We start from the raw sequence: 288358 nt of genomic DNA on the forward strand, positions 1-288358 counted from the left end.
CTATAACGTAACAGTAATTAGTAACATAATATACTTTCGAATTTTACTGGAATTAACGTGATTATTTTCTATTAAATCAATATTTATTATATTTGATAAACAAATCATAAATATTTATTTATTACGTTATTATTTATTATGATATAAATAATAGTTACTTGCAACCTACTCAATTAATTTCTATACAATGGTCAAGGGGGGATGTGCAACGTAAAGATACCCAGCTACTAGCAAGTGTAGTACTCTGCTTGTCCGTTTAACTAACATTTGAATGCTTATAAATAAAAATCTATTTATACGTTGAAACTGTTATAACTCTGTAGTTTCAGAATAAAAATCAAAAATATAGATTTTTGTTTTAAGTTGTTAAATACTTTTTGGCTTAAATTAAATTTATCTAAAAACTGAAAAATAGAATTGATAAAATACATATTGTATCGTATTAAAGTATTCAGTTAAAAGTAGCACACACTGTATATTATTCATACCATTGAAAATATTTTGTGCAAATTTAATACTACGTGGTATATTTAGATGACTGCTGTTGTGTTGTTGCGCGTAAGCTTAAATAACGCATTAATGTGTTAAAAATTAAAACTGTGGAACTGAAAACGTTGTTGTTGTGACGAGTTTAATGTAAAATTATAACAATATATATTATATACCTACTTAATAATACTCGCTTACAATAGGTGATTGACTCTAAAGTTTAGTTGGTCATAAATTGGTGGCTGATTCCTGAAACGGCGATAACGCTACTCGTTTTTTAATTTTATATATAAAATATTGAATATAGGTCGTCGGTCGAACTAGCTATAATAAGCGGTGCGTATACAGCCAAAAATGCACGGTGAAACCAATAAAATATATAATATTTTAATATTCGACCGCTAAATGTATATTATAGATAATAAATGATAATATAACTAATCGAGTTCCATATTAAATATATTTAATAAGATGTAAATTTGAAAAATATTTTTTTTTGTATTTACTATTAAATAATACAATACTATATAGGGACCCCAAATTTGTAGGTACCAAGAACCTGGCCCTGACACTATAGGTAATAAATATTACCTATAATAATTTAATATATTATTCTAAGAATAGAGCTTGTGAGTTTTGAGTGCGATGGATCTGTTTTTGAAAATGATTATAGGTAATAGGTATACATATAGGTATTCTATGCAAGCTACCACAGGCATTATAGAACGTAAATTATGTCGTATAGTTTAAGATAATTGCGAGAGTTTGCATGCATTTTTTAAAATCGAACACTGCGTAGGACTATTAAGAAATAACGGAAACGAATTTACCTTATCAGTTTCCGACGCTACATGTTATTACTATATCAAATATCGTGTTTTCAGCAAACCTTAGTGTATATGTAGTTTTTTAATTTCCGGGACTCGAATTTTGTATAAGTTTCTGAATGTTGGTGATATTTGGTGTTCGAGTAGGGGGTTGCAGACTTACAGGATGTAACTAATAAGAAAATATTATTTTAATTTAAATCTATGTTTATAGTTTTTAAATTTTTATTTATTCATATACGATAATATATTTATATTCAATAATGCGTGATAATCTATACGATATAAAGAATATGGTTTAGTGATGCTTTGAGTGTCATACTATATGCTGCAGGCACTGGCAGCTGTTCCATAATACGCGTCGTTTTGGCCTATGAAATTGTTTTCGAGCAATATAAATATATATATATATATATATATATACATGTATATAATGTGTGTGTGTGTATGTGTTAGAACAATATTCGCTGCGACCTTGACGTCGGTCCAGAATCGCCCCCTCGCCGCGTTTGACCAAAATAAAACGTTTAAAAATGTCTCGGGGAGGCGAACCGCGGAGAACGACTTGAAATGTGTAAAAAAATCGAAATAAATAAAAAAAAAAAAAAAACCAGAACGAGGTATACGTGGTCGCTCACATATACGGTTTGCGCGGCCGTCCGTGCGTCATAGTGCTTATGAAAATTATTCGTACAGCAAACGAGCGCGTGAGTGTGTATATATTAGTATCATATATGTGAATATGTATATATGTGCGTAGAAATTTTTGTCCATCCGTATTAATTTTAGTTTTTCCGACCGCGTTTTTTCCCCCGTCGCATTCTCACGTCGGTCGTTCCGTTGTTCGTTGCAGGACTGAGAGGAGATGCGCTCGCTCGTTCGGCTGTCGACTTATTTCTCAACTTTTGTAATTTTTTTTTCTTTTACTCGAACTCCTGTCGTTATTGCCGCGCGCGAGATCACGATACACGAAGACCTGCACAATCCCGCCGTTGCATACTCACAGTGTACGACCTATACGAGAACACAACGTTTAATATTATATAATAATATTCTTGTGCCATATTGCAGTGTATTATAACATGAAATGGTGAGTTCCTACAAGAGACAGCAGGTAAAAACATATATAATATGTATACGTAAGTCCGCCCACAAGTTCGTATCTACTAGTAGTATAAGTATGCATAGCGTTCGAAAATATTTTATTGGTTTTACGGTAAAGTAAACGTGGAAAACAAATTCCCTTTCCATATACAGCTGAAAATGCACATTGGTTGGTGTGGTTCAAATTTGTTAGTTTTTGTTTAAAATTATATACGTATGTATTGCATGCGGTTAATAAATCATATAAACAATAAAAATATTTATACACTGTCACAGATTTTAAATTTATAAAACTCAAAAATGTTTCATCTTATTACAAAATATATAAATATGTGTATAATTTATAATCATACAGTGTTTTTTTTTAATTATACCGATTAGGTAATTTCGATAAAGTTTTTATTATCTATGCATTTTTTACATATCTGTTTTCATTTGCGATTCTTATACTTATCAATGTAGATATTTACTTGAGAAAGTTTATTAATTTCTATATGATCTTTAATATATAAATTTATAATGTATACGTATATTTAGACTGAACAATGCACTTGTTGATAGATAAATCAGTTCTGTTTTATTCAAAATCATAAATTAATGATTGAACGTAGATTCTTTGTCTAATGAAATATATTATTTAAACTTAAAGGGTCACAATATAGTAATCATAAACACAAATTGAGTTTTAAATTTAGGGTGGTTGTAAAATGTTGTTATCAAACTTGTGAATCGTGAGGCTATCCCATACCACCTTATTTAAATTGATTTTAAAAATCCAAAAATATTTTTAACCTGTAAATTATTAAACGTTTAATACAAATAAAATTGTTTTAGAATCTGTAAAGTAAACATTATAACAATATAGGTAATTATAACGATACTAATATTTGTTTATACCATATCCGTCCAGTTGTCTGTTTGATACGAAATACCTTATTATTGATGTTATTTATATTTTCAGAATCTCAGCGATAATTTCATTTTTTAAACAATCAACATCGTAACATTGGCGTACATATTTTTTACAAACATAATTTATACAAATGATTAATTAGTATTAGGCCTGATTATTTGTTTTAATTAATTTTTAAGTTTTCATATTATAAAATAAGCTAAAAATAATGTAGTTTTCTTCAAATTTTAAACCCTAGTAAAATAAATAGTAATAATCATAATATACTTACCTACCTATAAATATTATAATGGATATGTTAAAAATGATTATAATAATAATTATTATTTCATTAACAAAGTAAGTACATACAAACATATTCCAATATATTTTTTTGAAATTGCATGTCCTAAATTTGCATGGTGCTGAAAATAATAGGATAAATAATAAGGGATAAGCCTCACTAAAGTCCATCTCCAATTAGCGTAAATGATACTATGATAGAAACACACAATATAATAAATACTTTTTTATTTAATTTTAATGAACCGATGGGACACTAATATATCTAATTTTTAAATTTGTGTAGGAATTTATAAATTTTGTGTACTAGTTTTTTACATGATATACCTATATGTCTCCTGTAGGAACTCACCCTCACCAATCCAAATGTTACGTGAGTGTTTTGATGTTTATGTGCGTAATATAAGGCGGCGTTCCAACTTGCCGTTTCAATCCGTCAAAGCCCATCAGTATATGAATATAGGTATATTAAAATATTATATATCAACAGTATTTATGACTACTTATACATATATGATGAGGTACGTGTCATAAAAACGCCGCGTGAAGGATTAAAAACGGTTTTTTTTTCATTCTTCGATGTTATAATACATTTATCTCGATTTAACTTAAGCGATAACTGTAATATTTTTTTTTTACATAATAATTTTAAGGAAGGTAGCGCCGCAGTCGTCGGCAACTGATACGCGTGGAGGAGCATTTTATAATAATAATTAATATTATACTATTATATAGTTTTAAGCAAACAAATTGATGAGCCGTATATTTTATTTTTTCTCTCGTTCATCGTACATTTTTATTTTTATTCTGTTTTGATGAAAAAATAGCCTTCTAGTTGGCCTCTGATCATGAAACAATATTGGAATTCTCTAAAAAACACTTAAATAATAATACTTTTAAATAGTTTTTTTGTAGGCACTGCAAATACACGGATACTTAAATAGAATGAAACGAGCAAATGTTAAGACGAATCTACGTATCATGATTAATTTTTTTTATAATTTTTTTCAATACTTTTTTTACTAATTATTATTTACTTAAAGTCATCAGTCGTTTATTTTTACACTTAAACTTACCACATTTTCGGCATCGCTGTTAAGGCAAAATCATTCTTGTGGGTTTGTCTTTTTCCGCTTTGCTGCCGAAGTGTAAATATGATTTGACAGCAAAGTGAAAGAGACTGATTCATAGAGAATAATACTGCAACATTGACTGAGACAAGACTTGGATTTCAATACAAAAGTTTTCATTTCAACGGTCTTAAGATGGTGGTGTTATATTATACTGTGAATAGTGAGTACCTATTTACATTATAATATATAATACGTAATATGAACTGTACTTGAAAATAGATATATTTAATTTAATAATAAAGACTACAATGTTTCAGAAGTAGGTTTTTTATGAAATAAATGTAGTGCGTTGTTTATTATATATTTTTTCTTAGAATATTAATATTTAATATCGTGGAGAATAATATGTGAACGATATTATTACATTTTAAAATGTATATTAATATCATACTAATTCAAAAGAAAATTTATTAATATTAATGTATAAACTTTAAATTCATTGGAAAATTTTAGTTTTATAATATATATTATATTCATGTACTATGTACGTATCTAGTATTTACACAAAAAAGGGCTTTGCAATATTTTATTAAAATTGAAAATCACGTCAACGACTTATTAATTATTGTTTTACGTTACCAAATATTAAATTATTATTATATATTATTTCAATATTTATTTATACTGCTATGATTTGTAATTTCATGAGATAATGATGAATGGTTTACTATGTTGTCTATTATTATAATGTATATTAGTTGTTTTCATTAATTATTTTAACGAAACGATTAATTGATATGATAAAATAATAATTAATATGTATATATAATTTAAAATTTAAATCATATTACCTAATTTTTCATTATAATCTAGATTATACAGAATTAAAATAATAATAATAATAATAATAATAATAATAAAATAATAATAAACTTTAAGATAGGTAATATATTTTAAATACATTATTAAGTTGTTTTATTCATTTTATTATTATTTTTGAATAATAACATAATAATTTTAAGTAGGTTTAAATTATTCATTAGATTGCATATTTTATGAATTTAATGTTAAAAAAATGCTTATAATGTTTTGTTAATGTTTTTATTATCAATGTAGCTATAAATGTAAATAAGATAATGTTTTATTAATTTATATATACTATTCACAAAGTTGAATAAAAACAATAAATATATTATGTACCTAATTAAGCTAATTTTTATCTGTTAAAAGTAACCGACAGATGTATTATTAGTATTATATTTAAAAATGTCTGTTACTTAAACGTCACAATGAAATGGTAATTTAACGTCTAAAATGTAATTGTGTCACTAGTAATTTCACAGTGATACATATACTTATTTTTATATTATATATATATATGTAAGTTATCGTTAATGTGTATACATTTTATTTTTATCTAATTATGATTTATTACCAACAATAAAATACATATAATTATTATAATGTTGACATTGTGAGCATGATGTGATTCTGTTATCTTTTTACATACATTGATGGTTCTTTATATTAAGAGGTACATATATTTATGAATGTTTATAAATTAAATTTGAAAAATTTCAGGATTAGGTATATATAATAGGTATTATATGGAATATGTTGACTGTTGACCTATTATGAACATTACCTTATCTAATAATCTAAATTCTCCCCACTAAATAACACTCATGGTTTACAAATTCTTAAATTCTTAATTTTTGTGTAAGTTATAATGCTTTTTTAATTTCTTTTTTGTTATAATCAAAATCACAAACATTTTAAAAATTGTAATACATTATTAATACTCTTTAATCACAGACCATGAATTTTTACGAAAAAAAAAAAATTATCAATTAATTCTATACTTCATAGTGGTCTTACAAGACGTAGTATCTTCACGCTCTTCAAATTGCATATTATACAAGTACACAAATAAAACACGTAAGAATATACAATTTCTGCTCTATATTTTAAGACATATTATAAAATATTTTGAACATATCGAGTTTTTGTCTATTTATTAAAATAATTATATGGGAATATATCGTTTATTTTTAAAACTGGATATCTTAGACCATATCGTGAATTGTGTTTAGTAGCTAGAAGTTATGTGTGCAAATTGTGCATCTATGTTATATAATATATATATACGACATATATAAGTTACACGTTAGTTAAGAAACTTAAAATCTTCTATTATTTGATAATTGATATTATAATAAACGAGTCACGTGTTGTTTTCCCTTCTAGTAAGATTATTACAGATTTGCTTAGAGAAGGAGTTCGCTACCCCTCTTCTTTTCGCAAAACAAAAACATATATGATATTATGATGTTCAAAACATTCTGTTATCAGGTCGGTTACCATGGCTTTTAATAACCTAATCAAACCTAACCTCAGGCGGTGATTATTAACAGAATATTATAGACACATGGTGGCGTTCATTCAACAAACTACGCGCTATTATACTTGAATGAACATTAAACAGTACCTATAATATAAAATAATTTAACTAGGTAGTTTTTATATAGATAACTGTAACATACAAAATATAGGTAATTAGTAGAATTGGATATTGTTCATGTAGATTATAATTTACACAAGAATAAATATGTTAACGACAAATTAAAATGTTAATAATATTAAGGCGATTCCCATGAGATTTTCCTGTTAATTATGTTTCATTATAACCTGTACTCGATTATCAATGCGTAGAGCTGATAATACCATTATTTTCGTTTATTTAGCTGTAGAATGATATAGGAAACCGGTAAATAATATTAAATATTTTATTTTAATCTCATCATTAAAATAATATTATAAACGACCAAAATGTCGGTTCAGTGGTTTAAAATACATTTTTAGATATGTGAAACAAAAAATAGTAAAGCACTATGTAATAAGTAAAATAGAGTTTTTGATCAACGTCCACAATTTGTTAAATAATAATAGAATAGAATGTTTTTATACATTTTAAACGATTACTGTTGACTAAAAATCTATTGAATAATTGGAGATCGAATACAATATTATAATATTATTATTATCGATCAATGGTCTACGAGTCATTATGATTATTACATTATATAATTTTGTCACAGAATTCAGTGCGAAAAATTAAGCAAATCTAATGATTATTATTATTGTGTTGAGCAATAGCCAACAATGTAATCTCTGTTCCACGGAGCTCAAAATAAACGGAATTTACATTGTAGGCACGGTAGCTTCTATACCGTGTTGTAGGTATAGTACGTATTATGTTGAATAGTTTATATCTTACCAGATGGTTGCTGGCTTATTATATAAATGTGTATTAGCAAAATGATTTTGCCAATGGAAATCGACCAAAACGTCATAAATCAATTATTATATTGTTTTAATTGAATGTTTACTTGTATCACTTATACAAGGCACACAGACAATAAATATCATTTCCACACGACGACACATCATACATTATTATTGTTTAGTTGTCTAAAAAGTATGTTTAATGTGCAGTTATGACGGAAATCTATAAATAGATTTACAAACTATATATGATTAATAATTCGTATTAACAGCATGGACACATAAATCACGTAAATACACGGTGATTTCTCTTTGTTCATCAAACGTACGTCATGTATTTTCACCATTTATCATAATTTATGCAGTATTTGTAAACGCCACCATATGGAGATTTAGTCCAAATTTTGGGAAGGTGTTAAAGTTTTTAAATAAAAGTTACATTAATTATATTTAAAATAATAGTCAAAACAATTTTTATAACTACACCCCCCACCGGTCAATGTTTTAAATATTGTTGTTGTTCTTGTAGGGTTAGGTCTTAAGGATAGTACCAATATAACATTTTTATTTAAGAAAAAAATGGGTTTGTTTTAAAATTATGTTTCAATAGTATTTTATTTTTGAGACGAGACGACTATTAGCTAAACTTAGTCAATTTTTTAAATAGTTTTCAAGATATAACAAAACGTTCTAATATCTCATACTATAAAATAATAATACTCGTTAAAGTTTTTTTGAAGGGCTTGTGAATTATTTGAGTAGATAATCCACCGTAAGTCATTCCAATCTCCGTCAATGTCCGGTATGTACGTAAATGCCACTGATTTATATTTGGACATGTTGTAGTATGCTAAATAGTATATACCTACTCTAATCGGGTTTATTGATATCGAAAAACAAGTATTTAAGTACCTATGTAAAATCTACTGGTATAATGGAATTAAAAAAAAAAGAAGTAAATAAAAGTATAAAACATGTAAGTTCCACAGAATAGATATTCGTTAAACCTCCTGAATATATTCTATATAGACTATACCAATCGATTATTTTAATAGCATACTATTACAATAACATTACTAGTGTATGGTTTTTGAAAAAATAATTTTTTTATAGCTTGTATAGAAAGAATATTGAATTATTGAAAAAAAACAATATATTTAGTTGAATATTTTTCTATATATTTTGATAAATAAATATCGAATACCTATAAATCAAAATTTTTTTTGCTTCACATTTAGATATAAGCAATTAAAAATATAGGTTGTCATAAAAAGTAAACGAAATACCATTTTAAATATAAAATTGACGGAGCCAATAATATTGTATTGTAATTAGATATGTGATAAAAATCATTTAACATTACCCGGATGAGGTTAGAGAATACCACGATAGGAGGTGATTCTATTATTATCTTTCTGAATGTGGTGTATTTAAAATTTAAATTGATTCGAATGTCTATATATAATTACTATTCTTAAATTTGGTAAAGTAAAAATACACATTTTCTTTTAAATCATAGTATAATACCCAGATACAGCTATAGAGGTGATATAAAATTGTGCAATAACCATGAATTACTTCAATGTGGTAAATAATATAATGGTCAGGCCAATAGAATTAGCACACTACCTGTCTTTCGCGCGTTATCGATAAACCTCGTGCAGTTAACATAGGCATATATATTGGTAGAATCTACAACTGCCCTATGGTGAACATACATATTTAGTTATGTTAATAGTTTCCTTTTTAGTTTTCGACCGTAATCCGTATCGGACAAGTTACGTTGGTATAAATTCGGACAAGAATGATGTGAGATATAGCCCCCCTTGGTAACGTCAGTTGTTAGAATTGAAGTGCTAAGAGAGACGAGAGGATAGTTTATAGTTATATTTACAAGTAATAAGTGTAAAATTAGAAATTTATAACTAATTACTTAAAAATATTTACATCGAACGTTATACTATAATATGCATATAATTTACATAAATCCTGGACGGATGGATGGTCGATTGGAATTTTCAGCTATCGCCATAATATATGTTCCGTTTTTTTTAAAATAATATTTAAGGTTACATATTTTAACGGAACGTACTAGACCAGCTATAAATACCTAATCTTAATTTTCGAATAATTTTTCCAAGATTGGATTGGATTACTATTAATATCATACGTGTCTTGTTTAATTTATTATTTATAATACACGATTAAACATACATGGGTAAACATTGAGAAATTTTGCAGAGCAGTCCTAGGCCAATGCACCGTGGGTATATTATGTATAACAAGAAAAAATGAGCGCCTTGCCAAAAATCTCACGATAGCAAGCCAGTATGTCAGCATTATTTTTATTTTTAGGAATGATAAACGAGAGCAAAACTAAAATTATAATCGCCAGAAGAATCGCGTTTACTTTTGAGTTTCTGTATAATGAATTGAGCTGTGTACTCATTTGTAAGATTTTTGAAACAACAATGGAAACTATTTAATAAATACAATAGACAATGTGGAGTATAATTTCAAATATAAATGTTTATATGTATGGTGTATAGAAAAATCGGTTTATAGTTAAAAAGTATAAGTTATAGTTGTTTATTATTTTTATTTAACGATATTACGTTGGTGCAAATTTATAGTGAAATTCTGCGACAAACAACAAGAATTACACCGATTTATATTAATATTGTATACACATATAAATATTAAATAGACTAAATATAATTATAATACATTATTTACGTTTAATAACTGCTTATACGATTTTTTTTTGGAATTAATCTAAAAGACTTTGAATTTAATTAATTGTCGGTTTTATGCATACGAATTATAATTTATAAATTTATATTACTGTAACGATAAAAGAAAATTATTTAAAATCATTTTTTTTTTAATTTCGGAACACATAAATATATAATTATAAATTTTATCAAGCTATTATTATTAGATGACGACTGACTACTGTATGGTGATAAAATTATATTTTTAATAAAATATACTTTATACATAATAGGCATACTTTATTATTATTATACCATTGTATAAAACAAGTTTGCAACCATCGAAACGTTCATACGTATACCTATTGACATTGTCAGATATGGTAAAAAATGTGTTAAGCTTGGGATTAAAATTTCCAAAAAATAAATACATCAAAATCCACTCTACATGCAGCTGACCACGTAGTTTACACTGCTGGAACTGAATCGGAAACTCGCTAACAAATTAGGTACGTGGGATGGTTTTCCGTTGTCGTAGTCGACGCGTATAACGATATTTCACTCGGTACAGAAACTATACATATTATACATTATTTCGTTTTAATTGTACAGGGTGATTCACTAAGCATGCTCATTACTCAAACTTATTCTTTAATTTAGTTAATACGTCATTTAATTATAAGTACTTAATAGTCTTATTTTTAAATACTTATATTTTGTATATTATTTAAGAAGTATCTTGTGGCGATACCAATTTCATTTTTTTAAATCACCTTTTTTTCTTGTAAATTTATAAGTAGATGATTTATTTTGTAAACAATAAGGTATCCACGATAATGTGTTTAGAAAATTTGGAGTTCATGATTTAAAATGTTAGTTATTAATATTAATCTATATCAACATTTTATAATTAGTATATATTGTTATAATTTAGAAACTTTAGGTACTCGTTAAAATTTTAATTTAAATGCATAATTATTTTTAAATAAGTTATCTGCTTAAAAATACTATTTCGAATGTCAAATGGTATAAAAAATTAGGTAATAATTGAAATGTTGACTAGCTTACTTAAAAATTCCAATAAACCAAAATTTAAATAAATTAATTCTCAAAAGAAAAAAAATGTGTGTGAGTATGCTTGGTGAATCACCCTATATAATATATAAGCACACACAAAGTTGAATACAGATCACACACACGCTGTAAAATATACAATGTATAATAAATTATCTACATAAAATAACACGCAGGTTCGATGTACGGTATCCTGTAAATCCAGGGCACGAAACTATTGACGCATTTGCGTATTGATTCACGTGTTTTGAAAAATTTGTTTCATGATACGGGCGCGAGTATATGATGTAGATTTCATTTGAAAATGTTAAATGTATGTTAAGAAAAAATCCAATACGAGTAAAAGGCGTCGTACGGGATCTCGAGTTATAGATCTTCAACGGGGCAGCGCAAAGACTATCAATATTTAGACGTTAGTCCGAACGAATCACCACGTTGCTGGTTAACAAACGGGATGTCATCCTTTATCCGTCACAGAGAGGTAGACATCTCAGGGGGTTTTATATGTCTTGTTTGTGAATAGATACATTCCCGTGACGAAATGACGCGATCGGAGCTTTCTTGGATGCCTATACAGTAACTTAATTATAATAAAGTGTACAATACTAGTATAATCTTAGAGTAATTTTTGAAATATATTTTACTATAATATTTAGATGTTATTATAAACCAAAAACAACAAATAGGTTTTTACTCATTGTAATCATAATTTAACCGTTTTAGAAAAACAGTTTTTTTTTTTATCGTAATTTAATTTATCTATTTTAGCATTACACTTATAAGCAGCTTATACTCTATAAAACTTGATCATCAAAAATAACTTCATACAGTCGCTTATATACTAATTGATTGATATTGATTTATTATTATTCTTTGAATTATTTTAATAAATCATATTTATTAAATATTGGAAAACAAACATACAATGATAGTTATTTATTGAGAAAAATGTTTCAATGCTTCTGATAATTATTTTAGTATTAAAATGTATTGAATTAAATTTCATGTATTTAATAAGAAATAATTTATCAGTAGTAGTTTAATAATATAAAATATAACATGATTAATTCACGAAAGTATGCAAAATAGTAATATAAAAATGTTCAATCGTATTGTCAGTTTTTATTTTTTTAAGAGTTAGATAGTATTGGTCAGTAATTTACAGTGATATATGCACTTGAAGTTATTATCAAACAAATAATATTTATAAGCAACATTTTAACAAGAACTATACTACATTATAATATTTATAATATAAGGTAATTATGTTGAACCGTGAAATTTTGGTTGATGTACCTAAAATGCCTATCCGGAACGCCGTGTGACTATAATTGCAGTATAATTATTGTAGTATGTAATATTTCATATTATTTTAACAACAAAATATTTTTAAGGTACGAGAAAAACCAATAATACAACAGCAGTGTATCATATTTAATGCAGTGTAAATATATTTATTTTGCTTAAATTCGTTTACACAATAATATTGTATGAATTATATTATAGCATATTTTTATTACGAGGTACGAAACAACAAGTTAAATACAATAATATTATAAAAACCAAAATATTTTCAAATTTATAGTTACGTCGTGTATCTTACAGTAGTAGTAGTAAATAATATATTTAATTAGAGATTTTTTTTTAATTCGTTGGTATGTAGTTATACTGGTTTTTAACAGTAATTTTTAGGTGTATGATTACAAAATACTAATATATTATGTATTCATTGTATAATATATATAACATAACGATAAAATAACAAATACAATTTTAAAGCATAATCAAATAAAATAAGGAATGGTGGATCATCATTGTCAATGCTTGTCAAACGCGTGACATGTTTATTTTTTGAATAGTTGGTCGCAGGGACTGGAACCTTAATGATTTTTACGGTTCCGGTTTCGGTTAGGTTCCAAAAAAAATTAAAATTTCGGTTCCGGTTCCTTTTCGGTTTTTAAATTTGAGTTTCGGTTTCTTTCGGTTCCTAAAAAATGAAAAATACGTTTCCTGTTTTGGTTTTATACTTCTGTAAAAAAAAATTTGGTTTTGTCGATTTTTTAAAAAATATAAAATATTAGAAGTGTCAATTGGCATCAATTATGACAAGTCAATATACATTTTCAACCAGATATCCTACTAATTGTTTAGGTAAAAGGAAAAGACTAAATAAGTAAAATAATTGCTTAGCACTATTAATGTTAAGTAAATTAAAGATTAAACATAACTCTTTTTGTTTTTTTTTTAATTTTTATATATAGTTTATTCTTTAATTGTTATGTATAATTTACTAATTACCACTTATTGTATCAATATTCGGTATTTCAAATTTTAAAATATCATCAACTTTTTATTTATTATCACCACATATTATTTCTATAGTATACTATTTAATCTATTAAAAACCGAAATAAATCGTAAAAAACCTTTACAAAAAAGTAACGGTTCCGGTTTTTAAATTAATTTAAATTAGGGTTCCGGTTCCAAATCCGGTTCTTTTCGGTACGGTTCCAGTCCCTGGTCGGTCGTGAATGAAAAATAGAGATAAGTTTATGCCTTTTGCAAACTTACCGAGCAATGGCTTTAAAATTAATTTATACTAAAAAGAAAGAGGAGTATATCATACCTACTCTAGATGTTAATATGGAGAAATGAAAGATTACATAAGTATCCACGGTCATCTAATAAGAATAAATTAAGAAGATTATAGGAGCATAATTCTGAGGTTAAAAAATATAGGAATATGTTGTAAATTTCAAAAATGTTCACTGAATTCCTTCTCTTGTTGAATAAAATCAGTTGTTTTAGGGTCACATACGATCATTAATAGTCTCATGACCCATAGTCAACAGTAGGCTTGACAGGAGCAAAGTGAATCAATTCAAATACCTATAGCTGGAAAGTTTGAATTCACGAGTTGCTGATGAAATGTAATACTTTTAATGCTTTGCAAGTAACATTATCGATGTACTTACGAGAACAGAAAGACGCAACTGAAAAATGGGTTCGAGATCACATACATACAATGCGTTTTTATTTATAAACGCTACTAAATTGACACCGATAGATGTCGCTCACTATATATTGCATCTAATTTATACTTAAAAAAAGTATTCGAGTCAGTGTCGCTAATAAAAACAAATCGATAACAATATCTATAACCAGTTTTTTTAAATATTCTATAGAATACTAAAACATATTTTCATCTTATTAATATATGACAGGTATTTGCATTATCTGTTTTAAATGCACACAAAACTAATTATTTAATATTACTTAGTTAATGTGTTTTTGTTATTTTATCGTTATTTTATCGTTATAATATTATTTAATTAAACAATTTTAATAATCTTTGCTTCATATAGTGATCAAAATACAAGATTAAATCTACCCACAACTATTATCTAAATTTAGAAAATAATTATTTAAATAAATAGATATAAATACTGTACAGTAATATCTACTGAAAAAAGGTACACACAGGTACCCATAACGCGGTGATGGCTTGTGTCTCCGTATACAATGTGCAGTGTATATTATATATACACAGTGTATACATATATACATGTAAATGATAATATATTTTATGTATATCAACTATTATATTATTTATAGAAAGAGAATTAACATAAATAAAATCCATGCTCATATATATATTGTCACGAATAGTCGAATAACATTTTATTTGATAATATACTAAAACAGTAATAATATTAAAAGCAATAATAAGTACTTACATTAAATACAGTTGGAAATAATTCAAAAATTATTTGTTTCGATTTATTTATATGTTATATATTTCATCTAGATAGGATATATTTATCTTACATGGCAATCATTTACATATTATCTAGATGAGATAAAGAAACAGACGTTTTTATTTAGATATTGCTCAACATTGGTATGCGACAAAAAGACAAAAATGGAAATTAATATGCATTGTATTTTTATAAGTACACATTATGAATAATTATTGATTTTTAGTTATGGTTCGTTAAGACATGCGATGAAATCGGCGAGACCGAGAGCGCCACTACTGTACATATTATAATAATAGTAATAAATATATATATATATAGAGTGTCCGGCGAGAATTTACCCATTGCGATATCTCCTGAAATAATGGAGATATCATAATTATGTTTTTTTAATAAGATTCACAGGAACAAGAACTACAAATATTTCATGTTTTAATTTATTTTATGTTTTGGTAAAAAAGTTAAAAATGTATTTTTTTATTTAATTATTGACGTTTTAACATTTTAATTTCATCAATTTCCTGATTTTTAATATTTTTTCTAGTTTCGAAAAAAATTGCGAATTATTTAATACGATAGTGCCATAGTGGTATCATTGTATCAAACATGTGGCCCGCGTGCTCGTACGGCTGGTGAACGGGTTTCAGTGTGGCTCACAATAAACGTCATATTTTATTTCTTAACTAGAAAAAATATTAAAAATCAAGAAATTGATGAAATTAAAATGTTAAAACGTCAATATTTTCAGAAAAAAAAAAAACTCTACAAAATGGCTATCTTATATTTTTAAATAATTAAATAAAAAAATACATTTTTTACTTTTTACCAAAACATAAAAATAAATTAAAACATGGAATATTTGTAGTTTTTGTTCCTGTGAATCTTATTAAAAAACCAGAATTATGATATCTCCATTATTTCAGGAGATATTGCAATGGGTAAATCTTCGCGGGACACCCTGTATAGTCATGTATTTATACGAATGTACACACAATAAACGGGGTGAAATATAGCCGTGACGTTAATAGAACACGAGAATAAATCATCAATCTGAGTTTCAGGCTCCCACGATTATTAAATTTAAGATAAGTAAATTATTTACACAATAACGGAAAATATTATTCTGGGATATTAACGGTTTGAAGATATTTTTCTACCGAAACATAATAACAATTTTAAATGTTGATGAGGTCTAAGTATACTATATGTATAAATACCTACTAATAAACTATATTAACTGCGTGTTTAGTTTATTTGGGAAAGGACGTTAAGGTTTCGTATTAAAAATGTCATCGTACACAAATTATAAATGCATCAGTTATATTCCAACAATAAGGGTGTATATTATTATATTGTTTGTTCTCATTGTATTGAAAGATTTTAATAAAATGTTATTAATAAGTTAATAATTTACAATTTAGATATATTTACGTTACATATTTATACCTATCTCGATCATAAAATAGAAGTAATACTATGTCTTCTTAAAAGCAAATTATATGATAGATCTATTACATTATTTTTAAATTAAATTCCCCGTACCAATTACAATATTTTTTCAAACATAAATTAGGTATTAGTTTTACTATTGTTATAATATGGTACCTAATATTGTTCAATGTATATTATTCATTGTACAATTTATCATATTATTCTGAATAAAATATTTTGAAAAAAAAAAGATTTTTCACTATTTGGATATTTTAGTTACATTACTTTTGTTTTAGTTTTAAGCGTTTTAATACTTGTAAACTTTTAACACACATTTATTAAACATTGACTTATTTCAGCTGTTTTATCGCTGAACTTATTAGACGTTTATTCTCATCCCGGACAAAGTTCTGTAGTTGCTTCGCTAGTTATACATTAGTGTGTTGTCCCTAAGTGAAACGATATACATACGTATATTTGTATATACACAATTGTGTATATATGAATGCATGTGTTGTTTGTATATTTAGAAAATATGGTATTATATACATATTTATAGTGAAACAAGTTAAGTTAATAGTAATAATTATTTAATCTTCCATGATAATATAGTTTTCAAATATAATATAAAATAAACGAGTTGATGTTATGTCTTCTGTAATAACAATCCAAAATGGACAAATTGTTAAAAATTCTACTTTGTTCGAAGTTCAAATATCGAAAAAGATTCTTAATTTTACGGTTTGATTGAATCGATAATTTTAAATTGGGGTAAGCATGTTACTGATTGGTATAACGCGTGCAGCCAAGTACGATCAAATATAGTTTCACCGTTGGACAATATTATGGCACAGTACAAGGGCAATTCATTTGACTTGACCTTCCGCGCAACTAAGTAAACGGCTTTTAAACATGTTCTGCATTACCCGTATATATAAATACTGTTGTTAAATTAAACTCGACGCCATGACATATTATAATATATTATTTACCTTTATATTACTACACGTTTTTTACACGTTGCACCACAACATCATGATATTATAATAAATGTATAATATTGTTTAGGGCTTAGAATTTAAAAATGTGAACGTTTGACGAGGTTTTACGCAAAATATACAAGTGGGGCTGTATATATTATGTGTATTATATTATATACATGCAGCAGATCCGATAATAGATCGGGTGCTTATTATAATAATAATAATAATAATAACACACCGGTGTAGCGGATACGGCATTAATAATATTATTAATCGTTCGGGTGCCTCTGAAGAATTAATCAATTATACTTTGGTGTAGTAATTGTTTGGTATATAGTATTATATTGCTATCGACTATTCATAATATAATATATACGTATGCGCGTGTGTAACCAGCGAAATCGATTGTTTGCGTTCAACATCGGTAGGACAACAAATATTTCAGGATATGCGTTTTGAACATTGTTAGGCAATTCATCATGTCGGAAAGCATATGGCGTTGATGTATAGCTCAACGTACCGCCGTGGTGTATTTCCCTTAGAACTCGCGTGGCACAGATTGGTAACGGAAATGGGGTGAATAAAATATGTTATAAATTCTTCTATCACAGTTCTATAGCTGTAAACGATATTATTTTATTATAATAATTCTAATTCAGAGTTATCGCCAGTTACGAACAATTATTTATTATTATAAAGTGCTTATAAGTATATCATGACGTAGCCATGCAGTATCAAATAGTGTCATATTTCAGTACTTGACGGTTTTTCTTGTTATTGTTTAATGAAAATATCTAATAAATATTATAAGATTATTTTTAAGTACATATTTAGGTCATTTAAATAGGTACTCTAAATCACTTTTAAAAAATATTATTAAATTGTAACTATCTAGTTGATCAATAATGAATAATATTATTAAACGAAAATTATCAATGGTTACACGTTTATTACAAAAATATTCACCAGTAAACTATGTTGAGTTCTAACAAGTTTAGTATATATTTTCAATAGAGTGACACAGATAGAAATATAAATAATATTTTATAAACATCTAATAGGTCAACCATATTTTACTTGAGGCAACTTAACCAATGCAAAGTGATAAGTATACTTCGCCCGCCATTTACTAAAACATTGTATTCAGTCATTAATAAGTTAGTGGAATCAAAGACCACTTGACATAGAAAAATTGTATTTCAACAAAATGGTGTTAAGTGACTAGAAATGTACCAAGTATAGAGAAGCATCGTCTATAGTATATTTTTTTATAGTATGTGGATGTACACTTGCGTTTATAACCAAGTTTAATATAGATAATTTTAATGAAAGTTTGAGAAATATTTAAATTTAATTCTAAAAAATGTTTAAATACTAATTCTAAGCAACTTAGAAGTGGTTTCATATCAGTAGCGTAACTGCATAATTTATTGTGATATCATATAAACATTTTTTTTTCATAAACATGACATCGGAAAATTAAAGGATAATATTGCACAGATATAGTTCTCTTTTTATATTGAACATATGGTGACTAAACTATAGCTGTAGCTATTTTAGTATTCCACTATCATCCGAAAAATCACTAAACAAAAAAATATTTTCATACCGGCATCCTTTTAAGATACTATTATAATTATTGTGATGACTAGTAAATTTATTTAATTATTAGTCTCATTAATTCTGGTCTGATGAAAGGTGTTTATTGTTTTCCGAGTAATACGAACTGCTGGTAGTGCCTCGAAGCATATTAGTAATTTACAAGTAATTGGATTTTGTTCACAGGTATACTAAGAAGCTTCTAAGGGTGTGATTTAGAATTGTTTGTAGTATCTATCAAATAGTATTATAGGTACCTATGGTACAGTCTGCTAAGATTAATTATACTTTATTTTTCTTGTTATTGTAATTAATAATTAGTAATTTATAATTCTTTAAACTATGATATGTGGAAAAAATATACAAATCGTGTATAATAATCATAATATTGTATTTCTCTATATTGATGTAGGCACATTTTTTGCCTATAAAATATGGTGCTAACTTTGTTCTTAAGAATGACTTGAGAATATCCTCATAGGATAGTACTTGAAATTCATTTTACTTTAATTTCTTGTCCAGAATATGGGACATTAATTATAATACAAATCGCGAACTTATAAATTATAATAATTAATATAGTAATAACTGTGGTATAAACACCAGCGCAGGGCTGACAGCAAAGCGTGAGTGTAGGTACGTATACATATAGAATTTGCACACAGTTTATTTGTTCGAGTACGTAATAATAAATTCATCAAGTGCATAATAATTAACCATATTATACTCGTTATGGTATTATTATATATTGTATAACATGGTATTTATGTTTTTTTTTTTTAAATATAAATATAAGTTGAAAATATTGGAGTTTTTATTGGTATTTTGGAAATCATTCGAATTGTATTATAGTGTTATGATTTTTTTTTTATACAATGCAAATATTTATATATAATTAAATAATTCAACAATAATACTATATTGACTATAAAATTAACCAAACATTTTTTTTTATATTTATATTTTAAAACTATTATTATATATTTATATTACATTTACGTATATGAATTATAAAAATTAAATATTTTAAAAGAAGCTGAAATTTTCTGTATTTTGTCAGAAGCACTCAACTAGGACAACACAAAATATTTATTAAAATTTAAAATTAGATAAATTATTGAAAACTATGCATATATATATATATTAAAAAAAAAATGTGAACTAATGTAATTTGTAATACACGAAGCATTAATGAACACTGAAGCCGAGGCCAAAAAAAGATAGGTACTTTTATTATTGTTTAATATTAAACGTTTTTTCACTTAGATTTTATTTAAATGCATGATATTTTACAATAAGCAATTAAAATAAGCTTATTAAGTATTTATGATTCAATGAATATGAAAATTGAAAATTGAATTTAATATTTTGTAGTTAATGTAAAATGTATAGTTAAATATCACTTTATAATCTTAAAATACATTATTACTATTGTAGTGATATTAATTATATAAAGTGGATGTCTTAGTTTGTCGACTATTATTAATAGTTGTGACGATTATATAATATCATAATATATTATGTAGTTGTTAATGATTATGTTTTAGAAGTGATAATGTGGCTGTCGTTATTGTTTGTGGAACAATGTCTAAGCGTACTTTACAATTAAAACGTAGGTCCAAAAGTGTGTTTTAACATTTTCACCGTTAATCGATCACTTAAAAGTTCAAATGTTTAAATTATGTTTAATTGTAATAATGTCTGTACAATGTTTCCGTAAAATGAATTATTTTCGAGTAAACCTCGCGTTGTTACATTGCCATTTCCACGTTTTGTCGTAGACATTATGCGTGTCTACAAAACTTCATAGCTGGTAGATACAAATCGACCCCGTAACCTATTTTAGGGTGCAGTCTTGAAACAACGGACGACCTTCAAACTAAAACGATAACCACACAATAAGTATTTACGTGGGAAAAGAACTGTTTTAGTACTTGCACGTCAGCACTATCAGACGACCGTCAGTTCCACAATGTCCAGGTGAGACGATAGGAATATAGTATAACTTTTAACTATTTTAGTTTAATTACAATTTTTATTTTTTGATATCAAAGTAAAAATGAGCTAGTACACTACAGGTTTTCTACATCGCTGACATAATTATTTCCCGATTTTAAAGAATCATTAATGCTGTGAGAGACGTATTTAGGGTGGCGGTAAAATTTGAATTTTGGAGAGCATTTTGATATAATACGGTATTTAGATTTATCTTAGCTGGGGCGCAAAATTCTTAAATATGTCTCTGAATTATGTTGTTTTAATGTTTACGCACATTGATAGTATTGTATTTTATTGATTTAGTTTTTAGGCGTACCATACTATTTTAGTACTGATTACTTACTACACAACCATCTGATTGCGTTGTTATAAAAAAAAAAACTTATTATATAGACACGACGTATTCGGTGGTTTGGAAAATATAATTGTAACTCATATTTATATTGATAGAACTCAAAAGTTACGTTGACGTGCTTATTGTATATATATTTTGAGTGTAGGAACCTATAATTTTCTGCAATTCTCGCATAAACGTGCTTTGTTTTTTGTTATTGTTTTTATTTTGTTATTTACACGAGTTTGGTTTTGATGCACTCCACAAATTTACCCACCCATAAAGAAATATTGACATTTACTTCTCAGTTTAGTAAAAGCGCTTTTTAATTGTTTAAATGAAAATAGTGCTATTTGTTACACATCTTTTGTATTAAATTAACCTAAGTTTAATTGCAATGTTTCACCGATCAAAGTATAGTTCTTATTTATCTATTCGTAAACTCCTCTGAAATTTTACCAATTTATAGCCTACATTAAATTAGCAATAAACTAATTATGTACAAAAAGTAAATATTAGGTATGAACGACCATGACAAATTTACCGGAAATCGGAATATATGGGGAACTTGTTCCGCTTCACACACATCACATTGAGGAAAAAGATAGACAGTAATCTATTATTATTATTTTTAAAGTTTATGAAAATTTATAAGTTATCGAACTAGAAAAACAATTCTAAACAATGTTTGATTCCTTTACCTAAAAACGGGATTGCATAAGTGCATTTCGAATAAATTTTTAAATTACTGACATTTCTAAACAATCTTCTTATTAAAAACACAATCAACTGCCTTACATAATATTCAGGCAAAGTGGATTACATATCGGTAAAATTTGTGTGTGTGTTTAAATGGAGATACGATTTTGCTGAGTATTATTAAACCGTAAGTAATCAAAATATGAACCAGTAATGTATAATTTTAAATTGTTAAGCGTTTAAAGGAAACAAGGTATTGCATAGGTATTAAAAAAAGAAAAAGAAAAAAGATACTGAAAATATTGAAGTACATTGAATATATTATTAGTATTCGTGTACTTTATTGTATTAACATGAGTATAAGATGATAGTGAAAACAATTTTACAGAAACAGTTATCTGATATCGTTCGTATACAATACACGACAATAAAATATGATAAAGTAAAGACGTGACATCGTTTATACGTGTTAGAAATATGGGAATGTGTGCCTTCTGGGCTTTTGTCTTTTATTGTAAAAGTCACTCAACCCGATGACATTGATACGCGTATATTTATATATGTACATTGTATTGTCGTGTATGTTTGTTATAATATTATAGTGACTATATTACGAAAATATTAATTTTTTTCTTAGAAATATTTTAACCAAGTTTTATATTTTATACATTTTTTAAATTATATAAAGTATTTACAAATTCTCCTTTATTTTTAGAAATAGTAGTCTTCTTCCGTTTTCTAAATGAAGACGAAAAATTAGTGTAGGCGATAATTTTAGTTTTAAGAGAATATTTTTTATTAAATATTTATAAGAAAATATCCATGTACATACAACGAATGGTTTATTTGATTAATTTATTATTACAATTTATTGTAAACAAACATTAAATACATTATTATGATTAATTTATAAAAATTAATGAAAAGTTGCTTACAATGCAAATATATGTTTATTATTGCATAAATTTGGTAAATATGTATATAAAATATTATTATAATTTATTTGTATGATATATATTGTAAAATAATAAGTACCTTATTAAGTATGGTCCTTCCAAGCGTAAATCCTATCGATGCGATCATATCAATGTTGTTGATTTGGCAACGAGAATAAAATATTCTAACAAATAAAAATGATGAACATAATCCAATATAATATTATAGATTGTTATATCATATAAATATTAAAAATAAAAAATTCACTGAGCAATTTTTTTTTTAATAGATAGGTTGGATATGATTTATTGTTATATTTCATTTGAGTTCAAGGTAAATGCAGCGTGTAATAGTCATTAAGGAGTCATTGCAAAGGGTGAAAAAACTTGAAAGTATATAATAATTTATAACTCTTTTTACAGTTATTCGCAATTGTAATACCGTCCTTTGATACGATTGGGTGGTAATTTTTCTTTGCAAACATTTTCGTACATAAATACGTAACACATCTTTTCATTAACGTTTATTCGCTTTTTAGCGTTCGTGGTAAAGAGTGAGTATCTATAGCTGTTATATTAATTTTTATTTAGAACATATTTTAAAATAACAATTGATAATATTTTTCTACCGACAAACTTTCGATGCACGAGTAGAATTAATAAAATATCATTACAACTTATATAGTATACCACACGTTACTGCTGTCGCCAGTTTTGATTAAATTAGTTTATGAAACTTCGTTCATATTTTATACTGTATTCGGGAAAACTTATCAGTATTTTTGGGATCACAAGTTATTAAAATGTAATATCTTATGAACCAAAATACTCAAGGCCAACACGATTTCTCATAGTAATTTGCGTGTCATTTGCACAATACATTAGTACGTACATACATAATATTATTATACACGCGTTATATACTTCCATATTACATTTTTCCATCCGGAAAATTATATTATTAACATTTTTACTGCTTAGTAGAAGGTAATAGATTATAAATTATAGTATAAATTAAAGTGTAAAGTTGTCGGATAATTATTGTTAAAGTTGGTATATTGGACGACGATTTTAATGTAATATTTATTTTGAATTTTTTGAAAAAAATAATACTTATATAAATATAATTATGTAATGTATACACATAACAAATTCAACCAAACCTAAACTTTTATTCTTTTGAGTTCACAAAAATAACTACGTTTTAAGAATTTAAACAAGTGCTTATCGCATCGATATTGTTTTTTTATTTTTATCTACATTTATTGTCGTTTTAAATAATAACACTATGAAAACATGTATGCTTTTATCTAAATTTCCCATTCAATTTATTCTGGGAAAGTAGGTATTGTAAATATAATTAAAGTAAATATTTAAAACACACGATATTTATGTACCTATGTAATACGTTGCTAGTCAAACATCGTGCGATACACCGCAATAAATTACTCAAACAACGTGAACATTTTGTTTTATTGCTTTTTTATTCAATATTCTTCATTCTTGCAGTCTAATTCGATTGATAAGTTTGGATTATTTTCGCACTACGGGCCTGGTAGCCCATAAAAATTATCTACTTCAAGTAGATAATTCAAGTAGACTACTTGTAATAATGACAATAATTTAAAATAATTTCCCTTATATTTATAAATGACTGTTGGCTTAATCGGAGAACTTTTTTTATGTTGTTAATTTTCTCAAGTGTTTTATTTTATTTGATAAATTAATTTACAACGAAAGTTAAAAGCCTTTTTTTCTTAAACAAGTCGAAGAAATGTAAATAGGAATTCAAAGTTTTGTCGGTTTCCAGAACAAAATCATTCAAGAGTACACTTAGAGTACAAGATACCATAATATTTTCGATAATCAAAATATTCTGATTGTACTCTTCTATTGTATTCTGAAAGAATGACATCGTCATCAAAACCTTATAATGAGTAGCGATTTCAATAACGATATTGCCGTTAGTTTGTGCACTAGCTGTTTGTTGTAAATAACGATATTATTATTGTAGTACTAGTTCTTGTTGAGAGCACAAAACACAGTAAATGCGTCGTCATGAATCCATCACATCGGCAATCGAAATTGCCTTTTGAAGTTTTAAAGTAAAACTAATCAAAACACGACTGCACAGTTATGGAGTTTTACATTACCATTATTAATTCAAGGATAACATTTTTACATTTTTTAAATGTTGTCTAACGACGACCTATAAGTTATAACTATACTATCTATAGATTTTAACAGATGGAAATATGAGGAAATATCTCATCGAAATATTATAATACATAATAAAATAAAAATACAGAATTTTAAAATTAAATTGAAATATTAACTACAGCTAAATGTCAACAAGTTTTAAGTTATACGTAAAAATATGTTTAATACAATGCTAGGATTTAGATGTCGTTTTATTTTGCAAACATTTTTTGGAATGTAAAATATAACAAAATAATTTAGAAATATGTTTGACATTCTGGAGATAAAACGAATACTGTTTTTAAATTGTACTATACGTAAAATATTATATTTTAACGTTATTATTTTATTTTAAAATAATCATATTCTAAGAAATATTAAATAAACGTATTTGATATTTTCTGTACAATTATAATATATTCACTTAATATTAGACGATTAAACCATTTAATTTAATGGGATTTACAAATTATTGAAGCGTAATATTGTAAAATTATTCCATAGAGTTTGTAATTTCGTCACGAAATTTATATGATATTACTGAGGTTATATGTATTAAATTTACGGGAATTTGTTTTTTGTGATTTTAATACTATACCTATCCATATATATTGTATAAACGAACATTTTATGATTTTTCATAGCATAAAATTATAATATTATGGTATATTTAAATTTTTAAGGTCGTAATAAAAGTATAAACTATAAACTTAACTATTTTATGCCATTTAACCCATTATACACATATATAATATAATACTTAGGTATCGGAAGGGTGGCAAGAACAGGAGGCAACTACAACAAGATCGACCGGCGTCCGTGCACCGTCAACAGTCATTGGGCCGTTTGCAGTACTGGTACAACCACAAACCGGTAGTGACTGTCGATCAGTTGCACAAGTATCGGCGGAAGGAGTTTGGGACCGGACCTGACGGGGTTGTCGCGCCGCCACCGCAGCCTCCGATCAGCTTATCGGCCAGCCCGTCATTTGACACCGAATACAGGCAAGCCCAGCAGTATTGTAACCTAACTTTAATTTTTGATTAGGTTACGTTGTCGATGGATTACTTGTTTGTTCTTACCATAGATATTAAAGAGGGGATCACACATATATATATATTTATATAACATGTTAATTAAATATTGATTATTTTACCCGAATAATTTAATATTTTGGTTCATTCCACCGAAGTTGTTATAACTGTACGTATAACACTTATAAGGTATACTTATTTAATAGGGATTTTCCTAGAATTAAGTATTTAATAAGTATAAATTTAAAATTTTAATATTAATTAAAAGTACAATACTATTGAATTTAATATTGTTTTTTTTTCCTGTTAAAAATCATTTAAAGTTTAAACGGGTGGAATAGTGCACCTTGAATTCTGTAAAGTACCACTTGGCTAATTTCCTATATCAAAATATAAGTTCATCCATTAGGCTTCAAAAAATATACATATGAAAAACAATTAATTGTTCGATATTCGATATTTATACAAAAATATTTTTTAGAATTTTTTTTTTATTTTTGATCGTGATAATAATATTGATCGTTACGATAAGAGCAAAATGAAATTTTTTATGTATATGACATCGCAGGTGCCATTTTGAACCACCGTACCGGACGGCTGAGGAAATGAGCGTCAATAGGCGGCACGCAGCAGTGCCCAAAGACGAGCTGCAGGTGGAGGGTGATGCTGAATTCAGCGCTGAGTACGCCGAACGGTACCAAGACGGTCCCAGAGAGCGGAATGTGGCTGCCCGGCAGGGAAGTCACATTGGGCCGTTTGTGTGCGCAGACGACCCCGCACCGGAAGGCGTCGGCGCCCGGTCCGAGCAGCACGACCAGTATGTGCCACATCCGGACGGTCGGCGGGCAGACAACCTGCGACCGGGTACTGGGCTGAAGGTGGACGAGGGGCTTATGGATGGCGAGACCGAGCAAATGGCCAACTATCGCAAGTATCCGGTTACCCCGCATCCGGACGTCACCGAACAAGGTATATGCGTTCAATAATATTAATATATAGGTTAAGTAATACTGTCATCAAGCACAATAGTCAAAAACAAAATATATCATTAATCATATTTATAAATATGCTCATTGTACAGGGTGTACCATAGAGAACTGACAGTCACTTCACATTTCAATTGTATATTATTGCGTATAAGGTGATTTTGAAAGCTAACACTCGTAATGTAGGCCGACTTTTGTTATTCACATCATCGTTGGAAACTATTAATAATATTCGTAGCACAATATTTTTAAATCTATTATTAAATTATCAGTGTATAACTTTGATTTTATAAATCGAATTAATCTATATATAAATTTTTTATTTCTCTGTTTCTATCGGTATATTCCCATAGTGATGGAGGATTTTAAACTCTCTATGATAATTATATTATGAATTATTTAAGGATGGTCAAATTACGATTAATTATGATAAGTGGTTTGCTAATTAATACAAATCGTCCATGTCAACTATCATAATTATTTAAATTGATATATAATTTTGTGATTGTTTTCGAAGGGATAAAGGGAAAATTGTGATGTATATAAATATGAGATAAAAGGTGAAGTGTCCGAAGCATACTGGGACGAAAGTCATAGATTCAGCTATATGGTTGTAGCTTGTTTACGACGCGTACAGTACTTATATATGTTTTTTCCTTTTAGAAATGGGGTTTTTTTCAGACGACCTAAAAACTTTTGCACCTCTCCATGCGTTAAAAATCGAACCCGTCCGCTGTACTGTAATTTATATAGATCAGACTACCTAGAAGTCGTTTTTTGAATGTCCGCATTGTAATTTCCGAGAAGAAGGCAATGAAAATGCATCGAAGAATATTTACAAGCGAGCACCCGTTTCTGATAAAACTTAACCGTATTCCTTTGTATGTTTCACTGAAAATCGTTTCTTTTCCTTTCCGATTTTAAAGACGATTGTCCCCGATAAGGTGTGAGCGTGTTCACGTACCTATACCCGACGTGCGTAAATATAACAAAATATAGTCTTTCGATATTGATACCTGTATACGATCCAAGGATACTTGTGTCGCACACGAAAAATGTTTTATCGTGACATGTGACACTTCCGGAAAATTTCAATAGCAAATTCATATATAACCCATACGCGTAGATAGGTACTCGACCCGTTCGTCCGACGACCACAATAGCAATGGCACTTGATTTTTTAATGGTCTTGCGCGTGACAATAGTATAAAATATCGATCTTCGATCGACCGTTAGGACGTCTTGAATTCCCAACACTACAACAAAAATAATAAGTTCGTTTTCATAATATCAGGAAGCGCGTGCACTCTGTCGAGGAAATCCTCATATATTATTTGTTGTGCATCAACGGTCGTAACTTTTTTCTAACCTTTGAATCTTACCTAACCGGATTCGCTTATGTCCAGTGTGTTTATTGCGGCACTTGTAATCCGTCTAACGACAGTCACGTGCCTGTGTACGCTAGGTATGCAATAACAGTCGTGCACTGACAATATAATAATTGTAATAAAACGTGTTTGTGCCGTGAATTCGACCGATATATTATTATAATAATATACATATTATGATGTATTTTATTGCTCATAAAGATGCTTATTTTGTTCCTTTTCTATCAAAAATAGCAAGTCCGGAGAGGGCCATATCGTTTCGACATCGTATATACGATGTTGTTAAACGCGTGTTTTCGACAGAGTTTCGATAATGTGTTGGCACGCGTAGTATGGGACATGATGAATTCGGGTTATTAGGTTTACGACAAAAACGATAAAATAAAGGGTGTTTGAATATAGGAAAAGGCCGTTCGTGACGGAATTTAACGTATAAATTACATTTTTTTTTTATTATTATTATTGTTTTCGACCCGAGGAATCTTTTAATACCCATTTTCCCGTTTTACCTAATTCTCGCTACTTCCAAACTTCGACCGATTAAACGATTCAGTTGCTATGTGTCTGATACGTCATGTACGTTTCATATGATAATAAATCTCCTATATTTGGCCGCAAAGACCAGAACGAAGAAACCACGCCGAAGAAGTCAAGTAGTCCAACCACAAGACGGCAGCCGTTCGATGAGAGTATGAAGGAAATGATCATGACCCGGGACAGCGGCATGCTGCTTCGGCCCGCGCGGTTTATCGCCGTCGCCGGTGGACAGCCCCGAACCGAGTAAATTCGACGTACATTAATGTCTATAATTTATAGTTGTGTGCAGATGATGTTGTGTGACTGCTTGACTTGACAATAATATGGCTGAACGCTTAAGCTTTGTGTGGGGAAGTTCTACGGTGGGATTGAAATACTCACAAGGTGTTTGTGTGCAAACATTATGACCTCGCACACTCGACGACCCACGTTTTTTTGAACTAGTCCATAGTTTTGAACTAGATGCGATGTGTAAGTTAATAGCTAGACTGCTGCGCTTTATGAAATAAATGTTTTAATTCGTTAAAAGGCTAAATACGCTTTGCTATATTATATAAGCAGACTTGGTTTGTGGTTTCTTATAGCATTTAGTGCATATTAACGCGGAAATAAAAGTTAAGAAAAAATTTAAACTATCAATTAATCAATTATCTATACATAAAGGGTAGTTTATCGAGTATGCACAATACTTATAGCCATACATTTCTCTAATAATGAATATAAATAAACTTTAATTTTTAGAGTTTTCAATTACAATTAAGGATCATAATATTTTCCAATACTTAGATTATAACACCTTTAAGGAGGTACAAAATTATATTTTTTTTCAAATTAAAACCAATTTATTATACCTCCTGTACTAACCTTTTGGTAAATTACAAAGCAAATGATTTTTGTAAAAATGATTATGTATAATATACATTGTATATACATAAAAATTCGAATGAGTATAAATAGTTTTAAATTATTACAATGTCATATAGATAATAATTAATAGCCCTTAAAAATGATAAAATATATGAAAGCACTTATTACATTCAGACGTAAAATAAAATAATATAAACAAAATATATTATGTTAAATTAATATTAATTACTATAATTTTTTTAAATCATCACAGTTCCTACATCTTATAAACTAAATATAAATCTATTATTATGGACCTATTATCCTTAGTACTAATACAAATAACTCAAAAACTTTTAGTTCAAATAATGATTTAGATTTTAAATATATCGAAATATTCAAATATGCTAAAAATATGGTAATACCCATTTGAAAAAAGGGAGTTGGTAACACGGCACTTCTTAAATGTTATAAATAACTTAAGTATAATAACTAAGATCATGAAATATACTTAAAAGTTTCAAAGATCATAAGTTGAATAAATTCATTATTAAATGAAAAAAAAATGGTTGTGAACATATTTGGTGTATCATCATGTATAACAATGTAATGAGAGAAATTTTTCCAAACACCAAATTATTATAACTTATAAAGTTATATACACTTTAAATTTACAGGAGATAAACAATATTTTAAATAATTATTTAATCGTTTGGTTTCATTTATATTTGTGTTTCTGATTATATTATATTATCTTCGTGGAAAAGTATAGTTAATACGTAAATATAATTTGTTTAGAATTATTAAAGCGTCGTAGCTTTTAATATGAGAAATAATTCACTTATAATAATTAATACGATTTACTTTGAATTGTTTTGTAAACGTCATAACTCATAATAGTAATAAACAATAAACAATTTTTGAGAAAATTAATTTTATAAGTTTTAATATTATTCTTTGTATTTGATAGCTTGAATATATTTAGAATTTGAGGGTTTATATTAAAATCATAATAAAATAATACATAGATGATTTAGAAGTAAAAAAAATTCTTGAAATAAATATTCTATAAGTAAGTATTATTAAAAATTCTTTTTCTAATAGTCTTATAAACAACTTAATATTTAATGAAATTCAACATAATGGATTTGTTCAACCAGAAAAATTTTTCTTTCAACCATAACACAAAATGTACGCCGAATCAAATATAAAAATAAGATTTAATGATTTTATATTTTAAAAGTTTTAAAAGTTCGACTTTATTTTGTTCATAACAATAATATATATAAAAAAGTGTATTTTATTAAAATATACCACGAGTTTATTTGTGGTCTATTGTAATAGTAACAGAATAGATCGCTGATTTAAATAACAAAACAATAATATTAAAAATAAATAAATAATATCATATATTCTTATTACAATAGTTTTTTATAACATGACGTTTACTTTGAAACATATCAAATAGTAAATGTTTAAAATATTGAGAAAAGAATATAACTAAATATGTTTTTTCAATTTCATTTTTTCGATACGTATAAAGTCCTAATTGTTTTAAATGGAAAAAATCGTAATGTAACAAGTGTCAATTGCATGAAAAACAATATGATTAAAGAAAAAATTGTAATAATTTATTGTTTTTTTTTTTACATAAATGTAGTATTATAAAATGTTTTAAAAAGTACAGGGAAATAGTATGAATACAAAGTTAAATAATATAAATTCCAAGTAACACTATCATGGAATCTGAATTTTGTTATTGTATCTCATCAGTCATTTGTGTACAATTTTAAATGAAAATAAAAATACTTCGAAAAAGGAGCGGAATTTGAAAAACAGTTTATAGAAATTGGAATATACAAATTTTAAAATTAAATGAGTTCGTTGAATTGTAATACGTGGAAGAAACAACGGAGAATAATATAATAATATTGATGATTATAATAATGAAAGAGCAGCGTTTTCGCTTTGGATAATACACACTGGATAATACTATGATTTAAAATCTTCAAGTATAGTAACTGGGCCTCGATGTTACCACTGCGCATGCGCAAAACATTAAGTGTTTGTGGTAATATATAACCACAATTATATTACCACTACTTTAGATAATATACTCTTCGTCAAGCGCTATCTATTTCATTTCTGACGTACGTGCAAAAAATACATCGTGACAGAATGGGTAGAATAGGTCTGCTTCAACCGCAGACAACGCGTGATGTACGCTATAGCTTTATCCAGTGTTTGTTATATAAAGTCTTAGCTATACGAAAAAAAATTGTTATTATATGATAATGCTATGATATTATGTTATGCATGCACGAAACTATAATAGAGGTATACTAGTTATTTATTGTGTTTGGATGTGTGTACGCTGAAAAATATACTTTCGAAAAACGCCTCATACACTAGTTAACGTTTGTACGCACGGGTCATGTTAGCTATATTAATTATTAAATATTATTAAAGTTACTGCAATCAGCGATTTCAAGTTACATATAAGTACCGAAAGAAAACTCAAAAAGAAGAGGGTTATCACTTAAAAATATTTTAGACCACTTGAATTATATACATCTTTTGTATCAGTGCAAATAACAAATTAAAGAAGTATGCATCAATTTTATTGCACCATAAAAGAATGTATGTAAATAGCTTTTCTAGATTAAATTTCAAGTAACGTAAAAATATATACAAAATAACCATAAAGATGGTTTTAAATTCCATAGAAAAAATGTCTAATTTAAATAATATTAATTGATAAATAGATAAAAATGAAGGTTAGGTAAATAAAAAATTCAGTGATTTTTTTTATAAGCTTTACGATGTAAAGCTAAACGTATGGAACCTTTGTGCATCGATCTTCAGATGCGATCAAATTTCATTGAAATTATAATCCTCTCGGGTGGAATCTGTTTTTTTTTAAATCGAATAAATCATAGATAAATCATTTGTTTTCAACTTTAAATTTTTAAAATACCATTTTTGTCTTTCTCTGATAGTCTGTTAAAATAGCGAAATATTTACTTTACATTATTTTATTAAATAAATGTAGTCAGCCGTCAATTTGAACAGTAATTTTGTGTATATTATTTCCGGTTTTTTAAGTTGTAGCATATTGGCATTGATTTTATATTATAGTATATAGTATTACTATGTATAAACTAGGTTATGTTTTTACCTAAATTCATTTTGTGTATTAAAATTGCATATAAAGCGCCGTCGTATAAAATTACGTAGCTTTTAATGTTATAAATGTATAATATTATTTATGTGTCGTTTACTTTTAAGCTAGATTATTTGCTCAAGCTAATCTTTTTATTTCAATTTGTTTGCGACGAAGAGAAAAAGTCGATACGTGCTTTGTCTCAGGCCATCTCACATCGAACGCGATGGCAGCTTTGTAATTACTTTATCGGTGATAAACTCCATCCCGTTTTCTGAATGCGAAATATTCGTGTTAAGCGTTAGGTTGAAATTGATTAAGTGTAACAAACTGTCAAGTACTCCCAACTCTTACCAAAAGCAATATACGTATGACGAAAATAACTTTGACAACGTCCAACACGAGTTTTAGCGTTTGACACGTCATACACCGGTAAAATATGTATTTTATTCACTAAGGCATTAATATCCTTTACATATTACCACCTGCTACTGACTAATATTGGTGACCCGAAATTTGGAACGGAATGTACAGCGTTTGAATACGGTTGGAGTATACACCGAGGTACACATTAATAATTAACAATTGTCGACTGAATTTCTCTTTTTTTATTTGAACCGAAAAATCATGCAATATTCTCGTTACGGAATCAGAATCAACAAATCTGTACATACGTATAATATGTAGACTGTTATATATATATATATATTATATTGTTATAAATGTACGATATAGTGTACATAAATAAAACGGCATACATGGCCTGTGATAATAAGCTTGGACGCGGTTTTATAACCACAAAGAAATGATATTTTAAAATGTGTACCTAACCTGCAGAAATTGTACTTATTTCGAATTCAATTCGCGTTTCATTGACCAATTCCATTCGTTTGACCATTGACCAAAAAAAAAAAAATTCTTTTATTATATAATGCCAATTATAATTTATTGTTTACGTGTTCGTTTTACATTCGGGTAATGTGCTATTACATTGACAATATACCGTTTCGTTTATAAAAATACTGTATTGTTATTACTTATTGCTATTAAAAAAAAAAAAATGCCTGTTTGAACGAAAATAAATTGAATAAATATATGATTATAATAATAATTATTGATGTTGTTTGACCTAATCTTGGAGATTTGTTTTTCAGACGTCCCAGACGCATTGTAAAAAGACCGGAGTTTCGTCTGGAAGTAGTGGACTGCACAACTAGTGGCGATGCAAAGAAGGTCGATCGGACGGACGCGTTCGTGGTGCTGCTGGATAACGACGATTTGCCACTGCCGTCAGGAAATTTCGTCAATGGCGGAAATAGGTGGGTGAAGAGGAGACAACGTAAAATGGGCACTGTGCGGTTTTTCGATAACAGACTAGCTCGTTTTCCGGACACTGACACTGGAAAAACTATACAGTAGTCGCGACGACCATAATTTACAACACCTATTTAAACTTAAACCTTTGTCCGCGTCCGTTCACCCGAGAGATCCACGTGCACGTCCATTGAATAATATATTTTTGCAAATACCTATAGACGCAGCTCATTATTAAAATGTCCAATTGTATTATTACGTTAATCGTATAATGTTGTAATGATGTACAACAATGCACCGATGTCGAATCGCACACGAAATCATTTACTGTCATTCCAGGTTTATGTAATATAGCTAACAGACTTACAGGCGTTAGTACACTTTGATTTTATATCGATTTCTCCAGTATTTTGTTTTTTAAATAAAAGTCTGCCAAAAACCATTTTATTGCTTATTTTATTTCAATTTTTATATCGAAAATTAAATAAAATAAAGTTATGTTATTATGATTTAAAAAATAATAGTATAAACTAATTATTTTTCAAAATCAATAAACAACCAATGTTAATCAGAATTCTAATAATATGTTTTAATCGTGATGAACGATAAAAATAGGTGATTGTAAATTTACTGTGCGTAATGATTAATGACCAATGTAATATAAATAACAAAAAAAAAAAAAAAATGTTTACACACCATTATTTATTACGTGTTTCACTAGACATATTATGATGGCAGGTGCACAAAACTACTAGCTACTAAAATTAATAAATAGTATTTGTTTTTCCATTTTATTCCCAACTATATATATATATATATAAACATAATATAACAAGTGTAGTATTAACAAGCAATTTACTAACAATTTATGTGTGTCTAAACATTCATACATACGTTAAAATTTTATAAAAAAAGGAGTCATAAGACCAAAAATGTTTTTACTTTGAACAGATTTATCTTAAATTAAGTTTGAATTTAATATATTTAATTTAATTAATTCAAACATAAAAATACAAATTGATGAAAAAATATTTGTTATCATTAATACAGAAGGTATACAAATTAAAAAAAAAAATATGACTGATTTTTTTGTTCCTAAATAATTATATGTTTGCTTTCCCAATAACTAACGGCTGTTGATATATTTTTTAAATGAAAATTTAACCAATTTGATAAGTTAACATTTTTTAGTCAATAATAGCTTTTTGTGTAAACTAATTTTCAATACAATTTAATTTATAAATTAACATATACGTACGTATACTTGAAAAACTAGAAACAAATAATAAAATAATATTAGTTATGTTATTTTTTTCAAAAACATTATTTTGACGTTTCATGACCTCTTTTGCGTCAGATAAGATGTGTAATGTGTAAGGTATTTATAGATGTTTTAGCGAATGTTGTATTTAACTAAAATGATTAAATTTAGTTTTACTAAGTAATATATCATATTATACATTGATGACAAATTCTGTTTCTGTTAAATTCATTCTGTTTTATTTTTATAGAATATTTTTAATTTGCTATATGCAATAATATACATCTGTTTTAACTAAAAAAATTTTGTTTTATGCAGATTTTTTGCTTTATCCATCAAAAAAAAAAAAAAAATGGTAAAACAGAGGTAAAATAGTGGCAGTATTATAGCGGTCGTATAAAAGTATGAGAATGCATAATATAAATGACGCCAGAAAAAGGTTCACGTATATTGCTGCATATATTATTATACTTGCATTGTGTGTATGAAATATATATGCACGATGCAATAACGTATTATACGACATATTGTATAGATGTAAAATTATTATAACTCACATGTGGATTGTGAGTGGTTGCGATCGTTATTGTATCATTTAATCAATCATTATAAAAAAAACATATAATTTATACAAAATTCGATTTTAAACATAATATACATAGTTGTACGTTTCTGCACGTCAGTTAACTGTGTAGGTCGCGGAAGATTTTTATTGTAAGTAATTGCTAACATTTCTTAACATAGGAGTGTGACACGAGGATGATTCACCTTATACCTTATTATAAAAACTCTCAGACACTGTTTGATATGAATGTTATGATGTACCATTTACCTACCAGTAAAGAAAAACCAGCAAAACAACAAAACCTGTATACATGCATAGTTATGTATCAAATAAATTGTTTATTAACTTTTTTTTTTTTAATTTTTGATGAAATTAAATAGTTTATATATTTTTTTGATATAAATATATTGACCGATTAGTATAAAATATAGTGATAGTATATTACTATCTATCATCTATTATAACACATTTGTTCCATTAAATAGTAAGTCAGAATATATAGAATTAAATAATTTGTATTTATAATAATATTAAAATATTAGCATTGTATAGGCCACACAGTTAAAATATACAGTACCTATTACTTGAGAATGAGTGTTAAGTCTCGGTAATTTTAAAAGAACATCACATTGAAATTTTTAACTGAAACTGAAGTGTGTCGTTGCATATCATTGGGAAATAGATAAAAATTTTGTACTTCTCACTGCTAATTGAAGAGACGAAGATATTTTTCTAAATGTTGATCTACAAGAATTTGTTAGTTATTAAATTTGATTATTTTCGTTTGTGATGATATTCTGTTATAATACATATCAGTTTTAATCCATTTTTAATTGATAATTATTGTATTATAGGTATTAACCAATAAATAATTGTAAGCTTAAAATAGGTTATGTATACCGCAAGGATTGATTTTTGTTGAGCGCATAGGGACGTGGATTGGTTTATAAATTATAATATATTAATATCACGGCCACTGTTCAATTTTGTATACATAATATAATAATATTTTATTCGGTAAAAAAAAAGTCTGTGAGAGTTTGCTATGCCTGTAAAATTGTCATTACGAAGGCGTAGCTCCTGTAGTATATGTAGTATATTAGCACTAGCAACATCTGCAACATTGCAGCAGTAACGCCGTTTCCCGATTGGCGCAACTAAAAATTAAATATAGCAGTTAATAAAATAAAATACATTTTTTTTTAATATGGGTGCTCGATTATTGAAATATTTACAGATAATATTATATTATACATACATTCATAACAAACAATTAAAAGCTGTAAATAAAATAAAATAGAATAAGTACATTGTGTATTAAGGGAACACAATTCCCTTTGACTTTGGGCAAAAGTTTGAATTAAAAATATAATTATGCATTTATAACAACAAAATTTACGAACAGCACATTTGTCAATCATATAATAATTATCTATAAATATATTCAAAAAAATATAAAACTGATAAAAATATCAAAATATTTTTTCAATATTAAATAATATTTGTATTGCTTATCAATATAATATAGTGTATAGGACAATTATACAATGTTTATTAAGATTATTAGTAGTTTATGGAGATATTAATTTTATTGTAATCGAATAAGTAAGCAATAGTGATAACAGTATGTAATTTAAAAAAAAAATCTAATATTATTAAAACTTTAGGATTAACTTGTGAGGATTAAAATTAAATTGAAGCGTACTATATGCCTTCTACCCTAGTTTTTTCTTGTCACAATCTTTGCACAAAAGGTTTCGATGTTTCTATTATGATAATAATATTATTATGTTATTATATTTCGACGCCGAATCAGTGGCGTCATTTGGGGGTGGCCACTTGGGCATTTGCCCTAGTCTGACATTTACAGCAACCTAAGTCCGGCACATTTAAAATTTATAAGAAGTCTTATTTTTAACTACTGAAACATTGTTATAAATTATAATATTGAATATTGATATTTTATAAGTAAAGATTTATTGTTAATTTTTTTGTTGGTATTTATATTATGCGAATGTAAATCTGCAGTATTAAAAAGTACCTATTATCTATTTATTATTTACTTACATATTACTCAATTATTCTATATAATAAATTTTGATATATATTGAATATAAATATTTAACAAAATTGTTTGTATTTAAAACTTAAAAATCCTTTGTGTGACGTTCATATACCTGAAAATTAACCCCTCCCCCTCTCAACAACTATGGCACTATTCTATGTGAACTGCGTGAAAAAAATTTTGAGTCGGCAAATCAGTTAGTAGTTGCCCTAGTCAAACAAAAACTTAAATTACGCTACTGCGCCGAATACATCAGCATACCACGATATAATATAATAACAATAATAATCATATGACATCAGAAAAAATGGTAAGTCGTCGTCGTATTTATAGAAATATAATATACTATTATAACTAGATCATTAGAATACGCGTAACACTAACTCGTCGTTGGTAATTTTTGATTAATACTTGTGGTAAAAAGAGGGAGGTATAATAAATTGTAAGCTCATTATATTTACGTTTAATCGTTTATTTAAACAATGTCTTATATTTTTGTAAGATCTTCGTAAGTAGTCATTGTGTTCTCATTTTGGGTTCAATCGATTTTAGAATTAAACTGAGGAATTATATCGGTCTCTATGTTATATACTCAGTATTACATTTAAATACTCATATTTTTCTCTCTCTGAAACTTTTAATAACTAATTATACTATGAAAGCTTACAAATATTTTGATTTCACTAAAATAATATAAGGTTTAAGCTATAAAAACAATTCCAAAATTTTTTTTTCAAACATTGAAGGAATACCTATATAAATTATACATACGAGTATACTATATAGTGCCAAAGTTTTTGTATTTAAAACAATAACATTTGAAAAAATTTAATTAAATTAAAAATAATTGAATAAAACAACATAAAAAACAAATGTTTACAATAAAAAAAAACAATTTTGCTGCAGGTTTTTATAATTTTTTTTTATAAGACTCTTTTACCTACAAATTTTTATCTTTTTTTGACCACATATCGTATTTTTTTTTTATAAAATATTTCGATCAATAAAGCAACTAAGTAGTTTACATTCTCAAGAAATGTTCAGCAGAAAGGTAAAAACTTTAAATTTTAGAGTAATGTTTATAAATACCGAGAATTGTATTGTTCTACATCCTAGTATATCCAATCTAAAAAAAGAATAATGTAATATAATGAAGTCAATCTCAGTTATTTAGTAAATTGAATAAACTCAATAATTAATAGATTTTATATAGTCTATGATAAATTGATAATTCATATTTACAATTTAATATTATGTTAAAATAAGTTTAGAATGAAGTAAAACTAGCTCGTACTCTTTAAAAGATAAATATTAATAAACATTAGAAACGTTACATATAAACATAATATTTTTTCCGTCTCCTATACCTGTTGATAATTTGTTTTTCATTTAATATATATTATATAGAAAATAGATTCATTTTCAAACGGTTCAGTGATTTGATAATATTCGTCTTGAGTTGTTGATGTGTATGTTTATATTCTTTGAAGCATAATATATTACATATTTTTGTCACAATGCCGTCACAAACTATCAACCCCTTGGGGCCTCAATGTGTATACGAGAATTTTTCATAAAACACCACACTTTACACTTATACGGGATTTGTATTGTGAGTATTAATGCTTGCAAGCGATGTCTACAAGATAATAATATAATATGTATATTGTATATATCTGAAAATAGTAAAATACTATCAGTATTCGTTGTTTTATTTTTGTATTTTTATATTATAAATTCCAACTCTTCTATCTATTTTGGACTTTATAATAATAATTAATAAATACTCGAGTTTTAAAGATGTAAAATAGTGATGATATTGTATTGGTAAATACCGTATAGCGTTTACATATTCAGATCATCCAATTATATTTTTAAGATGTTAAACAAAAATATAAACATTTAAAAACACATGAATTCGTGAGGTGAAGTTTAATCCTATTGGGTTTTAGTAATTATACATAAAACACGAGTCGGTTTAAAATATAACCAATGACAGTGACTGGAAATGTTTGTTGTTTACATGCATATATAAATGATTATAATAACAATATGTGAAAACGGCAATACGTCTTAACGTCGAGAAATAAATTTGCTACCTACGTAGGTACTCTACTGTTGAATTAATTTAAGCAAACCACTTAATTTGTAATTAATTATGTAGACAATACTCCTAAATTATTAACAAATCATTTTTAGGTAGTGGTAAATATCATATAATCAATACTTTATATTTACGGTCCATACACGTTGTTAATGATCATGTTAACTAATATTACCGATTGTTAACATATATATTATTTTGAAAACCTATACATTTTTCTAGTTAGTTAATTAGTTTTAGTTTAATTTATTGTTCTACGTTTTCATTTTATTACAGCACTATTGTTTACATTTTTTCTTAGTATGATTTAAGTGCTTACATTTATTTAATCAATATTAATTTAAAACATTACATCAAGACTTGATGGTAATGTTTATTTTCCATTATCATTTTAATATATTGTATGATAATAGTTTTAGATTTAAATTATCACTTTAAGAATAAATTAGAAGTTACTCTGATGAGTTATAGGAAATTTACTATAAGTATTATTTTAGGATACGACTATGGGAGTCAATACACGTAGGGATATTTTGTTTGTCTAAATTATTATGTCATGTAATTTATTTTGACTAAAATAAAATAACACAGTTTAACCATGTGATGCTGTCTCACTCAAATTTATATTTTTTGACCGAGTTTACAAATGAATAATTCAATGACTTTAATGGAACTCAAAATTATATTTTAGTCGTCAGTTTTGGGTATATCACGTGGCGTGTTTTAGTTGAACTATTTGTTTGATTCTTTTACCATTCTGTTTGACACGTTAATTCGTACGATCATCTTTTGGCGCTGTAATATCTGAAAATATTATTGTTATACAACAACAGAATTCTATTAATATTTTTACACTATTGGATAATACAATAAAAGATTTTGGCGTAGAAAATATTGCTTACAATAACCGTATCTTTGGCCGTGGACTTGAGTTCATTCAGTTCAATAGAGCGACAAACAATGTTGTATACTGAACTATTTGAACTACCCACCGATAGATAACATCATTATATAATTTTGTTATAACGGTGACATAAACACAAAAAGAGGTATGATGCAATAACATATTCGTCATATATATATATATATATATATATAAATACCTTTTATTAAATGATAAATATTTATTTATTTTCGTAATTTTCATTTTATGCTCATATACCACACATCTAAACTATACACAATAATATTATCACAGAGCCTAGAAAATAGATTAATAAAATTTAATACAAATAATAAAAATATTTTTGCATATTCTATTATAGTTTATTGTAACCGTACAAAAATATTGCAGTCCGATCGAAATTCAATAGGTTATTTAATTTCGAATTGTAAATATTTATAAGCATAGTTTTTATGTATTTTTTTTTTTTTACAACGAATTTTAATATTATTTTATTATAATATATTCATAATAATATTAGAGTCACTGCAGATTGTTACACACTCAATATTTCGTACTACACTAAGTGTATTTTAATGTAGACAATTTTAGTCCCTGTCCTTATGTGTTTATGTTATACAATAAAAATTTCTTTCACATTGTACTGCATTTTAAAACAACACAAATATTTACTATCGTACGGGTTTTGTGGTTGTGAGACTAACTTTATGTTGTATGGATACTATAATATACATTTATACGTATAAACAACATCATATGTATACTATTATATTAAATTACGATCATAGATACGCAATGTAGAATTTAAATAGTATACCATCATTAGCCGACGGTAATATTATTACAGTAACTGTAGATGTAGTATCGAAATAAATATAATTTTTGTACAATAGTAGAGTACTTACTTAAAGAATATTATTTTAAAAATAAATGTTTTTATTTTATAGTGATAAAAGTTTATTTTTCAAATTGAAAAATATATTTACATTTGAAATTATTTATTACAAGTATATAGTATGTTAATTTATTTTTCATAATCTCGTACATATTGAATTCTAAGTATTATAGATATTTATCCATTTTGAAACTATATTCCTGTAAATATATCAAAGAATTTCTAAAGTAAGTCTGTTAGAAAACTGATTTTTAAAACTTGACTAGAATTATTTCTTGATAACAGGAAACTATTTACTTTTTCATTTATATTTAATACGGGTAATAATCGCTGAATAAAACTTACTAGTACGCTGTAAAATTTAGATATTGAAAAGAAATAGGGCCGATAACTTATTACTAAAATAAATATTATTCATTGTTTATTATAAAGGTTTGTACTTTAGGAATCTTGTTATTTGTTTTTAATAAACAAGTTTTTCGATGTAATAGTTATAATATCAGAGGATATGCAGTGGGCAATGACCATAGATAATAAAATGAGGCGAAATAAATACTAAAGACAATTTTGAAACAAAACTATGTTTATTATTATAATAAAAATCAATACACACTATAAAACTTAATAATATAATTATTCATACAATAATTAAGTTATTTAAAATTATAATTATACACATATATATATATAATTGTTCTTTTGTGATATGATAACATACATAGTATTATGAATGCTAGATAATCATTATTGTTAAGTTTTAGATTAGTATCTAGTAGTCTTTCCGTTTTAGTTTTATTATGAACGGTGTGTACTACAGTTATTCCATATTTCCATCTGCGGATATAAATTTACCTATTTCGAGAGGTGCTGCACATATCTTATTGTACCTTATTATTCCTAGTTATTTAATTAAACGAGAAAAAATATACTTCACACATAATTTATGTATATACATTTAATTGATTATTTCTTATACGGATGAATACTGGAATTCAATTTGAAAATTTAAATATTATATTTAATTACTTAAAATATATTGGTTATGAATTTGTTGCCCCCTTTCTCCTAAATAAAAAATGAATAATAAAAAAAATATTTTAGTTTATACTAAAAAATTTAAATAAAAACATGATCGCCATCAGTCAACTTTTTTTTTGTCCAGATTATTGTGGAATATCACATAGACATTAGATATGTCCTATATTCGTTTATCAATTGATATAATAAATTGTAAGAAGAAAATTAAAATTCGTACAAAATAAGAACAATTCCACCTGATCACAACAATGGATGCAGTATTATTTGGAGAGCAAAAGATTTAACTTTACTTTATTATGATTTTAAAATATTTTATTTACTGAAATTAAGTCACACGTATACTGAGGTCTTTCGGAACTATAATTATGCAAGGAGAACCTATACTCATAATTGGTAAAAGTTTTATCTTTTTTAAACTATTATTTTTAGGTAATTAGTTGTAAAACATTATTTAAATTTTTTTTATGTATTTTGCAGTGTTTTTTCGTATTAATTTTTCTAATTTTTTTTATTTTTTGAACGACCACATACATTGTTAATTTCATATTCTGAAGTAGAATTTATTTTGGAGTACTCCGATACACACAAATTTAATTTATAACGAGAATTTAATTAGTTATAACTTATTACTATTTTAAGTATTTAGGTAAGCGTAGTAGAGAACCTTTGACGGGATACCCTGTACCACTATACTTTGCTCATCAATTCTTTAAATACTTATAAGTAATTAACTACTCGTTAAAATGTCCAATTCGCATGCATGAAAATATTCTGCTGCGTAATATGAAATTAAAATGTAAGTATATTGTCATTTTAGAAAAGTAAAAACAAAGAAAAATGATAACGATAAAAATTTTTTCTTAATATGTTGTTCTGGAGTCATCAAATTATATAAAAAAATATTTTTAATTAAGTTCAAACTTTTTGAAATAGTGGGTGTGAACATTTAGATAGATCACCTTTTATATTGTAATGTATACATGTTTAACGAATATTATTATAGAAAATAAGAAATAGGTTTTTTTCTAAATTATTCAATTACAGAAATTATTCGTTTAAGTTCTGTTTTAAATTAAACTATTTAAATGTTTAATGAATATGAAACATTATATACGGTATGCTATAATATAATCAGAAACTTTGAAATAAATTTAGAAGGTACATTATGGTTATCTTAAACATTAACTGAGTTGGTGTTTTATTTATGAACACAACATTTAGAGTGCATATTTCTCCAAATTTACTAGTGTTTTGAAGACAAATACACCCATACATTTCGAGAGAAAAATTTGTAACTTTAAAAAACTTTTCACCTGATGACGATACACTAAAGATTATCCATTAGATGTTAATTATTTTTTAGTAGGAGTTTTTAATCAATAATAATTTTATAAATAATATTTATTTCTCATTTTTATTAATTACAATTTCTTACTAATATAATTATAATGTTATTAGTATGGATAAAGTTTAATCCGTTTATTTTAAATTATTATGTTTTTTTTTTAAACTCTTAATATGTATTATATATAATATATTGTGTTGTAAGTAATATGTATATGTATTTTTTAACTTTAACATTGTTATTCCCTTACTGTATATATTATAAATGTTTATGCATTTAACTAACTTTAAATTATTTGGTATAAATATATGATACATATTAATAGAACAATATATTAGGATTAGACTACCAATTTCTACTGGTCCCTTAAATGTAATCATTAACGGAATCAGTTATTTATTTTATTTATTCTATAATGAGTTAATAAAATAAATTATTATTTTTTTTTTTAATAATACGTATTATTAATTTTGTTGAAAATTAAGCTAAAATAAAAAAAATTAATTAATTAAATGTAAATATATTACATATATATGTAAAATAATATGTAGGTTTAGTGTTTTATTTTTATCAATAGTAAGGCAATAATATAATTTTCGTGAAAAAATTTGAAGACTTGTAAAAAAAAAAAAAAATAACTATTGTATTTATTAGTTTCAATATAGCCTGATTAAAATTACACAAATTAAAGTGACGCGAAAGCACTGTTGTTCGCTGTATTTTTTTTTTATTATTAAATTCGAATTAATGGAAAAATCGTTGTAGACAATTAATTAGTTTTGCCCAATTAAAATGAATTGCACAAGACCATAATGAAATCAAAATTTTTCTATGAAGGGAATATACAGTATGTAAAACCAATTAACTGAATTGATTATTCAAAATGTGAAAATCATGTCAGGTTTTAACAATTATATTTACTAATAAAATAATCTCATCAATGGTTTCCATAAGCTATTATGGTTTAAAATGTGTGTCATTATAGTGTGATAATATTTTTAATTTAAATGAATGTACATTTTTTATAGCATTGTAGAAAAAAAAACGTAATTAATTATTATTATCCCTGCTTATTCCCGATTGGACTAAATGAATTTTCACTCACACGAATGCCACATACGGGGATATAACTACGACAATATATTATCACATATCTACTTTATTTTTGAAAAATGAGAAATAATATATAATATTTTTCACATTTTCGATTTTTATTACACCCAAAGGTGCTCGCAGGCAGTATTTAAGAGCCCATCATAACCCATGTTACCCCGTTGGCATTTTGAACGGACGTTTACCAACAGTTTTGTTCTCGTATTTTTTTTCAATACCTACCACGTAAGTATAGACATTCACATATTACACATATTATTAGGTAATTTACAATATAATAGCTGTACTGTTCATATTATTCAATAAAATATCAAACAACATGATTGATTAACAAACTAATAATATGTATATAGGCAATAATGGTGATATTAAATGTCAAGAATTCACGATAATGAATATCAATAGTACAATTAAGTATAATATGACCTTTTATTTGAGATTTCTTTTCACTGTTGTTCTTGTTAGATAAATTTAACTATTTTTTTTTTTTTATACATTGTTAATACTATAGGTAGGTTACTATACTACATTAAATGTATGTACATTGTACTCGATTATATTTGGAAATTTTAATATATGTATATAATTATACATGTATATTGTATGTTTAGTAAAATGGTTAAGTTATTAAAATGTATAGTAATATCGAATATAGAATGAGAATAATAATAGTAATTAATAACTTGGACGAATAAATACATTGCGTATAGTTTATTAGTAAGTGTCGTGTAGTTTTAGCTGCTTTTAGAGAACATATTCATTTTTGAAAATGCTTCGTGAACAAATAAAATTAAAATATATTTTAAATGCAAGTATGAATAAATAATAGTATGTATTTTTATATGTTTGATATTTAACATTATTTTGGTTTATTATTAATTAAATTGCTAATACATTATTATTTATAGACATTTTTTTACCACACTTATATTACCTATATATATATATATATATATATATAGGTTGACTATTTGAACAATACGCTTATGGAAGCACTTGGAAATCAATGGCACATAAATTAACGAATTTACTACAATTTATCACGTTTATTGTTTAAATCATAAATCTTGTACCAGTGAAATCAGAGATTACAGGTTAGCGTATTAAATATTTAAATTCATAAAATATTTACACGAAATACAGACGATAACCGGCGTAATACAAATCATCTTATTACCGTCAATAATTAATGTATTTAAAACGTGTTTATTAGATTAAATAATTCGTAACAAAACACATTGGGCATTTAAATAAAATTATAATATTAATTATGTTAAAATTATTAGTTAATTATTAGTTAATTATTATATTTACATTTAATCGGGTCAAAACCTGCGTTCTGAAAGGTACATACAAGACTAATAATTTTGATAAATAATTTAAATTGATTCTCAAAAATCATATCGTTGTTTGAAATCTATTACTTATAAATAAACTATAATATGATAACTTTCCAAATAATACATTAAGTGATTTAAATAAATTTGAAATGCACGAAAACGATAAAAAAAATTATAACAGTTTCTTGATCTGTAAAATCCGAAAATAATAGTACATAATCTATAAACAAAATGTTATTTTGTACGTTGATGGGGTTTTAAAATCAAAAAAACAAATTAATACAATGTAAATATATAAAATAATTATCATAATAGTTAATTATTTTTTTAATCAAATTTAAAACATATCGTATTTTTTCTTTAATATCATAACGGCATAATATAATATAATATATTATAGTTTTATGGGAGTATATTTTATAAAGATAGTGATTTTACTCAAAACTATTTTAATACGTTTTATTTAACGTCGAAAAGAACACAAGAATATAATTTATACTTAACTATGATATAGCTATACACAAGTTTATCGTTATTATTAAGAGAACGGTTGGTGCAGGAAATATAATAATATAATATATAGAGACAAAAAAGTGATTTTGTCGTTCCAATATTGCATTTGCAGTGTCGGCTACATTGGACTGATAAACATGAATTAACGACATATACGTATATACAGAATGTGCATACATAATATATTATATACAAAATTTGTATGGAGGTTGTGAAACTAGAAAATTTATTGTTCTTAATATTTCGTTGTAAACGCGTTACACATAATACCGCTGAAAAGACGTTTTCTTAATTATTATTTTATTATCATAATACAGTACTTAGGTATATAAATAGTACACTTAGTTACTCCGTTCTATATAAATACTTCACGAAGCACGTCAACGACGCACATAATAGTAATTATTATTTGAGCACACCCCAAACGAACAAAACGTTAATCAAATGTTAAAGGGACAGTATAATTTTATAATGAAAAAGAAAGAACAAAAATATCGAAAAATAACTAGTTAGCGGCTATTATACGCTGGTAAAGCGAACGACAAAAAAATAAAAATGTTGGATGCAAGTTTCATAGAGGGGAGGGGGTCAGTAAAAAGTTGATTAACAATATTACAATCTTGTAAAATAATATGGTAAAACACCAATTGGTAACTATACAGATTATATAGGTACACATTGCATAATAACGGGTATAAAACGACTAAAATTATAATGAACTGTGTACGAGTGCGAAGTTTGTTTTTGTCGGTCAACCGAAGACCCTATTATTATCATGTAGGTATATTGTGTACATCGTATATTATAATATTATTATGCGGTCATTTAGCTGACGTTGCAATCATCCACTCCACCGCCGTTACCCCCACCGCCACCACCGCCGGCGGTCGTGTCCCTAATCTGTTGTTTGGCCTTCCGGCTGCACCGTCTGATCAGGCTACGGCTGCGCGGTTTCGCCCGTTCCTGTTGTTGCTGTTGCTGCTGCTGCTGTAGCTGATGCTCGTCGCGACCGTGACCGGAAGCGCAGCCCGCTGGACCGGAAGTCGTGGCGGTTCCCGCGTTGTCCGCGGCGCGTCTCGACGATTTGGTGTGGCTGACGTACGCGCTGGACCGACGTTTCAACGGGCATGCCGCCTGGTCTTCCGTGCCGTTCAGTTTCCGGGACAACACTAACAAGCACTTGAACAGATCGCGCACGTTCACGTTGTCCTTAGCTGAGCACTCGATCAACTTGACCCTGCGAAAACAATTGTGCAAAGTCGTTCGCGTCAGAGCTGTGTTTATATAATATGTATGTTATATTGATATATAAGTAGACAGTATACGCTATTTGTATTATGCGTTATGAATGGACAGGATGATGAGAGTACCGGTGAGTGTGCATGAAACGGGTGTGTATACTGTATAGTTTAAAGGAGTTTTCGTTCTGACGGCGTGATGGGATTGAGAACGTTTTAGTTTATATTATATAGTGTAATTACTATAACATACTATAGTTACCTCACCTAAACATTATTCTCTAGGGGGTTCTCTTTTTATAATAAAGGCGAACAATATTTTTATATTTTTCACCTCAATGGTTGTGTATAACTAATAGTACTGTGTGAATATAGCGTTATATTGAAATAAAAACTCAATTAGACTACACTAGCGTTCTATATTATCACGCCTTTGTATAATGAAAAATATATTCACATGGATTTTAACTGAAATATTTAAACGTGAAATAACTCTAAAGCGTTACATTTAATTTTATTGTACACATGTAGCAGTGTATATTTTTATATACACTACTATATCAGACCACTTAGAATCTATTTTGTATTAACAAAAGGGTCCCACACGTCATAAGTATTAAGTATTTTACCACGCTACTTCCATATGCACGAAAAAATTTGGAGTTTAACGTTTAAAAACCGGCTGACTATTTAAATAAATAAACTAATTTTTTAGTCATAAATCAAATATTCCGTACTGAAACCGATGATTTTAAACGACATATTTTAAAAGTTATATGATTCCACTCGTAATTTATAATTTTATCGATAAATGAAACATTATCTAATACCAAGTTAGAAATTATTTCAATTTTTAAACTATAGTTGAAGCGTTATTTTATTTAAAAGTTTAGTAGAATATTTGAATGTTGAAAAGTATATTAATACTTTTCTATTATTTCTCCAAAAATCACTCATCATAATAATCGGCAATGATAATCCATTGATAAGATTAAAATACTATAATAAGTAAAAGTAATATAATACGGTTAGACAATTTATTGAAGAAACGATACAAATTGATAATGTATTTTATATTTTTGTCAAATGATTTTGGTAAAAATAAAAATTGCTTCAAACGTCAAACATAATTAATTAGCACACATAAAAATATATTATTATAATTATTAGTTATTTGATCGTGTTTCATGAACTGAAAATATATTGCCATGATAAAAATTGATACTTATGGAAATCAATAGGACAAAAGCTAATTATTATTATATTATGATCTATTTTCGGATATATTTCTGCAGTTCACACCACCTGTCCGTGATATGCACAGTGTTTAAGTACTCTTCCTTATCGAAATCGTATACAAAACCTATTTTTACACAATATAGATTATATTATATTATTTAACTAATATAATGTTTTTACGTTTCAGCTGTATGGAGTCGACTGTATGTTTGACTGATATTATATAAAAAAGTTTTTGACACGTGCATTGTATGTGACGAAAACATCAAAATCCTTTTTTGCGTTTTTTTACGATCCTTATAATTTATGCTACCTACTAGCCTGTTTTTAGTTATTTTTTTTATTATTCAAAACACATAGCCGTTATGGGTGTTTAGGTTTAGTGAGCTTAAGTATTACGTACATTATGGTGGATATGTATTTTGTTGAATACGATTAGCTGGTGGTATATTTAATATCGTAGGAACCTATTAGTAAATAATGCCTCAATAATATTACTTATTGGTACTTGCTATTATATTTGAGTGAATGATCAAAGTTAAGTTTCAACACTGTGTAAGTTAGACATAAAACAGGTGACATTTTTAATTAATTATGGCATAATTTAAAAATTTATAACGTATTTGGTTAATTTTGATTTATGAATTTGAATAATTTATCAATTCATTAAATTATTGTAAATAATATATTCAATGAGTAACAATTAATACTAAAATTAATTACCTAATTAAATAAATGTTAAAAGTTGAAATTTAAGTTAAAATTAGTATTTATATGCTATTATATACATATATATATATATATATATATATATATATATATATATGTTAAATACTTGATAGATATCGTAGTTATAATAATGAAATGCTTACTTTGTAATATAATTTTTCAAATGGAAAAAGATAGATATAAAGAATTTAAGGATATTATAAAGGTAACATGATAAACATAAAAATAAACATTTACAAATCACAAATATGTAAAAAAATTATAGGTATCAGGAATACTGCAGAATATTTAAATATCTATAATAATACGTATATCAAAAATTCAAAACCCAACGACCTGTAAACTTGTACTACGATGTTGAGTGTCATACTAAAACTTAAAGCATTCAAGATCCTAATTTTATCACGAATTTTGTTAATATACTAGACATTGTTTTTAGAAAAGTTTATATATTTTTTAAGTATTAATTTAAAAAAAAAAAAAAATTCCAAATAAATTGTTTGTGTCTGGTTGCAGAACCAATCATGATTTTCAAAAAAAAAAAAATAGCTTTTTGTTTTTAAACTGTATGCATATTTTGATATTTTAAATATAATCTTTGATTTTAACATAGTTAAAAGTTTAATACTTAAACAGAATTTAATATAAATAAGTAGTTGTTAGTATAATATTTATAAAGCTAGTCATTGAAAAAAAAATACATGTTATAGAGTTCAAGAATTTATACTAATATATGTTTTAATTATGTATTTATACTACTTGTAATATAATCGAAGTGTAAAATATAAAAAAGTTCACAAATCAATCGAAATTACTATTTTAACTTTTGAGATATTTTAACATTTTTAGCATTAAAACTTAGGCCATAAGACAGGAAACGCATTCTGGTATCAGTATAACTGTGGTAATAATTTAAATCATCAATGGTACAACATATCAAAAACGATAAAACGTGGAAAATTTAATGGAAAACAAATAATAAAAATGATTAGTTAGTTAAAAATAATATATTATTTGTATTTTTAAATTATTAATCAAAAATATGTCATAAACGTAACGCTAAAATCATGGTATATTCAAATTAAATGATAGTCTTCATAACTTGTTGGAAAGCCAAGAAACAATTTAAAATTCTTATGAATTGAGTAATAATGTAATAGAGTTTATTATTTATATATAATAAACCCTTTAAGTATATAATACGAATATATTGTTTATTATTTATGATAATCACTGACAATTATAGTAATTTATTAATCAAGTGATAACTTTTGAAAGTTACAACAATTTGTAATTACATTTTCGATTTTGATATATGTCATCTATTTGACTTACAATGTTTAAACGAAACCATTTATTTTTAATTTCATATAGGAAGAAAAATCATAATGATTCATTGTTCAGAACTCATATTGACTTTGAAAACTTGTGACATATAACGGTAATAACGATAATATTAACATTTATGTTATTGCATACAATTTGTGTTGTAGCTATCTATTTTTATAGTTTATATCTAATACCAGTGGCAGATTCAAGCGGGGGAACGATCGGGGCAATCGCCCTCCCTCGTTCTTTTTTAAGAAAAAAATAAATAGTTTGAAGTCTCTGATTTTAGTTTTTGACGTAATTATACTTTAAGGGTAACACAATTATAGTAATATATTTCTTTATTACTATTACTATAAAATTTTTTTTTTTTTTGTTCTGTATGAGACTGTGGAATGTAACACATGTATGTACCTAAATAAATACTTTATCAAAATTAATGTGTGTCCTTTAAAAATCGCCCCCCTGTGATCTTGGTCTGGATCTGCCCCTGTCTAATACGATAGCATTCAACTCTTTAATGAAAATTATACGGTTATTGCGAAAACGAGTGTAATCCTATGTTAATAATATCGCTCCGGATAATATGATATGAAATAATACCTTATAAATAATAATATGAATAGTGAATACCACCTACTTGTCGACAAAAGATGATTCAATATCCGATCAGAATATTAGCCTTTTTTTGCACTTATCGACCATGTAATGAAATCATTTGCGTTATTAGTTTTTGATCGAATGCCCGCCAGGCGCCAAGTATTCGTTCAAGTTGAATAAGGCATCGGAGGCACTGCTAATCGCAATCAGGCGGATGTTATTATTATTTACTTTCTCATCGTGCTTTTGTACCATTATTGTTATTAATCAAAAGCGTAAAGTTGCTTCTGAAGGCATATCTCTGGTAAATCCATACTGTTTTTACCCATTAATTTTGTGTAAGTTAAATCACATTATTCCGAGGCCTTAATCGCCTCGAAACGTCATTATCGTCCTGTCGTTCGCATTCTCCACCGAATGCGTCATTGCCGCGCACGCGTTTTACCGGTAAACATTTAGTTTTAATTATGGTTTGTATTCAATTTGCCAAGCGGCTTGTATAAAATAAACGACCGGTAGTAATTTTCCTCAGTTTTTGCCTATTAAACGTTTGAAAAACTTGGGTGTTTTAGCAGTTTCAGACGAATGATGTTAATACGAGACGAAAATGGAAAGAAACAGTATTATATTTTAAACACCCACACTATAATAATGACATTAGAATAAGAAAAACATACTATTTATCATTTTGGCGTATCGACTGATTTTTTTTTTTATTTGTATACAATTTGCAAAATGCAATATAATAGGCATACGCAATATAATATAGTTTTAAGTAGGTATAATGCATTTTAAAAACGATTAAACAATTATTTAATATACTTTATATTATACAATTATAAACTAATTAAATTATGCGTATTATATCATTTATTATATTGTATTTATTTAATAATTTATAACGAACGAATATTTAAAATATAATATTAATGATAAATTGGGTATTAAAAACTTGTTTTATTTGTATCAGAAAGAAAAAAAAAATAATAAAAATATTAAAACTGTGATTGGAACAGAAATTATTTGATATGATAATCTAAATAATACACATCTTATCTGAAGCGGTTTTAGGTAGGTATGTGGTTTGTTTAAAATCTCATATTGATACACAATATAATTTGCCGATTTATATTGAATAAAAATTATATTACGTTTTCACTTACTCAATTCAAAGAATATTCTGAATATAATTCATAATTATACTGAAATACAATTACAACTGAAATAATCTTAATTAAAAACAATTCATTTAACATTTCAACTTTTATATACTCAGGACGTGGAACATATTTTTATCATTCATCAATGTATAATTCAGTAAACATGTTATCGATTACGAAATTATTTTACTTAAATAAGTTATCAAACAATATAATGTTTCGGAATTTTGGATGTAAAATCATAGACGTGGAAATATGATAGTTCCTTATCAGTATGGTAGAATGTTGCATTGCACAACGCAACGGTATCGTTTTAAATAATGGATCACCACAAAGATGAGCATAACGAGTGTGGACTGAATATTATAGATAATTTATTTACAGGGTGTTGCACTTTTGTTCTGTTTGTTCTTGTTGCAAAGTTCAATACAGTGGTTTTTAGTGTTTTCGTTTTAATATTTTATGTAGAATAAATATGCATACTTCGAGAAGATAGATAATAACTTTTAAGTTGGAAGAACGATTCTGATCTTGGAGATTCTCTTTTCGGGTTTCTATAACTATAAATTGATTGCGTTTAAGTTGGTGTTAAAAATATTAAATCCAGGATTTGAATAAAATATACACGATTAAATGACAAATAGCCTTCGGAGGAGTTCACCATCGGTCAATCATCTGTATATTTTGTATGAATGCACTAGTATATATATTTCAATCAGATTCTCTTTACGGTATTGTGATAATTAATTATTTATGAATATAATATAATATTGAAATTTTAAATAATAATCTGTACACGGGGGTGTTTGCAGACATACCGTTAAAATTCTTGTATAAACACGAAACGTTGATTAGGAAATTGTGTCACATAAAATAATACATAATCAAAAGCGCTTAAAATAATTCACGAATAAAATATTAATTTTTCTCAACGATTTGTTAATTTAAAATGTAAAACGTATGCATTATCCTGGAGTTAGAATTATTGATTGTAGCGAGTGCACGTACCTATAAGTTACAAATGTTTCTCAGCAATATTGAACATTGCGATGAAATGTATTTTTATTTTATAATTTTGAAACGGATATTTTAACTATCACGAATGTTTTACCATAGTTCTTGAAATGCTTTTTTAACGAATAAATTACCGTCCACATTTAATCATTACTACGAAAATAATGTTTTTTTTTTTAAAAAAAAATTTACAAATTGAAATTGAACTACTCTCATAAAAATTATAATATTAATAATTTATTAATGCAATTAAAATTCAATAAATTATAGAATTATTGACAAATCGTTCACATTTGACGTGTCAGAATAATGTCAATACCTGAAGTATGGAGGTGGGTTTAATATTTTACGCTACGCTAACAATATGTATATAATATTATCTATTAATTAAACTAATAATTTACTTTGTATTTGAAATATTTATTTATAATATTATTACAGTCATAATACATATTGACCATATAGTAATACGTATACTATTTTTATTTTAAGGAAACATCGTCTTAGTGAACACAGATTTTCAGTTTAATTTGACGAATTATTGTGATACTAAATATTGTAATTGACTGTGGGAACTTATGTATGCAGTGGTTATTGTTACAGAGAAAATACCAAAGTATACTATAATAATAACATCAATAAAACGATACTTATGAAAAACCCTTGTTAAAAAGCTACGAAAGTGTAACACAATGAACAAAATTCATTTATGGATCTAAAGAGACAAAAGAAAAGTCTTTAAGAACTCATTCTGTTCAAGAATAAAATCATCTATAGCGTATAATATTCTTTGATTTATAAGCATATTATAATTTCCAGTTCAAATCATTTTTTTATTTGTTACATTCAGCCATCGGTAACAATAAATATAGGTACTTTAATTTAAAAAAAATAAACTTTTATAGTTAAGCAGCTGAAATTAATTTTATGAATATAAATTACAACCAGAACTTACTGTATAATTTGAAATTAGATCAATATTCTAAAAGAAAAATATAACAATCTTGTCATAGTTTATACTCAGAGACGGACTTAAGATTTTTTCCTTATTTAAACTTTTGTTGTTTTACAACTTATTACTAATTCTTAGCATTGGTAAAACATCTAATTTAAATTAAGTTTACACAAAATAAAAATGACTCTAGTAGAATCGAATAATTATTAATCTAATATGTAACGATGTTACATATGGTAATTTTATTTATTTTTTTAGTTTCTTTAAAGAAATAAGCATAAGGCAAATATTTTATTAAACAATAATATGAAATCTATATTATTCAAGTCCCTTTACCCATGAATGGGTTTTTTTTTTTTTTTTTTTTAAATGATTGAATACAAATATTATATTTTGAATATTCTTTATAAGCCCAATGCTAAACATACTTAAAATTATTTAGAACTATATATCTAATATGTGTATATCGCATTTTTATTTACATATTTACTTTTTTCTGGAAATAAAAAATATATCTAATTTTGATATTTGGAGTTTCAATATTGTTTCTTATTATGAGCATAATTTTAAGATGAATGAATTGTAGTTATACTCAGATTATTAAATTTAAATATTGAGTGTTTGTAGATTTATATTTTATGTCTATAAAGATTATGAGCTGAAACTTATGCATTATTATTCCAAATAATATAAGAATAGAGGGTATAATAAAAACAAAGAATTAACAGCTGTAATTTTAAATAACAATATCTAATAACTTTTACACTTATAATATGTCATAGAGTTCTTCTAACCTTACTATATGTGATATATTTGGTAATTTAGATATCATAGGGATTGACAATATTATAAGTATATGTTAAATACTTTAATACTGGATAAAAGCTATTAATAGTACGTAATACATTTTGCCTATATCAATATTCATTTTTTTTTTATTTCTTGGTGTATGTTTTTCTTTATTAAATAAGTTATTATTTATTACTAGGTCGTGATTAATTTTATAGTTAGTTAGTTATATTTGTCAGCTATTTATATTGAATCCTATGTAATAAAATATTAAACTCTAGTACATAATTTTTATAGACATCTAATATAAATTTGCACAAGCTCAATATTTTAAATTTAATATTCCAAGTGTAACCACAATTTATTCAGTTTAAAATCATGGTTTTAATACGGAATACAATACAAATTGCCTTCAAAATGTGTATGAATAATTACAGTAACTCGCTCAATCACGTACAAATTTAATTCTATTATAAAAGTTTAATTTGTATGCTGAAAACATATTGATATTTAGTTTTTGTTGGAGTGATATTTTAATTATTTTCATTTAACACTAAATGCTGCGCAAGTCAAGCTGTAGTTTTCGCCTATATTTTGAAATCATTAAACAACTATAATTTATACCCGGTTGTAATATTTTCAAGTAATTATATTTTATATTTAATAATTTGTATTATTCTTAAAGAACAATTCGAAATAGACCTTATGCTGTTATGGTTGCGAACGTATCAGTGTGCTACTCGATGAAATCAATTTTAGCACTTGTAAAAAAATGACATTAACTACAAATTTGAGACATAATTTATTAATGCATTTTAAATTCGGGCTTTGAATAGACTAATTAGTTGAAAATGACATTTCACACCAACACTATATTACAACGGCGTGTGCACATGACCACAAATATAGTGTGTATATAATTTATTACTATCGTTGGAAATTGCGTTGGAGTAAAACTTCTATTATAATGTCGCAATTTAGCTTTGTAATATTAATATGTATATATACTATATATAAATAATTGGTGAAGTAACTACCTAATGACAACGTTTTTTTTTCTGTTAAAAAGTGGTGCAATTTTTTTTTTTTTTTATTAGACGATATTACCATATTATAGTACCTAAGTTAATTCCGAATTTATTAAAAAAAATACAATGAGACGAGTGTAGGTGCGCATTATATTACGATTAAATGTAGGTACATGCGTGATATATGTATATGATATGTTAAGAGAGTAAAACTCTGGAAATATTACACTTTACAATGTGTTCATTGATTTTTGTACACTTTCTGAAGTGTATAAAACTGCTGTACAAGGAAGATCCATTGTTCAAATCGCGTGTGCACTTTGAAAAACGTACATCCATTTTCTATACTTCTATAGAGTAAAAAATATTGAGAAGATGACTGTCTTACATTAAAAAAAAATATCACATTTTATGTAGATTTTAGTACTTCTGACGTCGGCTCCAGCGTTTTCGGAAATTTCTCTCTAAATGTGTATTTTTGTAAATGTTTCACATTATCATAAATATATAACGAAGATACAGAATATTAATTTGGTGTAATATGTATATTAAACAGTAATGGTATTATGGACATAATGGATCTTATTCAGAAATGAGGTCATTGATCAGCGATCTTGATCTGTATAATGAAATAATACCTATTTACCGGACTCCGTATAAACAGAGACGTCTGATATATATATAGTAAGGTAATGAATATGTTTAATATAATTTAGATCGTTACGTTTTGTTACTGCTGCGTTTTCAGTTAGTAGAATACCATAGTCTTTACAGCCTTCGCCACCGTCGACACCACCACATCACCGTGTTCTCGACAGCGGACGTCCGGACTACAAACGCTCGGGGCTGGAGATAGGAAATGAAATATACTTATTCTTCTCAGGAATTCAATGTATATAATAAATTGTATTTGGGTTGGTACGTAAAATCTCGCGTGTTTGATCGATGGACAGTTTGTTTTTTTTTCCCGTTTGGTTTTATTTGCTGAAGGGTTTGTTAGCGTTACACAAATGCGTATTTATATTTTGTACAATGACAGATAGAAGACCCAAAATGGATCTATGACAAAATATGAACACTGAAGAAAAATCATCGAGGTTAAAGGGCTGAATAATATTTGCACAAAAAGTTAAATATTATACCTACTGTTGGTAGTAAAACATAAAATTGGTCCTAGCATAATTTATTAATTTTATATATTGTGTATATCATAAGACAATAATTGTACGTTATGGATTGTAAAAATCTTGATAACATTTTAATTAGGAACCTACCTAAGGTCTTTTTAAAAATAAAATAAAGAACATTAAAAAGCAATATAATAATTTATTATTGCAAATAATATTAATAATAATATTGTTCAGCTTTATATTATCCTAAAATTATTTTGTTTAGACATATTTTTAAAATTAACCATTTAATTGTAGTTATTACGATTATTTTTATGAAAATAAAGTAGTATTAATTATAGAATATTTTTAATATTGTTTTGTTTGTAAAATATAAGTAATATTATTTTGGTATTTTTTAAAAATATATTATACATCATAATAATATAATACTATATATAATCCAATTAATATTATTATTGACTATAGATAGGGATGCAATTAGGTTAAAATTAGTACACTGGGTTGTGAGTTAGCTATATCATTTTATTTGAGCGTTTTTTTTTTTATTCAGAATTACTGATTATTATTTCGGGTGTAAGTAGTGTATTATGCTGCATCAACTTGATCAGATTATATCCAATCGAATATGTTTTTGTAATTCCTGAACTTCCAATATTTTTCACGTAACGCATTAAAATCATTTTTTTAAATTTGCTGTTATAAAGCTAACATATAAGTAATAAGTGTAATGTATATTATATATACTGTGTATTGCAATGTAATGTTATAGTCCATCGAAAACTAAGTAGTAACAAATCCTAAGTCAAATTTTAAAACAAATGATATTTTATTAAAGTACGTACACGATATTTTATTGTTTTTCAGTTAAAGGTTGTAGTTTTATATAATTTTTTATAGTTAACCATGTTGTATAATTTTATGATACGATGGTACTATTATAAAAAAGTAACTACTGAAAAAGAACTTAACAATTTTTTTTTTTATTAATACTTATTAGTTATGAGAAAAATAGTGCATAATATTATGGATCAAAACAAAAAAAAAAAAATTAAAATTCCTACGTATTAGTTTGAAAAGGTTCTATCTATTTCAAATAAAAAATTTAATTATCTGTGAAATAGATCTTTCTTAGTAGAATAACTAACAAAATAAAAATAAGTAAAACAAATGAAATTATTAAATGGTTATAATTTTTAGGCCAATAATTATATTTACTATTAGGTAGGTTATATTAAAAATTTTTTCATTCATATTCAATATTTTTTGTTTAATAACATAGTAATTATATTTAAAATTTGATAATAACTGAAATTATACATTTTAGTCTTACATACACTTCCTGTTTGCACATATGGATTAATAATACTTTTAATATTTTTCAATTGTTTATGTATAGTAACAGATTTATGTATGTAGCATTTTTAGGAAGGCAAATCGTAATTATTTCGAATGATTAAATAAAAATATTAATTTGTCTGTCCTTCTACTACAATATAATTTTATCTGACACAGTGACACTTTATCAATATGTATTGTAAACGGTATGTTTATGCTCCAAGGTAACGCTTAAAAATGTATTGCAGCTTAGTGATATTAAATTGTTATAGGGTCTTAGTAATCTCAATGTCAAAATTAAACGTTTTCCAGCACAATCAATGAATTATATACGTAATAATAGATATTATATTAAATATTCTTATAATTTTATTTAAGTTGGTTTCATTGTTCCACTACAATTATGAACATCAAAAATTATTTAAAAAAACTGATACTGATATTCAAGTTTCGATTTTTATTATAAATAATATGGAAATGACATGTGATTGAAAATATAATACAATTACTAAGAATACAAATAATAAAAGGACTTAATTGATTCATTTTATTTTCTATTATGACAAACATATAGAAAGTTCTATGTGGACAATTATTTTAGTTGCGTTCACAAAAGATTTAAGAGTATTTATTGAAATAGTATGTAAGATATTAACCATTTCATTTCGCTCCATTCTTCGTTCATGAACGAGAATAATATTCATTATAATTCTTCTTTTATGTTCTGTTTAAGACCCTGAAAACTTCTATTACTCAACATTTTTGAAATTGTGACCTTTGCTATTATTTAAATTAACAATGAATAGATAATGAATTACATAAATATTTATTTTTAATGCATTTTATAAATGCAATAAATAGATTCAAGTAAATGGGATTTTAGTCGGTTCTCTTGAACAATTAAGAGGCTATTCTGATAACGAAATTCGACCGTAAAAACATGTTTTTGTACTTCCCATTTTCCTCAACTATTATTAGCTTAGTCGTAGAAACATGATATTTACACCAAAATAAATTTGAGAAGTTTTAATAGTCAACTACGTTCCAAATTTTTGAATTTTTTTCAAACCATTTATGTTTGCATTTAAAATGTTCAATAATTCTCAAATTTTTAACTAAGACATATAAAATAGTCAAAAAAAGATATAAAAACTGGAACAGAGTTCTCTAGAAGAACTTCTCAAGCTTATTTTGGTGAAAAAATCATATTTCTACGACTAACAAGAGCTGAGGAAATGGAAGCATGTTTTCGGTAATAAAAATTAGAAATTTATAGTTGTCATATTATACTGTTTTGCTAAGGGAACAATGTTCATAATATCACTACCCCGCGTGCGACTACAGTCATACCGTTTTAAAGGTCAAAACCGGTTTTCATATTGCGGTTGGATCACTCACAGTTTATAAATAATTAAAATAATAATAAATTATAGTTAATACAAAACAATAATGTTGTTTAGAATAATATTAGTTTTACAGCTAAGACCTAACCAATAGGTAGCAACTTTTATAATATTTCGTATATTAATATTCTGCACGCCGTATTTTACACAAATATAAAAATCTCACATCACAAAAGAAAAAAGAAAAAATATTCTTAAAAAGTTTATTACAGTAATGATATTATTAGGTGATTGTTATGGATGCAATTTAAATATTAGTTAATATATTCATTTTAATATTCCTGTATGAATGGCGAGTATTTTTCACAACTTACAACAAATTACAAGCATACTATGTTGTATCTATGTTTTATACAAGGCCGCATCTGTGGGGGGGTCAAAGGGATCTGGATTTCTCAACCCCCCCCCCCCCGAAATTTTTAAAAGTAGCCACATTTTACTTGTAAATATAGTTTATTAACTATAAAATTTCAGTATCTATATTTGAAAAAATGTAAGACCTCAAATTGTTTTAAGTTACGGCCTTGGTTTTATATAATATATAGTATTATAAAAAGTTTATGATGCATACAAATATTGAAATATAACATTATATATATCTGCTAATATCACTATTGTGTATATATACACACATTAAAGTAGACAGACTAATAGTTTATATCAAATATGATATTGCATTATTGCATTATTATAGCATTATTGTATATCGAAAAGGACCGACACCGATTTGTTTGATGCCGAAGACTACACGAAAAATTTTTTTTTAGTTGTACCTACTTGGACTTTATTGAAAATCCAGGACACGTATTTTATTGCTATTATTGAAAAAAATTGACTGGAAGTATAATAATTAATATTTACGTCAGACAAGCTTATAAATCGAATTTGTGGGCAGAACGGATTTAATCACGGAAGACTGTCGGATAATTCAGTTAATGTTGTCAATGCCAAGACTTATAAGCTATAGATCACCTCATAACACGAAAATGATTAACAATTTAAATGCATAATTTAAAAATTAATCATGTGTGTTTTATCGTGATTTATTTTAAATATTTTAGATTTTGTATTTGGAATTTATGGTAATATGGCGATATTATTGTTTTTGTAATATATCAACAAATGACGACGACTACTAACAGTTGAAAAACTTTGTTTCCCCATAATATCACAGTTTAAATAATAATATTATCGTTCACAGTTCTAAATAAAGTATTTATGATTATTTTATAGACTCGCCTCATTTTCGGTAGCTCGCAGTATAACCATTCGGAAGCGTCTTCCACAGTAACGCGTCTATGGTCGGCTGGCAGGTCAAGTTTGTTGCCGGCCACTACAATTGGCAGCATTTGGTAGTCTTCACGTTGCTCGCGCACTTCCTCGAAGTTTCGTTTGACTGTTTCGAAAGACCGTTCGCAGTCGATCGAATAGACGAACAGGAACGCGTTGGCGTTGGCTATGCTTAACCGTCGCATGGCTGGAAACTGCGGATTGCCGCATGTGTCCAAGATATCCACCTTTAACGTACATAACATCACTTGTTAATGACTTAAAATATAATTTACTGTCGGCAAAGATAATCGACTATTTTTAATTTCGATGTTAGCAATTTCTGTAGTGCGTTTAAAAATAAGAAATCTGGTAGCGTAAACCACGATGAAGTCACTTTGACTGTTAATGGAGTGACGTATTTAAGGAAGGAGATGATTACCTTAATCTCTTGGATTTGATTACAAAATGTTATTTTACATAATATATTGAAGATTTATTTTTGTTTTCATTTTTTGTATGTCTGTTAAACAAACCTTTTGTATAGTAAAAATATTTTGATTTTTAACTTTGGATAAATGCTAGTTGAAAATTGGATCTAGTTGGTACTCTGAGAGGTTAAAAATAAAAAATTACCAGTATATTCAAATACAGTTTAATAAGTAATGGTTTTTCTATAAATGTTTTTGATTGTTTTTGTGCTCTTCTTTGTTATTGGGCCTGGCTTGTTTAAAATTAGATAAAATAAAAAAAAAAATTTAAAAAAATGGTTATAACATTTGTATCGCGGGCCACATGTTTGATACCACTATGGCTTTATCGGATTAAATAATTTGCAGTTTTTTTTGAAACTAGAAAAAATATTAAAAATCAGGAAATTGATGAAATTAAAATATTAAAACGTCAATATTTTCAGAAAAAAAAAACTCTACAAAATGGCTATCTTTAATTTTTTTTTAGATAATTAAATAAAAAAATACATTTTTTAACTTTTTTACTAAAACATAAAAATAAATTAAAACATGAAATATTTGTAGATCTTGTTTCTGTGAATCTTATTAAAAAACCAGCATTATGATATCTCCATTATTTCAGGAGATATCGCAATGCGTAAATCCTCGCGGGACACCCTGTATATATTATGTAGGCACTGAAGATGACTGTGTTTTTGGAGATGATAATCGTGTCCACGAACGACCAATAAATACTGTATACGAGTGAAGAAAACCCGAACGCAGACGTGATATGATTTTCAATGTAACGATACTGTTTTTGCTACGTGCAATCGGCTCTAGTCTTTATCTCCATATATGCCTACAGGTACGTGCCTATACATATCTAAGTATGCGTTTTCAATTTTTTTTTTTTTTTTGAAAAGTAAGTTAATTTCAAACTTGCACCTACTTATTCGCCATTCATTCTTACCCCCATTGTATTCTTTAATTATGCATTTATTCAAATTTTTCTGATCATATGATTTTTATCATTTATAAGTATACTTAAAAACTATATTTTAAAATACTTATATTTTTTTACGCCATTGAAGAAGCACCTTGTGTCGATAGAAACTTCTTTTTTTTTTCCAAATAAATGAATAATTAAGGGATGCTGTGAGCATACTTGAGAAATTAATCACTCTGTATATTTCTATAAACACTTTATGGTACAGAAAATGAGACCCAAGGGGTTGAAATCCGTGTCCTCTGTAAGTCCTCTGTTACGCGACTCACATTTAAGCTCTAAAAAAGGATTCCAATTTTATTTTGGTGGTTTGTAGACTACAACATATATTTTGATTCTTTTTTATCCATCTACCTGAAAAAAGGCAATTAAATATTCTTACCCAATTATTGTCAAACGCTTTTATGGTTGAATTCAAATTATTATTGTATTAAATTCCTGAATAGTGAATACGAGTAGTTATTACAAATTATATTCATTATATATATGCTATTTTTATTTTTAATTAGTTTTATTTATAAAATTAATACAATCTCAGATGCGTGCTTAGAAATATAAATATTACACATATTGTAAGATTCTCAGTTTGAAATGTGCTTTATGCCTTTATCGTTAAATCTAATAACGTCTTTGCCTATGTATCAGAGATACCAAAATAGCTCTTATCATATAATTTTATTTAACATAAAATTTATTCACAATAATAATATTTCAACTAATATTATATATCATTCATTATTATTATTATAACTTAGTGTAATTATATTTTATAGAATATAATTTAAACGTGGTTTAAATTTATTAAAGTTTTTATAAGGTCTTGGCTGAAAATTTTGTAGAACTACGTATAGCTGTTAGAATGTAAATATTTAAATATTCTTCCAGTGCAGAAATGAAGGATACACGTTTAGGATTAAAATGCTATTTTTCAACAGTTATTTGTAATAGTTTAACGTGAAAAAAAAATTAAAAATAAAATGTACAGACAATACTATATGGACAATTTTAATATGTTTAACACGAACTGTAAAACATCAACCTGCTCAACATAGACTTAAATTTTTTTTCATACTCGTAATATAATACCAAAAACATTAACTGTAGCACGTGCATAGCGTGTAGAAACAAAAAAATTTAAATTAAAATCCTTTGCAGGTACCTATGCGAAAATATTTTTATGTCGACGATTGAATATTATATATTTATGGAATACACTTTTCCAGAATTGTTTAATTGTCTGTTTCGCTTCTTACTTAGAATAATATCATTGTTACCGGTGCGCAAAAAACAAAAATACTTAATAAATATATTTTAAGTACACTAAGAGTCTTGTGATGGATAATTTTAAGAATTAAATAATAGGCATTATGTAACAGATGTTATAATAATTATATTGATTTATTATGAGATAATATGATGTACTGACATTATAGAGAATACGCACAATTATATAGAGAAATGGAATGGGAAACTTGATGTCTGTTGTATATATACATTAACAGTATAGTGGTTTACGATCGTGAGATGATTTGTAGTGTAACTATTGTTACCTACACTACGGCGGTTATTGCTATTAATTATTAAAATGTTTGATGTTACTCTATTGTTACGGCCACATCAACACATTGACCACAAACAATAGGTTAGAAGCAATGTAACCAGTAAACATAGCTGAAAAGCTGTAAGAAAAAAAATCCTGTATTGCATTTAAAATGTTGTAACTTAAAATCAACAATTAAATATCTGAATTTAAAACATATTTATTCTTATAAAAGTTTACATCGCTTTTATATATATACTATTATAGTAAGTGAAAATGTCTTTTAAGATGTATAGGTAAGATATGTTTTTTCAAACGTTATTCAGTGTATTTGGTATGTAATTATATTGAATACATATCAATATTTTGACTAATAGTTGGAAGTCATTTGTATTGAATTGTAAATAAGTCAGAGTTAATTTAAAATAATTAAAGGTATCTATATATGTACATTATATAGGTCTATTTATTAATCGAGAGTTTCTTATTTTAATTGATGCGGTTTTCCAATTATAATTTACAATATTGCTAACCAATTTGGCGATACACATATTTTGATAGTTTAATCTGATAAAAGATTATCCAATTTTCCTACTAACAACGAGGTAGAACGATAACATAATATTGATCTGACAGTGTTTTGTATAGGTACTTCCGTCGAATAGTAGGTTTGGATGTTTTAATGTTTACATGAAAATTTATAAAAAAAATAATGCAAAATATTTTGGCCTTAAGTGCACAGTTATTTACAGATAGTATACATAAGTTTTTTTTTTTTTTTAATATAAGAAAATAAATATACAGGGTTTTTTATTTAATTTTAAGAAAACGAAGGTTATTAAAAATTAAAAATATACCAATAAAAATGTTGAATAATATAATAAATATAATATTTAAGTCATTAGTACATGCTTTAAATATTTAGGTATTTTTTTACATCACAAAAAAATACGAAGAGTAAAGCTGATATTATAAAAAACATAGTATTGCATATAATTATTAATGTGCATTGTAAAAGCTTTAATATTGTAATCAGTAATTTGTTGTTAGAAGAATTAACAATTTATATTTTTTTACACGAAAACTCGACGATAAAAAAAAAGTTATTCAATATATTTAATAATATTAATTTTACAAAAATGTAAGTTTAATATTAAGAAATTATAATAGGACGTTAATGTTATAATATAATTTACAAAAGACGTTGCTTTACGATTTATTTCACCTATTTTACGTTATATTCGTAAATAACATTTTTAAATGTTTTACGTATACACATGTTAAATATAAATATTATTGAAAATAACAAATATTGATGATTATTATTATAATATTTAAAACAACATCATAAAGTATGCATTTAACTAAGAAGTTGATAATTGATATTCATTATAGTAATTACCGTCTTTTATTTAATTTTAGATTAAAATCGTTGTGTTATGATTAAAGAAATATGATTATTAAAAAAAATATAATATGTTTATGCATAAATTATCGATGAACAAAAATTTTTAAAATATGTAAACAAATTTCATGCTAGTAGTTAGATAATATGTATTAAAATAAATCGTATACAGCACTACAGCACCAATAATCATACTATAATACATATTTGATATCAGTATTGAAGACTTGAAGTACTATTTTATAGTAATTGTTGATTTAGTATCGCGAATAATTGTGCAGTAAATTTAAAAAAAAAATCACAGAATTATAGCCGATATTTGCATATACATATATATATACTACATTTTGACGATAAAAAATTTTTAAAATAATTTTTTTTTAAATTCAAACTACCATTTTCTGTTGTTATTTGTCAAGCAGATATTTTGTTTTGAAAATTCAGTGTATCTAAATTAAATTGAAATTTATTAAAACATATTTAAATGTATGTATTAAGAAGAATAATCTATGATTAGCAAATATGGAGACTATTATAATATGAGACTATAATAATTATCAATATTAATATATTCATTTATTAATTTACATTTTAAAATTGATAAAAATTTCTCTAGTATGTAGTTTATTTATAGACTAAATGTTTATTATTTATTTTTATATTCTAATTAATATTACTAATAATGATTAATTGTATATAAAAATTAATAGCTCAGAAACCATTCGTTTAAATATATCGAAATTCAAAAAAATTATCTGATTATATATATAAAATAAATAGGAAGTTTTTATTTGAAAATATAAGTTATATACTCGTTAAATAGTATAAATAATTTAAGAATTTTTAAACATAGTCTTTTATTAGCTTATTAAAAAATTCCAAAAATCGGAATTTGAACGGATTATTTAATTGGTAAAAGTGTATTTACAGAGTATCTCACTGCGGTCATAATACAAATTTTTTTGAATACCCTCCTACTGACTAATTTTATACTTTAAAACTTATTTAACTATTTGAATATATAATGGAATTTAATAAATCAACTTTTAAAATATTTACATAAATTAGCATTATAAAATAAATATTGGCTATCTCGGATTTTGAAGTATTTCACCGTAGGTAGCAAAAAATCATTTTAAATTGACTATATTTTAATTTATAAGTAAACCAACAAGTGTTTAAAACTATGACAAACTGCCCAAATTGGGCGTTTTAATACGGTTTCTATTACCCGTAGATTTTGAAAATAGTACGTCAATTAGAAAAAAAGCGTATATCCAAGTGACGGGGTGAATACCATTGAGACATCATTACTCAGTATATATATTTTTTATTGTAATATAATAGCCACTGCGCGTAAAATGGTCGTTGAAATAGTGCGGTTAAGTCCAGTATATAATACGGCTGGTCGGCGCTGGACCCCGCAAATGCTATTCAATCGAATCATTAACCCTTCTGCACAGTTCCGTCCTTCGTCTACATTCTGTGTATATGTTCACTTTTACAAAGGGGCCTTTGTGTGACACATAACGTGGAAGTTGTGGCCGTCGGGCTTAAGCTCCCTTCTCTTCAATCCTCCTTCTCTTATTACTACTACTACTACTACTACTACTACTACTACTACTACTACTACTACTACTACTACTACTACTACTACTACTACTACTTTTTATCCAGAATCATCGACCCTGGGGTGGACTGACTATATTTTGCTTTCCTGACGGTTCTCCATCGTTTATTAACGTATAAAAATAATTTTCAATTTACAGTTACATAATAACGAATTAACATTACAATATACAAACAATAAGTTATGTACAATCGTTTACTATAATTTTTACAAATCTTCCATGTCCACTCGGTTCCTATGCTTCTGCTGATCCTCCTTTAATTTCGCACTCAGTGTCAGATAAACGATTCGCTCCATCGCTTCCCGTTTTTCTCGGATTTTGAGTATGATAGTTACTATAGAACTATAGACACTTCGGCGTAACGTCTTTGCCCACAGTACTACTACAACTAATACTATTCGTACTACTACGTCTTATAACAATAAACGCATGTCGTCCTATGCATGTGAGTGGTGAGTGGATTAAAAAGGGTGTGTTACACGCAGCGATGACGGAGCTATGTCGGGAGGAGAAGGGGAGACAAGTGACGAAAACGTTGGCGGTAGCCTTCGGTAGCTGTGGAACGAGAGAAGTGACGTCGACCGGTGGCGGTTGATTTTAGTCGCACGTCTTTGAAATAAGACTACGTTTATTTGATGTCCCCGATCGTTGCAGCGCTACGTATAATATAACCTACAACGACCACGGGGATTTGAAAACAATACTATATAATATAGTACGTCGACGTAACAATAATAATAATAATAATAATAACCGTCAAACAAGGGTCCCGCTGTAAGGCGTCTGTCAGCAGCATACTTACTCAACGACGATATTATAATACTTGCACTCGCGAAAGACGGCGTAATTCGACCGCCTCGAATTTCCATTCGGTAACAACGATATTAGTTTCATTTCGAACAAACGGATCTTTTGTTGATCATATTATTTGTACCTGCGCGTTGTTATTATTAATTATACAAAGTATATGGATTACAGTACACGGTGACTGACGGGAGATAATCATAATAGCGTTTAGTATTTGACCGGATTCGTATATATTATATTTCTATAATTATTAACATTATTATTAATAATAACCTGTTATATTGTAACGTACATCACTTAATTTGCTACATTAATTTTACGTACTGATATGTTTACATTTGAATAATATTGAGTATTCGTTTTGTACAACTCGGTTTGAAAAAATAATATTTAATATTAAAAGATATTAAATATGTAAAAACGCCAGTGCATATAAAATAAAATGTATTAGAATTTTTTTAATATTATGTTTAACAATAACACTACACCACCACACGATATAATATTATTCAAACTTTAATGACGTATAAGCATATTAATAATATTCGGGACGTATTTAAAATTAAATTATCTTTGTTTTCATATTCGTTCACATGGTGAAGTTTTAACCTCACAATAAGAGCTGCAACCCATATTATTACTTTTTAACGAATTCAATTAATTTATAAAGTGGTATTTTAATATTCTTTAAGAATATTACTCAAGGTGACGTTTTATAAAATAATTATAGATGAAAGGTATTCTAATGAAGTTTATATTGATTTCCATAGTAATAAGAATAACCAATAAGACATTGACATTAGAGTAACATTAAATTAATGTGTATAATATCCACGGTTAGTAAATTAATTATACTGAAATACATATTAATATAAACAATAATATTATGTGCAGTAGTAACGCAAAGGTGCGGCTTTATTATAATTGGATTATTAGTATTAGTATTTCACTCTTCGTATTTAATGAATAAATCTATTTTAGAGAAAATATGTACACGTTTTATAGTTATGCACTTATTCTGCATTTATTTATACTAAATCCATATAATAATGTTGCTATAATATATCAAATGTTTTATCTATATATCTATTACAGTATTATTAGTACCTATACTTACGAGTACATGTCTACTAATTATTGATTAAATTAATTTTTATTCCTTGTTGTCAATTGATAAACTTTTTGTCCGACTAATTAAGGTATTAATTTGTTAGTGTACAAAATATGATAATTAAATGCTCATATTTTATGGTTAAGATCTAAACAATATGTTGCACACTTGTTTTATGTTAATAAACAAATTTCATTGTATTATTTATGATTTCATCATAAAATGTTCAATGTTATCCTTAAACTAAAGACATGTATTTAATAATGTATCATTACATAATATCAATAAATTATATGATTCATAAAATAATTTAATGATAATTTATATTTATCAATTATATATCTTTATAATATTTCCAAGTGTTTTAAAATCCAAAGTTGTAGTAACAATAATATATAAAACATTTGTTCTTTAATAACCCTAAAATTGTAACTTACTTTGAGCTGTTGGGCTGTGCCGACGTTGAATTCTTTGCTGTAAAGGTCCTCTACCGTCGTCTTATACTTGGAGCAAAACGAGTTGTACAAAAACCGTTTACAAATTGCACTCTTTCCAACGCCAGCGTCACCAAGCACCACCAATCTAGTTCTCTCCGGGTCAGCCATGATATACAGTATTGATCCGTAAGTTGGACTACTGTTTCATTGTCTACTGGACATTATGCACTAAACTAAAAAAAAAAAAATAACCATCTAATAAAAAATAGGATTTAACTACTAATACACGTTACAATAATATTATGCTAATCAGAATTTTATTTTATTTTTTTTAAGATTTGTGTACGAGTATATAATTATGTGTTCCTGTCATAATCACTGACTAAAAGCTAATAAAATAAACATTCGTTTTTTTTATAAATAATATTTATATTTAGAGTATTTTAAATAATTTCAAAAGGCCAAATTTTAATTCTATTAATTTTAAATTCTGAGCGGAGCTATGAATGTATTGATTTTGTAAAGATGTATATTTTTTTGTGTCTATATACATGATTTTATGGTAGTTTTGGATAGTAAAATGGACATTTTTGTATTTTAGAGTGATAAAAACTAAAAATTCCCAGTACTATTTTTGTAATCTGAAAAAAAAAAAACAAACAAGAAATTAAGGAAAACGGGAATTTTTACGCAAATCTAATATTTTTACTAAATTAATTGTTCTGTAACCATGGTTATCCTATGACTTTCGTTTATTATTAACTGTAAGAAATGAAATTTTAAAAATATCTAGTTTTTTTTTAAGATATTACCATGAATTTATTTACACTGTTTTATGGTAAGGTGGTAATTGACTCAAGAGTTAATAACAATAATATCATAATATAGTAAAAATATATATATTTATATATATTATGTATTATATATTTTAGTTACATAAAAAAAAAACAAAATATCATGAATATACTTAATGATATAGGCTGACAGACATTTCCGCTCAGAATAGTTTTTCGTATACAATGATATATCATTGAATTTAAATTTAATACACCCATAATAGTGAACCACTCGACACTTAAATGTATAGCAGAGCGGTTCCCACTTGACTACCTTTTTTATTTTAAAATGTTAACAATAATAAATATAAGATATAAATATTTTAGTGTATTAAATATTCGTTTTCAGTACATAAAATATTATTATTATCTCTTTCATTATTTTTTTGAAAATCGTAAATTCTTTTGTAATAGAATGTTTTGCAAAATATTTTTATTTTGATGAAATGTTTAAAATATAATTATCATACACATTAATAATGTACATACGTGTATAATACACCTAAACCATTTAAAATCAGTGGGAAATTAAACACTAAATAATCATTATGATATAAAAATAGAAACATTAAATATGGCTAAATATGTATTATTTATTTGTAAAAAATACATTTTTAGTTTTAATCTTAAAATATAATCAGTAAATTTTAAACACGAATTGTAAAATATAAATAAAAATAATCATAAATGTAATAAGAACATGGTTCACATTTAAGTATACAATACTAATTTGTTTTATTGGTTATTTCAATAATTATTGTTCTGTAGCCATATGAGATAGCCCAAAGAAGATAAAAATGTTTCAAATGGAATTAGAACCTTAAAGTACTAGAAATATTTTTTTTTTTTTTATCATTCATATCACAATATGTTTAGCAAATCACACTAGGTCTAATTAATCATTAAGGTTCGAAATGAAGTCAAAAAAATAGGAGAAATGGCTTTCTATGCATGTAATATAATATAGTATGTACTGTGTATTACATTGAAGCTTTTATCACGATAAGTCGTCACAAGGTTAGGTTTAATTTATCCGTATCGAACAATAATGTCCCCGAAAAAAAAATTCGAGGAATGGAATTTGAAGTCTCCATTATTTATCAATTCAAGTTTTAATATTTACCATGCGATTTCGATAAGAATCATTTGAAACTTTTTAAACTAAAACTATGAATTAAATCATGTTGAATTACATAAAAATAAAACGTAATAATAATTATATATTATTATATTTTGATTAACGTTTAAACATTGAATTAAAAATATGTTTTTTTTCAATTCTTAAATAAAATTTCATTTTATTTTTGAACATAAGTTGTTTAAAATTGTAAAGTAAATACTACAAAGTCTAGACAATTGAAGCATGTAAAGCGAGAAGATTTGCCCTGAAATGACTATATCGTTGAAGTAATTGGGATGGTTTTACTTTTCGAAATAATGAAACATTATAAATTTTTATAGCATAATAATTATATTTAATTAATAGTTTCGTTCATTAAAATATTTATATAACAATGACATATTATAACCATTGGATTTATCAATAGGTAGTAAAAATATTTTTTTTATTACACAATATATTAACATACTAATTAGATAAAGTTAATAACAATATTAAAAAAAAAATGTTTTATTACTTTTTTCCATTTAAATTCAATTTATTTTTATTTTGAGTTATAAAAAAGAAAGAAAAAAAAATTTTAAATTAGTGTATATAGATATAAAAAAAAACACTATTATAAAACTACCTACCATTTATTAGAGAGACACTTTGATCAAGCTATTATTTTAATAATTCTTGACGCCATCATCTACGACAAGAATTTCTCGGGTGAGTTAGGATATTTAATTTATTATTTATTAGCGAATTCTAATGAATTTAAAATCCAATATAAAAACGCTTGTAAAATACATTGAGCACAGATTTTTCTTGGACTAAATATTATAAATGAGCTTAATAATTTATTAAAATAAAAGATAATAATAATGTAAATCGTGAATTTAAAAATTAAATAGTTACCGAACCCTTGCATATTAAACTGCACTCCAAAATAGGAAATTAAAATTGTCTTGACCTTATTTTACAGTGATATATTAAAGTCATATATTTAAAATATTTATATGTATATATTTTCGAGTTTATGTTGATATTTAAAAAAAGAAACATTTTTTATTTTTTGTTCTACAAAATGCCTTTTATTTAATAATAAATGGCCTACCTCAAACCTAACGCTTAATTAACACACGTCTGACAGCACTCCTGTAAATTAATAATAATAAAATTATATTTTTCTCAAAACGTCACGTTCAGAGCATAAAAAAAGGTCTGGCCATCATTCTAAGAAGAAATGAGAAGAAAAGCACCGATCTAATCTGTGAAGAACATTGATAATAGGGTTTTTCAGAAAAAAAGAAAAAGAAAAATTACTGTAACCATCTCTTAAATGAGATCTTTCACGTGGTCCAAATATCCTAAATATAATTTCGTACTTAATTTTTTTTAATGTATTGAATGTGAATACTTTCATTAGTGGAATTAAATATTTATTTTAATTACCAAAGCGCATTTTTATAATTCGTTTATTCTTATTTGTTTTTTTTATAAATTGATTTACTTTGTATTTGTATTTTTAAACATTAAAAATCTTATCAGTATTAATTCGAATAATTTATAAAAATTTTAAATCCTTAGTTTTCTTTACCAAATGTAATTGAATTATTAAAGAATAACTTTTTTTTTTAATTTGTGTATTTTTGATTGTTACAAGTACAAAAAAAAAACATAATTTTAATTATTGTTTAAAATAAATTACATCTATTATGTTGGGTTGGCAATTTTAATCTAAGTTATTATTAGGTATTTATAGTGTACGGTTTTTATTATTACAATAATTAATTTTTTATGATTTAAAATTTAGCTATAAATATATATTACCATTTAATTATAAGGCTATTAATTTATGTAATTACGAGTATGGGTTTGGGATCAAAATATTTATAAGACAATTGACATACAATTAATTATATAAATATGAAAAAAAATATCATGGCTTGATTTCTTTCCAGGTAAAACTGATTAAGAGAAATGTATATATTACTTTTTATTAAGGTATGCGTGGAAATCATTATAATAGCGATTAGATAAATACCACATGGACAATGACACGACAATTTTTTGAGCACGTTACTTTTAGTCTAAATGATCAATATTTTATTATTGTGTGAACAATTAGACATGTCCAAAAATATAATATGTGACCATGTCATACTGAGTAACGATTTACTAAAAATAAAAAACGAATAATAATAAACTAACAGCTATGTATGATTAATGGTACATTTAGCTAGAGACGATATGAAAGAGAAATAGTGCTGATTTCAATTAGTTAGAAAAGATAATATTTTTTTTATTAATTAAATGTTTAAACCACAATGATGACGTTAACCAAAATCATAAAAATGGTACATTATGTAGATATCTTATGCAGTGATTTACCCAATTTTCGGTTAACCAGTTAGGTTTTTCAAAAAGATATAAACCTGGGTTGTAATTAGATGATTTAATTACTGTTTTTTTAAGAAAGATTGCGTGTGAATCTAAATAAATGGGAGTTACAGTACACTCATTTATAGTCATATACTGAATCAAACAAGATTTCTGTGTCTAAGGTGAAAATAAGTGTAATCTCGTAGTATCTTTGAAATTGATTGAACAGACGTGTGACGGGTCCCAGATGACTTGCACTAATTATACATAATAATATATCCAACGACATCGAATTTGCAAGTGACGTTGACAAAGATGGTATGAAAGGTAAGTTTGATCATTGAATGTTTTAGTGAAGATTGAATTAAAGTATAACATTGACCTTTTCGCGGGTTTTGTTGGAAAGTTGGCACCACACAATTGAAACATAATAATAAACAGGCACGACAATAAGTAGACATGAATATACCCTAACTTATAATATTATAACCTAACCTAGGAATGGTCGAGGCTTTCTACTGGCGGGATTTACGTTTTTCAGCGTATCATCGGAGAATCGGGAATCACGATGCGGAATCAATGTTGTCGTGTATTCTTATCGTGCCTTACCCAAAATTGTATATAATATTAAGAATTGAATGACATATTTTATTCTGTGCGTGACCGAACGCACTGTCAACGTGGCTATCAATTATAATCACACTACTACAATATTGTTGGTAATTATTTTTATAGTAATAACCAAAAAACGTTATCATATTGAGACAAAACAAACTTAGTATATAAATCGGGACTCGAAAATTAGTGATATCACAGGTCCTGAAATTGGAATTCAACGTGGTACAACGGCGTACAGTTGATGATGGTACTGGCTAGGATGATTTAATACAAAAATGTATGATGAGGTTTAGTTTTTAAAATATTGTTGATTAGACATAGAAATGTCAAATTAATTTATCGAGTGGCGACTGAAAGCCTAACGATTTATGAAATTAATTATCATGTTGTTTAAATACACTTTTTCAAAATAATTCACAAGCTATCTTACATCATACTTATTTTTAACAGTATCCATAATCTTAAATACGCCACTGATCCATACTAGGTATCTGTAAACAATGCTTTAAGAGACAGTGTTTTCTACTAGAGAGACGTGTACATATTGATGGGAAGGTGCAAGCTGTTATTAAAAAATACAACTTGTATTTATTTAAATATATATTATATATACTAAATAATTTCAATTTATAGAAAGAGCGCGAGCCCCAAAAGGGCTTGGAAGAAAAGAGGTTGAGAAGCACTGCTTTAAAAAAATAATAGCTATGGTATGGAAATCAGCCGAGCATAAATATTATTAATATTTTGGATGAGACAATTTATGAGCTTAATCGTATTCTACATTTAAATTTATTTTTATTCGAATACTTTATTTTTAAACTAAAAATAAGACATTTAATTTCGATTATTATTATGACACTGTAGGAAACAGCAATAATGTATCTTACAGACAATTTGAATACATATGTATTATGTATATATTATGGGTGATAATTATTATTTTATGAAGAATTTTTCAAATGTAAATATTAAAATATTGTTTGAATGATGATAAATACAAATTAAATTAGATGTGTATATATGAGCAAAAAACATGAATGAGGAAAGCTTTAAAGTATCTCACGTTTTGTAAATAAAAATGTTTATCTATGTGTATAGTATTTAAATGGTTATTAAGGTCATCTACAAAGTACGGTTTTATGCGGTATTTGTAATATCGAATGGATTTGATAACATAGTAGGTATGTCAATCATATAAAAACGAATTGATTGTAGTGTTGAAAAGTTTAAACAAACAGATTGAATTATTTCGAATTTAACTGTGTTTGATTACATTTTAATTTTAATATCTGCTGTACAACTACATACTATTTTTTCTCGGTCTCTCTCTCTCTGTATGTATATTGAATATATTATTTATTGAAATATTAAATACATTCATATTTTACAAATATATGGAGACGTTTCGAGTGAAATAATATGATACCTATAATTTTGTATCATAAATTGGCCCACTGTACTACTTAAAACGAAAATAAATATTTTATTAGTATAATATTTTTTTTGATAACTTCATTGGTTTTTGATTTATAAATACTAGCTTTTCTGTGTTTGATGTTAAGCAATTTTGAAGATATATTATTCGTGAATAATTTGAGAGACACAGTAATCTATTCAGTATACAGCGCTTACATAACTACAAATATAAGTTCTTAATTATTATAGCTAATAGTGTACATCTATAATTTTAATTTGATACACAATAAGTATAAAATAAAACGAAATAGGTTGTATTTTTTTTTTTTTGGTTTGAATTAATATTTATGAATTCTCGGCAAAAATATATTTCACGCCACGGTAAGTTTGTATGCCATTTGTTTCCTACCGATTCGACCTTTTTGCGCGGAGGAAAACAATTTCCCGTCGGGATCAGTAGTGTATGTATATAAAGTGAATAATGAAAAAAAAAAAAAATTAAAATATATAATAAAACAACAATAATTATATTTTTACGGCGGCGTATTCAAATATCGTAATAAACCATAATAATCATATTATATACCTACAAAGCACTTACATATTGTATACACAATGTAGGTATATTAAATATTATTATGGCGCAACATCGTTTATCGCCGGTACAATCGTAACAATTATTATAATTTGTTAGTATTTTACGAACGATGACCATGGGTGTATAGTGTACGGTACCTACGAGTATTATATAGGAAACAGTGACATTTCCACGGTTTTTTACATCGCGTGCATAAAACGGAATATATTCGAAAACAGCATCGTCCGTTATAATATTACTTCATTATAATATTCATTACTGGCGCGCTTTAACGATGAATCAGCTGTCCATTTGCGGTTTGATCGCGCTCCAGTTTTTATTCTGTGATTATATTTTTTTTTTGTTTGTATAATACTCGATCCTTTCGACATGCGAGCAAATCTATCTTATATTATTATAATATGGTCTGTGTATTATTTTCAGACCGGTTAACTATCGTTGCGTCTAACACCATTATCGACGTCCCCGAAGTTCAATATTATTTTTTCGATGACAAGTAATGTAAACTCACGGCAATATATACGAAATCGATTGGGAATTTAGATATGTGTTGTCCGTCATGACTGTAATCTGTAGCTTAAGTATTCGAATTCAATAATTCATTTAAATTATGTTTTCATGGTGTTAAATTATAATGTTATATTCAAATACAACAGCGATACGATATTCTGCGTTATGATAATTTATACGTTTACTGGTAGAATTAGAACAATTTAAAAACTAGGTAGTATTTTGCTTGCAATTTCGAGAAACAGCGATTATATATAAACTATATTTTATTATTATTATTGTTATTGTGTATGGCTTATATTCAATAATATGTCTGTTGTGTTGTATATTTTGCTATAGCTATCACTTGATGGATGAAAGTAACATAACGATTTCAGACAACAAAACATTGATTGTATTAATTCACGGATTTAGATCAAGTCCATGGACTGGCGTTGTAGCAGATTTGGGAAAAAGTAAATCAATTTTTTACTTTTAAATTTATAATTTCGATCTTTAAACAAATATTATCACAATAATATACATCAGTATTAGGAGAACTATTAATGTTTTTGTATAACATAAAACTTTAACGGTTCTTAACTAATTCTTCTATATAGTTTAATATTTAAACACATTTTCGTTGAATATCATTTGCCAAAATCAACAAAAAAACATTATTGTGTATTATGTTTCCGATTATTTATTTATTTATTTTAAAACAAATTTAAACATTTGATGATACAATAGATTTACTAATGTATAGATTGGAAAAACGTTAACGTAAATTCAACTTCTTTAGCTATATAATATTATTATAATCGATTGAATTATTAGTCACGAGTGCATATTATTTATATAACTATAATGGTGCTTTAATAATAGTATACTGCCCTCTTAGTGATTAAGTATTATAGAAACGTATCATAATTCATAGTGAATACTTATCGACATTTCCAGTACTCAGTCCACTTAATCATACAATATATGCACATATTATGTTGAATATACCTACTTGAAATACAATATTCTATAGGATTATTGTTTAAGCTCAACATTAACGTTTAAAATATTATAGCTATTTATAATCAAACGCACAAAGAGCAATATAAACATGTACACTTGTAAAATGCGAAAATTTAAAGATTCGGTCGATTCACACAATCCGTTTTGTATAATAAAACATGTAGCTATTTTATGTTACATTGTTTCTTATATGTTCGGTATTTTTAAGAAGTTTTCGTTTAAATTGTTTGTTTTATTAATACTGAAAACTATGTGTTTTGTTAATTTTACGCGTCATACACAATATTACATAAATACTTTGTTTCAAAAAAATTTATTACACATTTAAATTTCAGAAAAATAAATGTTAATAGTTATATTAATGAACAATAAATACGTTTAATGAATAATGGTTTAAATTATTATTTATTAATGTGTTATTATAATATTTTTAGCATAAATATTTGTTCGTTGAAGTTATGTTTAAAACCTATTATAACTAAATAGTATGATATTCAAATAATGTAAATAAAATGAAATCACAATTTGTACGGTGAAGTGTTTAACATAATCAAACACAATTTTTAAATTAATTAACATAAAATGTACAAATATACATGTAGATTGAGATTTTATAATATTTAAGGTTTTCTCTTTAAAAACAATATGTGGCTTGTTATCAACTAGCATAACAAATTCCATAATATATAAAATACTTATGAGTCATGACTTTTTAACGATTTCTTAAATTTACTTGTATCAAAATTTCAATTGATTAAAATTCTATGGTTAGTAGGAATTATTATTAATATCAGATTTTATAATTTGAATCATTATAATATGTATTTTTTGTCATGTAATCTTCAGTTATTAGCTGAATTTTTCTGTTATTTTATCTATATTTACTTCAGGGCTATAATATTATAATGTATAGTACTAGGTATCTATCATATTTGTTTAATGGGTGTAGTGATATTTTTTATCGTAAAATCGTCAAAAACAAACATGCAACAAAATTAAACATTGACTCATTATAGCGCTGGTGCAGTGGACAGACTCCAATGTGGTTCTAGTCAATTGGTCAAAGTGGACCCAGAAAATGGATTACACGGATGTGGTTCTTCGATTACCCACAGTTGCTACCCATCTGGTCGACTGGTTGAACGGTTTGCGTGACCGTGGTATCGTCCAGAGCTTTGACAACGTCACAATGATCGGCCATAGTTTAGGTGCTCATTTGATTGGTTACGTGGGCCACAGATTGAACGGGTCAATCAACAGAGTTATAGGTGCGTACGCTATTTTTAAATTTGGTTACGATTGTACAAGCTATAACTAATATGGCATGTATGTGGTATGTTATTTAGACACTTTACGGTAGGAATATTATGTATTTTCTTAAATATTTATATTTAATGCCAGGACTAATTTACTAAACACATTTTAAATAAAAATAAAAATAAAAATATATTTAGATTTGAAACGTACTCTAAAAGTTTGATAACTCATAATTTAAAAATTAATACTAATCAAAACAATAAAGTTTATAAACAGTTGGCATTTATTGCACTGATTTTTTAACATTGTAAAATTATTCACTCAAATTTTAATAATTGTTTTAATCGCAATATTAAACATATAAATGTCTGTAATACATAATAACATATACAATAAAATGTTATAGCATACATTAATTTTATAAGAGCGTATAAGTAAAGTAATACACGTATTTAATAATATTACTGTATTATTAACGAAATAAATAAATATATTTTTTAAACAGTAATTTAAAATTTACTAATAGCCTTAAAATATACCTAAGTAATATTAGGTATTAATTTTAGAACAATATTACATCGATTTATTTGAGTACCTATTACGGAATCATAGTTATACGAGCTATAGATATTACAAATAGAATAGTTTTTCTTATTAGTACATAAACCTAAATCTAACATCTATTTAAAGTTTTAATATTTTCGTTATTTTAGATTAAACAAATAATGAAGAAATTTTTAATATAAACAAAAAGATATTATTGATGCAATGAAAATATTTCTTTCAGTATTTATTATGGTCAACGACAGTATTATAAAATGTGTTGAACTAAATTGTACTAACATAATGTTTATAAATATAAATACATATTTGATATTTATGAGTATATGACAATAGTTTTAGGTATATTACTCATTATTAGTACACGTCATTTAAAGCCTTATGTACACATTATATACTATAACTCACACAAAATTATTATTGTTGTTTGTTTGGTATTCGAAAATTACAATAATAATATTACATCTCTACGACAATAGAATTTAATTATAAGTCAGTTCAATAATATAATATATAATTCTGTAAAGATTTAAAAACAAAATTTTTTTTATGTAATATTTTATAATAATAATATCATATGATATTATTACATTATAATAGTATATATAATATCGTCAGGTAGTGATAAACATTAATTGTTTTTATTCAAGCATTTTAATATACGTTTTGTTAGTCTCTACCTGCTGATTTGATTTAAAATTATTTTTATTATCTGTGTGAATATACAACTATGCCACACCCACTTGGTAATATTGGCATATAGGCATATAGCTCTCAGAGTGATCTTACTCCATGAAATATATCTGCATTACAAACATCACGTTTATAAAGCGTTGTTTTTTGTTGTTGTTAATTTAGTGAAATGGACAGGTAATTAATTTTTTGCACTTACCAGGTGACGAAGATTATTGAAAATTAATATTTATTGCTTTATTTTTATTATATTACTTGAAATTATATATATATATATAATATATTTTCGTTATTTCATAATATGTACAAAGTAAGTAGTTATACTTATAAATTATTGTCCATTTCAAGAAGACAATAAAAACATAGGTGATAATATATATATATATATATATAAATAGATAGGACATCCCTATACCTGATATACATGGTATACTGTCTACTGATTATACACGTTGGACGCATAAATCTTATACTAAGGTATGATAATACCTTATACTTCTGTGTAAGGTCTATAATAAAGAACATTTTTTTAACAATACAATTTCTACCAATTTTTTAATTAAATAATTCATTTAAAAAGATAATTCTTATAATTATTTTAATAAATAATATTTTATTATTAATAGTTGACTGAAGATATTCATATATTTGATTATGAGTTCATACAAAAATCACAAAACTCGAATTTTAAATATTTCTTTGCTCAATAGATGAATAATATAATTTTTTGATTTATTGTATTTTTTTTTATGTTTTTAACAATTTGTGTTAGTTTTGAAGTTAATATTATTACAAATTGAATATCAAAACTTTATCATATGGATACAATTTCACTTTTTTAATCCAAACTTTAGACGCTGAGGTAATTATTAAACGTACAGGTTTAATGTTATTTTATTATTTGATGTAAATTTCAAAAAAATATTAATGTTTAGAAAACAAAATTAGTTTAATATTAAAATAACTTTAAAATAAAGGTAATAAACCAAAATAAATATTAAATTTCGTAGTTTTAAACAATATTACGAATAAACTTAATATTAATGTAGAGTAGGTAGTTCAAATGGTAGAAAAGTATTTATATTTTGTATTACAATACATTAATTACTCGCTATCTGCAGTGACGCCGAACTCAGACCTCTTTTTGTGAAACGAAATCTAAAATTGTGTCCCGACCACTCACTCAATTTATATGATAAACCCGTTTAAGAAGTGAAGCGATTGCTTTACATGACATATGAGTTCGGTGTCACTGTTCACTATGCATATACTATAAACTCTATACACGTCATATTCGCGCATAGACAATGTATATACCTAATCTACAATTTGTGTAGTATAGAAATAGGCAATAAGATATTCGATAGGTAAATAATGATGACATTTCGACGAGTTCTAGTTAGGACACATACTCACACACATATTGGTATTCCTTTGATTCTCAACCAGTATAAATTAAGGTGAAACTAGCGGAGGGCACGCCACCGTTGTATTTTACGAAATGTCGTTTCGAAGGTCATTCAGCGACGACATCAGAAGACGATTTAATTACACGATGCGCTATTGTCTCTATTAATCTAAAGTTGGTATGACTTAAACTTTTACTATTACCATCATCCCTAATACAATTATTGCTACATTATAGTACAGGTACTAGAATACAGCGACTCCAACTACTATTGTCGCTATAAACCGAGCATTGTACATAATTTAGTTGAAGTGTACCAAATTTATGTCAATATTCTGTGTGATCATATAATAAAATACAAGGCATTTCTAAATACCAAGAACAAATATATTGCAAACCATTTATCACGGTAAAATTTGATACGATTAAGAAATAAATTAAAAATTCCTCGTATTTCTAAAGGTATTGTCTGGTTAAAGATAAAATAATCACTTGTTTGTATGCGTGTATATATATAATGTAACGCATATAAGATAGATACCAGGGAGGACTTTGTTGCTTGTTTCACTGCCGCTGGCAAGCATCGATGAAAATTGCGACCTCTCAAATCAAACAACGTAAAGGGCGAATAAAATAAAAGAGAAAAAAATCCCGTTTCGAACGAGTCAACCAGAGGGTGCCAGAGCGTTCAGACTAAGGCGGAATATACGCTTCAAATCACATTGAGACTTCAAATAAATAGTCTGCGGAAAGCGTCAATGCTACTGCCGTCGACAATCGGTAGTAATACGTGTGCATACAACATTTAAAAGTATCTGTTAGGTACTGTATATTATCCTCCACTATTATTATATTAAATTAGGTATACAGAGGTCCCTTGAAGATTTACTCATTGTGATATCTCCTGAAATAGTATAGATATCATGATTGTATTTTTTTTTAAATGTTTACCGGGATAAGGACTATAAGTATTTCATATTTTAATTTAATCTAATTTTTTGATAAAAAGTTAGAAGAAACATTTTTTATTTAATTATTAATTTAAAAAAAAAAATCAATGATAGCCATTTTGTAGTTTATTTTTTTGAAAATTTTGATTTTTAAACATTTTATTTTCATTAATCATATGATTTTTTTAATAATTTTTCTAATTTCGAAAACAGCTGTGAACTTATTACAATCAAATATGTGGTCCTCGTACCCATATAATACTAGAAAAATATTCTTAAAACTAAATAAAATATTAAAAATCACGAAGATAATGAAAATAAAATGTTGAGAAAAATAAACTACAAAATTGCTATCTTCGATTTTTTTGAAAATAATTAAAAAAAAATTATTTTCTTTAAACTTTTTTACTAACAAATCAGATTAAATTAAAATATGAAATACTTATAGCAATTATAGTCCTTGTCCCTGTGAGTGTTTAAAAAAAAAGATGTTGCAATGGATAAATCCTCATTGGGCACTGTATAAAAATCTATATAATTATACACTGGATGTTACCCTGAAGGTGATGTATTTAAACGATTATTAGGTACACTAATTTTGTGATTAAAATTTTAGGTTTTTGAAATTAATACGTTAGTTTGAAGTGTACAAAAATGTAGTTCTAAGTATAATATCACGATAAATATACATAAATTGCTAGCAAAATATCCAATATTTTTATATTTTTGTATTTTTTTTTTATGCCATATATTGGCATAGCATTATTTTTAATTTTTACAGTACCTGCAGAATACTACATTATATATAAAAAAAAATATAAATTTTTTAAAAACAACCACTGAATTAAAAGGTAGTATTGTATTTGATCGTGAGTAACACTACCATGTTCATTTAGATAAAATGTGTTAAAAAATATTAAGAACTTAGATTGTATTAGAAGAATTTGTAATGAATTCAAATTACTGACTCAGATAAAATCTTAATATGCCTTTGTAAGATTTATTATATATACACATACAAATAAGTGATTATTTTATCTATAACCAGATAATATCTTGAGAAATACAAGAAATTTTTAATCAAAATACTTTTTAATCGTTTTAAGTTTAAAATTTTAAATTTTCTCGATGATAAATGATTTACAATATTACATTAATTGTTCTTTACCCTTATGAGAGATCCTGATACTTTTTGTAGTAGGAATTAAGCTGAATATGTTCAACGTAAGTTTCTTCTTTGCTGTACAGTATTAAAAATTGGTCACTCACTGTTACACAGTTATTCACTAGTTATGCACCGGCTTGGCTTGAATACTTTAGTTCACAGAAAGTATGAAGCTAATTTAACTTTTCTATGACGTCTTGTTGATGATCTTATAGACTTTCCTAAACTATTAAAACTAATTAACTTTAAGTTCCATCTATCATAATCGTTACATTATATTTTTATTTCCCACGCCTATATGCAATACTATAATTGTTTACAAAAATAACTATTATACAGAACAACGAGTAAATATAAAATAAAAATGATATATTTTTTTTAATATAAATATGTCATATCTATTATGTACATCGTCATTCGTAACATACTATATTAGTTTGAGCTTGCCCCGTACTAAAATGAAATAAATAAAATGAAAGTGGTCAATTAAATATGTATCACACTATATATTAGCAGTGTGTGTATTCGAGGGGGGGGCAAGTTGTTATGAAAACGTTTCTTAGCTTACAAATTCTTACATTTTATCAACACTCTCGCAAACGTAGAGTCGAAAATAAAACCTAACCTTTGCTTCTTGCTAAGTGTACATACTCCACGACAGTAGTTAAATTAAATTCGACGCGTTGTTTTATAATGTTATTATAACATCGTCTACGTGCGGTGTTCTTGTATAACATATATTCCGATAATAACAATAATAATAATAATAATAATAGTCGCTTTACAACGACCAACTCGTGTTGACGACGAAATCGAATTTCACAACACAACGATGTACATATTACATACTCGTACATATTAAAACCGTACACAAGATGATTGACGTAACTAGAGATAAAATGTATAACGTAGTAAAATTGAGTAACTATTACACAGAGATTCTGTAGGGTTATTTTATTTAAAAAAATCATTTAATATTATATAGACGACGTGACGACGAGAAACGATTTGTATGATATTTTATAAGTGTTTTGTCATATTATGTATCGTATTTTATGCAAATTCTTAGTATAGGTAATAGAATGTGCGTAGCCCGAATACAATTTTATTTTTTTTGATTTCATACTATTATTTATATTTTTAAATAAAAAGCCGTATTTTCTCCTATATACATTAATATAATATAATAATAATTATACTTATATTTTTATTTTTTATAAGTGTGTTTTCCTGCAACTTTTAAGTTTTTATGCTAAATAAAACACATTTTTATCGTTGGCTGCATATACAATTTGATAGAATTAACTATACATAATTATATTTACAAAAAATATCATTGCCAAATTTATATTTGCTCTTTTTATTAACCGCTATTTTCATAATGTATTTATACCAATAAAGAAAATTTCGGCTAGTATAGCCAAGTTGAATATTACCTAAATTCTTACAAAATATTGAAGCCTCTATTTGTCTATTGAAATATAATAAACAAAATTAAATCAACAGAAGTTTATTAGATAATATATCAATATAGGTATTAAGCGTATTTGTTATTTTAACGTATACCGATTTTATATCAAATCCTTTAAAATGATTACAATAAATACCATTTTTTTTCAAGAAAATTTCGTAATCTTGAATGGATATAAAATAATGAAAATAAAGTGTTTTTTGAACATTTCATACGATTTTAATGTTTTTATTATTTTAGTAAGGATATATACAAATAATGAAATTGATGAAAATAATTTTTTTGAATTTTTTTTGATTGATTTAAGATTTAAGTATTTATTAATTTTTTTTTCTTATTGATCATTTACGAGTATTTCAAAAGTAACGGATATTAGTCATATTTGATTTTACAATAGGATTCACTCAAATTGACTTGATATTTTAGTGTTTTATGTATTTAATTTTAGACTGACATTTTTCATATTCCGTTTTGTAATCATTCTTTCTGCAATCAGTACAAAAAAAGTAGGAGTGAAATATCTTAAAAATATTAATCAAGAATAATTCGCGTGTCATTGGTTTTCCATTTCTTAAAATTGGATTTGAAATGATGTTTGACAAATCGAACATATTTGACAAATTTAATGTCAATCCATTATATATATATATACTAGCACACCATATAAATTATATCATATTAAATGCATTTGACATAGTTAAAGAGAATCAAGTCATTTCTAAAATATATTTAATTTGAAACTTAAGGAGAAAATTTATTTTATTTTTCTCATGTACTCTTTACTCAACATAATATAACGTTATTAATACAGTTGATTCGTTTTATGTTTTTGGTACTATATAACAGTGAAGACAAATCACATGATACACCTTGACCGTGTGAGATAGCACTACAGTGGTAGTTCTTTATGGGCAATACAATAATAACCGTTATAAATTAAAATTGTTCGTTGGTTTAACAACACATAATATTATAACTTATCAGTACTCTGTTATTATATTTATTAGAAAAGTAAATTTGTGTTAAAATCGATTTGTTTTAACAGAATACTCGTTCAAATTACTTCTTGAAACTTCTGTCTACATGGATCTGTATACACTATATTTGTTATAATTAAAATTGACTGTGTATGGTATTTATTAGATCAGAAGATATAATATTTAGTCTTTAGTATTAAGCTAACACATTATAATATCAATATTTATACGTCAGAGTGTAATTAAGTACGTATATAGGACATGGATGCCTACATTATAATATAATATTTTGTGATTTAAAACGTTATTATGTAATATATCATATTATGTACTCACTAGTCACTACATATATATTGCTTGGATCAATACTTCTGAATAATTAAAAATAATATGCAGAAGTGTTGACTGTTGATACGATATTTTTCAAGGGGGTAGGGGTTATATTTTATTTATATTCATAAATAATTAAAAATGTATATTTATAATTAAAATTGAATGATAATATTATGATTATATAATTTATAATTATATTATAACGACTTTATCATGAGAAAAATATTTTTTCGATTTTTTCCCTTGGGTTAGGTTTAATTTATTTTTTATACATAAACTTGGATTGTTTTTCATTTTTAAAAGTGTATCGTTATTTTAAATATTTTTATTAACATCATCGTTTATGTTATTTCTTAAAAAGTTTAGACAATTTCCTAAGTAATAAGAGAAAAATAACAATAAAATAAACGTAAATTTAATTGATTATTTGAAAATTATGTTGTATTATCATTATAATGACTTATGAGAATGCATATATAATATAGTTTTAGTTTGGTATTACGGGGGAATACATCATAAACTTACTCCATAACTACGCCACTACTGATAATAAGATATTTGTATTTTATTTAACAGTGAACATACGTAAATAATTAATTATTTATATTATATACATTAAACAACTATATTCCAGTGCCTAATGGATATTATAAACTAAACCAAACCTGTAACATTCAATGGATTTTGCAGTATTTAGGTTTTTAGTATGAATAAAATACATATCCAGTGGTTAGTTCATGTGTGTGAATAATGTGTATAACAATTACTTTTATGTAGTTTTTGCTTTCGCGTATTTTATTTTATTTTATTTTTTTCGGTGATGAGGGAGAAGTGTTGTTAGTTTTGCGTTGGCCTTGTATACCAGTAACATATTCACAGCGTAAACAAGTGGTTTCGCCGTGGATTTGGTATGGCTTTTATTTTTTTGTAACACGACTGTTTTATTTATGTTTTACAATATATAATGGGTGGCTATTTGGGTTGATAAATTAAAGGGGAATAAAACACATTCAATGGAAAAAAAAAACCTCTCAAACGAATTAATTTGGCTGAGGTATTATGCGCAGGCAGGGACGTGAATTATTTTTCCTCTCCGGCACCGGCTGACGTTTTCACGCGTAGAAATACCGTGCTAGCGGTACAAGTCATTTGAGAAGTTACTCGACAATAACAGATTCTTTAACGATGATAAAACGCTACGCATACAAATACACACAGCGCGGCAACGTGGATAGAAGCATGCGTACCAGCAGGGACACAGATATATTGTATACGTGCCAGGCGTATATGCGGACAAATTGAGTACATGTTGGATTTACCACATTTAAACATTATTTATATAGATATATATATATAAAATATCATATACCAACGTATGTATAGTATTGTAGCAGAACGAACACAATCGTATCGCACGTGTGACAATTTACTGGGACTACCTGTTCTTTGGAGCATATCTCCCCGGCCGTAAGCTACGGGGATTTTCGCAGAATTTATGGTAGCGTTAAGCGCATTTCATTCACGACCTCAGACTCTACTCGTACTTTTGTCTCCCCGCAACCATCGCCAGACACTTATATCGGCGCGTGTTAAACAATAAACGACGAGAGCTACGTTATTAAAAAAAGGAAAACAATACAAGAACGACACCGATAAATCAATGACTTTACAAAAACATATATAGATCTTTCCCGAAATAAAAATACAATATACCCACCCGAAACGTTTTCCGGACAATTAACATGGGTACCGAATAATATTGTGATGTACCTATTAATAATAATTAGGGTAGAGAGTTAGATGATAACAATTTACATTGTACACGTTATTAAACTAAAATTTTAATATTTATATAAACGGTACTTTTAAAACATATTGACAGAAAAGTGTTACGTATACTAAAAAAAATCTATTTTCTCGGATAGAAACATTTTTTTATATTTCTTTAATCTAAAAATCTTGTATCATTTAAGATATTAAGAAATAATTACATTTTTAGTTATTTTAAAATAACGAAAATCTAAAATATACATTATACATGGATTAACCATTAAAACGCATGTCATAAAATGTAAAGTTAAATTTTACATTCAGTGTCGTTTGGTCATAAAACATATTATTGTATGAATTAGCTACTTTTTATTTAGCACCCAATAAAATATGCGCACGTATATCCTTAATTTTAGTGTAAATTAAAAAAAAAAAATCTGTAATTTATTATAATGCGAGTGACGGGGCACGAATATGATGGCGCAGGGATTCTGAGGCTTCGAAAATATATACGAGTAGGTTTTCGATCTATTCGTTATTTTAGATTTATTAGAAAATAATAATCTGATGTAATCTTCTTTGCAGTAATAATGTTAGCGGAGCACTAGAATATTTTTATCTGCCTTAGAAGATTTTCTATAACGTTTTGAGTGGGGGAATCGGGTATGTATACTGCTGTAATCGAATTATTGCACGCGTACATTATGTTTTATTAGATTATTACCCCCGTTGAAATGTGACGTCTAATAACCGAACAATAGTCTATATAGTATGTTATATAATAATTATTGCAAAGTTTGAAATTTACTCAAACCTAATCTTAAAAGTTTTCTCCATATTGATCCGAGACTGTAAACATTTCAAAACTCCACTTCGCACTTCGGTGTATTCCAAAACATCAAAACGGTAAAATGCTATACGATACATATATATGTATTATATACATTGTCCTGGTAGAATATAATTAATGGAAAGTATTTTCTTTCATACCGTGATAGATTAAACTTCCATAGACATCATTTGAATCATTACTCTTCTATAATTTAGTGATTAAAAATTGTATTATATTGTTATTACGTAAATATTAAAACAATTATATATAGTATATGTTATATAGTAGTTATGATTAGTGATCAATTTTTAGTAGAATTTTTGAACATTTTCCTGTAGGCTACATTATTGAACTTTGTGAGTGTTTTTAAATTAAAACACGAATTATTTTAATAGAAAAACTCGTTTGTAGTATGTTGAAGTGTCGAAAACTGATTTTCATTTGTAATAATTTTGTTTTAAATTATTAAAAATCAAGCATATTTATAACCTATTTTACTATAATATTATCATAATGTTATAACAATAACATCAAAAACACTTATGTGGAATTATTTCATGAACAATATCACTATAATAAAACAAAAACATCTGTTTTATTCGGAGGAAATTGTTATGGGAGCGGTATCTTAATTTTAGCTAGGTATAAAAAAATATTAGAATACTACTTTCGGATTTCAAACTCTGGTACCATTATGGTTTCGCGTGGAACATAGTCATTGTCATATTGTACATATTTATAAGTAGTACTGAAATTTATTATTTCGTCTTCTCATTCTAGTTCAGTCAATCGCTGTTGAATGTTGTACTGTACTAAAGTTATTGTTGTCGTTTTTCTCCGTCTATGATTATTATCGACGGGGATGGCAAGAAAATAATATATTTATTTAAGTCACAACCCGGTCATTGACATTTTTGTACAATGCTCTATATCATACATTAAATGATAACGGTTATTTGTGGTAGTGGTGAGAAATCGTACAAAATGTTAGTCCTTTACCTCGTCTATATATTATTACGACGTAAATAATTATAAGTACTTCGATGACGAGTAAATAACATTTATTAAAAATTTAAAAATTAATTATTGTCTTTATTTTATGACATCTTTTTACTTGTTGGGTCAGACTAACAGCAAGCAAACAATGCTTTATATTTTGAATTATTAAATTGTGAACAAAAGAAAATCCATTATCTTGTAATAGTCTATAATACATCCTGGTATTATAAATAAAAGTCAGTTTTAATAATATAAAATGCAATATAAGTACTTTAGATATATTATTTTTGTTACACTATAAAGCTAATACAATACATGATTATCTTAAAATCATTTTTATTCTTATTTGCAAACGTTGACGTATAGTTTAAGATTATTTGGAAACATTTATAAGCATTTTATTTTTACCTTTTATTGTAACTTCGTAACATGAACGTAAAATGTTTTATTTGTTTATAGCAGAGACAGGAACTTTTTTTTTTTGGATCCGGTACTCAGCTATTTCATTAAATTGTTTATATATAACGATTAAAACCAATATTAAATGATTCCAATATATTTTTTTTTCAATTTAAACTTTAGTATTTGTTTCTAAATAAAAATAAGATTAATTTATCAAAGCACTTCATGTACTCAAAAAATAATTATGGAGATAGAAAACAATTTGTAATTATAATGAATGTTGATAATTCATATTTAAAACGTAAGTTTTTGATTATTTTTAAAATATTTTAATCTGGTTCTATGGGTAGATTCCGATAAGTTTACAATATTTTATGAGTTTACGGGTTCCAAATTTACCAGTCTCTAACATATAATGGTGCAATTAATGCACTATATATTTTTCTCAAATGAATTTCTGAGTTCCTTTACATTTCGTTATGACACCTGCAGTATACCACATTTTCTTTGCAGTTGCATTCGGTAGTTTCATACCTAATACTACTCTCGTAAAAGTCCTATCTACTAAACAATGCTATCGTCTTTCACATTAGGCTCTTTTAAAATGTATGTTTTGTATTTTAAATAAAAACTTATAATTCTTGAGCCACATTACTTTTATAAATAAATTATGACCATAGGCCTTCATATTAAATTAGTATAAAATATATTATGTTCATAGATCAACATAAGTTTTGATCATTAAATTTAGTACAATAATAAATATTGAAACGTCAATATTTTCAGAAAAAAAAATTCTACAAAGTGGTTTTCTTCAATTGTTTTAAAAATTATTAAATTAAAAAAAATATATTTTTAACTTTTTTACCAAAACATTAAAATAAATTAAAACATGAAATATTTGTAGTTCTTGTCCCTATGAATGTTATTAAAAAACCAGAGTTATGATATATCCATTCAAGAGATATCCCAACGGGTAAATCCTCATGGGAAACTCTGTATAATACATATAATTTGTACACGTGTTATATCACGTTTAAATAGTGTAGATTTTTAAATATCAGGATAATGGAATGTCATAAAAATAAAAATAAAAATTTGTTTTAAAATAATTGCGATTACCTATTAATTTTAAAAACTCAAATGGGATTCATAGAAATGCTATTCTACAATAATCCTGGTTTTATTAATAAATCACCATAATATTATAATTATTAAATTATTTCAATTAGTCGTTGAATTTATACCGCAAAAGTGCAAACACGGAGTACCTAACCTATGTCTGGACGGTGTTTTAAATCGTCTACTTACTGCCCTTGGACCATACAAATTTGACACCGCGGGCACCAGGTTCGGCTTACTCGTTTTGGTTATAATATTTATATGTGTCATAATAATACATTCGATGTGGGATACTATGAGAAAATCGTATACATTGTACAAAGACGTAAAACAACGAATGTACATTTTATATACACAGCAGGGTATTGTTTCAATTGATTTTCACAGTCGTTATATAGAAATCGTATGAGTATGGCTATAGTATAGCTTTTCGAAGTTGCGTCGATGGTCAAAAGGAAATCTAAGTATTTTTTTATTTATTCAATATGAATTTATTTTAATTGAAAAAGTATATTAATCGTCTTTTTCTGAATTTGGTGTTAGTTAATATAAAACATAAAATTTGTGTATAAAATAATAATGTGTGTGAATTTTTGTTCACGTAATATTGATTTTCACATAAAAATAAGTTTAATATATTAGTTTATACTATACATAGCGTTCTTTGAAAAATGAATACAACAAACTCACACAATATGTTTATTGATATAAAGATGATTATTGCAAATATTATTGTTTTTTTTTTTTTTTTTTTTTTTTTTTTTATTGTTGACTAAAAATAAATGATATCTTAATTTCAATATTGTTTCATCCACTAAAAATAATAACTCCATTACGCGTACTACGACCGAATAGACAATTAGATACCTTAAACGTATTTTTTCAGTTTTGTGTTTCATTGTAATGAACAAAAGTATAAAAATTTTTAAATTTTTAAAATACTAATAAAATAGGTATGTTGAATACAAAATGTACTAGTTGCATAGGGCCATAGCAGTATAGCACTGACGGTTCAACTAATGTATGAGTTATACATGTACAAATAAAATAACTCGGTAATTTGAACAAACACGCATATGATTCAGGGTTATTTTAATATTATATTTATAAAATTAATTAATAAATTACAATTGATTTTTATTTATATTCGACAATGATAATATATTATAATTTTGAATATATTTATATCTACGTAAACGTTTTATTTATTTTTTGTGCTAATAATTACTTAATTTTCAATAAGTTGTTATAACAATATAAAACATAAACAATAATTCATAAGATATTCATACCCACTTAATTATTTTATTATAATTTGGTATATAATATAGATTATTGAAAACTTAAATTATGATGTACCTTAATTGCATATCTAAATCGCCTTATTGAAATATTGAATTATTGAAAAGTTTGTTTTGCAACAAACATAATTCCCGTATTCAAGCTCGTCACTATAAAATAATAATTTTTATTTATCCAATTGTAAGTATATGTCATTTTTGTTGGGGGGCATTTCAGCAACGATCTATATTTCAACTATATAATAATATTACTGTATGTTGTGGTATTTTTTATTGCGACTTTCGATTTTCCTTATTTTTTTATAATTTTCTCGTTTTGGTTTTATGGTTTTTAATTTCGTCACATCTTATTGGATAGCATATTTTTTTAACATCTTTCTCTCTTTACGATCATACGATTTTTTTTTCTTTTGAATGTATAAAGTAATCGGTCGTTTGGCGGCTGAGACATTATTTATAGTCTGCTAGTAAAAAGGCTATTTTTCTCGTACCACCACTACCTAACCGATATAGTACAACCCACCCTTTGATATAGAAATGATGATAACACACATATGGATCAAATATAATATAATCTGCGTGTAAATTTTGTCGCATTACTTGAGTAACTTTTTTTAATAACTCATAATATTATACAATATAACCGTACATTAATATTTTAGCTTAAATTATGCGCATGATTTTTTTAGACCATATTCTAATAGGTACATGCCAGTGTTTGCAATGCGTCTGTTGAAATATGACGGGAGTTTTTTGTTCGATACACAAATAGATAAAAAAAAAACAAAATAGACAAGACACGATAGAACGGTTTGATCGACATTTCTTTTACTATTAATTGTTTTTAATTTTAAATTTACGATTGGAATTTGTACAGCTTAATAAAATTATTATAAAGCTATAAGTTTTAATGTTTACATGTATGACTTGTATAAATATGGCTTGTATGCATATTTATATACAAAAATATCTAACTGTATTGAATATAAAATTTAGTTAGTTTTAATTATTGATTAGTATATTTTTAAACAATTATATACCTATATATACGTACTAGTGTACTACAAGTATCCATATTTATTATAATATGTAGACGATGCAGTGTTTTTTTCTGTTTTGGAGGAGATTTTAATTTTGTTTTTGATAGAAATTAACTCTTTTTCTTCAATCCAATCTACATCAGCCGACAAAAATAGGTTGAATTAAAAACAATAAAACTAAAACATCCCTCGTTATTTAGATAGTTGCATAAATTATAATTATTCGTTTGAAAAAAATAACCATTACCACATTCAACAAAATTACACAAAGCAATATTGAGATACTTTTTTTTTATTTATTACTATTGTATTTCTTTAACATTTATCGCTTTCTTGTGTACTTATATTTTTATTTATGTGTTGTCATCTTAATGTAGCCCGGAGGCCGATTAAGTGATAAACTTTTTTCAGCTAATTCTTCTTAAATACATAACAATATAATATAATGGCTGTGTTTCCGCCCATTACAGGAAATCTCGATATCAATACAGAAAATACATTACTGTTGGACTTAGCCGTATCGGATTTATTTTCCGTAAATTATTTGGAACTCAATATTAGACACACAACAAACATTATTCAATTAGCTGGTTGAGTGACACGGAGGTCACTAGTATATACGCATGTACACAAATATGTAGATAAAATCTAGCGCTAAATGTACAAAAAAAAAAAAAAAAAATAAGAAGCTATCTGCGTAATCCATTATAGGATTCGTTACATACAAGAACATATATTTTGTGTTTTACACATTTAGTATCCTAGCAGCTTTCGTGAAAGTTTTATTGTCGCACTTTTTATATTATTATAGTACCGCCGAAGTGTATAATTATATTACCAATTACAATATACTATAATGTACATATAGACGATCAAATATCTTGCAACAACAAGACAATTATGAAACAATTACTTATATTGACTATAATTTCAGTTTTATTGTTCTCTATAAAAAAAACAACATATTATTATAAATCAACAAATTATACTGAGATATCTTCTTAATTACTTTAAATGTTTATAACTAAAATTCTTGTTTATACTTAACATAATATTGTTGTATAAATTCACTATTAAAACTGTGACTATTCAAATAGTCTTGAAAATAAAAAAATAATAACTTGCCACTATATAAATTACAGGTTTTATATTAATTTTCTGATGAGTTGACAAGTATTTGAAACTTACTTGCTAACCTAACCTAACTTTGATATACGTCATTTGGTAACGGTAATTTGGTCACGCGTCAATTCGTCGCAGTCATTTGGACGCCCAACAATTGGACGCGTACGACATTTCGCCGCACGTCATTTTGACGCATACTACATTTAGTCGGGCGTCAATTCGTCGCTTATCGATGATGATGATAATTATTTGGCTATATAGTTGTATAAGGTTAAGTAATGTATTAACAATTTAATATAAAATTCAATATTTAATAATTAGGATTTTTAATATTGAAATTATTATAATTTAATATACATATAATGAGTACTTAAATTGTTTCCAATTGAAATCTGAAACTTTTTTGATCGAATTAAAGAAAATCTACCTAGAACCAATTACAAAACAGAGGGCTGGTACAATAAACCAGCAATGTAAGTTGTATTTTCAGCAATGTATGTAATGGTTCTACGAAACCAATCATTTGGAAATATATAGACTGTCTTTAAAAAGAAGAGAGTTTGAATAAAATTATATCAGAACAATTACCTACATACTAGATATGCCCCACCCCCCCACAAAAAAAAAAGTATAAGGATTTATCAAATAGATGACTCTTAGGAAGTATATTCTAATGTTAATAATCATCCAATAAATTAAATTTTACTAGGTATTTTACCTAATAATAATAATATTTTTTTAAATAATAAGTTTAGTTTTTTTTCTATATTTTATTTTAATTTTACTTTACTTTTTATAAATAATTAATGTTTTAGTTGTAACATGTAGGTACTCATTATATGTATATTAAATTAAAATAATTTCAATATTAAAAATACCAATTATTACTAATTATTAAATATTGAATTTTATATTAAATTATTAATACATTACCTAACCTTATACAACTATATATATCCAAATAATTATCGCCAACATCGATAAGCGACGAATTGACGTGCGATCAAATAAAGTATTCGCCAAAATGACGAGCGGTGAAATGTCGTACGCGTCCAATTATTGTGCGTTAAAATGACCACGACCAAATGACGGTACACTCTTGTATTTAGATGAATAAGGACTAATTTTTTATGCGAATTAGTGTTATAAGTTTTTTAAAAATCGAGATTGAAAAAGGAGGGAAAATTTTCAAAATTATAATTTTAAAGAGTTATAAAATTGAGCCGAACACTAAATATAATATTTTATATTTTATAGTTTATTTTTTAATGGTAAAATAATTAAAGACGTTATAAATATTGCAATGAAATAATACATTAAACAGAAAACATTAATTTTATAACTGAAAAATGTACTAATAAATAACGGCTGCTTTAAAACTATTTTATTGTGATTTTACGATAAGAATAGTAAAGTACTGATTTGTGGAACACCTTCAAAATAATAATAAAAAATAAGCTATTTTAATATTTCAATATTCTTATAAGCAATATTATTTTAATCGTTAATTTTGTATGAGAAGAACATAATATATAAATTGTCAGTATCTATATACATTAGGATATCAACGCTACTATTACTTCATATTTTATATTGAATATCAAAATTAAATTGTTTGATAAGAGTTGTGTAGAATAATTATTTTAGTAATATTATAATGTTTTATATAAATCGTATAATTTTTCTGTTTTGTTAAGTACCTACTCTTTTCCTTACAAATTCAAAAAGAATATTTCAATGTTCATATTTGATGAAAATCACTTAGTACATATTATATTGACATATTGTAAGAAAATTATAGGTGTTAATAAATAAATTTAAAATAAAATGTGTACAATGGAATAAATTAAATGAATGATAAAGTATGGCTATTGACTTGGGACTTTAATTATTGTATCTACCTGTAAATTTGATAACTGTTATGATGGGAATCAAACTATGAATAAAACCTACCGAATATTATTATGACATAATACTACCTATAGTATGCTAAATTTTAAATATTATTACGTTATAAGTTATAAGTCTTTATTACATAATTTATACCTTTATACCATATTGTATAATACTATAATTTAGACGTTTAAAATAAATAACATGATAAATCACCGGTAATAATTGTATCTGTTATATTTTATACAATTTAAAATCTTATCCGGCAAATATATATATTGTTTATTAATTTATTATGTCTCAATAATTATCGTGATTAATGTTTTTTAGCTCTTGATCCAGCACAGCCTAATTTCAAAGACAGTAAGAAAAACGAAAGAGTCGACGTTGGCAGTGGTCAGTTCGTTATGGTGTTGCATACGTCGACCATGTTCTTAGGATTGAGAGAGCCAGTTGGTCATGTCGATTTTTACTTCAACGGTGGCCACATGCAGCCATCGTGTAACTCCGATACAGGTAAAGAATAATTAGCATAGAATTTGATTTTCATCTAAAATTGCTTTATGCGAAGTTATAACGGTTATTTATAATAATTAAAAAAATAAAAACACGTTAGGTATGTTCATAATATTAATTTCGATTGTAAGGATAAAATCACGTCATAGTTTTCTTGGAATTTATTTGTAATGACTACTCTACATAATCGATGTTTGTAAACCTCTCCACCAAGTAAAATAAATGGGATGGTTTCAAACTCTTTAATATACTTAACTCATCAGAACTTTTAAAATTGTTAAGCCTATTATTTCTACACACATAATATGTGTATTGTGTGTGTGAAAATTTGAATTTTAAAAGCTTATTATAAATTCGAACAGTGGTGTATTACCTTAACTTTATTTTATAATTTAATAATTCCTATCTTTGAAACATTAGTATGCTTCAAACGATATAGGTACTCGACTAAGTTTTCCGAAACTTAATTATAATTGAATGTGCTATGAAAATATTCTGAACAATTAATATAGTAAAAATATAATATTAACGTTATGATTGGCCATTTAATATTGCGCTTAAAAGATATTGTTTTAAAATAACGATTGATAATTAAACGCAAGACGACTCGTATTTGTAATAAATTATTATATACTTTGTATTTCATTTTATACATTAATTTTTGCTCCTATAAAATGATATTGAAATTAAATAAACCGTAAATTGGTTCATCAATCAAATTTATTATTTTTTAAATAAATTGTCGTAACTATACCTAATGTTATCACAATATTATAGCTACTTATTATAATAATTATTTTATTGTTTTTAACAACATTTTAAAAACCAATTTTATGTCATTAAATTAATATTTTACAAATAAATGAGGTTTTCGATCATTATATATAAGAAAAAATAGCTGTTTTATTTAGTTTTGATTTTAATTTATTTTAATTGAAATCGGAGGTTTTCTATAAGAGATTTTTGAATTAATGTATGTATTATTTATTATTCAGTCGGTTGATTCGATTTGGTCACATTCCATAAAATAGTACGGACGAACAAAACCACCGTGTCCTGTCTTTGTAATCTAATCGCTGCAATATCTAATGAATTCCGAAGATTAGGCCATTTCCAAATAATGCATTAGTTCGTCCACCAATTACTATATCTCTGACCTCGCGGTCATCCGGAAATTGATGATGGGCCAACGTAGAAGTCAACAGTGATCGATGGGAGTTCAAACTTGCGATTACGATAAACAATTTAGTCCTGGTTGTAGTTTTTATTCTAAAATGAGATAGGTACTATGCATTTTTTTATTTTTTGATATTTATTCGCTATGTACCATAGCTGAAGAAAAAATTAATGCATTAATTAGTTAAAAATTAAATTAAATATTTTTCAACTTAACTAGTTATATTTTTAACTATAGTTTTTAATAGGTAGTTTAATACAAACTTATAGTTACCTAAACCACAGTCAGTGTGAAAAAAGGAGGAATAATATTAGTTGATTTAAACAAAATTGTTTATGTAGTTATTATTTAAATTAAAATTGAAATTTGAACAATTGTGCAATAAGACCAGTACCTAGGTAATAATTAAAAAAAAAAATAATATTAGATTATTAACTACTAATTAGTTTATAGATGAGTTAAGTAAATATTTTTCTCTGTGTTAATTTCAAGCTTTCAAAGTCGAACATATATTATATTGTTTGTTCCTTATTAACTTATAACTTAACGTGATTAATGTTATTACATAGCTAAATCAAGTTATTTTTTTTTTATTTATATACCACCCTTTGGGTAAATATATAATACAGTATGTTTACGAGTAATATATTATACCTACTGATATATTTCACCAAGTGGAGTTTTTAAGAGAATTTGATTGAATGTTTTCAAAAATGTAAAAATAAATAATAATTTTTTTAAGTGATTTAAAATATTAATAAATTACAACAACCACTAACTACCTAACGTGGTACGGTAAATCAATTGTCGTTCTTTAATCTAATTATGTGTTTATATGATACAAAATAATATAAATATATATTATATAATATAATATATAATATTACCAATGGTTTCTATTGACGCGAGTTTATTTAATAAAATTATATTAAGTATTGTCAGGTACCTATATCTACAATGTTTTAAATATAATATTTTCATATAATTCAAAAAACATGTCTTGTAGGAAGTAAAATTTTTCATGCGTTTCGTTTTTGTTGATATCTCATTATCATATAATGCACTACATACAATAATAATAATTATTATTATTATTGGTAAAAGTTATAACCGAGAGAAGGTATCAAACGAAAAGTTTTTCTTTAATGTTCCTACTATTTTGATTCTTTTAGTTTGTATCAACTGTTTGGAGTATAGAATGTTCAAATTTTAGGTTCAAAGTATTTCAAAAGCTATATAAACATAAACGTTCCATCTATATATCCCTCAACAGAAGGCTATGCATACTAAGTATATTGTTTAAGACTTTGAAGTTTATTTACAAGTATTAAAAATCATTAAGAATTAATTGTTATTTATCGTAAATATTTCACCAACAATTCTGAAAATCTTTTCGTGCCTCATTGTTATGTAGGTGCTGGAAAACATTATCAATTACTTATAGGTTTCCTAATGAAACTGTAATGTTCATACATGAAAACATTTTTAACTTTATTTGTATTACCTATAAAGATGGTCGATTCTAAATCTTGTTCTACAAGGTTTAGTAATTAGATTAGGTTTGTCACTCACAAAATAATATGTTACATATAATACAATTGGTATATGGTAACAAAAATAAGTACACGATGTGAATGTATTTAATGTTATTCCCGATTGGTCATTTAATAAACGCACATTTTAGGTTAACGCCAAAGGAAGTTTTCCCTTTTCTAATGCACATACCTCTCATTACATTTTAAATCAGATTTATCGAAATAAATTACATAGTAGATGAGCACTTATATTGAAATGTTTTTTTAAACTATTCTTTCAGATTTCGAGATGCGTTATTACGTTATTTATAGGCATAAGACAATTTCCTTTTATTATTGTAAATAATAAAACTGTTTTGCAAAGTCAAAATGGTTATCTATTTACTATTTAGTATAAAGTTGTACATAAATACCTAGTTAATTCTAATACCAAAATTTCCAATAAATAAATAAAATTGTTTTTAAACACACATTAAGTTCAGATTTAGAAACAAAATTATATTTAAACAGAAAATACCTCACAACTTTAATAATTTTTTTATAACTTAAAAATATTATTCATGGAGACTTAACATTTTTACGTATACCTATTATGAATTTAATAAACGCAATGACATTTTCAAAATATTTTAAGATATTACATATTTATATTATGAACCCATTTACATATACGGCAGTTTTACAGTGAGATGGAATTGACTCAAAAGTTTATACCTAAAAATAATATAATAAATAATATTAAAATACAACGTTTTTAACCGAAATTTAATCAACCTACCGTAATACTGACATTAGTAAAATAAATTACTTGAATAGCAACATCAAAAAAACATGTTATCATGAAAAAAATACTTGGTGTTATAGGCTATACAGTTATATACAGACTGTCTTCGCTTAAAATTCGTTTTTCGTATGCAATGTTACATTGCCACTGAACTTAAATTTAATACATCAATAGCAGTGACTCAATTGACACACACAAACTATATGGAAAAGCGATATTCACTAGCCCACTTATTTTTTTAATTATTATTTTTTTGTAAAAGTTTAAATCAAATAAATTAATTCTAATTTATTCTAAATAAAATTAATAAAATAAAATTCTCAAACTTAAAAACGATGTTCGTTACATTTGAGACTAAAACGTGTAAAAAAATAATTTTAAATTCTTAAACGCTTTTTAAGTCCAGTTTTAAATTTAATATCTGAACGCTGCAATAGCTGAACACACACGTTTCACGCATCATCAACGAATTTCATCCGTGCTTAAATGTTTTGAGTCGAAATTGTATTTATTAATCATAAATATATATTTACTAAAATCCACTATGTCTTTATCTCGTTTACTTTTTATAAATATAGCCGTCGTTAAATATCGTTTTAAGCAAATATTTTAAATTAAAACCGTCCAAAACTCGAAACACGACTGCTAACTTATTATACCTCATATAGGTATTACTAGTTAAATTAATGTGGAAACTCATTCATATAATAGTCGAATACGATGTCATTAATTTGATGTAATGAGATAAAATTGTATGTAAATGTTATCGGAAGATAGCATAATTATATGACGTGATCGCAACAACTGCGGATGTGTATAATACACATTTTGTGTGTTATACCTCTTAATGGTTTTCTCCGGACAACCATAAATGAAATATAAACGTTATTTAAAAACCATTGCCAGTTTGATTTTAAAACGAATAACTGGGCGAAACGAGTCCCGCGCCCAGATTGATGGGCTGAAAAGCGCTTGGTATGTTAAGTCTATTACGTTATCGCAACTGATCCCACCTAATCAAAATGTGCACATACTACGAATATACTTAGTATTTGTAACCAATTGAAGGCACGTGTAATGTTAAAATCTGTAATTAGACGTATAAAAAAAAGTGACCGATAAAATAATATACACTTCATTATCGCGTCGGTGTATTCATGACGGGGTGGCGGCGATCGTGGCCAACAGGCTGGCAAAAATCCACGCGCTCTGAACGTTCGGTTCGACCATTCGCAACGTGAACGGTTTCTGTTTGGGCGTCAGCTGCCGTGCCTTGTGGCCAACCGCGAGCGCGTACGTCGAGTGCGTGTCGAACGCGGACCCGGACACGGCCACCGTGACGGGCAGTCCGGTCCGCTTCAGTACGGACGACAGCCCGGCGCCGACCAGGTTCGCGGACCGCGTGGTGACGCATCCGCACGCGTACCGGAAGAGCTCGCAGTCCATGTGGGACGGGTTGGTCACGTCAAGCACGTCGGTCAGCACGGTACGGGTGTGGCTGTACGACAACCGGTCGTCCGATTCGACCAGCCACAGGTGTTTGGCTTTAAGCTTGTACTCGGTGGTCATGGCTTTTGTCGTGACGCCCTCGAACAGCGCCCGGTTGGAGGCCATCGCCAGAACCATCTCGCGCACCAACTCGGCCATGTACATGCCTGAAAATGTGGACCGGAGAAGGCCGACCGACCGCGTCGACTATCATATTATTAATATTATTATAACAATATTGAGGGGTAAATGATTTTTTTAAACGTTCACTTAATTGTAAATCTAAAATAAAAACTGAAATCTAACAAATCGTTACAGAGTACATTTAGAAAAGAAAGTTTAAATGTATGTACAAACATTTTTAAACTTGGAATACATCACGGATCAAACCTGTATCTAATCATATTATTATTTCACCTATTCACATTCAAATGAATAAATTCCCGAGTATAAGGATAAACTTATTGTTGAATTTGTAATTTTTGGTTTATTTAAATCGAATATATAAACTATATAATAATTTAAATATAAGATTAAGAATAAAATGTAAAAAGTTGTTAATGCACAATGTTGTATATTCAAAGCTTTTTTAGTTTTATAATATTTTTACTATTTACTGTTTGACGATTAAAACCGTTTTTAATAACCATTAGTTATACTAATATAATAGAAAAATGTGTACATTAAGACTAAAAGGGATTTGAGATTTTATTGAAAATTAAAGGCTAACATTTTTATTAATACTCAGACTTATATCTACTATCTAAATATTCCATTGTAAATCAATTTCAGTTTTCGTGAAGTAGAGAATCATATTAAAATAATATAAAACGGTGTGTCTAAATTTTAAATAAACATATACTATGATTTTCAATATAAAAATATGCAAATCCCTCCCCCTCCAAAAAAAAAAAAAAAAAAATGACTGTATATTTTTATTTAGCACATTTTTAAAGCATCAAGGGTTGAGACCTCCTCGTAAAGCTTTTTAGATTTTAAAAACTGGAATAATAAAATCAAAACTCTTTTCGGAATAATATAATCTCTAATCCTGTATAGTAATCTGTAGACCTACGTCCTACACGAATAATAATAAATTACAGTACGTGTACAATAGCAATAACAATAATTATATTAATTGTGTAATATCGTGATCGCGATAACGTAGTTCACGCGAACGCAACTTGCCTGAAGTCATTTTCTCGTAAATTTGCTGGCCGGGATTTCGGGATCGGGCGTCGAGTTGACGGTCGTATTCGGTCAACAAGTGGTCGAGGGCTCCGTCCTCGCCGAAAGCACCCCATTCGGTGTTGATGACGGTGCGGCCGAATTCCGACACGTAACAGCAATTGCAGCCGTCGTCCACGACGACCGCGGCGCGCGTGTCAGGCTTTTCGGCCACGCTGTGCACCATTGCCGCGCACGCGTCGTTGAGCACGGCCACCGAGGCCACGGACACGTCAGCCCGGGCTGCGGCCATCCTCCACTCGGCCGCCACGTCTCGGCTCACCCCGTCGACGAACCCGAACTCTTTGGTCCACCGGTGCAGGTTGGCCGACCCCCCCAGTGGCCCGGTGTTTCCGACTGGGAACCCGAAGGTGAACGCAAGTGGCAGCCCGGCCTGTCTCACGCCAAACTCTTGGGCGAACTCGGCCAGTGCACCGGCCACGCGGTCGAACAGATCGGCCACCCTGCCAGTTCCCAGGGCACTGAGCGTCAGTGGGTGTTGGCGCGACTTGATCGACACGTCTTTCGTGCCCAGCAGTGTCGTCAGTCGCGTGCTAAACCGATGGCCGTGGCTCAGTTCCACGCTCAGGAACTGGTGGGCGACCGCCTCGGTGGCCGTGGACGGTATTGGGAACGGCACTCGTGTGTTCCAGCACTTTATCGAGGCCGATGCGCCTGCGGGCCGTCCGGAACGCCGTAAACCCAAGTCCATGGTGTCTGACATGCGGCGCGCCACGTCTTTCAGCTCGTCGTCAGACACTTCGAACTTCCGGCCTACCTGTTCGGCGTTCAATCGGTTCCGGAACATCTGCGAATAATTGCTCGCGTGTCTCCGGAAACCGCAAATGTGACCGAGCACTCGTCCGGCTGCCGTGATGCAAACATTTCTAACGGCGGTGGCGGCGGTAACGTTCGGTGACATTCTGCACGGTTTAGAGCCGGAACGACCTTTTTATTTTGAATATCGATTAAAATTTTAGCGCATACCTATTATGTCTTTTGTGCGTCGTAAAAAGGGACAAACGTTTATTGTTATTATTATAATTATTATTATTGCCGTTTTATTTTTGTTTACTTCACACGTTTTCACCGATAACGTCGTTTCTAACGAATTACCAATTATATTATTATGTTTGTGTATAAGCGTTTTATAATATACGGTGTGTTCTAACGTGCGGGTCACGCATCCTATTCAATTATTATTCAATTATTTAAAACACAATTTTAAAAGATTAATTATTAATCTATAATCGAATTTTAATATACTCGGAATTGCCTAAGATCAAAATTGAAATGATAGTCATCTAGTTTTCAATTAAATTTAGTTTATAATTTATGCATTACATAAACAATAATTTTAGACTTCTAAACATAAGTTTAGAATACCTTATACACCGATGCATCGCGATGTATCTATTTGTCCGTCTGTTGATTACCAGTATATAATTATATACTCGTGGTTATAATTTATTGAAATCAAAATATTTATGTACCATTATCCGTAATTACTATACCTACATGGCTACATATTGATTTACGATTGCGATTGTAAATTGTTTATATTAAAATAATTGTTTTTAAATTGTATATTGTATTTTTATGGTTGTTTATTCCTCTTTATTGAAATACGTTAAAAAACCGAGAATTCAGCACACTCACAGAGTGAGATTTACTAATTTGATTTCATAATGATTGGATATAATCGGTTGCGTAAATTCATATAGCACATGATGTAAATTATATAAAGCTAATTATGAAAACGTTTTCGAAATAGTAATGTGGTTTAATAAAGTGTATTTCAATGTGTTTTAAAATACACTATTTGTGTTAACTTAGTAAATGTAAAATTATAATATTATAATATTTGAAAATATGACATACAATAAATTATTTAGTGTTTTCAAAGCGTATAATAGAGTCGGATAGATCGGTAAAGTTGTCGTCCCGATACATTAGTTAAAATATCACGATATGACGTCCCCCTGGAATTTTTTACATTATATTTTTATTCAACGTTTTCCTGATCGTGTGTTTATGATGTTAATATTTTATTAAATCTTCAAGCTGTATCGATTAATTTATATTTCTTACGGTTGAATCGTGAATTATTTATGAACAAGATACTGCGTGTCGTCTGCGTATATATCTCATATAATTTATGCGTACAAACAGTAGGGGACACGGCATCGTTGTTTATCGTAGATATAAATATATATATTGACTTTTCATCGACATTGATATTTTAATCATAAACTATAATAATATTAATAAACTTTCGTATAAACATTTTTCTTTCTATAGCGTAAAAATATAAGATAAATATTATTTAGTACCTATATAAATGTGTGTGTGTGTTTTTGCGTATTATATTATAACGAACGAAATGATCCTTGGAGGCATATAAAATGGATACGCGACGAAGATTTGTAACATGATTTCTTGTTCTTGAACCAAGGTAATTATTATACAGACGGAGGCGGCGACGACGAGCTACGCAGCTGTCGATTTTAAACCCAAATATACGTGCCAACTGCCAATTGTAATATCATTAAAACTTATAGTAGAGTGCCTCAAACGTTTGAATGCAATTTTTACGTTACCAATTGTTTGTATGTATATATATATATATAATCTAAATTCTCAGCTTATCTAGGCTTAAAAGCGGATCATAAGCTCTGTAAGAGGTTGTTATATTACAATTTATATATCACTTAAAAAATAAATAATAGATACACGCGATTGTATATTTTTGTTAAAATATTGTAATAACATAATATTAGGTATGTTATTATTATTTACTGGACACAAAATATCGATGTAGACACCTAAAAATAATTGCAATCAATTAAACTATTTGAGTTTGTTTATTTTGTGGATATGTTTTGGTTAAAATAGTAAGTTATTTTTGTCATAGACGATATAATATAAAAATAATGATATGTGATATAATATGGTTATTGATATGACTGAGATCGTAATAAGAATAGAAAATATGATTTTAAATATACTATAGCCGTGGATTCAATACTCACCAATAACTTAGTATTCAATAATTGAGACAATTTTAATGAGTACTTGCATATAAGGAAATTATTTTAAATTAATGATAATGTTATGTAAGTATTAAGTTTTTTGTTCAAATGATTAGATGGTTTATTAAAAGCTGAGGATCATTTGGGAAACACTATTTTTTGTCATATCTGCAGTCCTCGTTGTTTATATAAACTAATTAATCATTTTGTTAATACCTGACGTTTATATAAGTATAGTTTACAAGATATAAGCAATTTATGACTTTTTTTTTATACTATAAAATGTGAATATTAACTAGTTGAAAAGTTAAAGCTAAGTTAAAAAGTTAATTTCTTAAAATATTTTAATTCAACTATAGTTGGTTAATTTTCTAATTAGCTTATTAAATTACTTAATTATGGAATACCTTGTCAAAACTTAGCTTTTTCCAGTTAATTTCAAACATATTACGTTTAGTTAAAATTATAATTATACACATCTATATTATTTAACCGTAGTTAAAATTAACTAACTAAAATTTTATTTTCAAAATATCAAATTTTGATTATTAGCATTCTCAAAAATATACACTTTTAATAGGTATAATAGAAACTTAATTGTAAGTTTTTAATATTATAATTTTAAACTTTAAATGATGTATATCATTTCAAAATGATAGTTGGATATTTACGTAGAATAATATTAATTTTGTTATAGTTTGACATTATGACGTTAATGGTTAACAATACACATTAATAATACTATATTGATATTTATTTAAATGAAAACAGTATATTAATAGGAACAATACTTTTGTAATAAAAATAAGATATAGTTACCGGTGGTATCAATATATTGGTATTATATTGTTTTTTTAGCTAGTAGCTCAGTAGTTCAAACTTAAATATCAGTGAAATATCATATGAATAAATTGTTAATTGATAAATATATGTATTAAAATTCATTTTGATTTAATATTATTGCGATAATAACATTTTTCTATTGCCTAAAGTATACATTATATAAATATAAATAAATATTCACAATACATGATATGCAATCGTTTACTTAATAGTTATTCATATTTTATTTATTATTTAAATATTTTATTTATTTATACCTACTGTATAATAATACGTAAATAATACGTATATCGCAAATTTAATTAAAATACCTACGTTTAAACTCAATATTTTTATAAATGTTTAAAATTGTAATAATAAGGAAAACGCTTTCTACATTACTGTATACACGTACTCTCGTATCGTTATCAACTTGAAAATGTATATTGGAGCGTGATCGTTTAAGACATTTTGCTGGACATATATTTTTATAGAAGATTCTCTGTTATGCATTGCTACTGTAGGCAATTCAATTGATTTTATATAGTCAATATTCCGAGAAAAAATATTGTAATATAATGTCTATCGCAATATAAACCATTAGCGATGATTGTAGGATAGATACAGTACATAACATGGGTGCATCACGTCCGTATTGTCGGATAAGAACCGTGTGTAAAGTTATTAATCGCGATGGATACCATATCCGTGATGATAAATATGTGCGTGTTTGTCCTGAGTAAAGAGAAAAAATATTGAACGTAAAAATAAATAAATCAATAACTACTAGCCTCACACGCCGTCTGTTCTTTTATGAGAACCTATATTATGTAGGTACCAAACGTATATAACTGCGCTGCAGGTATTTCATAAACCTGGATTATAAATTTAAAATTAATGTGACAAATATTACATGACATAATTTGTTATCATATTCATCCAAGGCTTAAACATTATATAATTATGTTTATTAAGACAAAAAAAAAATTGATCTTGTCTTTTATTCAAATCCGCCTAATATTATAGGATTGTGTTAAACTGATGCTGTAACTTGTAATTCAATGTGAAACGTCGTTTAATATTCACACGTTTTAATTTAACACCAATAACGCAAATCAGTCCGTTATATGCATAGATAAATAACACGCAACTGTAGTGTTTTGAATAGTTTTTAATATATAGTTTCTATAATTTATATTTATATATATATATTATAAATAATGCAATTAAAATAATACAATTTTTCAGTTTGTGGTCATGTAATAGTTTTAAACTATTTGGCTGATTCATTGAAAAATTCAAGTGAATTTAAAGCATACCGATGTCATACATTAAGCGATTGTGAAAAAAAAATCATTGATGACAAAGAACCAACTATTAACATGAATATAGACATACCAAATTCGTGAGTAAAAATACATTTTTATTACAAAAATTGTTTTTTAATATTTAACTTTTGAATTTTAAATACGTTTGAGTATTATTATAATAGTAAGTATTATTTAAAAATTAGTAGCCAGTTATTAACTAATATAACATATTACTCATATTTATTGAATATAATAAATAATAATACAAAAATATAAAATATTGTATACAATTATTATGATATTATTTACAGTTATTTGATTATCAATGACTCTTTAATAAACTGATTTTGTTTACAATACCAACGCACTAGGTAAAATTGTACTAAAAATATCACAATAATGAGTGTAATCTTGCCTAATAAAAATAATGATCATGATGAGTTTAGTGTTATACTGCACACAGTGCTAGAAGGATATAAAAAATGCATAAGGTATAGGGTCGATAAAATATTATTCATCTTATGGTTCTATATCGACACGAAGAACAAACATTTTTTTTTCAATATAATTTTAGTTTAGCGATTAAAATCTAAATATTGATGATAAATCTCCAATATTAACACAGGTATACGTACATTTATTTTTATAGGTACTTAGGTGTTATTATTTGAAAAATACTTTTACTCGTAATATTACTGTATAATATTACTTTATAGTATTTTTAAAAATTGTATTTTGTTCTATTTGGTATATAATTGGAAACTGTAATAAATATATGGATCTAAACATAATGAAACATCACAATAAAAGAAAATTTATTTTTTTTATGCAAGGATTGACACATTTGAAATTTATATTTTCTTAAACTTAAATATTATAGTTTTAAAAATAAATGAAAGAATTATTAAAGAAAGAAAAAAAAATAATAAAATGACTTGCTTTTAAAATATAAACCTCTCGGATTTAGTAATTGAAAAGTCAGCAAATTGGTGACAATGTTTTTATTCGTTATAAATATGAAAAAGTTACACTTCATAAAATTGTATAACGCAAGATAAAAATAATATATATTATATAGGACTTAAATAATAAGTTATTCTATTTTTATAATATCTAGTTATTTTAAGAATTTTTTACGTCTGCACCTATAATACTACACAATAATAATATAATATTAATATTCTATAATACAATTAATAGATTATGCTACAACTACACACTAGATATTAAATCTAAACATTTACGAAATTATTTATGATTCACTAATCAGATAACATAAATAAAAATAACTTAATTGAATAAAATGGTGAATTTCCAGATCGTTGTTAACAGTTATTTATAATATAATTAAATTTACATCCCTTATTTATTATTATTAATTTACCATCATAAATACTTTAATAATAATAATATGTTAAAAAAGATGTAGTTTCAAAAAAAAAAAAAACTAGTCAAATCATTGAAGTGGTTTTATATTATACATACTATAAAATTTAAAATATTGTTAGATTATTAACACATATATTTTTAGTGGAACTTTGTTTTCAAATAAATATGGTCTAGGTTCATCTTAAATCACCATATATTAGCTATTATTAAGGTTAAAAATTCTTATATATTATGATAAAGAGTATTAATTAATTATTTAACACATTTTACCAACCTATAACATATGTATGTTTTCTATAATTTGTATATCTTATTATATTTTGAATTTTGTAGGCTTTATGGAATAAAGTTGAGCGTTCGAGGTATATTGGTTTATTCATTGGGTTGAATATGTTCATTTATTTTTAGGTTTTTATATTTAAGTTATAGTCGATTTTACAACAATTTTTGTCAGTATACATATATTCTAACGTGCAGTTTAAAGTTCTACATCAGTTATACATTTTATCGTTAGTTTTTGTAATATTATGAAGAAAAGGGTATATAACCGCAGTGCGTTGCCTGTTTTTAAGTGATTTATTGTTCCTTCATTTTTTCTTGTTAACTATACACTTCCATCTATAATGGTGTCTGATTTTGATTCTTTTAACTCATTTCCTTTTATTTATACTCTTACAGTCTTTTATTATACCGTTTGTTTCTTATCTCATAAATTGAACTATACATATTTATATTTTGTCTTGTCAGAATATGTTCTGATATCGTAATCGAAATTTTATAACATACTCATATTATTACCTAGAATTTTTTTCTCAAGAAATGATAACGGTTATAAATATGAACTATTTAAACATTTTTAGTTAAATAATAATTATACAAATATCTATAAAATATATTGTTCTGCTGTATTGTTGGAAACCTAAGCATTACCTTATGCATTATAAGGAAATGTTGGTCATGTTGATAAACATTATTCGTGTAACCTAATTCAGTGTATAGTATTATTGTATAAGAGCTTTCAAGTTTCCAACGGTGTTAAATTCAATATAATAAATATTGAAAAAAAATGTATCTCTCTACATAAATATTTTTCTAACACCTTATGATACAAAATATGATGAAAATATAAATATAAAATTGAAATTAATAAAACTTTTTATAACTTAGCGACAGAGCTTGAACATAATTGCCTCATATCCTATTCAAATGTTTTTTGTTTTACGTATAATAATATTATAATTAAAATCAAATTTTTTGTTGTTGATAAGTACATATGATCAGATACCATATAATATGTAATACCTGTATAGTGTGTACAACATATTTTATAAATAAATAAGAATAATGAAATATTATACATGAGTGTTCATAATTCTAATAAAAATATATTATTGAATTTTTAGAACCAGAGGATTGTATTCTATAATGCCAAGCAAAAAGAATTTAAAAATATACTCACGTTTGTAAGTAAATCTACACATTTATCTTATTACTATATTTAATATTGTATTACATTATTCCAGGTACCTATTGATCGTGTAAAAAAATAATTTTAAAGAAAGTAATGACTAATAGTTTATTTTTATTGCGTGTAGAAATTTTATTTATTACAATTATTATTATTGATAAGTTTAATAGTACAATTTAAAAACTTTAGTTTGACATTTATCACGGTGGCTGCATATAAATAATATAAAAGTCTACCTCTCTCAGAGAACATAAATAGCATATGATTTGAAGAAACAAGTGAAGATAGCTTGAAGGCAGGAAAGTGAATCAGCGGTGATAAGAATTTTTTTGGTGAAAACGACGATGTTTTATTAGGTATTAGGTATTCAATTATTGTGAAGCATTAAAATAAAGATGCAGTGGAGGTTGGTTATTAGAAAAATGAATGTTAAACTTCGGAATGTAAAAAATAGCCAGCTGCTAAAAGATAAACAAAATCATCAGTTAAAATTAAAATTAAAAATGTGAATTAGTTATGGATAAATCGGAAAAAATATTATTAAAAATGTGTGGGTTTTAGCAATAAATTCGTGTGTATAGTTAAAAATATCTTTATTTAAGTAATTGTGTACTTTGTGTAGTATAGAAATATTATAAGTTAGAAGATAGCTACATAAAGTTGTAGATTATTATTTCTAATAATGTACTAACAGCTTTTGGATGGCAGTGAATGTACAGTAGTTAGCTCAAAAAAAGGAAGAGTTTAAACAAAACGTTTAATATTGATAACTAACAATACTGCACGCACAAGTGCTCTCTCTATCTCATACATACAAGTCACATAAACAATACGAAGTTGGTATCGGAATAACCTTCCACATCTAACTCACGCTATCGGGGACCATAGTTAATTGAATGAGCTGACATGTATCACGGCTGCTGCATATAAATAATATAATATTTATTATCGTAGAAGAATAGTTTATATTTAAACCCGGCGACCGGCTAGATAATAGACCATTCGCGCGTCACGTTGTTTAAAAATAAAGGTCGAAATACATCGGATGAAAATAAAAACTAAAATCCAACAAACGCCAAACGTATAAATAAATAAATAAAGCCCTCGGCTGCTGTCTGTGAACCGGCGGTCGGATTGGCCTTTTATCAACGTACTACAGCGCCGACGGTGCGCGGTTCAATGCGTTTCCGATACATTACGTCCAGGAAAAAAAATATTTCAACTAGTAATGTTGTGTAAACGAACAAAAGTGTGGTATAACAACACGATAGTTGTATGAATTCGTTTTCATGTTGTGCCGTTGCACGTTATAAAGTCGATAAATTTGCAATGATGAGGTACGCGATGGCCAATCGAATATTTAATTAATATATTACGGACGGGTTTATGCGTAAATGTCGATCAAAAGTACTGACCATTTTCATATTCTCGGAATATTTAATATTATCAAAACAAGAGTTCGTTTAGCACGGAAAAAAAGAATCAGGGCATTTTTCACGAATAATTTATTTACTTTTCAAAGGCAATTTTCAATTTTTGAAAGATATAAAATAAGGTACAGTTAATAAATTACATCGATCTATATAATTTTATTTTATTTATAAATATTAAATACGCATCAACAGCCGGGTTATTAGCGTATTCTAAATCCAAGATATTGCAAATTAAGTTTGTAGACTAGTAAAAAAAAATGTGAGTAGAATGATAGTTTCCTAAAATGTAGACGCTATATATCCTTGGATTTTAGTATTTTACACGAAAACACGTAATTGTATCGTCAAGTATAAATATTCTATAATTTGTATTATCGCAATTAATTAAAAATGAGTTTGGAAGCTTGATTAGGTTTTCGTGATTTATGAAAGTTTTGTGACAAAAACTTAAAAAATACGAGAGAATCCTTATATACCTGCTCGTACAAATGTGTTATTGCTGCATATTAAGCTTATGTTAAGTTTATTGAATCCATCATAAACATTCTTTATAGTGGTGTGTGATGTGTTGGGATACACGTGAGATAAGATTATTATTTTATTTGGATTGTACTGTTAACGGGGGTTTAATTGCTGGATATTGACCGGTTTAACGATTTTACAGTAAACGATAATTTAATCTTTTTACGAAAAAGTTCCATATATTTCAATTAACATTGCTCGTTCTTTTTTTTAGACCGAGCTGTTTGCTACAGTTGATGTGAATGATTGTTTGTTAACATCTGCGGATAACGATAATTTATGTTATCGTGCTGAAGAAGTGGTATTCTGTGGTATAGCGGCTAGTTGAGTAGATAAGTATATAATAATGTTGGTTGTTTGGTTTTTAGAGTTGGTTGTGTTTTCATTTGGTTAATTGTATTTGATGTTTTTTTTTTGCATTTGTGGTATTTTGTGACTTTTAGCGAATGGATAGATTTCTTAATAGAGGTTTTTTTTTTAAAGCACGATTTAATGTGGAGGGCTTGTGCCTAACTGTTTTTGTTTAGTACGTATAGTTATGGCATTGTATAATAGCCATAATTACCTGTACGTTTACTGCGTCGATTATCATTTGCTATTGAAACTTGCGATAAAAAAAAGTGTTGTTTGTACGTTGTACGAACACGATATTTTGATCCAAATAATTATTTATTGTATGATTTGACATTAAAAAAAATTAATAAAAATTTAGACAACCAAGCTTTACGCGTCTTTTAATAATACATAATACTAATAAACACAAAAAATGGAAATAGAGTCAATGGTATCTCGGTCGTTTTCATTCGAGAATTGGGCGCAAGTTCGAAGAATTACTTATAAACTTTTTAAACACGCCTTTGAATTGATGGTATTGTCTCAAATCTTGTTCTGGTTTACCGTTTACCTACGATCAAACTAAGATTTATCGAACATAGTTATAATAAATTCGGTCGAATATATTATCTAAGTTTTCTATTATTTTTCAGTAAATATAATATTATCACATACATTATATTTATTGTAAAGATTATCTCCAGTTAGGTACGTAAACTATTGGAATAATTTATTATTTTCTTGAGAAATTAAGTATCTGAAATGATAATAAATTAAAATTAAAAATGATTATATTCATAAATTATTGAAATGTGTATCGTATTTAATAATGCAATAAAATATGTGTAATAACTGATACAATTTAAATTGTCCAACATGATTATAAAGCGTATTATTATTTATTGTTTTACAAATTTAAAGGGAGTTCCAATAATAATAAGTATTTAAAAAGTTCTAAAAATTCTCGGAAGATAATCAATATTATAAATTGACAACATGTATAATATTAAATTATTAATATATTATTTCATTATTTTTCTTATTACATTACATAAAAATATTATTATAAAATTATGTTTGTTTATTCGTTGAATTATTATTTTTCAGCTTCTTGAAATGAAGTTTGAACATTTTAAGACATTTATAATTTTATTTGAAGGAAACACTCACATCATATACACGCGTAAAGTACAATATTCAATATGTTTTTACATTAGGTAACGTATATACTATTTCAATGTACAATGTAGGCAATATTTTATTTATTAAGCACTTATATTTGTATTGTACTTTGGGTACTATATAACTATATTAGGCAATACAAACGAATAGCAAATTGTATTAGAATATTGTATAATGTCTCTAATAATATATTATATTTTTTTATGATCGCAATACTACGAAAGTCATATTTTGTATTCACCTACGTTATACAGCACCTTGATATATTTATCTCGTGTAAGAAAGCTATTTTTTCTAATAAATTATACTTACAATTTCCACACTAATTATTATTCTGTTGCATATTTTATAGTGAATACTGAATATTATGATAGCATTTACAAATATTTTAAAATCTTATGTATGCCATTATTTGCGTTGCTCTTAAACGGACTATGAAGTGCTTTCACTTGATATATTCACTTGCCTTCGATAATAAATGAACTATTTTGAGATAATGCCATGGTTATTAACACACATTAAAGTTAACAGTGAAATTTTATTAAAATAATATAATATTTTATGATTTAAATATAGAATACATTGTAATGGAAACTATTACTCGTGGAATTTAAATCCTCAATAATTATTTATACGAGCATAACCTTATTATTTTTAATGATGAAATAATTGTGGTTATTAACTACATAGATAATGTAATACCAAAATATTTTACAATAAACCTTAAAATAGAAAATCAAATAATTAAATAGAACATAATTTTATTGTATTAAACAGGTTTACAAATAACAATATTCTTTGTTATGATGGTCAAATAATGGCAACATGAATAATAGATGATCCATACTAGATAAATATAGGTTTATGTATATTACTGAAGAAAATGAAAATAAATAAATAATAACTATTTGATTTCAATTGTCAGTTATTTTGAATATTTAAAATATTTATGTTAACTAATTAACATATTTATGGTAACTAATTTCGAATCGATCAAATTACTTTAATTTATATAAAATTATCAACTTACGATATTTAACATATATTATAAAAATAATGCCATAAATTAATGATATAAGTCTGAAAAATAAATAAAATATTATTTTTAACTTTATAACTTCATTTTATAATACAATAACTTTATTTTAAATCCAAACGTAAATTGATAAATAATTTTAATTATAAAAAAAAAAAAAAAATCTAAAAACAAAATCATAGATCAGAGAATTAGCATATTATTAAAAAAAAAAAAAAGTTAAGATGAAAACTTACAATATTGTAATTATATTTTAATGAACTTAAATAATCAATTTTAAATCACTGCCCGTGAAAAGTGTGTTAGTTTATATTTAATCTAGTATGTTACAATAAAAATTATCTATTAATCGTTTAGTTGACATCATCATTAACTTGATGTAATATACAAGTCGTTAAATTAATTATTATAAGCATGAATCTCGGTGTTATTAACCAGAGTTTAATACTAAACGACGTCTTATTATGAAATATTTATTTACGGTTTACATGTATTAAAAACATATACTATCTAAAACCATTGAAGCTTATATTATTACATTTTTGGATTGTATTTTACGATGATCACCAAACCCATTTAAATATTTTTAATACATAATTTATAAAGCTGTATTTTATACATAAAATTAGAAATCGTCATGTTTACAAAAAATAAATTATATTTTAATTTATTAAATATCAAGCAAAACTGTAAGTATAAAATACATTACACGTTTTTGGTTCATATTTAGTGCGTCTGAATTTTAACCATAATGTGGAATGGTATCTCATATTTTACATTTTGTGAAATATTTATAAATTAAATGGTAATGGATATACTTGTTTTTGTTATTATTTTCATGATAATATACTATTAGTGTTCTTATTATAAGCAGTTAAATAAATAATAATGGAATTTGTAACGATTTTACAACTTTTTCATTCACTCTCTTTTTATATTATTTAAATATAAATAGTGTACTTACATTATAAAATAATATCCATTATTCTAATATAATAATAATTAAGAATACATTTATGTTTCATTAAATATTTTTCCAGAAAATGAATCTTATGATTGAATTAAAAAGTTTTTTTCTCACTTTCATTGTTCTAAAAAATAAACAATGAAAAAATATAATACAAAATGTTTACATATTTAAAAAAATATGTAAAAATATGTATTTATATTATATGGATAATATTCATTATGTTATTCGCGTAAATCTAAGACTAACTATTTGGCGTGAATCCAAAAATTATCGGATTCATAATTTTCAATTACAAATGTTGGCAAAATGAATAACACAATTTCATGATGAAGATGCAGCATAATAATATAATATAGAATATGACCAATTATAATCACTTAATAATACGTATTTAGAGCCATCTTGTTTTATTTAATAATTATTTTTTTAAATTATATATCTGTATCTTTTAGTAAAACTAATTACGAAAACACTATATTAATTTAATTTTTTTTTTTTAAATACATTGAAAATTTGTTTTGCATAAATAAACAATAATACGGATGGCAGAATATTTCGAACATGAACATGAATCAAATGAACCATACAACAACAGAATATTAAAATTTTAAATTTACATTCATTTTTTTCATATTTTATTTTTATCTTTTGTCCAGTTTCTTGCTAATCGATGGTGAATATTTTGTAGAAATATCAAAAAGACATGTTTTTATTACAAGGTTTAGTATGGTTGTTTAATTTAGAATGAAATATTTTGTAATAGCTTTTAACAAGTTTGTTTACTGTTTTTAATTTAAAGTCATTATAGAGAGCTGTATTTGTAATATATCATGCACCTGTGATAACTCTTACAGTGATTGAATGTAAGGCTTAAATAGGGTTTAGCAAGATCCCAAATTGGAATACCATATGTGTATATACCATATGACCATACTGGTATAATGATTGTTTTATGTATGGGTAATTTGTTATTAAGACTCATGTTATATTTTAGTATTATCTAAAGTAGATGGATACGTGATTTAAGTTGTTTTTGTTTAGTATACTTTGGCTATGTTAATCTTTTATACCAAGGTATTTATTTTTTACTGTTTCAGTGGAATTTTTTTGTTATTAAATTTAATTAGAAGGCATTCCTTTCTCTTTAGGAAAAGTTCACCTGAGTAGATTTTTCATCGTTAATTTTAATTTTATAGTTTTTTTACCCATAACTCAATTTTATTTAGGTGTAATTATAAATTATGTGACTTGGTATCAGAGTTATTATTTAAAGTAATTATTGCTATGTCGTCAGTTTGTTACAAAATATGATGAAGAGAGTTTGATTTTATGTAGAAATATCTACGATGTGAAAATTATAGAGTGTTGGTTAATGGTTACTACTCACTATCTAGGTTAAATTCTAGCATCTTAAAATTGTGAATTGTTAAACACCTACAAAATAACTAGGAATGTTTGTAAAATTGAATCATCCTTCCTCAAAAAATAAAAAAATATTTCTGACTGTTTTATTGTGTACTTTTTTTTTTGATTGTTTTATTGTATAATAATAAATACTATTAAATTGTATGAAATCAACCTGATAAATAATTTTAACTAGGTATGTAGACACAATTAAAGTTCTATTAATTGATTATTAATGTTATCATGAATTCATAACGTGTCTACAAAGTTTCATAAACTATGCCATTTAAAAGCCTTTTCTCGTAATTTACACCTTAAACACAAGTTTTCACTTAAACTCTATGTTTTGTTTTAGTTATAATATTCTAAATTAAAAAAATTTGATACAATATTTGTTAAATGTATCAACATATTTTACACGTGATTTCTCTACAGAGGTTTTAATTGGTAGGTACCTACTGTACGTGTTAATTAACGTTTTGAGCATTACTTTGACTGCAGGTTACCTAATTGTTAAGAAAAGTTTTATCAGAATAATAAAATCGATCAACAATTATGTTTTTTTTTTGTTGTAATAATAGCCAATAGAAATCTGACACAGAAAGTTAACTATAAGTTGAACAAACATAAATATTTTTTACATATTATATTTTGTTATCTGTTTTTTGTGGTCGCCCATAAATTTTATTGGTATTTTAAGAGTTTCTTAGATAATTAAAATAACTGAAAACTAAAACTATATTATACAAAAAAATATAAAAATGTGCATTTATATATACACTAAAAGTATAATCAGTAAAAAATTGTTTATAAAATAAAATTGAATAAATAAGGTGTCCGTGAATTGTATTATTTTCCATACCTACTTATCTAAACAAAAGTATCAAAGACAATTATTTTGAAAATTTATTGATAATGATTTTAAAAATATTTTTGAATTTATTTCTCAGGCACTAATGATGGTTATAGACAAATATATACAAAAATTCTAAAAAACTAAATTATGATCAATATATTTTGGATTTTATTTTTAAAATATGTTTAAATATGCTTCATAATGAAATATGCTTTTAGTATGTGTGAAAATATTCTAATTTCTTATCTTAAATTTCTATCACAAAATTATTTAGTTTGGATTTAAATTTGTAGCACACCTGTTGCAATTATTGAAAAAATATAATTGATTAAATAATGCAAAATCATAGTGTTTTATTACTTTAATAAATTACACTATTCTGATAAATCAGAAATTACTGTTTTGAATTTCAATTTAGATACATAAAAAAAAAAAAAAAAAATTCACCTGCCTAATAATTTATAGTAAGCAAAGCCTGTTTTTATTTAAAAAAATATTCATCACAATATCAGGGTACTCCTATTAATATGGAGGTAAACAATTCTGAAGAATTTGATATTATATGATCTTAAAGTATATTTCAAAATTCCAAAAATCAGATTTTGAATAACTACATCATTATTTATTAAAGAAAAAAGGGGGTTTGCAGACTTGATGAATAATTCTGTGGATAATAATGTATAATAAAACTAAATAATAAATTATTACATAAAATTCATAAATTCATAAACTATTTTTGAAGTAAATAATGAAATTTTTTATTGTAAATTTTATAAAAGTGTAATTTATAAACAGATAGACAAATAGATCAAAACTTAGTGGATTATTTATGTCTATTACAAGGTAATATATCCTAGGGGGCACCAACCACAAGCGTCAAGTTGTTTTTCAATCAACGTGCTTGTTTTATATTTCATATATTATGGCTTCAATGCTGTAAAATTCTCCCGGGCAGCTGAAGATAAGGTGTGTTCTATTTTTATTTTACATGATCATTATCTTTATGAACACTAGAATATAGCTTACGCTGCTCTCGATGGGCTCAAAAACGGCTATACATAATACTATTGTAAGATACAGAAACAAAGTCCCACATGTATAGTTTAAACTACTACTCTGTCCTTCTTCGTTGTGTCTTTAAAATAATTGGTAAAACGAAAACCTTAGTTTCAACATTTCTAGCAGTTCGTTTGTACTTTTTCATATCTTTGGTTGGTTCACGAATCTTTTAATTTTAAATTCCTTAATCAAGCGATCAGTGCATGTTCATAATTGTGATTTCCTCGATCTAGTATTTTATATTTTTTATAAATCTTTTATCATCGCCAATAATACTCTAATCGTCATTTTTTTATTTCTTACAATCTCAACTGTTTATTTTTAATCATATCCAGTCTCTCATAAACACCTAATGTAATCATAAATATCATACATTTGTATCCGCTAACTATAGTTGGCTTGCATTAAATCATTCCACTCATCTAGACTTTAAATACTTATAGCTATTTTAAGATAATTATTCACTAGTTAAAAATTTAAATTTCAAGCATAGAAATGTTCAGAACATTGTGTTTTTAAATATGAAATTAAAAAAGTATACTGTCATTTAAAACGATTTAAAAAAAAAAATGGCTACAATAAAGTAGTAAATTTCATTTTTTTTCTTCTAATGTTATTTTAAAATTAATTAAAATAATAAATAAAGGATATATTTTCATTATCGATCAAACTTTTTATGATAACGAGTTTTTGATATTGAAATCACTGCATATTCCCGAAAGATAAAATATTATCCATAACCTCTAGTAGTTCAAAATTCTATATCATTTTTTTTTTTTGCTTAAGAGTTTTGACCGATCTCAACAACAGAAATGTTTTGTATTATTTTGTTATTATTTAGCCGAAGTGAGTTTTGTTTACAAAAATTAGTGAATTATATAGATAACCGGTAAATTTTATTCATACATTTTCATAATAATAATTAATATGCATAGGGTAAACATGAAATACTTTATTTACCATTATTATATTTTTAACGTCTTAACGCTTTATTATAGACACATTTTTAAGGTTTAATTAATTAAAACAACGTTTATAATAATTATGTTGATTTTAAATAATTAAAAATTAATGAATCTCTGGTCACCATTATTTTAAAACTGTTTATACAGGCTACATACCATATTATTGTTTTTATTATTCCCGAGATTTGTAGGTTTTTAACCTTAAATTTTGGACTAATATAGTATATTTTTAAAGACTGACATTATTTTTTAAGAAATATGCTATTGCATAAATTATAAATAAATTTTTATTTATAAACAATGCAACTTATTAAAACTAAGTATGACGTATACGCTAATGTTGTTAATATCATACAATAGTATTATCAAAATTGTTTTTATAAGAAACTACAGTAAAAGTAGTCATGACATATTTACAGAGAATGTAAACAGGTGATTATTTTACCATCGCACTTTGATAACAGAGTTAAATGACTTTTAATTCCATCGGGTTTTATATTTATATACCATGCTCGTTTTCATAATGTAGTGTCGATTCACATCATATATTACCACTTTTATGTGCAACGATTATGGCGCATACATTCAGTTAATTCGTGAGTTATTTGAATATATATATATATTATATATACGCATTTTGTATTCATATTAGGCTAATGCAGGTTAATTATTTAATGCGATTGATGAAATCGACTTAACTCTAATGCACATTAGCGATTGCATGTAAATTTTATAAAATGTATTTTATTATATAATGTTTGGCGTTTTATATGAACCATGATGGCATTTGATTCAGATGAAAGTCTTTGTACAATATTTTGTAGCGATTAAAACTGTACATATTATTTTATGTACTAAGCTTATGTTGTATTATTATTATTGTCATTTTGTTATTATTACACACAATGTCATGTGCCAGCGGTGGTAATATAATGCGATTCGTAGGTCCCGAGAAAGACTCGACAACGAGGCCAGAGAGCCGTAAAAACGACGCTCCGGGCCAAACTGTGGTGGTTATGATAGCCAAAAATGATCGCATACTCCACATCGTTTGGTCTCCTAAGGGCGCCTCTGTCTTTCGCTTCAACAACAACAACAAAAACAATATAACAATAATAATAATAAAATATCCTTTGTACGCGCGAATCTTTTACGCACATTTAATTTCGTCTATACGCACGCTCGAACACGAGATGTTATGTTCGTCTAATAGTATATATTTTTTTTCAAATTTTTTGTTATAAAAATGTTGAGAATATTTGAAACGATTTTAATTCTTCGTATTGTCGTGAAATCGATTTCTAGATGTATTTCATACTCCTAAATTAAATTCCCTCCTCCCTCGCCGAGCGTGACATGGACGCAAATCGCAGGTGTATAAGTACTAAAAGCACTTAGTACCTACCCTAAATTCTAAGGCTTCAATTGATATTTGATGTATGGTGACATTTCAATTTACTCAAATTGTTTGTTTATTTATATATTATTATCATTAAAATTACAGTTTGATTATTATTATTGTTATTATTATAGATTCACTTGCCAAACACAAACTGCGAATGTCGACAATCACTTGCAATGCATAACCAAATATTGACAAGTTTGTCTACGTTCGCTACCAATGTTGATATAATTATTTATTTTCAGGTGACCTTTAACACCTTTCATTCAAGAAATTCACCTTTACATTTATATACTTACATATTAAATACATAGAGTGATTATTTTAATAGCAATTACTCATTATATAGAAAAGTATAAACTTTTTTTTTAGAAAATTTGAAGTCATGCATACTCATATCATAATTTTAACACTTTGTATTGTTCTTATTATTTACATTCTTAAATAAATTTATTGGTTAGATATTTATTGACTGAGGTCGATATTAGTTGTAGACCACAAAATAAAATAAACCATCTTTAGTGTCATACTCTGATACACGATACTTTTTATTATTCTCGATGTGTACTGTAAAATATTGAACTAATATAGGTACAGGTACCACTAAAAAATATGTATTATACAAGCTTAATTTTTGTGCATACTCACAATCAGTAACCGCCTTACCGGTGACGGCTGCAGAGGTCACCTACCTATGGCTACAGCAAAACCGAATTTAATTAACCGCTTAAAACCACCGCCGGCAAAGTCCAGTCGGAGTGATAGAGAGTGGTTGAAATAAGCCACGAGAGGTTAGCTATATAGAGAGTCAGCGGGCGTAGATGTTTACCGTAACAATATAATTATAGTAAAACGTCAACGGCCATGATGGCTGGGGTGGCTTGTTGCTATACACTTATTCAGTTGTGTTAAATAACCTTCAATTTACTTAATCTACGATATTACGTTACAATAGCTATAGTTCATGCCAAAAATCGTAGCATAAGATCGTCAAAAATCAATTTTGTAGAATATAGCACTTTCGCAACGATATCAACCTATATCGGATGTATTGCAATCGTGAACGACGGAAATTCTCACTATAACCGTATGTACTAGTTCCAGTGATATTATATTGCACTGTACTAGTATCTTAACCAACTATATTATGCGACTCTGCAGGTAAATATAATATGTGATAAAAAAAAAAAAAAATGATGTTATAAAGTATAAAATAAATGATAATCATTTATTTTTCAAATAACCTGATTTTCGATGATAATAATAATATTATTTAATACGAGATGTAATAGAATAAAGTAAACATTAAGTAATATCTAATAATTTTAATAACCTAGCCAATTTTAGTGTCTATTAAAAATAAATAATTCATTGACTATTTTGAAAAAAAAAACACCTCATTATATTATATATTTTATTCTAAATATTATACAAAGAGTGTCATCGTGTTTTTTTTATCTTTTATACCCGCCCACTAACTAATATAACTAATATAGTAATATAATATACGTACTTTTAATCTACCCACATTTTGCTCAAGTCTCAAAACTTAAACAACCGTTTGAATTCAACTTAATGAAAATTAATTAGGTATTCAAATTTTAAAATATTTATATAAGTTATTTTTATAATTGGTTTTCTAAAATTTTAAAGAATCCCGAAAACAGTTTTGTTTTAACATTTTAAAATTTAGATATAAATAAACTATACGTACTTTATATCTACTAAAAAATATAGATTATAATAATTTTGGTTCTCTAATGTAATAATAATTTGTCAAAAATTAGCATACAATGTTTTGGTGATGGGAGGAAAACAATGTTGAAAACAATTTTGCAGTCTACCGCTTTGTATAATGAACGAATGGACTATAATATTTATAGGATAAATAATATTGACTTATTATGTGTTGCAGGTTTCTTGAGCTTTTTTTTAGCTTGACTTATTGATTTACTTTTGTTGTACGCGTGACTATTGTTTACAATATTATACATTTTATATTTTTTTATAGCTTTATCATTATAATGTCCACAATTTTGTTAAGCAAATCATATAAAGTTATTGGTATTTTCATTTACTCGCCATAAATGAGTTATTCGTGATGCATAAACTAAATCATGGTTTATTTGGAAAATGTTATTATTAATAAAACACTAAACCTTTGATGAAATGTTTGCTAACCTCTTCACGTGTAATGAACAATAATCATTGTGGTTATTTTATGTACGCATAATTTCGCGATATAGTTAAGTTATTTTGTAGGTATTTATCGTAGTATTCAATCAAGAGTTGCCACACAAGATTAAAAACAAAAATGGTTATAATTTTTAGTAAGAATACGCTATAAAATATTATAATAAGTACCTAATAGTGTTTTAAAATAGACAATTCGTATTAATAAACACGTAATAATAGTTTGAAGTATCGATCATAAATAATATTCGTTAAAAATCCACATAATCGATACCGATTGCAATGAGCATTGACAATTAACCGTACTAAAGTAAATATAATTGGTCTTTGTTTATTTTGGGCCACTTTACCCGGACTCAAATTTAATTATACACGAAATATAAGATTAGGACAGAATTCGCTCGTTGCATGACTTAATTGTCTTCTAGTAAGTTTGTCTTCTACACTCGTTTTTCAAACCTAATAACTCCACAATTATTAAATTGAGCCTAATATTATTGATGAAAGTATACTATATATATTATACATTTATACTATTCTCATAAACTCTCTTTGATATCCACATGAAATTGGCACAACGTCCAAATCTACTACCTATACAAAGTATAATAATATAATTATAAATAATAATAATTTAAACAAAAATATTATAATATAATAAATGTAAATCTATTAAAGTATCTATTATATTATAATACTAAATTATGTATCATAATATCATCAGATGTATGCAAAACATAGATAGAGTAGTCAATAGTCATCAATTAATTTTTATAATATTAAATAAAAACTTCTTAGAATTTCCGAGTTGACAACAGTTTATTTCCCTCCCATTCATTTAACTTTTAATGAAACCCCTCTGCGCTCTCCACGATAAACCAATGGTTTGCGATATTACCTATCTCACATTCAACTGCGCTACAATTTCATTACACCACGCTAGCTTATTGTCCCTTTTTAAATCTTCAAACCCCCTTCGATATCCGACATATATTAATCAATAAATTAATATTGTACTTCCCATTTATTTTACCATACAGGCTTTATAACATAATATACCTAATTAACCAACTTATTATTATTTACTTATATATTATTATTACTAGATTTTTTCTATTTTTTTACTTATAGAACTATATCCTAAATGACAAAACTAATTATATAACAGTTTAAATAAAAAAACAATTCTTTTGATTAATACCTATTACATATGTCTAGGTAATAGTTTGGTTCGCTAAATGTAGAAAAATTACTTATCAGTTATCACATAATATTATAAACTTCATAAGAGTTAACAAACTATTTTCAAAGATTTTTTTTACATAAAATGACTGCTATAATATTGTGCATTGTACATATTATGAGTTTATTTATACTAATTATCAGTATTTATTTCATTATTATTCGTAAGTTAGTTGTTTCATAATAATAATAATAATAATAATTAATAGTAAGTTTAATGCTTATATTAGTGATAATTTATATTGAAAGAAATACTATTTTTGATTGCATGAGTGAATGTACGAATTTGAACAAATTAAGTAAAAAATATTTCAATAAAAATTATTTGCATTAAATTGATTTTGAAAGAACTGGACAAATCTTTAATTTTTAAAAACTGTTTTGGGTTAAAATGAATTTTTATAAAACGTCTAGTGGTTGTTGTCTATAACAATTTTTTAATATTTAATGTAGTTTAATATGATGCAGAGCTGATCAAATTCGAATCGCATGTACACGTTCATACATAGTTAGGCAATTTATGCTTGTATAGCATTATTAGCGCCTATATATTTTGTTTTATTTTAAATTGAATTTTTTATGATAAAGATACCATTAAGTATTGTTATTAACAGATAATCTTTTTTGGTGAAAATGAAACCATAGATCTATAAACTAATTTATTGCGCGTTTCTCGTCCAAGTTCTAATATTAAGTCGGTTTCCAAAATCACGATATTATATTATTTTGTTAAATTTACAACCAAAATAACGTTAATATGTGAACGTTATTTTTTCAATTACACTATATACGCAAATAGAAATTAAAAAAAAAATAATAATAATAATAATAGCTGTATTGATATTTATCAATACTAATGGTATGGTAATGTATAATGTATGTATACAGTTAAGGATTTTAGTGGATGTATTTGTTACATTTATTGCCGAATTCATATTAGCTCAAAGTAAAATAACTTTATCGTGGTCCCTATATTTTTGTGCGCATCTGAAAACTTAATACTTTTTTTTTTTTGCCAATATAAAATAATATAATATAATATTAAGTAAACATTGTTTGAATTGTTTAGAATCGTATATTATTTCTTAAAAATAGTATTTTAATATTTATACCCTCTAATTTAAATAATTATACATAATTCCATAACATTCCTACACGCATTGGTATTTGATACAATTATATTAAAGTTGTCTACTAAAAGTTTAAAAATATTGGAAGGTAAAATAATAAAATGCATACAGAATTACATGGTTTGCTTAAAACCGAACTATTAAATTCTCTAGTATCCTATATAACAGTAAATTGAATCAAATTATTTTCTTCATAAAAAGTATATTGACTTTATTAACTAATTATTAATTATTTAATGATATAGATTTTATAACTAATCAAAACATTTTGAGACCATTAATCTTAAATAATTTCTATGAATGATTGCTATACAATAACTTACAGTTAAATAACATTAAATAGTTATAAAGGTAGGACAAAATATCAATAAAATATATTTTTAAATTATTTTGATTTTAACTTGAATTAATATAGATGTTTAGAATGAAAGACACATATCAACAAAAACATTTTTAAATTTAGCCTTAAATGACTCAACATTCAGCATTTTTCTATAGTTATTTTTTTAAAATAACTGTGTAGTCCATTTTAGTAGTTATTGATTAAATATTATTATAAACATAAATATTATTAGGTATATTATAAAAATATATAATAATATATTTTTTTAAATTTATACATTAGTAAAGTTAATATTATATAATAGTCCACGGCCTAGTCCCACGCTGCCCGAAGACCACAAATGAGCCGCAGCCGGGAATCTCTGATCTACTGAATTTCTTTTAAAGAAAGATTAAGTATTTTTATTTTTTGAAATTAAAAAAATAAATTAAATATTTTAACCGTGATGATTATGTTACTCGAAAATATTTTATTTTTAATTTGAGAAATTGTATTTCAAATAACTACTATTTGTTTAAAACACATTGATACAGATTCATGGGTCGTAAAATATTTAGGTACTATTTACTATTACTACATAATAATTTATCAACATGCACAAACAACAGTAGGTCGTCATATTCTCTATTTTCAAGTGCTAAACTTACAAAGGGAAAATATAAAAGCGTTATGTGGGACAGTTAAAACTAAAAACACACATAATATTATTAGTTTTAAGAAATAATACATGTATAACATGACTGAGCATCATAAATTTATCAAAAACGTGTCGATAAGTAATAATATTCTTAATGCATGACAATAATTTTGACCTGAAATAAAGCACACGCTAGAACGTTTTTTTTCTAGGCGTGTCAAGTAAATGGTATACTATTACAACTTTCAACATTTAAAATATAAATAAAAATAATGAATATATAAAATAGGTATTCTACTCCCTTTTATTTTACACAGTTGATAAAATTGTCATAATTTATCATCTTCATAATTGCTTAAAATATAATATACGACTTAGTGTGTTGGTCGTTTCGGGGTTTTTAGTTGGTTTCCAAGAAAACAAATATATAGTATAAAAATCATGTGCGTGCTTGGGGATTAAAGAAGCTCAAAGAATTTATTGCCCGCATGTAGTTATAATTCGTTTGGAATGTAATGAAAACTCTTTTCTGTTTTGTATATTATGTTTCCCGCGAACACCTGTTCACCGTTTTTCATCTACAAGCATTATCTTTCGCATCTCGTTTTCTCGTATTCTATCTAATACACTTGTGCACGCCCCATGTTTGGTCACACATGATTTTCCACCACCTTGTCATGCACATTTCCATCGGTGAGCTCCATGTCCAACGAGCAAAAAAAAATGCAGGAAGTACTTATTTTTTCAATTTAATTTTTATTTCACATTCCGTAAATCTGTGTAAGTTTTTTAAGTATATTATTATTATATTTTTATATTGTCATTTCAAACAAGCGAAAATACAAAACGATCTAAAAATTAAAAAAACATACATATTATACTTACGCCATTCGTACATATTATCATACATCATATAATACCCTCCAGTTAAATGCTGAATTGTTCTGAATTTGTTATGAAAGAATACAATACTCCATATTTCGGAATGTAGCACATGAGTGCTTTATGCCACATGAAATCGAAGTATTATTATATATTTACGCATGTGCGTAAAGTATTTACGTGCTCTATGTTCATTAAACACAATAATTCGTCCATAGAAATGCAATCTTTATTCTTTATATTATGCGAGTAGATATAAAAAAAAATGAATATTACTAACAAGAAAAAAAATACTCTATAATATTTTGAGACCAATATTTATTTTATGTGTCATATTATTTTCAATCGTTCAAATTGTTGAATATATTATTACCTACGCGTAATGGTAATTTTAATTTAAAAAACTAGGTATATGATGTATTAGTACTTCATTAAATTTGGCAAATAATTCTTGCTAACTCATTACCAGATAAATAATCATACTTTGGGTTAAAAATAAAAATAAATCTTTTATTTGAAAAAAACTTGATGAATAAAATTATTGTAATACACTAATACATTATAAACAAAAATATCCTACAAAATTACAGTTTTTAAATTTGCTTAAAAACATTATAACATTTTTTTAATGAACAATCGTACTATTGAATTTAATTTAGTTAATTAATTTTAATACAATTTATCGTATCACATGGTTACAATAATAAATTGTAAATGGTGTTTGTATATTATACATGTACTCATGTAGTATTTATATTATTCTATAATAATATTTAACTTTATAAGGAACTGGGTACATTTTTATACTTGACATTATGCTATAAACTTTATGGTATTCTATAAGTTTATAAGCCATATTAACTATAATTTAAAATATGAACATTCTCGGGTTAAGATATAAAGTGTTATTAATTAAAGAACAACTCATGTCGGCACTTGAGTAACAATTCAATTGCTCTCCCGAGAATCTAAAATCTATGTACAGTTTAAACCATATCTAGTGGCAACATAGTACTGCATGATACGTGATCGCGTTTGAATAAGACAATGGAGTTTAAAGAAACATTATTCATTACAACAAAAGATAAATTCAGACTACAAGAGTGTGTTGCACAGGATAGAATTTACTTTCAAGCGCACAGCTGTTTAAACAATAAACAATTTACTATATAACGTTAAAGTAATATTGTTATTTTTCTGAATCAATCTTACTTAACGGTCTATGTGTATAATAATTTTTAAATATTACAATTGTTATGAATTAAATTTATGAGAAACATTTTGTAAATAAAAAATAAAATTGCTTACATTGAAACACAGCGATTTGTTTTACCACAGACAACATATTTCTTTTTTTTTACACGAGATTTTGCTTCAAAAGATTGATTTGTTGAATTATTCTACTCTGTATAAGAAAAATAAGACTTTGAAAATACACTTAACAGTTAAAAGAAAATTGACTACAAGAACATTTTTCTATTGATATACAATGAAATAATAATTAAGAATATAAAAAATATGAATAAATATATAGTTATAATTTATCTTTGAAGACTAAAATAACACGTATAATGTATATATTATACATAAAGTTATCATTTTACTTTAATTTCCATAAAAGTTGTCATTTAAATACTAAAATATATAATTATTATTAAAATAAAACAAATAAAATCTAACTTGGTATTTTTCATATTATGATCATTTATCTAAATACACCGTAAATTCAGTTAGAAATAAAGATTTCAATAATATATAGCTATGTTTTTAAAAAAAAAAAACAAATTTAAATACTTTAAAAATGAGTGTGAAGTTAGAAGTAACAAATAGAGATTATATTTTAAAATGATAAAATTACTTTCAATTATTGGGTTCATAAAAAATCTAAGTAACTTATAAAATTTAGTATAAAATGTCATTACAAAAAAATAAAAACACATCAACTATACCTATCAAGAAGTATGTCATAGTCTTAAGGTAATTTCGTGTGACTTAATCGTCATCGGCTATTTCATTATTTCAACGCTATTTTAAATTTAGTATTGTAAATTCATTAGTTTTGTCAAACTTCGCATAAAAAAAAATATTACGTTGACTGTCTAAGGTCTTTGTACACTTTTGCACGTAATGTTTTTATGTATAAATATCAAAATACTGTTGTATGATATAATATAAAAACTATAAAATATAAAACAATATGATGACAACTAATTTTTTTTCCAACTTAAGGACAAAGTTTAAATTGACACTTTTTACTAACCTATATTTTTCACATTTTAAATATATTTCTTTTTAATTTTTAAAAAAGTTTGTTGAACATCAACGTGTTATAATATATTACATTTCGTTTAAATATTTAATATCATAATATCACTTAATAAATTAAATGTAACAGGACTAATTTATTATAGGTAATAAATTTATTGTTAAACTATAGTTTATGCGAATATATTCTTGAAACGTTTTTAAGCAATCTAGAGATGATGTATTTTTTTAACGGACGATATTGAATTGTCTGTTATTTAGTACTTTTGTATTACTGTCATTTGTTATATTCTATTAATACGTGTGTAGATTCAAGTTAAACCTATATAATAATTGTCTATGAGTCTTCTAAAACATATCTATGCATTTTCGATGTACTTAAATAATAATATTTATGAAGATTGTGGTTATTATATTATATTATTGGATCCTGCTACATTTCCCTACATTGGTGATGGTTATATAAATTTAAATATTGAAAGAAAAAAATTATTCTTCAAGACAAATACTTAAATTAAAATTGGAATAGGATCAATACACGAAAACTGATAATACACCACAGTTTGTTTCGCGGAAATTTACTAATTGCAATTTATGGCATAATGGATTCTAAATAGCATCGATGCATTCAATTAGCAGTAAACCGTCTTCGACATCATTTGTAAAAACGCTGTTTTTAAGAATATATTTTATGATATATTTTTAATAGAGGCGTGTTAATCATGCTTCAAAAAACAAACAATAATATAAATCGAAAAATGTACTATATTAGATACGTGTGATACAGACATTAAGTATAGTCTTATATTAGTATAATATACATTATTTTAACATCATACTACTGAATATTTTGATTACAACAATATATATTCCATTTTAAAAACAATTCTTATATTAAAAGGCACCAATAAAATCTGTATTTTACAATAACAAATGACAATCCATAATAACAATAACGGGATAAATCTATCAGTAGTAGAACGTTTGCAAAAGTCGTTTTATGATAAACGTAAGTAGGTTTTGTGTTTGCATCGTAATATAATGTACTACATGTACAGTCGTTAATGTTGATATACTTAATATATCGTTATATTTTCTTGATAAAAATATTTAAGTTCAACAGTAAGTCGGTACTTTGCGCGGGTTTTCGAAGAAAATATGTAGGCATTTGGTGTTTACAATAATATGTAGTAATTTAAAGACTATAGCTGTTATTCGAACCTCTTGGTCATTTCCTCTACACTTTTCAACATTGCCGGTGGTTATATATACTTATATAATGTATTTAAATGTTAAACGAAAAAAAATATTTCGTTTTAAATTCAAATCTTGTATTGTAAAGCACCGATAAAATATGTATTTTATAAGAACGTAAGTCTAATGACAATAACGGGACGAATGTATCAGTATTATAGGAGTTTTGTAAAAGGCATTTTATACTATGCAATAGGTACCTTTTTTTGTACGCATCGTATAACGTATCACATACCCAGTCGTAAATGTTTATATACATCGTTATTGAAAATACATAATATACTATATATATATATATATATATACCCTGCACCGTGGACAGTACGATACGCTTAACGGTCTATTATTTGCTCACTTCATTTCATCCATATTAGAATAGGTACGTATAAACGTATCACGGCACAATATATCTGGACAATCCACCAACCCGACAAATCCATTATTCCAGATTGCCATGAAAGGGTCAGTGGTCGGCAATATATACAATAATATAACACACGAGGCTGACTGTACTGTAAAAAAAGGGCGTCCGCCCAATTTGATAACGTAATTCTTTATAAACTTTCTACACTGTTAACCGTTAAATCTGTGAAACGGATGTAAGCGGCTATATAGTATATTATTGGCTTCTGCTTGGCCGCTTGGGGCCGATTCTTTTTTGCTTAACCAAAGAAACCGTCCAAGGATAAACACTAATTGACACTTGTTAGTATGAGTTATTGATAAATGATTTTTTTTTTTTTTAATTTCCTCAGAAAAAATATTTCTATTCCTATAAAATTGTTTGAAAAAATGTTTTAGTGATTAGGTTTGGTTAGGTTAATTTTAGAAAAATAAACGCTTATTTGAAAATAGGTTCGTGTTTCAGATTTTGACGAATAAACTCAGACATGTACCGATTTAACTAGTTAAATAAATCGTGATTTAATTAACAGTTATTTAGAATTGGCTGGTTTTAGTCATTAAATTAAAATTAGGACTTGCACAATAAGACTATCAGTTATTCTGTATAAGTTTCTTGTGTATCTATAGTTTTTGTGTTTTTATTTTACTTTTTGTATAGGAATTCGTTTTTGCTATTTTTATCGTATTATGTAAAACACCTATTTATTAATGATGTGCAATAATATTTTATTTGATGACAATAATTCATCATAGTATTTAATATTATTAAAAAGTTAATTGCGTATATTTGTGAGGTGTATGTATGAGTAATATGTTGAATAGGTTATTCTATAAGATTACAAAAAAATAAAAAATAAAAAAATATTACTCAATAATTATTTACGAATTTAATGTTGTATATTATTTAATTTTTTATTTTAATATACTTAAATAACAAAAAATAATATTGTTGCCAATTTGTGTTTTAAATTAAGTATTTTTAGTCTTTTAGCCTTTAGGTACCTATAATTATGTCCGTAGAAAAATTCTAATCTCATTATTTTTTCATTAGTTTTATATTTTATTTTATATAAACTTATCTTCTTTTCAAACTTTTTAAAAGAAAAAATATTTATTACAACTATTTTTCTACCATATAGACTATTTATTTTAAATATTTTTGTAATTTTTATAATTTAAATTTCACATTATAATAATTACTTTACTGCATTTTTTTTTATTATTATTAAACAAAGCTACCTTGTGATTTCATTTTTCCATTATTTCTAATCAATTGTTTTTTTTTTCTTGATAATTGATTTTCAACTATTTTATGATCAATTTGTTATTTGTTTAATTCTTAACGATTATTTAGTTTTAAAAAATTGTAATTATTAATATATTTGAAATTTGAATTGTAATTGTAATTGTGATTATTTATTAAACAATGTATTATATTATTAATACATGTGTATCACCATCTATTTTATCTTAGATTCACTAATGATAATATAGTTATATAATAATGGTTTAAAGAATGTTTTACTGGTAGGTATATCAATTGTGTATTATTACAACGCCGTTCCTAAATAATAATTATTTTTTGGTTCATTAATGAAATGGCGTTTTCTCTTTCATAAAACCTTTGTGTTAGTCTTCATTATTTCTTGGAAAATAATTAACAGACAATAGACAAAAAAAAAAAAAAAAAATAACTACTGAAATGCATGTAAACGTAAAAAATCCCTCCTTTTGATATTACACTCTTCAGTTGACAAAAGCAAATGAGCGTGTTTATTAACGCCAAAATGATGAAAATTTGAGAACTAATAAATTCAAACAATACTTTGTAGATTTGTGTATTTTTTATGAAAAGTTAGGTAATAATATTATTCTAAGAGTTACAATTTATAAACCGCGAGTTAAATTTATTCAAACTCACTGTATCATTAGTCATTTTATATTTTTATGTTAGTAGGTACTTAGGTACTAACTTGATTTTATTTTCATGCGGTATTACTCTTGAATTCATTTATTTTGACCTAAATCATTATATGTTATACAACTGTCCCTACAGAAGAGTTTAAAATAGATTTCTATTTGAAGAGATTTAATTTCAATTAAGTTATAAATGGATAACAAGTAAAAAATTTTTTACAAATATTACTTTGATGTTATCATTCTGTTTCATCTAAAAGCGGTTTAGGAATGTAACCAAGTTGAGTTTAATTTTTAATAGTCATCTACATCAAACATTTTATACAAGAAATTTGTACATAACAAGGTATTAAAAAATGTAGTTTATATGATAAGTATGTTATTTGCATAGGTTATTCAAAATATCAAAATTCTCTGTTTCATAAAATATCAATACGAATTGTATCATTTTTAGATCGTACCCAATGTAAAATAAAGATAAGATTACAAAAATACTATTAATTAATGTGATTTGAGTTTTTTAAATTTTTCCTATACGGAATTACTTTTAATCGAGTAGATAATTTATATATTGTACCAGCTGAAATTCGTCAATGTATAATGGCAATAATGATAAAAATATTCAAGAAATCTTCGCCGGCGGCATAAGTGTACGCATCTGAATTCAGAATAATTTTTGATTTACGGTTATTGGATATTATAAAATTAAATGCCAATTTTGTCAGAAAATATAAAATATATTATGGTATATTTATATATCTACTACGTACGATATGGTTGAAAAAAAAAACAATAATTATACTGGAAGAATATAATATAATATGCAGAAATATTATTTCGATAGGCAGCCGTACGTCAATAAATTTATCATAACAAAACGCCGTTAAATAAATATCATTTCTTCTTTCAGGAATATTATTCATATTTCCGATCGCGTGACAAGCAAATTATTGGCCGTCAAATTAATAGCTTTCAATAACGCACGCACGGTGAATATTAGTAAGTACCTATCTACCACCGGGAGGGACGCGTGGAATGGATATAAATGGAACAGCTGACGATGGTTTCTGGAGGGATGTGACGGAGGGTGTTGTAGACGTCTGAAAACCATTAGGCGTAAAAACCAAAAGAACGGGCAGTTGCAGATTACGGAGAGTAGGGGGAAAAACCATTATGACTATCCGTCCTCCACCGAGCCGGCGATTATGTTTCCCGATGACGCTAAGTAAAGCGGAAATGCCATCAAGTGTTTATTAAACCGCAATAGGTACACGGCGATGATATAGTTTTGTACACAATACCTACGTCGGAATTATTGAAGAAATTAACAAGTAAAAACACAAATATTAAGAATGCTATTGTGCTGTGCCGTTAGAGATTGAATGACATTTTAAATTTATATTTATACATATATATATGCGTACTACTAAAAATACAAAAACCAATTTTGACTTCATCCAAACACAAACAATTTAAGCCATCAAAACAATAAATTAATATAAATATGCATTATTATCATATGAATATATGGCATTACCCAATAGTATGAAATGAGAGTGATAAATTATCGTTTCACTGATTTCACATATTTAAAATCTAATATGTTATAAGGTTTTCACTGTACATTGAATTTATTTGAAGTGTAACCAAACAAAGTTTTTGTTACAGGTTTATTCGCTATCGGTACATGACATATATCAGAAAATTACTTGGTATTCGAATAATATATATATATATATGTGTGTGTGTGTGCTATTTTTCCTGAGTCAAGGTACCCGTCAAATCTGCTAACAGTGGTGTAAATTAAATACGATTCGACGTGTATGCCATAAACACGTTAAAAGCCACAAACGTGGCATATTCTCTCGTCATGAATGAAGTCTTCGAAAATTTAATTTATGTCCAATACATAAGAACACTGTCTTAGAGTTTGAATTTTTTCAACATTTATGACATGAGAAATTATGATTTATTTTTATACCAAATTATAACGTAACATTACATCGCATTATATTATGTTTGAATTGAAATATTTAAAATGTACACGTAAAATATTAAGACTTACCCCTTGATCGATGGAACACAGGTATATTTTGACACCAAGCAGTAAGTTCAGCTGGAAATATAAATACATAACGTTAGATCAATTTATTGTAGTTATATGTAATAAATATAAATGGATAAATAGATACAAGACTTTCAACCAATATTTTACACGTTATATATGCCTTACATATAAGATAAATATATATTAAATTTAATGAAACATCAGTACCAAATTAAGGTAGTGATTAATTGAGAGAATACTCTCTATAATATGTATAAATTCAAATCAGGTTTAAACCTAGAATGCATATCACAAGTTGTGTAATTGGAAACAACTTTTACACATTTTTAGTCAATAAATATAAAACTAGAAATGTTTTTCAATCGTAAAATATTGAATGTACTCAATATAATTTGTGCATGTCTCGAGCAGTACTATGCTTATTATGCACACTTCAAATATAACTGAAGGGAAACTATGGAAAATCATTATACGATATTGAATTTTAAGCAAAATAAAATATCAATAATATATACGATAACAGCGTAGCTAGTAATAAGATGGTTGTACTGAGGACAAATAATAATTTCAGAGTTAATAGTTTATTACAATGAAAATGAAAGCAGTCCACTTTGGTACGGAATTTGTAATATACAAATATTGTAAATCGAATGAAAAATAATTTACCTAAGTACTATTAGAGATAATGAAGAAAATTTATGGAGAAATTACCAAAACTGCATTGCACTTGGTAACAGCATTTAAATAGTAATCGGAGATGATAATTGATAATACTAAGATAGGAAAAACAAAAACTTATATTCTAATAATTTGACTCAAAATATACACGACCTATTCAGTGAAGATGAATCGAAACTTAGGTAATTTTTCGTATTTTAAAAATTTCCATACTTTTAAGTATCGTCAATTATTTTTTTTTTAGGATTAAACATAAATGGATTTGAAAAATCGCTGATTTTACGGACGACAAAAACAATATACAAATAATTAGTTATTGACAAACGGCTTAGATCTAGTAGGCATGTAAAGCCATATAAAGTAAAATATATTTTGTAATATACATATATTTTTTTTTTTATTGCATGATTTAGGTTCAAATTTAAAATTATACAAAAACAAATTACTAAAAAGGCACTAAAATAATAATACAGTGAGTTTCGCTTGATGTGATAACTGGTTTATAGAATCAACCGTGTATTGGAATCAAAATTGACCAAACCAGATCTCATGTTACTAATGCTAAATTTTAACCTTTTATTAGAATCACCATGTGCTGGATAATGGAATCGTTTTTAAGAACATTCTTATCGTTTTAATGGTATTTCAAACTTTCACTAAAAATAAAAAAGAATTGTGTTGAAAAATGTAAAAGGAACTATTCAAAAATATAGCGATAACGATACTTTTCAGTTGTTTCAAAATGTATATTGTATTTTATTATTACTTTATTATTGGTACATTATTATTAATTTAATTTACCTATATATATATATATATATATATATATATATATATTATTAATTGAATATGGATTTTAATTTAAGGTTGATATGAAAGTAAAATTAATAGATTCATTAGATTCTCAAGTACAATCAAAAATAGATAGTTTCTTTACTTTATTTTAATTTAATTTTAAACATATATATATATATATATATATATATATAAATGTAAACTCATCAATAAAGAAATATGTTTTATGAAATCAACCGGTTAATAGAATTAAAAACCAATGCGATCACATTAAGCGGAACTCACTGTAACTGATTCTATTTCATATTCTTTTTATTATTACTCGTGACTTAGGTAAGAGAAATAATTTAAGATTTATTTGACTATAAGTTAAACTTATACTAAAAGTAGTTTATATAAATACAGTTGATTCTGTAGAAGTAGAAAAGAAAAATGTATTATAGAAGATTATGTAATATTGTAATATTATAGTATTATAATTATAATAATATAAAAATATATTTTTTATAAACTCACTAAATATTATGTATTACGTTAATTTAATTGAAATAGTCAAGTAAATATTTTATGAGTCGTTATATTTGCTTAAACTTATTCAGAACAAAATTTGTATGAAAAAAGTTTTTTAATGCATTTGAGAGGTTTAAAAATTGAACTTTCTGTATACAAATAGTTTTAACAAAAAGTTTCTAATATTAATGAGTTGTAACTTTTTCAGTCCAAAATGTGAATTTTTGCCGGTAAACAAGCGTTTTCGTCTAATTTTTCGTAGAGTTTAAAAAATGGTTTATTATCTGATAATTTTTATGACGTTGCATTTGCGTGATTCTCGAAACTCATCGCTTTGACACTGTTCAATGCGTGTATATATCGTATATTATGAAAGCTAAAGGAAAAAAATCCAAAATTGCAATTTCCATATCAATACCGTTGAATTTTCTATTACTACAACGATTGGCTTAAACGAATAATATCTAAGTAATAACGCCTCGAGGTATATCTGTATATTCATTGTGATTATTCATACTATACGATAACATGCTATCGAAATTCTTTCGAAAATCGTTCTTATGTTTTACATAAATTACATCAACGCGGAATTCGAGTAGATACAATTATTAGACAGATTAATATTTTTAATTACTTATTTTTGAAATATTTTATAAAAATGGTTTACTCGAAAAAATATTGTTACACTTCATATTACACTTCAATATTACATTGTATTGCCCTATACCGTATAGTGGATTTGTGTAAGTATTATTTTTTTTAAAATAATTGTAGCAGTTGCCTTTGTGCTAGCAATTATTTATGGAAAACTTGAAAATTGTTTAATTCAAAATATTTAACACATTCACACTAGGAAATATTATGAAGAATATTCCATTGAATACGGATGATATTCATTTTACACTCCACCCTCTCCTCCCCCAGGCTACACGATTTTTTTATGTTCTATCAATATATTATACATATATATATATACGACGATTCAAACTGTAGGTTTTCGTTTAAAAATCAGCGAGATCTGTTGAACTTGTCAGTTCCACTAGTGTAGAATTATGAACTTATTTACGGGACGATAGACGCAGACATAATATTATGTAAAATTCACGGAACATTAAATTAATGAAGAAATGTTTTCCCTTAAGTCTTTCTTTAGTTTATTTACATTTAAATTATTATTAGCCACCAACTGGTTATTAATCATCAAATAAAACGTGACACTTGCAAACAATGTACACTGAACAGCTACATACATACATATTAACATTATTATAAATAAATGTAACAAAAAAAAAAATAATAATATTGTTGTGATCCATGACCGTTCATAACGTTGACTGTGATTTTGATATGTTTTTAGTGAATTTCGTAAGATAATTATTATTATTACTATTATTGTTCGTTCAAATATCACTTACATAAATGTAAACAACATATGGATTCTACGATGAAGTTTGGTCGGTATAATAAATATGTTGAGTACAGAGATGGTGCTTACTCAAATAACTACCATAATATTGTTTTGCCAGAGCATTGAGATCATTATAATAACAGTAACAATAACTTTCGTTATATTACATACGATGGTTTTATTTTTAAAATAGTTTTAGGTATTAAAATACTAAAAATTAACGTAAAATAATATATTGTTAATGCTTAGATATGTGATTTTCAAAGAACGCTTTTTTCTGGACATTGTACAAATCATTATTATTTACCATACCGCATCGTAAAGTATACTCATACTGTATCAGGAGAATTTAATTTTGCGTAGTGAAAATTTTTACATATTTTAGGGTGTAAAAAATAAGGTTTAATTAAATTTGTTGTTTTTAATAACTGTAAAAATATATACGACAACAAAGGTGCCACGTGACTACAATATACAATTTATTTACGAATGTAACAAAATATATACTATATATATATACAACATAAATGCACGTTCTACTAACGTATAAATGGTATAAAGAAAAACATAATATTATACATCGAACGCCACATAATTATCAATACATAAAAATGTATATAAATTAAATTAGATAAAATATTAGAAACAAAGTATGATTTCAATATGTAGATATAACTATTTATTTATAATTCAAATTGATTTTTAATCCCTTATTAAAATTCAACATATTTATCGTATATACAACGTCAGTAATATGATAAAAAAAAAAAAATCCTACAACATATTTATTTATCTTAAACATTAATAGTACACTGACGGTTAAACATACAAATAAAGTCCCCGAGAGCCAATGTCACTAATATACAATTAGTTGGTTACGAAAGTCAACCAAATCATATACTCCATAGAAAATGATCGGTAGTGGTAACTTGATTCTAAAAGTTTGCATATCATAGAAGTTAATAATATAATTTATGAGAAGTAATATCGTGATCTTATCCATAGCTTTTTCAAATACAGCAAACCCAAAATATAGATATTTTAAAAGGATCTATTAACATATATGAACATTGGTTAATTTTTCTTTGAATGTGCATTTTGATTGTACGAATTTAAACGCATAAAAAAAATATATTATGACTGTAGATTTTCAACATTTTTCTATTGAGAAATTAACGATTTATGAGGTGCTATGTATTAAACTTTCAATATTCAATTTTAAAAATACAAAGAATTTTAATTTTTGACTTCTCTAAAGCCCAAAATAGATCCGGTTTTCTATTCAAAACCGTTCTGAGTTTAAAATCGAAACATTTCATCGACAGCTTATCGTGTACTCTTATACACACACTAAAAAATAAAAAATATATAATAAAATCATTATAATCATGCTCGTTTAGAATCTAAAATGTCAAGATATAATCTTTTTTTAAAAAAAATACTAAGATTGTGCTATATGGTTGAAATTTTCGCATAAGTCTCGCAAAGTACCTAAAATAAAATTCTAATTATTCAAATATTTCTAGTTTTTGATTTCCGCTAAAATTTCTAATATATTATAACAATGATTTCTTGCACTACGGTCAGACGAAAATGAACATGTCAATATTTATTTCTTGAAAGGTTGTTTTCGGTATACTCATACCAATAAGAAATCCCTCAACCTTACCTTTTGATGGTTTAAAATTCACGCGGGCTAGAATATTTTTCGAAAATCATTTTTGTTGTTGATAATTTTCATATTAAAATTCTAAAAATATAAATTTTTATACGCTGCACTTAATTAATAAACTAGAATAAATAGTTCGTCTCAAGATTATTAATTATTATTCACTCGAAAGTTTGGCCTAACTTAACCTTTCGTATCTGCACGAATAAGTAAAATCACCTTTTATACTATATGGTCTGTTAGACAGCCGTATAATAAAATATCTATTACTCGTAACCGTAAAATAAAGCTTGAATGATGTTCATAATACCTATTTGACTTAAATTTGTATTATGATTTTACATTTATTATTTCCCTTAAAGAAACATTATTATACTATTATTATAATTTACAAACTATATATTTTGTTATATTATTTTTTTTGATATCATATTATAATAAATATGAATGTATGATATATATTATACAATAGTATTAAAATATAACGTACATACAATATATATATATATAATAATTATTATTATAAGAAATTGCGTCATAAAACCAATTCACATATTTTATAATATAAAATTATTATCGTAAACATACTTTAGTTACATTATAATTAACTGTAATGGTATTTATCATTTATATTATGCTTTAGGTTTGAATCAAAAACGAAAAAAATAGACTATATTCTTAATAGATAAATTATCGCTTCCCAGATGTTTATATCAAAATCACTGGATAAAATATTCCCAAAGGTATATTACTTATAGAGATAGCATATAGTTAGAATTGCGATATTTACGATGACCCAACTGGGAATTTCAAACTCGAAAACCATGTTTTCACATGAACAATCTCGCAAGCAGAAAAAAATACTCTATCAATCATGATGTCAAGAAACATATTTCAGTGGTATTTCACAGGTCCTTATCATTACCACAATCCATCTAAATGACTGAATCATAATTATGAACGAAAATTCCTGCTTGTATATAACAATTTTGTGTAGGAATTATGTTATTTCTCTATAATTTTAACAGCTATATAAATTTTACTAATTACTATAAATTGACGATAAAACATGCAGTGTTTATCGTAAAAAAAGGGGTTATTATATAGAATAGTTCAAAATTGGTATAAAAATTAAAATATTTTTTATGTACTTATGTATTAAAACAAGACTTTATTTTAAGGAAATCACTATAAAAAAAATATTGAAAGTATATACCTACTAATAGTTAATTCATTATTTCTATTTCGATGCCTATTATATTATTAATATATATATATAAATATATAAATACTTAAAATAAAATATAATGTTGAATTTAAATGTATACACATTTTATATAGATAAAATATAATTGTCTTTGGCTTTGTATTTTAAAAATAATATATTTTTATTTTTATAAATTATATACACCGAAGCCTATTGACACGTTCCATGAAAGCCAATCGATATTTAATAATATATGGATTTTAACTTAAGCCGTCTAGAATTTATACTTTGATATAAATACATGATATACATTTTTCACTTGACCTCATTATATTTTTCATCTAAGCTACACCACATTATCGTTCCATTTTAAATTCATGTATAATATAATATTACAAATAAAATTTTTATACCAAGTTATATTTTGCATATTCATTCATTTTTGTATATTTAATTGTTTCATTTAAAATATCTAATATGCCTAGTTTAGTTGTGTATATTGCTGTCAATATACTATTACAAATATGTATTGTTTTAAGTCAAGTTTTTACATTAAGAAACATAATTTAGTTATTTATCATGAAATATTCTCATGTTTATGGCTCAAAGTTATTGCTTATCTCCAAATTATATAGTAGTTCTAATACTAGGAATTAAACACAACGTTCAAATACAATTGAAATTAGAAATTTTACATAAATAGTTTATTAGTAGTTAAGTTGTGATATATATATATATATATATTGTAATAACTAAAGTTTCTAGTACAAAATTCGATAATATTTGTAATTTGTGAAAGAGGAAAACGCATTTACCATTACCTATTATGTCCTCTAAGATAACTTCGAAATAGATTGTTTTACAAAAGTCTGAAATACATTTTTTAAAGGGATATCTAAAGTTATCCACGTGAATGGATTTTAGTGAGTCATTTATATAAATTAAAATGTGTACCATTTATTAAGCGTAGACCATACGTGCACGTAAACAATGTTTTATCAAAATTAATAATTATTGTGATGGGTGAAGGATTATTATTATTAAATATCAATACATTCTATTCATATAACTGTAAACTGTAATGTTGTATACGTTATAAATATTGTAAAATATATACCTACGCATTATGTTTTATATCAAATTTTTCGTAAAAGTATGAATATATGATTTATTGAATAGATTGAAAATCATTTAAAATATTGAATTAACTATTTTGATATTTTTAGAACATCTTATACATTTGATAATTTTAATATGCTGCATATGCATCACTATTATAATCTTTTTTCACAAATGAAAATTTTATATTAATATTTAATTATTTAATTTATTTTTCATAATAAAGTACAACTATTCCATAATGTTTATTCCGTAGGCAATACACCCATACGAATACACTAAATTTATTGTTATATATATATTATAATCCTCACCCTACAATATATAATACCGGCATATAAATATAGATTTTTTAAAAACAAATAAAAAAATGTCTTTGCAAGAAAGGAACGATTATATACAGTAGTGGCCCGTGGGTAAATATTCCGAGGAGACCGAAAATTTAAACTTACATTATATAATATAATTATTAAAATAATACAGAGCGGAGAGGTGCAGTGTAATGCGTACGGTGACGTGTGCGTGACGACTGCACGAGTGATGATGCGCAGTGCGGCAGCCGGCGGCATATACATTTATAGATGGCAACAAAATATATTAATATATCGAAAATATCAATACACGGATTCGATTTATTACAATATTCAGTCATCAATATATCGCTGCCCTCGATATTTAATAATAAAAAAATAATAATTCTCGTGGATTGTAATTCACTGAAGGGGTCTTGGGTTTGTACAGTGAATAGTTGTAATATTATGTTGTAGGTGATTAGTAAGAATTTTCCATTATTGAATTGTGTAACTATCGAAATTGGTATCAAGTGAAAAAAATAAATACATTTTTGGATTAAAAAAACGGTTTGGTAAAATAGAGTACTTCAGTAAGTTTCCAATAGGTATAATTTTAGACGCCCGGTTTAAAAATTTACACTCCCAAAATCCAGTAGCATGTCAAAAAGCAATAACAGAGATTAAAAAGTTGGCAAAAAGTTGTATTCGAGGAACTAGCTCAACTGATTGTTCAAGTGTAGATGAAGAAATGAAACAAGATAATTTTGATTTATAGCAACGTCACAAAAAAATGGTATATAATAAATATAATCGTTTATTATATATTTATTTTTATATAATATAATAAAGTATAATTGTACGGTACATTTAAGTCCAGCTTCAATACTGTCTATAAATGGTGGCCAATACACTCCGACGCTGACATTACATGTTATGAATGAAACGGTCAGCCAGAAATTTCATTTGACTGGCGACCGGCGTCGTATCCTTAAAACCCAAAATCCCGTAGAAGTAACTATATTTTATAGATTATGTGGTTTGATAGTATACGTTATAAAAACGTGCATTTTTCTATTTAGACACGAAATATAATCTTATTATTATTATTGTTTATTTATTATTATATATTTCTCATTATAATTATTTATTAGTAATTTTTATGGAGAAACTCAGTTCCAAAGTCTCTCCAGACGGGCCGCCACTATAGTTATGTAAGGACTTAAGTTAGATATTTTAAATAAAAGTATTTTTAAAATCTATAAAATAATATTTTATTTCAACGTTTCTATATGCTCGGTAAGCTGCATAAAACAATTCTTTTAAATAATATGAAATAAAGAATTTAATAATATTATAATATTAAAAAAGCGTACAAAATAATTTAAACAAATAGAGTAAAATAAAAACATAAGTATAGTTATGTAACTTTAATTTTTCATAATATTAAATTTTATATTATTTGTTATTTGTATATTATAATATTGTGAATCAACACCTGTCGTCAATTCTCATTCACTGTTTTTTTTTTCATATTGTTTAATGTACGTTCTACATTGCATACATTGGATCATATTTTCCGCTTAAATGTATACTGTAATATTATAATGTTAATATTATTATTCTAAATTATAACATAATACAGGAAAGGACAGCTAGCTAAAAAAAACACTTAAGGTGCTGATATTGCCACATGGTTCTTTTTAAATATTTTCTGACATTATAATAAACGTATCATGACAAAATCAGCAACATATATAATATATGGATTTATATAATACAAACTCTTTTTATATTTCGTCGATAAAATATTCAGAGCGAACGCTACTCAATAAAAATAATAATAATAGTAATACCTTCCTTTACAAATTCAAATGTGGTATTTTTATTTTTACACTACACTAACCCGAGAACCGTTAAGTTTGTTATCGTTGGCATCATAAAATCATATAAAACCGTATTGCTTTTAATAATATCAATGTAAAAATTTTATCAAAGAGTTATATAACAGAAATTTCGTTTGATAAAATTGTACAAGTCATATTGCTACCGTTGGACATTTTTATTTATGTTAAACACCTTTACGTTTAACGATCAAATGTGACTATGTGAGTAATGCGAGAAATCGTAATTTAAAGGAAAAAAAAATAATACAATAAAATTAAGCTAAAATGCTGTGCCGCTAAAATATCGCGTTCGAGTAGAAACCCATGACGTTGAATAATCAAGAAAAAAAAAATACAAGAAAAAAAAACATTTTCGTTTATAAAATTAAATTGCAGTAGACGTTCACGCGTTATGATGACATTATAATATTACAAGGACCCTGAGTTATTGTTAGTTTCGACTCGGAGGCAATAAGCACGAACGTCTTATTACACTAAAGCCTCTTACGCTATTTACGAATTTATAATGAAAATATATTTAAATATGTCTTCCAGCAACTCAGCTGAAATGCAAGTGACACTATGGTTGACCATAATAGCTTTATGGTATAGAACGTATAGTTAAACTTTAAAATTATAATGCGGAACGATAAAACTAGTCATAAAATTGAATTACTTATAGTTAGTACCTATTTAAAAATTAAAATTTATAGTTGCATGAATAAGTTAACAAATATCTACCTATTATGTTTTAAGTTTTTATTTTTTAAATTCTTCAATATTATAATTGAAACTTATCAACATCATATAGTAGGCGCTCAAAATAATTTCAGACATTTAAATGTTTCCACTGTCGCAATAACTTATCACTCATTATTACAATCCAACAGTCAAGAGACCTCTGTGTTTGTTTAACTATACCGACGGTTTTAATTTTCTTTTTAGTTTTCTAATCAAATAAAATGTATATTGAAAGTTCAACCGTCTTTTAATTAATTTGTTGAATAAATTTTATTAAGGTTTGACAAATCAATTAATTATAATTATTAACATTGAATTCCTTTACTGATCAATGTATTGTCCGTGAAGACTTTTCTTGCAAACATGGACAATTTGCGTTCAGCTTAAACAACTGTGTATCGTTAACTTTAGATTAGATATAAATAATTTATCATTATTGATTTTTAAACTTAAATATAAGAACATTATTTTTGTATTATGTACAAACATTGATTTTTCAAGTTTTTTAAATTTTTAAACAACTTATTAAACTGTAATATTTATGAATACTATTATACGTGTAGTGTCCTCTTATTAGATCATATAATTTAATAATTGGTATTTTTTCCTAAAGATTTATGAAAATATTTTATTTTTATTGCATACAAATAGTTCAAGTAAGATTAAATGCTAAACATAATATCAGCAAATATATAAGGTAAACATTAGGTAAAAATAAAAATTTCCGAAATATTAATTTGGATAAAAGTACGAGTGCAATTGTTACGTAATAGACTCATTAGGAATAATAGGATTGTTTCTCGTACGAATGTGTATACAATATGTGTATACAGAGAAAAAAAAGAAATTATGATACAAATAAATCACAAATTCGCAGATGGAGGGATTGTTGAGACTTAGGTTCGCGTCAACCTTTTTGCGTAAACTGTACAGCAACCAGCAGTATTCGCACGCATATCGCTGTCGCACCTTTATCGTTTATAAATACACGTTTGCATGTTACATATAAATCCTGGAAAATCATAACTGACTCACAACCATACACACATGTATAATACTTCAATCCGATAAACAATGAACTTATGGAATACAACAATAGCCCACACGTGTCAACGACGATCTTTAATAACGACCGATACAGAAAAGTGCTTTACGTTATCGATGACAACAAATAATTATTAATATTTCGCCCGAGAAACAATAAAATGACACGTTACCCTGCAACCAGGTGTCATAGTAAGTACAAAAAGTACACATTGTATAGAGATACAATCTTCATTGTGAAAAAATATGTCTTTTTAGTTTTTTGTTGCTTTTTTTGTTCATTTTAAAGGCGATTATATTTTTTTTATAAATTTATATCACCACGTCTATATTAACATCGCTTACTTAAATCGTAAAATACATACTATTTTTCTTAATAAAGTCATAAATGATGACGATTCACAAATATGATTTTGCTACCAGAACGAACCAGCGCTGATAGGTATAATAATATATTATAATTGTCCTACGACAGAACCCTGTAATTTTAGTTTTTTTTTTTACTTTATGTATTCCATAGTCTATATTTTCCATTCAGCATGTCTCGATGCAATCGCCTGTAAGGTTCACAATGTTTTGTCTTTTTTGAACATGTCAAATAATAATGTTAATGAATATACGACTAGTATTTTTTAGAAAATCGCAAGAAACAAGTTTGCTTCACATTTTGCTTTCAAAAAGTTCACCAACTTAATATTATGGTTTCTCAAAAACAACAACGAACCTCTAAGATGGATTTTTACATGATTTGTGTCCTATTCCAGAAAAAATATATTATACGAAATGTTGTAGTGAGGTTAATTGCTTACACATAGTATTATTATGATTCAAAACATAGGTACTTATAAATCATATTCTTTTTGAATTAACAACAATAAAACAAAGCTTTAATTACGAAAATTCTATAATGTTTTTAAGACATCTGCAATTCGGTCATCGGCAGTTTAATAATTTATTACAATACCTAACAATGATTAAATTATATTTTTTAAATAAATGTTGTGTCTAAAGTAGGATCCATTGAAGTTTATTAAGTTTAATTTTCGTAATATCAATTTTTAACACATTGCATGTACTTGTAATACTTGTATTTAGTACACATATTTGAGTCAAGTTATAACACACAAAAGATATTTAATTCACAAGTATAATATATTATAAAAAGTATAAGTGAATACTATTTAAACTAAGCAATGTGTAGAAGTTTATTTAGTTTATATTTATAACACTAATAGATATAATTATATAATTTGATTTTTTTATACAATTTATTATAACTTAATACTATAATTTATTATTGAAAGCAAAAACATATTCATATATTGGAATATTATAGTAGTATAATACGGTAGAATACGAGTATATATTGTATTTTTTTAACAGACTAGTTGAATTATTATTATTATTATTAAACATAATATTACATAGGTAAAGTGGTCTATCTTAATTTATGTAGTTTTTTTAAATTAATTAATGTTCATTTGTAAAGTACTTTTGAGATGAAATATTTCTAACTAGAATTAATGTATAAAACGTAATTGCTTATTGAATATAATACAGGTATGTATACATGAATATTCTTCGATACATTTTTTTTTAGGAATAAGCTACAATAATAATTGCTATAACAATATATTTTAATATCAAATAACTAGGTATTAATGACTAGCAGTTAATTAACTAATCTAGATAAATTTTAGAAATGGAATTATCGCATTTATTTAAAACATTAAAATTATTAATCACTGTTAGGTGAAAAATTATTTATTTATTCAATAATGTTTTTTAGGAACATCAATATTGTAGGTATGAAAAAAAATAATGCGATCATTTCATTACATGTACATGTTTCAAAATATTTAAATATTTAACATAGAATTTCTTAAATTATAAACCATTGCGTTGAACATTCATCATTATTCTGTGACATTTGAAAGTTAATACCAACGACTTGCCGACTCAATAAGAAATTGTCAAGTCATTTCATTGCTTACTTATAAAAGTTATAATCATAAATAATAATAACGAATATTGTTAAAAATTATCATAATAATTAATTAAAATTTAATTTAATTTTTATACTCTTACTCTCAAAAAATCAATGAAATATCTTTCTTGATTCTTATAACCTGGACATACTATAAATTTACCTCACTACTACGATTAATATTAAATTCTTGGGTCATTTTAACCAAGGATAATCGTATCGTTACAAAAATATATTCTTACTCAAGTAAAATTAGTTTTGAATTTTAATATTCTTACCATTGATAAGGTTTTAGTTAGGAACCCTCCCCCCTATACAATAATTCTAAATTAATTATAGTCCTGAAAACAATATTCTAGGGTTTTATAACAAATTTAATAAGTCCAGATGGTACAAATCGCCAACACGCTGGTCTATAAGACAACTAAATTTCACGAACTGTTGATGTATGTCTAACTATATTCCTAAAGTTCGTATGCTGGTCACGTATGTCATATGAACTACATTTTCACTAGAAGAACTGTTAAGACATTTGAATTCCGTCATCGAAAACGTAATAACATTTTTATGCTGAAAACTAAAAATTATTTTATGTAAAATGTATTAATCTTTGTTATCAACGAAAATGTTATTAGCAATTACAATTATTGAATTATTTATATTATTAAAGGTCATATTCAATTATTTGGAAGATATTTGTTTGATTTATAAATGTAATAACTATATTGATTGCTTTTGCTGAATGTGTAAAGATTTATCGTAGAAGTTTATAGTAGTTGGATTTTGTGTCTTAATTTGAAATTTTGTTGGCAGTCGAGAAGCATATGTTTGATAGTGATGACTGATGGGTGTAGTAGAAGTTGCACAAAGAGGTAGATGTTTTATGGTTGCAAAGTGTCCGTGTGTGAAACAAGTGTGCTTTACTGGGTAGTTGAATATAATTTCGTCTATTCTGGATATTATAACATTTAATTTATTAACTGATTTAATTTATGGTTAAATAAAGTGTATGTATATTAGTTTTTTAAAATTAATCATTAGTTTTGATAATTAATAATGTTATTGAATTTATTGTTATATTTTAAATCGTAATCCAGTATTATTACTAACGTATATTTGTAGCATTCATGTTTAAAAATATCTTACGAAGAAAAATTTTCATAAACATATAAAAGTCTTAATATAAATAGTCTTTTACGTACATTTGTAATCAAGATTATTATTGTTATATATTTTTATTTAATTTAAAAAGTTTTTGAATATAATATCAACCTAACCTATAAACTTGAATATAGATATCAATATTTCTGAAAATGTTGCTAGTAATAAAATTTCAACTCACCACAAGGCGAGATATAAAATATAATACGTGAAAGAAAATTTTTTGATATTTTTGAAAAAAAAAAAATGAAAAGGTAATATATTATTTTCTATTATATATTTTATGATTAAATCTACGAGTAGAATTTGAAAAAAATCCATCTTGATTTCTATAGTATTTTGTTTTACAGCTTTCGTTTGACGAAGATCTTAATAGAGCGACGAAGAAAAATTCAACAAGGAATAAAACATAAAACATAAAAACATCTATTGGAAAACAATCTGCGATGATGACTTTACAAAAAGAAACTGAATATGGAAATTGAGTCTCCTACTCTTCACTCTTGTGAGATTTTCTTTTACCTCTGTTCTCAAAACATAATTAGGTTATATAAAACAAAATAACAAATCACGAAAACATAGTAGTTGCTTTGTTTATATTAAAATAATTTAAAACTAATTAGTGTTATATAAAGTATAATAATTTTGAATTCAATTTTTCTCATAAAAGTTTACAATTAAATCGAAAATTTAAACGAAAAAAACCCATTCATTATGAATATTATATTTTTTTTACATCCAAAATGTTCAATGAAAATAATGTATATTTTACTATAATATACCGTATAACATTGAATTTTACAGGCTTATAAACATTTTGCTTACATATATTCGATATTTTCAAGTTTCTGTAAGAACAAAACTTATGTTTGATTTCAAGATACTTGATTAAAAAAAAAATAAACACAAAAATATATGTTTTTTAAAAAAATTTTAATTCATATAATATTAATGATAGAATAAATTAGTCTAAATATTTTAAAAATGTTATAATACACGGAATAGAATAATTTAATTAATAATGGTAATATTTGTACGATTAATATTTTATGACAACAAAATAAAAATAAAAGATGTTTCAAGAGAAATTGTTATTTAATGTGTAAACACCCAATGTTGTCATTATTATAACTTTAAACGCTCATAAAAAATTAACGTAGCCTTACATTCAATTTTTTTTGTTTAATTATAGTTAGAACAAATTATGGACAAATTTATATACAGTTTCAAAGCTTTTTGACCAAGTACAACAATTTTATAAACATTTATACAAAGATACGACTATGAGAACGTTTTTCAGAAATTTGGTATTCAATTTTTAACCTTTTTGAACGAGTAACAAACATTTCATTAACGTAAATAATTGTAAAAAATTCAAAATTTCAAATATCCATAAATTTCTTAAGAATTATAAAATAGCATTATGCTTAAAAAAATGATAGTATTATAATGTTTAGAAAATTTCAATATAAATATTTAATGTGAATTTCAAGTTAGTATCTAGTTTTTAGATTTATAAAAACAAAACATTTTTTTTTAAAAAAAAACTAGCGTTTTGTTAATAAATTCTAGTTTTTATTCTTGTTTTGTTAGCTTTTTCCATTTATTAAAAAAATACTTAAAATATCTTATTTTCGATTCCTCAAGTTACCAACTAGGTGTATCAAATTGACTATCTTAAATCACTTTCAATGTAATAAATTGAAGCAAATTGTTTGTGATGATAAACACAAAAAAACACATAGCAATGTATTAAGCTAATACATTCATAGTTGGATTAAAATCTAAAATATGATGAAAATGCATAACCAATATTTTTCTTGATATAATCAAGATTTTATTATATTTTATATAGTCTATTTGCTCAATACTGTAATATTATTAAATAAAATAGGTAACAATAAATACAAAGTGAATATACATCCAGTACAGTACTGTGTCTTCATATAGAAATACTAATACAACTCACAAATATTAATTTATAATTTATGAGTATAATGAATGCATACATAAATTAATTAAATGTGTATATATAATATCAATATAATACATTAAATTCAATTAAGTTCAAATTATCTAGAAAAAAATATTTTACAAATTGATGAATACATGTATCTTTTAATTAATTTTTCTAACGTATTTACTAGTGCTCTTATTATTACTTTCATTACTTTGTAATCAGATTTTTACTATTTATATAATGTTTATTGTTTTAACATTTCAAAATCAAAGTTGAATCTTAAATATCGTATGATAATACGAATTTTTCGATTTCACTGTGTAGTTATAATATTGATTGAAATAACATAACTATTATAATTTATTTCAAATTTTCAACATAAAAATCTGGAAATTATGTTCCTTAAAAATATGAATTTTGTTCACATTCATGTTATAAAAAATTTAAATGTACCTATTAATAGTTTTTAAATTAATAAATTCAATTTTACGAAATTTATAGAATTTGATAAATATAATAATATACTTAAAAAAAAAAAAAAAATTGGACGAAGCAAATCTTGTGTCCGTTTATACTTCCTATACTTTATAGTGATTCATGCTTATTTATACTTGTCAAAGGTTATAATACTGTACTCAATAATAATATTTTATGTTGATATAATTTATTTTCAGTAATATAAATTGAAAATATTTCTAAGAACTCAGTTGACGTAGTCAGCAGAACACCGTCGTCGAAAACTGTTCAACAAAATTTAAAGTTTGTTGACCTGGATAGCGACCAACCTATTAGTACTTGTATAGGTAGTCGACAAGAGAGCATGTGTTTATACACAGTTACTGTGGTGTATATTGGTATAACGGAATTTAAAAGTTTGTGATTTGTTGAGGTTTTCTGAAAGTTCGTTATTTAAATATCAATAAGAAATTCTAAAATCATTTTTATAGTATATTTATGATTTTTTTTATCTTTTACATCTACGATGCATATATTATTTATCTGGACCTTGGGTCTAAAAGGGCCAATCTCACTTTTTGGTGAAAATGAGATAAATGGTTTAACATATACAATTTTATGTATATTTTCTTGTGCTAGAAGGGCGTATCTTGATCGCTAAAATTACAAGAAACAGATTGGCCAATGTCACAAACAAAAATATTATTTCTATTTCTATAGTGACCTATCTGATTTAAGTCTTTATAGTCATTATCCAATTCATAAAACTGTAAGGCTTATGTGTACTTTGGCCCTTATATGATAAAATAAATAAATATATTGTCTTATCATTGGCCATGTTGACTTTGTTTATTGATAGTGCTATCAATATTCTATTCTATAATTAAACGAAAAACTATTAAAATTATAATATATATGTATTAAGAACAAGAAGAGGAACAACGTTATAATAGTTAAAAGAAGAAAAACTACTAAAGATGCAATCTTTAAAACAAACAAGAAAAATCGACGTAAAACGACTACTTCAAGTTTTTATTAAACATTTTGAACAGAGGTCACCTGTAGCTAGATAAACTATCCGTATCATACTTACGATTTGAGCAACCTCCATAATGATGAAAATTTTTCTGATAAACAATTAAATTGGTATGTATTAATACAGTACTGGTGAAGTCTATGCCAATATTGTAAGTATTTTTTCCCGATTAAACACTAATATGCGTTGTATATTCTGTGTAAATAATCATAAAAAACATACCTACGAGTATTTTCAACACAAAATTGTTAATGAGAGTCTCCAATATAAATATTTTTCTTCAATCACTATCTGATAGGATTTTATGAAATTATTTACATACACATACGACTTAAAAATAGAATCATTACAAAAAAATTTGGTTTTGATATTTAATGTTTAGGCAATATGCTATAAAAAATCACATAACGAGCATATTATTAAAAAATATATATAAATAATATTATATATTCTGTTATTTTCAAAATTTAACAATGACTAAATTAACGCCAAATATCAACAATACGTCGAATATTATATATATATATATATATAATACATTAAGACAACACATATAAATTATGATTTATCTGTATACATTATGATATAATATATCTACATTTTAAAAAATGTACGTAAAACACATTTAAATATTTACCACCATCTATAAACTTGTCTACATGATATCACGTGACATACGAATTGAAATTTTACTGAATTAATCTAAATAATTATACATAAATAAAATTCTTAAAAAATATGTATTTATAATAATAATAAAAATATAAAATTATATTATTGATAAAAAAAAATTGTTTATACTTATTAAACATATACATATACATTATTCTATGTATTTGTTTATTTAAACATTTTTTATGATTGCAGTCTGCACACAGTTAGTTTTTTAGCTATTTCCTCTAACAATTAGCATAATTTAGAAAAAAAATTAACATTAACAATGAATTCTGCAGTTAATCTGTGTTTAAATGTTCGTAAAGAAGTGTACATAAATTGCTGAAATTAAATTAAAATTGAATGATATTTAATTATTATGTTTTTGTTCGTTTTATCCAATGTAGTTATAATGTAAAAATTATGTGTTCAAAAAAAAAAAAAAATATTAAACATGTTCAACTAATGGTAAACATTACAATTTGAAAAAAATATACGTATATTTTATTGTATCAGTTTAAGATTATTTTTTGCTTATAAGTATAATAATCTCTGTAATATGGTTTATTAATATATTTCTGTCAAAGCTTATATTTTTGTAAGACAACACATACGTTATACAATATCAATAATTAGAGACTCTATATTCAGTATTTGATTATAATACCATTGGTGGGTACGTATTTTATGTTAAATCGTTTAATGAAAAATATATGAGATTTTAATGATTTGATAATTTAATTTTGTGAATTTAAATAAAACTAAAATTACGTATAAATTAATCTGTATTTGATAAAAATATCCAAACTTCACAATTGTTTTTTTTATTACGGCTGAAAAATATCCTTATGTATTTATGATTTACTTAAAATAATTTGCTTATAATACTAATGTCTGAGAGAAAGTAATTTAATGAATCAGTAATTTATAATAATATATTTTATGTTTAATTTGCATGTTGGTACCAATATCAACTACATGTTTTTTCTGTGGCTTATTCTTAAAATGTTAACTGCTTAGACACAAATTTGTCATATTTAACATGAAAAACATATTAAATTATTCAACTTATATATAATATAACATAAGTAAAACAATAATATAATTATTTTCAATTTATTTCAATTTTTAAACCATTAACAAAATACTCTGTAAGTTAAAAAAAAAAAAATCTAAAATTTAGTTAAAATGTGTATTGAAATAATTATCAAACATTTTGATTAAAATTAAATTGTTATAAACTTTATTTTTCTGGGCATTTAAATCACATATATATGCATATACCTACCTTATTTAATTTGATAATTCTATGGAAATATTACTATATATAGGTACTACACTCAATATGCATACACAATTTTACAATAATTTCTTAATAATTTTTGTATATCTGAGAAGCCAAGTATACCTATTCATTTTTTTCATGTTAAATTTGATAATTAATTTTATTCTAAAAGTGATGCAATGTATAGCATTATAAAAATATGTTTGTAGCAACTATTTAATCTTAGAACTGCCCTCACTATTCTTAGTGACCCCAGACAGGGCCGTCCTGAGCAAAATATTAAAGGGGGTGAGATGCATTAATGTGCCAACTCAAAAAAAATTTTCTCGCTTCGCTCCACAACTATTTGCTATCTACAAATAACATACATATAGTAGTTAGTAAACATATTTTACACAATATTACAAATTCTAATATATTTTACTATCTCTTATATATATTTTGATAATATCTTCACAAGTATACTACTATAAAATATTATATTAATATGCCTATTAATAAATTATCATACCGTCATATTTGTACTTTGTAGTATTTACAATATTATAAATAAATTATATATAAAAAATTATAATTTGGCAAGTGCCAACTTAAATATTTAATGTATCAATATTCCAACCAACTTATACATATTGTGCACTTAGGGGACACACCCCCTAAAACCCCCATTTGGGACGGCTCTGACCCCAGAAGGTGCCTAAAGTGAACTAAGTATTTTGACTTACTGATAGACTAACTCATCCTTTCCAATCAATATCACAAAGTTCTATCACTAGATAATTCCTTCACTCAATTCGTCAGTATTTTTATAATGTATCCAATTTAATTTATCTTATTGTTTAGGTTATTGGTTATGTAATTTATATTTATTATAAAAATATGTTAACAGTTTATTAAAATTCTAAAAAAAAAATTATATTACATACAATTTCTTCTGTATATACTTTCTATGCATACCCTGGAAATTTAATAATAATATTAAAAAACCATCGTAATCAATATAAATTAAACAGATTCTTTGAACTACTCGCTGGGCATCAAAAAGTATATGGTTGATTGTCTCCTGTTTTATTTAACGTTTTTATAGAAATAAAAAATGAACTGCTATTTTTTTTTAATATTTATTCCCAAATGTAATATTTATTATCGTTTTAATAAACATTACGTTTATTAAATACTCATATTATAGTCATATATTATGAGACATGATAATGATGATTATAAATAGATAAATTATCTTACATACTACTATATTAATTTATTATAATATTAACAGTGAGGTTTGAAAACATGTTAAGTGGATATATTTATAAATATTAGATAAATGGACAATAAATAATAATTATTGAATAAATGATAATTTGTCAAAAATAAAAAATTTAAAAATTATGAAACCAATAAGCAAAATGTTAATCGCTTTATGTTTACTATGTAATGCGCATACGCAATATACAATTACCACTTTACGAGCTATGTGTATTTTATTTAAAATCTGTACCAGATAGGTGTAGCTCAATGAGGTAAAATAATATAATTTATATTTTGTATTTGAATGTTTAAATATTATATGCGTTTTTATTACTGCAGGTATATTATATAAATAAGCTTAAGAGACTTGTGTAGGAAGGAGTTAATATTTTTCAATACAACTGCACTTACCTTGGCATATAGTGCTCTCTCTCTCTCTCTCTCTCTCTCTCTCTATGGACTTTGTTAAGTTTATTAACTCTATGAATTTTTTTTGTTAATAGTTACCTACATTCTTTTTTATTTTATTTAACGCTAACTTGCTAGTTGTATTATTAAGACAGAACTATTAAAATCAATTTAAAAAAAAACCAAGACGCAACTCTCAAGGGAGGAATATAGCGATTCCCCCAACGCTCAACTAAAATTTGCCATTGTTTGTAATTATATTTCATCGGTTTTAAACCACTGACTTAAAATCGACCACATATCCAGTCATTTTAATTTATAAATTACATACTACGGTCTATAAGTGAATATGTATTACCACAATATCTATACAGCACCTGATACTCGGAAATAATATTATATATCTGTATAAAATATGTGTACTAACATATTGCTCACCACTGTGATGATATTATTAACAGTTAGCCCCTTATTATACCATAAGCATATAGTTTATAGCATGATAATATATTATTTACATTTTTGTGTCCCAGCAAAAATCGATTCCCGAATCCCTTCAGTTGTGGAAATATGCCTATTATATACCACTATATTATATCACCTAACCAGGAGCGTTATATCGTTATCGAAAACTTTGAATAATTTGTTAAATTAATACGTATTCAAATATACTTTAGACATATAAATATATATGATATTTACATACATATTATATGGTTATATGTAATATACGTATAATTCGAATTTGCAAACAACGTTTAAAATATAATCTTGAAACAGATAACAGTAATCGACGGCGAAGTTTTAAGTTTAAAGGTGTATAAGCCACTAATTAATAACGAATTTAAAATCTGTATCAAAAGTGAACTGACTAACAACTGTAGGGTATTGATATTTTTATCATATTACATAGTTCAATAAAGATTAATATTATTAGGGTTCTATATAATGTCAATGTCACTATCACTATTTAATACATATTTACGAATAAAAAGGCATTTGCATAATACATATTATATACTTAAATAAAACAATTTGAATATTGTATTAACTGAAAAGTTGCTAATGAACAAAATTTATTTCAGTAAATTTACTTTAAATTAATTTGAAAATGTTTGAATTAACTACTCAAACTTTTGTATTTAAACAATTCAAATTTAATAAACTACTTATACCTATGTGTTTTATATACCTTATAATGTTAGACTTTAACAAGCAATTGCATCACACAAATATAAATATTATAAAATTATATTACTATATCCTTATAGTAATATAATTCGTTATATCGTAGTTTAACTATGAATTTAAAGCTAAAAATATAACGTATATTATACGAAGTACAATCATATTACTATAAAAGGCGTCCGCAGATATTGATTGCAGCCTCCAGGACACCACATTATAAATGTTTGTACAAATATTTATATTTCTTCTTATTTTTAAAATATAAACAAATAAATGTATTAGGCTAATTCACTTTGATGGACACGTTTATTTATTTTAACTGTGAAAAATTTAGTCATAACATTTTTATATAATTTCACAGTTTTTCGATAAATATCAGTGAAAACAGCTTCTGTATTTCTTATAGAAATAATTAACTTTTTTAATGCGTTATTTATAAAGTAATTGGTGTTTTTATTTTATCAGTAATCCTTCTGTCTATTAAAAATAACTTAATAACTACCGTTTTAAGGTATTTTTTGTTAAATCTTGATGATAAGTAGGTAACAGTAGTTTTCTCTCACTGTTATTTTAATAGCTCAGACCTAACTTATAAAAAATAATAATTTTATCAATGTTATTGCAAGTATGTAATATGTATGTTATTTAAGACAGACCAAATTTATTGATGTTATTATTTTCATCTTCATTAATTAATAATGTTGAATAAAAATATAATTATTAAAAAAAAAACGTACGAAACACACACTACCTTAAATCCACACATACGCCTATAATATCATGAATTTTATAAATAAAATGTTAACATTTTAACTATTTTTACACGGATATTAAATAAAATTGCATTAAAAAAAAAAAAAAAAAACTTAACAATATTATTTTCAATAAGCTTTGACAAGTGAGTTAGAAGTAAAATATTAAATTCAATTTAAGTCATTCACAGTATTTAATATTTATATATAATACATTTATATATTATTTAATATAATAGAAACTATCCCCACAAATAAATTATTTTTTTTTATGCTTTGAGTTAAAATTTCAGTAGCATTACTAAATGAGTAATATTACGGCTATTGAATTATCTCAGCTTATTATGGTATATTGTATAGTAGTCTTCAGATTCATTGTTTTTAGTTTTGATAAATGTTTCATTCGAATATTATTGGCAGTTAATTTTTCAACCTTTACCTCTCGTAATAGATTCATTAATATTAATCTTAACTGATAAAATAGTATATTATTTACATCAGATTATCCATAATATTTTGTTTGTTACAACTGCGTAATTTACTATAATATTGTGTATTGATTCCACAGAATTACATTTATTATAGAAAACTTAATATTTGTTATTCAAACGAAAATTTTAAAACATAATGATCAACATCTTAACAAACGTCTAGGAAAAGATATCAAATGGGAAACTATGAAATTCTGAACAATAAATATCTTAAACTCAAATGCAATTTAACATGATAATAAATTATTTTCAATAATTGTGCATAGTATATAAAATTAGATTTTGCTCAAGTCAATAAAATAACCTTTACAATTGTATTATCGTAGTTTTACAATTTGGCAACATCTACCTACAAATGAAAGAACACATTATTATCCTTTTAGTTAATCTAGTAACTTTAAAACACGGCCAATAATGGTTTGCTATAAACTCAAGCCAAAGAACAGTTTCTATATAATCAGCAAAAACAAAAAAAGAAGAAATGTAGACTAACGAATCAAATAAAAATACTGGAAGATATAAATAACGTTATCGATAATTTCCCAAAGGCACATCTACACCATCAAACATCACTAGATGCTTCCAATGATGGAAGCTACTCTCTTTATAATATACTCTAGAGACTTTCAAAATACAGTACAGCCTATGACAATAATAGTGTACGAGCTAAAAAAATATCTTAAAGAGTATCACGAAAATACTTCAAGATATTGTCAAAAATTATTTTTATATTTTACATATGATTCAGAAAAGTAAAAAGTATGATAAAATATACTAAGACCAAGTGTTGGTAACTTGTCTTATTTTACTCATTTCGGCGCGGGACATAAGAAATACAAAATGCATTGTGATATTTAATTTGAAAAACGCTATTAATTAACTATCACCAAAGAAAAAAAATGAATTTTGATCGTACTTTTACGTGTAAATAATTTATTATTTATTATATATTATCAATAATATAATGTGATGTGTTAAACCATTTTAAATATTTAAGTGGAAAAACAAATTTTTGTAATTAAAAGTTTTAGCAAACGAATTGTACAAAATCCCTGATTAAAATACGAATTAATCACGCATAAGAAAAATAGGTCAATTAATTCAGTTAAGTTTAAAATTACAATTGTAAGTTTATGAAGAGTTCGAATTATCATTAATGATTGCCATAAATGTCTATTTTATAATTAATATAAAAATAAAGAAAAGAAAGTATAAAAGTTTGAATTTATTTTATTTTATACTGTCTTAAAACATATTTTTAGGCCATAAAAAAATAACATAATTATTTTAAAACTTGTTTATTAAAAATGAAAAATTGTTAATTAAAAAGAATTGAATTACAAAGTATAATTAGGTAATTATTATTATGATTATTGATTAAGTGCATACTCAAAGACAGAAAAATAAATTAATTGTTCAAATAAATGACACGTTTTGAATATATAATATATGTTTTTAATGAGCATTATTATTGAAAAACGATACTAATAGGTATAGTATTATATATAAATGTGAAAAAAAATTGTATGAAATTTACTTGAAAATTGTACAACAAAAGCATATAACATATAAATAGTTAAAAAAAAAAAATATTTGAAAAATCAAAAAATTCAATTTACTATGATGATTAGAAACGTAATAATATGATAGTAAAGCTAATAACGTAAAATAACTGAAATTGAAGATAGATCGATTCGATAATACGTTATAACCCTTTTTATTTATCGAAAAAAAATTATTAGTGTTACGAACACATACAATATACATAATAGACATTACACTAGAGTAATGATCAGTCTTTTTATTATTAAATATAGTTATATAATTAAATAGTTGACTATTTAATTTTTATTGTTTAAAAATGTAAGCTAAATATAGTCGTGAAAAACAAAAGAGATTGACACAGACTTAAAATTATGAGTATATAAACGACTGCAGTACATCCATACCATCAGTAAAGATTCTATACATTGCCCTATGAGAGGGAGTTGATTAAAATTGTTCGACTAAACTATTAATTCGAAGCATTTTTCCTTCATTTAGATTGACTTTTTGAATTTGATTTTAACATATAAATATTCTTATGATTGCTACACTATATACTATTGTTGCAATAGTATATTGTTGTAGTATTGTTCCATCTAGCAAAACCGTATTGATTTATTATAAAAATAATAATATAAATATATTGTTTAAAAATTATATTAATATTATTGTAATGTATACATTAAGTTATTTGTCAGTAAAAAAAAAAAAAAAAAAGTTATATACTTTTATTACGTTAACAGTAAAGCTTTTATAACGTCATAATAAATGTATACTTTTTTATCATGATAAAAATATGTATATACTGCAGATCTGTTATTTTATTACGTTTGACACTTTGATTATTTTTATTATTATGCTACGTTAAAGAAATTATATTTTTCTCCGTTTTTGTTTGTTATTTTTTTTTTGATATCTCAGTATTCAGCGCGTGTTAATAGTGTGAATATGAATCTGTCTGATGAACATTAAAAAATACTCCGGAATTTCAGTCGAACGTGCGCTTTGTTCCAACGATAGAACGTGACAATAACTACAAGTGACGTATTTGAATCACCCTCGTAAGAAAATATTACTTACTCTCGAACCACCATTGAGAACCACAAACCAATTACTTTGAAGTGGTAAAAATCCAATCGGTACCACGTTTTACACACATAATACTTGGGACCCCGGAGGGGTCGTAAGAGTATTTGGAATAGAAACCACTAGTAACGGCTATTATAAATATAAGGCAAAAGGCTATGGTATGGCTTAGGTGTATAGAATCAAAAAATACTTTACCGGTTTCAACAATATGTCATGAAAGGCTTGGTTAATTGATCGATCCAGTTATTTTAGAGTGGCTTAAGCGCTATTAATTATAACAAAATCATAACCACTTATACGTTTATTTATGTTTGCAGTTACTTACTTGTAAGAAAAAAAAAAGTTATTTATTAGTATTAGTTTATTACTAACCGCTACGGGTAGATTACACATCTCGGTTTTATTTATCCTCGGATAATGCACCAATTATTATTGGTGTATTATATTTGTAACACGGCGCAATGCAAATTTGTAAGACGAAAATCAGTCAATAATATTATTATTATTATAGTAAAGTTAAATACGCGTGTTTAAAATTTTAATGAAATGTAATTATAAATGAGATTCTGTTTGTACTTAAATATAATTTTTTTTTCATTTGGTATAATATATATATTATATTACATTATTTATAAATTGTAATGTTCATAAAAAAAATGATCTTTTTAAATTTTATACGAGTATTTACATACTTACTATGAGATAATATTTTTTAATGCATTTATATAATATCTATAATACGTATAATATGTATTATGTAAGCTGTGAAAATTTGAATACAGTCAGGTAAAATACATTAGTTTTCATATCACAAGTAAATTGTTTTGCATAATTCATTTTTTTTTTAGATTTTGAGCAAAACATAACTATATTGCATTAGTTAATAATATAACCGTTTTAATATATTTAAACGTTTCAAAAGTCCCTACTTATCGATTGGAAATTAAATATAATTATTGGTAAGATAAGCTGATGTTTCAGTTTTCTCTAATACAACGATAAAACGATAAATTACCAAAAACTGAAGTGACATTTTTAAAAAAAATCTGGACAAGCGTCATTTTTACCAAACTCGGCGTAAAATCTTTTCTTTTTCTTTTTATCAAAACTCATCATAACTTTTAAATGTATTATAATAATCCCTATTCTCTGTGATGGATGATTAAAGTGAGACGTGTGCTTGATGCCAAGTCTCTATAGTCTACTGTCGAGCTTTTTTATTGTGTACATATTATATAATATATTTTAATCCATACCTAGATATACGATAAAATATTTATAAAATCAATGAAACATCACGTTCCGTTTTTAATTTTAATAGATAAAAAAGAAATATTTATCGTATATGTATGGTAAACGTACTGCGTTTACTTTATGTATATATTATATAACTATAATTTTAACTTTTAAACAAACATACGGTAAGTTAGCCAGGTATGTGTGAATTGATGGTAACCATACGATTTGTATTAAAATTAAATTATCTCAATGATTCAAACATCTAAACATTTATAATACACCCAATACCCATCTCCGCGAATACATTCCAATGGCGACAGTAAAATAATGATTTTACAGAAAAACGAAGTCATAAGTTGAACAATTACATCAGGTTCTTGACATTTTAAAATACCTATTGTATAATGTATATAGTTGATACAATTGAAAATTTCCCGCTTATCTGATCGCGTATACTATACGAATATTATTTTGATTTGTCTTAATAATACTTTGTATGTCAAGTATGCAACTTATTATTTTTAATGTATATGTGAATGGAATAAAATGTTATATCGACAGATACTTCATAATAATCATGGAAAATAATATTATATTATATTTCACGGTATAGGTCATTTAATTTTACATAAATATTATATAAATTATATTATAACGTGATAATATAATCCGTAGGTGCAGGCAATTTAAAATAGTTCCATAAGTAAATGTATTCGTTAATTTTATCTAAATCAAATTTAATTTAATACATTATCAATGTATAAAATTCTCTAACAATAAATTTATAATATGGGAAGTTATTTTTAATATTATAGTATTATGCATAATGCATATACCATATGGGTTAATAACTTTTAAAACATAATACATATATATATATTCGGATATAATTGTATTCACTATGTTATTTACTTAATAAGTATTAGTTTATTCAGTAATATTTAGAGTATACCACAAGGACTTGGCCATTCACATTAAATTTATATAACCAAATATCAAATCCTGCGGTGATTCAATCTGTTTATAATATATATAAATATATATAAAGTGATCTTTAAGAAGTAATAACAAAATTTCTAGCATATTTATATCAATCGTTTTTAAAATGATCACAACATAACCATAGACTTTATTTAAAATTATTCACGAAAGTTTTAAAAAAATTAATAAAAAAATAACTAGTTGATAATGAGAGATTATAGGTAAATATAAATGATTAAAATACGATAAGTTATATTACACGAGTACGCGATATTATAGTAGCTTAATAAATATTTAATAATTGTGAATTAAAAATGTGTGTTATTAAGTTATATTATTATGTATAGCACCTGTTATGCTTGTAATTCGATAAATAAATAAATGTTATATACATTTATAATATCGAGTTTTTTAATATTGGTAAGTGTATAATGTATTTAATATATTACATTATATAATATGATGTTTTATACATTTCAAAATATCTACTGAACAACATTATAATACATTAAACGGATTCATTAGAATATTATTCAATTAAACAAATTATAATTTCTGAAATCATAACATTTTAATATAAGTACGATATATATTTAAATATATTTTTTAATTTTTACACTGTAAAAATAATAATTATAATTATATTTAAAAATACAAGGATGAAATAATTTACCTTCAGATATTTAAATTTATTACTTTATTAATATTGCAACTCTCTTGAGAGTATTGAACATCGACAATTTCCATTGCCATATATTCCAATATGATGCTAGTTAAGTATATTGAGCTACGTAGAAATACTTTTTTATTATTATAACCAATGATCAACATTATGATATATTCGATATTTTATTTATTCCAGATTTTGACGGATTATAATGATACGTTTTAACTTACAAACACGTGCAAGTATTTTTTCAAGAAAAATAATTATTTATAAATATGTGAGAGTTCTGCATTCGTGACCAGTATAATATACTTTTTTGTATTAACCTTAAAAATCTAATTAATAGAAATAACTTTAAAAGCACACACATAATTATAAAAAAATTGTTATGTTAGAACAACAAACTATTATGTATGAAAAAAACTGACAAACACGTTTCTCGCGTATAGTAGGTTTTGAGTGTACTTTGCTATTGATAAAATCACTGTAATGAATAATTTTTTTTATTGCATATGAAAAACCATTTTGCGTGCCCCACCACACCTATTTCCAAAAATATTAATGTTATAAGTTATAATTCTTGGGACCTGACTACTGTTGGCTTTGGTCGTCAGTCCTTCTTCGATATATATTTATATTTTTTTTTTTTTACTGAGCGCTTAATGACTGTAATTTAAAAAATTTGAATAAGAAATAGTAATTTCATATAAATTATTAACATGTTAAATAAAAAATATTATCTATATACATTATACTGAATGATTCATCAACTACGTTTCAATTATTGTATCTTTGAATTTGTACTTAATCCTGATTCCCACACAACTTTTAAATCGTGAAAATGCAATGTATAATTTACCTTGTGTAAATATAGTGTCTTTACATGTAACAAATAATCCAACTTTCTCAAAGCTTTGTCACCGTGACTTAATAACTGTCATTTCAAATGTAAGTCTCTCTGGGAATTGTAATCTTTTTCAAAGGAATATCTGAACTTCCACTTACATCAAGACAATTGTGATGTGCAAAATATGAACTATATTACCCTTCTCGTCTCCTGTCAAAATATTTTAATAAAATTTAGTATTGTAGACTTTAATTGCTACTAATTGTGTTCCATCACATAACACTTCAAAAATGCATAAATTTCTTAATAACATCGTAATACAACTTAGCTTCAGATTAATTGAAGTTGGTACTAATTCTGAAGATATCATGCAGGCATCCAAGATACTCATTACTCAGGCGGATAACGTAAAGAAATGTTTCATTATCAACGTCATCTCTACCAAGTAAATCGGATGTATCAGAAAAAAACACACTTGATGTTATCACTGAGAAATATTGATAAGATTGAATCACTTATTTTATTTACACCATCATTCCGTTAATTTAAAATTTCTCTCATACTTATGGACAATTAATCAATTTTAGTTGGATACAATTTATTAATAAACTCATTAACTCATAGCAAAGCAGATCTTCGGGAATATCGAGAGTTTGAACATTTTATTATTAACAATAAATTCAATCAACTCTCCATCGGCACTCACATTTTTTGATAGTTTAAATTTTTCAAATAAATATCAAAGTTTACTATTTGTAAAATATGATTATCAAGCTTTTTTTCTTCCAAATTTAATAATATAGTGACCATTTTAACCAGACCTTAACATTTAACTATGCATATTCTATAATATAAACCCGCCTATATGGCTACATCAAACATAAAATCAGACATATTTAATAAATATATGATACTTGAAACAGAATAAGTAATAAGTAAAGAAATCTGGAAAAATAAAATAACGATACAAAAAATATAACAAAAATTAGGTTAGTTTACCAGTATAAAATATTATAGTACTTAATTCTTATGGAAGTCACTAAGAATAATTTGGGTTTATTTTTACTTTACGAAGACTGTTATCAAGTATCTAACAAATGAAAATACACAGTTGAAAATAAATAAATATATTCTTATACCATATAAATAATCGAAAAGTTAATTTCAAAGTCGAGAATATAATATTATAATCGGTTTTTATTACCGGTAAGGTTAGGATGTACTCCATTTACTTTTGAACACTTACATTTACAAATTTAACAATATTTTTGTAAATGGTGTTTTAGAATTGTGTGAAATAAATATTTAGTATCGACATAATATTTTAATATACAGATTCTAAATAACCGATATGCTATAGGCTATCATAATATATATGTGTATATTAATATATGTATCCTAAATATACGTTAATTAAATTCAATATTGAAGAATAAATTAATGTATTTTACCCAAGTAAATAATAACGTATTTATTGAATACATTTTATAACTATTCGGGGAATAGTAATATTTATTTATAAATTTCAGATAAATACATAATTTAAAATTTAAAAATTGAATATACACTTTATTAATTTTTACCACACAAAATCATGTTCTTATTAAATTATAAATTTTACCTAGATATTTGGAAAATGGAAGTTATGTAAATGATTAAACCCACAAACCCTGTTCATGACGCTATGAATGATTTAGCATATTATAATAGCGTTAAAGAGAAATTCAATTTTAAGGTTTCAGCTGGTATAATTAAAAATTAAACTACATAATAATAATTATTACTATTATTGTTATTATTATTACCATTAATATATACATAGTCAATATTAAGTAATATTTTCAGGACTAACTTTTCTAAATAAGAAAATAAGCATTAATATTTTGTTAACAATTGTGTGTAGGTACAACTTCAGTTTTCAAATTTTAGTCGTAAGAGATTCACGTGTTTGTTGTATTTAAATTAAATTAACTTAACAAAAAAAAAAAAAACTTTTTATAATAATAATATTATTACACATTATAACTATATATCTTTTAAGATATATTTAAGATATCTTTTAGTACAAAATATCAAACATTTAGAAGAAATCTTTAAATCAAATTATTTATTTTTACAATATTTCAAAGATAATTGCAAATAAAGTTCAAATATATGATTTTTCATATTCTGTAAATGTTTATTTATTTACCTACATACAATATAGTTGCTGAATTTAATTTTGTAATTAGATACAAAACTTATTTCAAAGTTCACTTAATTTCCTAGTGTATCGTGGTTGGGCAGATTGATAATCAATATATGTTATATATGCTATCTAGGTAAGTAAGTAAGGGTTTTCAGAGCCCTTTGAATCATAATTTTAACTATAATAGGCTGGGAGCTTTAGAAAATAAAGTTAAAATATGTTCTAACTGATGAATTTATAATACATGGAAAAATAAAATTGTATTTAACATGGTTACGAGAGAAAAAACGTTTGTTTAGTATATTATTTTAAACAATATTATTAATAATTTCGTTCGCAAGAACAACTAAATCATTGTAGAACGTGAACACATATTAGTACTCGGGTGAATTAAAAACACCGATGTCCATAACAAATAAAATACTGATAATTATTAGTTTCTTATTTACACAAAGTGTACACAAGTCTTATTAAATGTTGTCTTAAATGTATTAAACTACTTCATTAAATTATATATCTCATTTTGAATAAGCTATTCACTGAAGTATCAATTATGATTTGATTTTTGATTACACATATTATAAAATATAAATTAATGAAATGCTGCTATAATTATTACGTACTTAATTAAATATGTATTTATTTTTACTTATGCTGAGATTGTTAAAAATCCACCTTTCATTTGTTATTGCTGTATGTTAGTATGTTCAATAAAATTATGCTTATTTGGTTTGTTAAGTTATTTCAACCATAAACATTTATTTATTTAAAATAGACATAAATTATAATTAACTCATCTAGTTACCATTTATCGTGGAACATTTCGTAAAAACATTTCCAAGAAAATAGTTTAATTAGGTACCTTTTACTTTAAGTTCTAATATATTTTAAAAACTTAATTTTCTGAACACATTTAAAATATAATAATAATCGCACGACATTATGATCATTACATTTATTTGATTTTTACAAACTTAATATTTGCCAGATTAGTTACCTTAATCGCATAGCTTACATAATATTTCCATACATCTTGTTTACGCCGAATAAATTGATGCAAATTCAAAATTAATTTTATAATTAATCCATAACGAACGTTTCATACTTATATTATATTATGTAAAATAGTTATATGAATCATCATTATCGTCGAGCGTACGATCACACTCTTGTTGACAAAACATATTTTAAATGTTTAAGACTGAATAAATAATCTACCAAACATTAAATTCAAAGTAATAAAAATAATTATTTGAAAATTAAAGTTCATAATAATATTTAGTTTCAGTATGAAAATAAACCTCTATTCATCGGCTATAAATTAATATTCTACACAAATATCTATTTATAGTCATTATTATTTATTTTTTTTTGTTCTCGTACAAATTTTTAATCAAAAAATGTAAATTCTATTAAATATAATTATTACATTATTTTCATTTACACATACAACTGAGAATATGTAACTGACAGTATTATTTTATCGCATTTGTAATTTTTATAACAGTTAAATGTATTTGTAATTTCTTATCAGCTTGCACTCTGCATATACTTAGAAGGTAGCCTGATATAGGTATATACAATAAATATCTGGAAAAATATTACAAATTGGAAAACGCTTCAAATAAAAAATATATACATTTTATCATAAAGAATAACAGTTAATAGAATAATTATAATGTAACATCAAATGATATGCTTTTTATTATTTATCTGTATTTTATTTTATACAGAATTTGCGTGAAATAACTTTATAATACATTCATGATGGACAGAAACTAAATAATCCATAATTCCATGAAACAATCAGCCAAAATGGCATCTTGGCTATGTTTACAATAATAAAATATGTATGCAACGTATTAGTCAGTTGAAAATTTGACATACTATAGTTATCTACACTCTTCGCGGTGTACAGGATCTTATAACTGAAACTCGTGTTAGTATTGTAATAAAATTATTATCACATTAGTATTGATCTATTGGGACATACACTTTATCATAAAATTGGCAAGTCATATTATTTTAACTTAAATATTGCCACAATTTCTTAGGGATGGTTTACGAAGATAACACAATCTTAATATATATATAGTATAACACTCACTGAAATGGCCCTAAGTTTACTCGTTAAATATGTCACACGTGACACTATAGACACATACTCAACCTACAATCAAAAAAGTTAAAGTTATTATAAATTACAATGTTAAGATTATTATTTATTGCTTAGTTATATTTTATAAATAAAACAATATACGTTTAAGAAAGAATATTGATGTAAAAATGTTTTATATTCGGTGTTAATACAATATTGTTTAAAACAATATTACCTAAAGAATAAGTTACTTTTTATTTATTTAAATATTTTAGTGATGTAATTTTTTTAATTGTGATAATTGAATGGTTACTTTTAAAAAAAATCAACAAAACTGCTAAAATAAACTTTTTATTCGAAGAGTGTACATATAACCTATATACTAATATTATCATTATTTATTCTCAAAATAATTATTGAAACAAAATACAATTTACATGCTTCAATAAACTCTTAAGGCCGCTAAAATTGAAGTATACCTATTAATCAGGTTGTTGTATATTATGATTTATTTATTATAAAGACATGTTTTTGTTTTTAAAATTCATTATACATAAATTTGGTTTATGATGGGTATGTTCACGATACACCAAAACTCTTCAATCGAGTTTGATGAAATTATGATCAATTCAATAAAATAATAAATAAATATGTGTGATTTGGTCATAAGATAAGATAGCTTTTATCCCAATTAATGATCTCGATACTACATCTTAATTATTTATTATTATGTTTGATGCAGTGTGATTATTTTTATTAATCGATTATTTTTAACAAATAATACATAATTGGTTAATCAATTGAAAAAATGGGTGGGGTAATATTTTAAATTGATATGTCGGAAATATCATCTATAGACTAAATCAGGCAACCAAAAATATTATTTATCTTCATGTTAAATGTTAGAATCGGTAAATAAATTGAACACGGATGCATTTTGTACGGGCAACGGAGTGCACGGAATTTAGCTAGTATATATTATATTCCATGCACTTCATTACCCACAAAAAATGCATCACTGTTAAATTTGGTTACCTAATATTAACATTTACCGTAACGCGTGTAAATAAATAATATTTTTGGTTTTCTGATTTAGTGTATAGATTATATTTTTGGCATATCAATTTTAAATAGCTATCTCGTCCTTGTACATTTTTAACCATTTAGAAGCAGTATTTTTTAAAAATAATTTTTCACTCAGGTGTAATGGCGTCAGACAAAACATTTTTTTGTTTTTTAAGTATTTTTCAAAGTTTCTATAGATTTTCTAATATTTCTTTGTAAACTATATCATTCATCTTTGTGATCAGGGGCATAGATGTAAAAATTGTTTTCTGAGCTTACACGGAATCAAGCAACATATCCTCGCGCATTTCGTCGCTCATTAAAGTTACGCTTCTTATGTAATTCAAACTTTGTTCAATTTGTTATTTACACTTATAGTTTACAGACGATTATGTTAAAAATTAATATCTGGATTGTTAATTAACTTATAGAATCAGAAATAAGCTTAAAACTTGCTTTACCTGAATGTTGTATCTTAGTTTTAAGGTACCTATCAGTTCACTATCAAATCGTTAATTTTTCATAGATTTTTAAAATTAACTAAAAAAATTAAGTTAATGAAATATTAACAATTATTTCAATAGGGAAAAAGTCTCAACATTTTTGTACTAAATGTAGGTGGTATATTCTATATTTTATCGCTCAATACTCTATGGACGAGAGTTGGCCGATAAACTATGATTAAAATCTGCTCCCCAGTGTGATCTTTTATTTAAATTAAACCCTTATGATGATCGGATGAGTGGTTCCTGAAATCATTGGCATCTAAAATTTACACATATTATTATTTAGAACATACCCATGTCAAAATTTTCTAAAACCCTATTGCAACGCCATTTATCGGGTTCAATTGTAAATCTAAACCATCCAAGATTAGACACATACAAAAAATGTTATCAAAATTCGTCTATTTGTCTAGGAGGAGTTGAATGACATACACGCGTTTGGTATGATTATATATGTATATACATATATTATTATTATATAAATGGCTTTTTTATTTATTCTGAATGTTTTTAACTGTATTTAAATTTAAAATTATGATTAAAATAAAATAACAAATCAAGAAAGCTTAAAAATTTAAAAATATTTATTTATTTAATTGTTTTTAATTTTTGAGTTTTCCTAACTTGCGGTATATTTTAGTGATAATTTCCTGTACAAATTATACTAATCTTAACATTTTGAATAAAAGAAAGCAGTCTATATTATAATGATAATAATAAATAGTAAAATTAATATAATAACTATAAATACCAGCTAATATAGCTATATACGTGTATTATAATATTTTATCTTTTTGTGTTATTTACAGACATTTTAATTTTTTTTTTCTAGAAATATCAAAAAATATACTAAGTAATATAGGCTCAAAAGTCATGATCTATAAAACCATTGTACCAAACTAATATTATTATTTTTAAATTTCATGATTTATAAATATTTAATGTGATACTACTACTTAAGAATAACTTTTAATGCATACTACACAAAAAGTTAAATAATTAAAAATGTATCACTTAAAATTTCGATTTACACGCAATGAAATTTTCAAGAAATTAGAATATTAGAAATTTATTTACTAAAGAAAAAATTTTATTTTTATTTTTTTAAATAAATAAGTTTTTATAGCCAAAGCCCACAGGTCACTCTTTTATAGTAGGTATAAAAAATATAAGTTTTTGAAAATATGGTCTTTTAATATATATTTAAAAATTCCTACAATTCCAGTTTAAAAAAAATGCATTACTAAAGCATAAAAGAGAATGAGTAATCAGGACGTTATTCCGTAGAGTATACATATAATATTAGGTAAGGGTATGAAAATAAAATTATAATAATTTAGTATGAAGCGAATAACACAGACAGTAATCAAACTAGGTATGTGCATTTTCCTTGCTTCACTCACCTATATTTATGTTAGAGTTCCATTATATTTTAACAATATTATACATTTTAGAACAATGATAAATTATTACATTCGAAAAACGTTTATCAACTGAACACAAACTTCCAATTGTTTTTTGTAGTTCTCTTGTTGTTTTTTTTTTTACAAATAAGAAAAATACTAAGAAAAAAATAAAAAATAGTATTTTTTAAATACCAAGTTGATAAAATGTGCAATAAATAGAACTCTACTATTAAAACTTTTCTCCTACCCAAAAAAGTTTTGGAAAAAAATAATCATAATTATTACAAAAAATACATTCCATGTTTTATTCAGAATGTCAAGTCATTGTAATTAAAATTGCATTTTGCTTATAATAAAAAAAAACTGTCAGAATCGTATTAAACTTGGTGGTTCTTTTAACATTAAACACTCATTATCATGAAAATTATTAATTTTTTGCAAATATTTTTTTTACATTAACTAAATTCATAATAACAAAATAATATTTGAATTTTTTATTGTTATTATTTATAATTATTTTTTATTTTTGAGTAACAATTTATATTTTTTAATTCATATATCGAAATAAATTTTTTTACTGAAAATTTCGATGTATAAAATTCAAATTTTAAACGAGTAAGTTGAAAGTTGATTAATTTTAACGCCTTATAAATATTTAAAATTTAAATGAGTTAAATGAATTTAACAGTAACACAGTCACATAGATAAAAATTAAAAGAATATCTAATATATATTGGTACATAAGTATATCAAATTGAACGTAAATTGCTTTCAGTTTTCCAAGTCTTTTTCTTAAAATAATTCTTAGAATCTTATTCTCAAACTCAATACTGCAGGCATTTTAATTATTCACGATAATTATAATTAACTAAAATACATCAAACACTATTATAATTAAAATACACTTGTTTTCACAAAATGACCATGTTATTTAATTATGTTATTTAATGCCTTCTGTTAGTCATTAATTGTGAAAAATATGCCGTAAACACTGAATCATTAACCCTTGAGAATATTTATATTAGTTATAATGATTACAATTATGAGTGTATTTTTTATTTTTCAATGAATGAATTATTTAAAACAAAACGGTTTAACGAAAGTAACAGTTATAGTATAATAGTATTTAAAAAAATACTATTTTACAGCTATTTATAACAGTTCGTTTTCGATGACTATTTTTTTCCTATATATGTAATGAAAAGTTATTCACTAGGTCAACATTTTTTGAAAATTTAGTACATGATTTCACATAAGTTTTTCTTATATCTGTATAAAAATATTAAAAATACGCATACAATTTTTTTTATTTTATGCGTTTGAATTTCAAATTTTTACGAAATTAACAAGCTACAAGTATTTTGTAATATTATAAAATGTTTGATAATTTAATACAATATTCCATATTATTAGTCCACTGACAAATATATAAATATACAATTATTTATTGTATAGATAATTAAAATCAAAATTAGATGATTCTGTTTTAATATAAAAATAGTATTCGTGGCCGCTAGGACTTAAAACTTTTACATACAATATAAATTTCACTTTTCACAAGAAAATGTTCAAAAAATGTAAATTAATTTAAATGTATAACCAATTTATATCCATGAACCTAATCACACTTGTTAACGACTTAAAAGTTAATAACATTAATAAAATATTATATGAATTCTATTATGATTATAATAATATAATAAATACCAAGTTAACGGAAACAATTGATTCAACCTTGAACCTACCATAATATCAATAGTGATAATGGCTGATAAGAATCACTCAAAATCATTTTTCGTATTCGATGATAAATCATTTAATTCAAATTTAAAACAACCATTACAACAGTAATTCACTTGACATGTACTAGACAACAGAGTGGTATTCACTTGCCAATTTTTTATAGTTAAATTCGATATGTAAAAAAATTATCTACATTTATAAATTAACAAACTTACCAAATTTCTTTGATATTGTTTTAATTTAATTAGATATTTTCAAATTATCACAGTATATCGTAAAGTAGCACACTTTTACGTCATATACATTATTTTCCTACTAAAATAAGCTAATTATCGTTGAAAAACAAATTTTTCTATATTTTAAGTGTTTACGTGGTCGATATAGTAATCTCTCATAAGTGGTTTATATTATTAAATACTTTAACTTAAGGAGAAAATTGTGGTCGGAATCAACTGAGATTATAAATATTTCACAAAAATAATTTCCTCACAACAATGAAGTCATATAATACAGCATTACCATCGCTTAAAAAATGTCTTGATCTAATGGTAAATTTTGTAAACATATTTAAAAAATATATTATGATCTTCTATATTAGTATTTATTACGAATTACATTAGATAATACATACAAATTTCATTACATTACATACAACTTCGGCTTATCAAATCCATGTACAAAACATATAAACATAATATTTAAAACAGCGGGCGGTAATATTAATATAATTCGAATTTAGTATCTAAGTTATTGCTGTGAGGTTTAGTTATTTATCATTCAAATGCAATAAATTTATTTCAAGCGTTTTATTCTGTTTTTAAAAATAAAGACTAGGAACAAAAATCATATGCTACATTTGAAAATCTTATAGATAAAACAAAGTAATCACCAACATTTAAAAATAAAAAATAAAATGGTCCATAAATCATAGTTACATTTTAGTAATCATAATTTTTTAGAGTTTTATTTTATGTAAGATGAAATTGCAAGCCTTTATACTAGAATAATATAAAACAAAATAAAAATAAATCGTTTCCGTCGTATAGTTTAATAATACATCTTCGAATGTATATTATCAATTGATAAATAAACTATAGTTAATAATTTTAAATCATATAGTTAATTATTATTCTGGGTTATTATTTTAACAGTAATTTAACATAATTGGTATCTTGAAAAATATTCATGTCTGAAAAAAAAGATGTAGGTATAATAATATTACTTTTTTAATATCATAATTCTTTTAAATAATCTTACAATTTTCAATGACAGAATGATAAGGGATTTAGAATTTGTATTAAAATTTCAAATGAGTAATTAATTAGCTATAAGAACCTAAATTAAGCTTAGATGAATAACGCATTGGACAAAATGTTCAAGGTTCCACTTTGTAACTTCACTCAACTCATTTAAACTTTAACCTTTAAACTCTATATTTTCGTCTATAATCAAATAAACTTACTCAAAATTCTTAAAAAATTGTATGAAATTAAAAATGTACACTGTTGTTCAAAATAGAAAAAATTAAATAATAAATAAATAAATAATTACAAGTAATATAAAATGGGTAGGAATAATAAATATTGAAAATATTATGTTGTGTAATGTATGATGAAAATTTTGATTAAAATAAAATTATTAATAAGTGCTTTTTAAAAATAACCTATGAGTTATTACTGTTAAACAAATATCACTCTGTATAATATAGATATAATCATTATAACTACATCAGTTCTATTATAGTACCACAATAAATTTATTTTTACATTTTATGAATGAAAAATTAATTTAAAAAGCATTGACATTTTTCTAACTAATTTATAAAATATAATCTTCGCGGGTATAAACATTGCTGTTTAATAAGATTTCACCAAAAATGTTAATGTTATAAGCACATTGAGTAAAAACATATTTACTATATTATTTATAAAAGGTTTGACGTATATAAGGAAATCTAATAATGTCTAAAATCTTCCAACCTGTATATAGTTGTCATCACTTGATTTATTCAAATAATTTTGAACAAACTTTCCAAACATTTTGTATAGACAGAGGCCGTACATTAATAATTTGCGATTAGGTGACCGGTATTGTCAAGATCCTAACTGCAATATTACGGATTATTATGTATTGTATTATTGTGTTGATGGAATTTGGAGTTACTGATGCTTAAACTGTAAACAGTAATAATCTTCCCGTCAATATAAATATAGATAATAGTAATATTCAGCCGGAGAAAATTAAAATAATGAAATATTACTATATTTTTATGTTGTATTTTATTCACCGATAATTTATATTATATATTCACAGTTATTATCACACATAATATTAAATTTATTTAAAATAAAATGAAAAAAAAATAGTATATTTTAAAATTTCGATGACCCATTATTGTGCATCGTATATTTATTTTTATTAATGTAGAACCTCCAACGTAGAATCTTTCAATTTATAAAATGAACATTTTTTTCCATTTCGGAAAATGATTAAATCCCAAAAGTCAACATGAATTGGACAACGATTAATATTACATTCTGGTCGATTTATCAAATACTGCTGACGATTAGGTTTAAAACTTACTTATAATACAGTATCGTAAAATGTTACACTAAGTTTCAAATTTATGTATTAGGTATAATCTATACTCTACAGATATACAGTTGTTGTGAACATTTTTTTAAAGAACCTATTCGTTATTAAATTGTTGCGAATAAAATTGCATAAACGTGAATTAAAAAACATAAACGACCATTTGTATGCTACATTACGATAATATATGCACGCTATAAAAGAAATACTAAGTCGATAATTTAAAAAAAAAAAACATTTTGTTAAATATTAAAACCACCGTTTTAGCTCAGCCACCACAAATCGATTTAAGGATATTGTATATAAGCTAAAATAAAATTAATCGAAATAGTGTGGAACGTTTGGCGAAAAGTAATATAAAGCAGATATAAACGGCGAATACAAAAGTACTTTTAAGTCTTTATATTATGTTCGTTATTCATTAATAGTTTATTTCTATATAAATACACTGCGTAGCATAACATAACGATGAATAGAAGAAAATTGGTGGGAAAAAGACCCATAATTTCCAATGCAGTTAAAATGTTTGCGAATTATTTATAAATTATAAACATATTAAACATTTTGCTTAGTGTATACAAATCTTTTCAAATACGTGTATTAGGCTTAGAAATTCGTTTAGTTTATAATACGAAAATCAAACTACATAATTAATTTTGTAGAATGGTCTTATCGTATAGTATCGACTAATGCAAGTACTAATTCATCTTATAAAATAGGAAATAATTCTATCCGCTATATTGTGTTATAATAATATATATATAGGTACATTACAAAATATAATAGTTATGAATATAACAGATCATTTATACGAATGCAGATAATAATAATAGAATTTAAATTTGTTTTATACGAGTTCATAAAAAATAAACGACGGTTTCAAAAAGAATAAAAAAGTTTGACGGTCGACGGACACACGAAGGAAGCACTTTCTCAGTTCGTTATCTTCGCGCAAAGATTTATGATAGTCGAGATTAATCTTTAAGACACTACCAAAAAATATGCTTTCATATTTTATAAAACGTAGTGCTACTTTTAGTGCTTGGGGTTTTTTTTATTACGTTTCTAAGGAATTCCGTGTGTTTTAAACGATGTTTATGGTTTAAAGTTTCAGTCAGCCTACAGCGATACATGTGTGATGTATCATCTTACATCAAAAACATACACATATTAGAACCGTAAAATATCATAGATATCAACACTTTTATACAGCATCTGATCTCCGTTACCTTATGTAATTAAACAATTTTATGGCAACAAAGCCCGCGACGAAAATTGTACATTATAACATAACATTATAATATACGTACATTTACATGAGAAATTATTATTATTTTCTACCACTATAACCAGATCTTATATTTTAAAAAATAAATCGTAAAACCTCTTTTCGGCAAATTAAAAATAATATACTTTTATTGTAGCCACTAATGAATCATTACATTCGGTATAGTATATTCAATATTCAATGAAATCTTGTTTCATGCATGTTGAATTCTGCATGTTGAAGATCGTTGTTGGACATTGCAATTGCAATAATTTTATTTTAATTCAATTATTTAATAGAATACATGTTTATTTGAGACTAAAACAAGAATATTACGTTGTTGGTGATACATTCTGCAGTTACGCACGCTATATTATAATATTGTAAATAAAAAAAAACTCGGATAAAAGATTATTTGTAAAAAAACACAAGAATAATGTATATAGTATAAAATAAATAAATATATACATACACTAGACGGTTGTGAAACTGACTGTCAAGTACGTAATTTGATTTGTAAATGTCTTCGTAAAGTAGCATGAATGATGAAAACGATGAAATAGTTTAATTTGATAAACTATTATAAAAATTAGAAAAAGATTATAAATTAAAGTCAGTTCAACCAACATTTTTTTTAAATTTTTTTTTGTTTATACTGTTTATAGTATTTTTTAAATATTGTCTGCAGTTTTTCGTTGTAAGGTTGAATAAAAATAAATAAATTAAAAAAAAAAATGATACATTTATCATTATTTTTAAGTAATAAAACATACTATTTAGAAGCAAAATGATTAAATTTTCAACAGAAAAGTAGATATGTTATGCCATCCAATAAGTTGCAATGAAAACATATGGTTTTTATTTAAAAAAAAAATATTATTTTCATTGTAATTTTAGCTAGGTTAACATTCGCAATCATTATAACTGTTAAATAGGTTTGTAATATTTTATTACTTGAACTTGTTATGAAACTAATTTCTCCATTCAAAATAAATCTTTAATTTTTCAATAGGTATACACTATATTATAAACAATAAAATAAAATAAAGTAAAATGCAACGATAATTGTGGACTCATATATTTTTAGTGTTTTTATTTATATGTGAAATATATTTTTAAGCCACGACATATCACAATCGTATTAGCCAAAAGTTTGTATTATTGCGTGTTCAGTAGTTTTTATTTTAAAATTCAATAGCCTTATGAATACAAATTATCAAACATGTACTTTATGTAGCCATGCCCTTAGTGAAAATGACCTAATTTGATTTTTTTTTTTTTAAACGTCGAACAATGAGTTTTATATCACTGTATAAATCACGTTGTTAACGTTGAAATATGACTCTTGACATATTATACAAATTAAGTTTATACAATATATTTAAAAAATAATACTAACCGCTATTAGTTAAAATTCAAAAATTTAATTTTAATGTAAAACTATCATATTTTTCATGTCATTATGATTGTATTTCAGAGATACATTTTTTTTATATAAATAATATATAACACACATTTGTTATCATGGAAAATGTAATAATTTACCTTGGATACTATGATTCTTAAGAACCATATTCCTATAGTAAAATATTCATTAACAAATTGATACACATGTGGCACTATTACTTACTAAATATAAATGTTTATTTTTTTTACTTTAAACGGAGGAGAAAATAATATGTTTTTCATCATAATTCAGAAACCACAATATATTAGCTGAAATGTAACTATCTTGATTGTTCTATGTTGCGACCTGATTTACTGCCAAAACAAACAAATAATTATAAGTAGTTCATTTTTATACATTAGACGTATATTCTACGTAACTATTAAATTATAAATTATATAATATGAAATGTGATTTACGCCGATTTTAAACATTATTAAAAGTAAATCGTATATATAACTATATTAGAATAAATCATTTAATTCCATATCAACAGCTAGGTTAGGTATTATTCTAATTGGAAATATTCAACGTGACCTAAACCATTTAATTTAGCGGATTTTGCATTACAACTATGACCGTTTTTTCAAGTATCTCGTAAATAGTACCTTTGTTACTATAACGCGTTTCATTTAATCAACTAAATTACGGTAAGACGGCGTCTTGAATAGGCAATTTAGCTACACCAAAGTCGTGAAACAGTTTTTCTAGTAATATTCATACTATGTCATATCCTTAACAATAGCTATTACTATGATATCAACAATAATAGCGACTGGCACGGTGACAATACTTTCTTTACTTCAATACATTATTATTATGTTACACATGATTCAAACATTTGTTCTAACTAACAGTGTTTGTAATCAAATGTTTTTGTGTTGATTAATTCTTCTTCTTATTATTATTATTTTTTTTTTTTGTCAAACATATTATGTTTGTTATGATGTACAATTAATTAATATAAGTACATATACTTAACTATATCATAAATTAAATTTTTAAAGAGTGCAAGATTAGTGGGTTTTGTAAATGTAATTATTCTGACATAATACATATTACAAGGATTACAAATGTTGAAAAATTTCGATAATATTATATCTATAATAATATTTTACCTATAGTTTTTACGTTTTTAAAAAGTGTATCAGTGTTCCCATAAGATCAATATATTTTTTTAATAATTATATTCATTTTGGTAATTATTAAATGCAAAAATAAGCCATTCAAACAAAACTATTAAAAATAATCATGCTAAATAGTTGTCAAGTTTTGTCTGTACGAAAGAATTGTGCATTTTTACGACTGTAATACTCGTATCTATAATACTGCTAAAGAAAGTTAATGTACATATAACTTATGTATAACTTTTTAATTAATTGTTTATATAAAAATACAAATATCTACACAAAACACTGTATTCGATATTAAAGTAGGTAGTAAAACTATTATTATCTAAAAACTGTGATAACAATATTTCCATAAAATAAACATTCAAATATTTTTATTTATTATTATATATTTGTTTTTTAGATATAAAATAATAATTTATTGTAAAACAATAATCTTATGACAAAAAATACGAATAATTAATATTGAAATTACTTTTGACATTGCGACAATATATTCAATATAGTACTATGAAAATTATATACTCAAAAGAAAAACGTTGCATTAGTAAACTTTTTTATATAACAGACATTTTTAACCAAAACAATTCCAATTTTCAATTTTTGGACACTAAAAATGATTGGCAATTTTTTCCTAACCTAACCTGATTCCTGTAATAGAATTGTTAAGATATTTTTATTCATATTTCCTTATTAAAAATATACATTTCATGTTTTTACCAATTATATTATTAATAAAATAAATAATTAATTATTTATTACAGTTTAAATAAATGATATTGTTTTACATATAGAAAGTACTGGTTCGAGAACAATTTAAATTTTAACTATTAGTCATTTTACTAAAATTGAGCATTACATCTTTAATGCAAGAAATATATACCATATATTTTAAGCTTATTTCAGCATTACAATAATATAAGACAGAAATTGAAATCAGTTAAATATAAATACATTATTAGTTATCATTTCCTTCTAGTGAAATAACAAATTAATTACTTATGTAAATTATGTAATTGAACCCATGACTCATAAGATTTTTTTATTTAAAACTTATCCAATATTTGTCATTCTCATATATACAAATATATTATAATGCCTATTTACTTTTATAATTAATATTAATAATAATAAAAAAAAATAATTGTTTCCATTAGAACAAATACAATTTCAACTGTGAAATAAATGTTAATTAAATTTAAATTTTCATGTAAAGTGTAACGATACGAAAATTGACATAAATTTTTATAAAAACTTTATTTTATTTTGTTACAGAAACAAAATGAAAATATATAATTTATTTTCATTTTGAAACGAATGTTTTTATTTATAAGTTTATACTAAATAAATATACCTAATTTTAAATTAAAAAAAGACAATTTTTAAAATATACATTGTACATAAAATATATTATACCGTATCACATCTAACTATTTTGAAAATAAAACTATTTGTTCATTAGAGGTCAACTATTTTATAGTTTTTATATAAGTAGGCTTTAAATAATCAAAAATTTAATTTTAATAAAAATATAAAATAAAAATAGTATTCTAAGTACGTCATATTACTATGTTAAGTAAATTCGTTTTAACAATAGTAAGTTCTTGTATATTAACAACTTTATACGTAAAAAATAAAAACTAATATGCTCATTTACAAATAACGACTGAAGCCTTTTTCTATTTCAACTTTGAGGTTATGCCAAAAAACCAAATCTAAATAAAATTTAAAATTGCATGACATATAATTCCTAATAACACTTCTAATGATACTCTAAATACTGATTTTTAATCTTAATTATTGCATGGAGAAGCAAACATTTTACACATTCTACAACAATTTCAAATAAAAATCATTCTATGATAACAATTCCAAAAAATCTTAAAATAGGTTAGGACGGTTAGGTTAATTAAAACTTTTATGATTTATTAACTATCTTTCGACAAATTGATCCTTTCTTTAACAACGATTCTAAAATCTAAAGTAATATTATAACTTATTATTTTTTTACAATATAATTTCTTATTTTATTTAGGATGATTTTTTGCTCCACTGATATTTTTAATACTGCTAACAGTCGTAATTAAACGTAACATTTAAAAATCGAAAAATATAAAAACATGCTGAATTATCGACCCTGGATTGGTAATAATTATAAAATAACGATAACAGTCTCGGCACGATGAACAGTTAACCACAGAAAATAAATTGAGATTATTTTTTAAAATAAAACGGGCGAGAGTTTTCTGCTGTGATGTAATAACAAAAAAAAAACTAAAACATCGGGCCAATCGTGGAGTAGAAGCCAGAGGCGAAATGGAAAAAACTAAAAAATAACATCAAGCACAGTGTGCTCTAATGGACCTCGGCTTGGGCGTAGACCTTGCTTCGAGTTAACAATATTATTTTGATCCTTAGGCGACGTGGGTGGATCCGCAGCACAGTGGAATTATCTTATCATAATATTTTAGATTTTTTAGTCGTTCGAATTCATCACTATCTACTAGTCAGTGACAAACGGTGCCTTACCATAATAAATTATTTCGATGAAATACTTAACTTATTATAACGCAATACTAGAACTAATTTAAAAAGTAAAAATTATAAAATAATTTTTTACTAATATATTATGTGACTTAATTCTAATATACTTTCTAAAACGCTGTGTACATATAATTTTACTATTATAATAACAAAATTATATTATTTTTCAACACATTATCATACACATAAAATATCAGTGAAATAAATTAAATGATTACGTTGGACTCGTATTATATAGACATATAGTTGATATATATATATAATATATTTTATTAATCTAAACAATACATAAACTGTGAGGACCCAAAATTAGATTAGCAATTATTGATGCGCAAAACATTAATTTTTGAAACTGTATTTTACATTTATAGTTTTGTATTATATCGATGTTAATTAATTAATACGTATTGAATTAATTTAAGTCTCCATTTTTAGCATAATTCTAATACTATCCACTAAACTTATATTTTCATAACAGACCAACAATTTATAAATTCAGTGAATTGAATACAGAATATTGTATTATTTACATAATTTTTATACCAGTAGGCAGGTGATTTAAAAATCAGATTGATAAATTAGTTTTTTGACATTTATAAACTTAATAGAGAATCAATTACTCATTCATTTTTATTTTTTTTTTTTTAATATCATCATCTGATGAAAATTTCTATATCTATAAATAATATCTCGTTTATTATATTTTATTTGGCATCCTGACTTTGCTTATTTTATTAAAATAAACAAAACATTATTAATAATAATATACAGTGAAGTTCTAATTCTACGAAATACTTATATACATGAGTATAATATATATCAAATTTCATGGAAAAAATTGGACACGTAATAAATTATAATAAAATAATTTTTCAAGTTTATTGAGTTTCAATTTTAATGTATATTAATTTGTTAATTATGTGGTTGATGTTTTGGAAACTATTTTATCACAAATTAAATATTATACATAATTTATTTCGGTTTTAAATTAATCTTAAAATGCTGTTAAAAAAGCTCATTAACTTAATAATTTATTTAGTTTTTTTTTTTTTTGAGTAATCTGACATCTAACGATTCATCTAAATAATAATTACTATAATAATAAAATATGGTAAAGGCATCTGTATGATCTCAAACAAAATAATTTCAGGACGAAAAACCATTATAAATATTGTTATTTCCGCAGGTTTATTATTCATATTTTTTAAGTAATATTAACTATAATTTTATAAAATAACACTTTAATGAACTGGGTTATTAAAATATAATATATCAACATTATTAATTCTACATAGCAATAAAATATTTTTCAATATTTAAAAAGTGTGATAAATAATAAATCCTTGTAGCAACTCTCATTTGGGACAACGACTTCTGTACACCATTGAAATTATTCACGCAAATCAAATAAAGTAAATATAACTAATGTTTTTTATATTTTTATAGCCGATACTTGTCTTCCATATTGTTCCAAAAAATTATGTGTTTTAAATTAAATATTATGTATTCAATAAAAAAAAAAAAAAAAAAATAGTAAAATATTTCAACATAGTTGTCTGCAATATTCTCACGACGTGAAATGTCAATTTATTTATTAAAATACGGAAACAAATAACGATATTAATATTATAATATGGTAGTTGAGTACAATTTCAGATTCCTTGTATCAAAACGTGATTACATTTTCAATTGTAAACTACTATATAACTTAATGGTTTTTATTAAATTATGAATCTAATCACGTTACGTAATATACACAATATAATATTTTTGGTAAACTATATTTTACAATTTTTAAATTTAATTGCTTTTAAAAATGAATTGCGGTTAAATGTTAGTTTTTAACTAGGTAATTAATAATATATTAACATCATAATTCTCAATCTGTTTCAAATTTTTATGGACGTAATTTGGAACCGCTAAGCATACATTTGTATTATTTTTTTTAATGATGATATTTCATGGTATACAAATAGCTTAATTTTTAAACATTTGTACGGACACGGAAACATATTACGGAGAATTTAATTAGATGGGGAAATATCCAGTGAGGAAACAGTAACGGGTAACAGTGAATGATAAGATATATGTACATATGTTAATAACTCAAATAAAGTGTTATAAATGAATTATTAAAATATTGAATTATTTTAAATACAAATTCGTATAGAAATTATTATTTTTTTTCCAATTTAAATTTATTTGTCTAAATTTACATTAAAATTAATTTCAACATGAACTATATTCGTGTATAACCATCTTGTCCAATCATGAAATTTAATATTATGTTAATTTCGTATCAGAACCCTTAGGTTATTTTTAGATTGCTCAGCTTTCCTTTAGATTCGTTTTTAGTGGTACTAATGGGAAATTAATGTAAATCCATTAACGGTTCAAACCAAAAATCTATTACATAACTAACCGAATTTTATTTAGAGTCGTTAAAAACAAAGCAGTGATGCACATATATTCTTCAAACAATCGTCCAAATAATGGTTCAAGATATCTGAATTATTAAAATATTTTAAGTGCCAAAATACATATAAAATATGAACATCACTTCACACGCGAAAACATAAAGCTTTTAAAAAAAAAATTACGTTTAAATTAAGATATGCAAATTATATTACACTTCATATTCCATAAATGCTGTTTTATTGTAATGTACATACTTATTTTATAAAATTTTTAAAAGATTATCATCAAATATCACAATTTAGTATGAAAAAATAATTATTCAATAATCATAATATTTATATTATTTTTGTAAATTGATGTTATAATATTGTTATAAGATTTTAATTATTCACTTATTCTCATTATAGTCACACTATAAATCGATATAATATTATAATTGATTTTCAATTTCTATTCATTTTATATTTTAATATACAATTTTTAACTAAGTATTATTATATAACTTATTTAATGTACATTATACATAAATTGTATTATAGTCTATTAATAATAATAAAAAAAAAGGTAATTATACGACAATTATAAAGCTATTATAAAACACCACAATAACAATTATTAATAATGGAATATTCGTATGGTACAGGTTTATTTACCTTAAAACAAAATACACAATATTATTAATATGGCAATTTTTATCGAGAATAAATTAAAATATAAAATAAAATAAAATTGGTTTTGAATAATAATAACAATTTAAACATATCTCATAGGTGCTAAAATTGGATAGCCAGACACCGGATGGCTTGTTATATATACATATATATATAAAAAAAACTATCACGTTGTTTGCATTTTAATTTAAAACTAATAAAGTTGACTTTTGTTATTATAGTTTAATAAATTTGTTTTATTTTCACTTTAATACAATTATATTGTATTATACAGTAATAATTTTGTAACTTAGTTATTTTATTTATTTATTTTTTTTTTTTGTATTAAATATAATTTCAATAAAAAAAAAACAACAACATAATATTTGGAAAAATGTAGTTCTTATAACTTGAATAAAAAAAAATTGATGATAAAACTTCTTACGAAACTTATATTTTTAGTCATCACTCATAATTTATATAAATAGCATATCTATCATTGAAATATTATATAAAAATTTGCCCTGTGTTTATAGCTTATGCGTATAAATTATAATAATTGTATTATGCTTGAGTTAACTTAAAATAAATAAATAAAAATAAAAAGTTTGTTTTAAATGTATTAATTGTATGTATTATAATTAGGCATATATTTTGTTTATATAATTTAACTCCTTGCATTATTTAATTAATACACCTGAAACCAATAAAATAATCAATTACAAAAAACATTTCACTGTAATAAATGCAATGTTTATGTTGTGCACTTTAAAATATTCTTAAGCGTTAACAGTTTTGGTTCATGATATAATATGACGATAATAATCAAAGTCAACACATAAAAAAATAAGTTTATTTTGTTTAAGTTTTTACTACAGTTATAATAAATATATTATACTAAAACCTTGGATTTTTATTTTATTTTTTAAATTACAACTTTTTGAAATAATTATCGATTAAATCAATGCATAATAATATATAAATATAATGAATATTATATTACCATAAATATGCATTATATTAACACTAAAAATATAATATTATGTATAGTATTGTATTTACTATAATTTATAAAATGTCTTTTCATACATCATAAAATAGATTTTTCTCACCCGTGTAAATTATTATTCAGTTATGCGTTTCTACCATTCTCCAAGTACAATAAAACAAATACGTAAACTAAGTATAAATTATTTTATTTTATTTTTTTACGTAAGACACTGTCACAACTGATTGGTACACACAATAAATCTGTGTGTAGAAAAAAAACTAATTTAAAAAAATATCGAATTTCAAAAATGTTTACTAAGTGATTTGACTTTGATCTATAGACTAAGAGAAATCACGCAAGAGACTTAACTGTAACGTAGACAAGAATGGAAAATGGTCAAAATAATAATGTACACAACGGTAAGATGCGTTTTTTGTTTGATGACAGTAATTGAATTCACTATGCCTTGAAATTGAATTTAGATGAGTAAGGGTTTCTAATTGTTGTAATAGACGCATAGATGTTTGTATTCTGTTTAAAAAAAAAAAAAAAATGAAATTATACAAATCTATTTGTCAATTAATGGTATTCGTGAGAATTATTTTCAAGATTGGTATAATCATTGAAATATTTACACTCAAAATATTTACTCACGCTGCAAGTATGAATGCACAACAATGTCTTCGATAAAAGTAGTTTTCGCGTGAATTTCCCATAAAAATTTTCTCTATTTGATTTTTAATTTATTTTATTATGTTATGATTAAAGCAATAAACGTCATACCGCATATATAAGTTCATACATAATATTCATTCATACATACGTAAGTGTAGGTTTTCAATTTCTCATTTCTAAACATAAAAATATGAAATAAATTTATCAATCCGTGATTTATTTTTGAATGTAATTACATCAAATAATCATTATGTTATGATATAAATGAATACCATATTAAAATTATTTCAAATTAATTCGATTACTAATAAAGAATCAAAAGTTTTCTAAAAATTGTATTGACGCAAGTGGTAAATTATACTTTATTTGAAGTAATTGAATATTAATTATTCATTTATCGACCATGTAAGCAATGATTACTATTATTAATTCAAATAACTTGTAAAATTTTCTTGAATCTTAATAACTCAGTCAATGTTTTTTTTTTTTTTTAAACAACTTATCGGCTTTTTCATTTTCCTCGGAGGGTTAAAAACAGCTTTTCTAGTCCTGATTTTCGTGGTGCAATTAATAATCATTACTCATTGCATAATCGATATATGACCAACAAAAATCTCACATTCTTCAAATACAATTTAATTTACCACTTCCGTTAATACCGCGTAGGGAATGAATTAATAATTAAATTGAACAAGGCGTCATAGTTGTTTACAAGTTTATTTATTTATTCTTAATATTTAGCATTTAGTAGTACACAGTTAAATAAGCGTATTTACAATCTATCTTTAAAACAATAGCCGTTATTAAATTATCAGCATCATTTCTAATTATAACAATGATAAGGTTTCAATATCCGCAGTCTTATAATCCGTTGAACTAAAGTTAATCCATGTAAAACTTTTAATCTATAATTTTATATGTATGATAATACTTCTTATTTAAAAACTATATTGATCATTTAATCTACAAAAATAAATATGTATATTTATAAATGTATCTTCGTTTCAAACGTTAAAATATTTATGAATATTAATTTTTTATTTTAATAAAACATAGTTTTACTGATTGTTTAAAATTAATATAAAAAAAAAAATACATTGATAATTATGCTTAGGTTTTATTCAAACAAAAATATCACATTATAAATATTATGGCCTAATATTAAATTAGGTAATAGGAGTCGCCAATATTTACTCTTAATGAAAGTAGTCAAGTTTTAATTCATTGCGTCAGTGATATTAATCTTATAATATACTTTATTTTACTTTTTTATTTTTCAAAAGTAGACAGATCTTCATTGCAGTCAACGGTGTTCTACTTTTATAATTACATTTGAGTCACTCGTGTTTAATTAAAAAAAAAAGTTATAAACATTAATAAAACATTAATACTATTATATTATAGTCCTTAAATACAGACATTTTTTGAAAAAAAAATAAACATTTTTAAGTATGCTACGGCCTACGGTCTTAAGAGTTACCCAAAATGTAAAATATCCAGGCATTATTGTGCAATAAGAATAATCAAATTATAAATATTTTTTAGAATATTTGAATAATATTGAAATTTCTAAAAATATATGAAATATAATAAAAAATATGTTAAATTTCGTATATTGTATTTCGTTACTTATAGTATAGTGTTAAACTAATAATATTATAATATTATCTAACACAAATTTAATATCTATATAAATATGTAATACATAACAAGTTAAACAAAAATATCTGGTTTTTTTATTTCGATTTCAATTAATTACCTGATATAGTTATTACATCGAAAAATATATAATTGGAAATTTGATTATTAGAAACATATATATGACAAAATGTAAAAATGTATTTATTATACACCGTGTATTCTTAAAATTCGACATCATTATATTTTGATATTTGATCCGGTTTGATCATTTTTTTTAAAAGAAAAGCAAACTAAATTTTTCTGTTATATTTAGTATTCTAGTTTCTAATATTGTCAGTAAAAATTGGTTTTAGGTTTCATCATAATGACGTACTACATAATAAATTTGTAAAAAGTGAAGATCAAATCAGATTCAAGTGTTTGAGTAAAAAAACAATTTTTAATTACAATTTAGTGTTAGATCTAAATTTCTCCTTGTATAAATAATATATTAAGTGTATTCATAAATTATTTAAAACTATATAATATTTATTTATATTTAGAAAGATTATTATACTACATATTTTGACGAATTTTACTTTTGTTGTTTTAACTTACAAAAATACAAAAGTTTTTCTTTTTTAAACAATTTCCGTATAACTTAATTAAAAATATGTATATATATATATATATATATTATTATTCACTAAACTTATATTCCGTTGAAATAGTTTTTTTTTTTTTTTTTTATATAATCAATTTTTATGTAATATTGAAGTTGGGAACCATGTGCCATTAATAATATATGTACCTATACTACCAAAATTCACAATATTATATTATATTTTTTTTCGATTAAATAGTAAGAAATATAGTTAGTAGCCAGTAGGTATTTTTATAAAATACTACATAACATTTTAGGTACTGAAATAAACGGATGAAAGACTTAATTTAATGATTTAAATTTGTATTTATAATTTATTTTATTTTATTATTTTTTTTTTTTTTGAGAATTTTAATACTTAAAATGATTTTACATTTTATATAACAAATAAAACACACTACAATCCAATATCTAGATAAATGATATGAGACAAGTATCCAATTTCCAATAGGAATTCATCTAGCTCTTTTTACATATTATATTTTATTGTAATAAACAATAACAAAAATTTCAGCTGTTAAAATTATATTGATATTTTATTTATTTATGCTGTTAGATTTTAAGAGATGGATGTATTGTTTTTATAGTAATATTTTTTTGTGTATCTAATGACGATTTTTCAAGAAGAAAAAATATTCTGATTATCAAAGGTAAAAACATTGGAGTTTTAGGTAGTTGGTATTTTTGCGAGGCGAAAACTGAAGTTTTTTAGAAAAAAATCATATAGGTTAAATACACAAAATAGTAATACTTTTTCAGTAATCAAACTTTTTCTTTAATTAAATGATTTTCATAATCAAAAAAATTGTTTTCAATCATCTTTTTAAATCAAATATTGTTTTGTCGTAAGCTAATTTCATTCCTAAATTGTATATTTATATAAAAGCAATAGGTAAATAAATTTCCCCGTATATCATATTTAATCATAAGACCTATAATTATGCGCAAACTGTTATAATAATAATTGTATAATGTGTAAAACATAATAATTGCTATTGGCTTTTAAAACGTTTTCAAATAAAATTACTTCTATTAATGAATTACGCATTATATTGATTACACAGATTAATAAATTCACCATAAATTAAAATTATAACAATAGTACTTTTTTTGTAAATAAAACGTAACCAAATAGGTTGGTACTATTGGTTACCTACTCTTAAAATAAAATACTTACTACAAACATATACACAAATGCATTTACGTAAAAACTACTCCATGACAACGCAAAGAACCAATACAGACTCGTTGAAGAAATCGGGAGAATTTTTAATACATATTATAGAATTAACTCATACATTACGACAGTTTGTTCGTATACGGCACTTTATGGAATTGTAAATGTTGAATGCGTAATAATAACTATACTTTTGTCCTTCATAGAACATTATATTCTCAAAAAATAAATAAAATATATCAATTTAACATTTTATAGATATAGAGATAACATTAATAAAACAATAGGCACTGACACATTTTGGATTCATAAAAAAAGATACATTTCGGATTAAATTAAATGGTTCGTTTAATTGCTAAATAATTGCTTGGCAAAATCGATCCTAAAATCAAAACTTTATGATAATAAAAACAAAAATAGTCGGTTTTCCTCGACTTTTAAATAGGTAACATAAATATAATTTACATCAATAGCCAAACATATTTTTTCTACTGTAATCATACTACTACATAATATGTACAATGTACATACTACACATTTCATACTACATGTTCGAAATTATCGATAATTAGCTACAACGTGATTTTAAATATATATAAAGTTAGACATTTTTTACCATTATCCGCTAATAATCTTAATCATTAAAATAAATCTATTGTTCTGAAAAATAACAGAAGTTTACTTGCGTTGACCGTAGATTCTTATTCACATTCAGGTGATTAAAATATTGAATTTTTCTATTTTATAGGTACAATGAATTGTGATAACATAAATTTAAAATTTATATTTGATTTTACATCTAATGATTATCTTGTTTTAGTTGATTTCTTATTTATCATAAGTCAGTGAATCAAACAACCTATAATAGTTAATTCATTCATCAATTTTAGTATACTTTTCAAATAAATTCATAATTTTTATTTTTTGATAATACTATTATAAGTTATTGCCATATAAATAATACACTTTCTTTAATATTATCATTGAATTTTGTCATTAAATGTATCAGTTGTCATTAAAAAGTAATACTTTTAATTTGTATTTGACTTTATTTTTTTAAGTTGTAGATATACTTTAACCCCACCAAATATATTACCTTATATTCCAAGTAAAATAAATATTTGCCTAATAAATGATTTAATACTGATCAGATTTACTGAAGTATCAGTATTCAAAAAATATATTGGCACCGTGATTAATTATTTGAACCTAGAACGAAAATCCATGAGTAAATAGTTATCACATTTCCAACCTGGATTATTTTTCAATTTATTAAGATTCAAAATCAAGTACACAATTTATTTTTCTATTCAAAATTTAAATTTAAAAATTACTCTCATACCAAATAATAAATTTAACAACTGAAAACTTTTAGTATAAACGACGCCCATTAAAATAATCTAAAAATAACACACGAAACAGCGGTATATTTATGATAATTTGAGTGAAAATCTTCTAAGTCTCTTTTTTTTAATTTGTTAAGATATTATTTAATTAAAAACACATCAAAAATTTGTCAATTTTTTAGTTAAAATATTTTAGTCTTGATGCAATGAGGAATGACCGTGAAACTATATTTTAAAAATACTACCATATATCAAATATTAAATTGATTGCGGTCACGATTCTAAAGTTCCATAGATTTTAGTTGTCTACAACATATGTCTTTTTTCCAGTTGTAATTATATATTTTAATTTTTAATTTTTTTTCTTACAATCACAACCATTTCTATTGGTATTAAAATTTTTGAAAAGTTAAATTTGTTTAATCTTTGCCATTAAAATTTGATCTTTATAATTTTTTTTTTTTTTTGATAGATAATTGATACAATGCATATTTAATTGTAAAACCAAGGTAAAATACTTGTCTGAGAATTTAATGTATAATTTTTTTTATTCAAAGTTGTAGTTGTATAATACCATATAGATAACATTTAATTATATTAAAAGAACATATTTTATAGCCAGTATTCGTTTAAATATAGGTATTTAGATAAATTAAATAAACTAAACTGTATCCTAAATTGTATAATAATACAATATTTTTATATGGATACTACTACGGTGGCCCTTAATCAGATATGAAGGAAAAAATTAATATTTTTAATTTCTCACCCCTTAATTTAGTTCATTAGTATAAGAGAATCATTTAAGTTAAATTTAGTCATAATTACTCACCAGGAGGTGAAGGGTCGTATGCTCCAAGAGGGCTAAATAATTTTGAAGTTTTTTGTCGTTTTTGAGTTTTATCAAAAAATTATTGCACTTATCGATATGATTTATATAAATTAAATTATATATACAGTAGAACCTCGACTATCTGTGACTCAATTATCCGTGTTTGCGATTAATCGTGCACGCTCTTCCAAAAATTGTCAATGACGTTAATGGCTTAAGAAAAATTCGAAACGAAGTAAAGACAATTATTTCAAACCATAAAAAAATAAAAACTGATAACTTCATATTTTAAGCCTTGATAACTTGTTGTATACAATATTATGGATGTATGTTTAACATTATTTTATGTATAGTAGGTATATTTCTAATTACAATTTTCAAAATTTCATTATTATAAAATTATACCTATGAACTTACTTTTAATTATAATTAAATAAAAAATGTAATTATTATAAAAAGTCTCGATTAACTGTGATTTTCATTTATTCGTGTGACCCCCTCCCCACCATTAACCCGGATAATCGAGGTTTTACTGTATTTATATATTTCATAATAAAAATGATAAAATACCAAATATTTAATTGATTGTAAAAAATTGATTTTTATACGATTATTTAATAGTTCTTAAATAAGTTGATTTTTTTTTTACAATCTGAAAATTACTGACGACACTCGCTCACTACTTACAGAAAATAATATTGCTTCTGAGTTTCGTTTTTAGTTAATAGCTTGTTATAATCTTCAATCAGCTTGACTTCTCTCTCCGAAATATCATTTAGGACGTATAGATTATTTACCCACCTTTTTTGTACTGGTCATTTTCATTCCACAATTTTGGGATACTTAATATTATATAGATGGTCTTTTATACCATAATACCATATAATTATATATCATAATATAATTCCAATTAAAGACACAATAAATTAATCATGGAAATTAATAACAAAAACATGTCGAAACCATTGTATACTAAAACCTGACAAAATCAAACCTTAGGAAATTCAAAAAAAAATTAACATAAATGCATATCCATCCAAATTCACACCACGAGAAAACAAATAATCATAAAAGACACAAGAAAAGAACACTTGAATTTTAATTACTCATGTCTGACTAGCAAGGGACCTAGATCATTACGTGACACAATCAAAACACTTCTTACAAATAAGCACGTAATTATCCGCTGCCCGAAATATTCAACAGAACGACATTTCCTCAATAATTTATCAACAACAGAAAAACCCTCAATCAACTGAATACAGCGAATAATATATTAATGTTTTCAAACATTTAGGTTTATATATATATTAAAAAAAAAAAAAAAAATTAAACTTGTGTACACTATAGATTAATAATATAATATGTCACTAAAGAGTATTTCCTCAAATAAAAAATATATATTAAAGTCTCTATCATAATCCTATTTACCTTATATTTCTATGTTTTTAAGCGTCAGTAAAAATACACTTGTATTATTCAGCTTTAGTATTGAATTTAATACTGAGTCGTTTATATGAAATTAATTATGAAAACTAATGCGATTGCTATAAGAGAGTTTCATATTTACAATTGATAACTAATCTATCGATAGTTTAGTTAAGTACCAACATACTCTTTATACTTGATATGCAATGGGAGTACTAAATTTATTAATAATAAAGATTTTTATTTATTTATATATTTAATTATTTAGGATAAAATTTCAATTTTTTAAAATGGAGAACAGTACCATACCAACTTAATATAATAATTATAATTACTTACCAAATAATGCAATTTAATTAAATAATATTATTATCCAAAATGAATTAAAATATTACTTAAAACCACTATAAAATATATCTTCTCAACAAATAATTAACTATATATATTTGAAAAATAAGTTATAGGAATCTTACAAAATAATTATTATCAATGTAAAATAAATATTCTTTAGGGCATCGTATGCTAATATTAGGAGAATTCGGTTCCTACTTTTTTTTAAACATAACACCTTTCAAATATAAATATGCTTTATTCAAGCAATAGGATCTTTAATGTAAATGCTTTTTCACACCTACTGCAAATATAGTTGAATTTACATTGTGGAAAATATTATAAGAGTAGGCAATAATAAAGATTTTATTTAAATTATTTTAAACTGTAATTACAATAAAACAATTTTAATTTTACACAAATACAATGCAGAAATCCTGAAATGTTGATAATACAAGCTCTAAAAACACAGTTATGTTGTGTTACAATACATTATATTATATCATCATATCGACAGCATTATAACATATATTATATAGGTAAATTAATTATTCAAAATACATGAAATACGTGAAATTATTAATAATAATTTGTTAATCCAGTTGGGACGAATACAACATCGGACACAATAGTGGCATATTATAATAAATTGGTCGCGATAAATAAAATAAAATCGATGTCATTATAGCGAGATGGCGTCCAGAAATAATGGAAATTTGAACTAAAATAGAATAAAGATTGACGGAGTAGAGAAAGACCGGTGCGACGTAACGCGTGTTGTTTCATCAATCATCTGACGGCAAAACATATATATTCGGGTATTCCGCAGAACATTGGTCTAAGCGGCTTAATTTTTATCAATTATTAAATCGTTATAATAATAACATTTTGTGTGAGCGTTTTGTGTGTAGATTTTACTATTCGTATTTAAATGTTTTATTATTGTTATTATTATTTTGAAGTCATCAAACTCTATTTTACAGTCAATAATTAAAATACGTACTTAATCAAATTTATGTTTTCCCTCATGAAATATATTTTTTTTTTAATTTTGCAATCAGCGAAGTCGTGTAATACGTATAATGATAAATGATTCAATAAAATACAACTAGGGTTTTAGAGAGGAAATGTATCCTACTCAGTATAATCACTTGACTGACGATTTAACGTTAATTTTGTACGTGCATTCAGTATTCGTACGTAAATATGATTCCAAAATTAATACAGATTACACGAACGTTCAATATGTTAATACTATTGAATAACAAACTATAGTCTATAAATAAACAGTAATTCTGTGACGTAGGTACTAGGAAGTGAAATTTCAGCTTGTACAGGTATTTAAGAGGTAGCTGCTTCGGAGATTTAATGAGGTGTGTCCTAAGTAATGGGCAATAATGTGAGTTTTTGTTTCTTCCTTAACACAACTTTTAAATTAAATTTAAAGGGTAAGAATGAACTTAAAGTATAGTTTGGATATATAATAAAAATGTACATCTTGATTTTTAAGTTTATCACACTATTGAATCCGAACACAATAAATATGACAATAAAACATGGTAGACAAAAGTATTATTTTAACACGTTTTGATGATCTGTTTAAGTGGAAACCGCATTTACTTTAGGTACAGCAATTAACTAAAACTTTTCAAATTTCCACATGTAGTTTTATAAAGAAACAATTTAACAACAAAAAATACTATTAGTTTGCAAAGTACCTACGTGTCATGGCGTCATACAACATAATATTCAATCAAATTTATCTTGAACCTTGAAATTAAATAAATAAAGCTATTTAAATAGCAATAATATAAAATTTTAACTATCGTTATTCCTCATTCTTCTAATAATAGTATTTCAAAGTTGTAAATTTAAATGAATTATCAGCGTAAAATAGTACATATTTAAAAAACACTAACAATATGTTGACAAAAGTGTTTTCATGAAATAGGTATTTTAAAATATTATGCGAATGCAATTCAATGAAATGTTTTAATTCAACTGAAAAATCTATCTCATATTTGAATAAAAAAAAGAAAGATTTTTTTATCGAAATAACATCAGTAACTAAATATTTTGACAAGTAATAATATCTTGATGATTACAAAAAGTAATTTTAAAATACACTATTTAAGTACTAAAAAAAAATACATTTTCAACTGTGATTAACGCAGTTAATAGTTATATAATACATTAATGTAGTTTTACAAATGTAGGAGCATAAATGTGTAATTTTTTTTAAAAAAAAGTAACAATAAATTTAAGTATATCTATATTTAATTTAAATAATAATATTTAACTCTAAATATTAATATTATAAGTAATATGTTATTATTAAATAATTTATAATATTATTTATTATTATTACATTATTTTAATATTATTATTACTTCTTTTTTATGTAATTGTTTTTTAATAAAATTGTTTTCGGAAGATGTGTATAAATTATTGTGTTGCGTTGACATGTCACAATGTTTACATGAAAATAACATTTTTTTAAAGAAAAACATTTGTGAAATTTAAGTTCGTGTTATTATAATATATTATATCTTCGATAAATATATTATGCATTACTGGTCCATGAAAAAATAATATTTGTAAATCACTCTATAATTATAACTTTTGCCAACGGTAACTTTAAATTTCAAAAAATATATAGTTGTTTACCTTTTATGGTTATTATATAATTTACAACTGTTTTTAACGTGGCGTCGCAGAGTATGATACAAGTTGTACCTACTTTTAAGTATAATTTTTTCAAACCCAGTTTACAGTATTTTCCATTTATTTCACAAAAAAAAAAAAATAGTTTATCTATATTGTTTAATTATATTATATTATAAATAACAATATAATATTCTTTTGTCTTTGCGCAAGTCGTCCAAACTACGATTAAAAAAAAAGTTTGTTTATACATAATTTGGTAATTATTTCATTCTACGTCTTATATAAATAATGTAGGCGACTTGTATAAAGGTAATCGAGGTGAGACGCGTAAACCGCAAGCCTGTAGTTATTACTACGCTCGACAAACCCGACAGCTTACAACAACCTATACGTACCATGTTGTTTTTCGTTAATAATTTAAGTAATTAATGCTAATTTATACTTTATTTATTAACACAGACTATAATTTCGGAAATGTAGATGTGAAACCGAAAATTTAACAAATAGTTCAAGAGTTATTAAACTTGTAAACCAAGGGTAATATGTCCATAATAATAGATATTGGGCCATGGTGACTTGAAAATTATAGTTATTAATATAAATCTATCATTACTTTATACTTTATAAGACATAGTATTCTAAAACTTGAAAGTATTCAGAATAATTCTGAAGTTTGATTAGTACCTATAATCTGTAAACATTTTTAATAACTCGGAAATAGCTCATTCAAATTTTGGTTTGTATACATAAATATTTTCAAAAAAACTACTTACTTAATAATTTACAGTAAAAAAGTTTGGTTCTCATTAAAAAAAAAAAAAGGAAGTCCATACTATTACACGACACTCCTTAAATAATGAAAAAAAAATTAAAAAAATGAAAGTATTATTCTCAGCATACTTAATGTGTATATATATACGTATATATTATTAACCATTAATGATTTTATCAATATAGTACTTCCTGAAAATAATTATAACAATCTGAATTTTTTATTTTGACCTGCGCTGTATATGATTTTACGATAAACAACATTTTTCAAAATTAAAATTGAACTCATTTTATATTTATCTACTATGCAACAGTTATAATATATAATACCATCATGGATTCTGATCAACTTACTAAGAGTAATATCAATATAAATAAATACAAAAAAAAAACCATTTCAACTTACGTTTCAACAGCACTTCCAGCGTGTCGATGATTAATGAAATTTATTCAAAACGGTAAAAGTTCAACAAAAAAAAAAAAAAAAAAACTAAAAATTCGAACACTAATAAAATAATTCAACTAAAAACGTTATACTAACTGCGATCAAATATTATATCCCGATCGTCTCCCGTACTCAGTCCTTACGGTTATTCGCACGAAACGTTTAGCGGTAGACTATCGTTCACGCCGGCAAGTCCGGAGACTTTAAAGGTACTGCGACTCCGCCTCCGCCGCATGTACATACGCACGGTAAATACCGTGCTGCTACGGTACACATTATATATTGTGCGTGGTACACGGTTTTATTGTAACGTAGATAGAGGTCGCGCGAGTTTATCGTGAATTCGTTTTGAATCAAAATACCTAGTGTAATACTATCGTAATGTCATGTTCATGATTTTAATCGACAGGACAAACGTCGGCGTTAGGGCGTTAAAAACGTGGATCCAACGTATTCTCAAAACGACATTGGCGTTGAATAAACCATAGACAGGGCAGGTGTTTATATGTTTTTGTTTCTTTTAACTAGTATGGTAATAAAATAACTATTTTATACTAAAATGTGTCTCAAGATCAAACGATGTTGTATGTAAAATATATATACCTAAATTAAATAGAATTTTAAATATTTTAGGGTTTCGTTTTCGGCATTTATTGGATTCAATTTTTTTTTTTTTTTTTGTGTGCGTGTTTCCATTAGTTGTATCTCTTAGCAGCTTATTTTATACGAAGACTGTGGAGTTCTTATCATTTTATGTGAATGTTAATAATCGCGTACTATATTTGTAGAAGTGTAATATTATGCTATAAATTTCATCCGTTTAAAATAATTTTAACAATTTATTGTTAAAAATACACTTCAAATTATACAACGATTGTAAAATAATTTTGATTCATGTTACACCTATATAAAAACTATAAATAACTAAGGATAAAAATATTATAATAACTTTTTCATGTTAGGCCGCCGGCTTACGTCATTAAAGTTTTCAGTTGGGTCTTCATGACTAGACTGGCACGGTGACGGCAGCCTCGAATTTCATGACGAATTATTTTACTGTCAGCTAGCTGTTTCGAACGGCAGTGTCACTAAGCTTTTGACGTTATCCGCAAATGATATTCCTTCGGTAAAAAAATAAAATAAAAAATAAAAAATGCAATAATAATAAATAAAAAAATGACGTTATTAATGGTTACTTTCACACCTTGGCGCGCGTGGTTATTTGGAATACAATCACACGCAAAATAAACGGGCAAGGTGTTGACAATACGACGAAATCAGATTACAGTACCACACAACGCGTTGGTGGTGTAAACATTATTTTTTTTTTTTTTTTTTTTGTCTATCCTAAATACGAAATGTTTGACAGAATTCGGTATTGGCATTCTATGATAGAAGCTATTGATGTTTATGGGTCAATACCCATTATTCAATCATAGATGCATATCATATATGTCTGTATACAAATAGAAAGAATTATGCGAATATGATTGAATTACAGTTACCAAAAAACAAAAAAGGTAAATATAAATTAATATTTTTTTCTGTACACGATTGTTCTTACGAAAATAGAAATGTAAGCCAATCGACAATATATTATTATCGAAAATAACTTAAATACATTTTTATTTTAAATACTTAATAAGGAATATTGTAATCGAACTGGTAGTTGATATTTTTTTTTATTAAATTTTGTATACAATCTTGTACATTAATCTAAATACTATATTATTTAATTATAAAATACAACTCTTTATTTTAACATTCATTTTTGATAGTACTTCTATACTTAAATTAAAATACTAAACTATTAATTAGAAAATACAACATTATGTGTACTTTCAAAATGTATTTACTTTTATTCAAAACTTTTAAAAATCTAACTTTTTAAAGTTTATTTATATATTAAATTAGAGTAAGTTTTTAAAGAAACTTTCACGAAATTTTATAATTAAATATAAAATAACGTATAATATATACTAGTACTAACCTTAGAATAAAATATAATAGAAAAATAAAATATAAAATAATTAACTGCAATAAAGCTTAAAGAAATACAATTGTTATAGACAAGTACAAAATTTAGAGGTGGACTGGTCAGAAACGAAAGGAAATATAACCAAACCGTAAACAATTTATAAATGATTTAAATTAAAATTTTAATCATAAGCATGAGTTGTTTTTATGAATAAATATACATAAATATCTATTAAGATAATTATTATTGGAATTATTTTAAATTAGATTTACAAGGATGTGTGTTTTTTATTTTTGTAGTTCTTATTACCTTACAGAGTAGTCAAAGTAAAAAAAAATATATATAATAGCAAAATGTATCAATTATACTATTCAAAATTCCTCATAAGTTGTTCTTATTGAAATTAAAATACAATTTAACGTAATCATATTAATTTTGTATGGACACTAAAAGATTATTTTTTTCAAAATTGGATAAAACCTTAAAATATAAATTTATTATTGTATAAATTTAAATGTAAATTAGACTGATTCAGCTGTTTATATATATAATGTTCAATCATTTAAATTTTTTCCTAAAAATTTATGTAACAAAAAACGTTTTTTCCTCGCTCAAAAGTCTTAAAATCAAAATACAAGGTTTCTCATAAGTTGTATTTTAAGTAATTTAAAAATATCAAACATACGTAGGCATACATTTTTTTATAAGCCTCTGAAATCTAATTTTTGAAAAAAATGAATATTTTAATTTAATGAACTAAATCATAAAATATATTCAAACTGACTCTCCATATAAATTATGATTAATTATTAACAATTATTTTTTTATTTTATTATAAACTTTAATAGGTATTTCCCTCGAGAAAATTATTAAAGTTAACTAGAGTACACTTACATTAATATCTAAAATATAGAAAATATAATACAATTATTGCAACAAATTGTATTATTTTTGTAGTAGCGTGCGTACAGTAATAACAATCATAACAAAATGAAAATTAATAATATCGATGTACGAAAATATGCTCACTTTAATGCAATTTCTTGAGCTATTTTTTATTAATATACCTATCATTGTATGTTATAAAACAATCATAAAAAAATTTTTATCTATAAAATTAAAATAATTATAAATTAGCTTTGGTATTTGTGAAAATAGAATATTTATATAAAAAGTATAATAACGGCGTTGTATTTTAAACTTAAAATGGATAAAAAGTTATCCATAGTTTCTTAAAAAAATAAATAAATAAATTATAGAAACACATTCACCGGAAACTATTATCGATGTGAAATATCAAAATAATATTTTTGTTTTTCTAATATTATGGAAAATATATTTTTCAAAACACTACCCATGGGCTATGCATTTATTATTGTTTCTTTTTATTGAATAATAATGCGCCTTCCGCGTTTGAAATTTTGCATGCGTCTGATTTGAAAAATGTTATTCCCTCGAGTGATTTTAACAGTCTCAATAGTCCCGTTTAACTTTCAAGTTGTGGAAAGCATTGTTATAAAATTTAGAAACAAGTTGTTGTTTCAGAGATATATAAAATGATAAATAACTTAAAAGTTTAAAGTTTTTTGGTTGGGTGCGGTCTAGTAGAGTTGGTTCCATTGGGCTTCTGAAGACAACAAAAGAACAACGGAAAATAAATCAACATTGACAATTTGTGTCCGATCAGAAATCGCTCTTCACACTAAAATTTTTTATCGTATTTCCTCTTTTCGGGATTATTAAAGTACCTACCTACGTCCTATGCTTTCTCCCATCTGTTATATACTTGTTCAGTTTTGCATAAGTCAAATCAACTTTTGAACTGCAACCGATAATTCACATAGTTTTTTTAATATCATAATATAATAACGTCCATCCGTATGGGTGACTTATAATAATTACCTTGTAGATTTTTAAATTTGCTTAAAATAATTAAAAACTGACGCAAATATATAATGTTTACATAAGACTAATCACATTCGTTTTTTAAACAATTAAATTATGTGTTTTGAACAAATTTAATTATATTTAAATAACGTGCAATAATGTATTACACTCTTTATGATACGAGAAAAAAAAAAAAAACGTTATTATCAATAAATTACATTTAACATTTTACTATATTATAGGAAAGTGAACAATTCAAAACATTATCATTTTATGTGCGATATAATTTATTACACGATTTTAATGTATACCAACTATAATATATGTTAATATAGATGCAATGCATTGATTATTAAAGTTATAACAATAGTGTATTGATGGTATTATAAATACGAGTTATTATCTACAAATAATTACGTTGATTATTATGAAGCATAAAAATGGTTGCAAAGAATGAAAAATAGGGTAGTCGATGAAATATTAAATATTTATTTTAAGTTGAAAAAAATTCTTTAAAAAACATGCCCATATACCACTTATTTGGTTAAAGTCGTAGTAGGTATTTTATTAATTAATTTAATTCTCATTTTTTCTATTTTATTTTTAAATTTTATGATTATTCATTATCATTTATATTCTACATCACGAAATGATTTGATTTTCATTAAATTATAAAAATAATATAGAAGAATCTAAAAAACAAGTAATTACATTATAATACTGTATCGCAAGGTTATAGTGGTACTATTAAAATTAAAAGTAATTTAAAAATAATATTACAAGCGAAAAAATAAAAAAGATATGTATGAATTCAAATAAAAATCCTCCAAAATTGATATTCGAAACTATTTGTGCAAATAAATATGAAAGAAATGTTTATTATTTTTAAATCAAATGAAAAAAAATGCAGAATGACTTTCAAAGAATTTGCTTTATATAATTAACATTTCAACATAACAGCACATCTGCAAAAAAAACGTAACAAAAAAGTCAACAAACAAATGTTTGCTTCATTAAAATATAAAATATTGTTTTCTATTTAAAAATAATAACAATTGTTTAATCCAAAATAATAATAACTTTATTTCAATTTTTTTTTTTTTTTTTTGTTTAAAAACAGTGATTAATTGTAGTCTTGTTATACTTTTGAAATAATCTGCTTCAGAATGTAGAGGATAAATCTTGCCTTTAGGTAATATACTTTATCATAAAAGTTAGATTAAAATTCGTTTTTAATGAGGATGGTATAAAATACTCAAATGACGACAAGACCAGTTTCAAATATAATACAACAGTAAATGTTTCTAAAAAATACAAAATGTATTAGAATTTTGAAAAAAATAATGCATTTATAATGTAAATTCAAATTAAAAATATTTGTAATAATCTTAAAATGTTTACAATACTCGAATAGTTATTAATGTAAATATATTAAATTGAATACATTCGACTCCATGAAATATTAATAATTAAAAAAATTATTTACATATTTATTATATTATACGTAATTGTATATAGTCTAATATAAAAATACAATTTTAGGATTGTGTCGATAAAATTTTCGTTATATTACCTAGTCAATTTCTTTTATACTCGATAAATTTTAACAAAATCATTCTCAAGATACTGAATCAACTAGCTAAAAATCTTTTACGTAGTTCTTAGATTGTTTTAGAGCATTAAACGATTTATTATCGGAAAAATCTTCTGTATCGTCCATTATACAAACCGTAAATAAGATTAATACTGTATTTATTATCTTTCCTCCAACACTAAAAATACAATAAAAACACATAAAAATTGTTCGTTTAATACAAAATTCCTCATACATTTTCATACCTAGAATTTAAAAAAAAAAATTTATCAGTAAGTACCATTTATTTATTTATGAACATATGAAGTTCAATCAAAAGTTCGTGAACATCTGCACATTATTGAAATTGAAAAATTATAAAATATACTATTTTCATAGCTAATGTTTAACATTTGAATACAAAGTTCCTCGTATTAATTTATACTGAAATAATTAATAATTTTTTTATACATTTTAAGTTAAAATTTAGATGAAATTACATGTTTAAAATATAAACAACGATTTTCATTATTTTATTATAATTTAAAAAATGTATTCCATACTCAGAACGTATAAGTAAATAATTATATTCTATACGCAAAATGATATTTTAAATGTTTATTTTTGAGAAAATTTAATTCAACCTATTGTATTATAAATCTTTTGTTAAAATAAATAATATGAATAATAATGAGAATTGTTTTTCGTATAAAGCCATATTTACTTTTAATTCAAATTTAATATATTATCTATCACACGATACCTAATGTACATCAGAGTAGTGCTCATTTTCCGACCTTTTTTTTAAATTGATTTTAATGTTAGTACTACATATTATAATATTAAACAAATTCCCTATAAATGAACCGAATTAAGATACTTACATAAATACCATGAACAAAACTATTACCTATATTCTGGAATACAACACGATAGTATTTCTACCTATTTTAATTCTCGTCACTACGCCGCGATCTCAAATGGATTAATACAATATAAACTTTGGTATATATTCGCACTATTTAGACGGAAACATTGTTGCACTCACCACAATATATCTTTTTGTTCTGTTTGAATCTTAGTCGCTGGAAATTTTAAAACGTCTCAGACTTGTTTATAAACAGCTTAATGAAATTAGTTTATGTTCGTTTAAGGTTTTATTCCGTACTTAAGCTTCTGCAGTACAATTTCACGTAAAGTAACTTTGTAGTGCTAATACTTTCGACTGGTACAGTCGTGGACATGTGGATTAGTATATGGAGAAAATCCAAATTAGACAACGATCTTAAGATTTTTAGCGAAAGATGTTGACTGATATTTATTAAAAAATGTATTCGTTAAAACAATCAAAATCCACTAAACAAATGTATTATAATCTACTAATAAATATCAAAATTTAAAATAATATTTTGTTATTCACGGTAGATAATCGTTTGATAAAATATATAAACACAATCGACAATCTTTTGTCATTCGATAATTCAGAAATAACAAATATTTAATCAAATGACGCGTGTTTACTGTGGAATATAACTGATTAATGACATAATATAATGTATTATAATTATTATTATTTTCTATTATGTTGTATAATTTAGGTAGTACAGTGCTCAAATTGGCAAAATTAAACTCTATTTATTTAAAAAAATATATAATCATTCGATGTCCTATACGCCAACAACACTATTACTATTGATAACTGATGTCTGATATCCTTGATCCCATTTGTATACGCCACTGGACTTGTGTGAGAATAAAGAAAAATAATATTGTTTTTCACCAAACAGTTGCAGGTTATATAAACCTGAAAATGAAATAAATAATGACAGCGACATCTACTGACAAAATAAAATGGAAAGATGACATATGAGTCAAAACAAATTTATTAGAATATAATATATTAATATACCTATTATCGTGTTATTTTACTTTTAATTAAATTTATAATTAATAATATTTAAGTTTTTAAAGATGATATAGTATCATAAAAATATTACAACATTAGATCATCGTTCACTTCTTAAATGTATCTAGCTATATTGTTTTGAATGTTAAATATCTACGAATGTCCTCATTCCTTTTTAGATAAGATGGACAAGATTGTTATCGTAGACCATATAGTCTGTATTCAAATTTGGCAACTCAAAATATGATCAATACATTTTTTTTTTACTTTTAAACAATATAATTTTTGTTCAATGAAAACCAAATGATGAATTAATATTCGTGTATTATAAGTATTAGCTCATATAAATGCACAATAATAAATATTATTTGTGTCTAACTTATACATCTTTAGTTGTAATATTATTTTAAAATTAAATGGTTAACTGCTTTAAAAATAATGCTAAAATAATTATTAAATATTTCTACTTTTATTTAAAAATACTTTAAATTCTATACAAAAAAATGAAAAAAAATATTAGGTAACTTCTAATATTTAAGATCTTTAGATCAATAGACTATACTTCAAGTCTAGTAAGTAACTAACTTTCTAAAAAAATCTATATTCAACATATTCTTGATCTATTAATTTTCAATCAAGATTTGCAAATCATATTTTAAATAAATAAACTTTAAATAATTAACAAGAAAATAATGTTTAATTGTCAAAAATATTTTTAACTAATATTTCAATTAGATATTTATAATGTTATGACAACTCTGTATAATTAAAATAGCTTAAGCTTTGATTCTTAATTTCTGCATTAAATAAACAATGATTGCGCATTTTTTAACAAAATTTTTTTTTTATATTATAGCATCATTAAGTAGTAAATTACACTGTGTATTTGAAGTTATTTATATGTACCTTTTTTACCCAATCAATTTTTATTATCAAGCCACAGCTTTTTAGTTTTTTTTCTAATAACTTACTGACAACCCTTACTATTGGCACTAGACACAATTCTGATAATTTATTCATTTTTTCCCGAATGAATTTTTTACCGAATAGTATTTTGCCCGAAAGTCCGAAAACCCGAAACCTGTTTTCCCGAACACCTTTTTCCCGATGGTTATTGTTCCTGAAATAAAAAAAAAAGTAAAAATAAAAATTTTTTTTTATCTATTGGTGTATTTTCTATGTATTATATTTTATACCTATTAAAGATAAAGATAGTATTTGCAAAAAAGTATGGGTATTTTACCTTTATCGCAATTTACCGTCGTTACAACGACATATATATACTATTAATATCTTAACCACACGAACATTTAATTATTGTTTTGTATTTTACACCTATATCATCGCGCGCTAGTGATACTATTATTATGATTATTATCGTTTGTATACCTCAAAAAGTACTATAAAGCTTAGATATATAGTATATATCTATTGGGCGTATTATATCAATACGCCCAATAGATAAATAATAATATAAATATTTTATACGTATTATTATTTATCGATTTTAAAATATTAAATTATTAAATTACCGCAATTATTATATTATTATTAATCGTATTAATTCATTTTTATTTTTATATGTATTGTAATTTATATTCGGATTTTCGGGTAAAATACCATTCCGGAAAAAGTTCAATCGGGAATTTTGATTCGGGCAAAATGCCGGTAACCCTAATTATATTTTATCTTCTATTAAATCCAAGCTTGTTTTTTGATACTTGGTTTATAATTTTATTTTAGTTAATAATTGTATGAATTCGCCTTCAAGCTACTCTTAAAAAATCCACAACATTTATTTCGTTCAAAAAATATTGTATGAGATTTGTAACAATATATAATTGAAAAATAGACGAAAAATACCAAGAGGATTTGAACCGTTTTACATTTGATTTGTATTTGTATTGTATTTAGCGGTGCGAACACATCAGTTTAGCATAGGAAATACTATATTTATCCTTTATTCTTTTCAATATCGTTAACGCTATTTTATTACATCGTAGCTGACGGGGATTTTATACACATAATATATCATTATTTGAGGTATAAAAATTCATATCCGTTATTTTTGTCATCGCCAGGTGAAATGTCAAATTATACTTTAATAATTGTTTAAGGTTTTCACTGTTTTCAGTTATAGTCGCATGACTTTAATATATTCATAGTAAGTAAGTTTGTATACCTATCAATAAATAAATTCTCTCTTATTATGTATTTAAATACGTTTTTTACTATAGACTTAATTTTAAAAAAAATAATGTATTTTAATAATCATCTTGATATTTTATATTAAAAAAGCAAAATACTTAGATAATTAATATACTTTTATGCTAATATCAAATGTTATTTTTCCTATAACTTTTTTTATTATCAATTTTAAAAATATTAAACAGTTACCTATATAAGTACGAGAAAAACTTACCTAGAGTAATTCCAGAAATAAAAAGCTCTCATAAAAGAGTAAGCATTTAAAGTTATATTAAATATTTTTAAATAAATTGATATTATATTAACATTGATGGTATTTTTTTATCAACGAATGAGTTGTAACAAAATACATATAAGTATAGTGTTTACTTAGTTTTCACTAATATTATAATTCTAACTAAAATAAAATCTCATGTATTGTTAATATTATCAGTTATAAATGCTCTAAAAAACTTTTGAACTGTGCTTTTAAATGTACAGTTACAAAGCTAAAAAAAAAACAGTCAACTAAGAATTAAAATATTTTTCTTATCTAAAGAAGAAAACAAAAAATATTTATCTAAATAAATATATTATTATATTATTTTCTATCTAGTATACGTATAATATAGGTCCTATATTTACTTGTATACATTTAGTTTTTATTTTTATAACTTTTAAAAATATCCTTAATGTTTGGTATTTTTATTTTTTATACTTGATAAAAAATAATATGCATTCAAAATTTTTAAATTAAAATTATAGACGATGACAATACAAATTGGTATCGAATCACTTTTTTCCGTATTTACATTCAAGCATATAATAATATTATACCATTCTCTATACATTAAGTCCCAAGCTCTACTAAATATAGTATAAAATTACAGCAGTTTAAATAATATGCGACTCCATACAACTTATATTACCTAAACTATCGGTATTTTAATGCAGAAATATTATTCAAAATAAAAAAATTATTTCTAATAAATAACAGTGTGTTACTGCGTGAATGTGCATTCGATTTAATGTGTATAAAAAATTATAGATTCTTCGGTAGACTGTTGTTGGCTGTCACATACGATACTGTTCAGTATGTAGGAGAACAACAAAAGGAATTCGGACATATTCACAAAATTGTTCTTCGATATTTGTGGGCATGTTATACATAATATTTTTTTTTATTATATGATGTATATTACACTATAAAATGTTGACATAAAAAAAAATCAATCAATATTTGTTTTTATTAAACAAACAGTTTAATAAACAGTTCATTTTGCATTCTGACGTTTTTGTGAATCATTGGCTTGCGTGATTGTTAATGAAGAGAGCGCGATCGTATACAATATATTAATACGCATATATTTTCCCCAGTTACCGGAAAGTATTTGAAATGTAAATTGTGGGATTTTATAGCATCGACAAAGGTGTGTGCCATACCACCGTCTAAGAATGATTGATACTGAGAGCCATGTGCACACGTCATCATCATTCAACCCGTATGATAATTTCAATTTATAATAATAAAACGTATATTTTTACAAATAAGAAATCCATTTAAATAGTTATGAAGGTATATGTAATTAAAAAAAAAAAAAGATTTACCTATGTATAAAAATTTCTCATACCGGTCAGAGACACTAATTATATAAAGAATAAATGTTACATTAATTTATTGAAATCGATCATAAATCAACACAAAGTAAAAATGATTATGAGCAGAACTATTTTTTTTTTGTTTTTATACTTAAATAAAAATTGTGTCTAAAAATCAGTACTTTTCAAACACTATTTTCCTTTTTAAATAATATAGTTAATAAATATTTATTTTATTCGCATTTATAAAAAAAAAAAAAAATATTAATAATATGAAATAATGTTTAAATTATATAACCACATGACTCTAATTTAAATCAGATTATATTTGGCCAGTTTTATGCGGCTCTAAAAAAATTGTTAAATTTTTCTACGTAATTTTATTAATCATTAATATATTAAACATACATCTATTTTTAGTTCTTATAGTTATTCATGCTCACGAAAGCTGTAATAAACCACGGTTAAATAGTTTAATGGTCACCGGTAACCTAACATAAAATAACTATTATAACAGATGCTATAAAAAGTTGTATACCAAATAAGGACAACTGTGGTATAACGTCTTCCTTATTTATTTATTCGTGTTTTACATTTTTACTAGATATGTTATTATAATATATAATCAATATGATTTATCCGATTTTAATAGTATTCGCGAACAAACCGTTACAAAAACATGTAGCGCATTTCGCTCTATGAATGCTTTTCTAAATGAAATTACACGACCAACGTACAAAAGCATTATAATATGAGTACATGATGTCCGCAAATAAGAGCGCCAATTTGGCTAATGAGGTTAAATAATACCATCAACTTGGAAATATCCATAACATCGCAGTCGTCCCGGTCGTTAATATTGCGTTACACCGCATACAGAATACAGATATAATATAACAGCTGTGGACTGTAGTATAAAAAATTTTAATTTCTGAGACGGACCCCTTTCATTGTGCTTTGAATATTAATCGGCCGACGGTTCAACTCTTCAAACAGTTCAAACACAAATCAATGTATTATGAAAAAAAAAAACGGATATATTTTAAAAAATGTAATAATAGTGCGATTACCTGTTTTTAGAATTTTAAAGTTTTATAAAAAATGAAGCATACGTTTTATTTTTTATGATTATCAATACATTTATTGTTTTCAAGATTTTGAATTATTCATTTCTACATCTTAAACAAAGTATGTATAATGTATGGCTTACTGTAATATTTATTATACTATGCGAATATTTTTTTTACAAAAAAAACATACCTATACTTTTAACCTATAATATACATGTGTCTTGAACTCCAGTAAAAATACGAAATCGTAAGAATAGCTACGATAATTAATCCAAAGTTTTAGATTTTTTTAAAAATTGTGTTCAACGATTTTCGCTACGTAACAATATTTTGACAAAAACGTTTTGAAAAATCGAAAAACTACCATTGGTATTCAATTTTACATAGTTTATTGAACAAAACCCACTAAAAATTTTACGTTTAGCAATTGTAGTGTTTTCCAATAAAACAAGAAAAAAACACGTCAACGCTATAAAACCAATAGCTCTTTCGCTGTAACGAAATACACATCTATATGAAACTATAAACCTTCGTAAAGTTAAAGTACAGAACGCACGATATTGAATATTACGCTCAAGATGATTGAAACTGAACGAAATACAGAGAAATTTATAAATTATGATTTAGTAGCAATTTTTAATTTATGCAACAAATATGAAATAATAATGCAATCATACGACATCAGTAGATAATCTAAGTTGCATCTTAAATGTTTTAAATTTATCAAATCGTATAAAGTATTTAAAAAATTCGTTGTTCCTCCCTCACAGATATTTTTTTACACGACTTTTTTCAAAAATATATCAAGCATCAACCATTACGCAATATTTTTTTTCACTGCCTAAAATTGCTGTCGTTAATTTATACCCAGCATTCTAGTGCTGATTGTAAACACTGGACGACGCTATTCATTTTTCATTGTATTCCATTGATCGGTGAAAGTATCATAAACACTGGTTTTCAAACGCTCCTCTTGATTTATTTTGTAGTGTTGTTCTTTGTTCTTTTATATTCTAACTTTCTGAATTATATACATATATCGATAAACATAACATAAAAACACACCGCGGTTAAAATAATTATATTATTTTAAACTGATAGAGCTACGATTTTGTATCGTTTAAGTAAAAAGGTAATTTTAAAACTTTAAATTATCCTTAGCATATATCTTTTTAAAGTTTGATTTTACTTAATATTTATATTAAAGTTTTGACCGTCTGCGAGTCACAAGCAGATCTCGTGTCAAAATCCAAAATACGGTCAGCAAGGTCATGTTATACACAAACTAAAATTTGATAGGTAGCTTAAGACTTTATTACAATTGAAAATATATTTTTAGATTATATCAATTGTTCTGAATGTTAGTTAAAACGAATTTTGTTTGCGACTAATAAAGTCATATCGAGAAAAATCTTTAATTAATTAAAATTGCATTAACTTTAAGACGTTAGTTACTGTGCTACTTTATAATAAATACATATTTTGTATATATAATAAAAAAAAAAAAATGATGACTACTTAAATTTGTTATTCAAACAACATGTAAATCAATAACGTGAGAAATATATTTTTTTGTTCTCCTATTATGCCGCTTTCCCATTAAGCATAAATCATTTTATAACTATAATATAACACGCTATATTTCGATATCATCTCCAAATGAACATTTTTAAAAACAGTATTTATGTATTTTTATATTTAAACGTAACAATGAATATATGATGATTTATAAGTTAGGTGTCCCGTTAAATCCCAGTCTCCCCAATAATGTTTTATTTGTTTTGTGAATTTCCATTATAATTAATGTCAAAAATTCAACAATTATATTATACAATTGTTTAAACTTTCAAGTATGCGATACACTTAGTTATAATCACATGTGATAAATATACTATAATGACAATCTGAAATTATATTATTTTTTTATAAATATTACGAGAATCAATCCATATTATATTATATACTATTCTGAGTAATAGTATATATAATATATACATCTTATTAAGTGTTAAAAATGCTCTAATTTAATTTTGTGATACTTTTTTTTTTAAATTTAAATAACTATTTTGTTTTCAAAAAACTTAGTATATTATATTTATAATAATAATAATCATAATAATATATCGATAAATAAAACAATAATATTACATTTTTGTTTATCTGATCGGTTACCTTACCAACAAAACACCTGTAATATTTCTATTTTTTATGTTTATATTTGATTCATGAAATTTATAATACGTCATAATATATTCGTATGCAAACGCATGATGATTTGAATTAAAATTTTTCTTGTGTGTGTATAGATTATTATAGCCCCCTTAAAATTGCGAACACGTGTTACTTCAACAAAACACGTACGAATTATTATATGGTATAAAGATTCCTTTTACCATAAATATTTTTGAAACGTTTACACTACGAGAAAATCTACACTATATATGAGATATTGTTTTATCTATTCGATTTTTTTTTTTAATGACTATAGTAAACTGCAATACACATGTTATTAAGTTTGTTAAAATTAAAAGATAAATACAATATTGAATAAAATTATGTTTTTAATAAAACAAATTTACGTGGTCCGCAATTAATTTGGAAAATGTATTTTTGTCTTTATCAATGTTTCCAGTAACTGCAACTGCCCTGATACATTAAATTTTGTTACACAATAAGATTATAATAATATTATAATGATATTATGCACATTATTTGCATTATTCATCTAGTATTGCGTGCATTTGTGTACCTAAATTGCTTATTCACTACGCCGTCTTACACGTGTATTTTTAAAATGAAACCGGACGATTACTAATTATTATTATACAGGCTACAGTTTTCATATTAATTATTTTAGTTAGTCAAATGAAAATTGAGATCTTTATACGCTTATCGGCCTTTTTTTATCAGAAGTGTTCAGGAGTGGTTTTTATGAGTACATATACCTATTATATTATTATTAGTAACATCTTGTACACTCTTTAAATATCAGCAATGTGTGTTGATACAATTATTCAACAACTATCCATGAAATTTTCAAAACACATTTTTATTTTATTATTTATGACACGCAATTTACTTTATGCGATAAAACAGTTGGACTAAATCTAATGAAAAACGGTCATATTTACGTAACGATCGTGACACACTTTGCCGTACCATATAGGTTTTTTAAATAATTTTAATAAATTTATAATTTTGCTATGTATGTAACTTTATTTAAAAATTTTATTTCACTCAAAATCAATAAAATACATAATTCTATAGTTTCAGAGTTCTGCTAATGTTAGATTATGCGTATTGCAATTTGTGATCCTAGATGCAAGACGCAAAATATTAGTGGTGTGTTATTTACTATGAATCTCTGCATTTTAAATAAATAACCAATAATTACTGTGTTCAGTTAATGATTTTTATTAGCGTAACTTACTTTCTAACTCGATTATTTATAATATGGTTTAAAATATATTGTTAATAGTTATTAGTAAGAATTATTTTCTAGTACCGATTCATGATTTGATGGTTGTATAGTTAAGTGATATATTTTATCACAGATTTTCTAACAAAAATTTACTAAAATTATTCATTACCAATAAATTTTGTTACTGAAACGCAACGACAACTTCATTATAAAAAATATTAACACGCATATAAAATAATGTACGGTAAAATATTTAATCACCAGGGTAAAATTACTATACAAAATATTTTATTTTTAATTAATAAACAATATCAAATATTATAATTATTTTTCAAATATATTATAATATTATTATACGTATAAGCATACATCTAATCCTGACAGTGTAATACGAGTGCATAATGATATGTAAATCGTGTGGTGTGCAGACGACGAAATATTTTGCGTCCCTTTGTATTCAGTTATGGTAGTGATGTAGGCGCGTTGGCGTTTCCCGAGTTCATACCTCTACTGAAAGAGCTTTACGAATTTTCAGTCTCATATCAGGTTCACGTTAACAACCACGATTTTTAAATGAAATTGAAACCCTAGAAAAATTGAATCAACTGTCTTAAAGTAACATTAAACGAGTGACTGATATTTCTTCGCTAAACGCGTTGCTACATGTCACATAACAACTACGTACGTTCGAATGGTATGTATCAAAGCACGAACGTCGAGTCTAACGAGGTATACGTAGGCGTGAATTGGGTGGACTCAGGAGGGCTTTGGGCTTTTTCAAGAAATTTAAGGTTATTTATTAGAAAACATTATAAAATATAAGACATAATTCCTAATCAGGATATCCGATAACCGGTAGATACCTGTGTTATGTGAACATTTAAGCTTTATGTATAAATTTTGTATTGTAAATTTGTAATAAAATCAAAAATATTGAGCTATACGTTAATATTTTATAACGACAACGATTAAAATGTATGTATTATACGCCGTTAAATAAATAATTTTGAAGTTTTTATATTCATTTTGTATAATAAATGTTACAATAAAATTGTAAAATTTATATGTAGGGGGTGTGGGAGTCGAAGCCCTCCACGAGCCTGTTCAATGTTTATAATTTTAGCCCCCCCCCCCCTTCTAACAATGCAAATTTATGCCTATAATCACGGAACGAGCAAAAAACTTATTACAAAAGTATCAGTATCGATAACATTTAAAACGATGCGTTGTCTTGCCAAATATCGTCTAAAAACGTTCGATTATTATTGCGTCTGCTAAGTCATTATACCTACGTAATGTGCACGAAAACGCAATACTTTTATGGATGCCGATCGTATAATAATAAAATTCAGTCAAACACAACGAAACTGATTTGCAGAAATTCTTCTGTAAATATTACTACATTGTAATTTTGACTTGGTATATTAAACTTTAACTTTAACTCACGTTTCTACTACAATAAAAATTGATGCAAAATTCAAAATCAATATGACGAAACAATTTGGATTTTTATTTTATTTTATTCGTTACTATGAATAAATTGCACACATTCATAAGTATTTTATTACCTATAGTAAAGTTATGTATATAAATACCTATCCATCAATCCATTTTATAATAAAACATTTTAATTTAGCTTAACAATATTCTGTAACATTATAATAATGTAAGTTCGATTTTAACTATTTTCTATAGTTAAAAATATTTTTAGCTACTGATTAAAATATCTATTTCAATAGTTAAATAACTAAATAATAACTTACCTGTGCACGTTTTACTAATACCGATATCATCTGGTTTTTACGTGACTTTAGTAATAACTTTTTGATTTATGATTTTAATATTATTTCAATAGCCACATTCGTTCGGTGTTTGAAATGTTTATTGAATTTGGAGAATAATAGTTTTAAAGTTGAATTTATAATCTCTTGAAAGTGAAAAAATGTTTATTCATTACATTTTAGATTTGTTTACATACTCAGTATCTGTCGTGCTTGTTTATATAAGTATAAATAAATATAAATATCTAAGGCTAATATCAGGTTTAATACATTTTTCAATTTTTACAATATTATATAAGAGAAGTATTTTTCATTAATTTAAATCAATAGTATTGAATTATACATAATTCCGAATTTCTTACATAAATTAAACAAAATAATATGTACATTGTGTTTGCATGATAAACAAACAAAAATAATAATTATTCTTTATAAATATCTGAGTTTTCCACCCTTGTGTAAATAGTTGAGACTTACAATATTTACAAATAACCACTTTAATCAATAATTTTAATGAATTCTGAATGTAAAAAAAAATTGCATTCGGAGATTTTTTAATAACAGGTGGTTACATTATCATTCACATAACTATATAATACCTGACTAAATTACTCAAAATCGATCAAAAATAGTGAATTAATAAAAATATATTCATATCAATGGTTAAAGCTATAAGAACAATACACACTGTTAATACAAAATCATATTTTCTCCCAAATTGACCTCAACAATAATAATATACAATATTTTTATTTGGAAAAATTTAGATTATCTACATAGCCTGTTTGCGCATTTTAATAATAAATTCATTTTTGTATTGAACTGATTTATTTTAAGGAGTTAGTACAAAGTTCAAATGAATTGAGATGTAGATTTTTGTCGTCACTTAAAATAGGTCAAAATAAAAAAATAGCTGACCAACTATAAGCGCGAAAAACTATTATTGATTGCCATTATAAAATAAAATAGATTTTTATATTGAGTAAATAACTTTTTACAATACATATTTTTAAAAATTTAAAAGAATTCTTCAATCATATCATGCATATTTATAAAAATAATATACCCAATAGAAACGCATTTTTAAGTGGTACTTAAAAAAACAACTTTCTACTTATATAATTTTGGTCAAAATATCACATTTCAGTGATTCACGGCAAGCGTGTTTATCGGCTATTGCAACTAACTCAACTAAGACCAAACCATGAGGTTAAAAATGCTTTCAAATACTATAGGTACATCTTAACTTATTGTTTATCATTATAAGATAATAGAATGCAATTCGATAATACTGTAACTATTGTAACTGATGCCAACTTTCGAAAGAGTACTTATACAGTCGTTCATCTCAATGTTTACCAACGTACATTAACAAGTACCCACTATGGACTATAGAGTAAACCACAATTTTATTTATTAGAAACAGTGTAATATAGTGGAGTACCTATGGTAAAATCACTGATGAAAAATAAACCGTCGATTACAGCCAGTTAAAGCATAGTCACATACATTTCTCAGTTTCCTTGAAAAAATGTTTATAGAATTAATAATTTATTGTATTATTAATTATTGCCAATTTTTTACCATGTCAACCATTCGACTTAGTCAACTAGAACACTAAAAACCAATTGACTTTTAGCCATTTGAATTCGTTTAAACGTCCAAATATTCCGCTTTTGGATATCATATAGGTATAATAGGTATATATTAATATTTGTCTTTCATTTGAGTACTTGAAGATAAGTTAAATTCGATTACGAAATTCAAGCGATTTCTCATGATTTTTACACTAACATTTAAGGCGATTTTTTAACGTAATACGTTTATCTACTATTATGGTCATTATTTAAAATGTAGTTTAATTTTTAAACTTCTTGAAATAATTATAGATATAACACTTCATTTATTTATGAAAAATTAATTTTTGTGATTTAAACATTTATGATCGTCCAAATTGTATAATGTTATTTGTCATCTTAAAAGTTACGTAAAAATTATATATATATCATTTTTATATAAACGTTAATCGATAATAATAATAGGTACTCCTACCAATTTTATTTATTTTTAGTTAATATTAAATAGCTGTATTTTATTTTCACCAAGTATAGTGTTTAATAAGACTACCTAGTTCTATGTACATGCGTGTGTCTTTATTCCATTATCCACGTAAAGTTGTTTTTTACTTGCCAGACGAAATAATAACAATAATATCAGACTGTATGATGTGCGTCAATTAAATCTATACTATAAAGTACAATTTATGTTACTTTTTATTAAGGCTGTAAAAAATTTACATAACTTTATAAGATATAATATTATAATATTTGATATCTTTCGTTTTCTTATCGTCACTTTTTTATTTACGAGTGTTAACGTTAGTCGTAACAAATAACACGAATAAATGGCAAATTTTAATCATCCGGTCCCTTGAAGAAAATCGTATAAAATGTGAGTATAGAACGCGTATTATAATATATATCAAAAAAAAAAGCTCAGAAAACATGGCCTAAAAATGTACTGATATTTATAATTTTCAAGCTTTTAATCTACTATGTATTCCTTATTCTATTTGTCTACACTTCCCTTTTTTCTCCTTATTTTTACTTTATACCTTACCTATATACAGTAAGTACCTGTTTGGCCACGATTTTGCTATTATATTACGCTCGGCAGCAGTTTTCTTTTTAGTCAAATTTGAAGCTTGATAATATAATTTCTTAAAAAAGAATTTTATTACCTACTTTTTACAATAACTAATTAGTTTTTAAAATTTGGAGCAAAGCGTGGTGGCTGCACCGGTCATTTTGTTTTTCAGCTTAGCTTTAAGTTCAACTGTCCTACTTAATTATAATATGTGGCAATATAATGTTAATATTTACCAAGATTCAAAATGCCTCTACGAAGAAAACTTCAGCTGAGAACAACGATTTCCATATTTTTAGAGGAACAGAAATAATGAATATATACATATATATATTGTACTATATTAATTTGATTACTGACAGTGTATTGATTTTTTTCCCTTTTACAATGTGGTCAATTATGCGCGTGAAAGATAAGATGAACACATTAAATAATATTATTACTTACCATTATTACTGTGACCCGTAATTATATTTTTAATTGTTCACCATCGAAGAAGATACTCGTTGAAGTAACCACGGAATTTTTGAAACCATATGCATTGTACGCTATAATACAATATAGTAGTTTTGTATTAATTCGTCGACTCCATGACGGTCTGCGTGAGGTATACGTTTTATTATTTTATTATTAGGTTAGGAATGAACCACCAAACGTTTGAATCGTAACACCTGATAGAAATGAATCAGTAAACGGTATCAATACAGCTATACGGTTATCAATGAGATGGAATAATTAAAGTTGTACATAACGATATTGGTTTGCATAATAAAATACGATCTTGCAGCCATTTCGCCATTTTTTAAATTTGCAATCCGAGATTTACAAATTTTAAGTAAATAAACCTCTTTGTAAATATTCTTTCACATTCAAACAATTAATATAAATCCTCAATATGAAATAATAGCGATGGCAAATAATAAAATAATATAAATAATAAATCGAAAACAGAATTTCCTTTGTAAGAAGTAAGTGTTTTTAAATTAAAAACAAATAATAATAATAATATAGAATACATAGAAGTAATATACAAAGTCTTATACAGTGCATTGAACTAGCTGTTGCAGTTTTTTTCTACGCTATTATTAAACGACATTATATATATTATACTAAATAAATCGTTTTTAATAAATTACACTAAAATAAAATAACTAGGAACCATTATACGAATATAGTATGGGAGATTGTTTATTGTTCGTTATTTGTACAAGCCATCAGTCGGCATTTAGGTCACTTGGCTGGAAGCTAAACCCAATATTTACTTAATTCTTGACATATTACATTTATTTCCGGTTACGTAAGCTATTAATATTTATTGATGTTTTATTTAAATTTATATGTTTTAGATACTTTGTGCCTTGTTCTGTGGTAATAAATTAAATCAATATACTTTTTAGTTTGCTAAAAATATGGCATAATATTATGCATAGTGAGTAAATATGGGATTTTTAACAAATCATTACCAAACCTTTATTATACAGCTATTAAACAGATAGTCCCACACTCGGTTATACGACCAAAACTTTTGACCCTGTAGGCAAGCTAACATCTAAAAGCTTATAACATTCAAAATTAACTCTATAGTTTTATAACTTTTTATTAACTTATATAGGAGTATAAAGTTGTAGTCATTCGTTAAAATTGCACCATAATGATACTCTATCTGATAAGTATACGATGATTTTAGAATTATTACAATTATATAAATATCTCAAAAAATAAAGAAAAAAAAATACAAAATTGGTTCTGGGTCAAAATAAAGTGTATGAATAATAATTATTTTCCAAAAAAAATTACTTACTATCACTGTTTAAGTTGGATCTCGTTTTTACAAATATGTAATAACTAATATTGTTAAAACCAGACGACTGTATTTTTCAAAAATATGGATACAATTTTCTTATATTTCTGAACAAATTAGTAATTACATAATAGTTTGATTGAAAATTTAATTCATAATTTTATTGTGCCACCTAAATATTTATTGATGAATTTCGTAAGAAGTTTAAACTTTTATATATATTCGATATTTTTTAATTTAGGTATGAATAACTTATGAAGAACTTTATTGTAATAAAGTTTGTTTACTAAAAAAACAATAAATGTAATATACAGTAAAAACTAAAAAGTATAAATATTTGGTGAAAATGTCAAGTCTCAACAACTGTAATTATTTGTTTTAATTAAAACAAAAAAAAAAAAAAAAAACAAAATAAATTTTGTAAAAAAAATCAGGTTAAGCGAAAAAATAAATGTATATATTTTTATTTTTTTTATCTATATAGTTTAAAAATGCTTCATGTTTCATTATAAAGGTTGTTTTAGATAGAAATTTGATCATTTGGATGTAGTTTATATTTTAAAAAGGTCAAAATTAAAAATTCCCAGTATTTTTATTTATAATCAAAAAAAAAATTAAGAAAAAACGGGAATTTTTACGCAAATCCAATTAAAATAATTGTTTTGTAACCATGGTTACCAAAATGTAGACAATCTTTGCTTCAGAATCTTTTTTCGTCGTATTCGATGGGTTGTCATTGAATTCAAATTTAACAAAATCCAATATAGTGATTTACTCAATAATGAGTTACACTCAACACGACAAAGTAGTGCTCACTATCCAATTTGTTTCTCAATTTTTTTTAAAGATTGGAAATTTTTACTTTAAAGATATCTTCCAAAAGTACCTACTTGATTCAATTTTCTATTAGAAACTTCTCTCGAAGTTGAAACTTAACCCAAACACATTTTTTACAATAAAATCTGTACTTATAGACACTTAAAATAATTACTCCAACCAAAGTCTAAAATGTATATATAATGCTGCATATTATTTTACATTATTAATTATTTTGTTAATTTTAATTTGGAATGTTAATCACTAGTCATCATTACAATATAATATGTTGTTTACCTTCATCTTACGAGTATAAGTAAAGTATCCACACAGTTTTTCTTATATTATAAAGAATATATGTTGAAATATAACTGTATAATTTTCAAAAAAAATAAGTAATAATTAAAAAACTATACAAGGTATATTACCGAATCATTTTACTTAATAATTACTAATGTAGGTTTGTTAGCAAGGATATCTTAAACAACAATTTGTCTAAATATTTTGTAACATTAATATTTGCCAATTTACTTTTTAAATAGATAAACAAACTTAGTTAGAATAGAGGTAATTGCAAAAAATATTTTTCTTACTTTCAAAAATGTATTGTTTAATTCATTTTTAATTATTTCAATTTCAGTTTATTTTATTTGGACATTTTAAAATGAAGCTAAGAAATTAATAACAACAGATTTTAATTTTGCATCACTTTCATCTGTGATTCTTCCATCGTTTGCTATTGTTTCCAGTAATGATTTCTCGGAGGTTCTAAAAATATACAAATTAAGTGATTGTGTATAGTGTATTGTTAGTTAATAGTTACTAAACAATATTTAACATCAAGTACTTTATAGGTTCTAAAAATTCTTTTTCAAAAGTAGTAATTTTAGATGGAATTACTTTATCAAGATATCCTCGTACACCACAATAGATAACAGCGACTTGTTCGTCGAGGTCTATTGGTACTAAGATACAAATTTCGATAGTCAAATAATTAAAATATGTTTTGTATGAAAGTATTGATACATACAATTCATTATTTTATAGTTTCTACCCAGTTTATTTATGATATTTGTTATATGAAAAATACCACCCTGATTATGAATGCTATAAATCTTTCTTTCTTACCATATTGTTCTTGTTTCAACAGTTTAGTCAGGCGAACACCGCGACTCAAAAGATATTGAGTAGATGCATCCAAATTGAGCGAATGCTGCTACTTCGCGATACTGGGCTAATTCCAGTTTCATGGAACCAGTTACCTACAATTCATTAATGTGTTTATTTTTGTATAACAATGAATAAAAATCATCACATTTATTACTAACTTGCTTCATGGCCTTAGTTTGGGCAGCAGAACCGACACGAGACACAGACAGCCCTACGTTAATAGCTGGACGAATACCTTTGTAAAATAATTCAATTTCCAAGAAAATCTGTCCATCAGTGATGGAAATTACGTTAGTTGGAATGTATGCAAATACATCACCAGCTTGAGTTTCAACTATAGGCAAAGCAGTCAAAGATCCACCTCCCATACTATCGCTCATACTTAGCTGCTCGTTCCAAAAGACGAGAATGAAGGTAAAACACATCACCAGAGTAGGCCTCACGATCAGGTGGACGTCTCAACAACAGAGACATCTAAAAAATATAATTATTAAAACAAATTAATTCAAAAAGTTTATACTCGTATATACTTGACGGTAAGCAACAGCTTGTTTAGATAAACCATCAAAGATAATAAGAGCATGTCTGCCATTATCTCTAAAAAATTCACCCATGGTACATCCAGTATATGGGGGGGGGCGAGGTATTGCAAGGCAGCAGCATCGGAAACTGTAGCTGCTATAACGATGGTATACTTCATTGCACCTATGAAAATAATTTGTTTTTTAATGCATAATCTGAGCCAAAATCAAAATTCTATTCCTACTTTCTTATAGATAATTATGCTAACCGGTTTCTGTAAACCTTTTTACAATTTGGGCAACAGTTGATCTCTTTTGTCTGATAGCAACATAGATACAGTATAGTTTCTTTTTTTCGTCTTGGGCATCATTAAATCTCTTTTGGTTGATAATGATATCAATAGCCAAAACAGTTTTCCTAAAAAATGTATAATTTAACTTAAAATATAAGTTATAAGAGTAAAAATTACTAACCCAGTCTGCCTGTCACCGATGATCAATTCTCATTGACCACGTCCAATGGGTACAAGTGAGTCAACAGCCTTAATGCCAGTCTACATAGGTTCTCGTACAGCCTTGCGTGGAATTATACCAGGTGCCTATTTACCCACATGGTATCTAAGTTTAGATGTCAATGGTCCTTTACCATCAATAATATTTCCCAAAGCATCGACCACACATCCAAGTAGATCGTCGCCGACTGGTACATCCACAATAGCACCAGTACGTTTCACAACATCGCCTTCTTTGATTAATGTGTCATTACCGAATACTACAACTCCTATATTGTCATGCTCCAAGTTAAGAGCCATACCCTAATAATGAAAAAAATCATATTATACTAAATTGAATAAAAAATACGATTTTATGATTTTATTATAATATGTTTATTCCATAATATATGAGACTATAAATTTGAAACATTTTAATATTTAATAAAATCAATTCAAACCTTTACCCAGAGGAAAATTCTACCATCTCTTCTGCTTGAACATTTTTTGATTCATAAACACGGGCAATACCGTCACCAATAGTTATAACCCGGCCAGTTTTGTCTAAATTAGCCTATATTAAACATAGTATTACATTACTATTTTTTGTAATTTATATATTTTTAATAATTATTTTATAAATTAAAACAAATTCCAAAATCATCATCATATTCAAAGAAAGAAAAAAAGTACGAGTATCTAATGACATAAAAAAAAAACACACGTTAAATACTGTAAAATTAATGAATGCGTTATTCGACTTAGAAATAAACTTATAAAAATTGTTAAAATTTGTATATTATTATTATTAAAATAATTTGATGTTAACCTGCGTCACCAAAATGATACTCCGATTTAATAAATTATTATGTAATATATTATATCATTATTTTCATTATATTCCATCTGAGGCCCAATGTCCAATATAATGAACAATTATTATAACTACAGTATTAACGATCGAGTCAATTTTCACTTTTGTATTGTAAGGTCCTAATGTCCACTACAGTAAACAGCTGACCAAGTGAACGGTTTTTATTATTCCCAGTAAGATACTGAGGTTCAAATGAAGCCATATTAATCTTAAATTAGTGAGAATAATAATAAATTTAAAAAAAATCAAAATATGTATATTATAATAATTATTGTCCATTATAATGGACATTGATCACGTAGTACTACAGTGTTAAAAACAAATAAGTTAAGCTTCAGTTTATTGATTGAACAATAATAATAAAATTTTCAACAAATGTTCAGACATACGTAATAAAAAAAAAACGCGTAATTTTACTAACTATACAAGTCATAATAAGTCAAGGTTCAAATACTTCATATATTTTTCAAAAAATATGAATAATTTCTGTAAAAAAGCAACCACCATTAAAAATGAATAATGGCTGTTTAATCGTATAAGACTCATATTGAGACATTGTTTTCAATTAAGCGGAAGTAGAGTTTGGTCTCCTAATTTAAAGTACTGGTGCTATATCCAGATAAGTCAGTGGATTTTTTAAATCTATAAATTGAATAAGTATTTTCCAATTTTGTTGTGTTCAAATTTAATATTCAATGAAAAAAAGACAGATTAACTAGTGCAACAATCGATTATATCATATAGTAATATAGTAAATAAAACTAAAAAATTTAAAATGGCAATGAACTGTTTACATACCATTTTATTTAAAAAAAAAGAACTTTGAAGATTGTATTGAGTATTATAAAAAATAATAATTTAGTTAACAGTGAACAATTTCGAGTTTATAAAATGAATACTTTTTAAGTTACAACTAAAAACTAAAATCGTTTGATGAGATATTGTTAATTTTGTTATATAACTTAAACTTCAGACGATACTAACGCGACGCAGTAATAATAACGTACTGGTTACTAATAATATATGGCCGATTTATCCTATATAGGATATAATATATATATATATGTGTTTGTATTTGTGTGTGTATACTATAAATATACATATGTTATATATAGACTGCGGATCATTAATGTATTATTATAATATTGATGCACTATTAATTGTGGTTCAGGCAACGCACATACACAAATATTAATAATAATGATTTTCATGTGCTTGTCAGAAAAAAAATGTCCGTAAAAAAATGTTGATACCTTATATTATGTACATGTTATATGTATTAAGTATTGAGTGCGCCAAACCATTAATTTAATAATATTATTAATTTTTAATGAATTCCCCCGGTTATTTTAAAAAGGTAGGTACTGAAAAATGATGTCTACTTTTAACCCCCAAAAGTACAAACTATATCGAATTTAATACCAGAGACCTCCCATGACTAACAAACCATAAAGTTAATATTTCTAATGATATTTTATTGTAAATTTATATTGCTATTAGTAGTATCAAATAATGCGGTATACTAATTTAATATTTACATTAAACAAATATTAAAAAGTGGTTATTATAATATTATTTTATATTGCTTTATACAATAGTTATTATTACTTATTACTTTTAACTTAGAAGTCAATACCGACGTAGTGGCATCCACTGACGTCACATATATATTTTTTTTTCAATACGTATATTTTTATGCTGGACACAAGTCTTGTCTTGATTCTGTCAATTTTCAGGCCAATCAATTTAAAAAGTTGACCAATTGGGATAATATTGTAGTATCTGAAAAGCTAATTTTCATTCCTTGACAGTAAATTTTTAGGAGTGATTAAAATTTATTTTTGACTCAAAACAATTAAAATGTTGTCGTTACAGAAATCGTCAGTTAGTGGTTGAAATATAATATTTATCACTGTCTTACAATCATTTCAGCATTGTTATATAATATAATAATATATAGGCACATTAATAAGTTTAACGGGAAAACTTTTGATGAAATGCAATGAAAAGTGAATATGTCCCTGCAGACAACCAATTCAAATTCAACGATTGACCTGACAAGCGAAAAATAAAGGGATTTTGAAGAAAGCGAAAATTTAAAATCCAAGTAAATTCGTTTGATGAAGCATAATGCTCTCAAAGCATTACAACAAATATTTCCAATATTGGGATGAAAATCTACATTAACTGTGAAAAATAATACCCAGACAATTCTTTAACGATATTCTCGCTAGAAATGATCCATTTATAGAATACGAAAAATTGAAAGGAGCTTGACGTTTAGTAAATGACATTGACTGACATTTGTTCGCGTTTAATAACAACTCAATTTAGTTCAGCTAATAATAAATAAGTTATTACTAACTTAGATAATCATAGATAAGCTCATTTTGAAGGCGGCATTATGTTGCAGAGTCAATTTTTGAGAAGAGTGTTAAATAAACAACAAAAACTATGAAGTGGCGACTTTGAACAGCTTTATCTTTTATACCATTTATACTATTTACAAATAGGAGAAGGGTTAACCATTATTATTTGTTTAGAATCCAAATTCAAATTTGACAAAAACTATCCACGAGCGGTGATTGATTGAACAGATGTGTACGGCTGAAGTTCAAAAATACAATAACATATGAAAAACATGTAACTTATGTAATTTCTGCGTGTGCTAATAAATACCATGTAAAATGAATTTGACTATTACAATTCTTAAACAAATTATAATATTATGTTACTATCAAAAATATCTATTATAGGTAGGTACTAAGGTATTATATGTTTTCCCATGTCTAACGCGGATAACCGATTGTTACAACTCACATATTACAATGTCGAACCCTGGTCGCAATGAACGGTGTGTACACTGCAGACGTGTTTATTTACTATTCCGACTGTAATTTCTAAACACAATAATAATCTGAGTAATATTATTTATTACACATGTATGATATTTTATGTGCAATGTATATATGCTTATATCGTGTTATAACTTAATATTTGATATTGTGTATGGAAAATGAATGTGTACTAAAGCGTTTACTATTCCGAGAATCAAGTCGTAGCAGGTATCCAACCCTTTTCGAAGAAACGTCTATTGTAGTTTCTAGAGCTTTTATGCAGTGTGTGTGGTAAACTGCGATGACAGGTGGGCTTAGGAACTTAGTTCTAAAACTAAATGCATAATATCTTGTACCCAGACGTGTCGGTAAATACTGTACTGTTTACACGAATATAATAGGTATATATAATGCATTAAAAGCTGTGATTTTTATGTTTTTCACGGTAAAGTGATCCCTAGTTTTGTCGTTTTATGGGCGTTCATTAAATGCAAGAACATGCATACCCAAAACATTTTAAACGAACCAAATTCCGTTATATATATAACAATATTTAGATTTATTAACCTTTTTTTTCTAAATTATTGTAGTTTCCTTTTATCTGAAAATACTACTCAAGTAGTCAGACTGATATTTAGTTACATTTAAATGTCTACTATTCAATGATACTATATTGGAGGCTGTGTGAGGCGATTTATAACCTTACATAAATTGTGCAGTATAGAAGAATATAAAATATTATGGTATTAGTACTTTAACCCATGGCTTCACGGATATTATTCAACTTACTGGCCCTAAATATTGATTGATAAATGTGATTTCCCTCATTATTTATTTACACATGTATAATCACCTACCGACTTGAATTAGCCACCTCTAAAAAATCACAGGCCATGCCCACACTTTGGAAATGACAATAAAATTTTGGACCCAGTCCGAACAATTAATATTATTATTAAAAAAAAAAAAACTTATCGCTTACTTGTACATTTGCAAAATAATTTCAGGATTTCCATTTGATAAGATTGCGAGTCGGTGAAACAACGATATATACTTATTATAATGAAACTGTCACCAATGTTTTCGGAAACGAATTTATTGACTTTTTCACGCTCTAATGTGCAGTCCTTGTGAAATTTAAATGAAGATCAATGCTCGTATGACGAAAGGTTTTTAAAAAAAACGCGTGAAATAATACCATATAGACAGTAGTTTAATGGAGGTTATACGCCGGTAATGGGAGTTTATACCGCATCTATTCACTTTCCGAGTACATAATATTATACATAAGAATAAAATAAAAGTCAATATGTGGCCATATGGCTGTACAGACTCGTATAAGTAAGGATAATCAAGGCTGAAAATACGTTGCTTATAAAATACGCGTAAATAGTATATAATATTATTATCCTACAATATCTTATAATTCAATACAAATGGCTAATTCGAGAACTTATATCATTGATGATCAATCCAAAAATATAAATGTGTAAGTCTAATATCTTCTTTTACGACTGAACATGGATTACCAGTCCTTAAATACAAGTTTATAAATAACGTATTTTTACAAATAAATAATTTTAATGGTAGTATAATATAGCATTTTTAAGTTTAGTATATACATAATAAAATGTAATAAATATATGATGTATACATTAACGAACATAAGTATAAATTGACCACCCACTTTATGTGAGTAGAGCCTTAAATCATACGTGAAAAACCGCGAGTTGATAAATAACCAAAGATCAGTAGAAAAGTTGATGCATGATAAAAATGAGTTAAGCCGTAGTACTTTAAAATAGTTTAATTTTGAAAAAAATATATGTAGCTTAATTCCATATTAAATTTCATTGAAACTGACAAAAACTGTAAAATATTAAAGGTATATTAATCGTTACGCACTATATTGTTTTAACTTTTAAAATAATATAAATACAAAATAATGATCGTTTTTATAATCAATTTTAAAATCTTTTAATTAAACATTGGGATTAAGTATTTTGATATTGTTATTCATTTTTAGTTGAATAGAAAGAGTTCGGGAATAATGGACAGAGCCTCCATAATATCATAGAATATAGAGTGTTAATAATTAAACATATTCCTAAGGACATATTTACGATTTCGCCACTGGATTTAGGTTAAGTACACATACAATATAGTGTCTGCTATACAAAGGACGAAGAGCATGATTTTAATTTATGTTTGTTTTTACTGCCTTAGACTTACACGGAATGAAAACAAATTGTTTAGGTAGCTACATATTATGTCCGTGTAAAGTATAAAAAAATAACCTCATGAACAGTGTACACAAAATACATTTAAGACATGTAAATTAATTGCATCTAAACAAAAAAAAATTGTAGATTCTAAACAGGTACAATTATTATGGTAAATCTTTCGTGAATAGTGAAAACTGATAACTAGGGTGCGGATATGTATGTATATTGTATTTACATATTTGTCGCGAATGATAATATTCGAATGATACCTTTATAGAAATATGTTACAGGACTATCTGATTATTTTAAGCTATGGTTGATATTACATATTTTTACATATTTGATCTTAATTACATATTTTTACATAATTTACTTAAATTACATATTTTTGTTAAATATTCAGCTATTTACAAAATTAATACTTTATCGCCCTTTTATATTATGTGTTTTTATCTTCTCCAGTCCGTATATGTGTGCTAATAATAATCGTGAGTTGCAACTCTCCATATCCACACCACGCGATAATAAATCTAAACTAACCTTGCGATACGCAAACTTCTTTTGAATTAAGTCTTATTGATTTAGGGGTTTTTAAATTTGCTCCTAGAACTTCTATTGACGTAAAAAACATATTGTATCCTAATTGACGTCGATTTACTTTTGACAACCTAAAAAAATATATGATTGTCAATTGTTTTGCTGACGATGAAGAATGTCATAACTCCAATGAATAATTACTTAATTTGAATATATTCCTAATTAACGTTAATAAAATAATAATCTAATGTAGTGTTGTATAATTTATAATTACGTACCTATACACTTATTTTATATTTTTTTTTTCTAGAATAAAATCATTTTTTTTTTCACATATTTTGTATTTTGAATTGCATATTTGGATAAAAAAAATACTTAACTATGTACATATTTTGAATTTATTATACATATAAATTCGCAACCTACTGATAACCTATCATATACGAGTTGTATATAGATACGTAGTTATATTTTCAAAATACTACAGCATATATTTTACATCTTACAAATTAGGTTTATTTTTCTTGTAAGATTTACTCAATAATTTAATTGATTGTCTATTAACTATTCACTATTATTAGCTTTAAGATAAATAAAATAAATTTTAGTATATTTTAATCATCTTTGCAACTCTTCACATTAATATCAAAATGTTTCTATTACCTAATCGTATTATAACTACTATACAAAAATATAAAAGAAAAATACAAAAGTATCTATCTACAATATATTATTCATAATTTCCATAAGCCGCGCACATACTAATTTTACAATAAAAAAAAAAATAAAAATGAAAAATGAAATAATAAACAATAAAATAACTATTAACAAAAAACTTTATTCACGCCAAACATAATTTTTAGTACACTGAATATAGCTGTATATTAAAATAGGTACAAATATAACATTTTATGCTACGCCGTATATTTATTAAGAGCAGCAGCAAATCAAACGTCGGAAAAACCTATTTGTCCGTTTCCAAAAAGACCCGCGTTTATTTTTAACGATTATTGATGCCGCGTTATACGAAATTTTCATTTCTATTTCGATAGGCGTCACGTTTATCGAGATATTCGGCAATGAAACTGATCGCCTCGCTGGTGGACCAGTGACTTCAACGGGGCTCACCATCAGTCACCACATCCGACGGGCCTTCGCTGTGCGCATCATCATCGGAATGCCGACGTAACGACGACGGGGGAGCCGGCTCACCATCACAGCAGCGTTTACTATCGCGATCATTCGCCGCATCTGCGGTCCTGCGTAATTAAATAATACAAAATACACAAACCCACAAATAAATCCGCTCCTGGTACCTAATATATATTATTCATAAAAAAAAATGTAAATTATGTTATATATAAGTATAAAAATGTAATAAATAAGTAATGACATACGAGTTACGGTATTTAGACCGAGATGAGTAAAGAGTAATCCGCCTGTGGTGGATTGAATATAGTAGGTACTTTGTATATTTTTGAATTTGATTCCAACCATTATTTAAATGTTTCTAAAAACAATCTCTGAAATATTCGTTACAAATACTCAAAGTTCTGATATTTGGTATATAGATAACCATATAACTATCTACTTAAGAATGTGAACCACCAAACAAATTTTCTAAAATTCGTATTTTAAAAAAAAAGCTCACACGAGTGTTTTTTGATTCAATTTTTTTATTTGTGCAACATTGCTATTGGCTACAAAAAATAAAATAATTATTATAATTAGATGATATTTTAGACCTATATTCTATAATTGGTTATATTTACCGAAATAACTGACAACATTGTGCAGAATCAGTAAATAATAAATTAAATATTATTATCTTTTTATAAAAAAAACTACTGTACAGGTGGGTACGGCCAGTTCTATAATGTTGGCAAAATTTACGGATTTTTAGTTCAGTCTAATCAGTGATACTATCACGGAAGTTATTATACATATTATTATAGTTACTGTTAATTATGATTATCTCTGTTTCTAATGTGCATACTTTGAATGAAAGTTTACGAAAAAAAAAATCTGTACGCTGCAGATATCTAAAATATGATAATTGATAAAACTAACGTTAAGCTATATTATAGCATTGTAGTAACACATCTCAGTATCATAATTATTACAACGCGAGCGGTATTTTTTGTCGACTGTAGTACTTTTACTTTTTAAGGACTTGGCAATGAAGATGGAAACAAAAACTTTTGGAATAAAAAAAGCACACACGCCAGTTTTTATTTAAGTACTGATTTGATGTTAAATCGATGTTTTGCGCTTGAACAGCATGAACACATTTATTGTTTCAATTGAAACCATTTAAAAATGTGTATTATATTGTACTTTTATATTGTTATGTCTTATACATAAAATAAATGGACCAATACAGATATTTGAAATAAAGATGATAGATACTTTTTTTTAAATATAATCGGCGTTTACTGATAAAATAATCGTCTTTTATGTAAGTAGATTATATTTTTTATTATTATAATACGGTAAGTTTAGGTGACCTACACTAATATAATATTATATTATTATTATTATTATTATACAAATTAAATTAAAATTCGTTGTGGCCGTTCTGTCATAAAATATATTTTGATTATACCGTGATCTGTGGTATAGTATTTCGATACTTATTGATATAGAATATAGATACGTATAAAATACCCCGCTAAAGGTAGGTAAGTATTTAGTTATTAAATCGAAAATTTATTAAACTAAGACGACTTCTGTTTACTCGTATTTACTTGCGTCCATGTTCAAAATATAAAAACGTAAATTAAAAGTTTTATTGATTGTAGAAAAAGTTAACAAACAACGCGCTAGATCAGTGGTAATCGTAAAAAATAAGTGACAACTGTAGTTTATTTTAAGTTAGCAAACCATACTTATAAAACTACGAAGTCAACATAGTCAATCAAAAAAAAAAAAAATAGTTATTTACACGCTATATTTAAATACCTATGGATAATGACCACAGTTGCTATTGGATAAAATGGATAATAAAAAAAACACCTGTATCAAAAATGTATTAATTAAAAATAATAAAAACATAATAATATCGTTTTCACATATGTAAATGCATAATATGTGTAGCTAAAGGTATATTACTTATAGGTTTAATTTTTTAAAATAGTGTTTTTCGAACTATTAACCTTGATGATTGAATTGTTATCTTAATCTCATCTAGATTAGTATAATACCAAAGTCGTATTTTACCTTAACAGTATTTATTATTTAAGTTTACTTACATTAATTGTATGCGGAATGATAATATTATTATTATAATGAGCTATTTCTTATCGCCTCTGGTGAAATTACGGCTAATAGGGAACGATACATCATAATATATTATTATTTATTATTGGGAACCGATAAAACGCAAGAGAGTATACGCGTGCAAGTATACTAAATCTAACTCATACAGTCGGCTGACGTTTCGCCTGTAAATTTGTAATGATGAACATAAATCGAATATTAAAATTATTATACAAAATATATAATTGCCGACAGCTGCTGCTGCGGTAGTATTCACACAGACCAATATTTGTATACAACATAATATTATTATCATTACCGAATTCGCTTTCTCAAAGGAACCTAAAGGTTTAATTCGTTTCGGTGTTTAGAGCTCTGGTTAAATAAACAACGAATAACTATTATACCGGGATAAGACGTAGCGTTATATATGTGAGCAAATTGAATTTGATAATGTTGGTATAATATTATTCGCTGAGTACACCGTGGATTGGCTTTAAATTTAAATTAACGTCATTTTCTACAAATAAATATAAAACTAAAACGCAACAATAACAATAAAAGCAACAAAAGAAACCGTAAAAGATTCACGGGGTTGGAAAACAATTATAATATATTTAATAAAAATATTGTGTAAAAATAAGAACGTCAAGCTGCAAATTATTTTTAAAAATGTGTTACAAAACTGCGCGCGATGACGTAAAAAGAAACGGGCTACTGTCGGATCACTATCCTGTTCTTACACTGTACCTAATACGAGTAATGTGACTCATCTATTTATTTTGGGCGAATGCAATACAACACCACAACTATAGCGTATAATTTTGACAGGAAAATAATTCGAATTAGTTGTGAATTGCAAATTTGCAATATACTGCTTGTCACCGAACAGTTGACAGTGGGAGAAATTATAAGGCAGATCGAAAACGATAGAGTGGTTTCCATATTATTTTATTATAGGTCCGTAGCATATATTCCGCTATCATTTTACGTACGCAATCGTATTGACGAGTTACAAAATAGATCACTACACGTAAGAATAACAAGTGTTCGGGAATTCTATATCGTGGACACCAAAAATTATATTCATAAATAAGAAATGGAAATTCAACAAAAAAAAACATACAATTATTAACGAAATTCCAATGAACAATGGCAATCAAAAAATATAATAACCTATTATAAAATGTATAAATAATTAAGTATACATAAATCAATGAAAGGTACTTATATAAATAAAATTATAAACGTTATAATAAGTATCTACGGCATTCTACGCCTGTCCAATTAAAATGTACTCCACCCCTCCCCCCCCTACAAGCACACACGCAATTATGCCACTTGGTACAACTGCGGCTTAGCCGATTAATAGCTTTAATATTCATATTGTAAATATTGTAAAAAAAAAAAATACAAATACAAATACAAATTATAGAAATTAAAATAAAATGTTAATAATATTATCGTCATGGATTTTCTACAACGGTATAATACAGTTACTATTATTATCAAATATATTCAAACTAAATCATTTACAAGTTATTTCTATTGTTTATTGCACAACATTTTATCCACTTACATATTCATCTAAAGGCTTCTTAAAAGTTTTAAAATCTCACTACCCTGCCCAAAGTTTTTATGCACCCCCTTTACCTCCTCCTATACCCTCAAATGTCACTAGTGACTAATTGAATACAAAAGATTTTCAAGAACTTATAATATTCGACATTTGATACATGCGTTTCAGTTCTTCAGTTTCTTTGTTATAAAATAATTGTCTAGTTTAGAAACTTAAGAAATAGGCAACAAGTGGTTTTTCGAATTGATTTTATAGCTGATTTTCCAAAAACTGTACCTGCCCCTTAGTTTTATTCTTTTGCCAGCCATTGTTTTTATATTTTGTATCCAAAAAGAATTCTAATTGTACAAACAAAGCACACAATAATTATCATACAACACTCAACAGCTATAAAGTATAAATCACAAACAACAATAAAACTGAAAATAAGATTAAAAAATATTAAACTAATGGACTCTGCAGTTAGGTACAGTGCTTGATTTTGAGTCAGTGCTCCCTTGGTGAAACCCTCCCTCCCATAATAGTTATGTGAATTATATTAAAATACTAGAGACGCTACTTTCTTTCTAATTCAAGCACTGGCTATGTCGGAATATATAGCTAAGGTGCCTTGATTAATCTAATAACAAAAAAATGTAAGAACCATTTTGAAAACTGATTTAAATTTTAAAATAACAAATAAATTGTATACCTCAAAACTAAAATCATTGCTATTGCTGTTGCTGTTGCTATAAGTCTATAACCATAAAACGTGTTGTTCAAAATTATAATTTACTTACTATATCAATAATAGATTAGATACAAAGTATTTTAACAAAAATTTGATTTTCACATACGATCGTGATATGATAAATAATATTAATCTCTCGATTGATGAATGACAATGGACGATAATTGTGGATCGTGGTTTGAATATTAATGGCTTCCACCCAATAATATGTCACTGTCACACTAATGTCTCAATTTGATACAATAAAATAACTGAACATTTTTCAGTTGCTTGTTTCAAAAACTAATTCTGTTATTAATTAATAAATACAATTATAAGAGACTATTTAGGTATTTGAATAAATAATGTGAAGATACATATCTCTCCAAGCCTTGTACGAAATAAACGCACGATACATAATATTCGATTTTGAAACTTGGTTACGATATTCTTGGAACGCGAAATAAAGCGGTAGATTGTATCTCTAGAATATAAAACACATTTATTTTGGATTTAATGTACATATATTGTTCGAAAAGCAAATCGCAATACAATAGCTTAAATATTTGGGATATTTCGACAATTCGCGTTAAAACAACCTGATCCCTTTGACTTTTGAGCATGTATTATCATATATCTATCATATAGCCCACAGTGCAATTGATCCCCTTCGTCCGACCCCCCTCCCCTACACCGGTACTACTATCGCAATTTACCGACGACGTCGTATTCCACCGCTCACGCAAAATGGGATAAACTAGGTCATTGCAGTTGTGCGGAACACTTATACGGTTGGCAGCGACTTGCAGGCTCGCGAAAGTTTCCCGAACGATTTCCGGCCCAAAACTTACGGACCAATTTTAAACCAAACATTTGCGGCGCGTCATAATATTAGATAAAAGTGACTTTTCAAAACTTTTGTCCCGTTAGGTGAATGTCGACACTTCGTACATATTATACAGCGTTGGCACTGGCTATCATTGTCATTTATCACCACCGAGTCCGTTAGATACACAACTGATTCTGTTGTTTCACGGTTCGTTTTAATTTCAGAGCATTTTTTGACAGCCTTGCACTCACTGATTATAATACAGTAGAATGCACTTATTTCGGACACCACATAAAAGGGACCACCGCTTAATAGGGACAGATTGGCATAGTCCCGAACGAATGTATCGGTTTATTAGTTATTCAGTTAATCGGGACAGTTGAATAATGGGGACAAATAGGTCACCGCCCAATGTATCCCAATTAAACGGGTTCTACTGTATATGTATGTATAATTTTACAACATGTGAACAATACTTGGTTTATAGCATAAGTTACAAATAAATCCTCTTGTCCACAGCCACTCGATATAACACATAGTATACGAATATAGAAATTAGTTTTTTATAAAAAAAGTTTTAACGTTCGATAATTCCCATACGGGTATAATATATTAATGTCTGATCGATTTACATTGCATAAATTAATATTATACCAACTAAGGATATCCCTTAGTTATATAACTAAGGTAGGTACTAAAGGTATATATAAAGATAAAATTTCACAAAAATAACTATAAACACCCACTGCCTACGTTAATACATAATAATTCATAATACTTATTATCTATCATTAAATTTTTTAATTGGTATTAAATTATGTATATATTATGTTAATATTATATTATATTATATTATATAGATAATAATGCATGGATATTTTTGTATGGATAAATTACGAAATATTTTGTGACATAAATTATCAAAATTATTTATAAATTATTGGTATATACCAAGACTTGGAACCTTGATTAGAATTTTACGGTTTTGGCTTTAATTACAGAATAAAGGTTCCGGTTCTAGTTGTGTAAATAACAGTAAGATAGGTATTTAAAAGCATATTATTTTCCTAAACGTAAAAAAATATTTAGGTAAGTACAAACTTCATATCTAAAATAAAAGATCAAAAAATAGTTGACTCAGTAGGTCAAAAGATCTTGAGCCCATTTATTATATCTTTAAAAACATCCAAAACCAAGTTTAAAAAAAATCCTAGATTGATACGCGTTGTAAGAAGTTACAATAATTAGTTCATCAGTTTGATACAATCAACTATTATCTACTCTATTTGACTCGATTGTCTCTAACACAAGTGATTTTATTTAAAATTTAATCACCTAGTATAGTATGGTTGCCAGATTTTAAAATTACCAAACCAGGACATCATATTGAATAACCATTATTTTTTTTTTTTTTTTTTTTTTTTTTTTTTTTTAATAACATTATTATATAAGATAATCATATAATAATATAAAGATACAGTGTACACTATTTATTCTGTTTTATATTATTAAATAATACAATATTAAAGTTATTTTCTTTCAGTTTTTATTGACCGGGACAAACTTAATGATCGGCCGTCGGCCGCGACTTCGAGACATACCGTTAAAACCAGGATGAATGGCAAACTCGCCTAGTACCTATAGGTACTTTAGGTATTACAAGATATAATTGATGCTAAATGACCAAGTATATAGTTGTTAATACATAACTTTATTTTATACAGTTCCTAGTTACTTAATTAATTTACTCTATAACTGTGAGTCTGTGATCTTTCTTTGTAATACACTTCAGACTTAAAACCATTGAAATTTATAGCAGCAAATGTGCAATATATTGACATTTTCTTCTATAAAAATCATATTTTTAGTCAAATTTTTTAAATTAAAATGATATAATGGTACCAAATGTTTTGGTTTAAAATACCTACTATTTTATATTCATAAGAAACTATTTATAAATTATTAAATATTATGTAATGGGTATGTATATACACAAATAAAAGTATAATTAAGTTTGTTGGTCCATGTCATAATCCGATAACAGATTTAAAGGTACATATTTATGATGGTTTTATTTTAATAATTATTTTATTAGTTTTCAACATCATTTAACTCCATCATCCAAAACTAAAAATATTTATAGGAAAATAATCAAGTTATCTAACTGACGAGCAAACAATACTTTATATATTTAAATATTTATAACTGCTCGTATTTTATCGTCTTCTGGTACATTTTTATAAATAGTAAAAATAAAAATTATAAATCCATGTATACAGTTAAATAATATAGGAATCTAAAAATGTTATACCAACAAATATCATTATTCATTATTACTTCCGATTTAAGTAATTACTAAGAATGTCGAAAAAGGGTTCTAATGATTTCAAATAGCTACAGTATTTAAAATTTCGATTTTAAACTATGATATATACCTATTATACAGTTATGAGTCATGAGTGTATGACATTATGTTACTACAACATAAAACATCCAACATTGAGTGGTCAATGACAATATTATGACAATACAACTAAAAAAGTCAATTGCAAAATAAATTATGATAAAAAAATATAATTATTGTACACTTAACATTCATTTTGATTAAAATTCACATGTATAAAACAATTGTTAAAAAAAAAAAAAAAATTAACAATGTTTTTTTTTCTGATTATTTCATCGTACAACACAAAATATAATATTACCGCAGATAAAACTTAATACATATTATAATTTACTTAAGTGTTCTCAAGTTCTCCATTAGTTTCTAAAAATTATAAAAACAGCTTTTAAAAAATCGAATTTAACTATAAAGGCACTTAAAAATAAAAATGAACAGCTTATAAAACACAAGATTAGGGCAAACGAAATGGAATGTTCTATAAATAAAAATAATTAATATTAAAAAAACTAACACTGGTAATTTTTTTTCAATGATAATTTACGTTTGAATTTTACCGAACTATTGACGCCATACAAACATTTGACACTTTTATCGTTGGATTGTCGAGTTATAGATTCATATTTCTTTAATATCGAAATGGAGTCCACGTGCCTGAGTGTTCATCTCGTCTATAGTATAATGGCCGATTGTCCCTGAAGACCGTAACCGCCGGAAATGGATGATCTTGAACATATTTCAGAGAGGCTCGTATCTGAAATAAATCAATAAGATAAGAAAACTTTATTTCAAAAGATAATTAACAACTGTGCAAGTCATGTGAAAAAAAATGTAAAACGCAAATAACAACAAATATCTTATTGTTTTTTTCAAATTACATAGATAATTAAAATGTTTAAAATTCGAATTAAGCATTAAGGTATACTTATGTTGATATATGTTGCGCCTAAACATTACTAAATATAATTACGTTCGTTCTTTGTTTTCCAAAAATATATTAATAAATTAATATCTTAAAAGTAATATTAAATCGCTAATAGTACATTATTACATTATGCAATTACTATAGTAATACAGTATATTACTATATACGACTATAGAGCTTTGAATTTCTGAGTACGGCGAGAGTAATTATTATGAGAATTATTAATATATATAATATATTGTTTTTTGTTATTCGATTCTTACGGCCATGACTGTGTGCGGTGGTTCTACGTCGGGCGTAGTTGACAAAGCTTGCAGGATGAATTCATCGGATTGCTGAAGCCACAAATCGACACTGCGCATGGGTTCGTAGTTAAACGGTCCGATTCTTAAAAGACCCAAGCTGCAGTCATACACATCCAACACCTATTAATTGATGAAGAAAAAAAATACAAATATTATAGATACCTGTGTGATTTTAACAATAAAACATAGTTTACAGGATGACCTATTGTGTCAAGAATGCGGTAAAAGTATAGATACCAAATTTGCTCAAGAACAAAAAAAATTGTATTAATCATACTTTAATTTAGATCGTGTATACGAGTATAAGTAGATTGATATATTATCTAGCATATATTAAAATACAATTTTCATTAAGTTAATAATTACATTAGTATTAAAAGTTTAAATTATCGGAGTACCCAACTTATATACCCAAATAATTAATTTATTTAGGAGAATGGAATTAAAAATGTAAGATGTCATTTAAAGTATAACGAAAATTTCGTGTTGTAACTTATAATGACTTCAAGTTATGTAAAAGAAAATAAATGTATATTTTCAAAGACATAAATTTACCTAAAAAATTAATGTACAAAAGAATAACTTTATTATACTATACATATACACTACTATAACACTAGTAATAATACGTATTTATACACACTGGTTGCAGGCCTGTAAACAGTCGAGCAAGTCTCAGGGGTTGTTCAGGCCCTTTGTCAGGAAAGTTAGCCGGAAATACTTCACCGCTCTTGACCATAACTCCTATATAAGAAACACAAACAAAATACCATTATTAAAATTGTATCTAAAAAAATAAATATTTAAATAAAACATTACCAGCTCCATAAAGCAATGGCCAGTGGACGTTGTTTCGCATAATAGTGTTAAGTTCTCCAACACACGCAAGCACAAGTTCGATTTCGGTTTGATGTTTGTGAACTGCAACTATTTGATATGCATGCACGAGTGCAAAATATATTAATATTTTTGTTTTTATTACGTTAATTAATACCAACTTTTCGGTTGGAAAAAAAGTTTACGACATTTACCCATCAGACTATAAAACACTTGTTCGCTATAACGTAACACGTGAGTGAATCCACCAATCAGAGACATTTCCAGCCGGCCGTCCGGAAAGCCCATGGACAGTTCTTGGATCCTGTGCACCATGTTCACCACACATTCCTCAGTACACGAACCGTCTAGATGAGCGAATCCCACGGCTCCGGAACCTAAACATGATGAATGTAAGTATTCCAAAGAAAGCAATTGACTCCACATCATGTCTTAGTCCAAGCATGTAAAACTCAAAGTACTATCCAAGAAAATAAATGTGAATGGAAGTTTAATGAGCAGGAAAAAATTAACAATTTCTTTACAAATTATGATATAAAGTATTTAGTGCTTTATTACTTATTACATTTTACTATAGAAATTATTTAATTAATATAATAATAGGTATATTTTAACTTGTCTAAATTTCATTTAAATTATTATAATTACCATGAAATTTTTATAATTTATTAATATAGTAATTACATATTAATATAATATTACATATAGTATTACAAATTAATATTTGTAAAATAAATTTGTTAAAAGTCATGAGTTAAACACGACTATGTAATAAAATGTAAATATATTTCTATTTTATAATAGAAGTTCTCAAACTGTAATTATTACGCAATAGGCTAAAGAGTAAAGATCACTTAAGAGGATGCCAGCGTAGTATTTGTATCTCTCTCTAACCCACGCGCAACATAGCAAATTTTACGTTCAAAAAAACGACTATAACCATATTAATTTCTCTAATTAGAGTAAAATGACCTATTATAGAATTTAAAGTTAAGAACATTATCTAGGGCATATCATAGGCGTTTTATTATATTTTTATTTTAAAACGAGTTATGAGTAATTTAAAATTGTAAATTGTTTATACATCTTAAAAAAACTCATAACTCGCTTTAAAATAAAAATATAATAAAACGTCTATGAGATGCCCTAGATAATGTTCTTAACTTTAAATTCTATAATAGGTCATTTCACTCTAATTTGAGAAATTAATATGGTTATAGTCGTTTTTGTGAACGTAACATTTACTATGTTGCGCGTGAGTTAGAGAGAGATAACAAATACTACGCTGACATCCTCTTAAGAGGACCTACACCCGCAGCATATGTAGTCTTCGTCTTAAAAATGTATGTATACCATAGCAAAAGCTGTACTGCGCGGAAAAGAACCGAGAAGGCTACAATAATACTTAACTAATTTTCACCACGTAAAAAAGAGAACTTTAGCTGTGAAATATCATTTTTATTTTTTAGATATCGTAACTAAAAAAAAAAAGTTATTTAAGTTCAAAAAATAATGGATTTTAAAACAATAAGAATTTTTTTCGTAATAAGTGATATTAAAAAAATAAAAACGATATTTCACAGAGAATGTTCTTAACTATATTATATACCAATTTGGAGTCTTAACTATCACTACAACCATAGTGGTTTTATCCCGCGCAAAACAGCTTTTGCTAATGTGTAAGACGGAGATAACACATGAGGATGTAATGTCCTCTTAAAGTTTATAGTGGATTTAAAATTATTTTGCATTTTGTGTAAATTGTTATTGATATTGAACATATTATTAATTGTTATCTCAAATCATGGAAAATACATCAAGAAGTTGTAATCGTTGACACACTCAAACGAACGTAGATAATTTAAAATATTAGAACTTAAGTAATTTTTTACTACCTTGATATAAGTCTATTAACATTTCAAAAAGTTATATTTTTAGTCAGTGGTACACGAGATGTGACTGTCAGTCACTAATCTGTAATATACATGAGTATTACATGAAAAACAAAGTTTAGGAACCTCTAGCTGTATTACAGTATACCTACCTACATGAACGCTAGGAAGCTCTTTAATAGTATTATAAAAACATAGGTATAATATGACGACGTTGGAAAATAATCAGTTTTCGACTTTCGCCTATATTATTGATAGTGTTTACGTGTCACCATGTCCACACAGGTACCTTAATTAGGCCAACTTAGCCCTACGTGTATGGAATATTTAATGGAAAATTCAAAATGGTAAACAGGTAAATACATAATACATATTATTATAAGTATGTAACACGAACCTTTATTTTAAAAATATAAATTTTTAAACAAAAATTTAAAGAAATATAAAAATTCAGACGTGTCATATTATTATACACATTGTATATGCATATTAGATAATTAATAACCAGTAGAATCACATTCGAAAACCATTTTGAAATTTTCGGTAAGTTATTTAAAACATAGATTGATTTACACAATATATAATCTAGGTTTTGATATAAACAGGTCGAGCACATTCTATTTTGTTGTTGTTTTTACCAATTAATTCGAAAAAAAATTTTAAATATACCATGTGTAAAACTGAAGAATTTAGCGGACATTGAAACCAAAAAAACCTTATGTGACACACATCGTTATAGAGTCTATTATATACACCGCAGTATATATTATTAATACAAAATTAACTTACCGGTATGTCGGAGTACGAGAATGATACAAGTGGTAACGTCGTCAGAACCAATAATCGACACGTTTTCTATAAACATTAAATAAACATAAATTACGTCATACATTATATATCTTCATCAATATCATAAATATAATTATAATATATAATATTGGATTATTTGTATTAAAACTTTCAACTTTTTTAAGCAGAACGGTGGTGGATACTTATACTTATAATTTAATGAATGTACAATAAAATGAAATAATTAAAAATATTGTACGTTTGGTAATTATTAAAATATATCAACATATTACATAGGTAATAGGTTATTAGTTATATTACTTATTATAAATTATACAGCTACATTTTATGACCCAAATGTTGGCGCCTTCTAACATAGCCGTATTATTCTCATCAGTAGCGAATTTAAGGGGAACCCCCTTCCCACTCTTGACAGTTATATTACATTTGTATAAGGCCCAACATCAAAACCTAAATATTGTGTTTACAAAATTAATATGAACAATTCTGACCCCCCCCCCCAAAAAAAAAAAAATAAATAAAATCCTTAATTCACCACTAATGATTATAATATGTACGATTATTTAATTATTCAAAATATGGGCCGATATTTCAAGATTTTTTCACACAATAATACATATGATACCTAAAAGATCTGTAATTCATAAAAATCAAAGTGGCCAAAGACTAATCGATAAGATAAGGTATTCTACTCAATAGTACTTGAAAGTGAAAAATGTATCTTTAAAAATTAAAATTCATAACATACAATTCATAAGATAAGTAGAATCGATTACACTATTCTTTAGATATATAAATGCTCACGAAGTAATGTCACGCTAATTAAATTATTCTTTCGGCTAAAGAATGAGAACATAAATCGGAAACACTAACGATGTAAACTGGTAATTATATGAAGCAGGTATTAAATTTTCTGTACGTATGTACGTAAAGCAATATTAATTATTGTGTTGCACACGTACAATAACGCATAATTACGACGATCTCACCTCTGATCTTTATATATTCCAATATCCAAGATAGGACCGGACACCGAGGTCTTTATAAAAACTAGAAACCAATATAATTACAATAAATTCCCATAACGCCATACAATTTAATGATATCAATACATTATTATAAAACAAGCGTAATCCCAAATATCGAAAATAATAAATATATTACAAACGTTAAAAAAAAGACTTCTGAGACTCCGAACACGATTAAACAACACACAGATATCACATTATTTTCTAATAATAAAAATATAAAAATATACATACTGTCATGCGGTACGGTCACAGCCATCTCCCGTTGGCACACGTAAAGGAGCCCTATGGGCCCAACTACTTTTGTAGAGATGGTGAGCAGTTGTGATGCGGAATCTCGCAGTACCGGATGGTTGAGGTACAGCGTCCTCGTGTCCGGCGGTGGTTCGTCCTGAACCACGCCTCGCACCAGTAACACCATCCTACGAAAAACGGGAAAATTAATAAAAATAATCTTGGGTTTATTTTTTAAATCAATCTTTGCAGTTAATTTTAAAAAAAAATCATAGTTAAGTCTACATAATATATAAATAGGACATAAGTAATAATAACATAAATATAATAGTAATCGGTGCACACCTAATCATTTTTCTACCTAGTCTGTAATTTATTATCATAAATGATAAACATACGTTATATATTCACTTATATAAGTTGAATTCTTAAATAATTAAAAAAAAAATAAACAATTATTATAAAGTTAGATGTTTGACATAATATTAATAATAATATAGATAATTGTCAATGATTCAAAATTTAAACAAATATAAATGATAATATTTATGTTTAAGTTTTAAATTTATTAGTATTTATACCTTATTAAGTATATCTTATATGGTTATTGGTTACATATCCCTTCACTGTTATTATATTAGTATTTTATTGTATTATTTTACTCTCAATCAAATTCAAGGTGGTTTATTCTCTTTTGGTTTTCTCGATATACGATCATTATGCATTCTAGACAAGATTTTAAACTATAATGTGCTTTAAGTTTTCTTGTTTAGTGGTTTAATATAAATCATAAGCTACTAATATTCCCAACATAAATAAAAAAAATAAACTATTATCAAAAAATAATTTTAATTTAGAATTAAGTTAAGTTTATGAAACGTACAAACACTAAAAGTATATAACCTATATGACAAAAATCATATTTGTATTATATACAAATAACATATTTAACTTGTAGTTATAATAATAAATAAATAAGTAAGTAATAAGTATTACATATTTAATCATAAGCTAAAATAGGTTAAAACTATAGATAATTCAATGAACAACAACCAACAAATATGGATACCAGAGTTGCAATTAGAGTAAATCTTATTTTGAGTTAGGTAAGTGTACACTCTCATTTTGGTAGAAATTGTACGAATCCGGAACACAAGTCATGCTCAACCATTATAATAAATGTTTTAAAGTACTTAATGAAATATTACGTAAATCTGCTATAAATAGGACACAATATATTATACTTTTTTAATAAATAATATGATCATGATAATAATATAATTATGCTAATAAAAGAAAACATGACTTTTCATCACATACATATAAATAACTTTTTTGTATTTAAATTTAAAATTTGTATGGTTTTTTTTTTGAATACTTTCACTAGTAATTGTGATTTGTCAAAGTATGATGTTCGTTTATGTGTGAGTATACTCGTTTTTAACAAACCCATACATCACAAATAATACATACAGAACAGTCAAACTATTTTTAATACTTCATAAAGCATATTACATATGTATATACATTGTATACCACATTTTGTTCTCATTTTATACTATTCCCAACACCGTAAAATATTCATATAGACGTGTCAATACATTGCTGTGTATTAGTACAAAAAAATTGAACAACAATATAATATTCAAAGTTAATTCACTCATAAATCTATACTATGACCAAAACAATGAAAAGGTAATCATAAAAATAAATCTATTTTTTTATAATAAAAGTTATTACTTTGATAATTTTTAGTTACGTAATAATTAGTAAAAAACTAGTTATTGATTTAAAAAAATCTTTCAAGATTATATTATTAATCATGCCAATTTATATTTTTATAGATATAACGTTAGGTGAATGAAAAAAAAATTGATCATTACGACATGTTAAAAAATCATACTGTTACTGTAGCTTTGCAGTAATAAATTAGAAACGTTTCGTTTAAAAAAATTCTATAACTGAATGACAAAACTGGCTTAAAATGGTCTCTCATATGAAATATATGAAATAAATTATTGATTTCAAATTTTTGTGTTTTAAAATGTATCATATTATTTAATTATACAACTATAATTTCTACATTATATTTTTTTACAAATGTGATTTATCTAATTTAATTTATTTACCATATAATGTGGATTAAATAAATAACTATAACTAATATTATTATTATGTTGATCAAATAATTTATTTAAAAGTCATATTATTATTTCTTTTAAAATTAAATAAACATGATAACTTCTTTGTATTTCACATAATTAAAATCAAAAAATTCCAATAAAATACGTAGGTATAATGCCCCTTTCATATCGGTAAAACAAAAAACAAGATAAAGGATATAATAACGATCGACCTTTGGACTACCGGCCACCGGGACCAGTTAACAAAAAAAAATAGATAATTTTTAGAAAATTTTACATTCCCAATGTAATATAAAAAAATGTAGGTTTAACGTATACGATTATTTTCAAGGGTAGCACGTGTCGAGCAAGAGTATTCCTTTATTTCCGTTTATCATCAGTATCTATAATTTCCCACAAACAAGATATTGACAGATTCCACGTTTTCACCAGAACAATGCCCATATATTTATACTATAAAAGCTGTATATAGTAAGTCAATTTAGAATATTATACAATATTTAAAAACAAGATAGTAAAATATACTAATATTAATAAAAATTGAAGTCACTCAACACATTGAGTATAGAGGATGATATTGAGTGTACTTAAAATTGTATAGGACACAGTAACGGATTTGTTGAATTTGAATTCGATGATATTGCATAGATACATTATATAATGATTTTTAAAATATTTTATTTCTATAAGTGAATATTGATTTACAGTAAAATGGTATTATAGGCAAGTTAAATAAATTCGTTGATGTAAATAATAGTTTTAAATTAGTCTAAATATTTTAAAAATGTATTGCCGTGATAAAAAATTTCAAATCCTAAGACTAAAATCTTGAAATCTTAAATTACAACAAAATAACTAATATAAACTTAATTTATATATAAAAAAAAACAATATTTAGTATCTTCGATATTTATGAAAAGATTAATCGATTACAATGTATTTCATTATTTATAAATTTCTATAAATTCAATATAATGAATAAAAACGGTTGTCTTTAAAATTAATTTAAAGTATTTATTTTTAATAAATCAATTTCAATAATATTATGTAAAGCTATAAAATGTAGGTATGATGTTTGTATAAAAAGTTTAATAACTACCATTAAGAATAAGATAATGATTTAAATTACATACACATATAGTATAAATGCAATTGGAATTAAAAATATAAATAGTTATATTATATTATCAAATGGATTACATCATTTTGGATATAACATCGTTCGGGCAATGTAAATTATAATTAATACCGTCGGATTTTACCTGATAAACAACAACATTATAAACTACGCGTAATATTCTGATGAATATAATATTAAAGTTTAGTTTTTAATACAGATCACAGCTATACTAAAATACTACACAAGCAATGCTCTATTAAAAAAATTATACACTAAAAATGCCCAAAAATAATTAAATGTCTTATTATCTCAGTCAATATAATTCAAGTTTTTAATTTTTGCCTTAAATCATTTTTTTTTTTTTTTTTTTTAATGCCACAATTTAAATCATGTATTATAATTATATGTTCACAAAATGTATCGTATTTCAACAAGTATTTTCATCTATATCGATCCCGTGACGATAAAACGATCAACGAGGCAATAAGTACAAAATCTGTTTAATGTGATAAATAATCATACTTATATTATAATGCGATATTTTAATTTTGTTTATTGAAACTGTAATTATATTATCATATTGCAAATACAACTATACAAAAACTACACACTGTTCAAACATAACATAGAGATTTATATATACAGATTAAACAGAATCGGTTAAAATTAAATAATTACATTTTTCAATAGAAAAAAAAAGAATAATAAAATATTTAATAAATGTTTTAAAAATTAAAACCCCAGAATAATAATATTATAATATAATAATGAGAGCCATCAATACACCATTAAACGATAAAAATAAAATCCGGGTATATGTATAACTAACATTATAGCAATAGTAAAATCGCCTGTATTACTACGACATAATGCGGTATAGAGTACGTAGATTTTAAGTTATTTCAATTAATGATTTAGGTATAGCCTCGTAAAATGCTATCTCTTACTCACATTATGTATTTTTAAAAAACTATTTCAATTACAATAAAGTGTACAATGTAGGTACATATTAATATTTGTATACCATGACTAAGACATGTATATATTATAAAACTAAAGATACGTTGTATCAATAAAATAATAAAGACCCCTCTGCAGAGTTATGCAAATCTTATGTGCCTATATATAAGGGGAGTCGTCTGAAACGAAAAAATATTCAAAATATAAAACGGTTTAAATTATTCAAATTAACGCAACATTAACATATGAGGTACCGGGAGTCAACAACCGTTCCATTGTTTAGGCATAAATATATATAATATGACAAGGGTAAACTATAGTGTCATACTAAATAGGTTAAGAACAAGATGTTAGATTGGATTAATACGTTTATAGTTTATAATATACAATAATGAGAAAAATGTATTCGTTCATCAAACATACATATTATATTTTATAATTAACATACTTAGAATACGATTTAATAAACTATGTAGAACAATTGAGAGTATAATAATAAATTATTACGATACAATGCTACCACCTAAATTTTAAATATTTCCTAATGTATTTACGTATGTGCAAACCGTTTGCGAACAATAAGTTATTTCTGTAGCAATAGTGGTAGTTCACTGTATTTATAAGTTGATTTAACAAATATATGGTAAGGTTTAACAATGCTCATTGTTTATACACTGCACGGACAAAAGAACATCGTATAAGTGTAATAAGGAATATAGTACACGACAATGAGTATGAGTAGAAAATATATTTTTTTCAAAATGCATCAGTAATATTATTTTTGTACAAATATTTAATTTGTTTCTTTTTTATTTTAAAACAAACGCTATTTGATTTCTATATCTATTATCTACAGGTATAAGAGTATAAGACCAATAAATAAAACTAAATTACTTCCCGAGTTTATGATTCAGAGCCACAACAGAAAAATATGATGTGTCCCGAACTTTTATTTTGTGAGTAAAATAAAGACTTTTTGTTTTGTTGACTTGAGTATAACATTAATAAAAATAGCAAAATGAATACATACACATAGATGTATGATATTATAATTTGAAACTTGAAATATACATTTTGATAATTACTTTTAAGAGTTAACTTATATAAATGTGATGCACTAATACTGAACAAAATGATTCTAACTGGATCGATTTTTAGATATCATTTTCGAACATAGAGCGTGTAGATTACCTATGACCTACATAAACTTAAATTATGGAAAAATTCTAGGTGATTATGTTAAAAAGCTTTTCAAAAACCAAGGCGATGATATGCCAATATAATATATGCTAATACCTTTTATAATACCACCTATAACGAATTTAATCCACTAAAATCGTTAAATATATGTACTCGTTTATGCACTCAAAAATAAGGCAATTGTACAGTAAATATGACAATAAATTCAAAAATTTGAAAAATTATACAAAATAAACATAATAGAATAAACTAATTTTTATTTGTATGGGTTAAAATATAAATAATATGTAAAAAAATTAATAAAAATGTATTAATATATTAATATGTATTTAAATATTTTAAGCAAATGTAAATTATGAAAAAAATTAAATAAGCTTCATAAAAAATTTTTGAAAGAATTAATGACAAATATTTATAATATATTTTTTGATTGATTGACTTTTATAGATTAAAATATTATAATATACATAATTTCAAATCAACAATTTTATTTCTTAAATATCGAATAAAAAACATTAAAAACATTTAAATAGCGATATGTATATTATAAAATCACCCCGTATCTACGTCTAAAGTATTCAAAATTAAATTTCGTATTTAGAATGATCATGTCTTAAATTAAATTTTTATTTCACTTATGTTTAATTCGGAATGAAATGTATTGTATTTCACATAATCATTAAACTTACATTGGATATAATAATAAATATTAATTAATATCTGCATTTTTAACTTCACATGAGTATAACATAGATATTAAACCTAATATTATAAATTATTATGGTAGAGTTGAAGAAAACTATACAACAAATCTCAAACTTCATAACTCGCAAAATGTTATAATTTGTTCCAAACACAATATTTGTTTATACATAAAACCAATTTAACCAAAAGAAAAAATACACCATACGACACTATACCAGGTTATGATACTATGACAGTGTGTAATAATAATGATTATGTACATAATCATTATTCGACAATAACAACGACGGTTGGAAATTTAAAAAAAAGGTACAAACAAACCTAATTTGATGGCAATTTACTAGGTAGTATTATTCGTTGATGAGACACTATTAAACCGGTCACCGACACTAAACTTGCTGCACAACAGTCAACCTTTTGGCGACAATAAAAATCCGTTTAGGTTCACAGCGCGGGTACGTCCGCGGACTGCAGCGGTATGAATTTCGCCGGAACGATGAATTTTTCCCGACGATCGACGACGCCGCCGGTCGACACCCCCTCGGGCACGCACGACCACTATAGGATTGGATTCGCGCGAAGAATTCTTCGACGGCGACGGCAAACCGGTTGTGTCCGTGTGCGTTGTACACGACTGCCGCCGCCGTGGCTTACTGGGAGACCGCCGCACCGCCACAACCGCCACCACTTTCCACCGACGACCTATCTCCTCATCCACCCGCACACTCAAACACATATATAATATACACACGGATCTTTATTTCTTATAGAAAGTACCGTTGTTTTGTTTTCTTCTTTTTCTCAGTCTAACAGTCTCTCTTTGTCTAACTTCTCTCCTCTACTCTCATCTCATTGCCATCACGACTATCAACTCCGTTGTGAGCATGTGTTTCGATAAAAGACCAACTCCCTCATCTATAATACACACGCTTATCGCATACAGATTATGTATAGATATCCATATTCTATATGATCGAACATACCAAATCTCCCAAACAATGATACAATTCTAGAATATTTGTCCTTAGATACTAGAGTAAAAAATACAAACCAAAATATTGTTGAATGGTAAAAATAAACTCCAAGCTCTAGGATACAATTAAAATTAATTAATTATTTAGCTGTACATATACAAAATCATTATGTTAAATATTTCAAAAAGGCAAAAAAAAATATTCAAATTATTAGGAGAGGCGGAATTTAATTACTATAATAACAGAAATTATATATATATATATATATCATGTTAGATCATTTGTGTATCGACCGATGAAATAAATCCAATCATGTAAATGACATCAACTTCTTAACTACGCGTATTATCCGGGGCAGTAAATTATTATTAAATGTTTAGAGAAATTGAGTACTTTTACAATGCCATGTCTACACTAAACGTATCACAGATATATGCGGAAATTTCATGTAGAAAAACCAGTTCCAACTATTCTTTATATATATAATATTGTTTGTTTAAATTTTAATTAACTGCCTATATAAGACATTTCACCAGCTTTATGTTGATAGTTTTATTTGTACATCACGAATACTCTGATATATTATCAAGGAATAAATTACTAAGTCAAACTTTCGAGCATTTCACTCCAACAATTTCAATCCAATAGAGATTAACATTGTTTATAAAATAATAAAATAAGATATTTTAATCACAAATAAATATGCCGCTAAACGTGAATCGTTAGTTATATTAATAAATATTAAACTTATTAATCAACAAAAAAAATTCACATTCTAGAAGTAAACAATTCCTATTTCCTTAAACATTCTAAAATTAATATTGGGAATAGTATATTTATACAAAATACAAAAAAACATGAATAACACCAATAAAATATTATAAAGGTTCTTTTAAATTAGGAAATTTAAATTGGTACATACACTCGAAACTTTTGGTTCAAAAATATCCTATACAAATTTATGTATGAGTGTATACCTTAAGATAACAGCAGTGCGTAATCTGTACACTACAGTTTCTATGAATTTCTATTTCTCAAACTATAATAGGAACCTATAATAAATATTAAATATAGTATATACTAAAAATTAAAAAAATATATATTTATTTCAAGTAATTAAGGAAATAAACATGAAAAATAATAACATGACGTATAACGTATTAATAGTATATAAATAACGGTCAGAGGTAATTCTAAAAGCTGATACAAAGCTGTGGAAATCGTTCAAATAATCGTTGTTAATCATGATCGTTAGGCGCCATTGCCTAATTTAAATAATCTTAATACTAAAATGATATTAAATAATATACCTCATTTTATTTAATTATTAATACTATTGCAATAACTATTAAAAATAATACATTTATGTAAATTTTACATATATAATACAATATATTTATCAAAACTATAAGCATTAGCACTAAATAAAAACTAATATACAGATAACTCATACATGTTAAGTCATAATTATATTTCTACTTCATTAATAATGTTTTTTTTTTAAATTTTGATTTAAATCTTAAAAAATAATTATTAGAAATTTGTTATGGATAATTTTAGAGTAAAATTATTCAAGAAAAAAAAATGATTTTGCATGAATGTTTTTTGTCTATATTGCACGTAGGCAGATAAAGTTCAGTACTCTAAATACTCTAAAATATTTAAAAACTCTAAATCATCGTTTATCTCTATAAACTATTAAGTATAACTTAAGAAAATACGTAATTTTATACTAATTTTACTTTATTTTTTAATTAACTGTTAGAAAATTAACATTTGCAAAAGTTACAAAATAATTCACACTCCAATAAGATTCAGTTATAAATTATAATTCTATGTTTTTACTTTAATCTATAGTACCTAAGAATATGACATCATATGAGAACAACCAGATCTTACTTCAAACGCTTCGAGCAGTTTGAGCTAATGTATAGATTCTTCAAGCCTTAGGTCATTTAAATTTCAAAAAATAAATCACTTAAATAGTTATACCTTATTCTTTTATTATTGTTACTATTTAACTTTATCTAATAATTGTAAATATTATTTTTCATTATTTCTGTTATAATGCCTAAGGCATAAATACATAAATTTATTTTTAAATAGATATATTTAAAATACAATGTCTATAATTTATGATTTAAATTTAAAGATAATATACTGGAATAACATTTGTTGCCAGATATTTCATTTTTAAAAAGATACTTAAAATAGAAAAGCGCAGCATTGAGCATACTGACACAACAGCTGTTTGAATAAAGTTAAAATAGTTATTAAACAAATATTACCTCATACAATTATTATATTTAAAACGTATACGTATATTATCATTGTTCTTACTTGTTTTTATTCTTCGTTAATATCAATATAGAACAATAATATTTTATTTTATTTGAACGAAAAATAAAAATTTTTTATGTATTTTAAAACCAGAATTAGACAAAATTAATAGAATACAGTGAAAAATATGTACACTTTTAAAAAAAACAAAAATAAACTGAATGTACTCGTAGTTTCTCGGATTAACTAAATCTAGCACATTTATAATACCTATACCATAGTTCAATACCACCATTCATTTAAAAATTTAAAATACAACTAAGATTATAAAATAATCGAGAAGTAATAAAACGTGTTTAACATAATGTAACTAATATATTTCCAAATAAGACAAATCGCTTTTTTCTTAACTATACATTATATTTTAGATAACATATTAACATATGTAAGGTATATAGTATGAAGGTTAGGAAGGAACGATATAAAATATTATAGTGAAACAACACAACCGTTTTATGTAAGTCTTATACAAAAAGGACTCTGATCATTTATATTGTGGCCCAATTAAACGATAGGGTACTCGCAAGTGATATGAGCTTATCAACTATCACGTTTTATCAAAATATCGTACAGATTTTTTTTTAAATTAACAACCACTGCGATAAGTATATATGATACTTTCTTGATGAATGTAACACATTAAATACGTAGGCGTCTAATAATATAATGACCATTGATGCTGTAGAAGAGAAAGAGAAAAACAACTGGACGTTAACCCTACCACTCCTACCGCGGCATAACATCCATACTATAAGGAGACCGCAACGGCGGCCCACTGGCCACTGGAAGGAAAAACTGGTATAACGCAATCGTGATATTAAGTTGAAGCTTCCCAATTATATATATATATGCGTATACTGTAGGAATCCATTAAATAATGACGTTATTCATACAAGAAGTCTGACACATAGCTAAAGGCTATAAATATCACTAAAAACCCTTTACGATATAGTTTTATTGTATTTGCGTACAAAATAACACTAATTCGAATTATTATTATTATTATTATTATTATTATATACCTAATGTGATTTGGAAAATATTTCTTCAACGACGTTTAAACGAGACATACACAATCTTGACTATATTAACGATATAATTTACTAAATAGTTAGAAGTCACATAAAGTAAACTAAGAACTGTAAAAATGCCGATAGAAAACAAATGTGTATAAACGTTTCAATCTGTGAATGTTATCTCCTCTCGAAAGAAACATACACAGCGATAGTAAAATAAAAGACCCTCTACAGATTGAATTCTACAGAACCAAAACGGATGAATAGAACAGATATGAGTAACGTATGCGGTATAATTGCTTTAGAAATAGCAGCAACAAAAAACATCTGTACGGTATCAATATCCGTCAATAAAATATTTTTATTAGGGTCGAAACTAATTTATAGGATATAATATGTATATTTTTATATTTTACAAGAACGAAAAGAGATACGTAATTTCTAGAAAATGCAAAGAAGGTATTTTTACTTTAACAGGTGAATCGTTAATGATGTTATCGGACATATTTTATAAATTACTTTGTGTTGATGTTTTTAGGGTGCATCAAGTTCCCAGTTACAATTATATTACAATTTAAAGTGGAATATTAATATATTATAATAAACTATATTATACGTATAAAATACACATTGGTTCGAACCTGCACGAAGCGACGACACCACGTCGTTCGATTGTAATCAATCAACTAATGCAGTGTGGCTACAAATCTATGATGTGGGGTCGGGATCCTCGGCGGCGCGAGGCGCATCGATAGTAATCCAACCGTCGCTGGCGCGTACCTATAATATTAACCCATAATATATATTTAATATTACGACCACACGAAGCACGAGACGGACGGCACAATTTATCATTCGGTCGCCGCCGCCACGTCTATCATCTGTCCGAAATGCAAACGATCTGAACGATGACGACGAACGGTCGTCGACGTGTCTCATACACCTCATGAGCCCGATAATAGCATAGCACCTACTATATGTTATAATAATAATACATTTAGTAGATACATAAGACAGCGTATAACTATGATATTATTATTATGTACGTTTTTCAAGAACGAACGATGGTCGTTTCAATTTCCAACCACTTGGTCGAAAACACGATGAGACGTGGGCGGCGTGTTGGCCATACAGCGCGACGGTTAGGAAAATAAATGCAAGTGAGTTCAACGACTGCACGACGCTTTGAAAACATATACCTAGGTATAGAATTTGTACTACAGCGTGTTTGTAGTGTGATATATATATAATATGCTCGATGGCCAGATATAGAAAAAAAACGTCATCGCAAAAACATGAAAATCAATAGTATATAATATGTACAAGTAAGATACATACATATGCAATATTATTATATACATAATAAAATTAGGTTTATATCCTATATAAACCTTATCATATCCATACAAATTATACAAAAAACTATTCATTAAGGGGCCGCTACACCAGCATTTGTTTTCTCTGTCTATCTCCCACATAATATATAAACAAAGATACTCCGTATTTTATATTTTATAAAGAAGAGTATTTCCTGTGCATTGACCGGATAGATTTTTAATATTTACATTTTTGAGTAAGTTATTAATGGTTAAAAATAATCGAAATTATTTTAAATCAAAACATGCTTGTATTTATAAAAAATGTATCCGATCAATGCACAGGAAATACTCTTCTTTATAAAATATGTAATAAGTGCTTTTGCCCTAAAATAAACCAGAGAATCGTAATCGTGGAAAAACGAAGTATCTTTGTTCCTATATTATGTGGAAGATGAACAAAGAAAACAAATGTTGGTGTAGCGACCCCTTAAATTATTTAAAATTAATGGTATATTACGGTTTAGCATTGTGAAAAGTCAAATTTTCTAAACTAATAACTTGGATTCCGACTTAACTACTTAAGTATACAGTATAGCACGTAAAATGTATACATTTATAACAACGAAGACGACATTCTGTGCTCTTTTTATCGTAGTAGTAATCATATGTAAAAGATAAGTCTTATATAGCTATTTAAAATCCAACTTATTAACGATAAAACCGTAGTTTTTTGACACAAGCTATTATGAGTAAATTTTTAATTAACTAACACTCGATATAACAGTAGCGTAGCCAGAAGGAGGGCTGAGGAGCTGCAGCCTCCCACCACGAATATCAAGAAAATTAAAAAATTATTTTAATTCTTAATGGTCTATGAAAATAGCTACAAAAATTGATCAGCCCTCCCCGAAACTGGCTACGCCACTACGATATAAATTAAATCACAGTCATAAATCGATATATGATAGATAAACAAATAAATAAACAATACAATATTTAACAACTTTACCATATTATATTAAATAATAAAGAATTTATATTATTTAAATGTAAAATAATTTGTTTAATGAGTACTGAAAATATGTAATATAATATCTAAATAATATCACACATTCCATATTCTACCTAACCATAATCGTCAAGATAAAAATAGTACCTAGCTAAAATATCTCCTAACATACATGTTTATATAAAAATATTAAGTATAAATATTACACTTAATGAATACACAGTAGTTAACACGAAATTAGAATATTGTATTGACTAGGTATGAACTTATTACCATGTAAATAATATCGAAAATGTTAAAACAGTTATCATAATTATTTATTGTCTCATTTAAAAAGTTAAAAAATGTATATAATATGCTAATTACATACCTAATTGTTATATAAAACATTTTAATTACCCAACTATTATTTACCTAGATGTTCTTAAACTTAGTTTGTTTATTTTCATGCATAAATTGATTGAGTCATAACATCATATTAAATTATTAATTATCATTTCTCATTATAGATATAAACTTGAAACAACACTGATAAAAGAAAATATTATTAATACTCAGTTTATCATCAAAAGCCTACCTACTAAGAATGAAACATTAAAATGTAATGATCACCTTGCAATATTGATTAACTAGTTTAAATAACTATGTTTATCATAAGCATTTATAATCCCCACTAAATAAATTAAAATAATAATAAATGCCTATAAATAAACTTTTTTTAATGTTAAGTAATAGTTAAAAACTTAATAAAGAAATTATTTATAATGAGTATTATATATCCAACTAACTGAACTAACTATAATTATATTCTGCGTCATAATAAACTACCTAAGATTTAGACCTATATACTATAGGTACATAGGCTAAATAGGTATGCTATATTACATTACGAATTATCATGCCTTATTTTCACACACAGAAATAAATGATTAGACTACTAACTGCTTACTATTTAAATAATAAAAATCTTACCTTAATTATTTTTATAGGATGGTGTGTTTTGTTTTGATACAATTTAGCATCAATAATATTTGTTGAAAATTGTTCAACTCCATTCTATAACAAAAAAATTAAATATGACTACAAAATTAAAAAATACACAGTAAATATTTTTTATATTGTACTTGATATAAGACAACAACATCAAGCTTAATAATAAATAAATATATCTATTATTATTGTTATCATATTAATCATAACTCAAAAGACATCATCAATTTTTTTTCAAATAAATAATTTTTATTTTCACTAAAAGTACTAATAATAATTTAAAAAAATAGAAACCTTTACTTTTATAATAATTCGTTATTACAACACTAAGGAGGATTATTTTATTTAACGTATGTACATTTATTTACTTATTTATTTGATATATTAATAATAATTAAAGTATTATACAATGTTATAACTTTATAAATATAAAATAACTTTAAATTATTTCTTATAGTTTACGTTGTGTTTCTAAATGCAGTTATAAATATTTGGATAATAGAGATACATAACAAATAACTTGAGTCATTGAGAAGTTCATATTTTGTTATTTTATACAAATTAGAAACATGACATTTAATTTTTTCAATTACTAAAATATTTTCTACATTTACAAGTTATTTTTAATTACTATAATATATGTTTAATTACTTATAATTATTAAATTAGATAACTTACTAACTAAATTAATATAATAACTAAAAAATGAAATATTTTAAATATATAAATATCCAACAAGAAAACAAAAGAATCTTAATAACTACAAAAAATCTAATGGATATTACAATTGACTACTTATTATAACAAACTATAGGTACTATAATAGACTGTACTTTATTTTGTAGATAATTGTTCAAATGAAAACAAAAACAATATGATTCATAATTTTAAATGTAATTTATTGAATGTTTAGCATACAATGAGTATTTTGACACATAATAATTATGATAATTTAATTATATCTAAAATTAAAACAATGAATACAAAAAAAATACTTAGGTAACACTACTGACAAAGTAAAAAATAATTCCAGTAAATGATTGAATACTTCATTAATGTATAGGTATTTTGTTAAATAGTTATCAACAATAGTAATTATAATATAAATATTATATTATCAAGTATTTAGTAATTTATTCTTTACAGTAGTATCCATGGAATTACTGACTAAGGTCTAGGGCATTAACCAAGAAAATATTAGATCATAATAAAATTATATGACATATGCTACACATGAATTGATTTAGCAGATGACATTTTTGTAATATTCATATTTCTACACTATTAAAATACAAAATAAAAGATGAGACTATCTTGATAATTTATATGTTTTGTATTTATAGATCTTAAACAAAATTAATTACAAAAGTATGAATTATTAACTATAACAAAAATTTGCAAATGACATCCATAAAATCTTAAAAGAAAAAACCAGTAGAAATATAAATAACGATAAATGACATTCAGTAGCATCAGATAAGAGATGAAATAGATATTAAATTAGATAGCCAACATTAAACAATTGAATAATAAATGAGTACTAATGTAGTAATTATATTAATAATTTATATTGACTTTAAGTTTTAATATTCAATACATTTAAAAATCAATAGATTAAAAAATAAATAAATAAATTTTAATCCTGAAATCAGCAGGTGTTTAAAACACCTGCCAATTATTTATTAGGCATATTTTATAACTAATAATTCATAAAATAACATACCTACCTTCTTTGCTTCTATAAAACAAAATTAGAAAGTTTAGAATACCAACTGATTAGTGAATATAATTTTAATATATTATAATTATTATTATTTTTAATTTACTAAAAACCATATTTTCAAATTATTAAAATTTTGTTTACTACTTTGAATTATTAATCAGATATTTTTGTAAAAATAAAATATATCGAGAAGCCAAAAGTTTATTCTTTCATAGTTGTTCTATTAAGTTTAAGTAAGTAATAAAACCAACATTATTTTATATATCAAAAACTAATTTCCAAGCGTTAAATAAAAAATATTTTCTAAGAACTTTAAATTTTATTATGTAATAGTCAACTAAACAATACAAATAATAATAAATATATTTATATATTTATATTTTATATTTATTTCTTTTTATTGTATAAATACTTAAATATGTTATAATCTTATATTTATGTATCTCTAATATTAATTTTTTTTTTTTTCAAATGTATACCCTATGTTCTATGTGAATTGGACTAACATCAAAATAAATAAATAAATATATAGGTAACTAGTTCCTACAAATTATAATAGTTAACTTACGATTATTGTCAGCATTTATTAAATAATTCCAATAGTTAAACATTGGAAATTCATGCCGACCATTTTGGATTTATCTGGCCCTGTTTTAAGAAAAAAAAAATTATTTACAAATTTAAATTGTAATAGATAATATTATTTGAAAAAGTGTGTATTATACTAAAGTTATTTTAATTTCATAAAACAGGTTCAATAAATTTTTATTACCTATTAAAAATTAAAATTACTTACTAAAAATAAACAAGAAAAACAAGAAATATATGAGTTTAATTTCTATTGTGTATATGTATAAAATATATTATGTATTATAAATAATGATTCAATACTTAAAAATTAATAATATTATTAATCACTAATTATAAATGAAGCATTCAACATTTCAACGTCAACTCCTTCGCACTATATCTAACAGTCTGCGTGATAAATGATAATAGGTATTAATTATTGTAAATACAGTACGTATTCTATGTTATTATCTAGAGATTTTTGAGACAGTGTAACCAACGTTACAGGCTCATAAATATATTACCGTACACCCCCCACCTCATTTTAGGAATAGGTGTATTTAAAATTTTTAAATAATTATTTTTATAATTATGTTTGTATTTTTATTTTTATGCGTACATTAGTAGTCCATGTAACTCGGTGTAAGTGAGTACCCTAGCCCCTAGGTCAGAGACGCGACTTAAGAGAAAAAGTTATCAGCAGTTTTTATAGATACATAACTACTCAACCAATAAGAAAATTACGTTTAAATTTAGGCATTTTTAACATTTGATCTTAACTAAACTAACAAGTAACAATAATAACCAAAACGTAACAACAATACAAAAACAAAAACAAAAATTAGGCATGCACAATAAATAAATAGATGTACCTAAGTACTGGAAATAAATACGATCGCAATTCGCAGTATATCTTTCTATTTCCATTTGACCAATTAATATTTGTTATTTTGTTCTTGGTTATTATTTGTTTACACGAATAAAAAATGACGAAAAATGATTAATACGCAGTATTTTAAATTTTCTTTAAAAGCCCGAACCTAACCTTGATACATGCATTAAAAATTAAAATATTAAATAATGTTCTAAAAATAGAAAAACATGAAGAAATGTAAAATAAAAGTGTAGCCTTTGAAGGACCTTGGAATGCATTGTCCTAGAGCAGCCAAAAAATAATGGACTTTGCATTAAAATCTGGGCACTACTGTAATAATCATTAGTTCCAAGTCCCACCTACCTATGTAAATAAGTAAAATAAGTTATACTACCTACCTATAATTTTGTAAAAATAAATCAAATCAAGAGTTAAAATTAACCTTAAACAATTGTATAACAATATAATAAAACAATAAAACAGTAATTAATTACAAATAGCATGGTTACAAAAATTATTATTTAAGTCTATATTGAGCACTAAGAATTAAAATACTTTCCTAAACAGCGATTTTGGAGTAATGAATTTTTTTCTAACAAAAATAAGACGTCTGGCTAAATTTTTCTAACAAGACCATAAATATAAGTAAGTACTTTTACACAAAATAGCTAACTAAATAAGATTTAAGTTTGGAAAAAACAATTAAACTGATCAATAAATGATTAAATGAAAAAGTATTGGAAATTTGGGATTATTATAAATTATAATTATAGATATATTTACAACAGCAATGACGCTGATGTCATTTTAAATACCCATGACAAATTTCTATCTAGTCATATAGATGTTACCTATCGCTATCGCCAGCTCTATCCCACTAGAAGTTCATTAACCCTCTTTTTATACTTAATTATAATCAATTTTTCTAGTCTCTTTTAAGACATAGTAATTTAAAGCCTAGTTTTTACTAATTTCGAGCTCATAGTGTCTACTATCTACACCCACTTAAATTACCTATGATATTTTTTCACGGTTAAACCCCAGAATAAACACCACTGAATACCCAAACACATTGCAAATTAATGGTATTATATAATTGTATGTATACATTTTACTGCAGTGGCGTATTTAGAATTTTTTCTAGGGGGGATATACGTCGGCAAACATATAATTTCCTCTACCCGGGGGGGGTACACTTACCATTACTACCGTTTCTCAAAAATGTTGAAAATTCATTTAATTATTATCAATAAGTACCTACACATAAATATATAAGATTGTATTTTTTTTGTTTTGAAGATTTATTATTCATTGTCATTTTTTTATAAAATAGAGAAAACCATAAGAATACAATAGTAGTGCTTATTGATAAATATATAAATATATATAGGACGAAAAATCAAAACAGTAAAAAATAATGCACCAGCCAGTGCTCCGAACTTAAGGGTCTAAGAGTTTATAATACAGCTACTACGAAAGGACCCTTTTTTTAGTACTTGGCCGGGGGCCTGAAGGTAAAGAGTAAAGACTGCTAGGCAGCTAGGCAGCCTAGTTTGCCTAGGTGGAAGTTCGACACTGACACTAACGCGAGTATTCGATTATAATGAATAATGAATTATTATGCTGGATTAAAAATTAACAAATGCAATAATAAATATTATAAAAATAAGTAATAACTCGTATTTAGTGTTTAAGTTGGTTTATTATTTGTATACCATTTAATTATTAGAACTTATTGTTTAGAATGCCTATATATATACCTTCACTTTGCAATAAGTTTTGAAATAACAACCAAATGCTTATTAATTATTATAAAAAGCATGATAATAGCCGGATCGTTATTGACAATAATGACGATTGACGGAATTTTACGATTTACAATACGAATTGTTTTCAATCATATACATATTTAGCAGTAAGTCGTGTATTGACTACGGCCATCAACCTCAATATTTCCAAATTCTTAAAATTTCAATACTATAATAAAATGTAGCATTTTCAATAATTTTATTCTGTATTTCTGTAATATATGTACGATATTATTAAACCTATCTAGTAAAAAAAAAAACCAATGGGTGGGGGGGGTTCTATCCCCCATATCACCCTCGTAAATACGCCACTGTTTTACTGTATTAAAAGCATTTTGTCCAGTATACAATTTTAATAATTTTTCATAGCTTTATTATTATGGCTTTATATAATAAGTAACTCAGTAAATTTAAACTCTTCAAAAACCTATTTCTTCCATAATTAATACACATAAATAATATTCGGATACTTTGCACAAAGTTATTTTAATGATACCTATACGCATAGATAGATATAAACGTAATTAAATAAATAAAGCGGACAAATTGGAATCTTTGTTGAATAATGAATTTTTGTAAGAAATGAATTACTCAATAACTATTCAATAAAAATAAAATATTGTGTACAGTACGGTTAAAAAATTATTTATGAATATTTAGATACCTAAATAAAACTCAAGTTACATTCAAGCTATTGATTTAAGTTAAAATTGAACCTAACCTAATCTAGTTACATATTTTAATGTTATATCCTTGATCGAAATATACTACGCTTATGACAAGTAGTTAATTTTTTTTTACCTAGGTAGTGCTTTCATATTATTATAGAACTTTTATTTGCTAAGTGAAACACTATGTATGTTACAAGGTTATTAGCTCATTATACCTATTATCTATTTAGTATACCTATTACACAGAAACTTGAAGATAATGTTTAATTGTGTTTATACGTTACGTTTTAATAACTGTACTATTCATTTTGACAATTTGACAGTAATATTTTCATTACATGATTGTAAAAAATTAAATAACATACAATTTCAATAAAATCTTTTGTTATCAATATTATAGTTTAAAATAATTTATTGTTATAATATAATTGTGCATTTATGTGTAAAATATTTTTATATTAAAGTGATTTGATTAAATATGATTTGGTTATTTTTTAAAAACTGTAGTAAAAACAAAAAAAGTAAGACGATAAAATCTGATGACAATTATCTACAGGTAAATAATTCAAAATCAATTATCAATGAACTTCTACCCAAATTGGACGTTTTTGATGATTTGGACACTAGTAATGATAACGTATTTTTTATGGACAAACATTTTGCATATCTTTCGATTGTTGATCCTTACAATGAATTTAAAGAGTCTACTCCAGAAAAAACTGAGGCTGACAAATCAGTGGTAATTGAAAATGAGAGTGAAGAAATAAACGAGGTTGATGATTTAGAAGCTAGTATAAAAGACGCTATGGTTATTAATAATAGATTTGGTAAAGTTACGCAAAAACATTTAAAATCGTTACAATGCCCATTTACTTGGGATTTGGAACCTGAAGTGTGGAAAAAAAATATTGCAAATCGAATTGAAAAAAAATATGGCAAATACAATACGAATATCTCTTCAGTCAGATTTTCATTTGAAAAGTAAATATATTATTGTTTTAAAATTATGTATTTTACCTATGTGTACCTATAAAATAGACTTAATATTATTCTATTAAATTATATTTCTTATTATTTTTTGATAGATGTGTAATATATACATATTAATTTTTAGAATACGTCAATACTTTTTTTTTAAATGTTTTACTTCACTTATCAGTTTTTAAATTAACAAAATTATTAACTACTGTAATACCTCTTATTTAGTTCAAAAATCAGGTATTTCAGAAATTCGGAGAAAAGGCAGCATTAATTTTACAATTTTTTTTTATTATTTAGTATTTTCACTGTTCGTTCAATTAACTTTTTTGAGTAGACTTTCTCTGAACGCTATAACATGCTTTTTGTCGAGTTTATTATTCGATTTTCTCAATAGACATAAATATACCTACCTACAATAAATGAAATACCTGACAGGAAACAACCATTAAAATGTAAGAACATCTCAGCAAGCAAGATTTTAACTCATTTTAAAATCAGAATCGTTTTTTAACTGTGATAATCTATAGTTGTTTTTTAGTTTAATATTCTAATGTCAAATTGAGAAAAACGAAAAGAGTGCTGTATTCAATCCACCTTTTTTTATTATCTAACTTAACATAACATTAGGAAATGAAATAATATTTAAATATTAAAATTAAAAAATTAAATGATGTATTATTTTCTATAGGTACATAAGCAATCTTATAATCAGTTGTGGTCTATTTAAAATGAATAAAGTAGACAAAGCACACGATAAATTAATAGATATTTGGGGATGGCTAGATAAATTAGACGATAAAAACGAACCTACATATTTGGCTATTAGAGATGGATTGAAGCATATCGTTATGTCTACATTATGTCATATATTATTCACTATGAATAGAGCGCAATGTCAACAGGTAAGACAAAATTCCTCAATATTTATGAAAAAAATCAGTTACTCTTAAGTATATATTATTATATAGGTAGTATTATATAAGTTAAGAATACACTATGTTTTCAACAAAATAATTAGATAATTATTGTTAATATAATTAATATTTTCTGTCCTCAAAATACCTTTACTAGCTATAATCTAAAGGTACTAATATTTCTATTATAAATATTCAAGTATTCTCGGGATACCTATTTACAATAATAATTGTTTATACAAGAAAAAAAAATATAATAATAATATTCTCCGAATACTTACTTCTATCAATAATTCTAGAATGTGAAAAGATACACAATTATTCGTTAAAAACTACTTGAAATTCATCCTAAAAAATTAATCGATTATAATTTGAAATAAATATTGATATTAATACCTTTCTGAATTGACATTTTATTTTCCTAACAAATATCATTGTATATTAACGATTTTTAATTTAAGAAACATTTTCTCTTTGCTACTTTGTTCATTCTACATTTACTCGAAAATAAATTAATAAAAAAACTTCGTAAAATACTTTAATTGGTTTAAAAACAAATTAAACGAATATAAATATAAAACATTAAATATTATTATTATGTATATATTACGCCAAAAGTGGGCATTAAATAGTTAAAAATTAATTTTTAAACCTTTTCCAATTAATTTGAAAAATGTTACGTTAAAATAATTAATTAAACATAGTATTTCATATCTATATATCTTTAATTTAATTTTAGTTATTGTTTTGTTAATCACGCTATATATCCAATGATTTTATATAAAAAATAAACAAAAAACGAGATAGGCTGCTTTAACCAATAAAGCTAGTGAAATAAAAATGAATATGTAGCAAGAATAAAAAAAAATTTAAGTTACATAATAATACTATAAATGTAACCGTGTAATAATAAACACGATATCGTCATTCGTCAAAAATAGCACAATTATACTTTGTAATTTCACGAATGAAGTTCACTTCATGTTATTTTGTTGTAAAACTTACATTTTATTGTTTAATTGTTTTACCTATATGATAATAATTATCGAACACAAAATCAATTTTCTACTTAAAAGTTGTTTTACAATAGTAGGGAAAAAATTAGTCCTAATTACACCTTTGTTTATGTAGTTATATTATATAAGTATACAAGGGCGTATTTAAGGGAGGGGCCCATGGGGCCTGTGCCCTCCTCAATTCACTGAATTTTATACTTATTTTTATTATATGAGATACTTTACAACTCTTTACGCCCTATGTTCGCAAATTTGAACTTCTTGTTTGTCCCCCCCCCCCTAAGACATTTCTAAATACTCCCCTGTAGGTATAATTATATAAATTATTTTTATAACAATTACTTATTCACTAAACAAATAAATATTATAACATAATATACATATTTAATAAACACATAACATTATGATATCAAATATAATATTATCCTTACACCTTACCTGTCCACGTAGGCATCGTTGTATCTAACTATCATGATAATAAGCTGTCATAATTGCAACTATTGAGTTTTATTATCATCAAGTGGACCTGATTTTATAGAATATACGAGTAGCTATACTATGAAAAATATTAATACCTATATTAAGATTCAAATACGTTTATTGTCGTTACATAATTAGGTAGGTAGTATTTTATTATAATTATGCGTGAGATATAATATATTATATTGTAATAAAATAAGTAAATAATATTAGTTATAAATATAAACAATAATAATATACTTTTTAACTTTTATCTAAAAAACATTATTTCAAACATTTCTTTAAAAAAAAAAAAAACATTAGTTACATCCTCGTCCCTTCTATACTCCCTAATGTAAATAAACTGTATTTTATAATGCTGCGATCGGTCAAATTTTATGTTTCAGTTATTTGAAATGATAACAAGATTTAATAATTTAGATTCGAAGTCAAGAGCTGCAATTAATGCTTTACATGCTGCCGTTTGTATAGAGATTGGTGGTAAATCATTGCAAAATGTAGTTCAGTACGCGAAAACAGCATGTGAATTAGATCCAGACACAGTTCAGTGGAATTATTTTCTTTCCGTAGCCATGACTGCTCAAAGGCAATATCTGAATACCAATATATCGTGCCCTACTAATACTGAATTTGACTCTATACAGCAAGCAATTATTTTATCAAATGAACCAAATCCATATTTTAACTTCCACAGAATGCATTTGATGACGAATAAAATACTCTATCATTATCATTTTGATAATAATAGAGGGGAAAATACTGGAAATGAAAATGCAATGGAAACAATTAAAAAAGACTTTCTCAACATAATAGAATTAATCAAGTAAGTATACATTCAAAGTTAATCAAAATTATCCTCGTAAAATTTTTAAATATACATTTAAGTACATTACTTACATTTTAATTTCTCAGGGCCATCGTGAGCATAGAACCGGAAGATCCTCATTTAGTTGTTAAATGCGCTAAATCTCTAATGACTCTGCCATATTTAACCGAAGACAACATTTTTCTAATTAAACAAATTATATCGATAGCAGTTAATATGGCTTTTCACGATTTTACGGTAATTAGAGCGATTCAAAAAAGCATCGAAATCTTCAGAGAATTAGTATTTGCTTACACAGAAATGGTAATAATAAATTATTAATTGTTAAAAACTTTAATATTAAAAAACCGTATAGAACTGTCTAACTATAACTCTACTGAGTCTACTGCATTGTGAGTTTCGATTTTATCTTGTCATCAAATAACTAGGTCATTGAAATAGATGTGTAAAATTTGAATTTTATTAAAAAATATTACATATAAAAACAAGGTGTGTCACCCACTATTCCTAACGATATTTCATGCTATAAAGTACCTATCTTATAAGTTATAATGGTTTAAAAATCTGTAAATAGGTCCGATGTTGAATAATAGTTTTATACATACCATAAAATTAGCCTAAATGTTTTGAATATTTTCTTTTCGTTTATAAAATACTACTTAATAGTACGTAATGGTAAAACTTGTAAGTCCCTGCGGTTAATATTTTTGAATGATCAAAAATAACTAAAACCGCTATAGAAAATTTGAATATTTTTGTTTAAATATTATCACAATTATTAAACTTCAAATGTGTATAAAAAAAAAGTTGCCAAAGTTGTATATTTTCAATATTTTCAAATTATTTCAAGAATAATATGAATAATTTTGAATTAATTTTTCAAACATAAGCTATTTGAAATTAAAAATTGAAAAATTTATTGATTTTTATAATAACTTAATGAATATTTAAATGCTTATGATTTTATTAAAATTTGAACTTCATAACAACATAAAATAAAAGTGCGACCATAAAATTATTGTAGATATTTTTAAATTGAATTGTATTAAATTTGTAAGGATTTTGAGCAAGAAAAGCATTTTTTTGTCAATGTATATAGAACAAAAACTATAAAAAGTCAATAATTTAAAATGTTTAAAGAATGTTTGAAAAAAATATTCTTGAATGAAAATTTCAAGTATGTAAAATTATTTCCACAGAAAATAACAAAATAATCTAATCTAACTTCCCGTCGAGGTAGAACCATTGTACTGCTATAAAAAGTCTCTTCAATCACAAACAAAAATACATCATTGTAAATCTAATATACTTCTCTCCACTCAGAATTTAAAATATTGAATTGCTAAGTAAAATGCATTGTAAACCAAAATTTGTACCAATACCTAGGGAGGAAAATCGTAGATATATCATTAATTCTAATTATATTTTACGGAAACTTTTCGTTTGAATTCTTCAGGCCCAGATGTTATGCCATCACGGATCAAGCCTTGATAAATATATTATATAGGTACTATGTAATATATTTGATATAGTATCATACAACTATAATACAAGTATATACAACATATATTAATTTTGTACAACGTATAATGATGTATTAGGTTTCAATATAATGTATAATGTAAACAATAGTTGAACAATTACAATAAATTAAGATATTGTTTTGTCTAGAATGAAAAAAAAAGTCAATCAGAAAACATAAATATTCAATGTAAAGTAAAAAACCAAGAGGATGACTTAGAAAATGATTTTATACTTATCAATGAAAAATACGAGAAAGGTAGTAAACCGGTACTAGACTTAATTAATCTATTCGAAAAATATGACGGATATTGTCGCTGGAAAATAATGGCACAAATTTGTTCTTACTCAATACTTTTCAAAGAATCTTCAAATTTTTTAATTGGTGTGGAACAATTCATGATGTTAATCAATGAAAAAAACATTGCTAATAGCGATATTATTAAGGTAAGAAATCGATTCAAACTCACAGACATACTTATTATTATTATATTTCAATATCTTTTTGTTCGCATTCTGAATACGTTACTAATTTATTATTGACAAATCTGTATTCAGACATATCTCTCTGTGTCCTTAAACATAAAATAATTATACATTTTAACAAGATTATCATATGGTCCTAGTTATTTATAACCGTATTATTTTTCAGAAACATAGATCAATATTTATAAAGGATCATTCTAAGGTGTTTAACCTTGCTGAATTAGTATGTAATGAAATCAAATTGGCTATTACGTTTGGTTGCATCAAAAATCAAGATCAAACGCAATTATATTTAGATCAATTAACTAAAATTATGGATGTGTGTCAACTGAAATCGAAAAAAGTCAATCCCACTCTTATACTTGAAATAATTGGGAGTAGCGAGAAAGAAAATCAGAATAATGTTTTCAAACAGATCGATACAGTTAATCATCAAAATGATCCACAGGCCACCAAACAAATTGTTTCGAAAAATTCTACTAAACAACGTCGGTTAAAACACACTTCTAATAATCATCATACACGAGCACCCAAATCTAAACCAAGAAGAAGACATCATCGTTATGACTAATTGAATTATCTAAGTGATTATACAGAATATTTGATAATAATAAATGTATTTACTTATACCAGTCATACCCATTATACATTATAGGTAAAGGTAACAACTATACAACGTATAATAGGTAAATAGTAAATAGGTAAAATAAAACAAAATTAATTATAAAATACAATATTTCAAACATATAGTTTAAGTATTACTGTAATTACAAAGTTGGTATCTATTCAAATATATTTATGATTATTAATACAAAATGTTAAATTATTATAGTAATTTATTTGATTATTTATTATATACTTTTTTAAACGTTATTAAAAAATACTGTGATATTTTAATATACAGAAATATGTTATTTGTTATTATTGAGAGTAAGGGTCGATTGGCCTATCAAAAAATCGAGAATCTTTCCGATGGGCTGGTTTTTTTAAGGGCCGCTATATTTATTAAAATAAAAACTATTTTTGTAAAATACGCATAATACTACGGAGTTAGTACAATAACTGAAAAATACCCTTATTTTATCTTTTGAATATACTTTTACGATGATAATAATATTAATAATATGAGTATGAATGTAATCGTCAATCAATTATAATACTTATATATTATCTATAAACCTTTAATATATTAATACACATAATATGTTTTACAGCCACGCATACGTATATACTTATATATAATATTATATATTAATATGTGAGTTTTTCGATTTATATTGTATAAGCGTGTATACTGTTTGATAATTTGCGCCGACGACAAAATTTGTAAAATGAAACTTATATATATTATTTATCACCGTTATTGTAAATTAAAATCAATAAATAGTAAAACATAATACCAGTGACATCCCTATTAACAATATTGAGGCAGTAGCCCTACTTATTTAGAAAATGGTTGGTGGGTGGTTATGACAAAATTATTTATATATTAGATTTAAGTATGCCATACACATCATTTAAAAATTGTATTTAAAATTTGAATACTTTTTAAATATATATTAAAGTATATTGAAATGTTAGTAGTGAGGTGGGTGGGTGGATCCGGTTTGCAGTTGTTCACTATCTATAATAAAATAGTTGAGCACCACACTGATTCACGATACAGTTTACACTTTCCTAAAACTTCCCATGTAAGTAAATATATAAGTAACAAAATATTTTCTATATTCGTAGATATCAAACGTACGATTAACCCTCGAAACTAAATAGTAAAGTGTCTTTAGATCTCATAGACCAAATAAAAATAATACAACTTTAATACAAGCATTATATGTACAACCAATGTGTGGTAATACGTATAATTATAATATATTATAAAAGTACACAGAAAGATAGTAAATACATATATAATTTCCAGTAGTCAATCTGAAATATTGTTCTATGCATTTTTTAAGACATTCACTTCTAAAGTATATTTTTGACATTCGATTTATTGGAATGAACGAAAATCTTTTCTTTCCCAAGTCTCACTTTAAAGAAAACTTATCATGTATGCATTGTATGTATTATAAGTATAAATTGAATATAAATAAATATTAAGTAGTTAATTGCAATTATTCAAAAAAATATATTTCCTTTAGTGGTTAAAGGGTATATTGTATAGCCAATGATTAATATTATATCATTTATTTTACCGTAATTGAGTTCTGGTATTGATTTAAGAATCTTTATTTAAATATACCTATAATTACATTTTATTAACATTTAAAATTAAATAAAATACAAAAAATGAATTTGTTATTTTATTTGAAACTTCAGGATAATTTTAATTGAAAAAATAATAAAAAATACCAATACTATATAGAAGTGAGATTTTGAATCATGTATATTCAATGATTAGATCTATTACAATACCACAGTATTGTACTTGTATTATATGCTATAGTTTTAGTATATTATATGAAAATGAAATAGCGTTGCTACGATGCTACCAGGGCCAAAGAGTTTGATCGATTACGAAATATACGTTACATATAACTTATAGGTAGGTACTCTACGCCTGTAAGATATACTTCTTTATACGTAATGCGAAAGGTTTAGTTTATTTATTCACTTGATTGACTTAAAAATAATAAAATGGCACCGAAAAAGAATAAAAAAAGTAATAAATTGGCTCGAATGAGCGACGAGGAAAAATTGAGATACTTGCAGCATCGGGCAGCTATAGAAGAAGAGACGAAACGACGGAAAGAACATTTAGTCGCTACGTATTTAAAGGTATTCAAACCAATTGTAAGATTTTTTTATTTAACTTGTATTTATCTATGTTTTATTTAATAGAGCAAATTGAAAAAAGAAGAAGCATTTACCCGACTAAATACTGCAAAACTGAACCAGCAATGGCGACACAATTTGCGAAAAATCAAGTGTAAGGAGCTGAAAGACGAAATGATGGTATGTACCATTTTAAACTTTAAATGTTTTACCGATAGAAAATTGTTGTTTTTAAAAAATAATAATTACACCAACGTGTGTAATACGAAACAATACTTTAATACATAATTTAAAAAACTTAAATGAGAAAAGATAATTTAGGGAATATTTTGTAAAAGTTAAATTGGCAATTAATTGGCAATTAATTGGCAATAATTTGATCAACAATTTGTTAACTACCTACCTAGATCCTACATACTCAATACCGTTTGAATTTTAAAAAAACGTATAAAAATATACGAAATATAGAACAAAAAATCTGAACAACCTTAAAAATACTAAGTATTTATGAATGGTTAGGCGTGCTGATAGAAAATGCTGTTAATGATCTTTAAACAAATACGCCGATCTGTAATATCTTTTGCTTTTATTTATTATAATTTATAATTAATATATAGGTTTAATAATTATGATTTTTCTTTAATAATGTTGAATTGTTATAAATAACACTACTTAAAACCTACACATAAGAATTTTATTATTGTATATTTGCATAGCTGCATAGATAGATACATATATCTATAACAGCTTAAATTGTATTTATTATTGAGAATAAACATTCTTTCACCGCTATAAACATATTTAAAGTGATAAATTATTATTATATATTAACATTACAGATAATAAATAAAATAAATAACGATCATAATATAACATTGAATTATATATTATTATAGCCATCATACATTAAATTTATAACCGTTAATTTTTGTTTTTAAAAATAAAAACCTGCAACACATTCTTGTTTTATTTTGATTTTTTGTGATATTAATATTGATTGTAAACGGTACTTATGAATTTATAATACAATTTATTACTGATTTGTACGTGTGTATATCAATAGACGATGGAAAACCGTTTCCATATCTTACTAGATTGCAAAAACGACCATATAGACATGTTATTAAGAGATTTGGAAGACGCCGAAGAACAAAATCTAAAACAATACGGAGCACATGCTGAAATCGTATCTCAGTTCTTGGGTAAGGTCTAAATGTTACGCATTATAATTTTGTGTTGTATTTTATTCATATTGATATTTATTTTTTGTTGAACAAACTAGTTTTTATATATCATAGTTACCGCCTATATTATAATAAAATAAAATATCTGAAATAGTTATTGTAAATTTCATTTCAATTAAATTATTATTTTCAGCTTTGTTTTAACATTTTTTTTTTTATTGGATGTAGAATCTGAATTCAAAATTCCTATCAAAATTATACAGTTATTTTTTCCACTTTTGATTGTATACAATAAAATAAATACTGTTTTAATTTTTAACCTCGTGAGCTGCTTTAGCCTGTAATACCCTAATATTTAATATAAATGTATAGAATGAATATTATGATGATCATAAATTGTTCTTTTAGGATTATATCAAATCAGAAACTTTATCAAAATTATAAAATTATAAAAAATTTTGTTCGGGAATCCTAATATTCAAAAATGTTAATTTTACTGAATCCATAATATTAAAGGAATATTACACAGTCTTTGACCATCAAATATTACTGTGTCTCATACAAAAGTATTTACCGTATACACATAATCAAACTGCATTTTGTAGTTTTTTTTTAAATATTTTATAGGTAACAAACAATATAAATGTTAAAAATGTATTCAATTACCTAATAATGAATCGTTGTTTTACCTAACTGAGTTTTATTTTTATCTATATTGCAACAAAACTAAAAGTTTATAAAAAATATAAAATACTTGTGATAGGTAATATATTGCTTTGTCTTAGAACATTAACGATACTATTTTTAATTACTTAAATAGGTATACATGAAAAATCATTAGAAGAACTTCACGCTCGCTACGAACATAAAAAGCGATTGTTGTTAGACGAGTTGAAACATAACTTTAGGTGGATGAGAGATATATTCAGCAGAGACGATGAACGCTTGGACCTTATGTCTATTATTTTCGATGCACGGAATGATGATGACACACAACAAACTCACATCAATTTCGAAGACTCGATTGCTGTGTTAAACAACGAGGTCGGTATACATATATTATAGTATGTCCTTTATGTATAAACAGAACGCGTATCGCTGTATGTTTCGTTTAAATTCAGATTTATTTTTTGATGTTTAAGTGTTGTGATTGAGGAATCAGCTTCCTATTTATAGTGTAGTCACGATAACTCGAACCCCAATAACTTGGAATTTTTTTTTATTCCCCTAGAAATTTAAATTATATATTATATAAATTAATAATTTTTATCTCCTTTCAACTTCGAGTTATCGTTACTCGACTGTATAATATTTTTAGTTTATAATTATAAAAAATATTTTTTTAAGCATTATTCAATAAGAACTAACTAAATTATAAGTTATAACATTATTATTACTGTAACCCGTTAATGTCTGTTGTTATTAAATTTAGATGCTTTTTGAGAAAGACAGGTTCACAAAAATACGTTTCGCAGAGATGCAAACAACAATGAAGAAATTTCAAAAAATCCTAGATGACTACAGCAATGAAACTGAGTCGAAAAAGAATCATTACAATTATTTAAAAATGCGAGATGAAGCCAACACCGCATCTATTGAAGAGAACAACAAACGAATTAACGAATATTCTGTACGTGTTTCTTACATTTTAACACTGATAGACTATAGTATTCACAAAAAATATTACCTCTCTGTTACAACAACACAGTTTTGAAATTGTTGATGAATATAGTCCTCATTTATCTATATTAATATTTAATAAATTCTAAATAGATAGGGACTATTTAAATTTTTAGACTCAACAAATATACCTAATGGCTGTTAACAATATAACAATAATATAGATTACATTTATAATAAATACTTAGGTATATGCAAGTACAAAGTAATCTATTTAACGAATAAAACTCAATTCATTTTTGAGATTTTTAAAATAATAATATTGTAGATAGTTTAAATTTTGTATTTGTTTTTCTGATAACAGTCATAATACTATATATTTCTGTCAAAAATCTAATCTCGAACTGTTTTTATCTTAGATAATTTTGATGTTTTCCTTTTTTTCTGTATAAAAATATATAATTTTAGTTTTATACTCTCAAACGGAATACTTTTGACTTTTCCAAGTACTTTTAAATAAAATAATATATTATTATTTTACATATATAGTTATATACATATAAATATATTAATACGTTAACATTTTTTAAAAAAGTATACTGCTTGATATATAAAATTAAATTTTTGCAGGATAGCTATTTAAAATAAGACCGTAAACAAAAAATTATAAAATAAGCATCTAGGAACTTGGCTATACTTCAAACTAAAAACTAAATAAAAACATTACAAAATCATAAAAGTTGACAAAAAAATGTTTGTCAAATTGGTGTATTACTTGATTTAATAGACATATATATAAACTATATTTTCATATATTATGTGATATATATATAGATATATATTTATAGTTATAACATAGGTAAAATATAAGTTCTAAGTAAGCACTATAGGTACTAATATATTAACATATTATAGTGGCATGGCATGTTTACTAATTGCACATGTTTATGTATAGGAAGAGATCAAAATGCTAACACAGCTGTGTGCCAAACGTGAAGCTCAATATGCTCAACGAGAAAACGAATTGAAACAGGACCGTGAAGACCTTATAAAACGTTGTTTCGTGGCACAAAATCAACTAAGCTTTAATCGAAACGAATATAAAAATAAACTTGAAGCCATGACGAAAATATACAAAAACGTTATTGACGTAAGAATGATTTAAGTTCATAAGCAATATATTATAGCTAAACATAAAAATTAAATTGTTTGTGTTAATGTTACGTGAAGAAATTAACAAGTATTACAAAAAAGAGCGAAAGGATAATTAAAACTGTAGAAAATTGTGCCAAACTAATGGTAGACGATGACAAGATTGTCTGTCCCGACGAAGACAATCACGGAGAAGTACGTATAGTACATATTATAATAATTATATAGTACCTGTTCTAAATCCCTACATAAAATATCTATAGGTGGCTAGGTATAATATGTACGACACAAATTATTAGGTACAAAATATATGAATATTGGTTTATTAAGTACATATATTATCAATTATTTTACTGCAGGTCGATTTTTATAAATGCTAAAAACAAATAAGTATAATTTGAAGTACCTAGGTACCAGGTACCTATACTAAGAATAGGTACTAAATTGTTAAACAGTATCTATATAGTTTCTTAAATGTTCAAATAAATAATATTGGTTGTATTTCTAAAACACTATATAGTGTTAAAAAAAAATGTGATTGTTTTGTAAGAATACAGCAGTGTTATTAAAAGACCTTTATAAATATATAATGATAAGTAACGCTAAGAAACTTGCGTAAATAATAAAATCCGAATGATGTATAAATAGGTATTAATACACCAGTATACACACTAATTTAAATACCAAATAGCAACAAAGACAGTATAATAAATAGGTACTTGGTAAAAATGTTCGTTTTAGGAGTTCGATAAAATGTCGAAATTCTGGAAGCATTTTGCTCGAGCAGACATGCAGTGTCAAGAGCTCGACGTCAGACGAACAAAAGCCGCACAGGAAAACAAGGACCTGAAAGCCGCTCTGACCTACTACTTAAAAACTATAGCCCGGCCGGCATCAGTGCAGAGGGACATGAAAGACGGCGGGATACAGTTGAATTTGCTTCCAGTCAAAGCTGGATGAAAACATGAAACGCGTCAAATAATGATCTCGATTATAATATACTATAATAGAAATGTAGTATGATGTATTGTAGTGTTATATGCGTATTTAGTAACCGCTTGTACAATAAATTATTTTTTACATTTTATATTCTGATCTTGAGCTAATTCAAGTAATATTCCAGTATTATAATTATGAGTTTTTTTATGTTCAACGACACGTTTAACGTTTAAGGACTAGGAAAATTACTGAATCTTCAATATTGAGAGCAATTTCTTGTAGAAAACTAGATCTAAATAGTACGTACTTTGGTTAAGACTGAGATGGAGGTTATTATCTAACCTACATCAATGAAAAAGACAAAAAACCTCTTTGGTCGCTGTTGCTTGACCCCCTTTACAAATTAATTATCAAGCTAACAACGTTTAAGTAGATAACTTAATAAAATTGTATGGTTAAAATGAATAACATAACTTAAGTTAGTATAACAAAAATTATACTAAAACTGTATTAAATTTATTGCAGTTAGTTCTTAACTTTAAATAATAATATCTTAAAATATTTTTTAAAAAAACTGATAAAAATATTTTTTGTATAATAGTATTAGAAAGTGTCATCAATGGGGGGCTCCTTTTATTAAAATAATGTTAACCTGTTATATTTGTTACTTTTAGCCTATATTATTATTGTATCAAATGATACAGATAGTGTATTGCTTTTGAAAATAAAAAAAAAAGTATAATAGTTCATTTATTTCATAAAACACACATTATTAGATATACAAATTTACCCCGGTTTTAATAATTTTTGGTAGTCAATAATATTGTTTAAAATACAATGTTATATTTTTTTCCTAGTAAAATCATTCAACAAAATCTAATTATTTTTAAAAGATAACTAAACAATCAAATGAGTAAATTAAAAAAAAAAACAAAGCAGAAAAGTTTTTAATATTATAATTTTATTATAACTTCAGTATAAAATAAAAAATCTGTATTTTTATAAATAAGGTCTTACAGTAACAACCTATTTAAATAACTTTTATTATTTATTTTCAGTTCTTCAGTTACCAAGAAATATATACTTAATATATATATAAATTATATAAAAAAATATATTAATTTATTAATAAAAAATGTTCATTCTTCAAACTAATAAACATATGAAAATATTAAATATTTCATGAATAATGAAAATAATTTGTATTTTAAACAATAAATTTCTATATTGCAGTTACCAGATTTATGTAATATGATACTTATAAACATTTACAATAAATTTAATCTTATACATAGAAATTACCATGATTAATTTTATGAGCAACACCATAAAAAATTACCCTTTAGAATTTGAAAAGAAAAATATATATTAAATTGTTATATAAATGATTACAAAAAATAAACATTGAATTACACAAAATAATTCAAAGCATTGAAAATAGATAACGATTTTAATACTAACAACTTAGTTTTGTGTTTACATTATAACAAAGACATATACACACATTACAAATTGAATAAAATATATTGCCTACTTAATTAATAAATCACCACATTAAAATATATACATTACATTAATTGTTTATCACAGATTGTTAACATAATTATAGTCATTCATCGAATACAACCACCTAAATAGCCATGGATATTTGTTGGAATCTACGTTTACACCATTAATAGCATCAAATATTTCATAATCATAATCTGTTGGGTCATCTCTGAAAAAAGGATATTTAATAAATAATTTTACTTGTAGAGCATCAATATTTTTTTAAATAATCAAAATTAATAACAATAATATATTATTATAATATAATTTAAAAAAATATGCATCATCCCAAAATAAGATACTGGGCAATATGGACAATAACTAGTCTCATTTGTATTGCACAAAGCTAGTTTCTTTCTTATTGAGTATTGAGACAAGGTATACTGACTTACACATTCAAAATAATATTAGTTCATTATTACGGTGAAAAAAAATTAGAACATAATTTTGATAACATAAACATAAACTAACATTAAATGAAAAATCATAACATAATCTTTTAGTGTAAATAGATAATATTATAGTACAATATGATGTGGATAAGGAACAGTATAAAAACAGTGAGAAGCTATGCATAAGACTCAAGAAACAACTAAGAAAACAGGCCTTCTTTGAAATAATGAAAAAAGAAACATATAAGGGAAGTAAAAAAAAAGGAAAGGAAGATAAGCTAAAGAGATCTTAGAGGTTTGATCCTATCATTTTGAGAAAGTTACACAATCTAAGTATCTAGGTACAATAATTATTCAATCAAATAATATAGATATTGAGATACTAAAAAGGATCCAAATACAGCAATTATAAATATTCCCTAGAAATCTATATATTAGGTAAAGGCTATTCTTAAAGAGTATAAGATTAAGCACTATTATGACATCGTTTATAATAATGTATGAGCAACAATAAATAACTTTGAAAACTGATTTTTCAAAAAAAATAAAACTAAGGATAACCCATACCATAATTAAAAAATGGGGAAATGGCAAGATACAACATTGAACCAAGAAACCTTTATAATAGACTAGATATGGTAAATGAGATTAAAATTAATATACTGGAATGGTCATATATAAAGGAAACCCAAGATGAAAGACTTAGAGTGTGCTAAAAGTACTGATTTAAGAAGACATTTATGTGTTGTCTGCATCTTACCTTGACTAATAGAGTTTAGACCCAAACGTAACTATCTTCACCCATTTTGATTTTATGCTAGTATATGATAACCTATACCTGGACAGAAGTCAGCAATATCTCTCTTAAAAGGATGTAATACCGCATGTGTTGTCTCCATCACACACATACAACAGCAAATTTTTGTTCACCAGTTTCAATAGTATGCTGTTAGTTTTAATATAAGAGTGAATTGACATAATAAATATTTTAAGCTAATATTTTTATTTAAGGCCCCGTGTACCCTTTTATTGGTATTATTAATTTTAAGTAAATTATGATCTTTTTAAAATTGTACATTTTAGTGAAGATAGTTACGTTTGGATCTAAACTCTAGAAGGCTGTAACCAAAAAAAAAAAAAAAAGAAAGTAATACATAATATTATATTAATAGTAAAACTAAATTTAATCATTTTGTTCAAAATCTAAATAGTTACTTTGAAAATAATAGGTAAGAAAAATTTCGTTCTGCGTTATGAAACATATTTGATTCATCAGATTCTTCCGACGAAGAATATTCACTACATGGACTTGTAGGAGCACTTGAAAAAACATCATCATCCGAGTCATAACCTAACATCATTAGTAATTATTAATTAAACAAAACTAAATAAATACAATTTTAGTTATGTTATACCATTTGATAATGATATTCTTCTTTCATGAGTGGAACTTAAAATTTTTTCGATATTATCTAAAATGAAAAATTTAATAAAATATTTTTTTAATAACTAATATTAATTTTAGTTCTTGATATTTATAATTACCATGCATGTTTTTAGATTCTTCAGTCTCAACTGCTTTTTTAACAGGTTCATAATCTAATTAAAATAAAACATATAAAATGAAAACTTAGATATACAACATTCCTATTTTTAGCAAATACACATCTAAACATAATAAAAATGCAACAAAATACAATTAATGTAATTAAATACATTTAAGCTAAATAAATAAAATGGTATGTTCTATCTTTTTCAGGGTTGGGCAATATACTAAAAAAAAAAGTACCATAATACATGGATTTAGTGTATTTAGATACAATATACAAGATACATTGTGAATGCAGAAAAGATACAAGATAAAAGATACATGTATCTTTATGCTTTGATACATGATATTTTTATATTTCCAATTGGATTTTATTAACTATTAAACGTAGAAGATCTATACAAACATACAGTATACACAATATACTATACAGTCCATAGTCTATACTCTATAATAGTTTAGTATTATAGCCTATAGCATAAGGATTATAGGTACAATAAAATCATAAATATTAAATAATACAATAAGTCAAAACACATTATAAAATGATTACTAATAAATCACTATATGTATATAAATACACCAAAATTTATAAATTACATAAAAATTACAACTTAAATTGTACTTATATATAATTATACATGTGTTTAATTGGTTATGGACTAATTGTTAAAAATGAATATAAAAATTTAATTGGTTATAATCTTATGGTTAGTTTTTAAATTAAATGTTATTTGTTTAAATAAAATCTTGATTTCCTTTAAGAAAAATTAATAAATAATAAAAATTATCATTATTGTTTCATTAATCTAAGTTTTAAAAGTTCTGCAAATTGAATTCAAATTTCTTGGTACTATTCAGTACAAATATTTACAATAATAGTATCTTATATCTTTTGACAAAAAAAGATACAAGATACTTCTAAAAAATGTATCATGATACAAGATACAGTTGTATCTTTGATACTGCCCAACCCTGATCTATCTGAATTAATAACTAAATATTTTGCATACTTACCAGAAAATAGTTGTTTTGGTTTTAAACCTGATTTAGCTTCAATACTACATAAACAAGGAACAGCAGTTAAAAACCATTGCTTACAACTTTCTTCATTTTCATCAGATTGCATACTGTGTATAATAGAAGACTTTTCAATAAGAATCTTATGTACCTGAGTTATCAAACAAGCTGCAGTGATTTCACTACAACTCCCAGTTGCATGAAATCTGTAATATAGTTTTATAAACAAGTAAATTAAAAATTAAATCAATAAATAGAATTTAAAAAATGTACCTAAATTTGATATGGAATATTTTAAATAATAGTACAGTTTAACAATTATTTTTAA

General features: G+C 25.4%; 7 protein-coding genes and 1 pseudogene across 9 annotated transcripts in view; 4 read left to right on the forward strand and 4 right to left on the reverse strand.

Annotated features, from left to right (window-relative positions):
• Positions 1–21478: 21478 nt before the first annotated feature.
• Positions 21479–35407, forward strand: LOC113549096. Its single transcript, XM_026950252.1, has 5 exons — positions 21479–21512; positions 26462–26701; positions 27300–27700; positions 29726–29885; positions 34806–35407. The coding sequence occupies exons 1-5, from the start codon at positions 21505–21507 to the stop codon at positions 35068–35070; spliced, it is 1074 nt and encodes a 357-aa protein (XP_026806053.1). The 5' UTR covers positions 21479–21504; the 3' UTR covers positions 35071–35407.
• Positions 35408–48017: 12610 nt separating this feature from the next.
• Positions 48018–204250, reverse strand: LOC113557188 (ras-related protein Rap-1b). The gene is made up of 5 exons (XM_026962558.1): positions 204039–204250; positions 139734–139784; positions 71722–71954; positions 63300–63577; positions 48018–49345 (listed from the first exon to the last, which is right to left on the reverse strand). Exons 3-5 carry the CDS (start codon positions 71887–71889, stop codon positions 48934–48936), a joined length of 858 nt encoding a protein of 285 aa, XP_026818359.1. The 5' UTR covers positions 71890–71954; positions 139734–139784; positions 204039–204250; the 3' UTR covers positions 48018–48933.
• Positions 78857–117992, forward strand: LOC113557182 (lipase member H-like). The gene is made up of 8 exons (XM_026962546.1): positions 78857–78999; positions 79100–79172; positions 79526–79641; positions 81208–81459; positions 99821–100006; positions 111320–111476; positions 114174–114233; positions 117634–117992. Exons 1-8 carry the CDS (start codon positions 78951–78953, stop codon positions 117644–117646), a joined length of 906 nt encoding a protein of 301 aa, XP_026818347.1. The 5' UTR covers positions 78857–78950; the 3' UTR covers positions 117647–117992.
• Positions 204251–227401: 23151 nt separating the features above from the next.
• LOC113548382 lies at positions 227402–235491 on the reverse strand (annotated as a pseudogene).
• Positions 235492–244514: 9023 nt separating this feature from the next.
• Positions 244515–264025, reverse strand: LOC113560480 (protein N-terminal asparagine amidohydrolase). Of its 3 annotated transcripts, XR_003406122.1 has the most exons (9): positions 263964–264025; positions 250205–250392; positions 248922–248987; positions 246435–246617; positions 246223–246330; positions 246047–246147; positions 245362–245523; positions 244731–244927; positions 244515–244651 (listed from the first exon to the last, which is right to left on the reverse strand). XR_003406122.1 is itself a non-coding variant. In XM_026966372.1 (8 exons), exons 2-8 carry the CDS (start codon positions 250389–250391, stop codon positions 244802–244804), a joined length of 933 nt encoding a protein of 310 aa, XP_026822173.1. In that variant the 5' UTR covers position 250392; positions 256655–256868; the 3' UTR covers positions 244554–244801. The 3 variants fall into 3 exon arrangements, 2 of the variants coding, with proteins under 2 accessions (XP_026822173.1, XP_026822170.1); XM_026966372.1 differs by lacking the exon at positions 263964–264025 and adding an exon at positions 256655–256868 and having other exon boundaries at positions 244554–244927; XM_026966369.1 differs by having other exon boundaries at positions 244555–244927.
• A 6080-nt stretch (positions 264026–270105) lies between these two features.
• On the forward strand, positions 270106–276648 carry LOC113561210. The gene is made up of 6 exons (XM_026967503.1): positions 270106–270608; positions 271297–271510; positions 273405–273841; positions 273931–274147; positions 275516–275812; positions 276018–276648. Exons 1-6 carry the CDS (start codon positions 270106–270108, stop codon positions 276420–276422), a joined length of 2073 nt encoding a protein of 690 aa, XP_026823304.1. The 3' UTR covers positions 276423–276648.
• Positions 276649–278429: 1781 nt separating this feature from the next.
• Positions 278430–283669, forward strand: LOC113549356 (dynein regulatory complex subunit 2-like). Its single transcript, XM_026950614.2, has 8 exons — positions 278430–278629; positions 278693–278806; positions 279690–279828; positions 280631–280854; positions 281243–281440; positions 282386–282580; positions 282661–282777; positions 283324–283669. The coding sequence occupies exons 1-8, from the start codon at positions 278489–278491 to the stop codon at positions 283540–283542; spliced, it is 1347 nt and encodes a 448-aa protein (XP_026806415.1). The 5' UTR covers positions 278430–278488; the 3' UTR covers positions 283543–283669.
• A 1175-nt stretch (positions 283670–284844) lies between these two features.
• LOC113560484 (ankyrin repeat and LEM domain-containing protein 2) overlaps positions 284845–288358 on the reverse strand; it is a 7089-nt gene continuing 3575 nt past the window's right edge. The window contains exons 8-12 of the mRNA XM_026966377.1: positions 288028–288236; positions 287007–287060; positions 286877–286933; positions 286677–286812; positions 284845–285238 (exon numbers count right to left, since the gene is read on the reverse strand). Coding sequence (XP_026822178.1) covers positions 285106–285238; positions 286677–286812; positions 286877–286933; positions 287007–287060; positions 288028–288236 — 589 coding nt within the window. The 3' untranslated portion in view covers positions 284845–285105. The remainder of the gene's footprint in view (positions 285239–286676; positions 286813–286876; positions 286934–287006; positions 287061–288027; positions 288237–288358) is intronic.

This window comes from Rhopalosiphum maidis, chromosome 4 (genome assembly GCF_003676215.2).
Source record: "Rhopalosiphum maidis isolate BTI-1 chromosome 4, ASM367621v3, whole genome shotgun sequence".
NCBI lineage: Eukaryota > Metazoa > Arthropoda > Insecta > Hemiptera > Aphididae > Rhopalosiphum > Rhopalosiphum maidis.

Coding starts and splice junctions, on each gene's coding strand:
- LOC113549096 (XM_026950252.1), top strand. Junction 27,701..29,725: donor TCCGGACGTCACCGAACAAG/GTATATGCGTTC, acceptor TTGGCCGCAAAG/ACCAGAACGAAGAAACCACG. Junction 29,886..34,805: donor GGTGGACAGCCCCGAACCGA/GTAAATTCGACG, acceptor TTTGTTTTTCAG/ACGTCCCAGACGCATTGTAA.
- LOC113557188 (XM_026962558.1), bottom strand. CDS start 71,889: ATGGCTGACCCGGAGAGAACTAGATTGGTGGTGCTTGGTGACGCTGGC. Junction 63,578..71,721: donor GCACAGCCCAACAGCTCAAA/GTAAGTTACAAT, acceptor TGTACGTTAAAG/GTGGATATCTTGGACACATG. Junction 49,346..63,299: donor TGCGAGCTACCGAAAATGAG/GCGAGTCTATAA, acceptor TTGTTTTCGCAG/GGTCAAGTTGATCGAGTGCT.
- LOC113557182 (XM_026962546.1), top strand. CDS start 78,951: ATGAATCAGCTGTCCATTTGCGGTTTGATCGCGCTCCAGTTTTTATTC. Junction 79,173..79,525: donor TATTATTTTTTCGATGACAA/GTAATGTAAACT, acceptor ATTTTGCTATAG/CTATCACTTGATGGATGAAA. Junction 100,007..111,319: donor ATCGTGTAACTCCGATACAG/GTAAAGAATAAT, acceptor ACAATTTTTCAG/TTTGTGGTCATGTAATAGTT.
- LOC113560480 (XM_026966372.1), bottom strand. CDS start 250,391: ATGGTGTTACTGGTGCGAGGCGTGGTTCAGGACGAACCACCGCCGGAC. Junction 246,618..248,921: donor TCTCGTACTCCGACATACCG/GTAAGTTAATTT, acceptor CATCATGTTTAG/GTTCCGGAGCCGTGGGATTC. Junction 244,928..245,361: donor CACCGCACACAGTCATGGCC/GTAAGAATCGAA, acceptor GATTTATTTCAG/ATACGAGCCTCTCTGAAATA.
- LOC113561210 (XM_026967503.1), top strand. CDS start 270,106: ATGATTTGGTTATTTTTTAAAAACTGTAGTAAAAACAAAAAAAGTAAG. Junction 273,842..273,930: donor AACATAATAGAATTAATCAA/GTAAGTATACAT, acceptor TTAATTTCTCAG/GGCCATCGTGAGCATAGAAC. Junction 274,148..275,515: donor TATTTGCTTACACAGAAATG/GTAATAATAAAT, acceptor TGTTTTGTCTAG/AATGAAAAAAAAAGTCAATC.
- LOC113549356 (XM_026950614.2), top strand. CDS start 278,489: ATGGCACCGAAAAAGAATAAAAAAAGTAATAAATTGGCTCGAATGAGC. Junction 278,807..279,689: donor AGCTGAAAGACGAAATGATG/GTATGTACCATT, acceptor GTATATCAATAG/ACGATGGAAAACCGTTTCCA. Junction 282,778..283,323: donor ACGAAGACAATCACGGAGAA/GTACGTATAGTA, acceptor TGTTCGTTTTAG/GAGTTCGATAAAATGTCGAA.